This window comes from Passer montanus, unplaced genomic scaffold (genome assembly GCF_014805655.1).
Source record: "Passer montanus isolate IOZ18808 unplaced genomic scaffold, ASM1480565v1 scaffold33, whole genome shotgun sequence".
In the NCBI taxonomy this organism is placed as follows: domain Eukaryota; kingdom Metazoa; phylum Chordata; class Aves; order Passeriformes; family Passeridae; genus Passer; species Passer montanus.
This window is the reverse complement of record NW_024368041.1, coordinates 5,840,492-6,128,849: the sequence shown is the minus strand read 5'-3', so window position 1 is coordinate 6,128,849 and position 288,358 is coordinate 5,840,492. Positions and strand designations below refer to the sequence as shown.

Genomic DNA, 288,358 nt, shown 5'->3' with positions numbered 1-288,358 from the left:
AAACATCACTCTGTGCAATGTTATGTACAAACCCCTCTGGTACCTACTTATCCCACAAAAAGCATCAAAGTGCACAGGTGAGACCATCTGTAACCCACTTAATGCAGAAGAACAGAATATTTGCATATTTAGATATTTATAGTTTAGGGTGAAAAACTAGAGCAAACAAGGTCACATTCTCCCACCCAACCTGCATTGCAATGCCCTGAGCTCCAACTGGCAAGGCCTCGTTCCTCCACTCCCTTGCTGAATTTCTGCAGCAGATTCTACAATGTGACCATGACAGAGCTGTTGGCACCCTGCCTGGGTCTCTGCCTGCAGCAGCACAGGGGCCGTGCAAAGCCAGCAAATCCCTGGGTCCTTTCATCAGGTGCTGAGAATCCTTCAGTGCATCAAGGCAGAAATTTCACTGCATGCAGGAGCAGCCCAGTGTGACCTCAGTGCGAGTGGCATGGGGAGAAGAGCAGCTCACCCCTGGGTGTGCAGCAGTCGCTGAAAAGTGAGCAGCTGAGGGCACTGGGATTAGTAAGAGCTGGAATGTGCAGCTATCTCGGTGAGAGAAGCAGATTGGATTGCAGCACGGGTTACTATTCACACATGTGCAGGGAGAAAGACAGTGTTAATGTTTCCAGGGACAAATGGGCATGACCACAGCCCCAGCTCTATAACCAGGCACCTTCAAGAGCCCCAGAATGCTGCAGCCATGGGCAGGTAATGGAGGAGAGGGGTGCTGTGGGCTGAGGCTTGGAGGGAGCACGACTGACATTGTTGCTGGGCCAAAGGCCTGACAGTGGTAGAGGGACTCTACAGGCAACATCCTTCTTAGCTTTGAGGCTGTAATATGGGGCAGATGCTGCTGCCACCATGGCCACAGACGTGAGGCAATGGATGGTGCCTGGCACTTGGCTCACTTGGCTGCCACTTGGCTCACGGACTTGACAGGGCCCTGTGCTGGTGGCACGTGACACAGCCAAGCACAGCCACTGCAGCCAAACAGCCATCTGCCCTCAGGAGCAGGACTGGGACCAGCATCTGCAGAAAACAAAATCTCCAGCTGCTGGCAGGAGGCCTGCCCTCATTGTGCTTGTGATCTCGTTGGATCACCTCAGAGAAAATGGCTGAGTGCCTTGGCCAGCGCCCAGGCGGGACAACAAAGGGCGAGTGCAGGTGACTCAGGCCGTGCCAGACACCTCTCCCTCAGCAGCACCGCCTGCCCCATGCTGCAGCAGCACCCATCACCCCAGCCATGGGCTCCACTCCTCAGGGAACCCATGACAACCCATGACAAAATTTTTAAGGTTTTAGTGCCAGCAAAGCCTCCCAGCTCCAGCATAAAACCCTCTCAGCTCTTACAGGAGCTTCTCATTGCCACAGACTCCCACCTGCCACACAAGTGCCAGGTTTCATGCAGCCCCTCTCAGCCCCATTTTACTCCCTAGACTATGGTTTCAATGTGCAGTTTTGGTGAATGAAATGGGAGCAGATTGCTTTTAATCATACTGCTAAGTTTTGTTTTCCATGGTTTTGTCCATGAGCAGCTCCTACTGTAAATCCCCAGTTCAGAGTCCAGGCTGCTATTATTAGTATTAGGTAAGATAAGATAAAAGGTAGATCCCTAGCTACTTTATTAGAGATCCAAGAAGGAATGCACCTTGAATGTTGAGACATGTGACAGTTAAGGGCTATAATTTCTCACATCTTCAGCAACTTTAGTATTTTGAGGATTCATTAGAGCAACAATTGCATCAAACTTATTCACAGGGCATTTGAGATGATCATCTGTAAAAGCACTGAAAAAACATTCATGTTTTTCCATCCTATTTTTCAGCAGCCTTTATATACCAATTGCAGAGCTTTCAGAGGCAGCAAGGGATAGAGGAAAGGATGGCAGAGAAAGTTTACAACCTTCATTTTCTAGGAAATTAAAAATCCTAGAAGGGGTTTCTTCAAAATTACATAAATTAAAATGATTCAAGAAAACATGCAGATGATTGGAGGGGAGCTGGAGAAAACACAGCTGGAGAAATTTTATTGAATCAGATCATATCACACACTACATCAATACATATCAATGCTCAGAGAGCCCCAGATTTCCAGCCTTGTTTTCTTCACTGCATGTCCACTGCTTTGAGACTACTACAGTTACATATTATAGTAAACAGACATGTGCACCTCTATTACATTGTTGTTATCATATTTCTATCTCATACATAGATTTTAAATATTTTGTGTTCCCTGTGGGTATGTTTGTTCTTCTTAAAAGCAGAATATTTTATTACATTGCTATACAGTGTTTCTACAAATAGAAGCATTATTAGTAATAGAATATCCTATTCCAATTTACATTCAAGCATCTTTTGCTTCTGGCTGAAAAAGCATACTTGCAGTGACTTCACAACCTCCTAAACTCTAACTACAGCTATACACCCTCTGTGAAAATATAAAAACAATTTGTCATGATTCATGGGTAACCCTCTCTGTTAATCCTAATGACACGGTTAGGAGAAGCAATTTGCAACCTACTTTAACTTTTAGATTTAAGGATCTTCAAAGTGGGTCCTTCTGCTGCTCTTCAGCACAAGGGCAAGTTGATAGTGAAAGAGGAGCAGCACACTTGGCCATTCAAAGCCAGAAGTGCCAGATGAAAACAGGAAACCAATCCAGTCTAAGAGCAGCAGCAAACTGTAAATATTCATCTCATTGGAAACAGGTTCTCAGTCTGCAGTGTTCTGAGCATACACCCTTATGCTTCACAAATGCCTGGAGGAGGACAGCAAAGCTATAAAACCAACTGCAAGCAATCTCATCTTCCAAACTATGGTCTGGCAGTCATATAAATGGCTCAAGAATGACATTCCTTTGTCCCTTGCCACTGAGTCACTGATTCCCACATCTTAGTTGGGGAATGGAGACACAGTCTCTTCTAACCCTGTGTTTTATGGTTCCCTGACCCCATTAATGCCTGCACAACCCTTATGGTAATAGAGAAGGGACCAAGCATAGCCTTCGCATGACAGTGAGACTCTCATCCATCCCTGCACCTGTGTGTCCCAGCTAATGTCATTTCTGCTTCCCAGTCCCCATCATTTACTAGCCTCATGACTGCTTCTTGCTGCATGAGCGAGACTCCCTGGCTGGAGTGCGTCTCCGTAATGCACTGCAGTCATCAAATTGCCCTGATGCATCCTGTCAGTGCAGACAGCACGGAGACTACAGCACAGTAAGTAAGGGTAATGTAATGCGGCCACGGGGCCAAGAGGCACAAGAGGAGCCAGGACTGGAAGCACAGGAAGCCTTCTCCATGAGGCATTAGAGATACTCATGCGGGCACACTGATTAATGCTGCCTCTCCCAAAATGAAATATGCCATCTCAAGGTCAGCGCATGAATGAAGAAGTGCAGCAGGCTGAAACTCCCAGCTTGCTCATATTGAAAGAAGGAAAAAAGGAGTGCAGAGCAGAGGAAAGCAAGTGGTAATATCAATGAAGATTATAGAGGAGCTTAATAGGGATTACTGCCTGTCATATAGTAAAGAGGGTAGCTTTTTGTCTCCCTTTTCCTCTTTTAATTCTTTCTAAAGAAACAACTTAGGCTGATAATTCTGCAGATGGGTAATGGACAGTGAGCCGCTCTCAGTTCAGGAAGAAGTTCCCATTACAGTTGGCAAGGCACGCACATGGAAGAGAGCTCAAAAGCCTCCACAGGAAAACTGGACAAACAGTACATGGTGTACAGAAGTTGCCTCAAATAGGGACCTCTAAGGGTTTTAGCTAACTTTAAAGGCAAGTAGAAGGTGCTTAAATAATGTGCAGATGAGGAAGGAAGGAAGCAATACAGCATGTGTGGATTTGAACAGGTTTTTGCCTCTGGATTCCTGGCAGGGATATTTTTAATGGTCTGTGGGGGTGAGGTTTTTGCAGGAAGTCCAAGGAGGCTACAGGAATTGGTAATTGCTTGCAGGAGATTTGCTTTAGTGAATGCTGTGGTTTCATTACACCTCTGTAGAATCAGGCCCCATCAGGTTTGTGAGTGACACCAGCTCACGGCGCTGTCTAAAGGCAGTGGTTATTATTAGCATCCATGCACCATGGATGTACAAGCTTTAACCACTCAGGCCCAGCCTTTGGGAAGAAACAGCCTGTGTTTAGCTGTGTACATTTGCAATGATTCATGAGATTGTCTGCAATCTCTGTAAAAATAGTACTTACGCAACTCAGGAGCTACTACTGAAATCCTGACATTATTGGGTCTTCCCCTCTTAGTCACACTCATTTCAATTAATTTCCATGCCGCCAAGAGAACTTCATGCAGAAAAGGCATAAACCTGAAAGAGGAACTGGGGGAGTTAGGAAATGCAGCAAAAGGGGATGATCATTTCTTTGCAATTGTGATGAGGAAAGATTGCAGCTGTTATTCCCCTGTAGAAGTGAAATGTGCAAACTCAACGAAAAAAGGGAGACAAATCTGTAGAGAGTGTTTTTCCTTTTTTTTTTTTTTTTTTTTTTTTTTTTTTGCCAGGCTGATGTTTTCCTTTAATTTTAAGATGAGCAGCTAAGGCAAGGCTAGGAGTTATAAAGGAACCTGTGTTTTTCCATCCATTTTTGCCCTTCAGCACCTATTAGTGCTGTCCAATCCTTCTCTATTTCTACCTGAGCCCAGCTCTGCACTTTTTGCTGTATTCACAACCAAGGGTGTGCCCCCTCAGCTCCATACCCTGGTGTGGATCACTTGAAGGATGGCTCAGGGCACACATAAGCACATTATGTTTAGCCCAGTCACACATAAGGAACCTGCCAGACCTCATCCACTGAGCTGTGGTTCACACCTGAGGCCCTTGTCCCCACACCTTGGAGATTTTCCCAGCCCAGAACTTATGTGTCCACCACAAAAGCACAAACAGAGAAGAGAGAAGGGCTTCTTATAGTGTTCACCACTACTCTTAAAAATCTTTCAAAGTAGAACCTGTAGGGCCTGATGATGAGCACCTTTCCTATACTGGCAAAATAACTACAACCGCTGATAGATCATTTAAACGCGTGGATATTTGGTGCAGGAGCAGCTCCCTACTGTGAAGAGCACACAGGGCAGCCCACAGGCCCAGGCCATCAGGACAAAGGCATCTTTGGCACAAGAACTCTGTGAATTCCTGTTCACTCCCATGTTAACTGAGGCCTGTGCTGTTAGATATGCCCAGAATTGCACTGGTGTGAAAGTTCAGCCTCAGCACTGCAGACTGGACTGGATTTGTTCCTGGTTTCTTTTACAATACCTCTGAAATCCAGCTGGAAATTTTAGAGCTCTGTGCATTCGGCCCACTGGAAAACAAGGCTTTTGGACTACACTCTCTCAAAATGCCCATTGGCTGACTCTGGGGTAGAATATCATTTGTGTGTGAAGGAGGCCTAGATCAAGGCCTCCAGAAAGTTCTTGCCTGAAAGTTGGTCATGGACAGTGAAGGAAACCCAAATTACAAACTGCGTTATGGAAATCAAATCTCAGGGGGTACTCTTCAACTCCACAATCACAGCAAGGCAGGTGTGCAAAAAGGAATTTTAAAAGAAGCAGATGTACCTGGGCCAACTCATACAATAAAATGTGGTGCATAAGCCAAATTTGGGTCCCTTATCACAATAATTTAATGTCTGCTTGAGTGTCACTGTAGTACTACTGAGTACTACAGTAGTACTCTAGATAATTTCTTCACTTTCACACTCTGGGATTCCTTCTAATTCTTTACCTTGGCATAGAAATGGGATTTCAGAACTCAAGGTGCCCAGTACAAGCAAAAGCAGTGTCAGCTTCCTAATAGGTTAAATAAAACCTCACTGACCCAAAAGTTTTCTTTTCAGGGCTACATGGTAGAGGATGCAAAGAAACATGTGGGTTTTTAGGAAAATAAGAACATAGACATCTAGCACATATACACAAGACACTGAAAGATCCTTTAGCTGCACCCTGAGGTCTCTAACCTGTTAGATCTGCAGGTGGTACGGAAAGGAGCATGTAAACAGAGAGACACAGTCAGGACAGAGCTCTGACTTGAAATGAAAACACTGAAAGATTCTTAGGGCCATCACATCAGGCTGGGTGCCTTTTTATGAGCAGTGTTTCAAAAAAATTTACAAGATGAGATCACAGAATCTCTCAGAATGCTTGATCAGAGAGCAGTGTAAAAAGCATAGCCCCTGAAACCTGCTCAAACAATGAGCAACAGCAGAGATGGGAAAGAGGTAGATAGGACATGGAGAAAAAAACTCTTCTCTAGTGTTTCCTATCCTTTCTAGAAGTGTGATGCTATTTAAGAACATTGGTCTAATCTAGCTCCAAAATGCTTATTTCCAAAATGCTCTCCAAAAAGACAAGCAATGTAGCAGATCAATGTTCTTGTTACTCATCTCTCTCTTGATATTGAGACAGAGACATGTCCTTCCGAGAGACATCCTCTGTACCCATTTCATCAGGTCTCTAATGCAAACAGAGGTGGTGATTTGCATATAGACAGCTTCCTACTGGAAAATTGCTCTTTTTTGTAGAGCAGAGAGCAGCCTTCCATTGGTAATTAATGATCCGTGTTATGGAGCCAGCCAGCACTCAACACAGTTGTGCTGTACACACCATTCTGATGTGGCACAACCATTCAGAGGTCATGTTTTTCTGTCCCACAACTGGACTTCTGCAAGCAAGGACCCTCATTAGGAAAAAAAAAAAAAGGTTCAGGATTGAAGAAGAAAAAGAGAAGACCATGAAGAAGAACAGGAAGGATGACAGGGAACGATACAGATTAAGAAATATCTGGACAGTTTACTGTGAAAATATTCCCACATGTGAGACATAGTAACAAAAAGGGTAAATCTCATTTGTGCTCCACTGATTCTCTATGTAACAGCCTGCCTGAGCTCTGTCTTGTCCAGAGTACAATCATGGACACCTAGTTCATGGCAATCAAAAGGCCAAAAGTATTCAGAAGTAATCAAAACCTGAAGTCGCAGAAGAAAGTATAGGATACTGGATTTTCTCTGCAGACAGGTAAGCTTAGGTAAGGAGCAGACATTCACTGAAGCATCCATTGCCCCACATGTAGGGACTCTTCTGAATGCCAAACACTTCTTTCCAGTCTGCTCCCAAGAAGGGAGCTCCCACTGATTCAACACTCAGAAGCAAGCATGGAATTTCCATGTGGTTTGGGTCCTCGTTGCATGAGCTTCTTGCTTCAAACCTCATTGTCAGAAAGCTTTCTCCTGAAATCCATCTCCATATACCCTTTCTCTAACTGTCTGTCATCCTCCCATGCATCTTTTCCCTTAGTCAGAGGAACCAAAAAGCTGTGTTTGCCCACCAACCACATTAGCTTTCCTTCAAAGCTGCAGTTATCACTCTCACCAAGCAGCACAGGCATGGGGAGCTCAGGGCAGAGGGAAAGAGAGCTGAGGTGTTCATGGCACAGCAGTGAGCAGTACCACTGGGAGCCACACAGTACTGGAGAGTCCTAATGAAATACATTGGCACCAGTATAAACCATTGTCTCTCTGATTACAAAATGGCTGTGTTGAAATGACTGCCAGGCCCTGCTAAAACACCAAGCTCTTATATACCACTTGTCAGCCATCATTTTCAAAGTGCTTTCAGAGGGTGGGAAATGATTTATGCAAGGTCACTGAATAGAAGCAAAATTAAACCCCTCTGTGTCTGAGTCATCTGCCAGCAGCCTAACCACTGAGCTACTCCAGGAAACCCTGGTTTCTTTGTCACGTTAGCCATCTACAGCACAGGATATAGCAACAGCAACAGCTACAGCTGTACAGCTGAAATATCCCCAGAGTTATCAGGAGATTTAGTGGTGCAGCTCTGAAGCACTACATGTGAGAAACAGATCTTCTTTTCATGTGCAGGAAAGTGATGCAAATCACAGCATATTTCTTCTCTGAAATCTATGGGACAGAAGTTCTCAGTAAGGCCACACTAGTATCACATTTACACTTAAGGTCATCAAAGCAGGAAACTAATAACTTGTGAGATGAAGAAAAACTGCAAACTCTACAGTTGCATGTGGTTAATGATCCTTCTGTGACCTTTCATTTTTGCACCTTATCTTTTGTTTAAACTATTTATTTAGAGCCATAGTGTTTTATACAAAGCATACACTTTTCTTAAAGCATTTCAGGATTAAAGCGAGATGTTTTGGTAAGGAAGTTAGAGAAAGAGACACAATGTTTCTCTCTGAGCAGTTTTACAGAGCTAAGCAGGGATTCTGCACAATGAGGCATAAATGAAGCTGGAGAATAAGGCTGAAGTTTTGGGCTCACCAAGTTACATAAGGTTAGCCATATCATCACCCAGCTTTTGGTACTTTGCTTTGCTGGGGAAACAGTTATCTCAGCTCCCTGTACTGTGTATGGAAAGAAGTAACAATGCCAAGTTACAACCTGAACTCAGAGGCAGACCTATGAAGAACTCAGGGCAATGTGTCTATCAGCTATAGGAACGCTCACTACCAAAGTTGGGTGGCCTGGCTTCACTCCTTTGTCCAAGGTCACCCTTCTCGAGTACCTCCCTTTGTTTGACAGAAGAATTAGGAACCATAAAATAGTTCTCAAGGTACCAAGAGGTATTTTCTTAGAGGAATAGACTGGAAGACCAAATTGGAGAGGATTAAAAAAAAAATAAACTAAATTTTCAGTCAGTACACACAGTATTCAGAAAGCTCTGGAAAGCTCACTTTAATCTGCAGGGTATTTGCACATCATGTCACTTAGCAGGAGCCAGAAACTCAGGCTGAGGACATCACTTTGAATATCTCCTTGGGAAGCAGCTTCAGCCAGCATCCTAACATGTTCACTCCCACTGCACAGCCTCCACTGAAGCACTGTGTGTGACTCCCTCAGTTTGCTGAAGCCATAAACTCATCCCATTCTGTCTTCTGGGAACTGTTTTGCTGTTAAAAAATGTAAATACTAGCAGCTAAAAAACTAACCCATAAAAAGCTTTGAAGTTTGCTTACAAACAAAATGCCTTCATAAAGTCTCCCAATCATGTTTGTGCTAAAATATTGACTTTTCAAGGAGGTAAATATTTCTACATTGCTTATTGCATAGAAGCTCATTCCTGCTGTTTATTCACATGCCAAGGCCAGTTAGTACTGCTGCAGAGCATAAAATCCCAGGCTAGAGGCTTCAGTACAGTTCCCAGCTTGTTCTCCCTGAAGTTAGCCAGTGGCAATACTTTCATTAACTTTGGGGAGAGCCAGGTTTTATTTGCCTGCCTGTAGTGCTTCTCTGTGCCTTACAGTGGGCTTCAAAGGCTGTTGTGGTCTTTAGAAAGACTTTTTTTGCAAGCAGAGTGCTGATCTCTCCTGTGTCCTGTTGTTGGACTGTGGTGTCTTGCACAAGCCATTCTACAAAGTTCCAATCATTTGTTTTTACAAGGTAACAATCAGTTGTGGGGGATATTTGCAGCTGAGTCACTTCTAGCAAGGGCAAAAGGTAACGCCTGTTTGTGCAAGTGTAAGCCATATCTCTTCCTGGGGCTGTGCCATTTGACTATGGAGGGTGATAATTTTGCCCATCCTCCTCTCCCTTATATCTTGTTCAGGTTTTATTTTTCATGTCTTATTTGCAGAGCAAGGGAATTTTGACTTCTTTTTTATTTTTAATACTGTGGCTACATCTCAAAGTAACCATCTCAGGCAATGGACAAGTTTATATAAAGTATAGCTATCAATGCAGAGGAATAACCTCTCATATCTGCCTTGGCAGAAAAGGAAATATTTCCCCAGAAACAGAATAGACCAACATATTGTATTTCCCTGACAAAGTCACTTGCATATCCTCCAACTCACCTCATGCATTCCCAGCCTCCCAAACATCCTCCCTGTCTACTAAGCTGGGAAAAGAAAGGCCACCAAGAGCACTGAACTCAGGCCATTCCCAGGCATGGAAAAGATGGACCAAAACAAGCATTCTCAATCCAGGACTCAGCCAGAAGATTATTGGAGCCTGCAGTCACAACTTTATTGCAAGAATGAGGAAAAGCTCCTGCAGCTGACGAGCTTTTTCATCAGGTTGAGGCAGGGAGGGAGGAGAGCTACACAGGCACACATGCTGACCTCATGATGGAAGGCACATGCTTGCTGTGTGCAGGCTTGGCAGAGTGGAAGCAGAGACAGATCTTCCTCAGCCAAACCCTTCCTCTTCCCTTTCCTGCCCTCAACACTTCTGCAGCTGAAGGGAGGTGGTCAAACAGCCCAAAGAAACAACAGGACTTAACTAAAGGTATATTGTAAGTCAGTAGTGCAGGTATTCAAGTGGAGAACTTGAATCAGCCTTCTGGCTACCCTTGTTCTACACACAAAAAAAGTTTTCTTGTCATGCCTTTTTCTTTTTTCTTCTTTTTACCTTCTTTTTGCCTGTTTTCCCTTATTCATGTCCTTTTCAATCCCCATCTTCACCATTTAAGCAGACATGTTACCTCCCCTCACAACCCCAGCAGGAGCTTCTGATGATTCCCCTTGGCAAGTTGAGATGGAGGATTTTGGGAAAGGTGAGTCAACTTGGCTGAACTCAAAAGTTCAGTGCAACACCTGCTCAATGTTGCTGGCTTTCCTGACAGGTAGAAAAAATTAATTCAGAGCTAACTACTGTGCAAATGCAGTGGCAGATGTGTGGAATGGACAGATGGGCTGAAAATAAGGAGATCCATACCCTAACTCTCTATTTTTTTCCAGACCACCATCAGGAAGTTATTCTGACTGCTGAATTTTCCCACATTGCAATGCCCCCTTCCCCACACACGGACACACCTTTATACAGCTTTGGGCTTCATGCTTGGAAACAAGGAAAGACTGATCTGGGATATGAAGATCAGGGGCAGTCTTGACTATAGTGAACATAAAATGGTGGAGTACAGGATCATAATGTGGACTTCAGGGTTTCTGCAATTAAGAGAGCAGCAAAAGGAAAACCAGGGGAAAGGTACACCTGGTGCTAAATGGGGCAGGAGGCCTGACGAATAGGGCATGGAAAATGCCAAGGTACTTGGTGCCCATTTCACATTTTACTGGTGATACCTGCCATCAGAAATTGCAGGGCACTGAGATTAGAGGGAAAGTCTGGACCATGAAATTCTTACCATTGGTGGGTGAGGACCAAGTCAGGGAATTTAAAGCAAATATGCACAAGTCCATAAAACCTGATCCTCAGGTACTAAGGGTGCCAGCCAGTGTTTTTTTGTGAGGACATTTTCAGTTATTTTTGAAAGGTCAGGGCAATCTGGCTTGTTTATGTGGGCTGGAAAAACATAAATGTCACTACTATCTCCAACAACAGCAAGGAGAAAGAGCTGGGGAACTACAAGTCTCACTTCTGTCACTGGGGTGGTGATAAAAAAAATAACCCTGGAAATCATTGCCAAACATATGAAGAAGAAGATGACTAGACTTATTCAGCATGGATTTATGAAGGGGAAATAGAGCTTAAACCAAATAGACTTCTGATGAGATACCTGGCTTCATGGATGAAGGGACAGTAATGGATGCTGTTTATCTTCACTTCATCAAGAGTCGAAAGACTCTTGATACAGTTTCCTATGAAGTCCTCAAAGATGAACTGATGAAGTACAGATCAAACAACTAGATAGTGATATAGGCTGACAGTTTGCTAAACTGCCAGATTTAATAAATTGTGATTGCTGTCACAAACCCAGCTGGAGGCCAATCACTAGTGGTATTCCCCAGAGGCTGATAAGGCAGCCAAAACTCCAAGATATTCATTGATGACCTGGATGATGAAGCATCATCAGGAGTTGTTCCTATCTCTCTGCTCAGCTCTGGTGGGACACACTTGGAGTGTTATGTCCAGTCCTGGGTACACACTAAAGTCAGTACAGAGAAAGGTCATGAGGTTTGTTAAGGGATTTGAGCATATGCTGTATGAGGAGAGGCTGAGTAAACGGGCTGATCAGCCTGGAGAAGACTCAGAAGCATCTTATTCATGTGAATGAATTCCTGATGGGGTGCTGTTAGGAAGACGGACCCAAACTCTTCTCAGTGGCATCCAAGGACAGCACAAGGGGCAATGCAATAAATTCCAATAACTGAAAATAAAAAAGTGTGGTCAAACATTGGATAAAGATGTGCAGAGGCATTGTGGTATCTAAATATCCGGAGATACAAAAAACCTGACTGAATATTGCTCTGAGCACTGTTTCTAGTTGTCCCCACTTTGAGCAGAGGGTTGAGCTAAACCATCTCTGGAGTTCATTCCAGCCTCAGCCAAGATGTGATGCTGTGATACTGGATTAGCTTAAATATGCTGTCCCATACACCCCAAGTAAAGCAAAGCAGAAGGATCTCTAAAACTGATTCTTCTTGTTTGAAAACAAGGCCCTCCCTAAACAATAAATGGTACCTGTGTCATTCCTGTCCTGCTTTCCTAGCTTGTCCTTCAAGCTCTGATATTGATTCTAGTGTTTCATTATCTTTATTCATTAGGTTGCTTGGGTTTTTTCCTCAATGAGTAACCTGAATCTTTTCTAATGACATTTAAGCCACTCTTACAGTGCACTCATTATTCATTTAAGAAAGATTAAGTCGCTTTCTGTATTTGGGGGATGCTCTTGTGCTCCCTTTCAGTCTTGTCTGAGTACAGTTTTTTCAGTCTCAGCATGACAATACAACTCTGTCCAGATCTCTGATCATTCCTATTTCCCCTTTCTGGCCTCTCCCCATCTGAGCCAAATATTTACTGGAGTGCCCCAGACTCAACATAATCCTGAAGCCAAGGCCTCACCAATGATAAGTGGAGCACAAGGATGACTTCATCTGTCTCGCAAGCTGCATTCTTCTTACCAGAACCCAATACAATGTCTGCCTTTTTTGCAATCCCATGACACAGCTGATTCATGTTCAGCATGTGATCTACTATAACCCTAGAGTCTTCTCTAAAGAGAACTGCCAGCTAAACAATTGTTCCCTGTCCCAAATTGGTCTAGTTGCTCTATTTCTGCTTGGATGTAGCATTTTGCACCTGCACCACTGAGCTGTTCCTTTTTCAACATATTTCTGCAACTTGTCACAAACATTTTGAATTCTAACCATGGCTTCTAACATACACTCAGTTTTGTCATCACCAGCTGGTTATAGAAGAGGGTGAACCAGCACAGGCCCTTGCAGAATTCCACCAGCTACAGTTTTCTAGATAGATGGTGATTAATTTATAGTTAAACTAATAGTGTACTGCACAAGCACAAACCAACAGTTAATATTACATAGTGACTTATTCTAGAGGGCATTTGTCTGTCATGTCAGACTACATCACAATAAAATTCAAGATGGAAGACCCTTCCCTTTCCCATCCCCTAAACCATTTGCCCTACTGTAATAGGAAAGATCTGCTTTAAATTACTTGCTTTTGATAAATCCATGTTGATTGCTGCTCTTGGGCTTGCACACAATTTGATTAATACTTTTTCCAGAGTTTTCCAGGGTCTGGAAAATGGACATTAGTCTGCCTCTTCCTTCTCTTCTCCTCTGTTCCCCATTTTAAAGAAATAACCAGTCAATATTGTTCAAGAATACCTACTTTATGGAAGAGTCCAGAGGAAAAGTATTCAGGAATTTGTGTCAGAGCTTCAAGCTGGAACCTCAGGACTCGCCAAATATGTGAGACTTTTATTTCAGCTCCAGGTCTCTGATCCATGAGTTGGCTCTCCTGTCTGGCATGAGACAGAGGACATTGACCCATTTATGCATGAGTAAACTTGAATAGGACTTTCAAAATTACCACCTCTAAATGTCAGTGCTAAAAGAATGATGTCTAACTAGCAGAAACTGATCGCTCTTGTGCCAAAACCTGGAAAGATCAAGAATTTTAATATGCAGGTATCTTACACTTAGTACTAGAGAGTAATTGGTTTCAAAATAATATATCTATGTCCTGGCATTTTATTATGATTCTTTTCCTTATTACCGCTCTGCTTTATGGCTTTCTTGAGATAAATCGGTACATTTTATCAGAGGTCTCATTTTTCAGATATAGTCTTAAAAGTAAATTATGCATGCCTTTGCTAAACATGTGGACTTCCAGGCCAGGCTGCCTTAAGCAGTCAAACCAAATCAAGCTGCTCCAGGCTTTGCAATGGATCTAATCAGTTACAGAAAAGGGCAAAATCTCCCACTAAACTTTTTCCCTCTCTCACCTTTCCCCTGTCTGGCAGGTTTTCTCTCCAGTTTTACACTTGATGGCTCCCAGTCAGATTTCGTTTTCCAGCAGCCCAGCTGTCACTGTCCCTGTTTTCCCAGAGATAACATTTCTGTACGTCAGTGTTCGCTATCTATCCAAGTCACATCCTTCCTTAGATTTTTGTTCCAAGCCTTTGCAGTCAGTACCTGTTGCAACAGGGGGTCTTGCAAACTTAGTTAGGCAACCTGATTGTGTTTGATGGAAGTATCTTGAGTAAACAGCTCGTTATGTACATGGCCACTTGCTCAAGAGGTTGAACGGTTGCATTACTCATTTACACATGGGATGTTTTGAAAATAAACCCCAAAATACTGCCTTCTTATCAGATATTGTTTAACTCATTCATGTTTGCAAAGGATGATTCTGAAATTCCCTTTCTAGAGTTCCTTTCCTCTTATGACTGTTTATAAAAGGTGACCAAGTTTATGACAGCCCGGGAGAGGTAGCTGTAATTAATCAAAGCACAACTGAGGTACTAACATCCCGCCTATCTGAAATCTCCCTCTAGTTTCAATTGGACAAGGCTTTCCTTTCCACTTCCTAGCCTAAATTGTTGCTCTGGAATGTTAAATATTTGCCAGAGATCACTCCAAAGCTGGCAGTACTTCAGCAGGAGATAAAGTGACCTCTGGGAACTATTTGCAACATTTTCGAGAGATTCTGAAATCCTACAAGGAGGTAAAAAAAAAGGATCTTTACACAGAATAAGATTTTCATCATGATTAATTAATAAGCACTATATTCAGTGCAAACTGAATCAGAAAATCCTCAAACTTACCTGCATACCTAAACTAGAGCCAGCTGGAACTGAAGAACAGTTTCAAAAATATGACACTAATATCATGATGCCCAATTAAAGGGCTCAAAACCCCAACTGGAGTGTCTGCAATTACAAGTGAATCTGACAGAAACTCACTGCAATTCAGGATGTATCCTAGTCCTGGGATTGTGCTGAATGACCAGCACAGCAGGAAAGAGTTTGAAGAATGTTGTTTCCAAGTAATCACACTCATCAAGAGGGAACATGCTATAATGAATCAAGTTGTATTTGAAATCTTCCTTGTTATTAATATGACATGAATTTAAGGGCAGTAGGGGATGTAATAAGCTGGAAAATATGAAAAAGGCATATATTTCTAAAAGAAAAAAAAATCCTATTATGATACTCAGCAGGAAAAGTAAGGTTTTTGTTATAGCAATAATTAGCACTATTCAAAAAATCAGTTTAATTCACCTGATGCTTTGTTTTTAGTGCTATGGACCAGAGGTCAATAGCCCCAGCCCTCCATTTTTAACCATTCCTGTTCTTTTTCCCTGCTGGACTGTCAAGGATGCAACTTTCTAGCTTGGCAATTTTCTCTGAAAAAAGTTTGAGTAGCCAATTTTCTTTACTCTCACATCCGTCTGGCCAGCCACAATAAGCCCCAAATTTCAGAAAGTGCAATAAATATAAAACAAACAAACAAACAAAAAACCCTATCCAAACCACCATGGAAATAGCAAATTCAACTACTCCTATTGAATTATGGTGCTTTAAACAGACCCCTGAAGCCAGGTTTTCAAGTGTTTAACGTGCCCATTTACTGCTGCTTTTTTTTTTTTAAAGGTCCATATTGGGTGCTGAGCACCCACCATCTTGTAAAAAGCTGGCATATGCAATTAGTCTAAGCAACTATTGTGCAATCCTAATTACCTGTTTACACACATTTAAATAAGTGGTCACCACCAAAGGCCATGTCTATACTGGTAAAATAAATGTTCTTGCGACTATTTCTGGCCCTAAGGACAACTGGCATGTCTGTACAATTAAATTCCCTTATCCATCAAGACAGACCAGCCATATCCAACCTTTTAATTGAGGGCTGAATAGCCTGTAAGGACTCCCAATGCTTTGGAATTGTTTGGAAGCCTGCTGGTTAACACCATCCAGCATTGCACAATGGAACATTTTAACTATTCAATACCATGGATGATTGTGTATCAGAGGCCAGGAATGTGTGCTGCTTAATATACTAATATGGACATAGGCTGAGAATCAACTGAGACCTGGAAGTCTCATGTTAGACGACAGTTTTTATTCAGAACCAAAATAAATGTCCCTCTGTAAGGCCAATGAAGACTGTCTATGCCTCTCTATGGACTTCATTCAATTTTGGCTTGGCTGCTAGAAAACATAAATATTTATAGTGCATATTGTTGGTATTTATGTTGTAGATTTTCTAGGGAATACCAGTCAGGGGCAAGGACCCTTGCATCAGCTGCAAATGCGAAACAAGAAGTGTGTACTTCAAAGGTTGCAAATTCAAGATATATTATCAACATGTATGGGACTGACTGCCTTGGCTGATGCAGATGCTGATGCAGATAGATGGCAGCTCTCACTGCCCCTGCTAATCCCAGGGTTGGACACGTGGGACGCACGGTGTTGAAAGATTCATTTGAGCTGGCCAGGAGCCAGCTCAAGTCCAGATGTAGTCTAGACAAATCAGGCTGTAGCTGCCAAGAGCCAGGGCTTGGGAGCTCGTAGGCAGCGCTGTGTAAATACAGCCTGGCTCCTCCAACCTGCAGCTAGACAGACCCTGGCCGTGCCCTGTGGCTGTGCCAGCTGGGTCTCAGCTACCTCGGGCAGCCCCACGCCGAGCCCTGTGACACGGCACAGATGTGCTCCTGCCCCGCATCGATCCCCTGCTCCCGGCCACTGTGGGCTGGACGTGTCCACATTGGAGCAACTGGGTCAGTGTGTAACCACCTGCCTCCAGCCAGAGCTGGGTGCAGCTGCCAGACTCACCTGTGGATTTCCCCCAGCTATTTCTGTTCTATGGGCAGCACCACAGGGCACAAAGACATGCCAGTGGTGGGGAGAGCCCGTGGCTAGCGCATGTGGCTGAGGCAGAGAGTGACAAGTTTGTGGCTGCACAAACCTAAATTAATCTTAGTACTTGGGCATAAATGAGGTTGATTTGTGCCTGACCCATGCATGAATGAGAATGATATTTTCCCATAGTTGTTAGTTTTATTATTGAAAATGATATATTTTATAAAAGAAAAAAAGGGAAGGTATTTGCTCTTTGTCATGCCCTTTCAAAATTACTTATTTTTTTCTCTCTCTCCACAGCAGCAAGCAATCTGTAAAAATGACACAATTTGGTGGTAGCAGTAATAATGCTTCCTGCATTCAGCACCACAGCCTTGGCTGCTGCTGCCTATTCACAGCCTCCCAAGGCACTGATTACATTCTCCATATCAACTCATGGCCTTCACTGAGGTACTGCTCCTGAGAAATTCCTGGTCTTGTAGCTCAGCTCTGGAGCTACTGTACACCCATGTGAGGCCCTTCCTGTGGCTGCAATGTGGGGAGCTGCTGTTAGCTCCAGGGCTGCTCATTCTGCAGCCTCCCCAAGAGCCTCTGCTTCCCACTGCTTCTTCACTAGAAAAAGCCTTTGCATCTTAACTACTCAGCTGAGTTCAGAAATTGGCATTTTAAGGTCCTCCTCTACTGCAGACGAGCTTTCAGGAGGTCTGAGCTCAGGTGAGAGCTGCCAGCTCTGCCCTGCTGGCACGGCTGCATTTTGTGTTCATTTTGTGTTGTGTTGTTTTGTAGCACTGCTGCAGCTGCTGAGTTTCTGTGCTCAGTAACACTGTGAGATAAACCCAGGCTTGCAGTATCTCAGAAGGGCAGCTATAGAGTTGGTTCCCCATTCCCTCTAATTCTAGTGCTTCTGAAGGAGCTGGGAGTAATTAGTATTATTTACAGATGCAGTAGATGTTTTAGCATGCAGCACTCCAGAGTGTCTGTGCACGAGATGGAGACAGAGAAAAGCTGCAGCTCCAGGACTACCCCATCAATCTGTGCTCTTGAAATCTGTGTTAAACTCTGCCTAGAGGAAAAATATTAGTCAGAACCCCTACCCACTCTCACAGTGAATGATCTCCATCAGGAGCAAGTACTGAGATATACATTATTTTGTTTAAATTCAGGTTCGGTACCTTGCCAGGGGCTGCAGTGTACTGTTTTCAGGAAAGGGTGATTCCCACTTAAACAGGTACTTGAGAGGAGGGAGGAAAATTTGCCATCCACTGTGAAGGGCAGTATGTGAGTGTTCATCAGACATGGACAGAAATGAGCCCCAAGCAGGTAAAGGAGGGCTTTATTCAACCAAGAACTGCCAGACCAAGGCCTGAAAAAGAAGCAATCAAGTAATTTCTGGGAAAATGGGTAAATACTGACACACTCTCTTAGAGGATGTCCAGGAGCAGGCAGGCTTTGAAACTCTCTGGATCTACTGGGATGGATATCTCAGGGGTCTAAGAGCCTGAGAAGAATGACAAGTCCTTCCTCCTCCACATCAGAAGAAGCACTACATGGTGATGATGTCCAGGACAAATTCTGCAGCTTCATCTTAATGTAAGCAAGGGTGGTCTCTATCTTAACCTTTTAGAAATGAGTTCTGGCTATTTTTTCCCACTGTACATCTGTGCTTTTTTTTTCTGCATCTCCTGCCACACTGGCTCCAGTTGGGGGTAATTTTGAGATAATTGAAAACAATAAGGCTTTCCTCACCCAAGGGTGTGGTGAGTGAACAAAGAGGGGTTTGAGACACCTCAGCAAGTGCCCTGGTCCCCCATACAATGCCAGCAAAGCCTCCTTGCCCAGTCATCCTGCCTCCACAGGGATGTTTCCGATGACCAGGGGAAGAGACCCACAGAGCTGCAGCAGCACTCCAGCCCAGGGTCCCTGGGGATCTCCCAGCTCTGCCACATCTCCTTTGGCTATTACCATGCTCAGGTGCCAGGGTGTCCAGGGCTGGCCCTGCACAGGGCTGTCGGGAGGCTGCAGCAGGCGGTGCCAGCTGGGTACCTGGGCTTTGCTGCAGTTCTACCGCTGGAGGGGTTCGAGTTTCTGCTGGTTTTCCCGGGTGATTGGCTGTGATTACAGCATGGAGAGTTACTGAATGCCAGCACATAGTCCCAGGCAGGAAGGGCTTCCCGACTGACACCTGAGATTGTCACCCCAGCCTCTGTGTGAGCAAGTGCTGAGTTTCAGCTCCCCAGCTCTTGAGGATCCCCTGCATCCAGGGGGAATTTCTGACCACCTCTTCACTGCCTTTGCTCCTGCCATTGTCCCCAACTGCACCAGTGACAGCCTCTGCCTCAGAGGGACTCGCCTTCCTCAGGGGTGGGAAATGACCTGTTCATCAGTGGGGTAGGCACAGGAGCCCAGCTCTAAACCCCATCTGCCCAGAGCATCCCCAGCATGACACTTTCTGACCTCTGTTTTGGTTATTAATCACAAGGTTTCACGGTTTTGGGTTTTTTTTAAATGAAAGGCCCAAGCAGGTCCAGCTGTCAGCTATTCCTGTTCTCTGGGTTGCTGATCCTAGGGGAGATGTCATAGCTGGCAGCTCTCCAATTCAAGCATAGGCACTGCAGAGGAAATAAAATGAATCTTGCTGCTTTCCAATGGATAATTAAATATTTGCAAACCAATTATTTTACCTCTTTTTCCACTTCATTTTTTTTTTTTATAAAGACTACTTCACCATTACCTTCAGAACAGCTATTGCTTCTCTCCCTGCTGGGCACCAGCCTGGCAGAGAGCAGCACTTGGAAGGAGAGTGCAGAACAGCTTTGCCATAAACATTACATCCCTGAGATATTTTTTCATTTCCTCTCCAGCCTGCCCAGGACAACGTGGGGTTCTACTTGCAGCCTCACAGACAGCCCACAGCATTAAACCAGCTATCAGCTGCTGCTGACAGGGTACTGGGAAACTTTGAGACACAAGGTTTCCTCTGCCGAATGCAGAATCAAAAACCTAATGCATATAATGAATTTTACCTTATCAAGCTTTTCCCTGCGACTGTGTATAGTAGTCACATCATGATATCCTGCAAGGTGACATTTCCTGTGAATAGTCAAGTTGTCAGGAAAGACAACAAAGCAAATGAAGTGATAAATTAGGAGCAAATACTTGATGAGCACATTAGCATACAAGAACTTGTTTCTTTAATCTTCTATCAAACATTTAGTAACAGGGCGTGGGGGTGTTAAATGAAGTGCTGTTCCAGTTATTTGCTGGTGGAAGTTGATGCATGTGCTGGGAGGAGAGCAAACAGTCAGTGCTGGCCAGCGGGAGTAGATCTTCTCGGCCCTGCTGATGTCAATGCCTGCTCCCTGCATGGAAAAGATGCAACATGTGTTAGATAAGTGAGTCATCCCAGGTCAGGCCCTCAGCCAGCAACTGCTGAGCTCTTTTTCAAGCTCTGCTACTGATTTGCTTGATGGCCTTTGTGGGTTTGTCAGGCCAGAAATTTGTTATTGCACTCTCAAAGTGCCCCTTCAGAAAGCAGCTGGTTTCTTGGCATCCACTGCTTCTCACAGCTTCCTAAAATAGCAGCCTGTCTCTCTTACCTCCTTGCTTTCCTACCTGGATAATGGAGACAATTGCTCCAATGTATCCTAGTGGTGTGCAAACAGAAAAGATCTTGCCAAGACAAATGTGTAACATCAGGATCTCTAACCCTTTGCTGGAGGATGGAGATGTTTGAGTCACACAGACTGAAGCTACAGAAACACTGAACTCCATGTGGCTGACTTCACCCCCTCAAGCATCCCTGAGCTGTTGCTTCCCCATTAATCCCCCATTAATAACTACTTTTTTACATCTGTCACTTGGCCAACTCTTAGCTTGTACCCTATTCATCCTGTGTAATGTGAGCTCATTAATCAACTTGTCATGTGGTGGAGAAAGCCAAGAATACTGTGTGAACCAGATCTCTAATCTTGTCCAAAGGAAAAGGCAGCAGGTTTCTTTGACAAGACTTACCTTCCCCAAAACCCTGCTGAGTAGCATTGGTGTTATTTTCAACCTCTAATTGCTTGTTCTTGGAGGCCTGAGTGAACTTTTGGTGATTGTGTTGAGGGATACCGTCCTACTCACCAACCTATTGCTCCCTGGAGTACCCCTTTTACACATATTTAGTTCCAGAGCTACTCTGTCAGTCCCCCATGCCTTTAGAATTCCCCTAGATTTGTAAATATAAAACTTTACCAAACATTTTAATCTTCTCCTTTAAGACACAAAGATAGCCAGGACAGATGATGTAAAAAATGTTTAATTTTAGCAGATGCTGCCTCACATCTCCATTGTTCCAGATGGTAAACGATGTACTCATTCCATCTGCAATATCATAAGGGATGAACATCCATCTTCTTCCCAAATGCAGAATAGAAATAGACTTTTTTTTTTTTTTTAACACAGTTTGTGATTTTACCATCTGCATTTGGCAATTGATCTATACAGCCATGGGGATGAGTTCAGGAGAAGAGGCAGCATTGTTCCTGACATGATTATGTCAATGTTTTCCACTTTTCTTTCCCTTTCTTGGCTGTTGATAGTCTATTAATCCTCTGGTTTCCTTTTATCAATCACTTACATTGTTTAAACTTGTAATTTATCATCATTGTTGTTGTATCTCCTGTGTGTTTTGCCTGATTCATACATAATTTCTTCATGTTATATCGCTCTTTCTACATCCCTTTTTTAAAAACAGGCTATTTCTTACCCCACATATCTATTTTCCATCTCCATGATATCATGGTTTGTTGAACAACTAGTAGAATAGTCTTGGATATTTTCCAGTTTTCATTAACACTTCACGTTTGATGTTTATGTTCCCAGTCAACTATGCCAGCAACAGTTTTAAATACATGCAAACACACATATGCATGAACACATAAACACAGCACAACCTTGACCACTCAGATGTAAGAAGACAAAAAAAAAAAGGTCACATTAGCAATGATTTGTATGAAGTGGGAATGCCAAAGAACAGACTTGGCAATGTGTTGTAATGACATCAAAGTGAGAGACTGCATTTAACCCACCCTCAATATGGTGAACAGACCTTCAGTCATGTCATTACTAAAAAAATGTTGTAATCTTTCCCTCCTGGATGGTGGTCTCTGCTGCTCCACAGGGGTCTCAGTGAAGTAATGTGATGTACCAGCCTGTGTCTCTTAAAAGTTACAGTCTGTCAGCATGTGCTTGGGCTTCTGACAATGACACACATTCTTCAGGTCTGCTAACTTCACCAAGGGCACCAGCATCACTTAGATTTTCTCCTGAAGAGGCTACAGCTAGAGATTTGACCGCAAGGTTGCAAGGGCTTAACTTGCCCCATGGCTACTAATGTTTCATTGGCAGAAACCCAATCTTTGATGCAATCTCTTCCAGTCTCACCAGGCCATACTCTTGTCTATGGCTTAACTGTTGTTCCACCACAAGCTTTGCCAAATCCTCCACCTCCAAGATACCATCTTCATGGACAAGCCCAGATGTCTGGAGCATTAAAAGCCATTGATGAATTGAAGATCATCAAGCATTATAGACGCGGAGATCCTCCTCCCCACACAGGGCAGCAATAACATCCCGTTGGGTTTTGGGTTCAACTTTGTTTGTATTTCTGAATATAGAAACATATGGGTGTTTATGTTCACAGTGCACACACTGCATACATAGGCTGATAATTATTGCTCTAATCTACTTGAATGAGATAAATGTAATTTGATTATGGTCTGTGGTACAAAAACAACTTCTAATTTTTAGATTAAGTGATTAGTCCTTCCATTTCTGTCAGAATGAGGTTCTCTTTTGAGCTAGCCAGTGTTCTTTGAAGTTTAAGCAATGAACCCCTATTTTTTAAACTCTGGGGAACTGCTGTTGGCTGTGTGAAGTGATCCACCTAACAGTGAATTAAAATCCTAGTGTGGTTTCCTTCTCTAAGCTGTGAAGAGGTGACTGGAGGACTGAACACCCTGTTGTGCAGTGTGGTGGTCTTTTCAGCCACCCATCAGTATGTCATTTCCAGTTTTATTAAGTGGAACTTCACTCCATAAATCACGTCTCATTTCTTGCAGTACCAGAAGGAAGACATTTCCTGCTGGTACTGGGCACGAATGCTGTGCAGGCTTTTAGAGCTTGGCAGCTGTACAGAGCTCATCCTGGTGCAGGAGGACAGAGGTCTTGGGTTTCTGAGAGCTTTTGACTCTGCCCCTTTACAACTGACCTGAGTAACTGCATGAGTCCATGTGGATGCTATTCAGTTGATTCAAATCAGGAAGGCAGGACGGGCTCACAGCAGTATGAGAGGAGAACAGCAGACAAGCTGCTCCATCATGTCTCTGCTAGGCACTTGCCTCAGTGCCCAGAACACCTATGTGCAGTCTGGGGATGAGTTTCTGTGTGCTTTTCAGGTTGAATATTTACCTGTACTTAACAACTGTGTATCAGTATCTTCTGCATTCCAGCCTCAGTGTCCCAAACAGTGCCCTCAATAGTACAGTAAACAGTTGCTTTGTCTTTTGTCTTTATTAGTCCCACAGGAGCCAATATTGCCTTCGCTTATGACCCTGTGCTCTTGCTGGCACGGCTGTGTTCCTGCCAGAGCACGTATCAGTTCCTGAGCTCAGGGTGCTTACAATGTGTTTTGTTATGTGCTGACACAGACACACACACGCTGGCTTACCCTAATGACGTGCGTCTCTCAGAAAACTGAGAGCCAAATTCCAGGTGGCCAAGGGGGCTATACAGGATCCAAAATACTGTAGGATGTCTCCCTACATCTCAGAGCTGATTTCAAAGGAACAGAGAGGCTAAAACAGGGGAATAAAGAAAGTAAAAATGGTGGTTTACAGGCCTAAACAGTCTTCTGGCACTGATGGTCCTGATGTGGCTTTCTCTTGCCAGAGAATGGTCTTTGCCTAGCTGAGCTGCCCATCCTGAGAGCATGAGGGCATCTGAGCTCTCTCGGGTCCTGCTCCAATCCCCGGTCATGGAGTCATGGAGTCATGGAGACATGGGCTCTGCACTCCGCTAGCTTCAGTTTCATCATTCCACACATCTCCTGGCGCAGGCAGGCATGGGAAGCAATTCTTGGCAGCTGCCTCTGGAACCACATTAGTACTGTACTATAGGAGTTACTGCCACTGAGATGTCCTCATCTTCATCTGGCTCCGTCAAAGGGAGCCACTGCCCTTCCTCCAGGAGAGACCACAGCAGTCAGCAGCACAGCAGGTACAGAAAGGAAAGCCCAGCATCGAGAAGGGAAAGACATCTGCTTCAGCTGGGAAGCCTGGCTGTCTACAAAGCAGCTTAAAAGGTTATCCTAGGTAAAAGGAGGCAAACAAAGCAAACTTGTGGGCTTGTTTCCGTGGATACTTGCCTGGAAGTGGAGGCATCCTTTAGAAGTCTTCATAGCCGCAGTGCCATGGATTGTTATGAATCACTTGGGACAAATACATCCTCAAAGCAACAATGACTTTTTAGTCCATTGTAAGTAGCTCATGTGTTGATGTTTTAGAGAATAACATTGCTTAATGTGTTTATACTTTCTGAAGGATGACGCAAGAATGTCTCTTTATAAGGTAACTAGCTCTTGTGGAAGGATCCATATGGCAGGTACAGCATTCACAGCACTATTATCCAGAGCATCTTGTTGTCATTTGCACAGGTTTGGGGTTTTTTCAGGTGTTTGGACATATACTTTATCACTGTTAATATTTTTTACTCCAACAGATATGTGCATGGCACCCTTTTTTAGCTCCTTCCAATTTTGCTTGCCGCAGGGGCAAAACATTTTTCAGAACTTCCAAAAAAAATTTAGTGAGCTCCCTTATGTGTGTTTATGTAGCCTTTCATCAAAGACTATAGAAAGAGGCCATGTGGTCTTGTGGCTAGATCAAAGCTAGAAACTCCTGAGATCTAATCTGGGCTGAGCCAGTGACTCACTGGGTGGTTTTGGCAAGTCACATGATCTGTTTGCTCAAGTTCTATCCAGCTGAAAAAAGCAGGCAAGAAATACATAAGGAGTCCGACCTGAGCCTTCCAGCACAGATGTATTTACAGGAAATAATCTAAATTGATATACCACACATGCAGGCTGCAGTTAATACTCCGTAACAAAGATACCAGGCTTCTGGCAATACATATTGACTTTGGGCCTGTGGCTTTTTCTTTGCATCTGCAGTTCTCAAACAATCTCAACACATGCAGGACTACCTGAAGAAGGGTATATATATATATATATATATATATATATATATATATATGGGTGAATGTTTATAGGTGATCTTGCTCTGCAGTCATGCTTTTCACTCCATTTTTTAACCCACCTCCAATGGTGGGTTATCACACCTTGTCCCCTGCACTGGCAAAGGAGTGTGTTCAGTTCTCTTTCCAGGCTGACTAGTGGAGAGAGTTGGGGCTGTTCAGCCTGGAGAAAACAATACTCTCTGAAGACCTTGTAGCACCTACCAGTACCTAAAGGAGCTACAAGAGAGCTGGAGAGGAACTTCTTGCAATGGCATGCAGTGACAGGGTAAGGGAGAATGGTTTTAAACTGAAAGAGGGTATGTTTAGACTGGACAGAAGGAAGAAAGTCTTTACTGTGAGGGTGGTGAGACAGTGGAACACATAGCCCAGAGATGTTATGAATGTCCCATTCCTGGCAGTGTTCAAGGCCAGACTGGATGGGGCTTTGAGCCACCTGGTCCAGTGGGAGGTGTCCTTGCCCATGTTGGAACCAGATGATATTTTAAGGCCCCTTACAACCCAAACCATTCTCTGATTCTATGAATCAATTATTTTATTACCCTTTTACCAGACCCTCTTGGGACTCAGTGTGTGAGGTGCACAGGTCCTTCATGCATGCATACAACAGCATTTTTGCTTTACTTGTGCCTGCAGCCTGTAATGCTGCTCTCAGGCTACATCTGAGTGGGAAAAGCCCAACACAGCAGCTGCCTGATCCCAATCTTCAGTTAGTATTTATCCAACAATTCCTCCTGGAGAGATTCTCCACTGGCAAACAATTTCCCTCATGTCTTTTTCCCTTACACCTGTTTTGAGGCTGAGAACATTCAGAAGGCAATCCTGATCCAAATCTATATTGTAATCCTTTCAGCCCAGCACAGGATGGTGTGAGCAATCTGTTTGCCTGACAGTCATAATACCTGGAGGATGATTGTGTACCTGAGGTTATCCTGTCATGTGTGGTGGTGTTGTGTCACAGGCCAGGGATAGGAAGGAGAGTAAAAGTAAAAAGTTCCTACACAAATCCAAGATTTTCACTATTATTGAAGCCTTCCCATTGTCTGCTCATGCTTGAAAGCCCAATTAATGAGTCCTAGGGTTCTTCTTTGCTTTCATTAGACTGGGTGCACCCTCAGAGTCATGCAAGCACATGCCTCCCTACCCCTTTTCCTCCCTGCCCCAAACGGAATAATCCAGGAGGCTGAGCTGCAATCACTTATTGAAACAAGGGGAAGCAGGAGCAAAGCGGCCAATGGCCTGGCATCACCCACACAACTCTAAAATACAACCAGCATTCCAGGCACTCCTGGTATCACCTGGAAAACTCCCACCCTCAGTTACTCCAGTCCCAGGTCTCCCCTCCACATTTTCACTCTTCCTCCCCCTGCCAAAGCACTGGTGGGTTCTCGAGCGCGTCTTGTGCCAACACACACCCTAACACAATGCAACATTTCCAGTGCCAGAGCATCTCATGAATGAATATGGGTGCTGAATATGGGTGTTCCTATGCCTCCTAAACCTCCATGGGCTGGCTTTACTTTCAAAAATGGCCATGTTTCTCTTATTTTCAGTCATTTGCAAGTGAAGCTGCAGCTGAAGGCTCCAGAGGATGACTCATTGCTGGAAGTAAGCTTTGGAGATGTTTTTGGGAGCAAAAAGAGATTCAGACCCTAAGTCTAAATCTCAGAAGCTGTTTTTAAGTACTAAGGAGCCATCCAGATTCATCTGCAGTGAAAGGAAGGGAGTTTGAACCAAAACGAATCAAAGCTCTTAAAAGGATTAAAACCCACTCCTACTTAACACCCTGCCACTGGCCATCCTGCTGATTTTATTCTAAACCCAAAAGAAATTATTCATGTTCATGCCCCTGGGGGAATAAAACCAGCTTTCCTTGAAAATATGCCTGGATTTTCCTGATGGGCTGTGACCAGATTTTGGTAGTGGGAGGCTTCAAGGATGGCTGCTGTGAGAAGCTACCAGAAGTTTTTCCAGTGTCCAGCAGGGCCAATGCCAGACTGCTCCAGGATGGACTTGCTGCTGGCCAAGGCCAAGCCATTCAGAAATGAAGGTAACACCTCTGTGATAACACATTTAAGAAGGTAAAAAAGTTATTGTCCAGATGTAATTGCAGCCAGAGATGAGCAAGGTGAGAACATGTGAGAGAAACAGCCCTGCAGACAGCCAGGTCAGTGCAGAAGGAGGGGCAGGAGGTGCTCCAGGCACCAGAGCTGAGATTCCCCTGCAGACCCTGGTACAGCCCATGGTGAGGCAGCTGTGCCCCTGCAGCCCATGAAGGACCACAGGGGTGCAGAGATCCACCTGCAGCCCATGGAGGAGACCTAGGCTGAAAAGGAGCTGTGACCCTGTGGGAAGCCTGTGACCTGTGGGCAGGGCCCTATGGACCCATGGAGAGAAGAGTCACGCTGGAACAGGTTTCCTGGTAGGGCTTGTGACAAGGTGTGGGACCCATGCTGAAGCAGCTTGACCCTGTAGAACTGCACCTGGTAGAAGAGTGACCCACACTGCAGGAGTTTGTGAAGAGCTGCAGCCCATGGGAAGACTCACACTGGAGAAGTTTGTGGAGGACTAACTCCTGGGGGGACCCCATACTGGATCAGGGGAATGACTCTCCCTGAGTAGTGACAGAAACAACCTGTGATGAAATGACCATAACACCCATTCCAATCTCCCCGTGCCACTGAGGGCGAGAGGGTAGAACTTGGGATGGAGGTGGGGGGGGGAGGAAAGTCTTTCTAAGATTTATTTTACTTCTCATTATCTTGCTCTGATTTTGTTAGTAGTAAATTCAGGTAATACCTCCAATTTGAGTCCGTTTTGCCTAGGATGGTATTTGGTGAGTACTTCCCAGTACTTCCATGGACACAACAGGGCTGCAGTGACTCCTCAGTGCTGGGCTTGCCCTTCCCATCAAGCAGCCACATCCAGACACCCATCCCCACTGCCCAGGATGGACAGGGAGCCACGGGACTGCATGCTGCAGATTTACAAGTCAGGATCTGAAATTTGAAACAAAACATCATCAAACTGCAGCAGTGTTGGCATCCCCTGTGCTCTACTGAATATATTAACAAGTAGTGGCACAGTAAATTCCAAGATGCAGTGGAGTAATTAAAACAATAAAAACTTTAAGATTTGGGTTATGCCTTTTATCGTCCACCCATAAGGTGAACAGAAAAAGAGATCTTTATATCTGTATCAGCTCTTCAAAAGAGATTCCTGAAAATGGCCTAGGAAACAGCATCCTTTCCCAGCACAGAAACAAGAAGGGACAGAAAGGACAGAAAGTTCAGTCCTCTGCAAGGCTGTAATCCTGTCCTGCTTCTTTCCATCTTCTTATCTCATGCCCTGGTTCCCCCAAAGCCTCTCCAATAAACCCACACTGGGATTCATTGGATCTGAGATGAGCAATTCTTGCATTTTGCATGCGGCTGAACTTCACTGAGTAAAGAAAAAACCCAGCAGTTGAATTTGGTAAAAGGAACTTCCCATCTGTGTGTCAAGTATGGGAAGAGTCACAACTTCTGCCCCCAGCTCATATGGCTCTGCCCTGGACAGAGAGCCTGGAGCAGTGCTTTACTTTGCACAAAATGCTGACGCCAACAAATACCATAGTAGTGGAAGTAGCTTTAACAAAACCCTGCTGGCTAGCACAGCCCTTCTGAACCCCAGCTGCCTTTTCTTTTTTTTTCTTTTTTTTAAATTGTTTTGAAAGTTAATTGTTGAGCCTCACAAAAAAAAAGTAAAAAATTGGAGTTAGGCAACTATGCCAAGGTTAAATTGGGTCAAATCCTGAAATCTTGACTTCAGGCCAGACTCTACAGTTCCCACTGATTTATACAGGAATGTTGCATGCACTGGAGAATTTCTCCCTGGTTTGCTCTGAGGGCTCTGCTGGGTGAAGGCTGAGTTTGAATGTCTAGGTTTGACCCAGTAGAATGGCATCACAGAGTGCAGGCCAAGCCTGATTTGCTTCAGATTACAGTGGCTGTGTTATAATTTATGCCAGAGCAAAACTCCTGAGTATACACAGAATGTAACTGCCTTATGTCAGAGCAAAATTTCTAGATACACCCTTACAACCTGGGTGGGGATTTTCTGCATCTGGGATCTGTGGAACTAGATACCCCAAGCATGGAAACTGGATCATCCCTGCAGAAGGCTTGGTGGAGCTGCCAGGGTTTAGTTGCAGCTCCCTGCTTGCTCAGAGGCATCTGGTTTGAGTGAAGCCTCTTGAACTCCCACCAGTGGAGATCCACATGGGCTCACAGCAGAGAGCTCAGTGCCCTGCTGGTCACTCCTGGCTGTCTTTGGTCCCATAACTCCTTGGCATTTTTTAACATTTTTCTAGCAAAGAAGGAGAAACTGGGATTGGAGATAGCTCCATTTGTACCACTCTGTATGTCCTTGTCACCAGGAGCATCCTCAGCTGGCCCATAAAGGAATGACCCAGCTCCCTCTGGCTGCCCAGCATAGAAGCAGATATGAGATGAAAAGGTATTTTTGTGTGATTTCTGAGCATGCATTTTCTATACACACTCAGAGTGAGTGTGTATTTCTCCTTCTTTTGAATGTCTGCAGCAGTCTGGATCGAGGCTGTATCACTATCCACATACCTTTTTTTGGTTTGGTTGATTGCTTCTCAGTTTAACTCCTTCCTATTAGATCTTTAACTGAAGAATTTCTCCCATTGTTTTTGAGGACAACCCACATCCCTTGGTAGCTGCAAACATATGTAAGGAAAATGCATTTTCCAGTCCTTTGTCCTTTGGTAGCTTATCTTGTTGGGTGTTTTATGTGATGATCACTGGAAGAATCACAGTGCTGAACTGTACATTTTCTATGTTTGGCATGTGGTGAGACTAAATAATCCTGTCTGTTACAAAGTCACTCATGCTAGTTGTTTCCAAATGAATCAATAACCCTTTTAAAGCCACAGCTCTGAGACCATCTACTGCTGTGGTCCATCCACCCCTGGCTTTTGAACTGCCTACAGTCATACCCAGCATCTGTTACTCTATGCAAGTCATCCCATTGACTCCAAGTAGAGCTGGGGGCGTTCAGGGTTTTGTGTGGCAAACCATGGACACACTTCCACTCCTCTGGTGCTGAGAGTCCACTGCAGCTGGCGTGCTTTCCAAAATGATTCATCCTGACCTTTGCTTGAGACATACAATGGCTTCCTAGCAAAGATGAACCAGATTTCTGGAAGAAACACTTTAAAACCATAGTGGAAATTTTCTAGAAATAATTAAATGCAATCATTTGCACGGGTCAAAAGATCTGGACACCTGTTTCCTGGAAAAGCAGTGAGGAGGGAGGGGGTGGCTCGATCATTGCTCAGCTGTCCCAGTCCCCAAGGAAGATTGGCACCTGGGTATAGGGCAGGTGGCAGGTGCTGAAGACAGCAAGGCTGAGGGCAAAACGATGGGAAGAAGAGACATAAAGAGACATAAAGATTGTATTGCTTCTCTCGAGGCCTCTACATAGCATAGAATAATGCAGTGAATTGTGTTGGTAGGGACCTCAAGTGTCATCTTGTTCCAACCCCCCTGACATGGGCAGGGACACTTTCCACTAGACCAGTTTGCTCAAAGCCCCATCCAACCTGGCATTGAACACTGCCAGGGATAGGGCATGCACATTTTTGCTGAAGCCCCATCCAACCTGGCATTGAACACTGCCAGGGATAGGGCATCCACATTTTTGCTGGGCAACCTGTTCCAGTGCTTCTTGAGCTTCACAGTAAAGGTTTTCTCCCTAATATCTAAACTAAATCTACCCTTCTTCAGTTTAGAAGTGTTCCCCCTATCACTACACTCCATGACACACAGTCCCTTCTCAATATTTCCTGCAAGGCCCCCTTTAGGTAGAGGAAGATGCTGCAAGGTTTCTCCAGAACCCTCTCCTCTGCAGGCTGAACAGCCCAGCTCACTCAGCCTGGAGAAGTGCTCCAGCCCTCTGGTCATTTTCAGGACCATGCTCTGGAATCCTCCTCTGCAGGCTGAACAGCCCAGCTCACTCAGCCTGGAGAAGTGCTCCAGCCCTCTGATCATTTTCAGGACCATGCTCTGGAATTGCTCAGCAGGTCCATGCCCTTCTTATGTTGGGGGCCCCAAAGCTGAACATAGTATTTCAGGTGGGGTCTCACAAGGGCAGAGGGGAATGCATGTGGCTCTGATCAATCCCGTTGTGCCTTCTTGCTGTGGAGAGACTCTCAGCAGCTTGGGATGTGTGTGCTGGGAGCCCCCAGCAGCTCCTTCAGCTCTGAGATTGCAGATGCTGAAGGCAAGCACTGAGCCACCTCGACCAACCCAGCCTCTGGAGGTTCCATTGAACCTCTGACTATGAGGTGGGAGACCTGGTTAGCATCAAAGCCCTTTCCACGTGCCACAGGTGCAGGGATTTTGCCGAGGGAGGATGTCAGCTGTAATAAGCAATCTCTTCTATCAGCACACAGCCTGAGCTCCCTGCACCACTCTGCCTGTCACTGGGTGAGGCCTTTTCCTCTCAGGCTCTGACTCATGCCCACATGCGTGAGCAGGATGTGCATCACGGGCCAGCCCCGGGTCAGCAGCTCAGCCCACGGCGCCCTGCAGCAGCCCTGCCAGCGATCCCGAGCCATGCCCAGGGCTGGGGACAAGCTGCATGCCACTGCAGCAGCTTCTCTCCAGCACATCCAGACATCCCAGGATGGACCATCTCCAGCCTGTGGCTAATACTGGCCATGCTGTCTGTCTGCAGGCAGCAAGGCTTGCCTGAGGAGCCTGCAGGCAGGGGGAACCTCCTGTCTGGGGTCCAGGCCCCATCCTGACACAACAAAAGCACTCTCCTTTCAAAGCCACCCCTGTCTCTTGCTGGAGGGAGGTTGCTCAGGGCTTTGGCTGTGGTTGGCACACACACATGTAGAGCTTGGGCCACAGCTCAGCATGTAAAGGTGCTTGCTCCCCGCTCAAAACACAAATTCTGCTTTTCCCATGTGCCCAGAAAGAAAGAAGAAGAGGAGATTGAGAAAAAAGTTACTAAGTCAGGAAATAATTCTGGAGGAGGGGCAGCAGTTCCTCTAACCTTGCACATGGGGAAAGAAAACTATTTGCTGACTTTGCCTTATTTTTTAATTTATTGTTTTGCCAGCTGCTCAGATGAAAGGACAAAACTGCCTGCTGTAATGAGGCAGCCAGTCAAGCATGTCTTTGCAGCATGAAGCATCTGGCCAGAATAGTCCAAAGGGTTCATGGGACACATCCTTTCAAATCTCTCTTTGCAACAAAGAAACTGGACATTTGCTTGTTCTTGCTCACGTGAAAATCCAAAGTGTCCTGGAGATCATTGCCTTCAGGAGACAGGGCCCTTACATATCAAGGATCACAAGACCCATGATAAAAAATCCCATGAGTTCACTGATTAAGCCTTTCTGCCCACTGGGCTCAAGTCCTCACCACTCTGAGGGCTGTGGCTGCCTCAAAAGGCTACTGACCTGCACAGAGCACAGTGTCACCTCCAGTCCCCATGGGGAGTGAGGGCAGCAAAAAGATCCTCCAAAACTGGGCCAGCTGCTCCTCTTTAGTCATTCCTGTTATACTGCTGTTGTTTGAAACATATTCCCCTTCCAAGCAAGGTAATTTATTGAAGCAGTACCAAGATCCACTGTGGAATTTATTGCTGCAGGATTTTGAGACTTCAGGGTACAGATAGAGTCAAAGCAAGGGCCAAGCAAGGCTTCCAATCATAGGAAGGTCCTTGGAGGCTGCTTAAATACCAAGGTGGGTATCAGTGGGCCACAGTGTCATAGAATCATGCAATGCTTTGGGTTGGAAGGGACCTTAAAGACCGTCTAGTTCCAAAACCCCCCACTGTGGGCAGGTACACCTTCCACTAGACCACGTGGCTTTGGGCCTAATCCAGCCTGGCCTTGAACACTTCCAGGTTGGGGCATCCTCAGCTTCTCTGGGCAACCTTTTCGAGTTCTTACTACACTCACAGTAAAAAATTGCTTTCCAACTTTAAATCAACCCTCTTTCAGTTTAAAACTGTTACCACTTGTCCTATCACTACATTCCCTGATAACGAGTCCCTCTCCATCTTTTCTGTATGTCCTCTACACTCACAGTAAAAAATTGCTTTCCAACTTTAAATCAACCCTCTTTCAGTTTAAAATGGTTACTGCTTGTCCTATCACTACAGTCCCTGATAACTACAGTCCCTGATTCCTGTATGTCCCCTTTAGGTACTGTGACCCTGTGCTGCAGGGAAACACCACAGGAGGTGCCTGCTGTGCACCAGCCACACTGCCATGCACATCTGTAGGCATCAGGCAAGGGCACGTGCTTCTCCTGGGGCCAGATGGGCCTGAGAGCATCCTGCCTTCCCCCAGATCCAGGCAGCTTTGGCCCTCTAGGCATCAGGCAAGGGCACGTGCTTCTCCTGGGGCCAATGGGCCTGAGAGCATCCTGCCTTCCCCCAGATCCAGGCAGCTTGGGCCCGGGCATGAGGGTGGGGAGGAGCAGGGCTCCCCACCATACTTGTCAGCCAGCAACTTCATAAATGCAGGTGGGTTTTGCACCTTCACCTGATGTTTGAGGGTTGTTGCCCCCCTGTTTAGCAGTAGAGGCTGTGGCTGAACTTTGTGAGCCTAACTCTGCTTCCATTAGTCACTGGGGGAAACGCTCACACCATGCATCCCACTGCCCATCTGCAATGTCATTCTCATTGCATGTGCAAGTCTTGCACAGCCTTTTGCCCCAAATTATGTGAGTATTTTGTCTCCAGTTGTTAGTGCAGCAAAGGAAACTCGTGGTATTTGACCCTCAGTGAGACTATGAATCTGACAAGTTGAGACTTGACAGGGATGTTATCACAGGGCCCAACAATGGCTTTACACTCAATTACATTTATGGTTTCTGCGATTCATCTAAACGTTTATGGCTTTTTCACTACCGGGAAGTTAAGGAATTTTTTTTTTTAAATCATGAAAAGGAAAACAAATTTCTGTAATGAATAATTTGCTGGTGTAAGACTCTGAGACAGGAAAGAAACTGAGCAACTACCTTGGGTGGTGGGGAAGAGTCATTTTCTGTGGTGACCAGAGCTATATTTGATTTCTTAGGCAATGTCAGCTTTTGCATGCTACATTCTTTGGCTAATTGCCAGCACGATGTGTAATACTTTAGCCACACTGTTGTTACTTAATCCTTTCCTAATCTGCAATTTGCGCAAGAGGAGTAAAATCTAAGCAAAGCCACTGAGAACATCTCCACTAATAATTTATCAAACTCAACTTTTGTTGTTGGCAGGAGACGGTAGTTGATGGAGGTGAATGTTTTCCCACAACAGCACCGTATCATAAACACAGGGCAGCTGATTCACGCCACACTTATTTTCTGTCATCCACCCTTCGTGTCACCCTGATATTTCTTCGAATGATAAGCCTGTGTGTGTGTGCTCACAACACACCGCCAAGGTCCCAGTTTCATCTCTTTGTGCAAATTACACATTAATTAACCATTAATAACAGTGGGAGTTGCATGCAGAAATCCACACCCGCCGTGATGAGACCGTGCCCTTGGTGAGCAAGTGCATTATTAAATCACCTCCACCTCGGCTGCCTGCACAGCCCAGCGAGACAAACCCTGCAGAGGGAAGCGCCCGGGCGCTCGCCAGCCCTAATCCTGCCTTAAAGAAAAGCGTTACCTCTTGCTCTATGAATTTTATTTATTTTGGTCCTCTGGGCAGTGCTTGCTGTTGTTAGAAACATGATTGCTTCATACAGTTATGTTAATGTTTGCATTTGACAGAATGTAATTGATACTTCGGCTGCTCCAGTTTCAAAGCCAAATTAGGAAATGAAGTGCTGCACATTAGCTTGTTTAGCTGGTTAAATACTGTAAATAAATACGTGCAGGGCAATGAAAACTAATGAGTTTTCTTTAAGGCATTCTCTAAATAGCTGGCTTCACAAAAAGAAGAAAAAGATGTTGCTGTGAACTCATATCCTGAAGGATTTCTCATTTTGCTGCAACAAATGTTGATCCTGTCTGAAATAGAACACTGGATTTCACTTGGAGAAGAGGATTTTGCAAATTATGGAGGAATCATGGCAAGAACTGTTGCAAATTTCACAGTAGTTTTATCAACAATACTTCTGTGACATCGCATTTAACAAAGCCATTTTTTGCAAGGGTTTAATTCAGACTGTGGTTATATGTCAAGTTATTCTCAATGCTCACTAGAAAAACATCTTTGTAAGAAGTATTTGTGCTGCTAAATCTGTGCACTGCCATAAGGCTGAAAGTTAGGCTTTTTTCCTTGACAGAATGCAACAGCATGAAAAAAGTAGGGAGAAGAATTTGGTTTTCTATAAAGAGATAATCTGTTGAGAATTGCTTGACAGAGTGCACTCAGCACTGCTGGAATAATAATTTCTCAAGTTATCTGTCAGGCTTGCCCTCAGTGCATTAAAGGAGAGCTAGAGGAGAGTATTGCACTGGTGCTGTGATCCAGCCAAGGGCAATGAATTTTCCTCTTGTACATCCATAAAATAACCCTGTTCTTTCACCCCTTTGCTTTCATAAATACTACATTGATGCAGAAGTGCCTTTGCCTAACTTCAAGGTGTCCTACTAAAATCAGGGCACTGTTTAGCATAGGTAGAGCTGAACCTCTACCAGTCCTTTTGGACTGCAAATAACCTCAGCAATATCACCTCCTTGGCAGAGATGTTGACCTTAAACCTGAGCTTGCTGAGCTGGCTGTTTTACCTGGCACTTTCAGAGGAAGCTGGTTTACAAATTCTGCTGTGCTACTTCAAAAGAAAATTATTGAACTGGTGCCTAAAATGCAGCTCAAGTATTGAGAGTTGATAAAAATACATACTTAGGATGTGAGATCCATCCTGACTGGGAGGTGGTTTAATACTGGCTTAGGACGGAGACCAGGATGTTGTGAAAAACCTCAGCTTTTCCTGTGTTTTTAGCCACAACAGAAGACTGAAGTCTCACAGCACTTTTCAGAGAGGACAATTTCAAGGTGAAAATGGTGACCAGGTCTGCAAAATACCTTAGAGATTCATGTGGTCCTCAGCCAAAAGGACCATTTAAAAATAGACAAACTATGACTCTCTCAAAAAGAAATGTGTGCATTGCATAAATCAAAGTTCTCACACCCACCATCAAAGTTTAATCACTTAATACGCTGGTTCTTTCAACACATTCTGAAACTTTGTATACAATAATACAAACGATGGGGTAACGAAGCAATAGCAATTTATTCTGCTGTACAAACGGATGTTGCATTATAATCCCTAAAGCAATCCAGAGGCTGTTTGCAGATCTTACTACAATTTGGCGTTTATTTTAATTGCTCTGCAGCACAGCTCATGTGAAACAAAGTCACGGGATGACCTACACGTTCACCTACTAAGGGTGACTTAACTGCAAGGGGGAGAAAAATGTGTTTTGAAAGTTTTCGAGGTTTCACTTAAATCGAACCTCCTGCAGCTGTTTTGAAAGGATGCATCAGGGCTTCTGTCCAAGTCTGAAAGCATGGTAGGGCAGGGGGTAATTTAATCAGCCAGGCTATGCAGTGCACATATTTTTACAAGTCTTGCAAGAATGACATCAGTAAAGTAACTTGAGATATTTTGGTGTCTGACATTCACTCAGCAAGTGCTAAGAAAATATGCTTACTGCACAGATCACTGGCTTTGCAGAGTGGGAGTCAAGGTAACTCATGAAAGTCAGTGCACTTTGCTTTATTACTGACCAGGTCCCTATTCCCTCCTTTTCACTTTCCACTCCCTTCTGAAAGTAAAACTGTTTTTGAAGTTGCTCCTGCTCAAGGAGCTGTCTAGAAGCAGTTGCTCCACTAAACAGATTTCAAGCAAAAGGACAAAGTTAAACATGAGGCAAAGTATAAATAAAAATCAAGACTCTCTTCCTCCTCCTTTCCACTTGTGAGCAATGATCTCACCGCTCCGGGTGGATTGCAAGGGTGGCTTGATCTCTTTCAGGAAAGCACATTCTCTAACCTTGATACTGCAGCTATTTATACTTCTCTCTTCTCACCACAAAGAAAAGCAGCTCTAATAATCTTTCCCTTGGTTTTAATGAGAGCACCGTGCTGCCTCCCAGCAGCAGGGTCAAGCCTCTGCCCACGAGCTCTAGCTCCATGTAACACCAATGCTCTTAGTTACTGCCTCTCCTTCTGGCTGCTCACTTTTAGACATCTGAGATCGGATTTTCCACTGGCTGAAGCATCACATTGCCAGGCACACAGGTGCAGGATGACAGCCCTGCTGTGCCACAGCATCTTCTGCTCACAGGGAACAGAGGGAAACAAATGCATGGGCTGAAAGGCAGGAGGGTTTCTAAAATTCAGAGGCAGAGCTCTAACTCCTCTCTCTCCCTTGTTTATCAGAGGAGTAGGATATCCCATTTCACATAACCCCGGGGACATCCCAAGCCCTTTCCACCTCACAAGAGGCAGGATCCATCCCCTGTCCCCACTCTCCCTGGGGATTCAATCTCAGGCTGAATTCAGGGAGTTCAGGCTAAGGCATGATTGAATGCATATACAGACCATAGTCTCTGAGACCAAACCCTATTTTTTCAGATTAAACCAGACACACTGACCTGCATTCCTCTTGAGACACCACAAGAATTGGGGACAAACATTATGAAACCAAGTTTATTAAAACTTTCTACAAGTCAAACTTTATCATCCAGGTTTCCACAGACATATACATATGTACAAATTGAACATAGTGTTTTTAGCTTTTCTGGCAGAATTTTCTACCAATATATACAAATGTATTGTTTTTCATAGAAGGGTTAAACTGTATCACAGATACAAATGTCAAGCAATCATGAGAGTTTTAGTGCAACGGAGAGCTGGAGGGCTCTGCTCTTAATGCTCATGATTCTGTCAAGTTAGTATTGCCAACAATAATTCACATTAAACTGCTCTTCGACACCTCTTATTAAGACAAAGTACAACAAAACGAGAAAACAAAACCCCAAACAGTAAGGTATGTACAAAGTACACAGTCCATGAGGTATACATGGTATTCTTGCAACACGTGGTGGGACTGCAGCTTGCCAGGGTTAACCCTTAAAATGACTTCACTCGAACGGGGTGGTGTTGGGAACGCGCATCACCCACCTCACGGCCATGTCAGAAGCCACACTCTTGCCTAAGGTGAATGGACATCTCTGCATAAACCACTGGACACATGTGAAACTAAGCAGAAATTTTAGGCAGGACTAAGCTTTACTTACCCCCAACCCAGGAAGCTAATGATTCAGATATACTCATTATTCACACATATCGGAAAGACTATGAATAATCATGCAAAATAAAAACAAAACAAAATTTAAAAAAATAAAAAAAAGGAAAAAAAAAGTTGGGGGGAGGCTGGAGGCAAACAAAATACCTGAATAATCAACTAAGGGTGTACGGAGATTTTGCTCTTAAGACTAACTTTTTTGGGGGGGTGGAGGGGGAAAGAGGAGGTGATGTGGTATTTTTAAGAGTTAAGGTGGTTGAAAAACATGGCCATGTTTACAGGTACTGTACAAGACACCCCTTATCCTTTCCCAGGGGAAGGTGCCCCAGCCGATAGTGTTACGTTTGGTAAACGGATACATTTTGGCACTCGGAGCTAATGAGACCTGCTACTTGACAAGCTTGCTGAGGGCATAAAGTTATATAGGCTACACTGTGGTAACACGAGGCTTAAGTCTATTTAAAATGCTTTCCTGGACAGCGAATGGAATCAGAAGGGATCCAGCTGGGAGATCCACTGGTTTCTGCTTCAGAAAGAGCCACAGCAGTGATTTGTCCTACGGGTGGATCTAGGAGCTTCACGCCTCCGAAAGCAGGATCATCTGGAGAAGCAGCAGCGAGCAGAGAGCTGGCCATGGTGGGTGAAGACCTCCTTCCCTCATTAATGTGTGCTTACAGTCAGAGAGCTGCTTTGTGAGCTGGCTGCTGGGGCACGCCGAGTCGATCCCCCTTTCAACCATTTCTGTCAGATTTGTTCAGGCAGAGGTGTGCCATGTGCCCCTCTGCACCTACACATCGTAGCCAGGGCTCCACACCTCTGCTACCGCTGCAGGAAAGCAGAAGGAGCTGCCTTTCCATCCCACACCTTGCCAGACGTCAGACTCTGCAGCCAAGACGCGGCCAGTTACACCGGAGGAGGATGCGGGAGGCAGAAGAGCCAGACAGTTCTCACAGGGCTGCACAAGTCCTCCGGGGCTGCTGGGACCGACCAGCAGAGCAAGAGGATGGAACTCTGAGGACACTTGGGGAGTGGAGACCTCCAGGATGGCATTCATTTAGACAAGGTCACTTTTCTGACCATACTGGCACTTTAAGATGCTGTTGAGTTTGCAGACATGGAGAAATGAAACCCTACAGAGACGCCGGAGGTAAGAATCGACGAGGTTTTTGAGATTTTGGGGTTAGCAGAAGAAGGAACTAATATCATCACTGTCTCCATGATATTCTGGGACAATCTGATCTGAAGTTCCCGTCTCCTGGTCTGTATATCCTGGCTCCAAGACTGCCTCGAACCAAGGGTGAAGCAAGATCTCTGGAGCAGTGAGTCTTTCAGAAGGCTCCCGCCGCAGGAGGCTGCGGATGAGGCAGCGGGCTTTGGGGGAGACATGGTCAGGAATACAGAACTGTCCACGGCGGATTTTGGAAAACAGAGTGCTAGGGTCCGAGTCGTGGAAGGGATAGCGTCCCACCAGCAGGGTATAAAGCATCACTCCCAAACTCCACACATCGGCCGATTTTCCAGAGTAAGTCCCCGTCGTGTTTAGGATCTCAGGGCTGACGTACGCCGGGCAGCCGTGCTTGTCTGAGAGTGCATCGTCTTCACCTTTGATGATGTGTGTGTCTTCCAGGCTCTCTAGACGCAGCTGAGTCCTAGGGAGGGCAGGAGAGGAAGCCACAGGTGAGAAACAGCTACACTCAATAATAAGCAAGCCCCTGCCATGGCCCCTGCCATGGCCCCATTCTCTCTCGCTTTGGCACTGAGAAAGGAAACGCCTCAACTTGCAGCAGAGAAGTTGCCCAGACGCCTGGGAATGTGTAATGGAAGTGCTGCTGTGTGCATCAGGCCAGCATTCACTGACGCTCATGTTTTTTTATGAACTGGAGATTTTAACAACACGGAGGGCTCTTGAGGAACACCAAGCCACCGCTACCCACGCAGGTTGCAGTGCCACTGCAGGGGGTTAATTGGTGACATGGCACTTTACAGCCACTGTGTGCCGTTCAGGCTTTGAGCAAACAGCATCCAGCTGTGCGATTCCACAAACCACAAACCCTCTGCACTGACGAGGATCATTGCCTCTCCTAAGCTTTTTATTTATTTTTTTTTCATTTTAATTCATAATTTATTTTTTTGCCTTTGCTTAACACTGCACCCACCATCTCCAGGTGGAGATGGGTCCACCTCAACCTCCTATTTTGGAGGGTAAGGGGAGTTCCCGTTGGCAGGGAAGGCATCAGCCAGCCCTGGAAGGGCTCTGCACTGCCTGGCAGCCTGCTGGGGTGTAGATATGTTGGCTTCAGCCTGTCCTCAGCCTGACCTCGGCAAATACCCATTGGTTCTGCAAACGGAAAATATGACTCAACGAGAACCGTGGGCCCGGGATTGGCTGCGGGAGCCCTGAAACTGCACCTGTGAGAGAGCCCGCGTCGCCTGCCATTGCTTAACCCTCTTCTTGCCAAATGTGATGCACATGACATCGCCTGTGCAACACGTTATTTCCAAATGAGCGAGACTGTGCGCAACGTAACATTTCAACAAATGTTTCATCTTCTTATGGGAGGGAAAAGCTGCAATAGTTTCCTTCAAAGGAATAGCTTTCTTTACGTGTCAACATACGGCTGTTTCAGAGGGGCAGTGCTGGTTAACTTTCTTATCACATTCATAAAAGATATCCTGAAGAATCATTAGCCCAGTTTAACAAAAAAAAAAATCCCTTTTCTTTTGCATCAGTAGTATCACCTTACATTTTTATGATATTAAGCACAACTCCATTACAGCTTTTACTTAGTTTTTTTTAACATTCCTTGGGATAAGCAGCTAGTCAAGAGTCAGTTTTGTTGTATTTCTGACTCTGCCACGTGTGGTGAAGCACTGCAAGAGCAGCAAACACTCCAGGGGGAATACTGAATTATTTCCCTAATCTAAATTTAACAACTAGATTCTATAATCTCCTCTATGAACCTAGGCTTTAGGCTAAGTTTTACTAAAGTGATTTTCTTTGATGCAGGATTCCCAAACCATTATTTAACCACGTCCCACCTTCACTCCTGTGTGTGCCCACAATCTACGGACATAAGGGGCACGGGAAGCACGGCAGTGGAGGGGGGATAAAAGCCTCGAAGGGTTCAGCAGCATCAAGCATCAGTCTCATCAGCAAAGTGGTTCAGCAATGAGACCCTACCCAAGTTCTGGGGCTCCCCCGTGGGTCACAAGGAAACTCTCCCGAGGAGGGACCAGAGCTCCAGCTCCTCACATCTCCTGCTCCCCCAGCTGCGCTGCTTCCTCCTGCCGGCACAACACCTCAGCCTTCCCCCTCTCCCTCTGCGCCTTTTATTCATTTGACACTGAATGAGCGGCACACATGACATCTTCTGGCGCTAACGAGCATCTGAACTATCATCCCTTTGTCTGCCAGCGGGTTTCACTGAACTTCTGCTGAATGAGAGGAAGCTCCCGGCGAGCTTCCTCCCTTTCATCAATCAAGATCTAAGAGGGAGTGCGCCCCGGTTAGATCCGTGACCTACTACACACACGTGATGAGGACCTACTCGGATTGCTCGCAGGTGATGCCCGGCTGACGGGGCTGTTTCCACTCCCTGGGACGCTTTTTGTGTCTCTGGATGTGGCATTCCTCCCTCCCCACTCACCCCAGGGCTGGCTGCTGACAGCCACTCACCTTTCTTCATTAGAGAAGACAAATTTCCTGAGCTTGAGGTCACCAAGTACGATGGCTGACTGGTGGCAGTGAGCTACAGCGGAGACAATCTGCTTGAACAGCCGGGCAGCCTCCTCTTCCCTCAACCTCTTGCAGCTCCTCACGTAGGAGTGCATGTCCCCAAAGTCCTTTTCAAAGAACACATAGGCTTTCGTGTCCCCGAGAATGACTTCCACAACCCCGGTGATGTTTCTGTGTGACGGCAGCTGAATGTAAGGTCGGATCTTGTCCTGGTAGTGTTTGAGGGGGAACACCTGTACAGAGGAAATTAAACCCAAATTCATTCTCAAGGGCGCTGAAAGCTGCAGCTCGCGTAGCAACTCTCCCCAAACAATGACGAGGGAGCTGGAGGGGAGCCAGGGCTCGGCAAGACCGGCAGAAGCGGCTACCGCGACCCTTCCTGTTCGTTGTATATTGAAATGCTGGGCGGGCGGGGGGGAAACTAAAACAAGCCACCATTCCCGCAGCCTTTGGGGGGAAGGCGCTCCGAGGTAAGCCGGAGCCCCGGCTCGCTCGCAGGGCGTGCAAACGCCGCCGGGGGCTGGCCGGGCGCTCCCAGCAGCGGGAGGATGTTGGCAGGACCCGCTCCCCACCCGCGCAGCTCCCGCTCACCTTGCAGCGCAGCTCCCGGCCCGAGCTGACGCTCAGCGCCCGGGACACCTGCTCCCGCTCGGCCAGCGGCAGCAGCAGGTACGAGGCGATCAGGCTGGGACCCGCCGCGCCGCCGCCGCCCGCGGGAGAAGCGGGGGCACACGGCGACCCGGGAGCGCTCAGGCAGTCCGGGGGGCCGCATTCGGCGAGCCGAGGGCACTTGGCGGCCGGCGCTTCCTCGGCGGGGCCGTCGTGCAGGGGCTGGAGGCGCTTGGCCGGGGCGCTGCGGCAGCGGGCGGCCGGCAGCAGGGACGCGGGGCGGCTCATGGGGGGAGCGGAGCGGGCGCGGAGCTACAGGCGGGCGCTGCGCGCTGGGCGCATCCCTTCGCTCTCCCCGCCGAAACCTCGGGCCGTGTCCACCATCTGCTGCCGAGTCCGCGCTAAAGTAGTTGGAGGCTTTTAAAAAAAAAAAATTTTAAAAAAAAAAGGTGACTCTCCTCCTCCTCCCGGCCCTGACGCACGGGGAAATGGGAGGAGAGAGGCTGGGACACGCCTGCTCTGCTCCGCTCCGCTCCGCCCGCCGCTCTCCGCGCCCCGGCCCCGGCGCGCAGCCGCGCGGGGCGGCGGGGGACTCGCCGCGGGATTCGGGGCGGCGGGGACCCCCCGCTTCGACCTTAAATAATTATGCCGAGAAAGCGAGGCCACCTTCCTTTCCAGGATCTTCTCGTCCTTACAACTGCAGGTTCCCAGCCCCAGTTCTTACTTTTCACTAATCACTAAATAACCATCCCTCACCCCACGGTTTGCATCACAGCGCTGTTGTGTGAGCATAAGCGTTTACTCATAAGCGGAGACGTAACGTGCACCATCAGAAATACTTGGCACTGGGTGTTTCCCATGTTAAAACTATATCTGCTGTCCGAAAAAGGAATAGCTCGGAGAGCCAGGCAGCAGCCAGCAGCTGCAGTGTCCTGTGAGGAGCAGACTGAGAAGAGCTCCACAAAGCTCAATAGCGTGGCTATAAAGGAGTAGTAAATAGACTTACAGCCGGGACTGGTAGTAAATGGGGGGAAAAAATGAGTCAAAGAGACAAAACCAGAGAACAAATCATCCTTGGGGAAAAAAAAAAGCTGACAGCTGTAGTTTTGACAAGAATGCTTCAAAAAGAAACTCTCCAGTTTTCTGTTTATATATATGCAAATTTTTTGTAATTTAGTGCTGAAGCTTCCTTAATCTTAACACAGGGACTCTGCATTTTGTTATTCAGTAGGATCAACTCCTATTCTGTTTTGGTTTCCCCAACCCGGGTCTGTACAAGAGGCAGAGAGGGCCGAGGATGGGCCCCCCCAGCTCTGAAGCCTGTGATGCCACGTGTGCAGGTATTCGCTCAGATTCCTGATAGATAACTGCACAGCAAACCCATGCATGCCTTCAGCTACTTCTAGTGTATTTTAAGAAACACATGAAACTCTTGTGCGGGATGACTCATAGCATAGCAGTCCCATTAATGCATTTAAACATAAAACGCATATGCCATAAAGGGATATCCCAGGGCCTGCATTTCTTTCTTTCTTTTTTTTTATCCCCAGAAATAAAATTCCGTTAATGCCTGCAGATTGTTTCTGAGTGATTCACCACAACTCTCAAAGCACGCTATTTTATTTGGTTCCTCTTACAGGTAAAACACATGCAAGTGTCTATCAGACCTTTTGTTTTACTTTTTCCTTCCTGGAAGTTTAATGATTGGAATGCTGCTGCTGGGTGAATTTAGCTGGTAGGATGCCACATGTGTGGGCTGCTTCATACATCTGAGACAGCACAAGGTGCAAGGTCGGGGGGAAGGGTACCAGTAGCTTTGGGGAAGGGGAAGGGTGCAGACAAAAACAAATGGGTGCAGATAAAACAGCAGTGGACCTGCATGAAGGTTCTCATGGGCATTAGTAGTGTGTACCAGTGTCCCCTGTAGCTCTCTCAGAACTGAGATGCAGTGTGAGCAGGAGTGAAGGTGTCAGTGTCCCCACCCTCCCAAAGATCCCATTCTCTCAGCTCCTGTGCCAGATCACTGTCCCTGCTGAGGACAGGGGCCATACTGAGGATCTGTTGCATACATTGTTGGAAGCTGCATCCTTCATCTGCCCAGCCTCCCATCCATTTAAAACCTCTAGGTGCACACCATGGGGACACAGTGGCACCTGAGCACAAGTGCTTGGCTCAAGCCAAACAGGGGATGGCACCCACTGGTCCTGAGGAAGGGAAAAAAGCACCTGTTGTCATCCTGGCTCCCCCAAAAAACATCTGGCATGTGAGGAGAGCAGAGGTACACACAGCATTGTACCTCACAGTCCTGCCACATTCTCCTGGTGCCTGGGCAGCCTTTTCTCACAGGGATTCCAGCAATTTCATGCTCTGTATGTGTGTCCCTGCTAACTGGAGCCCTAAAACTGGGTGTGCAGTCCCCAAAGGCCAGGAAAATATTATCCCTGGGGTATTCATTTCAGAAGCAGTGGTGGGTGCCCTCTTCTAGTTGGACTGTATAGACTGAACTACAGTTGACTGTGTACATGTGACTGAGACAAACCAAAGCTTAAATCTCCCAGGTCTTTGCAAAATGGGTGAAGTTCTTGACAGAAGGAAACCTTTGTTGCTTCTTTAAAATGCCTGGCCATGCTTTCAGGTACTCAAAGTCTTAATGCCATGGCTAAACATATAGTAGCAACTATTACTCAAGTTAGTCTTATGTTTTGGGTACAGAACATAGGAAGAGGTCCACATCCAGACCTCCCCTCCATCCCACCAAATTCATTTCAAGATATAGAGCAGAGAAGTGATTCCCACTTTGGCTTTTCTGGTTTTTCTAATTTTGGCCAATCCCCAAAATGCAAAATGAAAAAAAAAGGGAAAAAAGGAGGATGCCAAGGATTTTGTCTGATGACCTGCATGGCATGTTCTTTTGCTTTTTCTCAAAGGGCTGAAACTTGTCCTCCTTGCCCATTTCTGCCAGTGCTTGCATGTGCAGCCTTGGTGTGGTTAGGAACCAGTGCTGAGAACAGGAGGAATTCCAGGAAGAGATTTGTGAAAAACTGTTGCAACATTTCAGTGTTATAAGATTTTTGCAGAAAATACTTGACATAGCAACCTTGTGTTTGTTGCCATCACACCACTGGCTTTTAGCATGCAGGCTTATCTCCTGCATTAGTCTCCTCCTGAAATCAAAAGCTATCTTATAGGGTCTTTCTTCTATTCCCTGCATAAGTCTTCATCATTCCATCTCCCCCTTCCTCAAAAAAGACTTTTCAGGCTCTACCTGCTTAGCATATGTGATGAATACTGTCCTGGTAATTCCCTGTTATGCCTGTGGTGAATTTGAGCCTGAATGGCTTTACAGCTCTTCAAAATGAACCAGGGCAATGTTACACATCTCCAGTGGACAGCACTGAAAATCATTGTGAAGCACAGATCAGTGCACAATTACAGACCTAATGCTGGGATAAAACATTGACTCTGTGGATGAGTCCTGCTATCCACGTGCCAGAAAAAATAAACTGCTGTGAGCCAGCAGAATACGAGGAACCATCACTCAGCCCTGGTGTTCCAAAGGGACTTGGTACCTGTGAGGTGGGCAGGGATAACCTTTGGAAGTAATGTCTTCATGCCTGGCAAAGGACAACAGTGTGCAACAGGCACCTTCCTAATATTACTAAAGTCTGAGGAGCTCTCAGTCAAAGGATATTGCAAAATCATTACAAAAAGTAGATCCTGCCTTTGAAAAGGCCAGTCAAAGCAAGCAGGACTGCTGGCTGTCTTCTCACTTCCTGGAATCCCAGCTGCTAGGCAAGGATCTGGGACTGCAGCAGAAAAAAGAGCCCATGGGATGTGTATCACAGAATGGGCACGTCCTAGCAGAGGGAAGGGTCTTACCCAGCACAGATTTGCCAGAACTGTGGCAAGGTGAATATTGCTCTTCATATATTTTTTCTCTTTTTTGAAACAGACAAGCAGCTCAGTGCATCTGTGAGATGAAGACTGAAGAATCCAGAATTCCTAGTGCTCAGGCATTGATCCTTCCATTCCTGTTATTTTATTTAAGGGAATTTTTGTTACGTGGTTTTCAAGCATCTACCTGCCTTGCCCTCAGCCAGTGCTTACACTCACCTGAGCAGCTGCTTTTCCTTAGATGCTCACAAAATTATCACTGTTGCTCCAGTTCTCTGACCCTTTATCTCTATAACTAGAGCAGCCAGAGGCAATGAGAATTGTGTAACCATCTCCCCACTTCCCAAATGCTTGGGACAGGTCTGGTAACTTTGATAGTATGTCTCATGGGACACACAGAATAAATCTCTATTAGATTAGGGCACTTATAAATAAACTGGCTGCTTGCTAAAGAAAAAAATGAAAAGGTCTTTATTTTAGTTACTGGATGAGAGAAGCAAGGAACACAAATATTTTGGCTAATATTAAACTATTGGTAAATGATGAAAAATCAGTATCTTTATTTTAAAAGTTATCTAAAGCCATGTAATGAAAATTAAACTACTGTCAGATTGAATGCCAACAATTTAAAACCAGCATGCCATCTACAATCTAAGGGTGTACAGAATTACCCTGCACAGATGGGACTCAAAGACTAGTCGTATGGCCAGGTGATAAAGAACTAAAAGTAATGTTTTTTATAGCAGAACAGCATCTGTGATAACCCACAGCCATCCTCAGACACTGTGGAACTTGGCGGCAGATTCACCGCTGAGATATAAAACACATGACGAGCACGTAGTGACATCAAAAGGAGTGCAATGTAATGGTGTTCAGATGTCTCCCCTCAAGCCCACACAAAAGCTGCTCTGAGGGCTGCTGGAGCTCAGAACTCTCAATGATTCCCTTTTTATAAGCCTGTTGTTATCAAATCCAAGGAGTCTTATGAGCAGCACCTCCTGACTGTTCCTTTGCTAACTGAAGAGCATGAAGGCTTCTTCTGTTGCCTGAAAGACGTGTGAAGGTTCAGGTTTTCGACCTCAAATCCTGTTTTTACTTCAGAAGTCGATTGCACAAGCGGACAGTGAATGAGTGTCTCCGTTTCCCTTGCGGTCAGAGAAGATCCTATTCATACTGAGTTTACAAGCAAACACTTCCTTTGGTAAGCTTCCCATGCAATTCAATTCATGTGTGTGCTTTCAGGCTCTGTCTTTGGGTCTGGACTAACATCAGAACAAGCAAGAGAGGCAAGCTCTCTTCTCAGCCCACCACAGCCTTTTCTGCAGTGCTTTGAAATGATGAAACACACTGTGTTTTCTGCACACTGCTGCAGTCCTGTCAAGTCACTGCGATTATTCATGCATCAAGAGGCTAAGCACATACATGGGTATCTACTGGATGATGTACACCCATTCCAGAATTTTACTTGCTTAACAATCAATCTAATGTTTTTGCTCTTTATAGTTACTGGCTGGGAGCCTAGAATCTGCTGGCACCTACACACAGGATTCTCCTCTGAGCATTCTGTGACCACGTCAGGTGTTTGAAATATTATGTATTAACAATAAGTACTTTATGACCAGAAAATAAATTGTAATTAATGGAAGACTTGGAATTTGCCGTCAGTACTAGTCTGTACCTGTAGTGAGGAGCCATCAGCTTAAGGCTTTGGCTGTAGTTACAGAAAGGAAGACCTGTCCTTGGGATATTCTAACATTTTCCATCCCAGAAAGCCCTTTTCTAAGTGCATCTTCTTCACTGTATAATAAAGCACTATCCATTAAGCAAATGTTTAGTTAATGGACACAGCAGGATCCATACATGAAGATTTTTAGGGAATGTGAAGATTAAGATTCACTTGAAATGGCAGTGAAACTTAATAAAGTTGCACAGCGAACTCTAAGTTTCTTCTGGCCACAGTACTAGAGCTATTCTTGAGAAAAATGTCATGAGGTACTTGTGACCACAGGTAGGTAAGACCTTTGTCATCAGCCACTCATGAGGAAACATGAGTATCCAAGAGGACATTGTCTAAAATAAGGCAGTGTGTTGGCCTTGGCTATTGAGTCATCAGTATCACTTCCTGCAGCCCCTGCTTTTGCTCCGGGTTATTTCTCAAGGGAGCACTGACTTAGTCTTTTTGATTCTTCTAGAATGAATAAGATCACAGCTCCATGAGCAGTAATGATGAATATGTCCTTGATTCAGAGGAATGTGCACTCCTTTTAGCACAAGTGTGCTAAATCTTCCATGAGATGTCTGCCTGATTAGCTTTTATCTTTATTCCTCATGGCTTCACTGATTTGAAAACTTCAGACTCTCTAGTTGTAAAATGGAGAATTCACAGGAAGAATCTGTTCAAGTGAGAGAGCAAGCTTAAGTGAGCAAGTGTTAATAGCTTGTGCCTCAGGGTACCTCTGAAAGCTGTTATATGTGGATCTCTCTTGCCTTTAATTCATTATTTGCCTAGACATTTCTTTAAACCCTCAAAATAGTTCCTCAAGTGGAACTTCTCTAGCAGAGACAGATTCTCACCAGTTTGCAGCAACAGATCCTTCTTAGCTACCCTGAGGTTTGCTGCATTTGTAAAGCACACTTAAGGAAAAAGAAAAAAAAAAAAACCAACCACCTGACCTCTGAATTTCTTTTTAAAAATATCATTGCAAAATTTCTGACGTCAGACAATGAGACACAAATTACCTTGTGAACTGTTAACATATGCCTGTTTACATATGATATCTTATAGCCAAAGCAGATTAAGATTTGAAGGTTTAACTGCTGTTGAGTTTCCACTTCTGTGAATCATACAGATCATACAGCTTATTCATCACAGGCACTTATTTTTATTCTTTAACTCTTTCAAGCTACTTCTTCCCGGAGCAGAGTTTAGGGGGAACATGGGACACATGGGAACAGAGAGAGATCACAACTGCACAACAAACCCCAAACTTTGCAAACGAAAGAGCAAAGAGCTGCCATTAACTGCAGCCACCCTAGTGAATCAGTAGTGGTTTCTATCTTGCACCAGGTGAGCTGACAGGCACAGAAGCCTTCCCCAGTTGCCACAGTTAGTCTGTCCTTCCACCTAGTTAAGAGCCAGCTGCAATGGATGCTGATGGCCAACCCTGGAATCTTTCAATTTAAGGAGGAAAATTACTTGTAAGAACAAACAGGAGAGAACTGGCCGTGGCAAAATCAACAGGATGGCTCAAGTTCCAGGTTCAAAGGAAAAAAAATACCATTCATCATACTGGGATTCCTTGGATGCTATGTTATAGTTTAAATTCAGAAATGCCAAATGTTTTGGTGAAAACTTCATTGATTTCAGTAAACACAGGCAGTTTATTCTAGCACTTGAATGTGTGTGGTGCATCACTGATTCTAATGGGACTCAAGTACTCTCACCAGCAATGCTGGCACAAGTGAACAAGTATCTGTCTTTTTCTGGATAACATGGACATATTTTAAAAGAGGCATCTCTGCTGATAAAAGAAAGAAACCTACCTCTATTTAAATACACATGCCTATTCACCTCAGATGTGATTGTTATTAAAGCTAGGCAGGCCAGTGCTGCCAAAAATCAGTCCATTTCTTCCAGGTGAAACCAAGAAGGATTTCAGAACTTCACTTGCTTTCAGATTGTCTGATTCACTGACACTGCCTGGCTCAGGCTAGCAAAGGAGAGAAGGAAGATGATGTCATTTGAAGCAGGAATATGAACATCCAAAAATACTTTTCTTCTTGGAGAGACCATAAGTGACTGTTTGACTATTTGTTCTTTTCATTTAAAGTGTTGCTTCAGATTTGTTTGGGTTTTTTTCTCCCAGCTGTACCATCTTAAGCAGGCAGTCCACCTTATGACCTGTGGATTAGCTAACAGAGGCTGAGTGCAGCACTGTGATGGGTCAAGCCTCTTTTTCAGGTAGGACAACAAGGTGTAACCAAGACAGCAATCTCCCTCACAGCATTACTCACTGGAACATGAGGGCAACAAACCATATCAGGAACTGCAGCAATCCAAGGCTATACTGGTACAAATGCCACAGGTAGCAAACCAAACCTGCTGCCACCAGTTTGTTGGTAGGAATCTGGGTATAATTTACCATTTATTATGTTATGTGTTATTGGAAGGCACATTCAGACACCAACACAAACTAAATTTGAGGTGCAGCACTTGTGGCCGTGGAAAATGTACATCTTTGCATCTGAAAACTTGGGAGGCTGGTTATCACTAAGGATTGAATTAGACCCAAGAGGACAATCTTAATGCACCTCTGCCAGCAACTGCAGAGCTTGTTTAACCAATACAAGTTTCTGTTTCTGACTATTCTGCTTAGAAATGGTTCAAGAAAAAATTTAACCACAAACTTAAAGATGAAACAAAAAGGACATTCCCTCCCCCTCCCTGTTTTGTTTTGTTTTTAATGCTATTGTTAACACCCTCCCTTGTAGTATTTAACTGAAAAAGGGTGACCCACCTTAAAAACTATAGGTTTGAGCCCTGAGGTATTTTAAAAGGGACCTGATTTTACACATAAAAATTTAAACAAGTACATACTGCTCAATCACCCCCCAGTCCTTTTCAGCTATTTCAGCTGGGCTTCAATGGCAGAAGCACCCACACTCACTGCAGAGTTGGGAAAGGATGGACCTCGGGGGTTAGACCACATAATGAAAATTAGCCAGCCAATTCCCATGAAGTGTTTTGAACACAAAAGCCCAGTGCAAGTAATAATGGTTCAGTTCTCTTTTTCAGCTATGAAATCAGCTTGCAGATTAATATTCTTCAATTACAAAATAACAATTTTCAGCTTGAAGTGGTTTGTGCTCTTAAGTGCAATTGGGGTTAATAATGGTCTATGAAAGGAGAGCTGTTAGCAAACAGTAACCCAGAGTGAAAACCTTAGCATATGTGTACCTCAGCTACATTTTACATTAAATGTCAGATTGTACATTCAGAAAAATTACATAGGAAAATACCATCTAGCCCACTAAGGATCCCAAAGCTGACAGAAACCTGTATTTTCTGCTTACATATTGCCAACAGATAATTGTCATCTGACTGCCAAGGCAGCTTCTTTTACCTATGGCTATTTCTAACTCATGTATATATATTTCTTATCTGCCTATGTGTTCAGATCAATTTCGGCAATAAATAGTGTCACAAAGTTTAAGTTCTTTTCTGGATCTGTGCCCAAAAGCATAGAGATCTGAAGCTTATATAAAGGCATATGGTTACACTATATCTGTACTATCTAAAATTTAGTTATTGGAATACCTCCGTAAATAATTGTAGTTTTCTAGCCTACAATATTAAGGTAAAGCCTTCTGGGACTTCTAAATGAAAAAAGCCTGAATTAAATGCTCCTGAATTTCAAAAGAAAAGCCTTAGTCAGGGCAGAGAGTTCAAAATTATAAAAAACAAGGCCAAATCCTCAAAGCTGAATGGTTCTCTGTGGCCACAAACAAGGTATAAATAAAGCCTTCTGGGACTTCTAAATGAAAAAAGCCTGAATTAAATGCTCCTGAATTTCAAAAGAAAAGCCTTAGTCAGGGCAGACAGTTCAAAATTATAAAAAACAAGGTCAAATCCTCAAAGCTGAATGGTTGTTCTCTGTGGCCACAAACCAGGTATAAGTGTGCAACACTTTCTGCAAATGCATCTCTGAAGTTTGTGTTAGAGCATGGGCATGGTCCCAAGCACTGCAAATCCTTGCTCACAGTGCCCTACTCCAACCATTCCCAGTAGTTGCAGAGACAGTAACAGAACTAGCTGCAATATAGAGCAAAGCACTCATTATTACATGCTGGCAGGATCTGCATCTCTAATACAGTGAAGAAACCAGCACACTGAAAAGAAAGTTTAAATGCTGCAAAACATACTTTATTTACCAAATGCAAGCTTTTAGAAATTCAGAAAGGTAGAAAAAAACCAAACAAGTTTAACTGGAATTCCTTATATTCCTGAGTTCAAAAAATGCTTTCAGTTAGTTACAGTGGAGACCTTCAACTTTGGCTAGAAATGAAACATTTAACAATTATTTGCCTATAAATGAAACACTTAACAAATAACAATCAGTTATACAACCTATTTAGAATCAGCAACTTATCTCACAAGACCTCTAATAACAAATTTTCTTTGTGGCAGTAGCATATCCAGCTCATGTGTCCAGTGTTGACCAGCTTTGTTTTTTCTGACTGTCAATCAGTCTTTTAAGTATTTCATCTCGTACAAGATCTGATCCTTTTACATCAACATGGCTACAGCCCATTTTAGGGCATCTGTTAAAAAGAAAAGAGAGACTCCATTAAATTGGAAGAATTTAATTTGAAGTATTTGTCAGATACAGGCTTTTGCATAACACCTGCTAGCATTTTTTTTTCACTCTTTCTCTCAGTTCCTTGTTACCTCTTGTCCTCTTCACCAGCTCTATGTGGGAAAAATAAATCTATCTCAACTGGTGAGAATCATCAGCTGAAGGAAGGAAAGAAGGTGCACAGTGAGAGATGGAGCCTTTCACCTGTTTCACTCTCTTGCTGCAAGCACACAAGCTGCCTTCATCAGCAATGATATCAGCACTGCATGGACACCTTTCTGTGTTGCTTTCTCTCTCTGCAGTCCTCTAAAAACTGCAGGTAGATACTGCTTACCGTACTAAACTGCAGTGGAGAAGTATAATCTTCACTGCCAGATAAGCAGGGAAATTATTTTCTAGGGAGACAAAAGGGAGTGAGTCTTGCCATGACTGACTGGTGAATCAGTGGACAATCTAGTTGGTGTAAAAATCAACCTGACTTTTTATGAGCTGTGAAAGCTCAGAAGGGAGAAATGGGGCCAAATTAACAGCCTCTAGATGATAATCAAATACAAAATGTCTTACAACTACTGAAACAGCCAGATAAAGACAGCACGGTAAAAGATATTCAGGGACCAAAGGTCATTTTCCTTTGGTGGTGGCCCAAACATACACAGATGGTATCTATAGTAAGAAGTAGCACTTTTCCTGAATTTTTTCCTCTCTTAGAGTAACTTTTGTCTGAGGTACTGAACTTACTTACACTCAGTACTCATAACTTTTACTCCGGATTCGTCCACAGGTTACTGTGTTTGTCATAGATCAGTCATTTAATTGCTCTGTGCCTCAGTTTTCCCATTTATCACCTTAATACAGCAATAGCTTGCCAGATTAATGAATAACAAGCGCTCAGAAAGCTTCCCACATTTCCTGTAAGCATAAAGTATTAGTATGTCCTTCCAGGCAGTGGAAAATAGTGAGCAAACCAAGAGACGTAAGAGTTGCCTCAAGGAGTGTGTGACAAGTCTGTCAGCACGGGCTGAGTGTACGTCAGCTGAAGGGCTGGCAGGCAGGCCCTGCGCTGCCAAGGGCACTGAAGGCATCCTGTGGATTCCAACTGGGAAGTACTTGTGAGGAAACAGCCACTCTGTGTCTGCAGAGTGAGCAACAGGTCTGATTCCAGAGTCAGGCCAGCGAGGATCCTGCCCTGCTCTGCCAGGACACCTGCTCCCACAGGAATATCCCTGGCAGCAGCCACGCCATGAGACTGTGACACTGAAAAAGGGAACTTGTGGCAATAGCTGGCCTGTCATTCCACCACAGCAGATGATGGGTTTTCAAAGTAACTGCATTTTCATGAGAAAGTTTAAAATTATAGTAGGTTGGTCAGACAGACTGGGCAGAGAAAACCAAGGAGTCCTTCTTAATTTAGTTGCAGTGAAGCTGTGGCATTGCTGTGTGTGTGCTTTTCTTGCACTGGAATAACTGCTGTAAAAATGGTAAGGCTGTCAGCTAAAACTCAATATTAAGAAGTGCCAGTGTTCAGACTGCACAAATAATTTTGGTTTGGGAGTAAAGCAGCTTTTAAAACTGGGTGTTGTACAGCTGATATGATTTTTTTAAACTCTGGAGTTTCTTCCATTTCTTAAAAGGTAAAATAAAATTCAGTCATGTGGCCCTATTTGTTTTTCAGCAGAGCTAAAACTTTTGATCCACTACAACAATTTCTCCTAAATTGGCATTGTTCTGATGGACTTAAAAACACAGAGAAATATTTAGATATGAACATCAAATTCAGTATCAGAGAAAGTATTCTTGTCATTGGGCTGTTGAGCACATGCTTTTTAGCCTCTCCCTATCCTCCAGAACACTCATTTTTCTCCAACTTGAGAGCTACTACCCAATTCCTGTTCATTTTTCCAGCCCAGTTTCTGTCCATCCATGTTGCTGGTTTTGTTGCTATTCCCAGTTATTGCACCCATTCCAGATTTTTCCCTAGATTTTGTAACACAAGCAAGGTACTTCCATCTAGTTCTTCAGGCTGTCTTGACACTGAGATGGGCACCCCAACTGATAACTGATGCTTGGTTTTATAGCAGTGCTTTCCTGTAGCAGGGAAGGAGCATGGAATAAAAACTCCAGCTCCACCTTTGTAATCCCCATGGAGGACTGTGTAGAGCCTAACAGAAATGCCAGAGGAACAGATGGAGGAAATAAGCTGCCTGTGGCATTATCTTCAGGGAAATCAGGTTGCTGGTCCCTAACAGACCTTCCTAAGCAAACTGCACATTTATTAAGAAGGCCACAACTGGTAAGTTTCCATGAAGTCATCAGCCCCAGAGTAGGAGGGTCTAGCATAAATGGTGTAAAAACAAATGTGAAATCAATGATGAGATGATACATCCTCTCAACTTGCTCCAAAAAGCATTAGTGTTCAAGCCTCTTCTTCTTCTACTTTTTTCTTTTTTTTTTTCTTAAAATCATTATGATTTTCAAATTTATTGTGGAGATTTTGAGGTTTAAAAATTCATCTGTTACATCTTTTCATTCAAAAAATACATCCCATGCGAAAAAGTGACAGACTGTTTTGGTGATATAAGAATTATTTGACTGCATCATGGTAGGAACTGCACTGCACTATCTGATCTCATTCTTAAATTCTGTTCCACCTAAAATGTTGTGGTTTAATATTTTTCACTTTAACACTCAGTTGTTTGAATATTTCTGAGCTGTATTGGAATATAACTGGAAAAGAAGGTGCACGGAGGAATTTTTTTTTTTCATTTACTTCAAGGCTTCCTACAAAAGCAGTGGGAACAAATCAGCAACTGAATTTTAGGAAACTGAGGTCTCTCTTTTTGGTCATGGCTATATGAAATCTCTTTACTTCTCTTGTGCAGCTACAAGTAGCTGTAACTTCCCCACACAATTCCTGAATACTTCCTTACACATTGTTTTCATTAAAAAGAAAAGCACCTTCACGTGTCTAGCACTAATGAGGAGGCTGCGACTTGGGCAGATGCTGAAGTTTTACTTCCTGCAGCCTTTCCAATCCAAATACATTTTCTAGAACAAGTGGAGTAAAATTCCACTTACACAGCAAAGCAAATAGCTTTTCCACACATTCTTTTTAGCTTACCGAACTTTTTTCTTTTTCTGCTTTTGAGTCTGGATCATTTCTAGAATGGCATCTTCTTCATAAATATGTCCACAGACCTTGTTCCGCACTGGCCTCTTCATTGTCACCTGTAATCAGTAAGGATTGATTTAAAGCAACTGATGATGCCCATGAAAATGCTTCTTCTGAGATTTTATGTGAAACAGCAGGAAGTGTGTTTGCCACTCATACATGGAATTCCAGTTAAATTATGGGATGAGGTCCTGCTTGGTAAACTACATTCCTGCTTACATTGGTTTTCTTCCCAAGTGGTACTGCTCTTTTCTGAAAATGCTTAAAATTTATAATATTATTGTTATATATAATGTTGTTTAACAGGTATTGCAGATTTGTAATAAACAAACCAATGAAGAATATGGAATAACTATTTCCCTGTCAATTACTGTAGCAGTGATACATACCTGTGTAATGGGACAAATGAAGTTCATCTGACTCCGAGTCACAGCTATATCTTCATCAATTTGTTCAATGGTGTCATTACCATGATCTGATTTATGAGAAAGTAGAATGGGAAAAAGAGAAAAAAATTGTTTCTTATTTAATACATTGCCAATACTTAAAATAAGCTAATAAAATCCAACATTTGCCAAGTATTATCTCACAGTGATATCTAAAATACCACAGCATGTTTCTGCACCACTCCATGAACAAGACACTGCAAAAAAATACTGTACTAGAATGTCTTTTAGAAAATGTGGATTTTTATATTGTAACCACTTATGTTTGTGTGTGTGTGTGTGTGTGGCTATTTACAGCCAATGCCAGAAAGAAAGGCTAGGAAGGAGAGCGGACTGGGCTGAAGATATGCAAAACCTTTGGTATTCACTATTCAAGTTCACCAAACCCAGTCACACACAGATGTGTCCCCAGACCCTACCAAAAGATGAGGTGGACCAGATGTGGCAGTCCTACCCTCAATATCAGTTTTGTGTTTGAGTGTCATAAATGGGCTTGCTGTATAGCCTGTACATACTGTACACACTTTAAAAGGAATTCGTATTGTTTATCATAATGCATCATTTATAAAGTGATGCTGTTGTATTTTGATAAGACTATAATTAGTCAAAAACAAAAGCCAAAAAGTGTCACAAACAACAGAAATGCTATTGAAGTAACCTTAAAGAGGAGGCGCACAACAAAATTTCTGACTATTCCCAGAAAATACCCAGTGGCCCAATGCCAGGGAATGGAGGGCTGACAAATGAGAATAAATCCATCTAGAGTTGGAGGAGCTGCAGGTCCCCACCTTTACCAGAAGAAGAAAGCAAGGTGTAAGCAACTCTGTGCACCCAGGGGCACACCAACTAGTGTTTCATGCAGAAGTTAGCCAAAGTCAAAAGCTGAGACACAGGAGCAGCTAAGGAAGAGACAAATAAGTATATATATATATTTATATATATTTAGAGAGAGAGCTAAGTATAGCCTAAATGAATTGCATACATGTTGTTTTATCTTCTAGCTCTCCTCTGTTATTGTAAATGTAGGCTTTTAGTTGAATGCATTTGTTTATCTTTGAATCTTATCTGGTAATAACAGCAAACTTAGCACCTGCCATAGCTTTCCATTCCTTTGGGGTAGTTCTGCAATGCCTTTGCAGAGGCAGAGAAGGGCCCTGGGGTGCAGTCCTCAAGGTATCCCAAGCAAAGAGAATGTTTTTCTTTCTAGCTGCACAAGGTGCACCCCAAGGGAAGAGTGAGAAACACAAGTGAACACTGAGAGTTTGGAATTACTTCATGATTTACCTTCTGCAGTGCCTCAGCCTGGGTTCCCTGTGCTGCTGTTGCACACTATCAGCCAATCTTTGCCTCCCTGGTATTCAGTCTTCCACATCTATTAAGGACCAGTGTTTCCTAACTTATGGTCAGTCCTGCATGCCTGTGTGATACCATCACCTTCCGGATGATACCAGCAGACATCACCCGTGGAGCAACCAAAACCTCTCACACCCAGCCTAGGCTGAGCGTGCTGCCCTGTGAGCCAGCACAGCTCTGCCTGGAGGACTCCTGGCATTGATGCTGCAGCCATTGCTCCACCACAGCACCTCTTGGTATGCCAGGCCTATTTCCAGACCTTCTTCCTTAACAGAGCTTGCCCTTCTTTCCATTTCAATATTCCAAGCATTTACAAATGTTTCTGACCCAGGTGCTCTAACCCCAGGTACTGGGGTCGGAACTAGGTGACCTTTAAGGTCCCTTCCAACCCAAACCATCTTATGACTCTACTCCTGTGAATACCACTGGAATACTCATTCATCAAGGGTATTTCTGTGTCTACTACTAAGGTCTCATGCAATCAACAGGGTGTGGAATCTGGGGGAAAAGGAGCTCACATGTTTAATGTCAATCATAATTTCAAGGCTTTAATATCCAAGAATGTTAAGATACCTTCATCAGATACTGACCACCTAAAAAGGCAAACACTTGCAAGTCAGAAGGAAAAAGTGGGCACAATTTAATTATAAATACCAAAACTGCAATGGTATGGACACCAGAAATACACTTGTGTTAGTTACCAGTTTTCAGAAAAAAACTCTGTGACATATTATTCTTAAATTGCTCATATATATGGTTTATTCTATCTTAAGCACATAGTATTTGAAGCAAACACAACTTTTGCAGGGAAAAAGGAGTTTTTTAGATAAGGCTTTTGAAATACCAAGCAATGGGTGAAATCCCACTAAGACAGCAATGCTAAACAATATTGGAGTTATTGGCAGGTGGCAGCTTTGGCATTGGCTGTTTTACTTCAATATCATAATTTTTTTTTTTTTTCTACAAGGAATGCCAACAAAGAACAAGAGATTCAGAATGTCCTTAAATTCATGTATCTGCAAATTTTGACATACTGCAGCTCTAATCTTTCCTGTGGAAAACATCACATTTTTCTGTGTTGTACTTTGTTTCAACCCATGAACTTCGCATGCAATTCCAATGTACCAAGGCATCACATCTGTCAGTGGCATTAAAAAGCAACAGTAATAGCAAGATCTAGGACAGGGGATTGTTTAAAAAAAAATCAGTAAGTAGGTGCCAGTGAGGGAAGGTGGGTGAATTTTTAAAATATGGGGCTATGCCCCTGACTCTACTTCTAAAACCCAATACTATAAAATAGGCATGCAAGTGGCTTTTTCTGGAAGAGTATTCACCTGTGGAGCACCTTCTGACTTTGCTGAAGAGTCACCACTTCCCTCATCACTTCCATGTATGCTTACTTAGGTACTGACACAAGAATTTAGGAGACTATAGTGAAGCATCCAAGTTCAAAAACAAGAGCTCAAGCTTGGGTACTGGTGCTTGAGCTGCCCTTGAAGGCCTCAGGTCTCTAAATTATGTGAACTAAATCCCAGGCTGGGGTAACTTTTTCCCATACTGGCTTTGGAGGTGATTGAGATGCCTCATGTTTAATGGTTGAAATTTCATGAGTTGAGACCTAATCCTTGTAGGTGGGTATATTAATCTTCTTGGATTCAAACTGTCCTCTTGCTGCAATCATATCTTATACACTTCAGGTTGCACTTCATTTGCAAAGATCTTGTATACAGCCTATCAGAGTGGGGCCCTGGCCTCAAGATGTGATCACAACCCAAATGAATCATTATTTAAAATATTTCCTTTTCATAAGCAGCTAATATTTTTAAAAACAAATATGCAAGACTGGGATGATGCAAGTAATACCTCAAGCATGTCAATAGCAAATTACCATAAATCAGATAAACCACCCACAGATTTGATGTTATTGCTTGATGTTCTACATTACAGGAGAAGAAAGGAAAATCACTTTTTTCAGTGACAGTAAATTTTGCAGACATTACACAAGACACACACACACATCCTAAGCTGGTCAGAAAGATGCCCTAAACTGTAGATCTATATCTGTGGCCTCATATTGGAAGATATTTTCATTAAGGTCAAAGGGATTTTTTTTTTACCAAATGAAATGTATGACCATTTGGAGGATCTAAATTGCAAGTCTGACTATTCTACAGAAAGAAATAAAAACACTGGATCATACATATTTCAGCTAAGTCAGGTTATATTTTTCTAAAATTGAGTTTTCCTTGCAAATTAAAACCAGACGCAGAAAACACTAAGTTATTGTTCCCAAAATTCAGATGTTGCCTTAAGTAACAGAAGTGCATACATCTATTTTGGTAGTCTGAGAGATCACATATTAAGTGCCTTAACAGTTTCTAGTTTTCCATTCCAGCCAACTGAAACATGTTATGAGTATTAGTAACACATTTTCTATCTCGCTATCTCAGCAATGATGTTTACAGCTGTTGTAATAAAACTGCATTCTTATAAAGGTATCTATTTTTGGTAACACATCATAATGAATTTTGCAACTGCCAAGGGTTTTTTTACTTATTCAATTTTAATTAAAAGCTGGTATTAATTTATATCTCTATCACTTTCATCTCTTGATAATATTGTGACTAACATGCCTTTGCTCAGTTTTTACTTACTTTGCTGAAAGAGACTCAGAACTTTTAAGTCAACTTTTAAAAATAGGAAAACCATAGTGCAGAGACATTAACTGCTGGATTGTGAATTATACTAAGCATGTATAATATACATGTTAAAAAAACATGAGAGGAAAAATCCTCTCCACTGTCACTGTTATTTCTGTGACCAAGAGACTGCTGTCTGCTCACTGCTCCCCGTGTCAGCAATGCCCTCTCCCCAGTTTCTGTTTCTCTAACCTGGTTCTCAGTGAGTACATGTTGCAATGTAAACTCAAATGATTTCTTTCCGTTTGTGCTGGGCTGTTCTGCCTTCTCACCTGCCACAATCAGACACTAATCCTGAGAATCAAAGGGTAACGTTAAGCATGTGGGATTGAGTCTTTGTAAGCCTGAGCCACCAGACAGACAAGGTCTTGGCTCCCAAGAGGGTCTATTGTACTGCTGACTCCATAGAAATAACAGCAACTCATCCAGGCTGGGAAAAATCCTATCTCTGGGAGTTCCAAGAAAAACATGAATGTTATGAGGACAAGTCAGATGCCAAGTGCTCCTGCCAACAGGGCACAGAAAATAATGAAAGGTGGGGGAGGTGAAGGACATGGTCACAACCAAGAGCTGTGCTCTAGGAGTCAGAAGGCATCTGGGGTAAGGAAAGGCCAGGGCCAAGTCTAAAGGAAGGACCTGACACTGCTGAGAACACCAGGTAATGCTGGAAAGTGGGTCAGCATGCCCATCACTGCTCTGAAGCTGGGTTGGCCTTCAGTCCAGAGAAGCAGACCAGAACAACTGTCCAGTGTCCTTCCCTAGGGATGGAGCTGCAGTAAATGCTGTAGGAGTGAAAGAAGGGGGGAAGCAGAGAGTAATACCTTCCTGGTAAACTCTCCAGTCTCTAGCACTTTGTAGCCAAGGACTTCCTGACTCAGAGGTAATATCTTCATACTTAATAAGCCCTGGAGTTTTCCTTCAATGAATTTGTCTAAACTTGGAGAGGGGAATTTTGTCCTGGACCTTTCAGCTTGATTAGAGACAGTTATCTTTGCTAGAAAGGTTAGCAACAGTTTAATTTTCCTTGAAAATTACTGCAGAGGCTGCAGGTTACAGTTTAATTTGATTTTTAAGAGGTAAAATAAGGTGTGCAGGCTACAGCTGCAGTCAAACAGTTCAAAGGCTTTGTGCTTTTTGCCAGAGGCATGCGATAGTTTAATTTGCCAACCAAGCCAAACTAGGCTTTGCATTGAAGTACATTACAATTTGATTACTTGCTGGTGTTGCAATACAAAGTTGATCTAAGGAAGGTGGCCTCTAACGTGCTGCTCCAGATTGCAATTGCAAATTTACTTGCTCCTGCCCAGGCCAAGCAACTTGCTGGTAATTTACTGCCAAGTGCTTTGTATGTGCCCTGTTTGACAGATACTTGTGTAAAAAGCACATAGAGATGAATTTGGTCAATCCAAAATAAAATTACAGTCCTGTATATATAAGCCATTCTTATTTTCCTGGAGTGTGAAATACAAATTAGATTAATGAATTAGCAACTTTTTAGTTCCTTTACATAATAATAGTGAGGAAGGAAAGGATCATGTCTTGCACTAAACATCAATCCTCTAAAAACTCCTTTAATACAATAAAATTCAGAGCACTTGTATATTTTACAGTATTTTGTCCCACTAAGCTACAAGTCTTTTAAAATACACTATACTAAATGGAAATACTGTTCCCATTTTACCCATTCAATACTGGGTAGAGCTGCTTGTTGCCAGTTTTCCAGAATGGCCTTTAAATGAAGAGAGACTGTGATTTGATGGAAATGTTATTGGACAACTCTTACAGAAATAATGTAAGTGAAGGAGATTTAAAGACACTTGCAGCTAGATACAATTTTCTATTTAATATATTAATAATAAAATGTTACTACAAATCTTAGGGAAAAAAAAACCTAACAAGAACTCCAGAAAACCCTGTGAAACCTCCAACTCACATACTAATCAAAGTGAGAAGAGACCATCTTTGCCTTTAGATTTTGGGATATTCAGACTGTTCCCACTGAAATTCAGTGGGAACTGTGTCTGTAGAACAAAAATGATATCTTTGATTATAAACCACACAACTCAAACAATTTGATAGGCAAACAGAGAGGCAGCTTTCTTGCTCCTTCTGTTATTGCAAAAAACCATGAGAAATCCACACTTCAAAGTCCTCGGATGACATTTTAAACTGCAGTTTTCTCATTGCTGCTCCTTGGACTTGATCTGAAGAAGCTGCTGGGGGGAGATGAAGATTACCTAAAAAGATGTCATGAAGGCTCATCAATAAGCTCACAGGAGCTACTGTTTCTGGAAAACCTAAGATGGTCATATTTTTCCATCTTAACTACCATCAGCCACAATGACATGTAAACTTAAGAAGCAGGTTGAGTACCAGAGACTTGCTGAAAATAAACCAAACTGATAAACACTGTTTAAATGACCAGAAAACTCTAGGTCTACATGAATGCATGCCAGGCATGTGACAATGGAGCACAAGTATTAAGGATGCCACAGTATGAGTGAAACATGAAAGCTGGAATATCTTATGAGTAAAAACTAGACACAAACTACTAAATTGTAAATATATGTAAAGAACATTTTTATTACTTGGGATTTCTCCTCCTCTTCAGAAGAAAAAAGGCTGAGCAATCACTGCTTCATGCGGTTTAACTTATAAAGGCAATTGCCATGCTTAGAGAGCATAATTTCATGTATCAGAGATGAGAAGAATATCACACACATTTAAAAAATGAAGAAATTCACTCCAGGCACATGAAAGAAAAAGTTGCAAAAGATGCAACCAGGAAAAAAAAAAGCCTACCATTTCATTAGAAGATGAACCACTTTCCATTACTAACATTGTGGTCAGAATCTGGAATGTCACTGATGCAATGCTAACCATCAAATGACATGAACATGTAGGGCTTGCCTACACAGGGAAGTTGTTGCAAAATAAGCGAGGGTGTGAATACAGAATGCATTAACTACTTGGCACTAACTCAGTGTGTGGACATTCCTACTCTGCACTAGGAGTGCCTTTTGGCTGTTTAGCCTAATCCACTTCCACACTGGACTTGAGGAAGGCACTGTTAATCCTGGGCTGGAGTAGCAAGAGGACAGCTGTTGGTATTGACAGCAGAGGGGAGGCACATCCATTTTTGCAGAAGTCCCTAGCAGTGCCTGGATGGTCTACTCTGTAAATTTAACACATTTTCTCAGAACAGTCCATTGCAAGTATTCTGTACAAGCAGAAATCATGTCTATGATATCTGTCAACAAAAGGTAACAACATGTATCTTGTAACCTATGTGGCTGGGAGTCACTTTGCCTATTTCAGTGTGTCATTTGTGCGTTCTTGTAGACATTCACTTCTAAAAAGATGAACTGGTGAGGGCTTTTCAGGTGCAACAAGCTTCTGAATATGCTCCTGAGCAGAACTGTTCCAGGATAACAGACAGAAAACAAAAAGAGCAGTGATGGGGCAAGCAGACCAGGTAGCACTGGTCCCTAGTAGTCCATCCAACAGGCTGCTATAGAACCAGTGAGCAGAAAACCCCCCAGCTACACCAAATGATCATACCCCTAGAAAATTATCACATTACCATTTCAATCTGTCTCTTCATTCACATTCTCCTCACAAGACTTTTTCTAAAAGACTTCACTGTTTTCCTATTCTAAACCACTCTCTGAAAAACCTTAGAATAATGTGCCCTGGTGCCAGGAGAGTTGTGAATACAGACACATTTGTCATGTGGTGGGGGCACAGGTAGGAATATTTATAAGCTACACCATGAGAGGGATGAAGCTCTAATCCCAGAAGACTAACCTGTTGATTTGGTGATTGGCAAGAATGACACAGGCTCAGCAGCTCTGAAACTGCAGAGAAAGCACAGGAAAGAGCAACCTGTTCCCTTTGAGAATGGGCAGAATTATAACAGGAATATTTATAAGCTACACCATGAGAGGGATGAAGCTCTAATCCCAGAAGACTAACCTGTTGATTTGGTGATTGGCAAGAATGACACAGGCTCAGCAGCTCTGAAACTGCAGAGAAAGCACAGGAAAGAGCAACCTGTGCTAAACCCTGAGAATGGGCAGAATTATAATACAGAAAACCAGCTCCACTACCCCTTTCACCCAAAGAAGGGAGGGGAGAACATATGTGCTTCTGTTACACCAGAAGACTGATGTAAAATATTGTTCTTGAATAAAAACATGAGTACAAATAAGAAAACGTGAAAACAAAACAGTGGGAACAAAATACCCTTTTTTCCACCCCCTAAATGTTGAAGCACTTCAACATTCAAAAATTTCAAAAGAAATTTTTAGGTGCTATATTTTATTTTAAAATTAGTCTTAATGAAGACAGCATTTGCAATTTTCTTCTTAGTGATGCATTTCAATACTTAACAATGTTTTCTAAAATTCTTACTTTCAGAATGAGTTTACTTAATTTTAAAATGTAACACCATGTGAATATAATTCAATGTGCAGTGAAGCACATTGAAGTTATATATCCACATAACCTCCTGAGCTTTATTATTAGGATGTATAAAAAGAGAAGTTGTGTTAATTTCCCAAGTTTTTTAATAGAATTTTTTTCCTGTATTTTACATATAAAATTCACCATTCCAGTTGTTCTGAATTCTGCAGGTTTGCACTGCCTGGAACACCTCTGGGATAGCCTGTCACTGCTTCAGACACTGGCTGGCTACTTGCTTGGGGCTGCATCTCCTGCTCTGCTCCTGCCTTGGTTACTAGCCCACAGTTCTGACAATCTCCTTAGAAGAGGAATTTTTCTTAAGCAACGAATCATTTGCAGAAGTACTAATATCCTTCTGCTTCTCTTGAACACAAAGCACTCCAGAAACAGGTCAATTATACGACTGTGACCATTTCATTGGTGGAAAACTGAGGCACAGGGCAGGAACACATCCAGAACCACCAGCACCCTGTGTGTTAGACCATTGTCTTTCCCATTAGACCGCACTGTCTTACCCCTGAGTAACTAAGGCTATGAACAATTTCCAGATACATTCTTAGTGAATGCATCAGTTCCACACTAAAAGCAAAAAAATACAACACAGAAAAAAACCAGTATGTTCTAGTAATTGCAAAATATCTGGTTGTTTATTCTAAGAACACCAACACTTGCACTGGAGAACACATGGTAATTTTCTAGTAAGTCATATTTATAAAATAATACATCTTCACTAAGCTACATGACAAAAAGGAAGAAATAATAATTCATATCAAAACAAAATAAGAAATAAAACCACTGAGTTGTTGTTAAGGGGGGGTTTTAAGAGGGACTTACAGCAATTAGCCATTGCTCAATCATAAAACTGCATGGTTTCCTTTTAGATTAAAGCGGGGTGACATATTGCCTGTGTGTGTACGAAGACATTCTGCATTAGCAGACCTTCACTGTAATAATCCTCAGTAAAATGTTTCCTAAAAGAAACAAAAAATGTTCCTAATTCCAGTATATAGAGCATTCTCCAAAACAATGTCATGGTGGCCTTGTGCAGCCAAACATAATGTTGTCTTTGGTTTGAGATGATTTTTCTCAACCTGTCCTGTGATGTAAGATTAGGCTTCTTGAGTGGCAGTCAGTAGAAAAAAGTCTAATGCTAGAGCCCTGAGCTAGAAATACTCATGGATTATAACTGCAGAAGACTGGTAGCTTCTGATGGTAATTAGTAGATAATTTTAAGCTTGATTGATATTTATTTTAAATCCCTTTCTGCAGATTCTCATGTGCCAGGAGTGTAACTGGCAGAGTGCACCTTCTTTAATGCTACATGCATCAGAAAATTCTTATCATTCTATCACTGTCATTTATATCACAAAACGTGCACTTCTGACTTCACCTTGACATTCTGCATGGTGCAGATAACAGACAATGTGGAAATTACTGTGCTTTATGGCAAACATGCTGGGATGATTGTGAGGGCCTTAGCTAAGGTCCAGCACTAGGCAGAGTCTTTTAAACCTTCAAGGTCTCTCTATGCCTCCACTTTCTCCTCCAGATCAGCTTTAATAGAGGAGTGAACTGGGACAGAGGAAGGACTTGAACAGCCTCAGCACAGATGCACACAGCAGCAGAAACAAGAATGGCAGAGCAGGACAAGCAGAACAAGGGAATCTAATGTTGAATTGATGGGACAGCAGTTGCATCAGCAGTGTCACTGGTGCTTTGTAACAGGGATAACAAGCACATAGCCAAATCACAGGGCATCCTGCACAGTCTTCATCTTTCCAGCAAAGGAGTTAACGTTACACTCCTTATTTTAGTCTTATACTTATTACCAGAATGGAATAACATTATCATTTTCCTCCTAAGAACTATTAATTTTTCTTGCACTATTTGGTTGGCACTTCAGCCCTTGTAGAAACACATACAATCCTTACATGATCCTGAGGAAGATCGAGGGTTTATACCTCAAAATAAACAGTTTAATAAAAGTGAAACAAGGAAACCAAAATTGAATACAAAAGAGTTACTTCAAGGAATCACCTTTTTGTCAGTGCTTCTTTCACATCAGAAATCAAGCACAGCCTTATAACCCAGAGTTTAGGTCAGCTCAGTGTTACTGGGACTTTCTGGTTTGTAAAGGTAGCTTAAGATTCCTTCTTTTCTATGCATTTGGATAGAGCTAGAAAAAATATAGGGGAGCTGGGTTCAGTACCTGGAAGGAAAACTTTTAATTACTAAATCAATATATTAAGGGGAATCAGAAGAAAGATGGAGAGAGAATTTTACCAGGGCCTGCAGCAACAGGACAAGGAGCAGAGCTTTTAAACTGCAAGAAGACAGATTTGATTGGGTGTGAGGAAGACATCCTTTACTGTGAGTGTGGTGACACACTGGAACAGAAGAAGCTGTGAATGCCCCATGCCTGAAAATGTTGGACAGGTCTTTGAGCAGCCTGATTTTGCAGAATATGACCATGGGAGAGGGAGAGGGGTTGGAACTAGATGATCTCTAAAGGTCTCTTAAACCCAAACCATGTATAGTATTTCCCTGATTCCAAGGTTTTATTTACAGATACCACTCCTGGCAGATAACAGCTCTTTGAAATCAAATACCACCTTGGCATGGCATGCATGCCAACACTAGAACATGTAACACAATTTAGAACATTATTTGTCAGATCAAGAAAATTAAAGGCACTTTTAGTAAGGACCAAAAAGGGAGTCTCTCCTTTTTTAAAAATTGAACAATAGAAAAATTCTAGTCACAGACAAATGGCACAGTTAAGCTTTCCCCATGACAAAACACACTCAGCTTTAACTGAAAAACAGCCAAGATCATACACTTCCTGGAGGCATCCTGCTAGATTTTTCCACTAGAACATGTAACACAATTTAGAACATTATTTGTTAGATCAAGAAAATTAAAGGCACTTTTAGTAAGGACCAAAAAGGGAGTCTCTCCTTTTTTAAAAATTGAACAATAGAAAAATTCTAGTCACAGACAAATGGCACAGTTAAGCTTTCCCCATGACAGCTTTAACTGAAAAACAGCCAAGAACCTACACTTCCTGGAGGCGTCCTGCTAGATTTTTCATTGCAGAGCTAATCAAGGTACAGCATCCCATTTCACGTAAAGGAAAACGTAAAGTATCAAAAGGAGTCTTCAGAGGGCACATACTTGATTAATAACTATTTCTAGCCAGGGAGTACAGGGGAATCTGGAAAACAGCAGCAAGTGCATGCTGGTTTTGTAAACATAGGAAATGATCACTTCCAAACTTTCAGCTGCTTGAGGTGCTGGCCACCCATATATGACAAACCTAGCAGGGAAGAGTCACCGTATTAGTGACACCCACAGGTATGTGGAAAGGGCAGTCATTTAGCAGTAAGCAGAGTTCCTTGGGAAGTGACAGTCTTTGCAATCACACATTCCTGGGTTACTACATTTGGCCTCTGGCTTGTACAGCACAGAGCTTGAAACCAGGAGCTCGATTATCACTGACAATGCTGATCTGGAATTTCAGGAATGGGTTGTAGTGGGTCCCAGGAAGCAAACAGCACTTATGAAGCAAAGAAGCACTCTATGCCTTTGCCAATAGAGAATGTTATGTTGCTCTGAGATGTTGCAAGAGCATGAAAGCAGTGTGGGAAAAGTGCAAACAGAGCTGGTGCAGTAGGAACTACAAACAGAATCATATTATTAACCAGAGAGGCAGGAAGGTGTATGGAAATTCACACCACTCAGTGCCTGAAAATTTTCTTCAGCAAATTATTGAACAATTGGACTGTAAGCAGCTAAAGGATAACAAGGTAGTAGGAGACAGTCAATAAGTTTATTGACAAATCAAATCATGCCAAACTGACCTAACCGGCTGCTCAGATAGATCAACTGTCCCTGCTGGACGAGAGAAGTCAGCTAACCTACATATCCTGATCTTAAATACAGCTTTTGGTGCTTTCCACATGACATCCTCCAAGTAAACTAAAGAAAAAAGTATAGATCTTCACCTAGATGCAAGAAGCAACACAATAGTTAGGCTTTCTTCTGATTACAGTTTCTTTCTTTGCTAAAACAGAACACTGGTGTAACAATCATTACAGCAATGCCTAAAAAACATAACAGAGATTAAACAAGATTGTACAAGACACCATACACATTCATGAAAAAACAATTCTGGCATTGCAGAGTTACAGTCTAAACAATCAGGACAGACAAGGGAAATATTTCACCAGCACTGTCAGAGATGGGAAACTGAGGCAGAAAAAGATTAAGAGCCTGATTTTCAAATGAGCTCAGCCTATTTCTTGCTGAGCTTGCTTGAAATTCTGGCCATAATCAACATCATGGAAATCACTAGATACTGAGCTCCTTTGAAAACCAAACTTCAATATGAAAATTTGGCCCAGAGGTCTTTAGAAAATCAACATCAAGAGGCTTACCCAAGGTCACCCAGGAAGTCAGTGGCAGGGCTGGGAACTGAACTCACATCTTCTGACTCCCACTCTGGTGCATAACTAATGTCGCCCTGTGTTCTTGTTTTAATTAGCTATGGGGAGATCTCAAACCAGAGAATGCTTTTGAAATGAAAGAAAAGAAAACCCTCACAAGTGCATTCAGTTCCCTTTCAGAAGCATCAGCACAATGGGCTTCCAGCAACTCACAAGCAGGAAGGATTTCTAGCTTCTTTAACAAGTTTCTGTTTTCCTCAGAGAACATACATTGTTTGTTGTTTACTTTACATATATAAAGGGATTCATTGGTGAACATTTTTTTTCTAATATTTTTCTTTTAATTGCAGTATGCCTGTGACCCATACAAATATTTTTGCAGTGACAAATGAGGATAGAAAAAGGAAGCCTGCAGAGTGCAAAGGCTCCTAAGGATTAGTAAGACAACCTCTGGGGCAAGGAGTGGAGACTTCTGCTATTGCTTATTATTACTACATTTTTCCCTAGGTAGAGAGAGTTGTTTGAAGTGGTTTCCTTGCTAATGCAGTGGCAGAGCAAACTATTTACTTTGCATGTATATGTGGTTGCTTCAGTACCTCTCCTGCTGTTCCTGTGGAACACCTAAGATGCACTGCAGCAGTCCACAAGTGCTTTCTGGAGCAGCTAGATTGTTCATATTTCCCCTGGCTTTGGCATCATCCATAGTCTCTAAGCACCTTCCCTGAGAAGACTTTGCTGGAGAACTACTGCAGCCACCTCAAGAACAATGAAATATATAAAATTATTGCAAAGGTAGAAAACAAGCCAAGTTTGTAACAGCTCCTTTTAGTCCAACACATTTAACTAAATCCTAGATGTGGAATTATTTTGTCAAAGACAGAATAACAGCTTAGTATTTCTATTCTTATTTTTTCCATTGAAAGCTTCAGCCTACTTTTCTGCAAAAGACTATAGAGGTTGATCTGCTAGAAGAGCTCTTCAAAAGGAGAAGCAGGACATTTCCTTAACTCTCTAACCTTAATATGCTCTCTGTGATCATAGGTGACTCTGCATTCACTGGGCATCTCACTGATAAAAGCCAATAAATTTTGCTCAGTTTCCCTCAGGCAGAAAGCTACTCGGTGGATAGAAATGGAAACTATGCTGATGGCTGGAGATTTCATAAAAGAAGAGCTGCTGGGAACATTATTCCCAGATTTCTGTCAAAAGAAGAAAAATGTCTTTTTTCTTTCTGACCTTCATTCTTCTTGTACCTCTTCAGTGCTATTTTCAAATCTGCTGTATCCTTTGGGATACGTTTCACTTAGGTTTAGAACAGAATCTTACTTCTCTGTCAAAAGCACCTTCTACTTTTCTTCGTAATTTTCACTGCTACAAGTTTATGTGTCCAGCTGCAAAGTTGTGCAAGTTTAAAACCAACTTTATCTAGAGAAGCTGAGAAACATTTCACTAAAGACAAAGCAATAGTTATGGGAAGCAAACAGATGGTGGAGTGAGAGTGATTGTGTACAAGCAGCATGTTTGTTTCTACAGATTAGCTGGGCATACAGCTTTTACTTACAGAGCATTTTTAGTTTATTTTAATCAGCAAAAATATATTATTAGGGTGAGCTTAGCGCTGGTTCAGGGATTATTAGTGTTTCTACAACAGAAGTCACTGAAGAGGGAGTTTGAGGGAATTTTTATTTATTTTACAGGGTTCCCTTTTCTGCTGGAGAGTGTCTCATGAAGGGGTGGCACAAGAGAAAGCAAAGAGACACTTTGGAGTAAACAAGTGAGGCTGAGAACCAAGGCTGGCAGTGGTTCCCCAGCAGAGGGGAAGTGGGTGATGCCATGGAGCACCAGCACAGCCAGGTGTGGCTGCAGTCAGAAGGTTCTTGCAGGCAAAGTGCTCCCAGAGCCTGCTCCTGCCTATCTGTCAGGTTCTCTTTTGCCATCTTATCTGTCTCTTGTTTTACTCCACACCCTGCTCTTCTAGTATGGCTTTCTCATTGTCTCCTCTCACTTATCTTGGATTGCAAGATTCTGGGGGAGGGAACACATCTTTATATAGTAAACAGGCAGTGCTGCTATGCCACTATACACAGAATTAATAATAACTCATGCAGTGTATAAAGTGGAACTTCCCAAATAAGCTCAATTGTCTAGAAGAGGGGATCTCTTCAGTTAATGTAAAATATTACTGAAAATCTTGGCATTTAGGGTTAAATTGCATGCTTAAACAAGCCACGACCACTGCTGAACACAAAGGTTGCACATTCTGGAATGCCGATTGAACAGGCTTATGTGGGATCATCCAAAACCTTTGCAAGCTGATAAATCTGAACAATTAAGCTCTCTCTCATTACAGGTCTCCAAAGCACATTAATCAGGTCTCTACAAGAGTAAAGTTCATTGTGGAAACAGGAATATATCTTTGACTATTTGGTTGTTTTGATTGGCTGGATTTGGTAAACTGGGGCTGCATTTCACATATTGGGGTTGCCATATACACTGTTATATGCTGCCATATAAGTTATGTATTGTGCTCTCTGCATACTGACCCAGCAATAGATCTAAGATTATACATGACTTTTATCTCTTTTTACTTTTGACAAGCATGAATTTCCAAGGGCCTTATGAAATACTTTCTCCTCCTCCAAGAGAATCACAAACAGAGAGGGTTCTTTTTATTTTGGTTTAGTTTGGAACTTGGGAATTTGAGTGTATATTACAATCCTGACTATGAAGTGAGCTCCACAAGGGAAGTACCAGCAGTCTTGCTAATTGTGTTTCACAGATATCTTGTTGTCCCTAAACTCACAGAAGGATGGAAATCCCTCTTTACATATACTCCTGTCATGGCCAAAATCTTGAGAAAAAATTTTCTAGTCTGTTGATCATATGAAATTTAGAATTTAAGTAACACTCAGACAAAGCATATACATGCATGAAAAGTCAAATACAATTAAAAATATAAAATAATACAACACTTTTGAAGATGCAGGGGAAATTTTATTTGAAAGAATGTAATTAGAACCCTGCTCACACTGATCTAAAACCCTGAAAAAAGGATAAAAAAACTGGTACAAACCAGTAGCATCAGCACCACCCTACTGCACTCTCACTTTAATCCTGCAAACATGTCTGGCATAGGTAGCCACAGGCATCTTTTCTCATATGCAACATCATAAAGATTTAGTTACTGGATGTTTGAATGTTTAAAGTGGGTTAAGGATTATAGTATTGTAAAAACAAGTCTCTAACTGAAATCTTAAGTTAGCAGTACATTACAAACTTCTTTACAAAAGTAATTAACTGTCTTGAGATGATACACAGCTTTTTAATGTTATATGTAAATTTTTTTGAAATAGAGTACTTAACAATATTAGAAACTTATATTCAGTATGATTGGAAATGATGGAAACTTTCTTATCAGAGGCCAACAGAAGATTTAATCCACTGAGCACTACTTGTCATTAGTACACAAGTAGATGGGTGAAAATGCATAGAGTTATTAACACTTGAGAAATTAGGAAACCTTATAATCAAAACATTATTTTACAAATTGATTTAAATACAGAAGAGGAATATGTTCAGGCAGGTCTTCTATTTCAGACATGTTATTTCCCTTTGAAACTTTAGAAAAAGAAGAAGCAAAAGAGGACAACAGACATGTCAATGGCTGAATGGGTGGGTCAGTCTTCCTGGGAAATGAATCATACTTTTCATTCAGTTTCATGAAAGCCTTGCTTCGAGCATGCCTGTAATTACTATTTGTTGCAGTGGCACACCAGTCAGCCACGCAGTCCAGTTTACAAGGATTAGGTAGTTTTCTGAGGTTTTCTCTTTTAGGACACAAATTACAATGTGATTCCCTTTCCCAGCATGCAAATGAGGGCTGGGAGAGCTGATAAAGAAATGTTAGTATAGGATGGTCAGGAAGGTTCCTATATTAGAACCTATTATATTATTACAGTAGTCCAACTTGCTAATTGAAAATGTGCAGCAACCATCAGCATGGACTGAGATAACCAAATCCTGTGGCCAAAGTTAGCTCTGCCTCAGAACTGGTATTACAAGGACACACAAACTAACCCAGATTATGGCCTGTCTTTATCAGTTTTGGTATTTTATACAAGTTTTTATTATTGCCTCACTTGAGTACCTGCTATGTAAAACTGAAAGAGATTCCTGTGTGGGTGATTACAGCAAGGGTGTCCAGCCACTGTGTTGGCAGAGAGAGCACCAAGTCAGGTGCTGGAAAGTCTTACACAGTGCCTCAGGAAAGTCAGCCAAGCAAAGGGATCCACAACTGTTTGTAGGGACCTTGTAACTGCTGAGGATTCACAGAGAATGTTGATAACAGCACTTTTGATCTCTCATATTTGGGAGTTTGGTGCTTTTTTCTGCAAAAGCCTCCTACCATCAAAGGTTTAGAGTTCTAAGGCTTTTTTAGAGTCCAAAACTCTTTCTTTCAAAATACCAGGAGACAATAAGGAGAAAATAAAGGAGACAATATTGTTTCTTTCAAAATATGCCAGGAAGAGAAAGCAATAGCAGCAGTCTTTCCCTTTCTTAGTAACTAAGAAGTAGGAAAAAAGTTCAGCTACTCTTGAATAGTTTGCAGCCCTGCTAAGGAGAGAGACACTCTGACGTCTGCTGAAGCAGGACCACTGTGCAGCTGAAGCAACGGATTGAAAACAAGAGCCAAAAACCTTGAGAATGACTTTGCAGCTCCAAGAGCAGGGCATTCAGCTGGGAGGGATAAAGTTTTAAGCTTTTTCCTTTGCTTCCTGGGTTTTTTCTAGTCACATGCTGTCTAATGTAAGATGCAGTTCCTCAGTACCTTGAAAACAGTACCAGTGCCAATACCTGGCTGCAGAACACAACCACTAATCTTTTAGCACAGATTTGTGTATTCTATGCCAATCTCATTTGAAGTGTAGACTTGTGTGCTTATTACAATGAAAAAATTATAACAAGGGGAAAAAATAAGAGAAGAGCTACAAAAACTACACTTGCTTAGAAACTAACTATGGAAAAAATACAGCTGAAATATACCATGTTGACCAATTAATTCAAGCAACCTTTTCTCCTTTCTGCAGCTATAAATGCTGGAACATACTTATTAAAAAAGATTTTTTTTGTTTTCAGGTTATCTGTGTTTTATACATTCAAAATATATGTAATTTAAGTAAAACTTGAATCATCATCTCATTTTAGGCTATTTCATTTGTATGCAAGCAATGATAGTTTCTTTAGAGGCAGCCTGAAAAGGAAAAACCTGGTCTAGTAGAAGGTGTCCCTGCCCATGGCAGTGGAGTTGAAAGTGGATGGTCTTTAAGGTCCCTTCCAAACCAAACCAGTCTATGATTCTATGATTCTCCCCCTTTCACATATCTCAACAGAGAGAAGGACATAGAAAGGGCTGAAATACAATTTTTTAGTCCAGAATGTACAATTCAGATTTGCACAGTAGCCTACAAAATGAGGAATAAGAAAGAAAAATATTAAAGCGCTCTAGAATTCAACACCAAACATGAATTTGAGAAATCACATTGTCTGCCTGAACCTGAAGGGCTATTCTGAAACCTGGTAATGCTTATAAATCAGGCCTTTACAATGATGACCCTTTACTTCTAAGGAAGTCACAGAATCATTTGTTTTGCTTTGTTTAGTGAGGGAATACCTGTTTTACATCGCTCTTTTTAACAAGCAGCTCTTGAAAGTAAACTCATGAGAGTCAGAAGATAAAGTGTATAAATAGAAAACTTCTAGAAAAAAGAGCAACATCTTGAAATTTGTCTAACATATCACTTCCAAACTGACTTTTAGGCACCTGAACAAAAATGTCCTGATTCACAGGGTGATCTTATGCAGAATTTCTTTCTTGTGCCTCTGTGTTAAGAAATCAGAACACCTACTCCCATGTCTAAACATGGGGTCAGTTTGTGCCAGTAAATGCTGTAAGAGTCAATCAGCATCTCTTCTAAGAAATGGTATTGCTGGTTACCTCATGCATTGAATGAAACCTTCTGGTAAAGCTGGCACTCAGATTAGAACATTAGTTATCCACAAGCTCAAAAGTATCTAGCCATACGTTATTTTCCTGTCTTCACACAAAATGTTCCAACAAATGCTACATATTAATGCAATTATTTACACAGCCTCCTTCTGCAGACTTGTGTTAATGACAACAAAATCTTTAAAAGTAAACAGTTACAATTACCTAAGTATTTTTGGCATGCAAGAGCACATTAACACAAATTACTGATCTCAGATGGCTCAAGATCATTCCTGAAATCCAAGGGAAAATTACAAAGAAAGTTAAGTATTCCTACCATATTTCTAAAAGCACAGTTAAAAATGTTTGAACTTCTTCCTAGCTTTTAAATAATTTTGTTCACAACACAAATTAGCATTGTTTGCTCTTAATGATTTTCTCTCAGAGGATTTGCTCTCTGCATCCTGCCAATGGTTCCTGGCAAAGCTCAGTAAGGCCATGGAACAACCTCTCTGCCATTAGTGGAGACCTGCCAGAAGAGGCCAAACAGAAGTTAAGACCAGATTTAAACAAGTCTCGGTTTCCGTACAGCTGTGATCAGATCCTTTGGTTAGTTATCACCATAAATAATATCAGAGAATTATGTTCTGGGGTGGGCAGAGTGAAAAAATGGAAGGGGGGAATAATCACTATGTATTTTACCTGGTAGGACAAGAAGAGTGACTTCATTTGTCCTGCTCAATGGTGAAAGGCCATTTTTCTACAATTCCAGCAAATACAAAGACCCTCTAATACTCTCTGCCCCTCTAAACTGTCTACCCTTCTAAACCTACAGAAGTAACACATGACTTTGTAAGGATGCCTGGACTTCCCTTAGACCAGAGTAATTTTCAAGAATGATGCTTCATCTGAATTAATTAAACTTCACACTAACAATGTGAATTAGCTCCCTTTCTTACCAAATTATGATTCCAAAATTTTATACCATTAATCCTTTACTCCCAGCAGATTTGCAGTATGAACTTCACAGAAGAAATCATGGGCAGTATGAGAGTAATTTTCAGAAGATACAATACTGTGAAGTTGTAGAGATCCAGACAGGAATTTTCTGAGCCAGCTGCCTGACTGGTATGTATGTTTTGATACCAAATCCAGCAAACATGATACAAGCCTGTTCTGAGATTAAAGTACGCCAAGACACACAGTAAGAATTACAAAGTTAGCAAAATTGTGTTTTAAATAATGATTTTTAAAAATATCCAATATCAGATATTTGGTCATGAAAGGGACACCATCATGTCATAGGTTTGACACTCAGCATTTCTACCCAAAACTGGACATGTTAAATACTTAGAAAGAATAATAAAAAAATTTACTAATATCTTGCTATATTATTATTACTTAGGAAGTTAATATTTCCAAGAATTTCCACACAAGCAGGAACTGAGGTGTAGGAGGTTCCACTTCAAAGATTATTAAAAAAAAATTTTTGCGGGATTAGGGCAAGATGCTTTAATGTACTGAAAACTGGAAAATAATCAGCAGTAGGGTCCATGGTCCCTTCTGGAGATCTTTGTTGGAACCAATTTTAGTCAATATTTTCAGTAATGACACAGAGAAATGAGAAGGTGGTGACATCTCCTAGTGTGAAGATTCCATTAAACTCAGGTTGTCAAGTGCTGTCCTGATAATGAGGAACTACATTAAGACTTCACAAAAGTAAGTGGTCAAAAAGGTGGCAGAAGAGCTTCAATGCAGACAAATGTATAGTGGTTAATCTAGGGAAAAATAATCTAAACCATCTGCACAGTGCTGAACTTAGACCTTGTAGTTACAATTTAGGAAAGAGATCCTGGAGCTGCAACTACGAGTTCTGAGGTAGCACAATGCACAGGACTAGGAAGCCAAGAAGCTGATGTGCATCTCTGGCAGTGGCATTAAGAACATGGCACTGGGCACCTTCCTGCCTGGACATCAATCACTGGTGTCCCCCAGTTAGTGTACTATGTGCAGTTCTGGTTTTTGCAACGCAAAGACGAAGTGGAGTTACAAAAGGTACAGAAAAAGCCCACTAAAACAGTGAATGAGAGGGGGAAAGTGCTTTACATGGAGAGACTAAAAATGCTGAAACTTGTAGCCTAGAACTGAGTCTGCAGAGACTGTGAGTGAATGAAAACAGGGAACCAAGCATAGGTGAAGAAAGGGGAATGGAGGCAGATTTGGGTAACAAGTCAAGCGGCACATGACAGATGAATTGGGCAAGAATTAGGATGCTAAGATGAAAAATACTGTAGCAGTTGGGTTGCAGAATAGGTGGGAGTGACAGGCACAAGCATAGACTGGGCAGGAGAACATCAGGAAAATCTGGAAAGGATAGCAGGAAGAAATACCCAAGGCTGCAAGAGAAGATTTTCTACAAATACAGTATGTTTTCCCTAAGTCTGAAATGAAACTCAAAATTCCAGAACCTCAGCACTGGGAAAATCTCTCACTAATGGCTGATCAGAAAACAACCATAAACTGTTCTTTTGCTGTTATTTCTTAGTCTTAGTTGCAGGGAACATCTTATACCCAAATGTTCCACATCAGCTGGTAACATGCAGGCTCTATACCAATTTATCATTTCGATCTTTTCTGGATGGTTCCACGTGAATTAAATTGCTTGTAGTAACATACTGAAAAGAAATTTCTTTGATAGTTCTTGACCCCACTCCGCCAGTGGGTTTGCAGGTATTTTCTCAAGAGGTGAAGAAGACCCACCTGCACCATTCTATTTTGTTGCTTGGAATGGAATACAACTATTCAAACATTTCTGGCATTTCTTTTCACACACACATACCACCCTCACGCCCCCCTCCTGCATGAAAATAAGTCAAGTTTGCGAGTTTTCATTCTGAGTCAGAGTGAAAAGATGGATTATTTTTTTCTCGACCAATTCTAATCTTAATACATCTGAGATCAAAATCAATAAAAACCCCACCAAACCAAACAAAAGAATACAACAACAACTACCAAATTAAAAGCAATACCAGTTCTTCTGTTTCTTAAGTTTAAGTTCTGAAATTTTCCTCTTTCAAGTCTTGTACACAAGTTTTGTCTTGTTCTGGCTCGACAATACATATGAAGTGGGGTAGTGGGCTAGCAGAAGGTTGGTAGGTGGAAAAGAAGGGAGGAGTAAGGCATAACAATGAGACATATTTCTTAAGTTTTATAAGGCTATTTCTGTGACATTTCAATGAATCATTTTCTAGCACCAGTAAAACTTACAAAATACTCAAGCCTGTTTATTAGCCATTGCAATAATGGATAATAAACCAACAAGGGATTCCTTACATCCCTAAGAGAGAATTGTCTAAGTCCACATATGCTATTTAGTGTACAGTCTTCAAGAAAATACAATAGCTTTTGTTCCATTTTAAAAAATTAAAACATTAAGACTAAAAAACACCCCTCATTTTGAAAATATTTCAGTTTTCAGTTGAAATACTCATACCATTTGTGGTGAGCAGTCCTTAACCCCTGTACAAAAATGGGAAGCTCTGCATAATCCTGATAAGATCAGTTTTACAAAAGAATGTGTCTAAACACTGCTTACAAAAATTTCAGTTTACAGGAAAGAAAGGAAATCCCCACTGAAGGAATTGCACAAGATGTACCAATTACAAGGTATAACATTATGACATAAGGATATGTTTTTATTTTGATTTCTGATGACCATATGAACTGCAAAGACAAGACTTCATTACATTGCATCCTGAGCATGCAGCTGGTGTCAGAAGGCAATAAACTAATTTCAGCCACTTTATACAGACAGGTAAGTTTATCATTCATATCATTTGTAAGAGAAGAAATGGGTATTGAAAAAGAGAATTAACCCTTGTAAGTATAAAATACAAAACTCCAGGCAGAACATTACAGAATCAATCACTTTTTTCTCTCATGAGAAAACCAGAAATTAGATTAAAATTGTGACAAATATAGTTCTAGGATGTGCTTACATACTCTTTAATAAAAAATATTCCCAAGTAGAAAATAACACTTTCCTATAATATATATGGCTGTTAATTTTACTGAAAGCAAAATAAAAAACATGAACATTAAAAATCTTGAACTATGTAAATACATTTGGTTTCTCTAGAGCTTATAGAAAGTGCCCTTTTGACCTCAGTCAAAGTAAATAAATGTCCTTCTTCAAGCTATTATTAAACTAAAAATCTTCTAAGTTGATTATCTGTACATAAATATAATTCCATTCATTCTTATTCATATCTATAGTTTTGCCTTGAATAACAAAATATTTCATAACAGCAAGTGTGATTAAATACTTCCACCTTGAAGTGCTTGAATTATGCAATACTCTTCTGAAACATATTGCTAGAATACTCCTTGACACCACTTGTAAGATTTCCTTTGTATTAAAAACAGGCAATTAAAAAAGTATTCATCAAAATTTGTTACCAGTCTTAAGTGCCCCTGTATGTTCACTTAGAAAGACATTATCTACCCAAAAAACCAACATATACTATTTTCTGTATTTTCCTGTATATTTCATTATACTGGGTTTTTTTGTGTTACATTTTTGTAAGTCTTGAAACCTAAAGAAGAGAGGAGGACATGTCATATAAAAATATTTTTTAACAAGATAACTTTATAAAGTACATACTTTCTTCTTTCTTAACAGTATTTCTATATATCATAAAATTCTCAGGCAGCAAGAGAAATCTATCCAGTGTCTACAAAGAGAACTGTATACAAACTCAATTAACTACTTCTTCTTAAGATTTTAATGATTAGTCATCTAAAATTCAGTGATATAAAACATCAAATAAATTTTACTAATAGCTACACTGTATTCACTACACAAGAGTCCTCCAATCCTCTGTTCCCATTACCATCCAAATATTTCACAATCATTTTGAACAGATGAATGGGAAGAGCTATCTAACTCTGACAAGGCTATCATCTCCTAGGAGGATGGCTTAAGAGCCATTTAATAGTTTTGGTGTTCTAGATGCCTTAGACATAACTTCATGCATCAGTTGTTTCTCAACGATCATCTCTCAGGTTTTGTTTTGTTTTGGCTTTTTTCATATTAAAAGCTTCTATGGAAGCTTAGTTTTTTCATTTTTTATTAAGGCAATAATTTAACTTCTAGGCTTATTTTCTGCCTTATTTTAGCTTATTCCTCTTATTTTACATATCTTATTTCTATTTTCAGAAAAATATATTTGTGTTGTTCTTGTGTTTTTGTCTATTTCCTGCACGGACAGTTTTAAAAAATAAAACACAATTACATTAGACTACACTAATAACACTATGAGAAAGAAACTCACTGATTTTCACACTTTTTTTGCAGAATCTAAATTTGGGAGATTAGTGCTTGTACATAAATTCTCCAGGAAGTTATGAAAAAAAAGGAAAGCTAGTGAGTTTCTAATACATATAATTTATGGTTTAGCTTTTAAAAGCCAAGTGCATTCAACTTTTAATTGACGTTTAATGTACTTGAAACTAAATTAAGTTTTTATACTGGTTTTACAAATTTTGAATTGATTTACTTGCATCTTCTGAATGACTACAGTGGAGCACCTGAATATTTTAATAACATCACCCTCTCCTGAAGATAACCTGTCACATGCATTATGAAACAGTCCTTTAATGATACAGTTTCATACTTTAAAAAAATACAACATAGCCTGTGTTATTGTCAGCACAAGAAGGCTGCAGAGCAATAAATAGATCAGTCTAACATTTCATTCTATCATTGTGACTCACTCAGTGTGTGGTTCAGTGTCTCATTCACTAGAGACACCAAAACCAGAATTACACAAAGACCCATTTCCTCCTGGGCTCTTCCAGATGCTGCACTGACTGGTGGGGTGACCTTCAGAAAATAATTTTCCCTTCCAGTGTGTGAATTCCGTCATTTGAGATGCCTTTGTTGGTAAAACACATGAAGACCCAGCGATAAAACCCAAGGTATATATGCAGTAGTAATTAATTAAAAGCCAGTTATCTTGTACATATGGTGCTCATCGAGCCACCAGCACACTCACCAGTCTGGGCACAAGGACCCATGACAGTGACTACTGGCTTTGGCATTACATGACTACCAAAGAAGTTATCTTCTGTACACAAGCTGACAAATACCACCAGATTAGAGTGAGGAAATTCAACATGAGGTAAAGAGGAACACTAAAAGCAATGGACTCCTGAATGCTCATTCATCCTTCACTTTGTGTTCTCAGGGAACCTGCTGATAAGGAACTAATTTTACTAGGGTTTTTTTCCTGTTTCCAGCTTCTGAAGAAACTCGAAAATATATTCAACATATTTAATGGAGTTGTATGTACAACCTAAAGACAAAAATACAAACAGTAGCAGTGAAAGAAAATAACCAAGTAATGGGCTTATTGCTGGTTCTCATCCAAAAAAGCCCAGCTGTGTGTGGACTCACAGTGGCAGCAGTGATGGGCTACGGTGCAAGAGGGAACAGAGGAGCAGGAACCTGCACTGTTGCACCCACTACACCCTTACAGAAGATGATCTTTTTGCATGAAGATATATTGTGTAGTGCTAATATTTTCTGAATTATAAAATTACAGAATTGCTGCTAGGAAAAGGGGCTGCTGGATATTTAAGCATATCAAAGAGAGCTGGTATTACAAAAGACTCGGAAAGGATGTGAAACCTCACTTCCAAGTACTTATGAAATAAAGCATGCTTAAAGAAACTTCTGCTAAAAATGCGTAAATGGCACATGATTATGCTTTGCTTCTCTATTTCAGTATAAACTCTCCAATCAAAAAAGCTGACTTCAGTTGAGAAATTATTTCTGTGACGCTTAGAGTTTTACCTTACAATTTCTTACAGTATACCTTTGCTTATTTAATTTAGATTTGGACCTTCCATTCACTGTTTTCCACCTTCTTTTAAGAATATATGACTTCAAAATAAGACTCCAAGTGTGTAATATAAATTACTTAAAAAACCAAAAAAAGCCCCTTTATACCACACTCTCCTCCTTCAACTATGGCAAAGTAATAACAATGAAAAAAAACCAAAAGAAAACAAAACCAACCCAAACATAAATTAGTAGAGGCTGTCAATATTACTCCCAAGAAGTGTCTTGAAACAAACATCAATCTTCTTGCAAAGGAATAGGTTGGGACTTACTTAGAAGATCTGGGCATTATTAAGTGTAACATTCTGTTTTGTGCTTTACAGAAATTAGGAAGATAACTGAATTTCCCACTGTTCTGAATCTAGACTTCATTTATTCTGACTGGGGATTATTTCTTACAAAACATTTGTGCAGCACCCAGTCTGATGGGATAAGCATCTTAATTAAGATGGATAGAATTTATTCCTGTGAAAACTGTGAATGCATTCATAAATATGAATAGCACAGCAATGGGAACAGATTGGTGGGTGGGGAGGAACTTGAAAATGTATGCAATAAGAACAACAAAGCAATCACCCAAAAAATCCCTCCAAACAATACTAATTTACTAACTATGCTGACAGCAAAATACAGGTAGGGGGCCTTAGTTTCTACAATTGGAAATACAAATAGGAACATGAACAGTGCAGAATTCAGTGCTACTGACATTGGTCACAGCACTTCTATGGCACAAACACATGCAGCATTCACAGATTTCTCAGAAGAAATAAATTTAATTATTTCCCCTTACTTTTAATGCACGTTGCATCCAACTTTTTTAAAAAGTACAGCATTGTTTTTCTCTCCATAACCCTCCTGTTCTCTTACTGCAGCAAACATCTACAAATGTCAGTTAAAGGTTCATTTATTTCCTTGCTAATTTCCTGTAAAACTTGTGACTCAGCATGTCATCTGAACCTGTTACTCTGTGTACTGAGAGGACATTGAACACTTTTGCAACCGTGCTCCAGCTGCACACTTTCCACCTCCTTTTTCTGTGAGCAATGCAAAAGTCATCGCTGAGCCTGGGCTGATCATTACCCTGTGACTAAACTCAGCCCTGCATGTGAGAGTGCACGCACACTCTGCTGGAGCCATTGGCCTTCTTTATTCACTAGAAATGCAGCTGCTTTTTCTCTGATCACTACAGTAGAATGCTTTCTTTTCTCAAAATAGTTCTGATGTTCACTACACTCCTGAGGGATTCCCTTGCATCACTGTCCTGCAATAATTCTTTCTGAATGAGATCAACTTTTAAAAACATAGACATCTTTTCAAATGCAGCCTGGAATGATTCAGATGTTAATTTTTGAGTATTTATTATAAATATTTAAAAGATTCTCCTTTTCACATGTTTATGATGAATCCCTTCAGTATGAATGCCTGGCTATTTAGCATCACAGACCTAGGACTAAAACCATTTCCCTCTTAAATCAACCTTTCTCACATGAATTCCTCCTATTTGGTCTTTGAATTTCTAAAAAGGTTTGGCTTCTGGGTTTTCAGAATATCTTTTGTTTCCTAACAACTATTTTGGGAAGCTACTTATAAAGTTTTTTGGGGTTTATTTGAGGAGGCATTCAAAAGACGTACTTCAGTTTTTGGGTTTGATATTGTATTATCCTAATTTTCTGCACTTAGGATAAAGAGAGTGCTTCACTCTGCAGGTTTAAACAGAGTCTACTTGAATACTGTAGAGCATATCTCTATCCAAAACAAGAAAATTGTGCTGTCTAATTTGTTTTCTTGGCATGATTTATCACTTTACAAGTCTTCTGTCTTTTCATTTCCAGTCTAGATTTCTTCATACAGGAAAGTATTTTTGTGCTTTTAGTAGTTTTTCCTGCCTCTCTCTGAATTCTAACTGCCTTTTCTTTGAAGATAAAATCTCTCCAGAGGAATACAGCATTCATGGTGAGGATTCATAATTTGTATATAATCTTTCAGCTTTCTCTATTCATTTTTAATATGATCCTTTTCCTCTTGCTGTACCATGATGAGCCTGATTTGGGAGATCCAGAAAACAAAGCACTCATTATTTTGGGCCCTTCTTGTCCCTTTGTTAGTAGCAAAACATCTTGCTGGAGAGGTTTAGGCTGAAATTATTTCTGCTTCTAAAGAGCTTGGGAGAACAAGCCTGCAATGGAGACAGCTTTATCCAAGGACCCTAGTGTATTGCTGGGATCAGTTCTTGGGAAGGTCAGAGCTCTCCTCCACAGAGTTATTCTAAAGAACACAAGTGCAGAACAACAAAACCATCAGACTGTAACATCTACTTGACCTCATGAGCTGACTGTTTTGAAGTGTATTTTATACTGACTTAAGTAGGAAAATTTCTGGCAGAAAATAACTTAATTTCTCCTTCTGCAATGCCTTGATTTTCTCTACCACCTCCTTTGGAAGAAGAGACTGCTGGCTGCCAAGGAGAAGCCCCTTATGCACTCTTTGTGCTTGTGCCAGGCTGTGGGACCCAGCTGACACTTCCCAGATGTCCTGTGGGCAGAAAGGAGGCTTTGGGCTTAATCACACCTCTGCAGACTTGAAGTTCTCTTTTCTGTAGGCATTACCCCTAAACTTATCTGTGCCAGCTTGAACTGATCTATGGTATGCTTACTATAGCTCACAGGTTTGCTACTCTAGACCAAGTTTTGTTGTTTTTTTTCTTTTTATTTACTCAATAAGTTATTGTGCTACACCTGTTTTTCAGAATGGACCCTCAAGTCACCTCAAACTGACTCTCTTGGATTACAAAATGTGTTACTTATTTCTGTTTAATTTATCCTCTCCTGGTACATGTTTAATTGCTTTTTGAAATAAAACACTTCTAGTGTGGCATAGAAAGGAGCTTAATTTTTCCAAATCTGATAAAGACTTTATTAACCACAACAATTTCAGATTTTGTGCCATGGGTCAGGAGACCAGACTAATTCCATAGTTCAGTAGTACTCTGTTGAAATTATTCTCATACTTAAAAGTTCAACAATGTTAACCTGTTTACCACCTGAACAGAAATACTTTTAAGGCTTTCTGAAAGCTTTGGGCTCAGGCACCCTAATTCTGAAAGTTGTCTCTGTTCATTAGGGCTAAGTTTCACTTGCACAGTTTTACTTCTGCTCAGCAGGCATCTTACTGGGGCTCCTTCAGGCCAAAGTTACTGTGCAGCAAGTACTCTCCAGATTTATATTCTGCTTTAAGGTGTGTAAAAAGAATATCTAAAAGGGGAAATAAAGAAACACTATGGTTAAAAGCAGGATGATTTGAAACAAAAGGTACTAGGCTGTGACAGAGGAGAAGTGGATTCTGGCTCTGTTCAGACACACTTTCTGGAAGCTACTGTACAAATCACTACAATTTACATTCACAAAGAGAATGATATGCCTAACTTCCCATGAAACTCCTGATAGTTAAGGCCCCCCCAATTTTGTTTTTATTTTTTGAAAGTAAGTCTTCTTTTTCTGGGTCTCCAGTATCCATCAACTAAATCAGCATTACGATAAAACAGCATTCCTTTTGAAGCAGCTCACATATTCCAATTAATATCCACAGTATAGAAAAACCTAGACCCTTCTGGCTGTGTGTGGTAAATCAAATAGAGAGGAGGGAAAGAGACCTAGAGAAATACATTTCAATCCCAAATCTGTACTTGTATTTAAAATAAACAGTCCCAGTGTCTCAGTAGTCACAGTTTCTCTGACACACACTGCTGCACTAGGAAGATTCCAGAAGAACAAAACTCTTAGTGACTCTCTTAGGATGGAAAAAAGACTATCAGCAAGGGTATAGGAACCTACCCTTCTTTTAAAAAAATAATAGAAAGAAGGAACATTTCTACATTTGAAACAGAGTCAAAGATTTTCTGCCAAAATATTGCTGTCATTAAGTTTTATGCATTTGATTTACTGCTGCTTCCTGCTGCTCCTATTTAAACTCTCCTTTCCAGCAGGCATGTAATCAAAAACATACTGTGTTCCAACAGCTTGCTTGTCATGGCTATTTATAGGAAATAATTACTGATAGAAACTTTCAGAGAAAAATAAAGTCGTACACATGCAATTATTTGGAAAATACTAATCAAATTCAGTTGGATCAACACTTCACTACAAGATCTGAAGTTCAAGGCAGAATTGAGTCACATTTTATTTATTTTTAGCAGTTATTTCACATTGCCTCACTAAGAATCTACAGTGCAGTTTAATCCTAGTATGTAACAGAGATGAGAAGCTAAGAGACATTTTACAGCATCAAATTATCTCATTAGGTATGAAAAAGGTTTTCTTTTTATGAGCTCTCACATTGGTGAGAGCAGTTGTCATTTGCTCAATTTATTTACAATCTATTCTAATAAACAGTGTAAAACAGGTCTTAGGTTTGATGACAACAAAAGTTTTTGAGAAGACATTCCTTGAAGTTCCCAGAGTTTGGAAATTTCATGTTCTGCTCAAAAATAAAATGTGCTTGTTAAAAAGTTCAGTAACATAAAATGGAACAAACCAAGTATGGTGTTCAACAATCTGCTGAACAGATGGAGATTTAAGGCTGCAAGACTGCAAATTAAAGAGCACCCAAACATTTTCAAGAAACATTAATACAGCAAGCTTGTTGACAGCACTAAAACCCCTTATTTTAAGGCTTTTCAAGACTTAAGCCTCTTGTTTCATGATGAAATTGTCAACTGCATCTTTTCAAGCTAACAGTCTCAGTTACTAAAATTGTAATGAGAGACAATGATTTAAGGAGACATAGTACCTGGGTCAGGTACCATGAGTGCATGTGCCTACAGATGGAGCTAATGAAAGTTTCATGTATTAGATATCCTGATGTGAGGCAAATGGATACCAGAACAAAGAACTCCAAGGAGAGAGGCTGACAGAATCCACCCCATTATCCAGAGATAGTTCAACCCTACAGTTAACCTGTTCCTCTGGTAGCAGTTTGTATAAGGAATCCAAACCCGAGTCAATCCATAAAGCTTCACAGAAACTGGAGAGCAGCTGTGTTGGTCAATCAACAAATTACAGGCAACAGGAACGTCCACCTGTCCATCAGAGCTCTGATACATAAGGTATATGTGGCTTTTCTATTACCAGCAAAATAAACCACAGAGTACAAACTGGGTAATGAGAAAATATACATCCTAGTGATCCAACAGAAGATTTTCTGTCAACAGGGCAAGGTCCTAAGAGCTACTGGGATTTTTAGCTTGGCTTTGTTACCTGTGAACACATAATTATTAAATAAACAGGGAGACAAAGAGTAAGCTTCCCTCTATCAATGACCTTCACTCAGCAGCAGCACTTTAGTTTTTCCAGGCTTGAAAATAAGGCAGATTTAACATAGACAGCTGGCAATATCACCCAAGTATTGCTCCATGGGAGATGCTGAACTTACAGGTTCTTCTGTGTAAAGAGAGACATGTCTGTATTTCACCAGCATACTGATGAACCTGCTTTCTAAATTCTGAAGAGATGGCTCGACAAAGCATCATAATAAACTACCTGTGAGACAGAATATGGCCTTAAGGACTGCCACGTTTCAAAACAGTTGATGATGACATACAGCTGTCTGCCAGCACCTGTTAAGCCTTTCTCAGAAGTGCATGAAGAGCAAGAATAGCCTCCAACATATCAGCAACGTCCCTCAGTCACCAAAGCAATAAACCACAATCAAACGTTCTTTTAGCCATTCAGCAGAAATGCGATGATGAGGCAACCTAGATCTGAGAGTGAAGAAATTAAAGCAGACAAAGCACCTAGTACAAAATACACAGCAAAGCCAAACTTGGCCCACAGCCTTTCCAAATGTCCTTGACAGGCAAATTCAAACTATTCTTTATTCTTTTTTTCCAAATGGAAGAAATCTTAGTATTGCTGAAGTCAAAAGCAATACTCTCCATTTAACAGTGCTTGTAATTCATCTGCAGGAAATTAACTGCCAGGCTTTAGAGCATTTTTCCTCTTGGGTAATACTTGGAACATTCATTGACTCTGTAGCAGGATCCCAGCATTTCTGTTTAGTTTTCCTCTTGGTAGTTAAACATTGCAGCAGCTTCTATGTTGCTACATTTATTTACATTTTTAATAACCAAATAATAAACTTTTTACTTCCCCTGTCTTGATGGCCTCTTTTCAGTCTGAGCTCTTCATGTTTCCTTCATGCTTCTGCAGCTGCTAGTAAGTGAGAAGCTGCTTTGGATCATTTTGAGTGTTCTACCACTTTCTGCTCAAGAAACATGATTCTAGGAACAGACAAGGCAGCTGTCAGGACATTATTTCACAGATGCTCTTGGCATAATGTGAAGCCATTTTCAGCTGGCAATAGCTGGAATAAATATGTAATATCACTACAGAAAAACAGCAGGCTTAGGAAAAAAATGATGATGAAATCAAGAGTAAGCAACAGCCCTGAACTGTGTTTTGGTGTTCCTAATGCCTTTCCAGAACTTTGCACATACAAGTCCACACTCCCTTTCATGAGGTACCAAACACAGAGGCATCTTAACAGAACAGGACAGGGACTGACGTAAGGCTATCGACAACCTAGGTCAGTGGCACATCAAGCTGTGCACATTTAGTGCCTTGTGTTACCTATCAAACTCCACATTTTATAGGGCAATAAAAATATTTCCTTGATTACACAATAGGTGGACATTCAGTTTTGCTGTTTACATCAGGAATTTGCTTATGCTCCAGTTTCTGTCATGTTAACAATTATGAGACTCACAAGCCAAAGTGTAGAGAACAGAGATTTTGATGTTGAATGCTCTCTTATCTTGCCATCCAGAGTCTACACTGCAGAGCGAGTTTGATTACAGGCAGGTAACATTTCTCACAAGCATGTTTAATGAGAAGAAATATTTCTGGATCACTTTGTGTAGCTAGAAGAGAATAAGTGAGTTTATTATTTGTTACTTTCCAGGTTTATCTGTATTCAGGTAACACCCAGCTGTGTATAGTGTTTTATCTGAAAGTTTTGCTCATGTTCTCCCAGAGCAATTCGTAATCAAAGGAAACACAATAGAAGAAAGATTCAGCTTATATACAACTCAATTAAGCACTTTTGCTTCAAATAAGAGGCTTATTCACAGTGGTGTAAGAAGAGACTGAAAATGCACACTGTATTGTGTGCACACAGAATCCATAGCTAATCCTACATAAATGCACTAAAGTGAAAATTCCAGAATTAATAAACAATGTGCATTTTCTCTTGCACATCACATTCCATAAAGCTTTTGTACTGTAAGCTGCTTGGAGCAGAGACCTGACACGGTTAATTAATCTATAAGAACCATGTACATTAGGGACCACATTTAAGACTTTTTCTTCTTTTCAAACTTCAGAAGAACAGATTTGATTTTACAGCTCTGGTATGAATTAGAGGCTAAGGAACAGAAAGCAAAATCTCATTTTAAATAATGTAACTGATTACTTGGGGTTTGTTTTCATGATTTTTAAAAAAATTTGTGATTTACCTTAAATTACAGGAAAGCAGTTTTGGGAGTTTGGGTTTAATTTTCAAAAATGTGTTCACATCTAAAAACCTCCAGTCTCTTCCAGCTACACCACCTGCCTAGCACCTGGAAGAACATTCAGGATCACATGTTCAGGACACATCCTAAGCTATAGCCAACATCCACAATTTCCATAGTCATTAAGGGATAAAAACATCACCTAGAGAAAAAGCTTTTGTTAAATCAAACACTTGGTTGGGGTCTACAGAAACAATAATTACTGGAAAAACACATTTTGGTGAACTTTGAACTATATGTATTTCTTCTTAGAAAGAGAAGGCAACAAAATTACAAACTTCCTTAAAACTCAAGAAGATGAAATTAAAATCTTCCAGGTGCCCAAATTCATAACTAACTTTAAAAGTGATTTTTGAGAACAAATAATCAAAATCATGAACACATTATGCCCTTATTGTTCCTCCTATTCTGCTGATCACACTTTTAATACTCACTGACACTCTTTTAATAAAACTCAAAAGAAGCCAGTCCAAAAGGCAAAATATTGAAATGCAATTGGGAAAGAAAACAAAAAAAACAAGAACCAGACTGGGCATGCATATTTTTAAAAATCTGACACTGTGAGAGTTTATAAATCAAAATTAGCTGTTGTTGTTGTTGTTTAATAGTTTTCATGAGTTACTTCCATACCCAGAGCAGAATACCAATTGAAATGTTCCAACTACAATATGATTTTGCCCAGAAATTTTCTTCTGAGATTGTTAAGAGGATAAAATAGCATGGACCAAATGCAAAATTCTTTGATGTAAAGGTACATAAATGATTATCTTTTGAAATCAGCCTATCTTAGAAATTTAGAGCTTCCATACAGATGTACCTGCAGCAAATCAGACTGTTCTAATTTATAATTAGAAAGGGCTCCCACACCTGCAGCTTTGACCACATTCCCTTTACCCTTTCCAATCCACTCCTTCTCAAGCCATTCCAGCATTATCTCTCCCCTGATATCCCTTGTTTGCCAGAACTGTAGCATTTAAGATTCAAACCCAAACACTCCCTGAAGGAGTTGAATACCCTTTATTCCTATGAATATGTATCATTATGAATACAAAATTATCATGAACAAAAGCATTTTTCAAGAGCAAGCTTTGAGTGTATTTTGCTACAGCAAATAGAGAGCTATTGCAAAGGCAAGTATTTTGAACAATAGGTGTCTGCACACCTGGGAAGTTCACAGTCAAAATGTAGGCAATTAGCAAGTACAGAATGCAATGTTCCTTTAAAAATCTCAAAATACTAATCTGTACAATTAAATATAATGGCTTTTTATGTAGATATATCTGATCAGATGATCAGACTGTGTAAAACACTTGTGAATTTTTCAATTCTGAAAGTTACATTTGGAGTTTAGTACCATTTATAACACCAGTCCTGAAATGCTACTCACTACTGTGGTGCTTTGTGCATGCATGATGCTTAAAAAAAATATTTAAAACTAACATTTCTTTCTTCAAGGATTACCAAGATAAGACTCCATTCATCAAGAGGCTGTATGTCAGTGGTTTTCAGTCAGTGATCTGTGACACTGTAAACTTATCCTTGTGATGCTTAGGCTTGTTCTTGAAGGGCCAACACCTATAGTGTGTGAAGCCTGCATTTGAAATTGTTAACTACTGCCTTAGCAAAAGATAAATCATACCTATATTAGCAGGCTGAAGATCTATAGACCAGCCCTCCCAAAAAAAGAGACGCTCTTTAAAAGATGCCAAGTATCCTGGATTTCCCTTAATACTCTCTTCATTATTAGTCCATACCATCTACTGAATTTATTAGTTTGTCAGGCTGTCTTATAGGGTGGGTGTAGATTTCTGCTTGTCCAAAAAAATGTCACTACCGTGCCTTTTTCTGCTTCAAAAACTGAAAAGAGATCACTGTTCTCTGGAAAAGGACAAACTGTAACATTTCTACTGTTAAAATATGGATAAATTCTGAGCTCTAATCTTTCCAAAGTGCTACAAGAGGATAATCTCCGATCATCACAACTGGATGCTGTACCAGCCCCAAACTTTGCCTGCAGATACTCAAGTTTTATTGCCTCTTTTTTGTTACACCGGTAAAGAAAAACCTAAAACACTCTACTGCATAGAATGAAACAAAATAGTAACACTTCAATAAAAATATTAATTACTAAAGAAAAATATATTAATTTCTTTCATGTCCCCACGTAAAGCCATCTGACAAGGCTAGTATCAAATAAATTAAATTGATGGTACTTTGTTCTCAAACATATGCACAAACAGATCACATTCAGCAGTTTCATCAGAAATAGCATTTTCAGTAATACAGTAAAATAGGGGTTACAGTTTTCCTATATGGTATCAACTTGGACTGAAACAGATTGAACTTCAGTCAAAAATTTCATCCAAAATCACAGAGCCAGGGAAAATTACACAATTTTACTTCATAATTCTGACAATTTGTTCTTTGGACAGCTCCATTACCCATTTGTGCTGAACCAGGGACCTGAAGTTGAGCCCAAGTGCAGGGAATAAATTTTTGTCTTTCCTATAAGGTCTGTCCATTTTACTCAACATTACCTTTCTGAAAAGCCAACACATTTGCTTCTGGCTTAGTAAGATTGAGATATAATCTAGACTCGGCATGAGTCCAGAGAGAAGAAAGGAATATGATCATTCCCCTACCTACGCTAAGTTGACTACGTGAAGAAAGAAACTTTCTGATTGAAGTGGGATAAGATGGAAGCCTTGAGGAGGAAAAGGTGAGATTCGGAAAAGAAGCCTGAGGGGGATGGAATGAATAGAAGACTTGTAGGGAAAGGAAAAAGGAAGTTAAGAAGGGAGTTTCCTTATTCCAAATTTAGAAAAGGAGTGATTTGAGATGACCTATGAAACCTGACGCAAGACTGCAGTCTGCTTTGCATAAACCCTGAAGTCAGTGGGAACTGTGTGCCACGTAACAGCTCTGATACCATGTCCTAGGTTTCTCAAAAGCTACCCAAAACATTTATGTTAATCTCTCTGAATTTCAGTTTCCCATCTGTCAAGTAGGAATAATAATAATCCTCTCATATGGATAATGTAAAAACAAATTATTAATGCTTGCAGATACTGTAATAATGAGGATCACAAAAAAGCACAACAGAAATACTAACTCTGCATTAGGAACAGAGTTTAATTAGTCTGTAGTAAACAACAAGTGGGACTTTTGTTCTCTATGTTTATATCTTAGCAAAATGGAATCTTGGTATTTAAGAACTCACAGACCAAGCAATACCTGTAAGAGCAGTAAGTAAAAGGGACTGACCATACAGCCAAGAACGAAGACAATACAAAATACTGAATCTGAACTAAGAGGAAAAAGTAAACTGTGATTGTAACTTAAAGGCTATCTAATTGCTTATGTGAGGGAGAAATAGGAATGGATAAAACAATAATTGAATTCAGACACTTTTTAAGATTGCAGCTTTCTTAATCACCTTTTAACTCCAATAACTGCCTTTTAACTCCACATTATGTATGTGCTTGTACTGACGTTCATTCAGGTGCTCATGAATCTTCCACACTGACACTGTGTGCACACCTGTGTATATATATATAAAGTAATTTTCAGTTAAACCAATAAAACACATCCAGAACTAACATATTCAGTGCTACTACATAATGACGCTAACAAATTCACTTGTAGCATAAATTATTCCTGTACAATAGCAGCTTGAAAATGTATTTTTCAATTCTTTTGAACTTAGACTAATCTTAAAACAACAAATGATGAAAGTTCAAACAAAAGCTAATTTTATTTAATGAACTAACCAAGGAGGTATTGTGAAACTATTGTGCAACCAAATGCTAAGCTAATTATTGTGAGAACAAATAACTGTTGCCATAGTTACTGGACAGTGTTTTCCATAATCACTTTTATCTCTTCAATAAATCTTTGTGACGCAACAAATATAAAAAGTTGACTGTAAAATGACTATTATGTTTTGAACAGCATTTAGTTATGAGTGATCTGTCATTGTACTTGTGTTCCCATGTTTGTCAGAGGATAACAAAAGACAGGTATTTGCTCAAGTTAACAGGGAAACAATTACAGCTACAGCTTGGCTTCTGGACTGCAGTTCATGTTGCTGATTTTTAGCATAGACATTTTCTTTTTTGTATCAAACACATTTGTGTTGATTTGTTTGTCTTTAGACTGTAAAGTATCAAGAAGGCTGGGTTGTTCTCTCTTTTCCCCCCATTAGTGTGTTGTACTTTTATGTTAGCTCACATTAGGTGATGCAGTGAACTCCACAGTAACTGAAAGCTAAAACCAAAATTTGGGTCATAAACAAGTGAACATGAAAGCCAAATCAAAAACATATATTACTGCTGATTGAAACAAACTCCTCTGCTCTGATTGAATGCCCCTGTAAGGGAGCCCAGTCTGTATAATGCTACAGATTCCACAACCAGCTTCTCCAAAAAGTGTCCTGAGCTAATAAGTATTCCACGTTTTCCACATATTTATGTCCACAGTTACACTAGTGGATTCATGACTAAATCTAATGCTTGGAATTAATCCCAGTTTAAAAGGTTTTGAGAAAATACTAGTTTTGACTGGTAAACCCCAGATAATAAAGACAAATAGGGATACCACATAATGGCTATCTATTTGGAATTTTCCAAATTCAACATTTGAGCATAGACATTGATATGAAATTCCCAATATTAGAAAATTAATGTCTTTTGGATTAAATGGTATTAAATGGCATTTCTCTGCTTCTCTGATACCCTGAAATTTCATGTAACTCCTGCCGTCTTACACTGGATGCTGCAGAAAGTCCCACAAACCAGATGTGGCTTTAAATAGGTTTCTGTCTTAAATTCATGAGTAATTGATTATCAGCTAAAGCTAGCCACAAATTCTAAAATGAAAAACATAATCTTGACCGATTTCATATGTTTAATAAAAACACCTTATGTACTCATACACCTTTTTTTCATGTCACCAGTATGTTTCTGATTTTTTTTATGAGTTCCTGGAGGGGAAAGAAACTTCTCAAACACAAAACAATCTCATTGTACAAGGCATTCCAAATTTTCAGCTCCAGAGGCAGGAAATCTGGCCACTGCAAGGTCCACAAGATTCAAAGCCATGTTACATGAGAGAGGCTCTGTTGCCTTTACAGTTTCTCTGACTGTCCCAACAACAGATTGAAATGTTCCAACACTGGGAATATGGCAGCCCAGAGAGGCAGGAAGGAGGTCTCAAAAGAAGAGGTTTTGTTAGAGCAGTCTTAAGGTTCCTGAGGCTGAAAGTGCCACTCCTGATAGTTTCATAATGTTTACATAAACAAGAACATCACAGTTCAAGTCAACACTGGAAGACTGTGTCGCATTTCAGAGCAACAACTTGCTCATTTTTTCCCAGCAAGTATTTTCACAATTTTCAATATATAATAAATCTTCTATTTTAGTCAGTTTAGCAAACAAAAATCATATTTTTGGCCGTTTTCACCGTATCTGTCAAGCACAAGAACAAGAGAGAGGTGGAATTTACAACCCACAGAAACTGCATTTCTATAATAAGCCCTACAAAAAGTTGCACTGGTTTCTGTCAAGGTTAGATCTCTGCAGATTCCACAATGTTCTTTAAACTTTGCAGGTCAAAACACCACCATTGCTCCCTGAGGAAGCAGCAGAGCTCACAGAGGGGACAACTGGCACAGGCCATCTTCACATTTCACTGATATTTGCTGCTCCTGTTGCCCTTGAGAAGTCTCATGGCACCTGTGCAGCTCAGAGGTGAGCCTAGAACTGGGACTCAAAACTCTGTGCCATTTATCTTCCTGCTTCTCAACTGCATCAGAATCTAATGTATTAAGACAAGAAATACGATGCATAAAAAAGCATGCAATCATATGGTTAACAGAGGAATCAGGTAAGTGAGAAGGCCCAGAATAGAAAATAATCACTTATAAAATAAGATTTGAAAACAGCAAAGAACAAAGAGGAAATCAATTCTACAGTACTACAGTAAAGAATACTTTTAATAGTCTAAAAGGGACTCTAAATGCTGAATTTTGGATCACATGTCAATGACTCATGCATTCCTGGATAATTTTTTCCTCCTTTCTAATTTTTCCAGCCTGGTAAGAAGCTTCATTATTAATTTACCTAAGTTTGAATGCTCAACTTAAACTAACCTTTAGCACTCTTTTCAGTGTTTCTGTAACAAAGCCACCATCTTGACATCACTGCCTGCACTGTCACTCACTAAAACTATTCCTCAGATAGAAAATAAAACACTGTATCTGTTGCAAGGATAACTGTTCAAAAGAGATAAATGGAAAAATTAGTTTCATGTCACCTGGTAACAATGAAGTTTTAGAATGCTAAAAAGTTTTGAACAAACAACCAATAATATATGCTGCTAGTAGCCTAAATAAATCCTCACAGTCCTTACTCATGGCAAATGTGTTTTGTTTGAGAAAGGAAGAATTGTATTGCAAGAACTGTATTAATAGGAATTACAGTACCAACTTATTTTACATCAATTCTATATAGTGATTGAAACATTCATTGTTTTAGTCCAGGGTATGCTGGAGATGGAGACACTGCCTGTAGCCAATGAAACTTTTTGGGTTTTCTTTTAAAATTGTTCAACTTGTTCATTTGACTACAAGACTGTTCAGATCTCATGCTGTGATGGATTTTAGCTTTGCTGGTATTAAAGTACTAAGTATTCAGTGTATTACACAGAAACGTCAGAAGGTAAAAAAATCCAGTCCACACTCCCCCAGGCATGCGAGCACATTTTATGCTGTGAGCTGTGATGCAGTTCTCAAAATATTTTGATGTTTTTTGCTTCTTAGAACACTTAAATGCACGAAGTTACACAGACTTACACAGGGCATCTCAGAGACAGCATTTCTTTCTCCATGCACCACACAGGCCTTGATTAAACTTTGAGCACAGCTGGTAGGTGATACTGGAGCTTGTTTCTCCAGTAACATGACAGAACAAAATCTTTATGAAGCCAGGTGATAGGACTGGATGACCTCTGCCAATACAAGCCATGCCACGCTGACAGACAGCCCTAGGAAGCAGAAAGCCCATTCAGTGGGCACAGGAGGTGAAGCCAGGAAGGAAAGTTGAATAGTAACTGAAAGAAGGAATTCAGACTTCAGTGCATGAGGAGATTATTAGATTTAGGTCAACAACCTCACTGGAGTGATTCCTAAACTTTTCTTTCATAACCTCACTTCTAGGATTACAACCCTATTTTTACTGCAAATTTAATAGTGTTCATACTTACAAATCATATTTCTTTATAGTAATTTTGAAGTTTTCATAAAATTTTGTGAGGTTATTCCAAAGCATTGGACACAGAGAAACAAAATACACAACTCCTACCTCTGCACACACTTGCATCACTTCTTTAATGGAGTTTCCCTTGAATTCTGAGTGTAAATGAAAACGGGGACAAGGCTCTGCATCTCTTAGATAAATAGAAAACATCCTTTGCACCATTACATAAAATTTACTTTGCAAAAGATTTCTTCTAAACCTTTTTCACTATTTTACTTATTTCCTTGCCTGATTAGCTTTTAACCAAATGTAGATGTTTTTCCTGACCTATTTTCAAAGCTAACTAATCACTAAATCCCCCAGTTATGCAATCCTGAAAGATTAAACGTTTGTCATGAAAGACTCTAGATTTGTTTAGACGGAATAAATTTCAGTGGTTTACATACAGTTCATTGATTAAACTACATTCATAGAATGCTGGCTCTTGTCACAGGAAGTCTGCCAAAGTAGCTCTATTTAGATGTATATAAGCTTCTGCTCATAGTCAAACACACAAAATATTAGCATGTGGTACACCTTGGAAGAGAATTAGGGTCTTTTTATATATAACACTTGTTCCACCTCTTCAGAAGTACTACTATAACATACTATCTGTATTGCAGTACCACCTGAATGCCAGGCTGGTCAGAAAAACCCTGTGTTATGTAAAATGACAATCTCTGCTCCAAAGCAATCAACCTAAAGGGCAGGACAAACCAGGCAGAGGAGATAAACAAGTGGCTTGGTCTGGGGACGGTGGCAAGGACAGTGTAACAAATAATAGGATGCACAGGATTTGCAGCCAGTGAGGAAGAACAATCCCAATGTGCCATCTGCCCACCCATAATTAGATTAGAGCTCTTTCTATGCAGTGCAGCAGAGCAGTTTTGAAGAGACACTTGGAGGAGAACAGGACCTTCTCCTATCTCCTATGTCTTGGAACTTCTCCTGTACCTAGTAAGGTGTCATGAGACAAAGAATAAAGATGCCCAAGGAGATGCTCAAGTGTCAAGGATCTAGTGAGGTAACAGGTCACAGACAGAAAGGACTAAATCATCACAAAGGAATGTTCTGCTTGGTTTTTTTTAAGGTTTTGTTCACACAGTAAGAACATTCTTTACAAGTCACCTTCATGGTGCTTTAAGCTAACTGGTTTTACTTCTCATTTACAATGAGCTTGGAACTGCTATTTCCAGTTACACTATCTTAGTTTAAAAAGTAAAACCTCAATTTCTTGGCATTGAACAGTTGCTATTTACTTCTTAGAACACACTCAGATCATCTGCAGAGAAACTAAGATATCTTTATTGTGTGAACACCAAGAGAGTGATTTAGAAGAACTAAAACCGTATTTTTTTAAGGGTATATATGAACCTCTCTAAATGAGGAAGTCAATAGTATTTTTCTTCCTTAGATATAACAATCCCTGCTTGAGTTTCTCTCCTTTCTTCTAAAACAGTATGTCTGTCTCTCCTGGGACAGGAAATCAGAATACATGACCTGCTTTCATCAATTGCTGCTTTCACATACTGTAGCAATTGCTGTTTTAAACATCTGAAATAAAATGGTCATATACAATTCACCTTCAAACCCTCTAAATATGTAGAGTCAAAAATTATTTCATGCATCTAGATTAGTGCCCTTCAATTCTGAAGTGAAGAACTTGGGATTTTGCTGTCAATTCATTCTGATAATAAATTACTGTACGATGTGAGCAGGGACTATGCAGTAAATAGCCACAGAATTCAAGTTTAGCAGAAACAGTTATAGCATTGCAACATATCTACTGAATATAAAATGCAAAAATAGTACTTTCCATGTTCTGTAAATTTTCTGTAAATACAGTGTTTTGCCCAATTACATGCTCCATTATTTCTGGAAATGTAAGTAATTTTCAGTTTCTGCTAGGACAGGAAAAACAGCTCACTGAACTTGCGGACTCAGTATTGCAAAATTCTGTACGGATAAGCCAGCTCTTAAAAAGAAAGTCACACTACTTGTTCACATTATGGGTGGATACCCTGAGTGGCTGCAAAATATGACTGAAACCATTACCCTGCAGATAACCACAGCTTTACAATAAGCACTGACAGCTGCAGATTTGCTGCACTTAAAACAAAATCTGGGGGAAATTCATAGCTGTCACAGCTGTGCGCCTGCATTTGTAGCATCCCAAAACAAAAATACTGATCAAGAATGAAAAATAGCTGACTAAAACTGAAAGCCGAAAAATAAAGGCAACAATTGAAAATAATGGAAATTAAGGAAATTAAAATTAGGGGAAACTAAGCATGTCTAAGGCCTTGAGAAACAAAAGGAACTGTGCTAGTACATGTGCCTTGCGCTGGGCAACCTTGTCAAGCTAATACTCATCAGAATACAGATTAATCAAAAACACGTTAAAAAATCACAAGTGGTGGTGAGCAAGAAGATTAATACAAAATCTATTTCCTTGAAAATTAGTTCACCAAAGTAAACCAAGAATAAAATATTAATAAAAAAGCAGCAAAGGCTTTTTTTGTGTATTTTACTTTCCTAACTTTTAAAGCAGGTATTTTGATCCTAAAAAATTATGGGTTTTCTTCCCTAAATACATACATTCACAATACACTATCAAACCAGTTAGATTTATTTACTATTGCACAAACTAGACTGCACATCAAACAGCTCTTAGTGTAGGTTTCATACAGAAGAGCCTTGCTTCAGCTAGATTATCAGCAGAATTAGCAGAAATCACCTGGAGCACAACTCCCGTTGTTCCTACTTCAACAGCAGGCAGGATTTAGGAGCACAGTTAGAGGACTTGTAACTCCAGGCTGAGGCATGACCCTCCCAGGACCTGGGGACACACCACAGGGGCACTGGATCTCCAGGTCCTCAGCAAGGTCAAACAAGACTGAATATACAGAAAGGGCTCTGGTGCCAGGCTGTTTCTCAAGGAAAGGACCTCCTACGAAGATGTCAAACTGGGATCTAGGTAGAAGGCACTACCACTGTGAGAGCAAAACTTCAGAACACATTTATCAGCCATTGACCAGAAGAGGAAAGACCACAGGGCTGTAAAGCAGGGAAGTGAGATATGGGCACTGGAAGGAAGTGAATCCCCAGGTTTGGAAGACTGGCACAACGCTCAGCAGGAGTAGGTGGCAGACACAGTTACAGTAGTGGATGTATACACAGCACATAAGATACACATAGTATTTGAAAAACTTCAGGAAAGACGGAAAATTCCTGCTTAGACTGGTCCTACTGGTAACTATAAAAGACCATAAATGCAAATTTAAAGAATAATGGTGCTGGGTCAACTCCTACAGTAGATGTGGGTACATGCTTAGCTCATGTATTTTGCATTCTTCAGTGTTTCTGGACAGACTTTGAATTACTTGATAGTACACTCAAACTTAATGCATGTAACTCCTAACACTTCTAACAGCTTTTCAAATACACTGGTATTTCCTTTGATGTGTGCTTAAAATATTTATTTCTGAATGTAAAATTCATGTATCTCATCCAAGAAAAGAAAGCCATTTCTACATTTACTTTAAAACCAGAACTTTGCTAGATTTTGGAGGAAGAGCAATCAAATAGCTCCCAGTTCTACTTTTGAAGAAAAGGTAACTGAGAAGTAAAAAAAAACCTGTCAATGTCAAGAGTTACAACAGGATCTGGGGAAATGACATTGTCAGTGGTTACAAAAGAACGCTCACGCACAATGTCTAACCAGATGGAAGATGCAATTTCTCCAAAAAAAAAAGTGTTGACATTTCTTTGCCATGTTTAAGTTACCAGGTTTAACTTAAATATTAATTTTCACCTGAAATAATGTTGAAACCAAATATTAAACCACATATATGTGGAACTTTTGGAGGATCATTGCAGAGTAATGATCAATGTCACTGTAGACATTGACTTCAGTGTTGACCAGCATAAAATCTTAGCATATGTTATGATGGTGTAAAATGCTTGCTGTGGCACATACTTCTTGTACTGTCTCCTAAGCTTTAGTCCACGCAATATGCAAGGTTTTCCAGATTAAATTCCAGTGTTCCATATATGAAACCTCCCTTATTATTTAATTATTGTTTATTAATTAATTTCTAGAGGGATGTTATGTTTTCGGATTACAACAGTATCATCAATTTAAAGAGAGATTTCTAGAAAAAGACAGGACAGAAAACATTATTTCAAGTTAGCTCTTTTGTTCAAGACTTTGGTTGTTTATTTCAAAGACAGTATCTTAAAACATTTTTTTGTCTAATGACTGCTTTTCTACTTTAAACCTTAAACAATCTGTTCCATGAACCACCTGGAATTAAATGTATTGCAAAATAGTTGAAAACATCCTTTCATTATAATTCCTGGAAAAACGTGACAGTCATTCTGTATAATGAGACTTTTGTATTTACAAAGAGTTAATTTAAAAATCATGCTGATCTCCCCTTTCCAAGGAGCACTGAATGATCAGAATTCATTAAGTTGCCTGTTATAATGCTGTTATTTCTTGTTATAATGAAGACAGCACAAACACTACACCAGAACAGAAGATACATCTGGCAAAACTGAAATATCATTTTACACAAAAATCTTTTTTCTACTCTTCATACTTGGGTCAGACCCTCACTGCAAGGCACTGGCTGAACACTGACCACAGCTTTCATGATCCACTCTCAAGGGCTGACTGACCCACAGAGATAATATCAGAGGTTCTATTACTCAGCCACACATCCTAATGAGAAACTTTCCCATTTCTGCACCACAGCCACTGGCAGGCTGGCTCACAGACACACCTGTCTATGCCTCATCCAAGCAGGTCAATGGTTTGTGCAGATGGTCTGAGACTACCAAGGCAGAGGAGCCAGGGAATGCTGCAGTGCCTGACGTTTCAACATGGAGCTGTTCTGGGCTTTTATGCAACTGCATCTAAGGAGGTTAAGGAGCTGTAATTAGCACACATCACCTCGCTGTCACTGCAGCTAATCAGGCTGAAAAATCCCAAGTGTCTCCACTCCTGAGCAGTCCTGCTTCTTGCAATGGAATCTGCAAACTCTTCTTGCTAATTGCTTACACTGCTTTCAGACTCTCTGGCACCATGGAAAGCTTCCTTTTGGTGTGGAAACAGCGGGGCGGGGGGGTGAGAGTCTCACTATGGAAGTGACCTTTTCTCTCTGCTGGGAATCTCAGCAGGGGCATGGACTCTTCTGAAGACATCTATTGATATTAACAATACTGACCAATTTGAAGGTATATTCATTTTATTCTCACTGAATTTAGGGGTAATCCTGGGCTCTGTCCACACTGTAAAGTGAACAGCTACTCAAAACAAAACATTCTAGGTGTCGCATCTGGCACCACACTGCCAGCTGCCAGCACAGCTGTGGCTCAGGCTCAAAGCATCCAAATCATGATTACAAATAGCCAAGGTTATGTGATCTGCTGGTGAGTTGTGGTTGTTAGATGCCCAAGTCTTCCTTGCAACTATTCAGATCAGACTACGTGATTGACAGCTTGGGCTCAGGATGGCAGCCTCAAGCTTTCCTCATTGAGAGCATCCTCTCAGAGTGCACCTGAGCATACACAAGGTGGATAATAGGCAAGCCTGTAGCTGAAAATGGGCTTAATAGCTCCTTTGTTATCTTGAACAGCCTTTACTCAAACTTGAGAATGTATAGCCTATTAAATTGATGCCAGCTCAGTCTAAATGTGACGCTTCCACATCACAGACACAGATTATCAAAGACCCAGCTGTTGCAAGTAACCATCCAACCAGCTGCTCTTTCCTGGTTATGGCCAGGGTCTGTTGGGCTTCTCTCTTCCTTGCCTTCCCAGGACCAATGGTAAAATATTTTTCATTGCTGGTCTGGCCATGTCAGCCTGCTCTTTTCAGGCTGTAGAATACTGTCTTCATTCATCAGCTTCAGAATAATTTTTTACTGAAGTAATTTTGAAGATTACATGACTGTTTCACAATTTGAGGTACAAGTGTGCTTGTAGCAGAGTCACTATTTAGGGAATGTCATAAGCATAAAAAAAATTCTAACAGCCAAGAACTAAATACTGTTTAGATGTTTATATCATTCTCATATCATGTTAACATGATTTTATTTTTGTTTTGTGGCTATTCTTGCAACTATACAATTTTTAGAAACAAGGTTTCATTAGTTCACCTTGAAAAAAATTACCCCTTATACAATAAACAACAAATAATTTTCTTGTGTTGTGTCAGATGGATGATATATAAGTTGCTACAATAAAACATACTTTTAATGTCAGTCACTCAATATCAGAATTATTTTTTTTACAATTAGCTGTACTGCCAACATTAATCCAAACCTTAAAAAAATCTGCACATTAGAGATTAATAAAAAGGTAGAAAACACAAAAGCTCCTGAATGTTTTTCTAGAGGACATAGCTTAAAAATGTCAAGAATAAATTTGATATGTAAAAATAGGGTAGTGACAATATAGTCACTGAATTTTTAAGTTAAAAAGAAAAAAAAAAAACACCAACAAAAAAACAAGCTAGCAATCTCCTTTTTATTGAAAGGTCACTGTAATGCAATAGGACACAGTAAGCAGTTGTGAAATTAAGCCCTCCAGAACCTGGTTGCAGCTTTGGAATGTGACCATTGTTGAGCAATGGAGTTTGTCACCATCATATGAAAACCCCGTTGGGAAATACATCTTTTGTTTACCTGCTCATCACAGATAACCATCAACTGATTCACATTCTGTAGTATTTTACTAAGGTCTAAAACAATACCCAAACTGCAAACATGATCTTTTTCACTAAACACCTCTATCCAAGAAATTTTAGAGTAAGTTTCATCCATCCTACAGACAGAATGTTTTCTCTTTTTTTGTGTTTCTCTTTAAAGAGAAGGCACGTCAACAGACTCACAGCCTATTAAAAGCTTCTCTGTTCTTGCTACCTATTTTTACCCACCTAAAAAATACAATAATGATGCTGAGCTGGATATTCAGTGGAATATTAATCATCCTGATGTCTCAAGCAGAGACTTCACCTCTGCTCAGGAGGAACAAGCAGCAAAAGCAAATTAACCCACACGTTGAGACATCTATATAAGCAGAAGTATGAGCACATTGTTCTAATTACAATCTCAGTTCTCTGGAATTCTGGTGAATCTCAGGGCACATCTACACAGGTGGGTGTAAGCAGAGCTCCTCTGCCCATTCCCTTGGTTGAACTGATGGAGACTAGTGCTGATTCAGAATTTGTACAGCCACATTTGCATGGCACTGGCCTGGCTAGATGTAGAGACAAGGCAGGCAGAGGAACTCAATATGTCTGCACATGTCTGTAGACACTCATCCTGAGGTGCAAACCTTCTCCATCCTACAGAGGACAACATAATAAAGATGTTAATCAAACTTCTCAATGAAGGAGCTAGAGATACTCTGAGTTTATACATAAACTAAAAATATGGCTCCAGACTTAGATTCCTAAATGCGGATTTAGGAAATTCACTTTGCAATATGCAGTGTTGATGCAGCAAGTTAACCTTCAGTATCTTAACTTCCTCAAATAGCACAATTGATCTGAAATACACAAGCTAGTTATGCCTTAAAGGAGGAATTTTAAACTTGTTTAGTGAAAAACCTTTGTCTTCACTCCCATCGTCTTTGGTGACTTGACTCCCGCCATACTAAGGACTCTCATGAATTGGAAGATCTCTTCATTTGCAAACATCTGTTTGTCCTTTCTGATCTGAAGCTAATCTCAGGGCGAATTTGCCCACTAACACATCACAGATACACCTACTACAAGAAGTATAAAATGCTTGCCATAGATTTTAAGTGTGTAAGAAACAAAAAACAGAGGCAATGAAATCTGCTAGACTAATGGCTTTTAAAAAAGGAAAGCACTTGGCAGATGTTTAGAAATGAGCATTTTAACATTCAGACTCTTTACAAAAGGTGACAATGATTAACAGTTCAGTGATGCCACTGAAGCTTGTATGACTATGCCTGTGAATCAACCTCAGACAAACTGTAGCAAAAAAGGGCTATTTTTAAGATTAAAGGCTCACAGGACCACCTTAGTCAGAAAGGTTCGTTCTAATAGGGCACAGTCACATAAAAATTGTGCAACAGATAAAGAACAGTTTTTTCTGACCATCTGTATCTCATGCTGTGCAAGTAATTTAATGGCAAATTTGTTTAGTAATAACTATATTATTCACAACTCCACGGGAATAAGGAATTACACCCTAAGCATCCTATCCATTCATTACATATGAAAGAGCTCCTCAGGTTAGATGTACCTGATAAAATAAATTTGAAGGGTGGGGGGAAAAAGCCTCTACTCTGCTGTTGAAAGCAGTGCAGGACCTGGATATATCCATATTTGTTCGTCCAAAATTCCTGTCACTTTTCTGTTGACAACTCACAGACACCATGGTGCCAATACTGCACCTCAAGCACACGTCAAGACTCAGGGAAAGAAAGCAGCAAGATCTTCATCCTCACAGCCTGCAGTGGTTAAGTGGGTATGAATTCTCTTAGCACTCTGCATGATTTACAGCTTTCCATAATGTGTTCTATTTGCTCTATCATGTGAAAATATTTTAAAAAGTCATACTGGATTCATAACTGGAACAGCAAGTGATTTGAGAACTGAGAGTTTTCACCTGTCATTTTAAGATGCACACGTAACAGGATGTTGGTTTCACTTCAACAGAGTATTTCGTATGCATTTGTGGGAAAAAAAGAAGTTAATTAATACTTTGTAATAAAGTTCTCTTTAAGTTCTAGACTATGCTTCCATGTGTCAATCTAGAACTCAGCACATTCTGATCTGTCCTCGAGACTGCACTGCCATGCTCTGTCAGTGTGTGAACATGTGCATGGAAACACTGCATACGGGAGGGGAATAATTTGCTATAGCTTAATAGAGACATTACTTACACGACGTGTACAGAGATGCCCAAGAGATATCATGCCTTAGGCAGCTCCAATCTTTCTGATGATCCTCTGAGCAGAAAAACCTCCTACACAGAGCTGTCTTTTAAAAGGCACAGTCTTACTCCTATCATAAATTCTCATGTCTATATTCTGCCTAACATGCCTGGAGGTGGGGCTGAGGCATGGCCTATTCAGTAGCTATGAAGAGATTGCTAAAGAGCATATACCATGAGTAATTAATGAAGCCATTTTAATAACAGGGATTTGGGGGTCACTGTAAAAGAGTTAACACAAAAAAAACCCTCAAAATCCTTTCCCACTTTATACTGTTTGATATAATATATTAATTTTTTTATTCTAGGTTTAGGAAAATAATATGGTATCATTTTTAGTATGATTGTTAGGAAAACAAAGAATAATACTTTAAACTTATTTAGTTATATTTACTGAACAATTTTAAATTTTAGACAGAAGTCTTCAATGCAGTGATCACAAATTCATGTTGAAATGAGACAGAAGAGTGCATATCAGGACAATGCTCAGGATGTCACTGTTAAGCTTAATTAATCATTCTTATTCCTCTCTTGAGTCATCATAATGAGATTTTTTAATAGGGAAACCACTTCAAGAGAAATTTTTGAAGTTGATGTTCTAAGAGATTAGACAGAGAAAATGCTTTAGCTTACAAAGATCCTGCACAGCACATATTATTAAATGTACAGATGAATGTAATTTACAGTCTCTATTTCCATAATCTGTAGTTAAAGGAAGAGATACATAGGAAGCGTTTCTCCATATGAAGGGGTGTGGGATTTTACAATTGTAGGTGTTTTGAACTTACATTGTTAATATTTTAGTTTTATTTTTGGTACCTCCTCTGATCACATGCAGAAGGTTGCATGCTAGTAGCATAAAATTTTTCTTCAATTATCATAGCAATATTTTTAAGTAGAAAAAAAAAGGAAAATATTAAAGAATTTCCTTATCTATTGTTCTAAGAAGTGGCTTTTAGTTAAAAATAACATTTAGGTGGAACAAAAATTTTAGCATAAGAGAGTGATATTTGGCTCTGCCATTTCAGAATCTCATCACATGGTTACCTCAGCAAGTTGCTTTTGGTTTCAGCCCTCTCTCATTACCCCTTCCCATCTGACTGAAATCAGCTGATCTTTTTAGGCATTCCCACAGTCAGCCAACAGGCTACTCACTGTCAGATACCCAGCACCATATTTAGGGTGTGCCTTTTACACACAGAGGCCAATAGGAGCGCAGTTGCCTCATTTTGTCTGCCCCTTCAGAGCTGTCTGCCCTCCCATCACAAAATCCTTGCCAATTCAAGAGAAAACATTCTCAGCCTACAGGCTTGGCTTTCTGATTCTGCATATATCTTTGCCGACAATGCAAATCAATAACAATAAAGGTATTTTAATATATATAAAATATATCTTATATAATCTGAATAAAATGTAATTAACTTTTAACATCCATGCAATGATTTCATTATTGCAGCTAAAAAAAATAATTCTCAGAATTCAGAATCTCCAAGAAAAATACTCTTTATTTCACCATTTTCTGATTAATTCAACTTTGGAAGAAAAATAAACACATTGCTGTGTTCAATATTGTTGCACAAGAGAATTCACAAGAATGAAATGTGTTCAAAGTTCCTAGAAAAAAATGCAGCAATGCAGGCAGCCAACTTGTTCAATGTCAAGCTCTAGGCAGTATAGCAGGACTAGCAGTAAATGACTCATAGTGAGTCACGCTTTAGCTATTTTTGCTTTTAAAGTAATGCCAGGCGCTGTGTTAATATTCAACCCTGAGTAAATTTAGCAATGCAAGAAAACAAGTGTTTCCATGGTTGCTCCTTCACAATGTTTATGGTATATACACAGCCATTAGGCACAGGAATTAAGCCAAATTAAGAATATGGAAATGTTCCTCTTTCATTTACAACTGAATTTTGCTACACTGGATTTTATGACTCACTCAGCTACTAGTTTTTCCAACTCTAACAAAAATGTAAAGCCATAGCTAGCACACCACTGTTATGTTAGTGGTCAATAGCCACTACTTTCCTCTAAATTACAGCTTGTGCTGCGAACACTGCTGAGCTGGAAGCATGATAATGAAGTATTTTTTTCACGACACAAGACAGGCAGGAAGGCCTCACTGGTAAATCTAAGTACATCCGTCAAGGGTAAAATGTTCTGTGACACATCTAAGGAGGAGTTGGCAAAGCTAAAGCCAAAGAGGAGGACTGAAGGGAGGAAGGAGGTTGTGGCATCACCTGAAAAGGGAAAGGAGCTCCACAAAAAGGAGGAAGGATGTTGACTGAGGCTGGGGAGCAGTTGGGTAAAATGAGAGAAGTGGTGATGAGAGTATGACAGAGCTGGAAAATATCTTTTCATGACACAGCTGTGATATGACAAAACCCATATGCAGGCATGATTTCAGTGCAGCAATCTACACAGCCATGTATTCTTAGGTGAGCAGGTATTTGTGGAATTCTGGAATATGAGCCCAACTAAAGAAGACATATGACAAAACAGATGTAGACATCAAAACAAAACTCTTCTGGGGATCAAAAGGATTCAATCCACACTGTAGGGGAAAAAAAAGACACACAAAAACCCAAAGCAATAGATGCTGCAGCAAAGGTTAGGTGAATAGCTTACTTTGCCCACACTAATAACAGAGCTGCCAAATTACTACATATGATTGCTAGTTAAACTTTTTTGTTCCTATTTTAATACAGTGATTTATTCATTAGTCTTAAATAGCAGTAATTACTATTTTTATTGTAGAAGCTGATAAAGCAATCAGAAAGCTTTTACATTTTTTCCGTTGAAGGAAACTCTTTAACTTTTCTGCATGAAATATTCCATCCTACGATAAGCAAGGATTGTTTTTCTCCATGTTTTCCTATCTGACTATAAACTAGCCACTTAGTTTATACTGGGAGCTTAGACAGATCCTTATGAACAGCCTTCCTGCAAAAACTTCTTTTGATTTTACTAAATCTTGGACTGATCCTTCAACTTTCAAATAGGAAGAGAGAGAGAGTACGCCAGATCCAAAGACCAGAAGCAAACTCCTAAATTCCAAAATCATTAAAAAATATGTTCCATGGTCTCTTAACCCTGAAGATATCTCCAGTAAGTCTCTCCCAGGTTCTCCAGGGATCTGAAGATCTGAGTTCTGTACTTGTCCAGAGCTGCCCCAGCCTGAATATCTAAGAATACATTGTCCCACAACCCCTGGCTCTTGAAAGGAGGCACAGCTCCATTCAGGTGACAGAAGAGAAGGTGATGATGAAGATGTACAGAACCCAGATTTCTTTCCTTTTTTTGCTGCAAGTTAACTACTGGAGTACACAGTCATGCACTCTCTTCCAGTGCTCCCCAGCCCCTTTCCACTTCCAACTGCACATGCTGGCATTTTGCTACAACTGAAGGACTGCAGAGTGCCCTCTGCACACCTGCCTGCAGCCAAGGGGTTGCTGAAAAGCCTATGAGCAATTATGTGATGTCAGATGTCAACTCTATCCCATCCAGCAGCCTCTGAAGATGAGTAATGAAAATTGCTACAGAGGGCACGAGGCAGGGAAAGCCAACAGCAATGTTTTCCTGGTATCGTCCAGTCTCCAGTAATCCAGTCAGGGGAGGACTCAGACAGGAGTCAAACATGTCATCTTCCTCATAAGGGCTTTTTTTAGGTGCTTATTTGTGAATTTATTGGCATTGCCTCCTGGGATACTGCTGTAGTCACAAGGCTATGGTATAAACAATATGCACTCTCACCCTCACCCCATTAACTGCTTCTCTCCCTCAACAAGTATTTTTAGTGCCTGTTGGAATACCTGTTAAGCAACTTGTCTTTAATCCTAAAATCATTCACTGCAAGTCTGGTAACACAAATCTACATCCACATTTCAGATGATAAGACACGATAAACCTATCCTCACTTGTAAAGTCAGATGCTGTGTCTGAAATCAGAGCTAATAACTGCTGAAAGGTGACAAACCACTCCTCAGTTGTGACAAAACATCTGAATGCTCCAAGCCTGTTTAAGTGTTAATGCCAACAAAGGTGTTTGATTTCTTTGACTTTGTGCTAATGGAGATTGAAAGCAACATCTCATAGGTTACCCCTGAGAAACAGTACATAGAATTAGCACTTCAGCTCCCCGATAACATCAGTAATCATTTGAGAGCCTGAAATTCTAAATCTACAGATTAGAGCCACAGTCCATTTCCTCTCCAGCTACATAATACAAGCACAGGTGCTCAAAGTCACAGTAAAAGAGATTCATTACCTTTGTGTTACTTTAAAGTTGGCACATTTTTAGTCAACTTATGCAATACTGTGATTGACATACAGATGTAAAGCACTCTGTGCTGACGGAACAGATTTGTCACTGAACAAAGCTGTTCAAGCAGGTGTGCCTAGCTCTGCTCCTGGGAGCCAAGACACGTAACTCAAGGCTCCAGCATCCAGTCTGAGGTCACAGACCTAAAAGATGGATGTTGCAGTCCTTCAGTGCTTCTCTAGCTTTATTCCTCCATTTCAGCTCAACATCTAACAGATTTGGGAGAGTGTGAAGACAATCTCCAGTATATTAATGGCATAAAATTCAAGTTGGAAAGAAACCATGCTCTACTGTGAGTTTAAGAGGGAAATTAAATAATATGGATATCAAAAATTACATAAGCAGCCAATGCACATGTAAATCTGATATGTTTATTAATCTTGCTGTATACTACTATTTTGTATGTTATGGTATGTTGCAAGTATAGAACAGGGAAAAGCAAAATTCCACTGATTTCAGACCTACATTGGCACTTACCAAAGCAAGGTCTACCTCAACCTGCCACACTTCTGAAGGACACACCAAAGAGCCACATGGCAAATAGTTTCAAGACCCATAAAAACACCAAGAATTTTGCTTTCTCTGAACTGGAGTATTCTGAAGTTACCATGCAGTGTGCTATGCACTGATGGATTATTATTTAGTCTGCATTATCTCAGAACTACTTGCCTGTTTGTCCTCAAATGTGTTTTGTCCCAGCAGTCAATACAAATGCATTATTTGGAGTAATAGAGCTCTACTTGAATTAGTATTTCCACTGATCCTCGTGTATACTGATGGCACAAAGTCCCACCATATAAATGACTGAAATTAACATATGGAAAGAGTGAAAAAAACCTACTGTCCCTCCAGATAAATATTTAAGTAACAGGAAAAAAAAAAGTAAATAAAACAAAATTATCTAATTTTAAAGCTCCACTAAGCTTTATTTTTCTCCTTCCTCCTCAATATACTAACTTCAAAATGAGAGCATCTCATTAAAAAATTTTAACACTGAGATGTTTTCCCTTTCCTCTTTCTTTGATTTTTTTTCTCCTTGGACTGTTCTTCACCTGTTTTGTTGTGATAACACACTTAAAATTTAAACTATAAGCTCATGGCAAAGGATTGGAATACCTGTATCATCTGACTTTTAAATCTTTCTGAATAGTGGGCAACAGACATAATGGCAAGTAAAATTGTACTTAGTTGACAGAGGCAGTTCTTGTATTTTCACTGCTCAGATTTGCAAAATAGTATGCATTACTACACCAGGAAAGAAGTGAATGAAAACTCTAAGTGAAACCAGTGGTGATTTATTACCAGAAGGCAAATTTTGCATGGGGTATTTACATCTATTTAACAGTTCTGAATTTTAGATACAGTCAAGGCTTAGTACCTATCCCTATGCTTCTCACTCACCTGAAATTTACAAAACATTTCTGATGAGTTCAAGTGTGGTTACAAGACATTAATTTTATAAGTTTCCATCTTGCATAACTGGATTTCCATAGAGTCAAGAAATACAGGAATTGACTGAATCAAACTAAACTCCACTGAGGGAGAGCATCTCTATAAGCCAGGGTACAGTGCTGGAACAGGAACAATGAGCAAAAACTTGGTCACAAACTTATTTTGCTTGAAAATTTCTCACCATCTGAGCAAAGTCTTAAGGTTTTTCATCATCCTTCCAAGAGAAAAAACAAAGAAAAAATTAATCTATTTCAAGATGGCATTTTATTAGATATTGTGATTAAATGCAACATCAAGGGAATAGAAGCAGCATCTAGAAGCTCCGTTCCTGACCTACATATTCATATGAACAGTAAAAATGCCATGCTGGTAGACATCAATGTGCTCAGTTAAGAGAGAATTACCCCATAGCAGTAACAATAAATTAACCCAAGTATTATCCCTAAGTGTATAATAACAATAATAAATTATTTCCATGTAATGCTCTATTTCCTTTCTAAATTTTATAGACTCAGTGCTGACCTGAAAGCCAGGCTGATATAAAACCAAGAATTACATCCTGAAAAGACTTTTGCAATGGAATAAAATGCAGCTCTTAAAAAATATATGTATAGATCAGATGACAGACATAGAAAGAGATAAGAAGATCTTATCCTCAAGCATCTGCTGATTAGAAGGGCAGATATTTATAACAAAAGAAACCTACATCAGATGCTCTTTCTGATTTAGATAAGTCCTCCCTGAGCTGAGTGCTTTACTATAGGACTAAAAAGTCAGTGTTTCTCAGTATTTCCTTCTGCAGTTGTTGCCATTTTGATATATAGTTAAATACACTGTGGACAGAAAGAGAGGGAGACTGATTCCAGAGTCACAGGTCAATCACTTAGTAAGCCCAGAGTCAGGCAAGTTCTGATTTTAAATCACCAAGACTGAAACTCAGGACTTTTATACTCCAAGTTACTCATAATGGAGAAGAGTTGTTGGAGAGGGTGGGTTGATTCCTCTTTCATTTTAACTCTGAATTACATGTCAGAGCTCTAAATGCCAAAGCAAGAAACTTCTTATTTCGATCAATTGCATTAGAAAGGCAATAATTTCATCAAAGAAACCCTCACCAGGTCTATTGGCAATTTATGTTCTTCATTAATCCACTAACACAGTTATTGTTAATGCAAGCGTCTGCATTTTCAGAAAAAAAACAAAACAAAACAAACAAACAAATAAAAAACAAACAAACAAAAAAAAAACCAAAAAAAAACAGCAGTAATTTTTACCCTGGAAAAGCCATCCAGATTGCAGAAGGAAATTTCTGAATGGTTTCATTCATTCTGGTCTTCACAAACTAGCAAGGATAGCAGCTGTGATGGTAATTTTGCACTCTGGATATTGTACTTGGGTACCATTACAGTTCCCATTGCTATATTATGTGAGCATCCCATTTATCTAGTGTATTTCTCTAGGTGATCTTTCCAAAAACTGTGAAATAGAGTAGCTTTGACTTATTCCATAATCAGGCGCTCATCTCTTAATCCTTCAAAACTACAAGTGGACTAGCTCATTCCTGAGCAAATAAACTAGTTCTTTCCAGGAAACACCCAGACAGGACAGTCCCAAAAGGAAAAGCCATGCCAAGTTTCTCTTCTCAGGATAGTCCTTATGCCCTACCCACAAGTCAGCTCTCAATCGCACAAATGCCTCTTGACATACTTATTTTACTTCTCTGGAGCTGCAGTTTTCCCCCTCAGCATCATGCCATGAAAACATTAATCTGGCACATTAAAACACACTTAGGTTATTATTTACAGTTCTTTGAACTCAAAAAAATCACAGAAACATAATAATGTTCATGTACCACTAGAGAAGTCAGGCAATTGAATGTTTTGCACTCAATTGGACATGGCTGCTTTGCTCCACAGGCTACCAGCACAGAGCAGCATGGATATGAGCCAGCCCAGGTCTCTTCTTGCACAGTCCCCAAACACAAAACACCCAGAACTGAATTCCAGACTTGGGTATAAGGTCCAGATCCACAAAGTTTTTAGGGACCTAACTCCCAGTGATCTGTTCTGAAACTTAAAGTACTCAATCTAAGACAGGAAGAAGGTAACAAAGCAAAGACCTAAACCAAAGACTCCTAAACTTCAAATGACCTTCTCAAGTGCTGGATCCTCTCATTTCTTTACTAGTCAAGGGGCTGTCTGTAAGGGATTTTACGTAAATGAAAAGTGCATATCCCACACACATCACTGAACTGTCATAACACCAATCCCACTTTCAGCTGGAATTTTCAACTCTTGTGCTGAAGTTGTTTTCTCATAATTAGTCAGTAAGGGGATTTTAAAGTATTTTTTATATTGAAAATATAAGGAAAAATACACTACCATTACTTTTCAGCTGATTCTCTGCCATCAGAGCTAAGTATAGGAACAAAAATAGGCCAACTAAGTAGTAAACTACAACTGAAGAGAAACCCAGATCTGCAAATCAGTTATGTGAGTCCATACAAGTAACTTCAACTATTTCCTCAAATTTCACCACTGCTGTGTGGTAAGAAGTAAAATTAACTTGCCTACCTCAATGTGATGTTGTGAGGATTAATTGGACGAAACTCATCAAGCAACATAATACACAGTATCTTGCTGCAGCTTGTTTTCTTATCCTACTAAAAGCAAACCAAAGACCTCAGTCTTTGCTGGAATCTGTGAAAGACTGCTTTAAAAATTTAAAGATAATTTCTTTCATAGTGACTTTTTTCTATCCCAAGCTGTATCTAAAAAAACATTTTTTCACACCATTATTTCTTAGCATATGCATAACTTAAAATACACATATCAACAGGGCATATGGTATCTACTTGAACATTAAATTTAAAATCTTCTCCTTTCAAAATATTTGCTTATTGATAATGACTACAAATCCATACTACCAAAATGATACATGCTTTTTCCTTTTAAAGTCTCAGAGACTTTTTTTCTTCAGTGGAGAATGCAAGAAAGATCCTTACAACTGCAGTGTAGCTACTTTCCAAACTACATTACAGTGACTGGTTTCCTGTGACAAAAACTTGCCTAAAACTACTATGGGGTCTCAAAATTATTTGTCCTCCATTAAAAAAAATAAAATAAAAATTTCTATATTTGCCAAATCCAGTCCTTAAACTGTTTGGCATAACCAGCAATATTGTCATTCACTCAAATCTTATTTTCCACAAAATCACTACTGAAGCATGCATCTGTTGTGTGTTTGCAGAACCTGCAGTTATCAAGGATTCCAAAGTGCACGTTATCAGCTGCTACAAAAGGGCTATGAAATCTGTCATCCTTTGTGCACCAAACGTGACACTAAATAACCTTCAGCAAATACACTAGTGCCAGCTAGGGTCACAGGAGAAGAGATTATACCTTTTGATGAGCTCTCCATACAGAGTATCATACATTTAAACTGACACATGGAGAATAAAGAAAGATCTTAGTTTCATTCTGTGAAGACAAAATTTCTCATAATTTCTGCCAGAAGATAGATGCCTTTGATATGTGTATATGTATGTGTATAAATATATGCATATATATATTCTGGCATGAAATAAAAAGATTCAGTAATACAACTTCAAACAGAAGGTGGGATTTTAAACTTCCAGAAGACACAAAATGCAAAGTTACAACTCCTGAATGGTTTAGTTCCTATGTGCTCACTCCTGCAAGGCTCTCTACTGTGCTTCATGCTCCAACAAGGAAGTGAAACATGCCAGCAATCTCACTCATTTCAAAGGATCTACTCATAAAATTTAATTTATGCAACTTGTTTAAGCATTTCACTAAATCAAAAGGAGATCACTAAACATTTTGCAAATGTAGGACCCTGGTGTCTAAGGACAGCAACAGTCATGTAGTGTTAAGGACACAAAAAAATTTCCTTACCACACATGCAATCGTTTTGAACTTTCTGGTATTACCAAATTTAGTGAATATTCCTCCAAGTACTCAGTTATTTGGAAAAAATAATGTAGCCATTTGGGGGTACAAGAAATGGTTAAAAAAAGGAAAAATCAACCAACACTCTTTTCTACTGCTTACAGTCTAAGAAGGTTTTGGTAGGAAAATGAAATTATTTCCCATTAAAAATAAGAAGTGGGAATTTAGGAAACTAAGTTCTGAAAACAGACTTCAGAAAAATCACTTGCTGTTCACATAAAACCTGTCTGACAGTGTTTTGACACATATCAGAGGTGAAGATTTTTCATCACTTCACAAACTCCAGCTAAAGTAGCTCCATAATAAAGGCTCACAGATTGAGAGAAAATGTCTGAAAACTGTCTGAACGACGAGCAGAACAGAAACTGCTCTGAGGCATGATCTCATCCTTACTGCCACAGAGATGTACTTGCCCAATTTAATTTCTGCACCTTGGCTGCTGCTGGAGTTCAAAGCTAAGAAGGTCTCCTTCCTACAGAACTGTAAAGGGAAGACAAGCTGAAGGTGACACAGCACCATTCTCCTCCCTGAGTATTTGAGCTACCTATGGCACTGCCTGTCACCTGTCAGGGGACAGGGAACAACCATGCAGCTTCCTTTCATCATGGTGGCAGCAAATATCAAAAGGGAAAATATATTAGCTTAATTTTCTGTTAAAATAAGGTTGTATTTAACTGCTTCACAGTTTGCACCATACCTAAATCTGTGTTGAGAAAGTTTTTCTCTTTCAAATCTCAATTAATTTCTAATGCAAGAATATAATATTTCCTTGTTCAGCTGTTCTAGAATACAAATGTATAACTTTGCATAAAAGATACATAATCATTAATGGTAACTCATTCTAGAAGACAAATCATTTTAGATCTACCCTATCTGCTCCTTTGAGAGAGCAAATATTGGAACAAAAACAAACAAACAAACAAAAATAAGAAACAAAACAAAACAGGAAAGCCCCTCTGAGAAATCTGGCAGGAGTTTTTATGTTTTATCTAATTGAGCAATAAACCTAAATTCCAGAAAAAAGCTAAAAACTGAACCTCAGAGGTGTATCTGTTCTTGAAAAAAGCCAGGAGTTGTGAACTAAGTTGCACCTGGCAAGGCTAATAGTTGAAAACAAAATATTAACCAGTAGTTGTTGATGAAGTTATTGATACATGTAACTCACATCCAGCAGTTTTCAAGTGTGTCCTGAAATCTGCAGACACATTATAATGTGCTGTTAAGATGAGGCCAGAATTGTAGGACTCATGCTTTTGAAATCACAACTCGTATAGGAGAAGGTAAAGAATACACAGATAACTTGGCTTAAGCATGAATGGTGAAGATTTAACAGGATGACCTTAATTTCTTCTTACAAAATGACTCCACCAGAACAACATGTACATATAGTATGTTTTAAGGTAAATCACCAGCTTATGGAAACTAGTAATATCTTTTGCAGATTTTATTAATCTTCACCTCAGCTGGTATTGCAAGTGAAGTGTTTAATAAGATAAATCTGGATTTGAAGCAGCAGTAGCAGAATTATGTCCTCATAATTCTCATATTTTTAAAAGAATATTTTCTATTGTGTTTATTTAATTCGGGTTTTTTTTTCAACAGGTCGGCCAGTTAGAACTTAATCCCATAGCTTCAACTGAATATATCACTAGAGCATACACCCCTTCCTCAGGCAATTACAAGGTAGAAAGTAAATCCAAAGTCAGTTATCAAGATTTTTATCTTCTTAGTTACAAACACCTGGAAATTAGAAATTACAACATAATGGTGGAGCAGTAATAATTTTATGGTTATGGGAGTGAAAATTACACTGTTTTGTGGTCTGTAACTTGGTATGTTCATTCTTAGAGCAGTGCCAAGAGCTTTATTAAACTCAGAGATCAGTGCTAAAATGCATAAAGATGGGAAACAAATATATTAAGCCTTCAAGCTCTAATCCTAAGGAGTCTTGAAATACCAGATCTGAATTCACATTGTCAAACATGTCCTACAAATCTCTACAGGGAAGCAATCCAAAGTCCAGTGGGAAAATTCTTTCCATTGGTTTCTTTGGGTTTTGGATAGGGCTCTAAAAAAACGCAGAATTAAAGGAGAGATACAGGAGAGCACCCAGAATATCATTTTCCAATTGTATAAATCATTAATCTATGACTCCTGAAGTTCCTGAGATACCAGTTTGTGTTGAAATCAAAATGTAGGATGGGAGGGAATAGGTACAGGGGTCAAGGGACAGTAAGCAGAATAATATGATTTCAGAACATAATCATGATTGGGGAAGAGCAACACAAATAGTGTCAGAGCCCATGAACTTTCCCAGCACAGTAATCAGAGTGATATTTTAATGACTGCTGTATGTGTGGGGCAATAAAAGTAGACAATTTTGTTGTGTTGCATAAATAACCAAACTGTTTACTCTTCAACTTTTCTGGTAATTTAAGCACAAATAACTTAAAATTTTAATACTTGAAAAATTACATGATTTTGGAAAAAATGGATTTTAGTAATCTGCAGTGCTGTACACTGCGTGCACAGAAGCTGTAAACCTGAGAGCACGTACAGTAAGCATTTTCCAACAATACAGTTCTACCATTAAAGCAAAGGTCTTCTTAGTGTTGCAACACATCCTATGTTGTGAAACAGGAGCAATTTGTTTAAGTGACAAATGAAAACAGCTTACCTAATCCTTTTAGGAGATCCTATCAATTAAGAAAATAAATGCGAAAGGTCTTCAAATGAAAAGCCCACCTTACAAAAAAAATGTGGTTTTCATGATATTTTTGTTCAAACACAGCAGGAGTTGTAGGAGTCTAAATAAAACTACCAAGGTAATTAAACTGGTTTTTTTCTACACAGATATCAATTTAAGTAGGTTTTGAAGTTTTTAAGAATACTCACATCAGTTTGAGCCATAAGTGGCAGTTCGATATTTCAGGGCAGTTAGTCAGATTTTACTGCTTAGCATTCAAAGAATAACTTTAAAAAAAAACAGACTTACATTGTTTTTTCATCTCCTTAAGTTGATCCTTAAAATACATATATTTTTCATTCCTTTGTAAATCTGAGTCACTGTTCATGCTCTCCATTTCAAGGAATTTTTCTCGCGCCATGTTTTCTAAATCTGGTAAATTTTCTGGTTTTTCTCGTTTTACCTGTAGGGAAGAAGAAATAGAATGTATTCATTATGACACATTTTAATACAAAGCAGAAGACATCAAGCAAAACTTCATTAGCATAATCTCAGTTTCTTTTGACTACAGTTAGGCTTCCTGCTCTGAAGCTATAACATCCATGTAATTCATTTCAGTAAAAGTAAGTATGAAATGTAGGTATTAGCTTCTCAGCATCATGAAACTCTTTTTCTGGGTATTTCTCAAAGTAGCAAAAGGGAAAACTGAACCTTGCAGTCAAATTTACCTTTGTGAGTGGTGAAGGTAAACATGTTAACAGGAACCAGCATAACACTTGACAAGAATGAAACCAAAGTCTACAACTCCGTCCAGAAAGCAAGAAGATAACAGTAAATCTGAAATAACTTCTAAGAGTTTTTTGCAAAAACCTCTACTCTCTCATCGCTTCAGAATCAGGTTCACAGAAGCCTATAATCTAAATGCAAGATTAGTGTGATAACACCAGCAAGAACAGTACAGGTAATGTGAAAAGAAACCACCTCAGTTTATTTGTGCTGTGTGAACAAGAAGCATTAAGCCACATAAGCAGGCAAAAACACTGTTTCTTGAAAAGCACTTACTTACAGCAAATGCATCAGGAATGATCTGAAGAATAAATACCCAGAATAGGAAAGTTATCATATAGACAATATTAAGATATTCTAAGAAACCAATGGGAACTCCCTAGAATCAATTATTGGAGTTTTCTGTTTCTCAAGGCAACATTAAATTCTAGGGAAGTGTTAACTTTGACAGTTCTTCATAAGAACTAGCTCAGGGACTGTAGCAGGGACTGTGCTGTGCAATGAGGAGCAGCAACAGCACCAAGTCAGAAAGAAGGTGGACATCTGTCAAATCCTTAATGCTAAGCTTTTTCTGAAACAGAAAAAAGCTACTTCTATCCCAAAATCATGTCAAAATATGACAATCTGAAATAAAAAGGAGGTAAGCACCATTTCTGCTGAGCCACTCTTCCCCAACCACACATACTAAATTCTGCCTTCACCAGACCATGACACATTGTGAAAGACAGGAAAAAAAGGAGCCTACTGATAAAAAAAAAAAAACAACAGTCCACTTCATCAAATCATTTACAGGTTTAAAAGTTTAGAGACCTTGGAAATCCTACAGAATATATTTTGTTTCAGGAGCCAAATAAACAAATGTTCACATAAAAATGGACTTAGCAGATACATAAAATAAAAAAACCCAACTTTACTATCGCTTAAGCAAAGCAAAGTAACCCACAGAACTATTACTTCTTATAAGAGCAAAGCGAGTTTGGCACATTTACTTTCAGCAGATGCAAGTTGTGGCAAGAAATAAAATAAGAAAAAAACATGCACTGCCAGGTGATAGCATGAAGTTTTCAAAGGCACCTGGAGATAAAAGATCACCTACTACAACATCCAGCTGTAAATGGGAAAGACTCAGTAATACTTTGGTACTAAAGGAGCACAGTGACTATGAAAGACCAACAGCATGTCATCAGAGATGCTTAGACTACTGCAGGAGTCAGGCAGGAATATCGAGTCCTTATCCCATGAAACCTAACCAAAGGAGCAAAGGAAAACAGAGCATCTTGTGCCCAGTGCAGTGAGGACAATCATTCACACTCGAATGGTTTGCCTGTGCCAGCACCACAGCACACTGCTGCAACAGAAGGCCTACCACAACCCCAACCAGCATTGTTCAGTACTCAGCTGGAGAAGAAACTTGGCTATCAAGTGTATGCAAGAACAAAAAGGCACTTACTAAATCAAAATTCATTCAAAATGCAAGGCATTATAAAAGAATGCTTTGATCTGGACTTGTGTAGTGCAAACCTATTCCTTTCTGCAATATCACGCTGATTTTACCGACATTCTCTCTTTGACATAAAAGTAACATGTAGACACACACAAGAATAGTCCAAATAACAACCCACCACTAAGATCTGCCCTCGTGACAAATGAGAGCACTATGGCCAGATCCCATATAGAAGATACAGCTGTGTATACTAAAAATAACCCTGTAGTGCTTCTAAGTTGCTGAGACTGACACCAAGAGTAAAATAATTTATGTGGACATTCATCACAGGCATCCATCAGCAGTAAAGACAATGTCAATAATCTTTTCCTCTCCACAGGGACCACATTACACATTGGTAGAGTTACATCAGGATCTCTTTATCTTTTTCTTGACTCATGGAAGATTTGAGTGCAGATATGCATCAACATAACATCTTCAATCATACCCTCAGACTGAGAGGTGAAAAGAAGGGCACAGTCAATGTTAGTTCAAACAGTGGTTCTCAACTCCAACTTCCAGAATTAAAAGACTGTACACATATGAGCAGAAAAAAAAGGCAGGAACTGTAACTTACAGCATTATGCTACCAAAAAGAACATATGTTTGAGAAGGTGCATTACATCACTCTGTGCTGGTGCTACCTCACCTCAAGTGCTGTGTGCAGTTTCGGGCACCACAATGCAAGAAATATATAAATCTATTAGTGAGCACCCAAAGGGGGGCCACCAAGACGGTAAATAGTTTAGAGGAGGAGCTGTATGAGAAATGGCTGAGGTAAGCCCAGAGAAGAGGAGACAAAGGGGAGAACCTCATTGCAGTCTGCAGCCTCCTCACGACGAGGGGAAGTGGAGGGGCAAGTACCGACCTCTGCTTTTTGGTGGCCAGCAACAGGACACAAAGGAACAGCATAAAGCTGTGTCAGGGGGGATTTAGGTTGGGTGTTAGGAAAAGATTCTTCACTCAGAGGCTGGCCAGGCACTGGAACAGGCTCCCAGGGAAGTGGTCACAGCGCCAAGCCTGAGAGAGTTCAAGAAGCATTTGAACAATGATCTCAGACACATGGTGGGATTCTTGGGGGTGTCCTGGGCAGGGCCAGGAGCTTGACTCAATGACTTTTGTGTCTCTCTTCTAGCTCAGAATACTCTTATGATTGTATGATGTGCACACAAATAAACTTTATCTGTGCCACTGTGGAGCTACAAAAACTTGCATGAAGGCATCTCACTAACCTCAAGAGAATGCTTACATATAACTCTCCCTCAGCACCTAACTAATCACACGGCTTGCTGCCATAGGTCTATTAAAGTAAGAGTAGCCTGTTATTTGCTAAGGGCAACATGAACAATTCCACCAGCTATCGAGAGAAAACAAAAGTCACACAAGCTAAATTCCCAAAAGCAACCAATTACTAGATTGTGAGGACAGCCCAGCAATGCAGCACATATGACAAAGGCTGAGACAGCCATCTCATACAGAAACCTAGAGTCAGATGTGAGAGATGCTCAAAGAATGCACTTTCTTGTAGTTTAACTTCTTTCATGTTTACAATTTAAATTCAGTTTCTGTTCATTTCCACAGGATTGCTTTCATTAAAATGATTAGTAGAGACACCATTCCTGACCACACTCAGTACTGTACCACACACATGCTATTACTGAAATGCCAGGTAGACCTTCTGGAAGGTCAACACATCACAGGTGAATAATAAGGCATGTCCACCCACTATAATAACAAGCAAATACATTTTGCTGTGCACAAGCAATTTCTCTTTGGTGCTGCATATTCTATGCCTCAGAGAGGGTTAGAAGAGGGTTGAGAATGTCTACACAACAACATAAATGAAAACAAATGAAAGAAAATGTCCCACCAGTCCTAGATCCTCACAGTGGGAAAGAATTACAACATCTTATACACTGCACCAGCACAACACCTTTACAGGTTCATTACAGTTTTCTTTAGCTCTTGCCACCCACCCACTCCTACTCTACAGATTCTTGATGGATGTAGGAATGATGAGATCAGCATAACGAAATGTCTGAGGGCAATACAAACATAGGGTATGGCTAAAGGGACAAGGCAACATTATCAGTGTTTAGGGCACCAAGTTGGGGTCATGCTCCTTCTTGGTCTCAGCAGCATGCCAGATAAATGCTTACCAGCAGACCTGAAGTCACTGACATGTTCAATTCCTCAGAATAAGTTACTTCACATGAGAACCATGAAAGACACATTAAGCAAACAACTGTTCATCTAGCAGCACTGTCAGCCAAAACCAGCATGCTAAGTAACACCTTGCAGTCATTAGTCAATCCATTGAGAGCTACATTGATTTTGAAATGGGGTGGAGGCATACACACCCTACAAAGCATCCTGGAAATTACATGTAACGATGAACTGGGAGTGTTCAGGACATATGGTGAAAAGAAGTATCAGTCACAACATCTTGTTTACAACAACAGAAAAAGCAAAAGCATCTGCTGTGCTGTACCAGCAAAGAACCACACGGGTTTTACGTGGGGGTCAGCAATAAGGAAAACAGACATGTTATATACAACATACATATACATACATGATCTACCAGCAGTCCTAATAAGAAAACACAATGTTTAGCAAGTGCTAAACACGTAATTGTTTAGGAAAACATTTAGTAGTAGTAGTTAATGTAGTTAAATTATCAAATGATACATTTACTCATGGCCTCACACCACACGGTCAGAGCATACGTGCAAAAGGGTTTGTGTGTTTGACAGGCAGTGCTTATGGAATGAGCCACTTCATGACATGTCTTCTACCAATATCTGTGTGTAAGGATACACCTGCCTCTCATGGATTCTTCCACTGGGAGTGTGTCTATTCTATGCCCAAACTGTTAAAACTATGCCTCCAAAAATCAGGCTTTTTGAAAAGCCAGCTTGCAGAGCCTAAGGGAAGAGTAAATGCAGGGTATTCCAAGGGACAGTGTGGGGAATTTTTAATTCATCAATTACCATAACCACCAAGTCAAAAATAAATTATTCTGTTCCAGACCAATCTCAGAACGAGTAAGGTCAAAGGTACCATAGTCTAAAATTGGACCAGTTTGCGGTATTAGTCTCCATACAGGAAGGGATCCGTGTCTAAAAAGGCACTAATTAGCATAACCCTGCATGCTGCACTGCAGCATTTAGTAATTGTCCTGCCCAGTCCCAAAACACTTCACAAACATTAAAGAATTTAGCCTCAAACGCCCATTGTGACATGTACCATGTATTTTACAAATGGAGAAGTTGTGGCATTAGGAGATTAATAACTTGGCCTAAGGTTGCACAAGGAGACTGCGGCAGAACCCAGAATAAATAAATCCCAGTTCAGTGCTTTGAGCACAAAGCCATCCTTTTGCCTTCTTCTTTAGCTGAGGGAAAGTTCAAATTAACATGTGCATTTGGTTCACTCTCTGTAAAGAGGCCTGAAACAGCTTGTGGCTGCTTGGCAAACCTTGTGATAAAAGAACAGCATTCTGCCTGTCACAGAAATGCTCCACTGGTCTTTGCATTGCAGTGGTTCAAGCATGTGACACACCATGGTTATTTTTTAGCCTTTTTGTTCTTCTCTCTCTAGCACAGAAGTCCTGCATATTTTTATCCTGTCACTGTTCCAAGGTACTCTTTCTCAGGGCTATCTTTTATGTCCCTGGTATTTGGAAGCTTGCCAGTACCATCCATTTTATTTCTCAGAAATTTCTTGCCATACCTGAATCATGTCGCAGTTTCCTCAAATCTGTGATACAATCTACAAAAGAACTGTCTTTTTATAGAATTCAGAATTCCCACCAGAGTGTTTCAAACCATGCATTATTTGTTCCCTGTAATGTAATTCCTGCAAAATATGGACTTCTGAAGTTTAATTTATGGATATTACTGGCATTTGAGTTTTGTGGGGTATAGAAACATTCCAGTTTGCTAATGAACTTTTAAAAGACCAAGTCAGCTGACAGGGCAGAATTTCTTCATTTTCCAGATTCTTTGTTGTTTCATTTATGAAAGGGAGGGTGATTAGTCACTCAGTGCTATAAAGCTCAGAGGTATGTAGTTATTTAGATATTTATATTCTTTTGGGGCAGCACTAAAAAGGATATGGTGATGTTTCCACCTATCTCCAAACTCAGATTAATTTAAACTGTATTTACACTACAGCCATGTGCCTCTGCATTTGGTTATCAATCACTGACAGCAGCTGCATCTTTTAAAGAAAAACTTCTTATAGTTCCTGCTGGGACCTACTTTCTTACCTTTGCGAATTTGATTTTGTGAAGGAACTCAATCAATTTTTCAGACAGCCAACTTCAGGTCCTTCAGGAGCAGGTGTGCCAGCCTACCACATCCCACAAAGAGCCAGTTCAGAACCTGGGAACCTCACACTTTCTGAACTGGCATAACTTCAAAATGTCTGAACCAGACATGGACATATCTAAATCTGCTTATTTCAGAGAACAAATGCCAAGAATTGGCTGAAAACTACAGTAAGAATGTCAAAACAGCCTCTCTGAGCAGCTTATAGCATAGAGAAAGTAACTATTCTTCCTTTATTTATCTCTGCTACGCAACAAAAGCAAACAGAAATGCATGTCACCTTTCTTTCTTGTTTAACAATTCCTACATCCCATTATTTCATCCTTACCTCACTAAATGATTTATTATTACAAATATGCAGCCTTTCAACACACATATTTATTTTACCTCAGGGTAAGTCAAAGTTTGCTGTGATTATTTATTATAACCAATTTTTTTTTTTTCACTGAGAGGGAAAATAACATGGGAGCTAAGTAAATTTGTGGGTTGAGTCACCCATACACTTTGTGAATCATGTGAGAACCAACTCTGAGTCACCACTGTAACTGAATCAGGCTGCAAAATTTCAGCTCAACCTAAACAGTCATTTATTATTCTTCAATGGCTAGATACAAACCCTTAGCAAATATCAGATCATTTGTTGATGCACAAATAAAACACTGCACTTGGAAACATCTGCAAGGACAGTCAAAAAGTATATCATCATTCAGCAGCATGAGCTGCAGTATGAACACAGCTCAGCTGAAGCCAGGATTGCCTAAGGGCCCACATCTGATTCAGGAGATTCAACACCTCTGTACATCATGGCTGCAGGGCTGGGACTCCAGTTGAGCAACACCTTTGCAGACTATTGTGAAATACCAAGAGAGGCAGATTTGTAAGGGCTGACCCACACTTATGACACATACTGCCTTAATAAACCAGGCCAGCACAACAGAAAATCACTGTCAGCACGATTCAAATATCCCAAAACTCTGCTAAAGTAACAGTATGAAGATGAGGCAGGGTTGCCGTGGTTCCAAAACAGCACATCAACGAAGTGGTCGTAGCTAGGGTGTCCCCTAATAAAATTGCCTGTACCTTCCAGTTTCCTTCCCCTACTTTAAACAAAGCTGCACACGTTCAACCCTTAAAAAGAAAGTAAGCAGTGAGAGGTACACATTGCTTCCAGGTGTACTGGGGTGTATCCAAGCAAACTCTCTCAACTCCTGGCACTCGACAGTCATTTCAGGAAGGCTATTAATGGACTTTGACCACCCTGGTTGCTTTCTCTCTCCTGTTTAGAAAGGAACCATATATATGCAGGGTGGGATTAATGCAAATGAGCACCAGGTGAAGAAACAGAACTGCCTGTGTGCGTGCAAATTTTACAGTCTGAACAGCATCACTCATAGTTCCCATATGTTAGAAGTTTCACCCCAAGCAAAATGCTCTATTCCACATACATTTTAACAGAAAAAATCCACCCATTTGTATTTACCCCAGTTACTGACTATGGTAGAGAGAACACCCTTTTGTTTTTCCCCAAGACCCTTTGTGCAATGCTTTTCAAAGTGCAAAGGGGTAAAAATAAGCAATGAAAGGGGATATTATTGAAATAACAGTATTAAAAATACTTGTTACCAATAACGTAAAAATGGCTCACAAAAACAGCAGTAAATGTGAGTATTAAAGGTGTGGTTTTCCCAAGGTACCAAACTGAAGAAAGCTCATGGATATTTAGCACCTTAATCTTTTCAGTATTTCTGAAAGCCTGTCGTTTGCTGTAAGGGTTGGACTAAATATATTCTTAATGACTTTAACGAAACAGAAGTCTGTCTTCATCTTGTTTTCTGTATGTTTTATTCTACATATGAAGTATGAATGTGACAAAGCAAAAACTTTGCTTTGGAAATAAGCTACACAGTTGGCATTAGTATCTGCATCTTAGTTCAAAGCCACCATATTTCATACTCTCCACAATAAAGGAAACCTGAAAAACCATGAGCAAGAGTTTTTAAAAATTCAGGGATATTTGTTTTGCAACCCTCTTGCAATTCATACACAATATTATGGTTCAAGACATGGTGAAGGAGCAAGGCTATCTTCTTCTCCTTGTACCTAAAAGTTCTGCCATAAATAGAGTTTATAGGAAAATTAATTTTGGTGCACTAGAGATACATAGCATTTTGCACTAAGTAGTTTTGTCTGAGCACAGATGAAGACATGTAACAGCAAAACCAACTTACCATTTTATTCTTATAAAAATGTTGCTTTGTTTTAACAGTGTTTTAGAAACTGTGAGGCAGATGGTGCATCTGTTTTGGCAAGGTTGATTCAGCAAATGCATGAGGCTGCTGAACCAGTTTACCAAGCTGCTGATTAATTCTCATATTTAGCAAATACATTAACATGGATATTAGAGCTATTTTTCTTTCTTTAATATCCCACTCAAACTGATGGGAATTTAGACATTGATTTCAGTGGGAGCAGAAGAAGGCCCTAAGGTGATTTCAGATTAATAACCTGTTTACTCTTGTATGGCTGTGCTTGTTTGACTAAGATCACTAAAACCTATGTTTTCTACAGTATGGAAATAAAGGGCGAAATCCTAAAACAAGAACAGTTCAGTGTTATCTTCAAAAGCTCCTACAAAACACTGATTTATGCCAGATGTGTAGCTTATTCCTGTATAAATACAAAGTGTGACTTTATCCTTCAAAGACCTTCATACAGCAACCATTGTTAAAATCTGTTATTTTTCCAGGGGGATGTTTTCCATATTCTTTGGGTATAAGTGAAAGTGAAAGTCAGGCAAGCTTTTTCAGTTTTTACCCCTCTTGGGTTTTTTTTTCATTCATCTGATGAAATTCTTGTCCTCAAAAAGTTCTTCAGCCCTGACAGCATTTCTTCTTCATACTCTCCAAAACAGCAATGTGAGTCATGTTGTCATTTTTCATCAGGGGTAAATGTAACCTTTATACTTTCAAGAAACAGCAATAAGATATCTTAAGTACAGCCTCATGCTTCATTTGAATTGACATTAGTTGAAAAACACAAATCCTGGTTGAAACTTGAAGCCTAGACCCATCAAATAGATCTTTATTAATATACAGATCAGGATGGCAATAATTCCATCAGAATGAGCTCCACCTTTAACACAGAGCAGTGAATTCAGTGATAGCACAGGGCTGCACTAAGCAAAACAAGCAAAAAACCCAACGAGTGCAAATGTACCGAGCCTCCCAATTTCCTTATAAACTGGGAACACCAACCTTACTTATACTCAGTGGGTACAAATACCTCACTTGTCCCAGTCTGTGCATGGTGGCAGAACTGCCTTTTATTTTGCACTTTACTGCAAATGCTGGGGAGACAAGTCTCTCCTTTGAGCCTTTCTACATACCACATTCTTCCATCCATATTAGTGATGTTTACTTATCCAACTTCCTATTGGGACAGCCTTCAATGGAGTTATTAACCACTAAATCCCAGGCCTTACTTCCAGTCTTATCCTTCTTGATTTACCAGTTCTGGGTGACAGCTTGTGCCTCTTCCCTTGTCTTGCCAAACACTACATGCTCTCCTAGTACATGCTTGAGTGATTATTTCCCCTTGCACTGCACACTCTGAAATGGTAACATCCCCTTTCTGCTACATCAGTGTAACAGGATAGGTGTACATATGTGTAACAGGATATCCCTGTTCCCTAATTTTTACAGGTTCCCTGCAGGCAGACAGAGAAGGATGTTTTCAACTGCAATTCTTTTCCTCCTCTTTGCTTACAGGTCCATCTTTGTAATTTAGCTTCAGAAAAAGAACTGGATCAGAAAATGAGCATTTCAACTTAGCCTTTGCTGCTAGTATGCTGGATAATGTTGCTGTTCCTCTGTAGTTACCAGTTTTTGCAAAGACAAGGAGTGCTGTGTGACTGCCTGGACTAATCTTGTTTACTTAACCACCCTACGCATCCTTACCATTGACCTTCCAAAATCCTTGGAGTCTATCCACACCTTTCCTGTTATCTATCACAGTATCAAGAGGCTGATTGTGCCATCAGATAACTGATGATGCCAGTCTCTGTCACTCTGCCTGTCTGATTTTCAAAACAAACGCATCTACACTCTCTCTCTCTCTCTCTCTCTCTCCTGGTCCACCTGCTGTGGGAAAGCTCCTAACATACATTTGGGAATGTCTCTTTAAATCCTTCTTCAAAATCCTTGGTTTACATCATTTTCCTTTATTATGACGCCAACAAATGCTTTCACAACTGATTGTTTCTGTGCCAGCTGTGTCTCCTGCATGACCCAGCCCAACTTCCTCATTCCAGCGCATCCCTTTTGTACTGAGCCTCCCAAAACTGGGTCCTCTAAACTTGGACAAAACCTGAACACTTTTTTTGTTATAGGTCATTACATTAGTATCTGCATCTTAATTCAAAGCCATCATATTTCATACTCTCCACAATAAAGGAAACCTGAAAAACCATGAGCAGTGTAAAAAACTGCAATTAAGCACAATAGTAGCAATAGCAATACCTAACTGTAAAGTGGACTGGATGAAATCTGGTAGCTGACCCTGGAATAGGAAGCACACAAGAAGAGTTTTTAAAAATTCAGGGATATTTGTTCTGCAACCCTCTTGCAATTCATATGCAATGCCGTTTTAAAAAGCTAAATGCAAATTATCAATCCAGGTTTAAAGTTGTGACTAGAAATTAAACCATATTCCAGCTCTCCAGCATGTATAGGCTCCCTCATTACACACAAGCCCTTGATTTTGTTGTTGGAAGTAATTAAAATCCAACTTTAATTTTTAAATAGTTCATATTTAAAATAAGAATTTCTGTAAATGAGACTGTGTGACTGCAGTAGCAATTTACTCATGTCTTCAAAATGTGACAGCAGGGTGAGAAGAAACAGGAGAAAAAGAGAGTCCTCATCTTCAGTTCTAAGGCTGAAGAAAATAGTTCTGCCTGAGAGTCTGCAGGGCAATAGGAAAAACAGGAGCATGAACCAGAACAATTCCTAAGTGGAGTACTCTTCAGATACACTGTTAAAGTGCTGTTTGTAAAAGCAAAATCAATTAAAAAGCTTAGCCTCTAATTTAAATACACTTTTCTTAATACTGCTATGGCTGACAAGAAAAGATGTTAAGAGCAGAAATCTTGTCTGTCTCTCCAAGAACTTACTGACACAGGAAGCCACACCACTACAAGTTTGAACATAACACTGAAAAAAAAAATCTGTAATTTTTTGACTATCAAAAACATTCTCCTTATGCTGTCTGATAATCACATAAATTTTATGCTGTCCATGATTAGAAACTGTCATTTACCATCAGATCTAAAAGCATAAAAATTAACTTCCGTCTAAACTTATCACTCTGTGCCTGCAGGTATTTTCTTTCTGTTATTTTTTAATTCATTAGATAGATTTTTTTTTCTTATTCCTCAGTTTCTGCAAGGCTATCACATTTGTTCCCCAAGTTCTTTCAGGCTGCTAGCACAAGCCCTATGCCAGCCAGTTCTCTTAGTAACACCTCTCCTGCCATTTGAACTTCTCCCTACATCTTCCTGAATTTAAAGCCCTCTTATATTTAGGTTTTGAACTGGTTCTTCCTCTTTCTCACACAACTTTGCTTTCCCTTTTTAGATTCTTTTGACGCTCATCTCATCACCATTCATCACAGTTTTTAGTACTGCACTTTCCTTCTTATAACCCTATCAAACTTGCTTTTCCTTCGTTTCTCTGACTCACTGTATATCACATGCTTAACTGATTCCTGTCTTATTACTAGCCCTAATTATGGGATGCCTCCATTCTTCCTTTTACATATTACATTCTCGCTGAACACCTGCTGAGTCACTGGCAAAGGATTTAGGGAGCAGACACAGATGCAGGTTGCCTCCCCTGCACACAGGGGTCAGCAGTCTCACAAGAACAGCAGTTTACACTGACCTCCTCACAGGGTCTTGAGAGTGCATTCCCTCCCAAGTGCACCCACTGGTACCTAGGATTATTTTGCTCTGAGTGCTTCTGCTGCACAGTTTCCTCACTGTCAGTGACCTCCTTAAGTTCATCTCATTATAAAGTGAAAATACACCATCCAAAATAGAACAGTATAACTCAGTGTAAGTAATTAACCTTGTAATTGCATCTCACACTTCAACAAGAATCTTCCTTATGAGTACATGTCACAGTAAAATACTTCATCTGATTCTACTCAGTAGTTATTGGCAATCAGAATAAATTTCAGCTACATCTCAGCCAATCACTTTATATTTTGGTCAGTTCCTGTAGTTTAACTATTACCAATTCCCATCATAGAATCACTAAGGTTGGAAGAGACCTCCAAGATCAAGTCCAACTCCTGACAATCACCATATCAAGTAGATCACGGCACTAAGTGCCACATCCAGTTGTTTCCTGACCACTTCCAGGGACAGTGACTCCACCACCTCCCTGGGCAGCCTGTTCCAAAGCTTAACCACCCTTCCGGTGAAGAAATTCTTCCTAATCCTGAACCTCCCCTGGTGCAGTTTGAGGCCATGTCTTCTTGTCCTGTCTTTGGCTGCCTATGAGAAGAGGCCAACCTCCACCTGGCTACAGCCTCCTTTCAGAGTTGAAGAGAGCAGCAAGGTCCCCCCCTTGAGCCTCCTTTTCTCCAGGCTAAACACTCCCAGCTCCCTCAGCCACTCCTCATATGATTTACCCTCTAGACCCTTCACCAGCTCTTCTTCTCTGGACTCACTCCAGCACCTCGATGTTCTTCCTGAATTGCAGGACCTAGAACTGGACACAGTACTTGAGGTGTGGCCTCACCAGTGCAGGGGCACAATCCCATTCCCCTTAGCTTTTGTCACGATGTTCTTCCTGAATTGCAGGACCTAGAACTGGACACAGTACTTGAGTGTGGCCTCACCAGTGCAGGGGGACAATCCCATTCCCCTTAGCTTTTGTCTTCTGCCATGGAATATAGTGATTATAACATTTATTGCTTCATTAATTTCTCTTCTTCCCCAACCTCAGCAGCCCATCCCCTTGTTCAAAGGATTTTAGTTTTGACAGGACACACAGCTCACGTCTGAAAAATACAGGGCAGCTGATACATGACCTTGTTCGTCAAGTTCATGACATAATTCCTGTGATGAGCAATGAGGAATCTCATCTTGCTATATAAAATACTTCATGCAAAAGAACCCAAGAAGAACAGGACAAACAACTCCCCGAGGAAGTTATGGATTGCAATCAGTAAACAAATGCATCATTAACTGGTCAACCATTTCATTGTTTGCATGACAGAATAAGGCATGCCTATTGCAAACCTGGGTAACAAATCTGGGGGAAAAAAAAACAAACACCCAACTCACTGGAAGAAGGAAAAAAAAACCTCTTTTGCAGAGTCACTAACTCAAAATGGAATAATTAAAACTCCCACTTCAGAAGCTGCCACTTTGAAGTGGAACTGCAGATCTCTATTTGCATATTAGGAACGCTTGTGTGGATTTCCATGCTCCATCTGGGCGAGAGATTGCAGATGAGGATGACAAGGCTCTGAATTAGGACAAATCAAGTAGATGCGGACTCACGAAATCCTGCAGAGATAATTATCAGTCTCAAGATGATGTAATTAGCATATTAGCATGGTTTCCTCCTTTAGCAGTAAATACATTTTAACAATATGTAATGTCTTTATGTCTGCTATTTAATATGTCAGCCTTGCTCAAACTCCTTTGCATCCTTCTGTTTGGTCTGTCTCACTGTTGCAACTCCCAACTTTGTCACAGACAGCTAAGTGCACAGAAAGACTATGTTGTAGCAAAGATGCAAACTGTAGTACTGAAGCTTTAGAGATCTGGCTATCCAAAGAAATCTCCTCCCTAAATTAGACATTCAGACATAAAATAGATGGAGAAAGTCAGTGTCAAAAAACAGGAATCAGAAAAGCCAGCTATCAAAGCAGACTGTCTAAGAGACAGGGAGTTCTACTCCTCTAATGGCAATGGGTACCTCCTCCACAAACCCTTTCCTTCAGTCAGTTGCTTAAGCCAGACAAATCCTTCCTCATAAACAATGATGAGAGAAATCCACATACTATCAGATTTAATATCTCAGTGGTTAAAACAGTCATCAGTAAGGTGAGTGACCCGTTTTCAAATCTCTGCTCATCCCATATTAGTTGTCCTAACCCATAGGCTATTGGGTATTCAGGGGTAAGACATCTCGATCTCTCCTGTTTGAAGTTGTTCCACTTTGTATAACTAATTAAAAGATAATTGCAGCAAGTATTTGAACCTGACTCTCCCACATCCCAGGTTATTGCCTAACCATTCAGCTGTGGATTCAGTTTCTCATTTTGTTTCTTACATGATGTAAGCACTTTTGAAAATCCTGCTCTCTGTATTTTACATACAAATATTTACAGATCAGAAAGTTATTTTCATTTCAGAATTACCACTACAAATATCTCCCATTCTTCTCCTCTACAGTCCCAGCTCTTTCTCTCAGTGGTGAAAACTAGGTGGTTTTTTTTGTTTGGTGGTGGCGGGCGTTCTTTTTCAAACCCTTTCTCACCATACAGCTCCGTTGTGCAAGTACAAAACCAACTTCTTCTGTGGTTCTTAGCTTTGATTCCTTGCTTGAAGAAGGCGATGAGAAGCCTCAAGCAGTATTCATAGATAGCTGAATAAAAGGATATTGATATTTCACAATGATTGATGATCACTCCTTGGAGTCTAAAAATACGGTATGCGCTGCAGCAAGCACATGAGGTGATGAGCAGCTCTCTGCCCTAAAGAGCTCAGACAGCAAATGATGGAGCTGGCACAGAAGCAAAGACATGGTATCAACCACACATCGGGAGAAACACAGATTACAAATCCAGCATAATGATGCACAAGTGAAAGCTTGCAGGGTGTTTCAAAATAAGGAGAGCCTGGCAAAACAGGCATTTGTTCAAGGAATATAAGGGCATTGTAAGCTGATCAGAGAAAGACATCAGACTAGGGAAAAAGTACTAAAAAGTGCTTCAAGAAGTAGTGCACATGACAAAGTAATTATAGGAAGGCTGTTCTACTGGACTATACAAGCAATGCATGTGTACATTTATTTTACAGTTATCCCAGTACAACACTTGCAGATCCTTTTTATTTCAGCTTACATGTCCTCTGTGAGAATTTAAAAAAAAAAATAAAAAAAAAATAAAGGAAAATCCTAAAAAAAAAAAAGGAACACAAACACTTATGAGAAAAGCAAGACTGCAGAGAATGCTGATATAACTATTTTAATTCTGTTACCGGCAAAACCTCCCCCACAAACAAAGCCTGAGTTTCAAAATGTGAAGTAAATATAGTCTGAGATGAGGGAAAATTTTAGAAATGTTGGGTGAACACTGAGTTAGGAAAAACTAAGACTGCAACACCTATTGTGAAATGTTAAATGCAACATTACACAGCAAGCAGATGAAGAACTGATTTGAAAAAAAAAATCCAACAAAATTTTGGCTGTGCAAAGACATACTGGCTCATGTATGCTTTCCCAAAATGTTTCTGGGATACAGCATCCTGTTTGTTTTGAGGTCACAGGAGTTCTTCCCCTTAGCAGAGGCTTGTTGTGATAGAGGCACAAACACCTAGAAAAAAAGTTTGTCCTTTACAATATTTAATTTTTGCAGAGACTTAAACATTTAAATATGCCATTACAAAATTAAATGACTCAGTATAGATGTAATTCAGATGTACCAAAATGTATTAGTCATTCAATAAAAGAGGCACTGAGGATTTACTAAAAATACTTTACAGAACAAAATAACAACATATATTTGCTTTACTGAATGGTTGTTGTGAGAAGCACATAAAACTAAATCCTGGATAAACTGCCCTAATTTGCCTACCTGAAACTAAGAGTTCTAGTTCTTGACCTGAACCAGCACAGCTAACTCACATCCATCTTCCAACCCGTGTTTTGAACAGCAGAGTAAGAGAAGCAGTGTGTGATGTGATCCCAAGGCAAACAAACTGGGCAGGAACTCACTAACCAGCAGCGGGGAGCTCCCTGCCAGGAGTAAATCTCACCAGGGACAGAGTTAACCTCCATCAGCTTCCTATTCATCTAGAGAAGATGGTGCTCCTTAGGAAACACTACCAACAAGGAGCCCTACCATCATGGCACAAAACTGGAAGCAATGCACTTAATATGCCAGATGGATTGCAGGGAGTGTAAAAGAAATCCCAGAGATGCAAAAGAAAGAAGCTGCTCCCAAACAGTGGTGAACACAGCACACGTCACCAGTGGTCACCACTGCAGTCTTCCTGGTACTTTGACAATTCCCTGGAAGTGGTGAGGGTACATTCTGCCATCCACAGCTTGCACTGCCCAGCTGTCCAGTGCTCCTCCCAGAGTAGGGAACCATGGAGCCATGCTCAGGTCAAATCACTGCTCTGCTCAGTGAGGAGCAGCCAAGAGAAGCCAGCAGGCTTCACTTCAGGAGTGCTGCTCAGGAGAGCAGCAGGATCTTTAAAAAAATTTCTCCAAGATATAAACTTAAGCTCCATTGGAGAATTACAGATGTCTACTAGAAATACTACCCATAACAGAAGGAACAGTCCGGGAGGTTCTCAAAGTGTGTGGAAGAGAACTTCCTGACAAAACTGCGAGGGAGCCAACAAGGAAAGGCACCTGCTGGACCTGCTGTTGTGAATAGAGAGGGACTTGTGGGTGGCATCACAGTTGGAGGCTGTCCTGGGCATGGGGATCACATGACATGGGGACAAAGAATAAAGAAAAGGCAGAGATATTTAATAACATCTTTGCTTCTGTCTTCAATAGTCAGACTGTTTTTTCTCAGGGGACTCAGCCCCCTGAGCTGGAAGAGAGGGACAACAAGCACAAATGAAGCCCCCATAATCCAAGGGCAGTTGGTCAGTAACCTGCTACAGCACTTGCACACACAAGTCCATGGGGCCACATGGGATCCACCCAGAAGTAGTGGGGGAGCTGGTGGAAGAGCTGACCAAGCCACTCTCCATCATTTATCAGCAGTCCTGGCTCAAGGAGAGGTCTCAGCTGACTGGAAGGGAATCAATGCAACACCCATCTACAAGGGCAGGAAGGAGGATCAGCTGAGCTACAGTGTTGTCAGCCTAACTTCAGTGCCAGAGAAGGTTACAGAGCAGATCACCTTGAGTGCCAACACATGGCACATACAGGACAACCAAGGGATCAGGCCCAGACAACATGGGTTTGTGGTGAATGGAGTTAAAACCAGCTGGCAGCTGCTCACAAGTGGTGTTCTCCAGGGCTTGGAATTGAGACCAGTCCCATTTAATATCTTCATCTATGATCCAGGTGAGGGGATCAAGGGCACCCTCAGTCAGTTTGCAAATCAATGTCGACACTGAAATGCTGGTGTATGTCCAAAGAAGGGCAACAAAGCTGCTGTTGGGCTGGGGGTGTTCAGCCTGGAGAAAAGGAGACTCAAAGGGGACCTTATTGCTCTCTACAACTCCCTGAAAGAAGGTTGTAGCCAGATGGGGGTTGGTCTCCTTCCAAGTAACAAGTGACAGGAGAAGACAAAACAGCCTGAAGTTGCTCCAGGGAAGATTTAGATTGGATATTAGGAAATATTTTTTCACCAAAAATGTTATCAAGCATTGGAACAGGCTGCCCAGGGAAGTGGTTGAGCCACTGTTCCTGGAGGTATTTAGAACACATGTAGATGTGGTACCTATGAGTTAGAGATGCAGTAAGCAGTGTGAGGTTTATGATTGGACTCCAAGCTCTTAAAGGTATTTTCCAACCTTAATGATTCTATTATTCTGTTCTATGGTTCCAGGCAGAAAGGTATGACTGAAGGACCAAGAAGCAAATAAAAACTTGCAGTGTTTGGAAGCTGGAATCCCACAGCTTCAGGTAACAGGAATACAGCTCTGCTTCCTCTTCCAGCTGTGCCTAGCTAATAGTTTCAGAAACAGCCAGAGTGTTTGGGGATAAAATTCTTAGGGGTATCTCAAGTCTTTGTACTAGTATCAGTACTAAAGAAAGCACTGGTGTTAGTGGCTTATGATGCTTCCCATATGAAGCAAAAGAATCCATCCCTACGATCCATGTGAGTCTGCTGCTTGCCTACAACCTGGATCACTGATGATGCAAATTGCCAACACTCACCCAGCCTCCAAATTCTACCTCTTGCTGCCATCCCCTGTGGGAGAGAAGTAACACAGCCAAGGGAAACCTTGAGCAGCTCAAAGGGAAGAAAGACTTCAGAGCAAATACGAGACAGCAGAAATCCCAGCAGGGCTCTCCTCAACCACCGTAGTCCATGGAGAGGCCTGGCCAGCAGATATAAGCAGCAGACTGATGCCTGTCTGCACAGCTGCTGTCAGCAGCAAGACTGGCTTCTTTGGTTTCTTTGACTACAATGCCCCATTCAATGCAAATGGACTGTTAAGAAGACATTAAAGCCACCTGACAAAAATAGTTCTGTGATGAGATTACAGTTCTAGTGAGCATGACTTTAAACAAAATTCATTTAACAACAGGGCATTTGCCCAGAGGTAAAGAAAGGGAGGCTAAAGTCTGTGTAAGAAAAGGGGATTTGGGAAAGTTACACATTTCTGCTTGGAGGGAAGGCATGCACAGGGTAACCTTGGGTGTCTGGGTACGAACACACAGAGCCTGGCCTACGAGCAAGAAGAATTGGAAGTCTATGCTCAGTCAGAGTGCTCTGATGTCATCGGGATCATGAAGATTAAATGGGATAGAATCCATGCCTGGAAGAGTGGCATGAAGGCTATTCATGGAGAAAATGGAGAAGAATGGCAGTCGCACTTTCTTACAGAGCATCCCCTTGTCTGTGCTGAGGTCCAGTGTCAAACCAGAGACTTATCTGACAGGAAACTCCTGGTCAAAAACAAAGGCAAAAGAAACATGAGCCACTTTCAAGGGGACAATGAACTGGATAATGCTGTATAGAAACAATGACCAAAACCAACCCAATTACCAGACTTGGTCCTCATTAGAGCCACATGGCATTGTGCAAGCAATCCAGGGTATTTCTAGACCAGATGGGTGATAACTTTTTAATGCAAATGCTAGAGAGGACAAACAAAGGTAATATCCTATATGACCTCTGTACACAAACATGGAAGAAAAGTGGCAAATGTGGTCACAGATAGTAGCTTGGTAGCAGTGACCACAAGCTGATTGTATTCAGGATCCAGAAGACTGGGAAGATAAGAAGAAGAAATAGGACTAAGGATTTTATGCAAATGAACTTTGGACTATACAGGACATGGCTCCTGCGATGTTGAAGCAAGAAGTCCCACCTTAGCTGATACATTTTTGTAGAAAACTTACTGCCAACTGAGGAACTGATAATAATCCTATTTTACAAGACTGGCATTTCAGTAGAAGACTCACTGACTAAGCAAGGAGTTTCTTAATGAACTGTAATGCAAAAGGGCAGCAAACAAAAAAAGAGTACAAAATCACTACTTTGGCGTTAAGAACTACATTAAGAAAATGAAAGCACATTCAGAATGAAAACAAGCGATGGATGTAAACAGCAGCAAAACAGAGTTGTGCAAATTCAGAGGATATGTGAGGATGTTGCTGAATGGAGGAGATAACCCAGTGGTTGTGCAGATGAAAAAGGCTGAGGTACTGAATACATTTTTGCCTCCATCTTCAGAGGCAAAGATTACTCCTAGATTTCCAAATGTACCAGGATGGTTTGAGAAGAAACATTTTAGGGACAAGTTAGGAATGAGTTAGAACAGCTGATGTATTCAAATCTATGTGGACTGACACAATTAATCTGAAAGTGCTGAAAGAGTCAGCTGATGTGTCACTAGACCTGCCTCTCATCACTAAAAAACCATGATCATTGAGACAGACCCCTGAAAACTGGAGAAAGGCTAGCACTGTGCCTGGCTTTAGCAAAGACATAAGAGAGGCAACTAAAGGCCATTTAGCCTAGCCCCTGGAAGGATTACATACCACATCCTTCTGGAATCTACCTCCAAACATGCAGAGGACAAAAAGGTGATCAGCCACAATCAGCACGGACTCACAAAGGGCAGTTAATGCTTGATAAAACTGATTATTGCTTCCTGTGATGAACTGACCTAAAATGCAGATGTGGGGAGAGTGGTAGATGTAATCAAATGGTCTGTTGGGTACACTGAAAATTACTGAGCCAGCCAGCTCAGAGGGTAATGCTCACAGCAAACACCAGTTTACCATCCATCTTGCTTGTACCAAGAGGTGCATTGTAGTGCTGAACAGAAGAGCTGAGTATGTTCAATATTCTCACCAAAGGCCTGGATGATGAAACCAAATGCACTCTCAGCAATTTTCTAGGCATAACTAACCTGGCAGCATTTTGACATATCAAGCAGTAGAGCTTTAATCAAGAAGGACCTTGAGGAAAATCAGAACTGGTAATGCCATCTAAAGCTTTTCTAGGGGCAGGATAACCCTAGGCATCAGTAGGTGCTAGGGACTGACTGGCCCTGTAGCAGCTCTGCTATGGTAGACGCCAAGTGAAACTTCAGGAAACGTTTTCACTGCTAATTAGCAAATTGCATTCGGCTACATTTGGAGCAGCACAGCCAGCAGGACAACAGAAGTTGTTCTTCCCCTCTATGAAGCATTGATTAGGCAACAACTGAAATACTGTATCCCATATCAGACTTCTCAGTTCAAGAGGCGTTTGGAGAAACCCAAATCTGGGAAGGGGCCATGGGCTCATGACTGACAGAAGCTGAAGAAGCTGGGATTTTTTCATACCCATAAACATGAGGCTAAGAGAGGCAAAAAAACTATTTGAAGAAGAGTTGTAAAAATGGTGGAGCCAAGCTTTCCTCAAGTAATGAAAACACACATAAAATTGTGGGGTTTTTTCTGACAGTGCTATGAACTTAATTCTTTCTTTTTTAAGAAGAAAGACATGCTTTGTTGTCTCTTATGCAGTATCTCCAGTACTAAGGAACCCACAATCACAACTGAGTTGACTAAATTTATATATCCCAGTTTGATCACATATCTATTTTATGACACTGTTGATGGGGATATAAAAGGCATTTTTATATTCACCAATCCAGAAATCTCAAGGACTGATCATAAAATTTTCAGATTATGATCTATCAAAATAGTTTAAAAACCTACATTGCATTTTACTTAATCATCCAGGAAAACATTTTATCCCATGTGGTGTAGTTGAGATCAGAGCAGGTACTTCAGCTGAAATTTCATCAAGTTTACAAGAAGGGGTCCTAGCAGGTACTCACCCAGAGCTGTAGTTCACCTCCTCACATCAGTACTACAAAAAGATTTGTTATTTAGAACAAGTTATTAAGGGTTTTTTTGGGCATTAAGGGGGAAAACTGGCTGCAAGACAAGGATCTATCCGAAGATTCCTCCCTTTTTTTGGTCCAAGTGGGTGTAGCACTGCAAACTTCAAGGTGGATTTTATCTGCTAGTACCTAATTATTAAATGGTTTATGTGGTTTTACATTATATGGATTTGAAATGAGCTTTCAGATTAAGAATTTTTCAATTATGTAACAATGCCCAGAGCAGGAGCTGTTCATTTACTTATTTTTTTAAATCATCAAATATATAAGTAAGAACAGAGAGATAAATTATTAGATATCCTGAAAACTTTCCAAATATTAAAATTATGGAGGTGGAAGGTCGTTTTTAGATATAATAATATTCCAAAATAGGTTTGAAATAGAGAATAAATGTAATTTATCTAAAGCTCCATAGCCATTTAACATAAATTTCAGGGTGCATTAGTGCTTGTGGAAACTGGGTTTTCTATGCAGTTTATTTTCTGCTTCTTTCAGATATGGTACCTCACATCAAAGACCCATCCAGCATATTCTCTTCCCTTTGACAACTGCAGAAGAAAAAAGCTGGAATAGGAATCTAACCACCAAATAGAAAGATCTTTCCCTGTTTCTCACCATATACCTCCCTACAACTAGCAACTTGCAGTTTAGGGATTTACCAAGACAGTGACTGTATTTGAATCTTTGCATCTAACAGATGTCAAGGATTTTTTCTTCTATTAATTCGTCCAGTAGGTTTTGGAACTCATTAATGATTTTAGTCTCCATAACATCCTGTGGCAACTAATTCCGCAATGTAATTATTCACTGTGTAAAAAGTTACTTCCTTTTGTTGATTTAAAACCTGCTGCTGGATAATTTCATTAAATGGCTCTTTATGTGACACATGGTGAACAAACACTTCTGTTCCATCCATGACTACACACTGCTATTATAGTCACCTCTTACCTGAATTAACTGACAGTTTCTCCTTGAGCAGAAGCCACACCTGTAATATTGTATAGGTGCTTTTTGCCTTAGCTGGATATTCCCCTTACCATAAAACCATCTCTTACTATTAAAAATTTACCAGGTAAATAAGTGCTGAAAAGAACTAGTATAAGAAGGGACTAGCAGAAAGAGTTTGGGTCTGAGTTTTGTGGGGCTTGGAAATGGCCACGTGTAAACTCACGCTGAACTGTAGCAACCATTACACCTACACTGACCTATGCTGTGCACATAAACCTGGTTGATAGCATTTGTCTGATATTTGTTTACAAGCCTGACTGACGAAGGTGGCCAGGCATCTGCCAACCTAACTGACTGATTAGGGAGGATGACTTGCTGCACTCAGGTCAAATTAGTCTGTAGAGGGTTAGTAGAGACATACATAACTGATGGGCCAGACTCTCCTAAAATAAAGATTCTCCTAAAATACAGATTCTCCTCTCCTGTTCAATTATATTTCCATGTGCTCTGTCAGGTTATATCTGCCAAGAGATACAAAGCATTGCTGTCAGTGGGAGAAAAGGCAACAGTGCTGAGTCTTCTCCAAGGGTAGATGACCAACCAACAGCAGCCAACTCTGGGCTACACCAAAAGAGGGTAAGAAAAAGATCCAAAGCCTCAACAGGACGTAAGAGGGGAAGCAAGAGAAAAGGCAGAGAAGCTGCTCAGCAATCTGAACACCAGCATTCCATTGAGAGGAGATGGTGGTGAGGGCTATGGCTCATTGTTAGTGGAATTTAGCAGAGAGCAGTGGGGAAAGGAGGGGTTGTTTTGTGAGGACTAAGGGCATACAGGGGGTTATCAATAGCTTCTTCAGAAACTCCCTCTTTCAAGAGACAGTTTTACTGAACTGGATCAAACTGCCTCTAGTGCAGCCCAGCCTTTACCTGCATCCCTTGATCACCTCCAACTAAGCATAAAAATATCCATGGAGAAACATTTCATTTACAGCCCACACTTTGTATTACAACAATTATCACACCCCACAAAACCACACCCTGTATGTTTTCCCTTACCAGAGCTGCCATCTTCCCAGCAACTCTTGTAAACTCACCGCTGCATCCAAGCCCTTGCTATCCAATCTTCTCCCCACACAACAGAAGAAAAAAAAAGTATCATAACAGCTTTGAACAGTGGGTGAGTACCCAGCTGAACAAACACTGTGAATTGTTCACACAGAAGCAGTGGCAATGCAGTGAGGCACTAACATTTGAAGAGCGCCAGAGGAATTAAGAGTAGCAACATCATGGAGCTTTTAATTTCTCTAGTTTTGTAGAATTTATCAGGTGTGATACGTGTGAGTACATGTAAACATGGGAACTTTACACTTTATGAGGAACTCTGGAGTGCATCTGATGTACACACTTATTTTCTTAAGTCTTTTACAATATTTTTCATTTACTGTTAGTGTTAACACGTAAGTCTAAGGACAAAAGAAATACTTCACCTGGTGAAATCAGCTTGCTCAAGCTATGCATGTAGTTCAGATGAAAAAATGAGAGCCCAGAAATTAGCTCAACTTGCCAACCCTTATTATCAAGCACACTGTTTGTAACTCACAGTAGGTTATCAACAATGGGGCCACATTTGGGAGATACTGTGACATCTGGTATTGATTTCTGGCAGGATTCAGGTATTTTTTGAAACCACTTCTTCAAATTGGAAAGATAATAAAATGCATACATACTACTAGGCAGATTTTTTTTTTTATTTCAGTAGGCACTGGAATGGGCATATTTACATACTGCAGCACATCACAAAGAAGCCATGCTGCTGCTTTGAAATCATAGCACTAGCTTCCCTCAACAGGAGCAATGTGGAATATGAGAAAGAAAAACAATTTGACATTTGCAGCACAGGTTGAGCACATGTGTTAAAAACTATGAAAAACCCATTATTCAATTTAATGAAATAAATGTCAAAGAGCTACTCTTAAGTTCCAGCATCAACAAATAAAGCAAAGAAATGCTCTCCATTTTAACAAAGGTCCCAAATTCACAGTTCTGTAAAAGTGAAAACATTCACAGGAAACCATACTACAAAGCTGTATGACTTTGGTCTATTCTAAATGACACTCAGTAAGTTCCATGCACACTCCCATTTATACCCAGTAATAAACAGCTCAACTAGAAAAAGTCCCAAATAATATAATTCATGCGGAAGCTAGGAATGAGAGTTGCAGCTCCTACAACTAACTCCTTCTTAGCTAAAATTCTTTAATGAAAAAAAATTCATGGCAGTAGCAGCCACCAAAAAAAACTGTGATCTAGTTAATGCTGTAAGCAACATATCTGTGATTCATTATAAATCTGCTAAGAATTTTGCTGAGGGAAAATCTGGGTAACTGAGTATTTTTTATTGATAAGATCAGTTTAAAAAATACTAGGAGAAAAAGTAAATGTTTTTAAACAAGTGACTTAACATTTAAAATTCTGGAGAAGAAATATTAAAGTATCCAACATATACACATAATTTCTGGAAACAATTACAGTAATTAAAACAACACTCAACCTTTGGAGGGAGACATTTTATGGAAGGCATTCCAGAAACTGCCTCCCCACTGACACTGATCAACTTGGGTGTGTTCAATTAACAGGAGAAACTAATTTAAAGCTAAAACTCCTGCTGCTGAGACTCATCCAGGATTTAACACTCAACCTTCACCCCCTGGCTCCAAGGATTTAAATCCTTGACTGTCAGCAGGAGCTTTCTAGATGAGACTATTAATTTGAAATACTATTTTCACTACTGAGCAACTGAAACTACAATGCCAGTGTTTCCAGTAATAAATTTCATCTACCAAAAAAATCCATTATTTGAGATTAAGATAGCTTTTTAATCTAGCTATTTTACCTCAACACCTAGTAGTTTCATTAAGTTTCAAAATTTTGTCTTCTTTCTCTAGGCTAGGCTAAACCAGACAGAGTTAACTCACATTGACTCTGAAATGCAGACACTGCCTAGAAAAGTAAGGATACAAATCACAGAGACTTTTAGTTGCTCTATGTATGACTTTCTGGAATTTCAGAAAAAGTACAGACTGCCAATTGCAATATTCATTGTTAAAATAATTAAAAACTGAATTCAAGTAGCTTTGAGTTCTTCAGGTAGAAAAAAATATAACTCTCTTTACAGACAGTGATATGGAATGCTGTCCTCATGACTGAGATTGTGGTTGAGCGAGACGGCAAATTCAGTTTCAGGATGCCTCGTATGAGATCAAAACCACCACAGCTGCATGACACACCAACTGTGTGTAACCCACACTGCCCATTCTAATTTTGCACAGTTAAGCTCCATCAGGTAGTGTCTGTCCTGCAGCCAGAATACAGCCAGCATAAACAGTATCATGTGATCTGGCTTAATTGATGAGCATGTGCTACCAGGTGATTTGGAACTGCACAAATGCAGTGTTAATAAACTCAGGACCACAGCCCAAAGTACACAGCGAAACAATTTGTGAAGGTCAACCACACAAGCTGCTAGCAGACCTGAAAATAGCATCCAGTCCTCCTTAATAGCCTAGTTTGCTACCTGCTGGGCAGCACTGCTGCCCAACATAGCAAACACACTTTTCAAATTACCATGCGGTTCTCAGGACTCCTCTGGCACATTTGTTCTTAATGCTGTCCCTGCTGCCACCACATCTACAGAGGTCCCAGTTTCATGTGATGGCCCTAGGTCCAGAACATTTCTTTTCACCCAAATCTTCACTGCTAACCAGCTGTGGCCCCTGCTGCCGCACTCCTACCCACACAAGGCAAGGGCCATTTCAGCAACTATAATGTTGACACTGTAAATATTTAGGAAAATGTTTAGCTTGGCCAGTGTAAGCAACCACAGTGAATCAAACAAACCTATGTCCATATGCAAGAGTTTCCAGGGTTTATTCTCCAAAAAGCAGGACACATTTTTACGCTTGCTGGGACGCATTAAGACACACTACTGAGGATGTGCTATATAACCCACATAAAATGAAACACTATTCCTACTTCTTCATATGCTACTCACTAAAAAAATATTTTAATTGCAGCTCACCAAATGTTGACTCTCACATATTACTGTAGAGAACTACACACATAGATCACTAATTCTTGGAAAATAAAAAGCCGCTTCAATCAAATGCTTAGCCCAACACATACAGAGACACAGAAAAAAGTAAAGCAAATATTAAAAAGTAAATATTAGAAAAGTGTTGAAATGCATCTTTGTCCCAGTTTCTGCAGGAAGCAGAGAACATGCCTACAACAGTGCTGTATTATTTGAATTACTGTTTGGAGATGGCAGTAGGACAGAGCAAGAAATACATTATTGATTAGAAATTGTATCAAAGAAATCGTACTGAAGAAATTTTAAAATATTAAAAAACTCTATAGCTAGCTAATGGTAGAAATAAGCCTGCTTGTAAAAGTTTCAGTAAGTCCTGTGGCATTATATATATAAATATATATAGATGCAGAGGCACAATTATAGTCACATATTATTTTCCTCTACAAGCCTGCCCAAATCATTATAAGGATTTAATCCAGTGCCCACATTTTGCTTATTCTGTAAAATGAATGATCAGTCTCAAGTGGCTTCATTAGTAGATAGGAAGTAAACAAAAAGAGGAATTCCAATTAGAATTCAAGGAACCAAAATAATGGCCAAGAGGACATCCATTGTTAAAAAAATTAAAGATGAAGCAAGTTCTCAAAAAATCTTCAGACATGAGCACTGGTACAACATCTTTTACCAGGGTTTGGCTTGTTGGTGCTGATGGTGCACCTCAGTATGCTCTGAGTGCATTTCAAGATAGAATTGCCTGCTGTTACAATTAGAGAGTCAAGGTAAATGCAGCAAAATACTACAAGAGTTCTTTTATTCTCCCTGCCAGCCCAAGAAAAGATATATCCATTCTACTCAACCCATTTTTCTGGTACTTCACAAACACCTTCCTGAGCAATTTATGTACAGCAGAGGACCTTTTTGATAAAAAAAGGTCCCAAAATTGTCATGGCTAACAGACAATATTTCAGAATCAAGAAACACTGATGTCAGAGGAAATGCTCTGAGCTCAGCTGTACAGTGAAGGTCACAGTTGCAGATATGGATATCATCAGTGGATTTTGCCCTAAAACATGTCATGACAGTTTAGCAAGAGGGAAAAAGAAGAGCAAAGTGCTTATTAAGAAAGTGTCAGCACCAAACAAGGTTGTTTGTTCCATGAAACCAGCAAGTTCCATGTCAAAAATTGCTTCACTGACAGCACTGTAATGAGTATCACAGTGCCAGTCACTGTCAGAGAGTCCTGAATCAGGTAGAACATGTGAATCCCTTGGGATTTGCAGTCTTCCTGGTACTTATCCCTACAGAAAACTAAGTGACAATCTGATTTTTAAGCATAGCCCTGTCTCTAACAGGCAGCAGCAGCCACTGATGACCCTGTGGCACTTGTCACATACACTGAACTCGGTCATCACATTAGTTCTGCTGCCACAGCTGTGCCAGTGAAGATGGGAGCTGGCTGGAACCACATCCTCTGCTGGACCTTACTGTTCTTTCAAAGACCACACTGCAAATGGAGCTACCACTACAGAAGTGTTTTGTTGCTTTACTTTGCTTTGTCAAAAGAGACAACTTGGACATATTGGCAGAACCTTCTCCAACACGACTCTTGGCCTACACAGTTATGCTGGCAGAGGCTGGTTAACAGAGGTTTACATCCTTTTCATTTTTATGAGACCAAGGAAAACCATCCTAGCCATGACAGCACCATACTATGAGTTTTAAGTCAGGAAACTAGAATTCTGCTACACAGGTTGCAAATCAGAGACCATTAATTTAACTGTACAGAAGTTTTAAAACAGGATTCTTTACTTTCCTGCAGAGGCTTTTAGATCACTCACAAGCTGCCCACTTGGAATACAACCTACATCACTGAAGGGAATTATCCCTCTGCAGGATTACAGCCTACACAGTTTGCCACTAAGATTACAGACCCCAGTGCTAAGTAATCTGCTCTAAATTACTGACCCATTGAACAAACATCCCCTCTTATTCACACTCCAAGGACCTTCCTAGTCTAAAGGGAAGAATCATTATCAAAAATATGAAACAATTTTAAGAATAGTTCCTATATATCCTGTAGAGACAAAATCACTCTTGTAAAAGGAACATGGTGCACCTCTCACCTTTGCAAAGGAAGAATGAACACTTGACAAGGTGTGAAGTCACACAGGCATAAATGACCAACACATCCAGAAGACATACACTTACATCAGTTGTATGCAGTAGTTTTGAAGTTTTTAACATTTTAAAATGTTAAAGAACATTTTAATTTCACTTCCTGGATTCAAACTATAATTAACTTTGAAGTAAATTACAATTATAATTGCTGAAATCAGTCTCCATGTAGGATAATCAGAAAACAAAGATGTCAGCAGCCACTGACAGTGATAGATATGATTCACCAAGAACAATGTGGGAAAGCTCTAGCAGAAGTAGGGATAAAACCCAAGCACCAATGCAACACCTAGTATTTCCATCTTTTCTTCAGCTCAACACCACCTCCGTCCTAGCACTCTTTCAACCAGTCGCTTCCCCATATGTCTACATGATCTCAAGACTTTCCAAGCCCATGTTCTTTACCTTTTCATTTGCTTCTCCTCATTTTGAATGCTTCCTTTCTCTTGTTTTTTTTTTTTTTCTTAAATATCTCTCCTCTGTGTTTCTTCTACCTTGCTAAGGTTTGGATTTGATTCTATCACAGTGCTCAGGTTTAGAAAAAGGCAGACAAAGTGATGTTTAGCAAAGAAGTAACTTGTAAAAGGAAGCACTAAGCAATTCTTGTCAGAGATGCCATTACCACATTGAACAATTTCCTGTCACCTGCAAACAAAACAAAACAGCCCATGTTCTCTTTCCCTAAAGGAGAAGAAAAGAGAGGTGGGAATAATGTGACTTTAGAAGTTAGTTTTGCCTTCCTTGTTCTCTAGTTTGACCTATAACACACTGTAATTTATTTTATCTAGAGAAGTCTGGGGACTTCAGAAAATTTATCCCAGCTTTTACAGTCCCAAAGAAACCAAATGCTTGGAAAGCTGAGAGATTGGTCAGTTCACCACCACCCCTGCTAAGCCAGAGAGCAGAGCAGAAGTGAGGGAGCAGAACAACTGTTGAAATTAAGTACCATGAGACAGTACAGGAAAACTAAACCTGCAGAAACCAGGAGCCATGACCCAAGAAATAAGAACAGGAGGACACAATAAATCAAACTACAATGCCAAGTACAACTTGGCTTGAACCTTGTGCTCAGTAAGTAAATTCAGTGTAACAACTGTCTGTAGGGTACAACCATGCTCACATAAGCCAGTTCCTCCAAGAGCATGCACAGTAAAACAAATGTGCACTGGGTCTTCACATGCAGACAAGAGAATTCAAAGCCAGTGACTACACAGTTAGATTGTTACATATATGGGAAATGTCAATTTTTTATTGTTATCAGTGTATAAAAATGAGCACCTGGCATTTTGAAGATGTGCTAGCTTTATGGATTCACCACTTAGAACCCGTTCTGTGCACAGATATGAAATAAAATCAGGTATCTTGACTCTGTGTGTGGATTGTCTTCCTGGACACAGGGTGAAAGAATCTGTATTTAGGACAACACAACATGCTGACATTCTGGCCACTTGAGAACTCTGACAGAGTAGGGAACACTTGAGTCTGGGTTCCAGTCATCTGGGTCCATTTCAAGAGTATAAAAAAATTCTGCAAGAGATACTCCAGCTCCATCAGTCTTTTGTTGTTACACTAAAAAAAGGAGTGCTGACTGCACTTTGCATGGTAAGGACCTGAATATTGGCTAATTTCTTTAAAAATATCCATTAAAAATGAAAGAAGAAGCAGCAACAGAAGTCCAGTCATTACACAGGTACAAGAAAATCGAGTGGCACAGGGAGTTTCCACAGACAAAGGATTTCCCACAGCCTATTGTTGGAAACACTGTGATTCAACTGCTCACTTCTTGCTCAACAGGCTGCTGATTCAACCAGAAGAGGATGCTGGTATGTCTCACCTTCTGCATTCCACCTACTGCAGCCTAAATCAACAAAAAAACTGGTTTTGAGAAAACATGTGACTATAGCTCATGCTAGTTTCAAGTTATTTACATCACAGTCCTTTGGTTGTACAATAACACCTTTTTGTCAATGCCATTTAAAGATACACATAATAAAATATCAGGAATTTTAACTGCTGCTGTCTCTTATCTTGCTAAATTCTAGTTGGACATTTCACTAGAAGCAGCTGGTTAGAAGGTGAAACACAGACTATAATATACTTTCAGATTCACTGCTGTATGAGGAAACTACAGACCAGAAAAATCATCAGCATACAAACTTATAAAATAATCAGATAAAATGTGTTTTACAGCTGGAGACAAATCCTGTCTATGAAGAACAATCTGCTTGTGAAAATTAATGACCTGCTGCAACTGCCCAGAGAAAGCCCTCAGGTAAGGAATTCAGATGGAGCCATGGAGCAAGTCAGTGGAGGCTATTTTAAACCCAAGCTATTCTACAGCTACTTCCAGGTGCAGCCCTAAATTCAGCAACAGTATCTGTTTCCCAGAAGCAGATTTTAAGCTGTCTCTGACAGGTAACTGGAGATGGGCAGTACAGCTCCAGAGGCATGGCATGCAGCTAGCCTCCAAAATAAAGTATGAGCTGTTATTTTTCAGAGAACAGATTGTTCTACAGCAGAAGTTATATACATTTCTTTTTCATACTCAGAGAGGTTTCTTCTAGATGCTGGCAGGGAAAAGGACAAACAATTCCCTAGAGTGAAGTAGGAAACAGAGACAGGAGAAGTATGGCTAGAGGCTAACAGATTAGCCATTACCAAATTTATAATCCATGTAGACTCTAAAACACGTTAAATATCTTGGAGCTGCATTTTTAACACCTTAGGAGTGAAATAACAGGAAATGAGCTTGTTTTAATGACACAAAGAAGCTGCATTAGAGAAAAAAAAAGGGGGAAAGGAAAACTAACCCTTCCAGGTGTATTTTTTTGCACAACAGTACAGATATGCACACAACAGATACTGCTGAATTCAATCCTAAAAATCACAAATGCATCATTGCTCTGCCGAAACCAACAAAAATACCTTCACTTCAGTGAAGCAGTTGCACCTGTGCCCCACTTAAAATATCATGAGTGACGCATCTGAAGTAAACAGGACTTGAGTGTTTTGTTGGTGAAGGCACAGACTTGCTCTTTATAGTCCTAAACTTGAAAAAAATGCTGATAAATGGAAATAATGAAAGAAGTTAAAAAGTCATTGTTTCAAATTACTTGAAATTGCTATTAGAACAATAACACATCAATTATTAATTGGCTTATAATCAAAATATAAACCAACTGTGTTTTGCTCAAGTCTGGATACATATCATTAGTCTCTAACAATGAGGACTGTGTTACAATTTGCCAGGAAAGCTTTAAAAATCATGAACAGTCCAAACAAAAGGAAAAAGTTCTGAACCATCCAGTATAAACTAGGAGATTTGCAATTATGATGACATCTGAAGTGAAATGTATATTTAAAGACTGCATGGGGAACAGTGCCTGTATTTACTGCTGTCCAACACTTGCTGATGTAGACATAGTTTTGAACTCGTTTTAAACACATATATTTAATTATCTGAATGAAGGTTTTTTCAGTTAAGCATCTGATCAGATAATTTAAAAAAAAAACTAAAGGAAAACCTTTCTAAAAGAGAAAAACCATATAGGCCTCTCAGCAGAACTAGGTTAAGCATCTGATCAGATAATTTAAAAAAAATTGAAGAAAAACCTTTCTAAAAGAGAAAAACCATGTAGGCCTCTCAACAGAACTATGGGAAATGCATTGCTTTGCTCTCCTTTTACTTCGTTTAAAATAAAAGCAATAGCAAGATAATAGCAAGGTGGGTTTCATTGAAAAGCTCCACTACCTCAACATTTTGAAACACTGACTTCCCACCTTGAAGGGAAATCAGGGATGTGCATTTTCTAGAGAAACCCATAGAAAACCGACACCGAGACGTCTCTGTGCAGACACACACTACTCAGGGACTCGAGTTCGCGGGCACCGACGTGCCCTGAAACCGGGGCTCGGCCGCCCTGGGGCTGCCCCTTCCCGGCCCGGCCCTGCCGCGGAGCCGCCGGGGCCGGGAACGCGCCGAGCCTGGGACTGGATCGCGCCGAGCCCCGGGCCGGGAACGCGCCGAGCTCGGGCCGGGAACGCGCCGAGCCCCGGGACAGGCAGCGCGCGGGTGCGGCGCCCCCTGGCGGCCATGGGCAGCGCCGCCGCCGCGCCCGGAGTTTGTCCGTCCTTTGTCCGTCCTGTGTCCGTCCTTTGTCCGTCCTGTGTCCGTCCTGTGTCCGTCCTGTGTCCAGGGGCAGAGCCAGGCCCTGGTTCATAGAGTGAGCAATCCGCCAGCTCACCCTTTACACGCAGCAGCCAAGTCAGGTGGCAGGAAAGCAGCGGGAAGCAGGCTTTAAAGCCTCGGTTCTCTGCAGCCACAGCCATCAGTTTGTTCCTCAAATTCCACTGCCGCGCTTCCATCTCACACAATACAAAGGTGGTATCACCTGAGAGTAGGGTGTCTTAACCACAGTGTCCTCAATCCTTACGGAAGCACTACCCATATTCCTAACGCTGCGGGTTTGGTGGGGAGAAGTTAAAATCTCTGCCACCCTGTTGGAAGCTGGGTAAAAAAGTTAAGAGTTGTACTGGCAACTTCAGTATTTTATATCTGCCACAGAGCTATCTTTCCAATTGAGTATTGTTTAAATGTAACATTTGTTTCTTTTAAAAGATAGTATTTAAATAAGGGCATGTTTTTATAACTTAATGAAAATAGATAACTTACCTGATTTATGGTTTCTTCAAATGCTTTTATATAATGATTAAGTTCTCTGTCCATTCTAGCAAAGTCTAACATGACTTCTTCCATATTGTTAATATCTTCTTCATCATCTGTAAAATAAAATACGTGGAACATTGGTGACCAATTGTATTATTTTTAGGCAGCATTTTTCTTCACAAATGTTTTATTTACAAGAATTCATGCCGTGAATAACTAATGCATTTGTAAGTTTCAGCAGGTGTTTTCAAGCTACTCAAACATATACTTTTTTCTCATTTTGCAACCGTAATCTTTGACATTTCTTGGGTAACTTGAACAAACAGCTTACTCAGAAAGACACTTCCCTGGTTTCATGTGAACAAGAGAGAGTATGTGTAATTTCATCTACCAACACCTAGTCATTAGGCAATCAGGATATTTTCTGCAAAAGTTGTGTTTCATGACTCATCACATTGCCTCAGAAATAGTCAGAAGAAACTTAAATGCCCTCTCAGTACAGTATAGTTCACAGCTGTAATTAGAACTCTTATCCCCAATAAACACAGCTACAGGAAAATCAAAACAAAGCTAGCATTTTATAACACAGGAAATAATGGAAGAATGGATAGCATTTGTGATTCAAGCAGTAAAATTCTAATTGCTAGGGAAAATCAATTAACACAGGTCATGTGATTAGTAATTCATATCTACTTTTATTCTCTTCTACACTCCTCCTAATTCCACTCCTTTCATCTCTACAACTCTGCTTTCCCATTCTAACCTTGTTGTGCATCTGCTTAGATAAGGACCCTGTGCAGATGCTTCAATGCTGAACAGCCACAGCTGTATATTCCTGATACAGCTGCATGTACCTCACCAAATGCTGCCAACTGCAGGAGGACAGCCAGCCACAAGCCCTGAATCCATGCAGGAAACCAGTAAATTAGAAAACCTGTTTCCACTTCTGCTACTCCCATTTATTCCTATTCTGCAGTTTCCAGGTATAGAGAAAGCAGCTGGAAGCAGCTAGACTCTGTGAAAGAGACCCAAAGTCTGCCACGCAGCATTAGGGGTTGTCATTTGATGGAGCATTCTTTAAAAGCACTTAAGTAGCCAATCTGTGCTGCTACTTTTAGGAAGAAAATTGTAGTACCACTTTTTAAATTATTAGGAAGGAAAGACAAGGAAAATGTCTTCTGATCTGGCAAGCTGGTACATTGCTTAAGTTGCTAACTATATTATTATGTTAGAACATAAAAACCTATCTCTAGAGAAAACTGACACAATTGTATATGGCCATCAGGTTGGGAGCAAAATCTGAAACACATCACTCAGAGACAGAAACATCACACCATATTGGAACAGTGATGGATCAAGGAGACAAAGGAAAAGTGCTAAGATACACAAAAGAAGTTACATAATAAGCTATGCTATTTTGTGAACGTGACAATTGCAGACGTGACATTTCCTTTAATTGCATATAGGCTTGGTATGTATCCATTTTTCATTAGGCAGATGAATGGATACTGCAGACAGAATCTCGGCAATCCTGCAACTGTCTTCTGAATAATCAGCATTTCCCTCTCCCCTTTCCCTTCCCTCCCACCCAGTTTCCATGTTCTATCTGGTAACTACGATCACACTACTTTTCCTTCCTGCTAGGAAGCATATGAAATGCCTCCTTCAAGGCTGACACAAAGGACACTCCATGAATCACAGGAAAGGTTTGTGTAGCAAATAACTGTCATTCTCCTCCCATGGCCAAAATGAATCATATTCAAAGAAACTACAATGGCCTAAATATTTTAAATTTCTTTTTAGGGGAAAAGAAGTGTATTGTTAAATGCCAAAAGAGCTGTCGAAATGCTGGTTTTGCTAATACTATAAAAATAACTTTAGGTGAAGAGTAATTATGTTGCATGCAACTTGAGAGATGTATTAAAACAAAGCTCAAAGATGTGGAACACATCTCGGCAAGAGGGACATTATCTCCAAATACATCTTGCTCTATATTCTTTCTGTACTGACCATTCCACCCATCCACCAGCCTGCTTTAAGTCTCCATGCTGTTCCTTGCTGCTTCCCTGATGCTGTTCCTTCACACATTACACACATCCTGGGAAATTGCTGAACATGTCACTAACACACAATCATATCCTGCCCTTGGAAGCACTACGGACATACAGATAGATCTGATTGACTGTGTACGTGTCAGTTGTTGTCCATACCCTATTTCTGCTCATTGACAGATACTACAGTCCATTTTCTGTCTGAAGTTCAATCCATAGGGTGCTGAGAGGTAACAGTAAATCAACTGTGCTGTACTCAGCCACCTACCTCCCCATCTCTTAAACAAGATTTTTAAAAAAACTACATTACAAGCTATTCTATTTGCCTATTAAAAACTCTCATTGTTCTACATTACACACAGAATAACCTGCTGTGCAAGGCTCCTCTGCTTCCCCTTCCCCTGAAGGGCCAAGAGCATTTCTGCCCCACCCTAGTAGGGAGCAGATGAAGGGCAGAGCTTGGGTGCACATGGTAAGAAACTGTGGGTGACTGTATGGGGGTGTAAAGTTTTACAGCTCACCAAGGCAGAGATCCCACTTTTAAGGTTTCTTTACAACAGAGTCCACCATAGGCTCATCAGAACACACCAGTTCACCTGATCTTACTGAGGAACCAGAAATTAGGAAAGAATTTTCACTCCTCAACACCATCCCACAACTCATTCTCACAAATCCCACCAACCACTGGTTTAGCAGCACTACAGTATCAAAAATAATTAAAATATAATAATTACACAAAGCTTTTGAAATATTCAAAAGGCATTGTCTGTTATTCGCTCTGCAAGCCCTGCTGCTGCTTTTGTTTCAGATGTGAGGGTGACAGTGGAGATCCATGGTAAAGAGATTCAAGGCACTGACTCTCTTCCAGCAGACCATGAGCACACTGACTGCTGAATACCCTCCAGCCAGACTCCAGCTACAAAGCCAGACAGCTCTCCAAAGTACTCAAATGTTGCACTCTGCAGACCAACAACCTAGCTTAACACAAAAATCAAACACTTTGCAAGTGCTGGATGAGTGCCTTTCTATTATCTAATCAAAACTTATCCTAATCTTATTTCTGATTCATATCTAAGGAATGCATTCCAAACTGTCTGCATATGCTTTCAGCTACTGCCACAAAATACCATTGAAGTGCATATTGTAGTCTCCTTGTTATCTAGGCTAAATATGTTGAGTTTAGTAAGCATTTCTTCACAAGTCATTTCCCTCACCACTCAGAGATTATACATTTTGCAATATTACATTTTTTACTCACAGAAAGCCCAGTTCAAGGCCATAATTTCATTTTCAAAGGCCCATGTGCATCATGTTAAAATTAGCTGGCTGAATATGCAGTTTTCAGTTATGAATTCCAGTTTATACTACTTTATGATCTCTTATTGTAATTGAAACAGGGATATTATCTGAAAAGTCTCCCTAAATATTAAAGAACAAAATTGCATAAAGTGACTAGCAAGTGTTCAATTTCTCACTTCTGAAGAGCCCAATCACACTTAGGTGCCTTTATGCTGATTTAAACCATAATCAGTCAGGTCTAAGTTATGTATCATGAACTCACAGTGTTAAAATAGAAGTTGCAACAACAGAGTCCAGTCAGCACTGATTTAATACATCCTTTAGTAACACTCATCTAAAATTTATTCAAAACTTGCATTTCCTAACATCTGAGTTCATATTTACTTTAGTTTCCTGTATACATCCACAAGTTAGCAGAATTTCTGAAGATTTTTCACAACTACCTCTTTCTGTGCAGAAGTTACCACATCAGTATTTGTTATTTAGGGTATTACAGCTGTGCTGCAGCCAGTACACACCAATCTAAATAAGCATTTGCTTCCACTGCAGACTATCTTAAACACAAAATAGCCTGGAATACCATGAAAATGCAGGAAGGCTCCCAACTTACAAATACAAATGTATTTAAAATGAATGCTTAAGCACAGACCATGTAGATTAAGATTAATACATACCTACTTTCATATCTTTATATTAGTTGCTAACAAAATTCAAAATTTCAATTTAAAGAAAGCAGGATATGTCAGTTCTACCTCTGGCACAATGTATTAGTCTGTTTTGAAATTCAAGGCTACACGCTGCTTTTCCCATGATTCAAGGCTGAAGAGTAATGGTATACCATTGACTGGAAATGTTGACAGTAGATTTCAGACTTTTAAAGCACTTGTAACACAAACACCCATCACTTGAGCCATTAGCAACAGTGGTAGTAGGCAGTTGTTTTCATATGCACCAGCAGCAGATAAAATACACATTTTGCCAGCAGAGTTCAAGTTACTGCTGACAGCAGAGCACAAGCTCTCTGACTCCCTGATTTAGTTCCATCTTTTGGAGGAAAAAATACAAGATAAAACAAGATAAAACTAAGTATTTTTGCTGTCATTTTTAGTAAGCCCATCATTTACAGATCCAAAAGTGCTAAGACTACCCTCCGTGCCCTAGTTCTGCTGGGTCTACTCAAAACTGTTGATAATTCAAGTTGGACAGTAGATCTTGAAAAAACTCTTAACCAACCCACGCTCTTTAAGAACAGATTAACAACACATTTGGAGAAGACACCAGTAATGCTCAGCAGTGAGAGGACACAAATATATGTAGGAGAGCACTGTCTCATCTCCCCCTCTGTTTACACAGGAGTGAAGCTTGCCACAGCACTCCAGACTATATAGACCAAGAGGAACTTAAGCAGGAGACTGATTGCTTCTGCAGCACTGAGGGTACATGGTCACTTTTTCTCCTGCAGATACACGGACAGCTCCTCAGAAAGCTTTCATCAAAGATTTATTTCAAAATCTCATTTCCCTGACCTGCAACATACTTTACTTATTAGGCTGCAGAAAGAGCAGCCTACAGAAAATTCTAAACAGAAATGAGAAGTCATACAAAGGAACAGCAAAAAACTGGAGAAAATCAAATTCATCTCCTAAATGCATGTTTCTTCACAGAGAGAAATGGTTGAAAGTACAATGCCCAAAAAATCTCCATGGAGCTGGATAAGGCATTAACCACTGCAATTCATAAGAGAAGAAAAATTACTGCTGATAAGAGGAGCAACAACCATACAGGGAATGTCAATTGGTGGAGTAAATGGGAATGTGGGGCAGTATTTGCAAAATTTCCCTCCATGTAACAGTCAGAATCTACTTACTGCTGAAGCTAGTCATAATGAAATCTCCAACTTGTCAGGAAATGCCTTAACTAAGCTTTGGAATATTTGAAGCTGTATTTCCCTCACTGTCCCCTAACAAAGCCACCCTTTCTGCAGAGAAAGTTTTCACACACACAGAGTTAGAGACTGAGTGTGCATGATTTTAGAGACCAATACTTCCATCTACATACCAGACTCACAAAATGAAATTACATGAGTAACAGAACGGAAACCTAGGCTAGATGGGTGGGCTGGCTTGAGCAGGGGATTGGGCAAGACGACCTCCAGAGTTCCCTCCCAACCTCAGCCATTCTGGATTTCCATTACGTTCGTCAGTATTCAAGAACCTCATCTCTAAGCCATTTTTCTGGAAGATGGTTTAAGTGAGTTCAAGTCCTCTCAAGGAAAGAAGGAATTGGAATGTGAGTTTCCAGTATTCTACTAAAGGAAGAAATCTAAGTAGGAGGAGCAAAATTGAGAGGAGAGTGTGAGACAGGACTAGCAGTACTTGCAAAGGAAAGACTAGCACAAAGAACAAGAACACAGGTAGCAACAGAACTATCATTTGTGAGTGATTTTTGGAGTTTCATCTTACTTTCTATTTGGCTTGTGTTAAGAAACTGCAAATTAAACTGCAATATTTGAATTTAGGTCAAGCATTTTCCTGTTCCTGTGTAATGTGTTCTGAGACTGTATTTTAGAAAAGAAAGGGCTGTGCTTTTTAGTCTGGATTTAAACATTTACTTTATCCACCAAGTAATGGGAAAAAAATCTTCAATTATCAGTTTCTCTTTGCTTAGGTTTTTATTTTTTAAAGTCAGCTGAGCCAAGAGTGTCTGTTAGATAACAAACTACACCTGATGAAAAAACCCTTGTCTTGTATTACAAACCATTTCCCTGTAGGCTGTGACTGTTTGAAATAGGAACCGAGTCAGTGACCCAGACTACTCCTACCAATCCCATGGAAAAGAAACCCAAGTACATGACATTGTAGAGAACCAGAGTTTCAATAGAAACAGACCATGCATGGTCTGAACACCCACCTAGAAACATCTCAATTGCTGAGTGCTCAGTTTGAAACATCTCAGGGAGCCAGTATTTCCAGTGAGCGGGTGTTGCACACATTCTGAAAGCAGTCATTTCAGAGTGGCCACAGGGAAACTGAGGTACTTGGCATTACTAGCCACTTTTGAAATTAACTGTATTATTCTATAATAATCACACTTTTCCTCAACCTGAAACTCCCTTAAACTCCATCATCAGCAGAACAAGGCCAACTGTGCTTTTGAAAGCAACTTCCTTACAGTACTTTTTTTTCTCCAGACTACTAGGGGAAGGCTAAAAGCTATAAAGATCCCAGTTTAGACATGAGAGCAGTAGCAATGATCTATCTGACCAGGTATATCAACCATGGCACCCATACAGACTGCAATGTAAAGAATTGGCATTATCTCTGAACACCAAATGACACTATGCTGAGCTAATGAAATAAACAGGGTTCTCACACAGAATTTCACATACCAAACACTCCAACATGTGCTGCATAAAATCCAAAGTAAAATATTATTCAACACATAGAGATGGTTTAATTTAGGCTGAGACACACAAGTAATGCAAAGACACAAAATAAACTCTCATAGAAGAAAACATTTGCTATGAAACAGAAAGATAGTTTTATACATGTCTGCATATTTTTTGCTATTGTAACCTCTCTACTTGATGCCACATGCAGGACCAAGACATGAAGACAGGTAGTATGCACACAATTTTCCCAAACAAAAACATCATTTTGCTTGACTAAACACTAAGGCCTGTACAATTCCCAGACTATTTCCTGCCCTTCTGACAAGAGACCAGCCCTTGACCAGCATCTCTTTTCTCCTTACTAAATTCCAAGGTCGTGGTGAGGTTAATCTTTATTTTAACCAATAAATGCCTACTTCATTTTGCAGAAAGACCAATTTAAAGTTAACAAAGACAATATAACTAGTAAGCAGAAGCACTGAAAGGAGGCTAAAGCATTTACAAGATGCAATAGTTCTGAGAAGCAACTCAAGCTCTGCACTATCATAATTCTACACCAGTCCCCTGGCATTACTGTGATATCTATCCAGAATTATAGTTCTCTCTTCAGCAAATGACTAAATCAGCATTCCTCAATGCTAGCACAACACAAGCCCAAGAAGAACAGAAATACAAGTTATGTTGACAGACAAGCAGCAAGAAAGCACCAAGGCTGAGGTTGACATACATTTTCTTTGGCAACAAAGTGAGTTTCACAGGGCATTTCCCCCGGCACTCATCCCTGATGTTGCTCTTATGTTCCTCCTCTGCTGCCCATCAGCCAGGATAATAGTCTTTCATAGGGTCACACCATAAATTGGATTAATGAAACACTTCAAGCTAAAAATAGCAATCTGTCCTCCAAACCCATGCCATTCCAGTAATGGAATCTGAAGTGCAGATATTCAGTTAACAGTCATACTAATGCAATTAAGGGAGTAGCAAATTGTAGCAGGGTGGAGATGGGGGGGTTGGGGGGGAAACTTCCTAAACAACTTGTTTGCCAAGGAGAAGGTAAAGGAACCACACCTCTGTATTTTCAAAGTAAGCACAAGGCACATGTTATCTTCTCAAAGAAATCTGACCAATCTCTCATAAAGTAAATAAAAAGCCTCCCCTGTGTTTCCCTATATATATATCTTTATAATATATATAAAATACATCTTTACAAATACACATACACACTCACATATCACTCTCTTCCCAGTGGATTTTAACATATGATGAAACTAAGGCTGAAAACAACATTTACAACTAATTTTAATGGGAAAGAATTTTCCTATGACTAACTAAATGCTTCTTGTCTCTGGAAGCATGGACATTGCACCACAAAACAGAGCCTGGTTCAGTGCCCCGAGCTGCTGCTGACCTTGCCTTCTTCAGAACAAGAGATGTGAGGGCTGGGAATATTTAAAAATATGAGGTTTAGTACTGTCCTTCTTCTACCCAACTTGTCCTCCCAGAACTTGATACGGTAAGATTGGAATTTGGGAAAAATTTTCTTGAAATATTTTCCCTTAAAAGGAACAGTAAAATATTTGTTGAGGCCTTGTAATTGCTATTATTTGATCTCTCAGAATACTTTGTAAAACCAGTATTTAAAATCAAGAATTTCATTTCAAGACTTTTAATGGGTCTTTACCATTCTACAAAAGACTCACAGGCTGCTTTATATATGATTTCCCCTGGAAATAAATATCATCAAGATATTTTTTTATTATTCCAACATGTTCAAGTCCCAATTTCTAACTTGCTAGATCTTTTTTAAGCACCATTTCTTCTGTATCACTCAAGATCTCTACTGGCACATTATGAATTCTACAGAGATAATCCATGCAGTTTTTATTTACAAGTCAACTGTATTAATGTTTTCTCTTGCCAAAACCCAATTCTTCTCATATTTTAAATTGCACTGACAGGTGAAAAACAAATATTTTAGTGTGAAGTGTAAGTCTGTCTCTAATAAAAGGCATGATTGTTATGAGCCAGCAGTAAATAATGCCATTAGGTTTTTCTCAAGACAAACCTTGCTTCTGTTAATGAGCCAATTATATTTCTCATCTTAGAGAAGCTCATTCAAGGAGTACCTTCATTAAAGTAAATGCAGTAATTACTTAGAATTTCCTCCATTTAGGGGAAATGGGAAATGGGTTGGAAAGACTTTTCAGAAAAAAAAACCAAACAATCAGTAAGATAGGAAAACAAGCCCTTTTCACCCAAGACCTTCAAAATTCTTAGAAACATTACTTCTCTGTCCCAAAGTGGAGGCAGCCTAGCTCAGAGCTAACAAGCCCTCATCAGAGCTTATTTAATCACTGTAATGTTCCAGTAAATGTAGCTGTATTGGCTCTGGGCTTAAGCTACCACAGTTTCTGAGTCTGGTGCAGCTACATCTGAGCTGAAATCCAATTGCAGGACGAGACTTATGGCACTACAGGAAACAGGAGGCACACGGTGATCAGCAGTGTGCTGGCCGGACACGGCGCCATGACTGGGGACAGAGCATGGCACAGTCACCTCCCAAAGTGGTGAGGGCTCTGTTGTGCACAGGTCTCACCTCAGACCCTCACTGCACACGGGTCAGTCCTGCTGCTCTGCACAAAGCACTCAGCAAAGCCAAGTGACCACTGAAGCACCCACCAAAGCTCAGGGACCTGCTCTCTGCAAAGCCCCACGAGCAATGTGCTTCCCCTGCTACAAGGGAGAGCAACAGAACACACATCAAACAGGAAGGTAAGACCAAGATAATCCCCTCATTCCAAGATAATCCATCACTGTCTTATTTCAGCATAGTTCAGTGGTCATAGCTACATTCACACACACAAAATTCCCATGGAATCCAAGCTAAGCTCCCACAACCAACTGCAACAGCTTCACACAGACACAAACCAGCACTCATCAAGCACTTAAATGTTAACATTACCAACCCAAAATGAAACAGATGGGGGAGGAAAAATGCCAAAATATGTCTGGTTTTTCAATGCCCAGTATTTTGATTAGATGCTTAAAAACATTTTTTTTTCTCTGAACCCACACAGCCTCCCAATCTCAATTTTGATATTTCTGCTTCTACAACCCTTGGCATTCCTGACTTCAGAATTTAGAGAAGGTTATCAGTAGCTCCAGACAGAGCATGGCTGCTCTTTTGCTAACCAGCTGGGGCATTGGCTGTACTGCAGCTGAGCAGCAAGCTCAGGGTGGGAAAACAATCCAGTTTTATAGGCAGCTTTTGAGACAAATCTGGCTGGCAGCAACTCCACATTTTGCACCACTGTGAACAAAGCAGTGAAGTCTCTTAAAACAGAGCTGACACTGGTCCATACATATAAATGAATAAACAAAAGACAATTAAGATTCATTATATACAGCTGACAAAAGAAAGGTTGGTGTTTTAAAATCAGAAGCACTGATCTGTAAGACTCTCAGAAATGTGAAGGTTAGGTGAAATTGATATGAGTATCATCTCCAAAGTTAATTTTTGCAAATACAGATACCTCCATATGCTTTGGATATTTTCCAGTTTCTGCTGAAGAGAACTGACAGACAGAAAACAATCAAGGTTAAACTAAAGGAATCTAGAAAACCAGTGTCTCATGTAAGCAAAGGGCAGGTGATGTTCCCCAAGCAAACATCCAATTCAGCATGAATCACATATTGGTAGGGCACTTGAAGTGCTAACCATGCCAGAGTACTAAAGCTAGTGCTTTCAGAGCCCATAATTCCTTAAAGTGACTGAAAAAAAAACCCCAAAACCCCGACACAAAAAAAAACAACAACCCACATAATCCTCTTACACAGACAAGGCAAAGGCAAAGACTGCACACAAACTTTAAGTGTAATGAAAACCAGCATTTCTTTCTGCCTCTAGCAGGCTTCCTTTGCATAAAACGTCTTCTGTGAATTGGCAGATCTCCTCTTTTTGGCATGAATTGCTGGTATGTGGCATTCATTCTGCTGCTTGAATGCTGGTAAGTGACAGAGCTAAATCTTTCCATTGCTGAAACTTCACTTCCCACAAAATTCATATAAAAAATTGTCACATTACAAGGAGCTGCTACTTTCTTATCATGTGGAAAATGAATATCTCTGTGCAAAAAAAAAAAAAAATACCCATGCAAGTCTGTATTGCCCAGGTCTCTCATACACACACAAATATTTATGATTTTGAGAGGAAACAGGGACTGTTTGATGGCTTACAGTACACCACAGATGATGGTCTCTCAGCATGTTTTTCATATAATGCTGTCATCTTTGTCCATAGTAGGAAAGAAGGAGCTTTGAGGGGCCTCATGGCTTCTCAAAGGGTAGTTTCCAAAAAAACAGGAATATAAATTGAAAGTGAATGTGGAGATGTTCTGTAACCAGATAAGAAGTAAAAGGTTGCCTGTTTCAATTTAACAGAACTGGTAAACTATGACATAGCTATTAGTCATTGTGTTATTAAAATTAATTAAATTCAGAACCATAGGACTATGGTTGAGATTTGTGTGGCTAACATGCACTATTTGAGAGAATTTTCTCTCCTTTATACTGATATGTTTTGGAATTTTGTTTCATTTAAAATCTGTTTTTCTATAGAAGTGATTTGGCCAAGTCTGTACATAAAAGTATATTCAGTGGAGAAGCCTTGATTACCTTGAGACATCAGACCAGACTACACACCTCTAACAAAGCACGGAAAAAATCTAAAAATACCAAGAAAATATAAAATTTGAATGAGTTATGGCATACCTAATTCTCTCAAAAACAGCTGTGAATTAGATCCACACCCACAAGTAATAAACTTCAAAAAATGAAGTCTTGTGAAAATGTCACATTAATCTATCCATGCAGTAAATGTCTACTCACCCACTACTTACTAAGATGATTAGTAAGGAAATCACAAGTTAAACTTTATTCATCTGAAGAAAAATAGGAAAGAGGTTGCAAGGTTGATTTAACTCAGAAGATATTATTGTCACTTGACATTTACATGCAATGTATAATTCCATTCCCACTTACAGTCTGGGGAAAGCCTGTTAAAATTACTTCCTTAATGTGTGAACACTTCTTTGAATTGTGTTCTCTTCATCTGCCACCTTCTCCTTAAGCCAGCTGCCTCCTTTTGTTAAGTCTTTTTTTATAGGAAAGTTCATTATATGTAATTTAGGGAGCAGTTTGAGATTGTCACCTTCTGTTGAGTGCTACTGCAGATGAATTTTTCAGAAGCACTCTATAGTATCTGTTGATAATGTTAAAAAGGCAAAAGGTTCACACAAACATATGCTGAACAGCTTTAGCATGGGACTAATCAGAATGACCACATCTATCTTCTCATTTTCATCCATATGGACCATTTTCATCCTCCTTCCATTTATATGCCAAACTACTCTTCCCTTTTGTAAAAGCTAACACCTTTGTGGCAACTATACAAGTTGCTTACATGGAAACACTATTAGGAAGACATTCAATTAAGTTTTGTCATCTAGAGACTGATCAGCATACTGTCTTGCTTAATCCTGTTGATGTGGCTTTCTTCTTACTTTTTCTTGTCCTTCATTACACATTTCTTTACCACTTACTCCTCTTCTATTCTTTCTCATCCAGTTCCCCCATTCCCACTTTTTTTTTTTTTTCCTGAGCACTTGCTAGCCAGTTTTTTGATTCTTTCTCTATGTCCCAGTGCTATCTTCCCAGGGATCACTATCTTTGGGAGTCGCCTCTCACTTTCTCCCACCCTTTTATGTAAGGGCAGCTCTAACAGACTCACAGCTGTTGGTTTTCTTCTATTGGTATAAAGGTCCAATAGCAAGGAAAAAAACCCCAAACTGAAACAACAATAAGAAAAAGGGCATAAATTCCCCAGTCTTTAGAGGTAACTGCTGTGTACTGCAGTTTGGGAACTCACCTAACATAAACACTGCTGAGGAAGGCTGGGCAGCCTGAGTGACAGCAGTGACTTGGTTACAATGTGCCCTACACACAAGGCTGTGCTTTATGATGCTCATCAGCAATGTCAGACCCTTGTTCAATGCCTAAGAGGGGTACAGGGATTGTTCTGATTTTTAGTTTTAAGAAGGGGCTGACAGTATGCTGACAATTTGGCAGATGCATCCCTATCTTTAACAGCACACATTCAGGCAAAGACTCTAAGCAAACAAGCATAAGACTAAATCCTGCTAATTGCATTGTCCTTCAGTAAGCTCTCTCAGTATTTCAAAGACAGAACAACACAAATTACTCATGCCTGGAAAATGGGTCTTACACCAAGACAGACTAAAGCAGCTCAACTTTGTGAAGTTGAAGATGCTAAAGGTGACTTGTTCATGATCTACCACTAACATCTTGAAGATTTCTGAACATATTGGGCTCTTTGACTTTGAGATAGAAATGTGAGATCCAGTGCCTGAAAACTGCAACACAAAAGAAAACACAAGGTTGAACTGTTTGTTCAGAGATAGGATGGATTCTTCAGTCAACCTCTTGCTGAACTGTGGGTTTCACTGTAATTTTTTTTTTTCTGTAAGCAGTTCTAGTAGCACATTGTTTGAATCAGTGTAAAATTTTCTCTTTTCACATAGTATTACCCCACTAATAAACACCAAACTACCCTCCTGTAGACATGGCTGTGTTTCGCTCATAAACTTCATCTAAATGCAAATCTTCACTTAGTGCCCTGTGTGTATTTTAGTGGTTCAAACCATTTAATATCACCTGTAATTGTGGGATCGCGCCTGCATTGTGACACCTCCTATTTGTCAATTCACTAAAAGGCAAGGATGATATCTTTGCTGGTCTGTTGTCTTCTGCTGCATTTCCCCTGTACACATATTTTTCCTGGCTACCTATCTCCTAGTTTTTCCAATCACCTACCACCATTACAGACAATTCACATTATTTTTAGACTCTTGTAACATAATTTCCCCAGGCACAGATGACATAAGCAAAACCAGAAGTGAATATCGACACAGGAGTTTGAGATAGTCGTACATCCTCACAAAACATTCCTGACACCTTTTTTTATAGAAGGCAAATTCATGTTTTGTGAACTCCAGTGACTTCCTCAAGACCACAGTGTAATGCCAGTTTGAAAGCACAGTTAGTCCCAGCCTTGAGGACCCAGAAAAATTAGACTCAAGAGTACCTCCATTATTTTATCTCATTTATATAATGCTATGTTCCTTGTTCTGCTTCAGAGAAAATGGTAAACAAAATGAGAAGGGAAACAAAACAATCTATGAAAATTATAATTAAAAATATTTTAAATTTCCAATTCAGACCACCAACCCCTGCCTATCCTCCAAATGATGTCATTTTTCATATGTTTCAGCATCAGTAAAGAACACAAAAGTCTTACACACAATTCTAACTGAAAAAGCAAACACTCCCCTTTAAATTCCTGGAATTTAATCAGTACATATTACAATATTCATTCTTCACTGGGGCATCAGTGTGCTATATAACATTGGTATAAATTTCATAAAACATGTAATAAAACCTGGATTTGAGTCAGAGGGTTGTTTTGTTTTTTTTTAACTGAAAGTATTAAAAACCTCTAGTGATTAAGTCTGTGTTATTTGAGTATCAAAAAACAAGGTAAAAACTAGTAACAAGATCCTGAATTCTTGAAGAGACAAACAAAGAGACAGGAAAAGAAAGGAAAAATAAAATTTTGAAAAGTGTCCTGTGTCTGTTCGTAGGGATCTGGATGAAGTTTCAGAATGATCACATCTACTTAAGGGTTTCTTTCATGTTTTGACTGAATACTAAGAACATGTCAGCACAATGCTCACTTTTTACCCAGATAAATCTTTTCCTAGTGGAAAGAATCAAGAAAAGAAATACAACTGCTTTATATTCCTAATCTTTTTGAATGCAGCCAACCCAGAGGTTGTTTTTTTTTACTTTTGTGGGTTCCTCCTCCTTCCCTAATTTTTTATGCATGCAATTAGATCACTGAAAGCTAAATTCCGATCTACTCAAATTGATAAAAATTAAAGCCTTCAGAGTGGGTTCTTCAAAGCCCACACTACATTCTATATATATTGTATGCCTCTACTTTTAAGCAGGAGATGGTAGTATTTTCTTATTGCCACATTTCTGTAGCAGAAATATGATGATAAGAAAATGACAGATTTATATACTACAGAGAATATTTTCATACAGTAAATTACTCAGATAAAATATTCCTCTTTGGCTTTTGTTCAAAAAGGTTGATTTATCTTTGTGCTAAAGAGCCCACACAGGACCTCTACAGTACTTCATAGTATTTCTAAGCTGCAACAGACCATCAGCATCATTCTGCTCTGATCTCATGCATAGCAGAGGCCAAAGAACTTCACCCAGCAATTTCAAGCCTATAACTCACAGCCGTAAGCTCACTCGTTCTCTCAAGGTTAACATCACTAGTGCACAGAGGGTCTCCAAAAAGGTCTGTACAGCATTTAAATCCCACTTATGATCTATTTTGAAGACTGCTGAGATTTTATGAGGTCTAGGACAGAGAAATTTATAGTAACTATGGGTACATGAGGTAACCCACCAGGTGACTACAAATCTCTCTTGACTGACAATGACCTTTGGGGGAGAAAACTACCCACTGCCTTAGAAAAATACATAAGAAAATGGAATAAATATTCACACATACATATGCATGTATTTGACATCAGACACTATGTAAATACCACCTACCAAAATCTGTGAAATGAAACTGTGTAGTTTTCATCTGATCACTCCTAAGTGTTCTGACAAAACCCAGGACTGTCCAGCTCTGACCTTCTGCTCAGGTGCATGCTGTCAGTACATTTCCATGAGAACACACTGAGGACAGTTATTCTATCCAGTTATTTATCTAAGCTTTAAATCAAGCCTGGATTTCACTCTGAATGATACTCTCTAGATCAACCATAACATAGCAGCTTCATGCAAGAATAAATGTATAAAATTTATCTGTACTGATCTGATAATACAAATTCTCCTTCTACTCATCTGAATCCTCAATCACTAAATGCAAGAGAATGCACCAACACCACTAGATCCATTCTAGGAGTGAGTTCCAGAGTGACACAGCAGGTGAAGCAAAAAGCAAAGCCTCTGCTGCCACCTAAAGGGCTTCTCGAACTGCTGAAGTTGAGGAACAAAAATACTTGGATGCACCCAGCTTAATGAGCACCCAAACTGAAAAAAGAGCTATCAGAACAAAAGCATGCTGCTTAAGACAATAATATAGCTGCTTAATATAGCTTATTACAGCTTAATATAGCTGCTTTCCCCTCACTGCACTGTGCTCTTCTTGCAGTCAAAATTACAGCTAGGAAATAGTAACAACACTACATATTTGTTTCTTCCCACTTTGGAAGATTACAGACTACAGTCAGAGTGAGTTTGGATAAATATAAAAGAACAAAAATCTTTCATTACAAGTCATATTTTTCCAGATTTTGAAACAAGGCGCATTTCCAAATTCTCCTTTTTTGGACTGCTTTGAAGAACAGCTTCCAGAGCCAACCAGTGTGTTCCAGCAACGGGCTCATCAGTGCTGGATATAAACATTGCAAGTAAAGAGAGGTAGAAAAAAAATAAATCCAACCCTCTCTTCTCAAAATTTTATATTGACCGCAGAGCATAGTGCAAAAAATGTAACTTTTTTGTTTTCAGAAAAGCTTTTCACAAGCACTCAACCAGTCTTTCTTGTTTCAAAGAATAAATTACTTGAAGAAGAAATACTCAAAGTGTAACTCCATGTACTTACCGACTTTAAAAAAAATCTTTCTCACTGTTAGTTGAAAGGTTAAACACCTGTAAAACAATACAAGAAGCACAGCACAACAGACACATAATTTAAGATTAAAAGCACATCTTCCCTAAAATTATTAAACTTAAGCAAGGGATTTGAAGGAAAGCAAAATTAGTATTTTTGAGAAAGGAATATGGAACATTTTATTTCCCGTTTTTATTTCCCACAAAATACAAGCTTACTTTGGACAACAAGAAAAGAACTTCCCCAAGTAAGATGTAATTTTGGTGCCCACACTGAGTTTGTGCACGTCACCAATCAACACCACAGACACTGGTCTAGCAACAAAGCAGATCAGTGAACAAACAGCTTCTGGCAGAGTAAAAACTGGGGTTAGGATAAAACTTCCTCTGTGAACACCATGGTATCATAAGGTAATTCTTGCAGCTTCACAGGATGTATGTAGCAGAGTCTAACACAGAAGGATGAACTTCATGCATCATTGGCCTCTCTTCATTTTCTGTCTCCTCATAATTAGAGAACATTTCTGTATAGCAAGCATCAGTGAAAAGCCATTTATCTCCAGGATAGACTTGGACATTCTACACTTACATTCTCCAACAAGAAAACAGAAAAATAAAATTTACACTTAGGTTCTCCAATAAGAAAAAAACCTGTATTCCTACAGTGTATATAAAACCGTTTGCTACTTTCTTCTCACAAGCACCTTTGCAGATATATGGACCTAAGAGTGAAAACCAAGGTCTGGTTTCTCATGAACTGTCCCTGCAACACAGACCACAGCTTTGACCATGATGAGGCCACTGTGAGGTGGAGACTTGACCAAACCACCATTTGTACGTGACAGAAGGCAGGATGTGCAAGGAATCATCTTGCCTGAACGAGAACACGGCAGCAAGGCAAAGTTTATCCTGCTTATTTTCTCATCAGAGGACCTTCATGCTCACACCTCTTACTCAAGCAAGTTGCAAAGGGTCATTCCAGCCTATTTACTACGGCCTGTTCTCAGGAAAACTACCTTAGGTTTCCATTATTTTTATGAGGCACAATGATCTCTAACACCATGGAAACTAAGAGACCATAAACATTTCAGAAGCACAGGTGTCAGCAGGTTGATTTCTGGATCCCAAAACAATTACATCATAGTCATTTCATGCACAAGAACTTTATCAATGTCAAGATTCATGCTATGGTACGATACTGCAGGAATCCTGCATTTGAATTTACAAGGAAAAATAAGCTAGGGAAAAAAAAAAGAACAAAGAAAATAAATTAACCAAATCATTTGATATTCAAGCACAGCTATAGAGTCCATTTTCATACTAGAGTTTATACCATTCCAAGTAGACGTTTTAGGTCAATGACAGAGAAACTTGCATAGAAAGGGCCCCTCTCTCAGGGATGAACAAACTTAGAATGTTCAAGCCTGACTGTTTTAGGCTGCTGCAATGGGTTTAGAAAGTCATTCCAAATAATAGTGGATATTGCATATAAACTCATCCACCTGTCTATCAAAAGGCTGGCAATAATTTCATAAAGCAAGGCTAACTCCCACATCTGTATGCTCCACATTTTTTCCTATGTCAACGACCCTCAGCAATGTTTAGAGCTGTTCTTGTTAAAACCATTCTAAGTGAGCAGTGATGTAAGTCAAAGTAATGTGGATAATCTCACAGGGTTAGAAGATCCTACATTATCAACTACTGTTTAATTAGTACTGAACAGGCATGATGACACTGGATCTCAATCAACTGGAGATGAGAAAGCAGCCAGAAAAAGAGGACATGGCACATATGAGATGCAGGGCTGCACACATGAAGAAAAGTGCAGAGGCAGCCTTGGGACAGGGAAGCAGACAAATGGAGTAAGTAGACATAACTGAGGTAAATTCTGCTGGCAGAAGGAGCAGGTTGTGCAGTGACCAGACAAGAAAGAAAAGCCAGAGCTGTAACTCTAACTTAATCTGGGGAACATGCCAAAGAATGCTATCGCTGACATTTTTAAGACCCCTGGACCTGTTCTGTACACAGTGGTGAGCAGAAAACCCTTCAAAGGATGGTAAGAAAGCAGGAGGAATTCCCAAGCAGATCCTGATAGTGCTACAAGATGATCACTGATATGTAATGCATATGGCAGACAGCCATGGGCAGCACCTGACCATGACATTTTCAGCAAGTTTTTGAAGAAAAGGTAGCTCTTTTTTTTCCCCTCAAGATTAGAATTCAACTGCAGTAACTGTTTACCAAAAACAGCTATTCCATATTTCATGGTCTCTACACTTCACACTAGGAAAGTGATGCGGAGTTAAAGAATGTCCCAGACATCAAGGAAGCATCTTGCTCTCCACAGAAAGCCCATTCAGCTGATCAGACACCCTAACTGTTCATTCTTTAGAATGCTTTTCAAAAGTTTAATGCTAAGAAATTCTTATCTTGCCTGTAGTTAGTATATTCTCCAGATCTCCCAGTTATTTCCCATTTTCTGGACAATCCTTCCAGCTTGGACTCCAACCCAGACAAAAGTAACACCCCACCTAAAGAGCAGCTGTTGGACTGGAAGCCTGGAGATGACCACGAGTTCGATTTTTTCATTCAAATATCCCCAGCTCTCCATACTTAATAATCCCATATTCTTGAGAAAGTTCTGCTGAAGAGTCACCTGAAACTGTCATCCTCAGCAAACTGATCAAATTTACATCCAAAAATTTTGAGCAAAGCTGGGAATAGATGTCTGTCATGGATATGACAGATTTGTCCTGGGCCAGCATATTCTTACCATAATCAGCACATCAGTCAACAAGGAATTGCAGGTTTCACTAATTCCAAAAACAGAGAATAAAACTTGTCGTTCAAGTATTTGACATGGATGTCCATCAGTTATTTGTAAGTCTACAGAACTACTCCAAGTAGGTAAGTAAAGCAAGTTCAACCAAGAGAAGTTAAATTAGCAGTGCAAACTGGTGTTCGTCTCTGTGCAGAGGTGCTAACACACGGCTCAAAGTTCAATACTCAGAGCATTACAATTCAGAGATGCTGCCAGACAAGTACTTGTGACAAATGACTTAATGAATTCTCTTTCTGCAATCACACTACTAAAGCTCAAAACCAGAATGAGGCAAGATTTAGGAAGATGCAACTGATAGGATTTTACTTGCATTATAACTGATTTTGTACTGTGTCATCTTCAAATTCTCAAATTTGTTAGGTCTCCAATCTAGCAAAGGACATAAGCATGTGCTTTAGCTTTAAAATATTCAGACCCTTGGAAGGCTGGTGGACCACCCACAAATATCAGTGTGTCCCTTCCTTCAGTATTTTACTAGCCTGGGACACAGAATGTCCAAGAGTATTTTGAGCATAGGCAGGACATACTGAAACCAAGTGTGCACAGTCTGTTTTTTTTGCTTACATAATTTATTTATATAGTAACTTTTCAAAATGCTTCTACACAACAACAGTGTTCTTTAAAGAAAAGAAAAATACAACCGTTAGACAATGTCATTATCTAAAAGATAATCAGCAGAAAGACTGAGAAGGACAAAAGGTTTATCTTTCTTTTTCACTCATTAAATAAAATGAGCTTTCAAATTGGCTGTTTCCCTTTCACATTCAGTTTGCTGAAACTAATTTTCACCTCTAGATCGTTAAACCCCTCCAGGATCTTTTAAAATTCTGTCTCTGACAGCACATATTCATAACACCTATTCAGTGCTAAAAGTCATCAGCTTCTCAATTGACAGGGAGATCTTAATCAACAACACTTTAAGTTCATGGACATCAACAAAACCCCTTAAAAAATAAGATATTTTCATTATTACATAAATTTAAGTTATTCTGCACTCATTTAGCTATTATTAATTATAGCCTTATTAATAAGAAATAGCCTTATTTTTCTAGAGATTGTACAGGTTCATAAATGAGCAATGCCTGACCCAAATATTGAACACAAGTATTTTCTTTTCATAAATCTATACAGGAGTAGAACAAAATAAACATTTAATAAATACATTTAACAGTAAATGTTTTCAGGATTTTGTATGTGGAGAATAGGAATTAAGAGAGGAAAAATCACTGACTGAACTAACTTTTCTGTCTTTTCAGTTACCTTAAGAAGCAAATGTAATTTTTTCTCATGTACTATGCTACGTACTTGCTATGTACTTCATAACTATTCACAGCATTGTCCATTATGAAAGACTAAAGGAACAAAATAAACACACAGAAAAAGTGCTTGTAAACTAAAACAAACAGTCGAAACTGAATTCCTTGCTTCCACAAAGCCTGGCAATGAAACCTGTCAGAAGCTGGACAGTCAAATTTTGCAAAGGAAATTAAAGCATATTACAAACGAGACAGAAAGAAAAACACAAAAATGTATTATCTAACTCTGTCTCAAAATTAAATTAGTATTTTGCCTCAGAACAGAAGGCAAAGGAGGATAGATGAGCAACAGCTTTAGAAACAGAAATTACCACATATGAGCTGGAGTTATGAACAGTCAAGTCCAGCAGATCAGATGATGCTAATTCTAAAACACCAAGAGTTTACCAAGCATGTCATGCCACAGAAACCCAGTATCTTTCCTCATGGCATTCTGTAAGGAGCACAAGAACTTGAAGTCCCAGCAGAGTAGTCAGGGGAATGAAAACCAAACCTTGCAGAAGTGAGGACCTTCACTATCTGTTCATTCCATGTAAATACATCTGCAAGGAAAGGTGTAGGAGTGAAGAAGACAACTGTTGTAGGTAAAAATGTAATTTGGGAACACCAGACCAAATAAGCATGACCTACAAATCCTACAAATCTGGAATACCTTCTCTGTAGTGCAATGGTATGTACTATGATAATAGATCATACTTGGTAATTCTATAACCATGATTCAAAAGGAAAGTTGCCTCTGCTAGAATAAAATGTGTTATGGTCTAGGTAGAAGCTGTTTTCCAGTCACATGATGTAACTTAACTATAACCAGGTATTTCATCAGGAGTAATCTTCTCAGGATAGAATGCTAAAAATGGTCCTTTTGGTTACTGAGTTAAGTGAACAAAATAATTTCAAGCTTTTAATTAAAGATTAATGTGTCAGAAGCAGGTAAATGAGGAAGAGACATTTCCTAGGAGTACAAGGCACAGACTCAGAGCTGCAGGCGAACACAGTTGTGCTTAAGTTGCCTTACACCCTTCCCAATAGGAATGCAACAGGGGCTTCTACTGAAAAGTGAAATTAACAAAAAACTTTTAATTTTTGTATAAATAATTAATTTCTGCAGTCTTGGGGATGAAAGAATTCAATATATTCAATGTATTTCTATGCATTGCTTATGACAAAGTAGGAGAGATGGTGACTGCTAAAGCAGAGGGGAAATGGAACTGGTTACACAAGTTTTACGTCCAAGGGAATCCCCAGGTGACTGTTCAGACAAGCTTTCCATTTCCTCTTCCTGCTACAAATGGCATGTCAATTGTCTCTGACAGCAGTATGGATAAAAAGGTGAAAGGAGAGAGAACTATCACACTAGACAATGAGAAAACATTAATCTTGATTGTACATAATCCTTGGCTTAGCTAAGTGCAAGATTTCTAATGAACAGCAGAGCTTTTCTTTCAGAAGATTCTTGATCCCTACTCTCCACTCTTTATTAATAATAAACTATCAGGGGTTTGGAGCTTTAAGTTGCTATTTTTCCCTAGTGAAAACATTAACACCGATTCAAGTTAGGGAAATGGGTCAGCTAATGTTTGTCCTTGAAAAGTAGCTTTGCAGTGCTCCTTCTATTGTGAAATAGCAATGACAAGACTATTGGCAGTAATTACAGATTTAAAGTACCCCACTTTGGAAATGTCCAAATTGAAGCACCCTAAAAAAGACCTGATTCTCAGGAGAGACAGCATTTAAAAACCTGCATCCCCTAAGGGGTGTCTCAAGCTTTGTATTCAAGATGTCTAGCATATATATTTTAATATATTTTGCCCTGAATGTCAAATGAAACACACACAAAGAAGTAGTATGATAATGAAAACTCATTTTATTCAGCCACTTGAGGGGCCTTCTCCATCTCATTGAGCAATGTTAAAGTTTCTACAAAGCTGTAGGGTGATAATCACTGGAACACAATTAGTCTTGGCTGTCACAAAAGCAAGAACAATGTTTTCTGGGTATTTACGTTTTCATTGAATTTATCATTTAAGTAAAATTTTCATTTAAGTGAAATAATTGTAATGAAAACACTCTGGCCAGGCCAGAAGAGCTATAATAAAGATTGATATTAACAGTAACTAAGTCAAAATATGTAGGTCTGACACGCATCTGTCAGATTCAGGATGCAATACAAGAGATAATATACTTACTGAAACTTTCCACAAGGTCAAGGGCAACCTGAGTAGCCACATCCATTCCAGAGTTGATGTAGGACTGGCAGTTTTTCAGAGAAGAAAGAGCAGAATCAATTGCATTGAACGAGACTCTTGGACCACCTGACATCTTGAAATTGTTACTCTAGAAATAACAGGGAGAACAAATTAAAAGCAGTTTCCACACAAAGAATTTGGGAGAGAAAACATAAGTTCTAATAAAGCTAAACATAAAGAAGTGTTAACAGAATCGCTGAAGCATCAAGCAGTTTTCACACAAAGAATTTGGGAGAGAAAACATAAGTTCTAATAGATAGCTAAACATAAAGAAGTGTCAACAGAATCGCTGAAGCATTAGGGAGCAGAGATGTAAACTTAGCTCCCAAGATGTCAGTAATTTCAGTGAAAGTGAAATTCATGACAGGTTTTCAATTCACCTCCTATTCAGTATTAAGCAAAACTACACCACTAAAAATGCTACCAGGCATTTTCCTCTGCTCATTTCTACCACTAACCTCAGTGAAGTTCAAACTCCACCATTATGTCTGCTTGAAAACTACTGCTCTATTTCAGATCCAAAAGAAGATCCAAAAAAGCCCACATGCCCAGACACTTGTCTGGGTTATCTAGGCATATAATCAATTAGCCTAGGAAGAAATATGGTTTCTCACATTCAATTGGAAAAAATAATCTAACAAAGGGTCGCTCTACTATGAATACTTAGTAGAGTATTCTCTACTAAGAATAAAACATCTAGCATCATTTTTAAATAAAATTTTAAAATTTTTTTTAATCATTTTAAAATGCTGCCTACTTCTGCCAAAGATGCCACAAACTTTTGGTACCCATCTTCCATTAGCACAAAATAAAGTCACCCAGGTACCATTGTTTATCTTCTTTACTACCCTCTGGCTCTGCAATACACACCCACAGCGTACACCCTTGTGGGGATTAGCTGCTCTGTCATTAGAACCTTTAAGTATTTTTGCTTATGCTGTGCCTATCCACACTGCTTACATGCATTGGTTTCTTCTCAAAAATCCCCAATTTCTGCTCTTCCTTCTTCATGATTTGCCATAACCCACTAAGAGATGTAGCCACTGTGAGAAGCATGAATCTGGTGTACAGAATTTGATACTTCAAGTTGGAGGTTAGAAAAATTCTGCTTCAGGTTTAGCTACACCAAAAAATAAAAAAAATAAAAAAAAAAAAGGAAAAAAAAAAGAAAAATAGACACAGCAAAGCAGAACTCTTAGACAGACAGAAATATTGCATTCGTCTATGTAAAGAATAACTAGTATGTTTAAGGACTATATTGAAATGCCATTGGGGAATTAGCAGAATCCACAAGCAAATCTGGGGTATACCAGAAGGGGAAGAGTTGTTCTGTCAATAACAGCCTTTAATAGGCTATAATCCAACAGTAATCTGGAAAACATGTATAGAAAGTGCAGTGCTTTTCCCAAGCTTTGTATACCTAAGGCTGTATCTCTCTCTACTGCTTTCCCTGAAACTCCAGAACTACACCTTGTGCTCCCCCTAACCTGAACATTGCCACATTCCTCACAAGTACCATGCAGACTATGAGACCTGAATGCCTGCTGTCTCCTGTTTATTTCCTATCATTTTCCTTTTTTTCCATTCATAAAATGTGCTTGGCCAGTCAATACTATCTTTTAGTACATCATCTTTAGGTCATGTGCTTCCAGCAACATTTTAACAACAGTTCAACCTCACCACAAATTGAACTTCTTAATTACATGCAAATTTGTCTTCCTCTCTATCCCCTTCTAAAGGTTCACCTTTCCACAGATACAGGAGGCTTCAGCTACAGCTCTTGTTATGTCAGCTCATGCTCCCCTGACAGAAGACTGTGACTGCTATCATTAAAGATCTTCAGAGGCTGTCAAACTGACAAGGGAAAAGTTCCTTATAGAACTTCTTGAAAGTAAAGACAAAGGATGCTCTTGAATATTTAATAACAAATTCCTCAATTACTATATGATTTAACTTTTTTTAAAGGTACTTGTTTGCCATCTTAGCAAGACTGTTTGTAGAGAACCTCTGTGATCCAAACATACACTACTGAATAGTCACATAAAATCACATTAAGCAGCTTTATCTTTCTGAGCCCATTTTGTGTATGAAAGTTAACAAAGAGAGCCTAATTCCCCTCTTGAACTTGGTAAATCTCACTGAGAAAGCTTGCTGTTCTTTTGGAAATTTCAAAGATACACACTGAAAGAAGGAATCTGAAAAAAAAACAAACCAACAATAGTGAAAAGTTTAAAAAGTTCCTTCATTTTCATGAGCAAACTACACAGGAGCAGAAGTTACTGGCATTAAATCATATTGTTGCAGTGGTAGGTTCATCTCAATCTGTCTTTTGGAAAGTAACTTCTTTTGGATGAATCTTCCTTTCTTTTTTTTTTAATAAAAGATTATTTTTTTAACAAACTGGTTACAATCCTGTAATGCCCCTGCTGACCCCTTAAGGGTTCAGAGGAAGGCAGTGGGATATACCCTGGGCAGTGCATGGGAAAACAACCAAATTACCAGGAGACTCAATAACAAATTTTATTTGAAAACTTTAGAACATTCAAGTAGAATAAGGTACTTGGCAAATTTTAAAACATCCAGACAAAATAAAGCACTTCTCAAACTTAAGCTCAGCAAAATTTAACTTCTCCAGACACAAGGAGACACTGGAAGTTTTCAGTCTGACGTACAAAATATTTTGAGAAGAAGAGAAAGAAAGAGTAAGAAAACCAGAGAAAGAAAGAAAAAGAAAATGGGGAAAGTTAGATGGCCAGCATCCCAGAATCCATCATTGTCTCAGCAGCTTCTAAACCCCTAGCAGTGGAGCATGTTTGGCCCACGTGTTGCTTTCCTTTTATCTTTTACTCTCTACCCCCTCAGGGCTTACAGGTCCTGTTCCCCCATCACTTCCCAGCTGGCTCTTTCGAGCCACTCAGCTGTTCCTCAGGTCTGCTATGGATAACAAGGCCAAGATTTCACTCTTGAACTGTCTAAGTGAATTCTTCAACTTCAGCTTGGAGCTGTCCATTCTGCCTTCCAAGGGAGGGGCACATTCCTCTCTGGAACTGGTTTCACTGCAGTGTTTCTACCACTCTTTTCTGCCAGGAGGGTCTTCCGTGGGGTCATCCAAACACTTCCCATGTGGAACCCCCAGGCCCCTCACTCCTGGAAAACACAACCAGCAAACTCCGTGCTGATGGGAGACTACTGAGGACATATTTTTTTCCTTACAGCAAGTGATGAAATGGGACCATTTCATATCCAGAGAAGATAAAAAATAAAAAAGCCTACAGTTTCTATTCTGTTCGCTATTTTAAACATTTGAGGAAATTACCTAAACTTTCTATGCCTCAATATCTCAAACTATGAAGCAGGGGTAAGAAAGACGTATTATTTGCTTCTGTAACAGCAGCTCTACAGGTGTCAAGCGCTCTCTGAGCACCAGGATCGGTGTCCAGCCCCAGGCACGCTCGGTGATGAGGGGCCACAGGAGGAGGATCCTCCCTGTTCGGGCTGGGGGAGCAGCGCCGGCCGGGCAGGGCGCTCGGCGCTCCCGGGGCCTCTCGCCGCCTCACCCGGCGCAGGGCAGGCCGGGCAGTCCGCACGGAGACACGGCCCCGCCGCCGCTCCCGACCCCTGGGAGCGCTGCCCTCGCCCGCGGAGGGGACGGGGCCGGCGGGGACAGCCACCCTGGCCAGCGGCCGCTGCTCACCTCGTCCCCGCAGCTCGAGAGCGCAGCTGTCCCGCGGGCGGCCCCACGCCGCCCTCCCGGCGGTACTGGCAGGAGGGCGGTAGCGCCGGGCAGCGGGGCGGGCGGAACCGCCTCATCAACCGGCGCCGTCATGTGATGGGAGGCCTCGGCTACGTCGTAGGGAGCGCCGCCTCCTCCCTGCCATCCTTCTTACCCTCCAGTGCATCCTTGTGCGCCCGCAGCCGCCGCCGTCCCTGCCCGCAGGCGCTGCCGGGGCAGGGTGAGCACACCGGGCGGGGCGGGAGCCGCTGAGGGAGCGGGGCCGCCCGGCTGCAGACTGTGAGTGCGGCGGTGGCGGAGCGGGACGGGGCCGGGTTCGGAGCCCGTCCGGCCGCTGTGGGTCTGGGGCCCGCTGTGCCCCTGTGCAGCAGAGCTTGAGGCGGCGCTGGGGACCTGGGAGGGCTCCGGGCGCTCGTTCTGGGTCAGAACTGTCTTGGGACAGCTCTCTGTCATCCGAAATGTATCGCAGTGGTTCGGAAAGCGTTTGGTGAAAAGTCAAGCCTGGTCATAACTTGCTGTAAATGTTTCTGAAGCACAGACGCTTATTTTTGGTGCTGCACGTCGTGTCCTGCAGGAAACGTGTGAATAAAACTGAGCATGAAACGCAACCATGGGATGGAAGCTCGTCCTTCAGCAATAAATAAAGGAACGGAGCTGTGTCTTTTCCATTTGCCATGAAAGTTTTCCTTATTGCTAAACCCATTATGATCACTTTGGTTGTATTTCTAAAGGAGCTCTTTAAAACACATTTTGTGAAGTAGTTTTGCTTTCCTTGGGCCTTATCTCCTCTCCTGGTCATAATCGCTTCGTTCCATTCTTCAATAGTGTCCTTCAGCTGTTCCCCAAAAGATCACACTTCCCCTGCCTGCTCACACAGGTCGCTTCTCGAACTAAATGTACATGCTGAAAATTAGTTCTGTGCATTTCTTTGATTTTACAAAGTTGTGGATAATTTAGATTTCATAATTTGAAAGATTGGAGAGTATGCTTAAATATCTACAAATTAAACTATCAAAACCATTAATATAAACCACTGTGGATGTGTGTGGGTTTGTTTTTACAGGTTATTAATGGCACAGCTAGTTTCTTCCTCTGGCTTTCTGCTTCCAGTAACCTAAAGAGTAAGGATCAGAATCAGACTGCAGGACTTCTGCTGCTCTGTCACATCCAGCTCCACAATGGTGGATTTTCTGGCTGAAAATAATCTCTGTGGTCAGGCAATTCTTCGGATTGTTTCCTGTGGAAATGCCATCATTGCAGAACTTCTGAGGCTTTCCGAATTTATTCCTGGTGTTTTCAGGCTAAAGGACAAGGCTGATCAACAGAAGTATGGAGATATCATATTTGATTTCAGTTATTTCAAGGTAAATCCTTTTATTATTAAACTTCTCCTTAAAATTGCTGTCCCACATGAGGATGTTTTGGGCTGTGAAACAGCCATTCCTGACTATTGTGTTTATTACTACTGCATCTTCCAAAATGTTTGATGAGTCATCTGGCCTGTGAATTTTGATAGATACCAGTTATGTAAAATGTGAGTATTGGATTCAGGGGAGGTAGTAGTAGTAGTAGTAGTAGTAGAATTCCTGCAGGACCACTAAATTAAACTTCCTCCAGCAGATTCTGAGCCTGCATGGTCAGTTGTTTTCCTTCAGAGCAGTGGCATGGGCAGTATGCCCATCTTTCTTCTGTTAATCTGTAGCTTATTCTTTGCAGCCATGAAAACTGCTTCCTGCTTTCCTGTCTGACAGTGCTATGATTGTTCTGCCTCTGGACTTGTCACATGTGCTGAATAAATAAATAAATAAGTCAAGGAGAATTGTCCATGGAAAGCCCTTATTTCTCTTTCAGAATTAAGCTTGCAGGACTAAGTTCCCTCTGTCATTTTCCAGCATGACTAAGAAGGAACAACAGAGACTATCTAATCTGACTTTATTTGGACTGTACAATACAAGAAATGATAATAATGAAGCAAGGGAGGCACTTCTAAAATTTAATTCAATTTCATTGTAGTAGAAGTTGTAAAATTCAGGCACTGTGAGGCTTAGATACTGAAAATCCAGAGCACAAATGATTTCACAGTTACCTTTAGATCTAAGTGCTTGGTAGAAGTCTTTTTTATAAACAAATTACTTGAAAATTTAAAAGCAGACAGCTGTAATTGGTGAGAAATACAGTAATCCTTAAAGCCTCAGTATTTTTGAATGTTGAGAAAGCATAACAATGTGCTGGTTTTCATCATTAAAACCAAATAAATCCATAAGAGTCAAACTTATAAAGCAGGGATTAAAGAATTCACAAATATTTTTACTGCAAGTGCACCCCTTCTGTATACATGATTCTTAGAATTACTTAATGAGGAAAGATTTGAGATTTGAAAAGTTGAGACTATTTACTTTGTCCATTTGAACTTCAGTGGCAATTTGGTGCACGCTTTTATCCTTTGTTTTATGTAGATATTTTGCACAGAAAGAGAAGCAGAAGAGTATTTTTTAAAACTCAGATTGTCAGCTGGGTATTTTGAATTAAATTTCAATAATACTTTCAATTAAACTTTAGCATTATTCTCATGTAGTTCGTGATGGTAAGACTGCATAGTGCCTTTGAGAAATATGACAGTTGTAAAGGGTTAGAAAAGTTGTACTATTGCTTTAAGGAAGTCAGGTTCTTCATCCCAGTTCTTTTTTCTCCATGATTGTTAATGACAAAGTTTCTGCATTAATTCAGGAGACGAGTGCTGAGCTAGATGTAGAGTCTGTGGAAAAAACATGTCTAATATTTTCAAGCAGTTTGAATGTATGAGAAGGTACTAAGCTTTGTGAGCCCTCAATGTTATGGTTTCAATCTGAGAAATCAACAAGAAGAAATGTGTAAAGGAAAAAATTCCATCAGAGAGATAGCTGGCACTACAGAAAGCATCCAGTGCTTTCAAATGGTTTGGGGCTTTACTGAAAGCATTGGCTATTCTTTTCCATTCATTACATTGGATAAATCATATTTAAAGTCATTGCAGATTGTAACAATGTGTAAAGCTCGTCTTTATAGAATCAATATTTAACCATAAACTAGGTTAGAAAACTACACATCCTTGTTTTGGTAAGAAATGGTAACTCTGGTTTGCACACAGGGGTAGTTGTACATGGTTTGTGTCCTACTGTAGAGAAGTGGAGATCAAAGTCAAGTATTGTCTCTAAAGGTGAGTTTCTGTTTTTCAGGGGCCTGAGATATGTGAAGGCAAACTGGAAGCCAAGCCTGAGTTACTGGATTTAGATGAAGAATTTCGTGAGAACAACATTGAAATTTTGACAAGATTTTATTTAGCTTTTCAGAGTGTACACAAATACATTGTAGATTTAAACAGGTATGGTATCTTAAATACGTACAGGTTTTCAAAGACCAGATTACTGTTTTGTCTTATTGATGAGAAGCTTTTTCCTTAGAGACACAATATACTCCTTATTGAAGCATATTCATGTGTACCAGCAAACCTGGGTTGCTGGAGTGAACACTATCTTTTACTCCAGCAGTTCCCTGCCAGGTTAATATATGACTTGAAAACATTTAACCTCTCTACCTCATTTCCTCAGCTGTAAATTTGAGTTAGTTTTTCTTTATCATAGAGATTGTCTTGAAGATTTTTTTTTTTAATAGAAGGAGAATCCATATTATTAAGCTAATTTTTTTTTCTTGCAAAACAGAATATCAGATAGTTTGGAGTTTTTTTAACTTTCATTGGCATTATTTTCTTGAAGTTAATTTTTCAGTGAAGTTGCCATATTCTCAAGTTTGCTACTCTGATGTGTAAAAAACAAAATTAAAACTTCATTAAATGGTCTAAGTAAAAGTTACTGAGAATCTTAAACATGAGAGTTGGTTTTACTATTGATGTTATATGAAAATATCAAATGTTTGATATTACTTATTAAGTAGTGTGGCTGGAAAATCCTTTAATAGGAGTAAATCTTCTCTTAATTCAGGTGAACATATGCTACTTCTAGCTCTACCTTCCAAATTTCAATTGAGATCAAGTTATGGTATTTCCAGGAGGTACACTTAGGTAACTTGAAAATATGACAGTTTTACTGCATAATTGCATGGCAGCCTTCCCAGCTGTTATCACCCATGACAAGATTATAAGGATGAGCTATAAGCTGCCAGGTATCCTCCAGTGTCTTTCACATACACCATCAGAATATGGAAGGAAACTTCTGCCAGCTGGTTGGCGCTAGCTAGGGGTTCCAGTCTCTCATTTTTTAGGAGAGCTCTCTTTTTCTTTGCTGTTTCTTTTAGGGAAGTGTTCTGATGCATCTGTTGGCTTTCAGAGAAAATGTCACTGATTGAGTTCTAGTTTGAGAGCAAAATAGTCAATGACCAAAGTTTTTGTCATGATTCCTAGATACTTAGATGACCTCAATGAAGGAATTTACATTCAGCAGACATTAGAAACCGTCCTCCTTAATGAAGATGGAAAACAGCTTCTAGTAAGTATTGACTAGTTTTGTAATAGTAGAAAATTAACCCACTCAGTAAGTGCCAGCCTAGACAAAGATTTTTAGGTTTACCAAATGCATGGAAGTGCTGTGACTCACTTCAAGGAGGACAAAGAGCAAAAATCCTCAGCCTGCCATTTTTCATGTTACATTAACTACGTAGTTGACATTGACTTAGTTTGCCAATACATGTTTTTCTTTAAGTGTTGCTGCAAAGTCATGTTCATGTTATATTCTTTCTTCATTCTTTCTCTTTCCAAACAGTGTGAAGCTTTGTATTTATATGGAGTCATGCTCCTGGTCATTGACCAGAAGATTGAAGGAGAAGTCAGAGAAAGAATGTTGGTTTCCTACTACAGATACAGGTCGTGTATATAGGTGTACAGAAGCACTCAAGGCTGAGATGTGTAACCTGCAGTATATTCAGTAACCTAGGTCACTGAATTAAGATAAATAGAAATATTGACACCTTTCAACTGACTTTGGACAGATAATTCAGCAGAGCTGTCTGAATATCGGTAGAACTCCTTGCTTTTAGCTTTTAGCTGCAAGGTCAGCTGCAAAATGAGCAACAGTTTTTTCATTCTGTTACAACAGACATTTGAAGTCCACAAATAAACTTTCAGCTAAAGCTTTTAGGCTGCAATTGCCAGTAATGAAAATGTCATGGATTCCCAAATGTGCAAGGAAACTTTGTGAAAAGTCCTGACTATCTAGGTTACAAATGTATTGCAAGTCAGACTTCTTGTAGTGCTTTATTAGGTAATTGAGTAACAAGTTTTACAGGGTAGGTTCTCAGCATCAGGGTGTAACAGCTGGGGTCTTAAAAGGGTATCAGTGCAAATCCTTCCACACATATAAATGATGCTTTGACTATGTTTATGGCTCCCAGTATATAATGAGAGATTCTTTAACTCTGGAATGCAGAAGTGAATTGACAGGGGGAATTCAGAAATTGGGAGAAAGAAAAAGAAAATTTTAAAAAGAAGGGAAAAAAAGGAACAAATTCTTCTCTGAATATAAAGCTCCTTCTTTCTGTTCCTGAGTTTAATTTTCTGTTTGTGCTTTTTCTGCTTATCTGGAATTTCAGTATGGACATTCATCAGTGTCCTGTAACATGATATTAATGGAATAAACAATCAAAATTGTTTGACTTGTTTGAAAAAATTGAAGTCAAAAGACTTCAGTATTTCTTAATTTTCTTGTGAGAAGGGTGTGGTTACAAGGGGTGGGAGTAAAGGGAATTACTGGGTTATATAGCTCATATTTTTTTCCTCTTTTTTTGTAAAACAGTGCAGCCAGATCCTCTGCTGACTCCAATTTAGATGATATTTGTAAATTGCTTCGAAGCACTGGATACTCAAGCCAGCCTGGAGCTAAAAGACCTCCAAACTACCCCGAGAGTTACTTCAGCAGGGTTCCTATAAGTGAAACTTTTGTTAGCATGGTTATCGGCCGCTTACGGTCAGATGACATTTACAACCAGGTAAGCCACCCTGAGATAAAAAAGGGTTTTAAAAGGGAGCATCAATTGGATTCTTAGGTCAATTACTCAGCCATGAAGTGCAGAAAAAAAATAAATGACAGAGGTTGTAGGGACTCTTGAGGTCAGGTAGTCTGACCAGGCTCGAGCACAGTTGGAGCAGGTTGCACTGTGCTGCACCCAGTTGGATTTTGAGTATCTCCAGAGGTACAAACCACAGAACCTCTCTGGGCAAGCTGCTGCAGTACTTGGCCAGCCTTGCAGTAAAAAGCACCATTTTTGTTTAATGTCTTATGATTGGACATATCTTACTTGACTCATTTACAACATAGTAAAATCTTACTGTAGCCTGTTACAAGTAGCACACATCTACACAGTCAACTTTTACACTATGGAAATACATCTGGTAAATATGCTGTATGAGTAAGCATGTCCAGCTTACCTAAATAAACTTCTTGCCCTGTAGTATCTATACACTGCACTCTTCAATGTGTCCCGTAATACTTTCAGGTAGTTTGTGATGCACTGTATTATGTTCAGCTTTGTTTTGTTACTTTTTCTAGGTTTCAGCATATCCATTACCAGAACACCGCAGCACTGCCCTGGCTACTCAGGCTGCCATGCTCTATGTGATACTGTATTTTGACCCTTCTATTCTTCACACTCAGCAAGCAAAAATGAGAGAGATTGTGGATAAATACTTTCCAGATAATTGGGTAAATGTTAATTCTGTTTTAAAACTGTTCCCTGGATTTAATGTTATAAGAACAATTGAAATTATTGTTACAGTATGTGTTATAGAAATGTAATAACCTAAAATTAGAACAGATTTTTCTCTGTGGAAATTTTACTTTATTCAGAGTGAAGCAGTCCAAGTCAAACACTCTGGATAAGCATGGAAGACTGTCCTTTGAAAGTGTAATTCATTGTCTTAAATACTTCAATCAACTATACTCTAATACCATCAAGATAAAGTCAGTCCCAAGAAAATGTGTGATGGAAGGCATTTTAGGCATCTTCTAGTCCAGCCTTCTCCTCAAAGCAGGGCTGACTTCGAAGCTAAATCAAGCTGCTCAGGCCTTGCCCAGTTAGCTTTGGAAATGTATAAGGTGAAGACTGCAGGCTCTGTGGACACCTGTGGCTGTGACTCATCACTTTAGTGGTGAAGAATTTCTTCCTTCTATACCACTGGAATTTCTTTTGCTGTAGCTTGTGGCCGTTGCTTCCTGTCTTTTCACTGTACACCTCTGAGGTGGGTCTGGCTCGTTCTTAGTTGTTACTTCCCTTTAGGTAGGTGAAGACCACAGTCAGATTCCTTTGACATCTTTCTTCCAGCTTAAGCAAACCCTGTTCTTACAGTGGTCCCCACAGGTGTGTTGACCCAGTTCAGATTCCTTTGACATCTTTCTTCCAGCTTAAGCAAACCCTGTTCTTACATACTGGGTCCCCACAGGTGTGTTGGTGGCCTCCTGTTCACTTCATTCCAATTTGTGTATGTCTGTCTCATGATGAGGAGCCCAAATCCGGACCCATTTCTGTCAAAGAAATCCAATGAGAGCTGACTAGAAGGAAAGACTCACTTCCCCCACTCTGCTGGCTGCAGTTTGGCATAGCCCAGTGTCTGATTATTTTTTGTTGTCATAAGACTGCGTGCTTGATTCGTGTTTGGTTTGCCCAGCAAGACATTTAGGTCCTTTTCTGCAGAATTGTGACACTGGCAGCCAGTTGTATTGTTGCAATGGTTTAGGTTTGTCCCAAGTACAGGACTTTATTTATCATTTCTGACTTTCATGTGGTTTCTGCTGGTGAATTCTACCAGCATGTCAAGGATGCTGTAGAGGACAATCTTGATCCCCAACAGATCATCCCACACTGATGTTCTTTGAAAACTTGTTTAAGGATTAGCTCTGTGCTGTTGTCAAAATACCATAGAAGCTAAAGCTGTCACTACATGTGCTTCTATAGACGTTTTCAGGTGCAGTAATTAAAATGGAATTACTGTGTTTCAGTACTGATATTTAGTATTTCTATCCAGAATCCCTAGTCTACAAAAACTGCCTACATGTGCTTCTATAGACGTTTTCAGGTGCAGTAATTAAAATGGAATTATTGTGTTTCAGTACTGATATTTAAGATTTCCAGATCCAGAATCCTTAGTCTACAAAAACTGGTGTTGAAATAGGCTGGCATAAAAGAATAGAGTCCCTAGGTGGCCTATGTCAAAGGGAATCAGACTTAACAAAGAAACTGTACCTTAATCTGTGTATCTCTTTGGTTTCAAGTTATATTCTCCTGTACCATAAATGTAGCAGTGAAGCAGGTAGGGAAGAAACTGCAATAGCTGTCTATTTCAGTAGACATTAGAAACCCACCTTCTGTTTCAGGACAACTACAAGCATATTTTTAGAAATAAGAGCTTGACACTGCAAATTTTTGATTATGCCATCATTTTTATTAACTTGATTCATAGTACAAATTGATATTTTTAGACAGCACCTATCTTCTTGCGATCCAGTGTGGATAAGTTAGCTGCGTTATAAAAAATGCTCAACTCCTGGTCTGATTTCAAATTATTCTTAGCAGTTGAAGTGTAGCCTTTTGAGGAGCTGTCATCTACAGGAAATAAAGAGCTTCACTTCAACAATATGAGGAAGATCTTCATATCAGCAGACCCAGGTCCCATTTGCCTTTACTTGACACTGCCAGAAGAGCTCAAAGGCTGACAGTGCCCCCTCAATATGATCATGCCTGTATGGAGGAACATTGGAGCATCAGTGTGACAAAGCTCATAATCCCACAGCTCTGTACATCCTTCATCTGTCAATAAACAAAGTCTTCCACTTTTGATCATGTATCTTACAAATACTTGTTATTTACTCACAGTTCTGCATTTTTAATCATGCTTAAACTTGTGCAAGGAGTCTGAAATCAGTTTCTCTTTGCTCCTCAAAAATCATACTATTTAATCATGATTTCTTTCTGTTGTGTCACTGTGAAAGATGCATTACAGTTTAATTTGGTCTTTTGGGCATCCTCACAGTAAGATTAATTCATCTCATTTTGCCCTCCCTATCATAGCTTTTTTCCCCAGTTGCTTTTATCAGTCTTCTTTAGAGCATCATGGAAATAAAAAATAACTCATCAGTTCATGGAGAAAAAAATTGAGTATCATATATAGTGACTGAAAGAACTGTCATCTTGTTTTCAGAACTAAGCTTCTAATTAATTGTGTGCCTTTTGTTTCAAAGTGTTCTTCTTGATTTCCAAAGGTGGTACACCAAAAAGTACTGCTACCAAAAAAGTTCAGTTATCTCTTATTTATAGCCACAGCATATCCCTTTCTGACATATTGCTAAATGCTAATTTCTTAGTAATAATATAAATACAACTTCTTGTTTTCTGCTTCCAATTTTAGGTCATTAGCATTTACATGGGAATCACTGTCAATCTGGCAGAAGCGTGGGAGCCCTACAAAGCTGCTAAAACTGCCCTCAACTACACACTGGATCTTTCAAATGTCAAAGAGCAGGTACATAAGCCAACATTAAGTATTTTTAGCAAGATGCAAGATAAGTGGGCATCTGAAGTGTATGACATCAATAATGCATGGGTCTTTTCTTCCTGCTTACAATGTATGTACCATAGTGTCTGGCAACCTTAGGGAATATAAGTAGACATTTTGCCTTCATCTTTAGGGAAGAAGTTAACCAAGTAGAACTCAATTAATAATAAGTGTGGAAGGGGCTCAGAGCTGGTCTGTGAGTCAGAAGGAGTTAGTGAAAGAGAGGAGCTGATAAGATTTGCCTTTGCTCCTGAAAGGAGCTTTACCAAGCTGTCAGCCTGGAAACGGAGAGAGAGAGATAAATGAGGGGCAGGCTGCCTTGCTCCAATGAATATTATGTTGCTGTATTCTGACCAATGAATAAGTATAAACTTTCTGAAAGAGTATAAAAAGACAGCATGCTGTAAAATAAATATAGAGAAGCCTTCTGAAATACAGTGTGTTCTTCAGTTTCTTATGACCGTCTCAAAAGTGACAAATAAGCATCTTTGCTCTGTGACAGATTTTTGTTGTTGTTCTTTCCCATTAGGCAATAAAATATTAGTACCATTTTTTAGGAATAATTCCTAAAGAGTATATAAGTGGATATATAAAAAGTCTGCATTTTTGAAACATTATGCTTCCTGTGTAGCCTGGACTCTGGAACTACTTTCTGTGGGGGCATGTGTGCTGTTTGTGCAGGCTGTTTTCTGACAGGAAAACTGCTTGTCAAAGAATCTTCTCTTGGCTCTACGTGTCTGCTTTTAGCTTCTGGGTCTCTTTGGGTCATTCCAGAGTTTTATTCCTAAGGGTTTTCACCCTGACTACCTGTGAGAAATGCTTGTGCAACATCTACTTCTTGTCTTTCTCACTTTACTTTGAGGGCTATAGAAATCTTAGACAAGTATGGCCTTGCTTTAACGTTTATCTTGCATCCTTTGTCGTGCACTTGCAGTGTATAATATTGCCTACTAGTAATGATAATAATTTTTATAGCACTTTTTTTTTAGCTGTGTGCCAGCTAAGCTCTTGGGAACATGGTGTATTCCATTTGAGGCAAGGATTTTATTGATGCAGGCTTTGTGTGTTTCTAGGCCAGCAGATACGCCGCAGTCACCGAGCGAGTGCACACGCAGGTGCAGCAGTTCCTCAAGGAGGGCTGTCTGAGGGAAGAGCTGGTGCTGGACAACATTCCCAAGCTGCTGAATTGTCTGCGAGACTGCAACGTGGCGATCCGCTGGCTGATGCTGCACACTGCAGACACCAGTAAGACCCTGCTGAGCTGTCAGTCCTGCTCCACTGGGGCTTCACTTTGGGCCCCGGGGGAAGTTCAGTTCTGCTGCTGTCGAAGTCAGCAGTTTCCTCCGCTGTTTGCAGGAGATTGTTGAGCTGTTGTTTTACAAATAGACTCCTAAAGCCTTGTCTGAAACAGCACATGCCTTTCCTCAGTTCTTGTGAGCTGAACACAGGTCCAAAAATTAGTAGAAGTCATGATCTTGTTGAATAGTATTCTGCAGAAAAACACTCTGAAAGTTTTATGTAGCTCCAAAAAGAAAGCAGTGACCAGTTTCTTTAAATCTTAGTAATTAACAGGTTGAAACTAAAGTTTTTGTTCTGTTGAACTGAAATTCAGCTGAAGCTGTTGAGTAATGTCTGTCATGTGAGTTTGGGTGTGTAAACTGACATATTTAGGCATTCCCTTATTTGAATGCTTGTGCTGTCTTTGAGGCTTCTTGATATGCAAAAGGGTTTCTGTTAACACCTCCATAGAATTTTTGTAATGATTTTAGAAATACTGATCTCAGGGCTTCCTGGACAGAGGGACTAAATTCACATTTAGTTTCAGAAGCCTGCAGAAGTTTTAAGAAGGCTGAAGCACCACGAAGCCTTAATTATATTCTATTCAAAGGAAGAGTTAGTCCATGTAAATGAAAAACAAGTGGGGATTTACATACCAGAGTGAAATGATTTTGCCTTCAAGCTATTAAAAAAAATGTATTTACAAAGATTAAGAAGTTTGGCCAAATTCTGTGTAACAGTGGAGAAATGTTGTCTTTCCATTTTCAGCTTGTGATCCAAATAACAAACGTCTCCGCCAGATAAAGGATCAAATTTTAACAGACTCAAGATACAATTCCAGGATCCTTTTCCAGCTTCTTCTGGATACAGCTCAATTTGAATTCATTCTAAAAGAGGTAATGTGCTGCTAACCAGAGTCTTCTACGATCTCTAACCTGAAAAATTCACTGGGTATTTTTAAAAGTGACTAAAAATCAAAAAATCTGCATTGTACTGTTCTATAAAATTCAGTAAGCTTCTGTCACTGTATGTCCATCACACTGTCTGTATTTCTTAATATTTTTAATTTTGTTTTTAATATTCTGGCAAGATCTTGAAGTTATGTAGTAATCACTTAGTCAGTTCCATCTGTTTTCAGTATTTTATTTGTGATATGCCTCCTTTCCAGTTTTGTAAAACAAATGCTTTGGGTTTCAGTAGATGTTCAAGCAGATGCTGTCAGAAAAACAAGTGAAATGGGAGAACTATAAAAAAGAGGGATCTGAAAGGATGACTGAGCTTGCTGATGTCTTCTCAGGAGTTAAACCTCTTACTAGAGTGGAGAAAAATGGTAATTATTAAAAATTATACTTTGGGGGGGAAAAAGTTATTTTGATTTATATTTCTAAAGTGATACCAAAATAAAATACTTTATTCTAATAGTGATAATATAGGAACAATTCTCATGTCTCTCAGCTGCCAAAGAGGTCTCTTTATCTCTTGTCTTGTTTAGGTTTTCAGCACATATTCCATATGTAAGTGATATTTAGGTACCTAATGTTTAGATGGCCCTATTTTTAGAAGTATTTTTCATTCCTTTATTTAGATATACCAGTTAACTATAAAATATCAGTTCACTTCTGTATGTATAATGTGTGTATAATTACCATGTTCTATGTACAAAGGAGTAAGAAGATCATGCCCATTAAATTTAGGGATGGTTTAACCTCTTCCCTAATTGTTTCCCTGGCTGTAACGTAGATTTCAATTGTATCAACATTTTTTAAAAGAAGAAAACCTTCTTTTACTTCTCCTCTACACTGAGTGGTATTCTCCAAGTTCTCCAAGGACTTAAAAGTCAATAGTAAGATTTTTTTAATGCCCATTTATTTTGGTAGGTGTTTTTAATGTTGCATGTGAAATTTACTTGAGCATTTGTCACTTTACAAGTGTACATATTGAAAGACTTTAAATGTACCAGTGGAAAAAAACCTTGTAAAAATAATCTCCTATGTTCATAGCTAGTTTGTTTCTTTTGACTAGCAAGTTCCCTGTATTTTTGGTGCCTATCATATATGCAGAGATTTCATTAATTTCTTTTTAATTCTTTCATAGAAAATCTCCAGGCTTGGTTCAGAGAAATCTCCAAGCAAATAATGTCTCTCAACTATGATGATTCCACTGCAGCAGGCAGAAAAACCGTACAGCTGATACAGGCTTTGGAAGAGGTATGGCAAAGACACTGACATAAATGACCTTGTCCTTCTGGAACAGCAGCGTTGTTTACACATGTACTGACTTCTGATAGCAGAGATACAAAACAGATCTGCATTTTATCAGCTGTTTAAATCTATTAGATCTTTGCTGTTACATATCTATGGTAAGCAGGAGTTTTGTGTAAACCTTGGTATTGAAAAATACAGTATGAAAGGTCATGCTACCTGTAGCCTAGGGTTTGTATGTTTTTTCAAAGAAATTAATTCCATATTTAACATTATTTGGCAATATTACTAATTTTTTAGAAATGCTGAAAATAAATTAATTTGAAACTAGAAAGGGTGATTTGAAAAGCAAAATAAAAAAAAAACCTGTATTTTTAATGTGTGTGCTTTTTCTATTTCCGGGATATAAAAGAGTACTCAGAATGATGTTTCACAGTACACCTCCTTGAATAACTTCATGAAATATATTGTTAATACACTCTATAACAGGCCAGGATTTAAGTGTCTTACTGCTGCTAATATCCAGAGGTGTCAGTTTACTGATTCTGTTTGTATTGCTGTCCTTAAAGACGAATAGAAAACAACAAAAAAGGAGTCCTTTTATGAGTTTTGTTTGTTTATTTTTTAAATATAGGTCCAAGAGTTTCACCAGCTGGAAAGTAACCTGCAAGTTTGCCAGTTTCTGGCCGACACCCGCAAATTTCTCCATCAGATGATCCGAACTATCAACATCAAAGAAGAGGTCTTGATCACCATGCAGATAGTTGGTGATCTTTCTTATGCGTGGCAATTAATTGACAGGTATGTTAGCAGGACCTTTTCCTTCCAGTCAGTAACCATTTGTAAAACTTCTGGGAAATCACATGCAAAAATATTATTAAGACTGTCAGCATTCCAATTTATAAACAGTATTGAGGCATTGTTCTGTGAATTGTTGAGTATACTGAATTATAATCAGCTTGAATAGGAATTAACATCCATCCTTCTCAGGTTGTTAACTGCACGTTAAATGATAGGGTAACTTTTTTCTGTCTATCCTGTTCTAACTCTAACAGCTTTGTTAACCTCTTGTCTCCATCCTTTAGTCTTATTAAGTGTTCTCCAAAATCCTGGAGTTCATTTTTCAACCAAAAACAAATGAGGAAAGACTAATGCTCAAAAACTCTGTTTCCACAGTTGGATTTTGCTGATCTGCTGCTTCAGCTGCTTCATTGCTGTGGCTGACAACACTCCCTGTTGCTTCATCTTTTGTCCCACTTCCCCTTTTTCATACAGGGTTTTTCTAACCAGTAGCTCTTCAGACCTAAATCCTCCTTTAGTGAAGTTTGTTAGTGATCTTCTTTGCCATTTACACATTAGACTGGTGCTGTTGACATACAATTAAACAGTTTAAAATAACCTTTCCAGAGGAAGAAGGTGATTTGTTGTGTTTGTTTCCTACCCCAGCTTTACATCTATTATGCAAGACAGCATAAGAGTCAGTCCATCTATGGTAACTAAACTCAGAGCCACTTTCCTAAAGGTAAGTATAAACAACAGTGTGGAACACTGCAGGCCAATTCAAGCAGTTTGTTTATAAGGCCTTAAGCTCTGAAATCAGTTAAGACTTCTTTTACCAGCATCTTCTATGTCTAGTTTTTTTAGACAGTATTGAATTAACTCAAGGTTAGTTTTAAGGAAAATAAAACCAAGTCATACATGTTTCTATAGTGCAGTGATTACGTTCTTGCTATAAAGCAAGTAATTTCATTGTCCATCTCTACTCATTACAGCTTTTTTCTGGAGGCATTGCTGTACAGATGGGATCTTCTGCATATGGATCAGAACAGGCTGAAGGAATTGAAATAGTTATGTTCTCTGTTCCCTTTATGTGTCAATGAAGCTCTGGCTTCAGATTAAAATATCCTCTCTAGAAATAAGAATGGGAATTAGTGTGAGTGAGAATATAAAATTACAATTGAAGTGTCCCATGCAGCTGTTGGATTTTAACAATCTTGGGGAAGGTAGTGTTATGGACTGTTGGACTTCTTTGACTTTCAACAATTTTTTTTTATCTTGGAAAGCCTGTTATAACACTGCTCCTTAGGAAGTATCTTGTGCTTCAGGTTGTAGGATAAGAGCCTGAGCAAGAGAATTCAAGCATATAATTTTCATCAGAAAAAACACGTGAGGTTAAAATGTTAACTTTATTTCTAGCTTGCCTCTGCTCTTGATTTGCCTCTTCTCCGTATCAATCAAGCGAACAGTCCCGACCTTCTCAGTGTGTCCCAGTATTACTCTGGCGAGCTGGTCTCCTATGTGAGAAAGGTGGGTGCTTACAAGGCATAACTGCTTTGTTCTCTAATTATTTTTTCTTAATTGAGGATTATTTTCTTAATGAGAATATACTGACTGTGGGTGTTTCTTCTCTCATTTACAAGGTTCTACAGATCATTCCAGAAAGCATGTTTACATCTCTTCTCAAAATCATAAAGCTTCAAACTCATGATATTATTGAAGTGCCTACTCGCCTTGATAAGGACAAGCTACGAGATTATGCTCAGCTGGGACCACGATATGAGGTGCAGTTAAAACAGGGAATTCTGAAAAAGCAAACCTTATAGGTGGCCAACTTTAATCTAAGTTTGAATCTATACAACTCCATAGAGTTACAGTTTAACAGTGAAGTTAGATTTGTTGACCTAAAGTTAAAATTCACAGGTGTTATTGTGAGCATACTTAGGTTTCACGAGGACAGATGAGTAACTTTAATCTAAGTTTGAATCTATACAACTCCATAGAGTTACAGTTTAACAGTGAAGTTAGATTTGTTGACCTAAAGTTAAAACTGACAGGTGTTATTGTGAGCATACCTTAGGTTTCACGAGGACAGATGAGTAATTTTTGCACTTCTGTTTGTAGAAGTTTAAAACTTTCAATCTTGTAGAGAAGGAGAGGGAGGAAAAGCTAAATGAATTTATAAATGAACATAAGTATATATTTATTTATGGGAGAGGATGGAACCCTGAAAACCTGAGTCTGACATGAAGCCCTCCACGTCTGACATTCTCGTTCCAAGAGGAGAAAGTCAAAGACTGATTAAGCCAGCAGGGTTAAGCTTTTTGCTGCTCTCAAATGAGGAGAGGATGGAGGCACGTTAATTTGATCAGATAAAGCTGCTGTTGCTCATTTTGTCTCTGGTTTTTATTCTGCATTGTAACCAGTCTGAAAGAGTGAGTAAATATTAAAATTACCTGGTTTTATTTTTGGTAGAGGAAGATGTGACACAGAAACCTGAGCAGATCAGTAAGTCCCCCAGAGAATCTAATAATCAGTTAAGATGTCAGCTTTTCCCTGGAGATTTTGCCAGTGCTCACTTGTTAGGTGTTTTCTGCAAACAAGCTGTGATCTCTGATTAAGCTCATGTTCAGTCCTGAACATTAGGTTTAAACTCCCCCATGAGACTTTTTAGAGTGAGTCTGGCTTATGTGGGGGTAGGAGTGAAGGAGCAGGCAATGTTCAGTAATGTTTTATTTTGAGACGGTAAAAGGAAAGCAGCTAAACTAAAGCTGTTTTCACTTCCAGTTTCTGTTGTACTGTAGATCTGAAGTGTCTTCTCTATTCTGTCTTGTAAACACCTGAAAGGCAAAAGACTGGCTTGTCTGAACTCTGAGCATAAGGATAATAATAACTGTAAATAATTGTAAAAGTTCAAGTGAATATTAGATCCATGGAAATACTGAGGTGGCAGCAGGCTTTACTATAGAATAACTACTGTAAACTATGTTCCCAGCTTGCTCAAAGGTACCAGCTCAGAGTTTTGTCCATAGTATTTGTGCACACAAGATATGGCTCCTCTTCCCTTCTGTAATCCCTCTGAAGCCTCTGAGAGGTACCTGTTCTTTCCTACTGCTAATACACTTTTATTATCTGACTAAAAGAAAGGTAATTGTATAAGTAAGTCTAGAACAAGATGTAAAGTTGATAGTATATAAGTGCAAATTATTTAAATCTAAAATAAGAAGCTACCACTGGAAAACATGGATTTTTAGAGTAATTATTTATATCTATTGAATCAATTCAGTGATTTTTTTTCTGTTACAGGTTGCCAAGCTAACCCATGCAATTTCAATATTCACTGAAGGTATCCTCATGATGAAAACTACTTTAGTTGGTATCATCAAGGTAATGATCCATTATTTCAATAGGAAATGGATGTTTGGTGGCAGTTAGTACTTTAGCACAGATTTCAGCACAATATATGAGACCTCAAGGAAAAACAAAAAGACAAGAAAATATAAGTTTGCATACAGATTTTCAAATAGTGATGCCTAAATTGGCAGCCAGATAAGAAGTATATTTTTTCAGGTTCCTAGGAACCCACAGTCCCCATAGTTAATTGATTCATCCACTGTATTTGGTGATAACTGGAGGTTTTTCCTGCTGGAAACCTTTTCTGAAGAGCTGTTTCTTCCATTGGTATAAACTGTCCTGCAGTTTTACATTAAGGCTACATTGATACCTCTTTGGGAACTAGAAGCAAGTATTCTTGAAGAAGCATACACTTCTTAATGCATACTGGCTTCTTAGAATTGCACAACATTCTCAGTGCATCATGAACAAAATTTGAATATGGGAACTACAAACCTTTGTCATTCAACTTAAAGAAATCATTTATTCTCTAGTAGAAGTATATAATTTTTTTTCTTTGGACAAGCTCTGGTGGTTAAGTGCATCTGTTAACAATGCTTTCCTGATTATCAAAAGTATTTAATATCTTTCTTGGTACAAAATAAATCCTTTATATTTTTTATACCTTTCTGACTTTAAAGGAAAAGTGTTTATTCTACTTAGGTGGACCCAAAACAGTTACTAGAGGATGGAATAAGGAAGGAGCTGGTAAAACGGGTGGCCCTGGCTCTTCACAGGGGCCTCATCTTTAATCCTAGAGCCAAGGTTGGTTTTAATTTTTTATGTATCTTGGGTGTGCAGAGACCTCTTTTATTATACTGCCTTCTAAAAAATAATGTATACTTTTATGTGCAGATTTCCTTTTTATAAAAAAAAAGTTTTGGACTACTGAAGGTTATTTGGAACTCTTTATTTGATGTTCAAATGAGTATATAAACTGCCAAGTGTACATAAAATTTAAAAACTTGTTTTTGTTCTATTCCAAAGTGTCCTGTCAATTCTGAATTCACAGTACTGCCTTTGTCTGTGATGATTGACAGGTCACATAAGCCAAGTAAACAGATAGGCAATGATAAAATAAGGAGTGACTCCTTGTTTTGATCCTGCCCTTGTTTTGATCCTGCCTAGATCAAGCAACAGTACCACTGAAGGCAAAAAAAATCTGAAAAGTGGGAGGAAAAATATTTAGTAATAATTAATTCAGATATCAAACTTTGATAACTTCTCAGTGCTTTTCAGGTCTGGCTGGGCCATAGTGAAATGTTCTAGAGGTTGTTCTGTAAGGGTATTTAGAAGCCTTTTACATTTTCTTTGAATTCTACCTGTTCACAGTTCTGGTTTTATCTTTTTCTTGTTGTTTGTCTCCAGCCAAGTGAACTCATGCCCAAACTGAAAGAAATGGCAGCTACAATGGATGGGTTCCATCGATCATTTGAATATATCCAGGATTATGTCAACATATATGGTTTAAAAATTTGGCAAGAGGAAGTGTCTCGTATTATTAACTACAACGTGGAACAGGAGTGCAATAACTTCTTAAGAACAAAGGTGCTACTGAAACCTGAAAACAACAAAAAAGTTGATAAATGTCTTTATAGTTGGCTGTTAGAGCCTGTGAGTGATGGAGCGTGTGTACCCATTGTTCATACCATTCTGACTTCAATTGAATGTGCTAACTACTGTGTAAAACATCTGCCCCCAGCTTATTATGAAATGTTGCAGCATCTCCCCTGCATTATTTGTACATAAGAGGAAAGTACCCAAAATAGAATATTTTAATATATTTTTGTAATAAGATTCATTCTTCTCTTTGCTTTGTTCTGTTTTTATAGTGTTCTGCTATGTGTAATTTACAACATTATGTTACAGTGTGCTCCTTTTAAATCAAACAAAAGGAAAATTTCTAAACACATTTAAAAGGTGTTATGAGAACACTGCAAATTACTGTAAAATTTATTTTTCAGATTCAAGACTGGCAAAGTATATACCAGTCTACTCACATTCCTATACCAAAATTCACACCTGTGGATGAATCCATAACATTTATTGGCCGTCTTTGCAGAGAAATCCTGAGGATCACAGACCCAAAGTAAGTACTTTGTGTCACCATGCATTGGATAACTTCAATTCCACCATACACAAACCAAAATACACGAGAGAGTTTTTCTTTAGCTGCCATATCTTTATCTAAAACCAGATTTACCCAGTCCATCCTCTACATTTTAAAGGTTAGTCTGGAGAAGTGGTGATTTTAGTCTAAGAAGGAAAACAGTGTGTTAAACAAATGGAGGAGAGAGAAATCAGGGACGGGTGACAGAACCCTGGTGGAGAAAGGAATAGCTAAACATCACCAGAGATACTTGGAGAGTCTTTCTCATCTGTCTAAGAAAGGCAACTCATTACTGAGAGTATTACAGGAGCTGTCTGCAGCTTTTTCTGAAGTTGTTTGCTGATTTTTTCCTCAGAATCACATGTTACATTGACCAGATGAATACCTGGTATGATATCAAAACTCATCAAGAAGTAACCAACAGTCGTCTCTTCTCAGAGATCCAAGATACTTTGGGTACCTTTGGTCTCAATGGCTTAGACAGGCTGCTGTGTTTCATGATTGTAAAGGAGCTGCAGGTAATTTTTGAATTTGAGTTTCTCAAGGCCATAATGCTTTATTGTTTAATAATGAAATTTAAAAAAAAAAATGTTAATTACTGAAATGGTAAAATTAAATCAATTGCTTTTAAAAAGTGGTTGTTGAACTCCAGAAGTGAGAATTTCAGTTACAGGTAAAATTATGGAAGTTGGTGCTCCTAAGTAAATGGTGCTGTGTAATTCCAGGTTGTGTGGGGATTCTTTCTGAAGGTGTACTCCGTGTGTGTACTTAAAAGTTGATTTCAGGTCTTCTATTTTTCTGTCTAGATATGAACAAAGATTGTTTGGGTCTACCGTGATACATAAGGTGTCAGTTCTGTGAAATTACTGTTTTGTTAGTACCTGCTATGTGAAACCAAGTTTTTTTGTTTCCTGAGAAGAATCTAGTTCTAGCCTGGCTAGAGATTTTAAGGGAAATAAGTATCAACAAACACAGTTCTTCCTGAAAAATTGAATTACTACTTGTCTGTAGTGGATATTAGATACTAACAAGGGGCAATCTTCTTTATATTCTAACATTGATTAAGATAACTCCAAAAAACAAAAATTGTAACTGCAGAATTCCTCAACTCTTAATCTATGGAAATAGTCTTCCCTGCTGTTAAAAAATGTGGCTTCAGTACCATCAAGATTAATCATGGAGTGCGTGCGTGATAATTTTTCTTACTTATTTCTTTCTTTTATTTAGAATTTCCTTAGTATGTTTCAGAAAAATATATTGCGTGACAGGTCAGTGCAAGATACCTTAAAAGCACTTATGAGTGCTGTCAGTCCCCTCAAAGGAATCATAGGTAAGTGCTTACTGGTTAAGATGGAAGAAAGCAATCGTCTTTGTACATTTGTATTTATTTTTCTTCTTACTTGATCTTTTTTTAATGCCTCACCCTCCTTCTTTTCTCAGCAAATTCAAACAAGGTTTATTCTGCAGCAATTGCAAAAACACAGAAGATCTGGACAGCTTATTTAGACTCCATCATGAAGGTAGGTTCATGTGACTTACTGTTAGTCAGAATTCATCAAGGCTCTTTGGTTGTATTGGCCCCTCAGTTCAGGGGGGACACGGAGGTGCTGGAGCATGTCCAGAAAAGGGCAGCAGAGCTGGTGATGGGTCTAGAGTGTAAGTCCTGTGAGGAGCAGCTGAGGGAGCTGGGGGTGTTCAGCCTGGAGAAAAGGAGGCTCAGGGGGCACCTTACCACTCTCTACAACTCCCTGAAAGGAGGCTGTAGCCAGATGAGGGTTGGCCTCTTCTCCCAGGTAACAGTGACAGGACAAAAGGACATGGCCTCGAACTGCATGAGGGGAGGTTCAGGTTGGACATCAGGAGGAATTTCTTCATGGAAAAAGTTGTTAAACTTTGAAACAGGCTGCCCAGGGAAGTGTGGAGTCACTGTCAGGTGTTTAAGGACAGACTGGATGTGGTACTCTGTGCCAGGGTTTAGTTCACAAGGTGGTGTTTGGTTATAGGTTGGACTCAATGATTTCAGAGTTCTCTTCCAATCTTAATGGTTCTGTGATTCTGTGACATTTTAATCTGCTTATTTTACTGTGTTGCATTATATTGACTTGTAATTATGTAGCATCAGAAGTGAAGCAGGCGTGGGTTTGCAAGAGCTCCTGAGCTTTGTTTGTGTGGGCACCTCACACTCTACAAAGTGCTTAGCACTGAGATTCATAAGAAATCATTCACCAAAACCAGAGTCTGGCACTAGAGGTCTGATCTGGGCAGACTAAGTTAGTGTTCAGTGTCAGGAACTCTTGAGCCTCCTCGCAGTGCCTTGAGACCAAGATGTGCCCAAGGATAAAGTTTGGAGCAGTAGCATTTCCCAGACTTGCCTTGCCACATAAGGCATTGTACTCTGCTGAGGATTTAAACAAGCTGTCCCACTATCTTGGCTCTTTATCTTGTCTCTGTAATGATATATGGGCACCAGCGTTTCTCAGGGTGCTGTGGGTGTTTGTGTTACTGGAGTGAAGAGGAAAGGCCAGGGAAGGAGAAGGTTGACTGCAATGAGCCTCTCTGATATTTTGTTCTCCTGCTGTGCTGACCCTAAGATTTACAGAGAGGTAGGAAACAGAGTACAGGCATTTTCACTGGCCAATGAAAAGCAAGTAACAGGTTTTATACCTGTTACATTTTTGTGCCCTTTTCCCTTGGCTTGTACCTGTGACCAGGAACTGTGTGTAAACTTCAAGCACTGTGACTACCTCTCTGCTCTGAGTGCACTGTGCAGCTGGGGTCAGTGTTTGGCTCCACTCTTCCTTCATTGCATTCAGTATAACACACCACCCTTTTTGTGTTTGTGTCAACAGGTTGGTCAGATGCAGATTTTAAGACGACAGATTACCAATGAATTGAATTATTCCTGCAGGTTTGACTCCAAGCATTTGGCTGCTGCTTTGGAAAATCTCAATAAGTAAGAAGCAAAATGTGCTGAAGAGCTGCTTGTATCACTGCAGTGTAATTGTTATCAGCTCAGTAATCCTTAAAATCTAAATTACAGCAAAATGTGGCATCTGATTTGTGTGCAGGTTTTTGCTGATCAGTATTTGAATTTTAAACCAGCAAAAACAATAAAAATAAATACTTGGCAATTAATTATTTTTAAACATGCAGTTTCTAATAGCATTTGGTTACACTTGTTTCTGAACTCATATTTAGATGAGAAAAAGGAATGGAATATGTGTGGTGCTGATATTGAATCAAATATGATGTTTGTAAAAATATACTCCAGAAAAGGTGTTTTACTCTTGATTGTGGCCATGCAGGGGTTTTTGTATCTTTGAAATTTTTATATTAATATGACGTGGCATAGGTTTATTCAGGGATAATTTTTTAAATTATTTAATATAATCTATTTTTCTTTTAGAGCAATACTAGCTGACATTGAAGCACATTATCAGAACCCATTACTACCTTATCCTAAAGAAGACAACACTCTTTTGTATGAAATCACAGCTTATCTGGAAGCTGCTGGCATTCACAATCCATTAAATAAGGTCAGGCATACATTTTGGTGTCTAGTGCAGTTTGCTTTTTTCTATTTATTTCTTAACTGAGAAAAAAAATAATATGTAGAAGACCTGTACTACTCATTTTTTTCTTTTTTTTCCCCTCAGATCTACATTACAACAAAACGTCTGCCATATTTTCCGACCGTCAACTTCCTATTCCTCATTTCCCAGTTTCCCAAACTTCAGTACAACAAAAATTTAGGTAATGTGTAAGTTGCTGTTTGTCTAAATCTAATTAAAACCTATGTGAAATTATCTGTAGAGAAGATAGTAAAATTACCTGCATAGAAAATGTATAGTTCCTGACTTTATCAGTTCAGTTCAGACAGTTTTGTTATACAATTTAAGCCAAATACAGTAGGGTAGGAAACAGAATCCAGACTCCTGGGAAAATCATTCTCTCCTGTGCCTCAGTTAATATCATTAAGCCATTCACCATGAAAGACATGCAGTTGTTACATTAGTTTTGGACTTTTTTGTGTGGGCAAGCAGAAGGGGAGACAGCAAAAAGCCATGAAGAGTACATTACATAAGTTAGCCTGTGCTATAAGAATATGTTCTGGTTTATAAACACGTGTTGTTTTGGGTTTCTTCTGTGCAGGAGTGGTGTGCAAGCGGCCAGCTGATCAAATTGACTGGCTTCCTTTGGTTCTGGGGCTCCTTACCCTCTTGAAACAGTTTCACTCAAGATACACAGAACAATTTTTGGCTCTGATTGGTCAGTTTATTCGTTCAACGATGGAGCAGTGCACAAGGTATCCATGTTTTACTTGTTGCCCAAGTATCACCTCTGTGAAGAGGACTTCAGCAGTGAAAAAGCACTGCTTTTTCAGTATTTTTGTTCTAGCAGAGGATACTTGACATTTGCAGTCTTTTGGTACTTGAAGGGATCTTATTTAAAAAGTGGAATGGGTCTTTTTACATGGGCAGAGAGGGACAGGAAAAGGGAGAGTGACTTAAACTAAAAGAAGGGGGACATTGAGATTAATGTTAGGAGGAAATTCTTTCCCATGAGGGTAGTGAGGCTCTGGAACAGGTTTCACAGAGAAATGGTGGATGCTCCATGCCTGGAGGTGTTCAAGGCCCGGTTGAATGGGGCCCTGAGAAAACTGGTCCAGTGAAAATTGTCCCTGCCCATGGCAGGGCTGTTGTAACTCCATAATCTTTAAGGTTCCTTCTAGCCCAAACCATTCCATGATTGCATTAGGCAATTACACCAATATGTTTTACTAAATAGAAGATTAAAACACTATTTCTATTTGTAATGGAATCACATGACACCTAGTGGAAATGGTGTTATTTGAAGGCTGGCATTTTCAAGTAATTTAATCCAAGTAACTGGTTGATTAGTAAGAGTGTGATCTCCATGTGGTTTAATTTTAGCCAGAAGATTCCAGAAATGCCTGCTGATGTAGTGGGTGCCCTCATGTTCCTGGAAGATTACATTCGATACACCAAGTTACCAAGAAAGGTAAGAAAGAATTCCATGTCTCTAAATATGCTCCTAAACACCCCAACCATTTTCCCTGGAAAAATGAGCAGGGAATGTGTGCTCCCACTCCACTTTAGCCAATGAAGGGATCTGGCCAGGGAGACACTGCCCACACCTTCCATTTGTACTACAAATGAGCCACCATAACAAATAACAGCTCAGGGTCCTGCTGACACAGAAGCAGCCCTGGTTTGTAGAGTTCAGTCCCATTACTACAGGAATAAATAGATGAATACTAATAAAGAAAGGATTTCAGCTTTGTGCTAATTTCAAACAAGTCTGTTAAATTTAATCTTCAGTGTATCATGCTGGGGGCTGTTGGGAAGGAAAGAAATAAAATAGAAGTTCCAAGATATTTCCAAGTAATACTAAGCAGTATTCTAAACACAGGGCAAAATGCTAATTAGAAAGTCCAAATTTTGGTGAAACATTGTATCCTGTATTTCCTTCACTTTCTGCCAAAGCCTGATTTCCCAGGCACCTTCCTTGTCTCACATGCAAGTGAAATGCTAAAAGTCTGCTTGTAGAGGGGCTTGTTTAAATGCAACTTAACAACATTTGATTTTACATTCTTTATACATAGTATTAAAAATAAGTCATAATCCTGATTTCTGTATAGGATATACAGCAATCAGCCACAGAGGCTGTACCTCTGTGGTTCTTGAATAAACATTCAGTAGCCATTTCCCAGCTGATATTCACAATGAAGAGAGTGATCTTCCAGTCTCCTCTTGCCAGCCCACAGTTCTGTGTGGTAGAAGGTCCCTGTGTCCATCCTGCAGCTGTAGGTGATGCTGTGTGGAGCACAGCAGAGAGGACAGCAGCATTCCTGCAGTCCTGCTCTGTACCTGTGCTCCTGGCATCTCCTCAGAGCCCTGGCTGGGCTGTTCCTTCCTTGCTCTGTGCACATCCTGATGCCAGGGTGGCTTAGGGCAGTAGTGTGTGTGCTCAGATATGCTCATTAGTGGATGAATGGACAACAAATGGATAATGCAAATGCCTGACTGTGCCTTCCTGTGTCCCTCAGGTTGTTGAAGCACACGTGCCAAGCTTCATTTTTGATGAATTCAGAACTGTTCTATGAATATGGAGAAGCTTTGCTCCAAACCTGAAATGAGGCTTTTCTCCAAACCAAGGCTCTTCTCCAAACCTGAAATGAGGAGCTGGGGCCTGAGGATGAGGCAAGAAGAGCTGTTCAGAACTGTGTCTTTTCTTTGCTTCAAGGCAGTGCCTACAGCTGTCTCTGTGAAATGTAACTATCAGCACTAGTCTATAGAACCCTTGTTTAAATCTTGGCATGATACACAGCGTGTATCTCCTCTAAACAGTGTACATTTTGTACTGCACATTATAAATGCTGCATGTAATTGTTTATGTATAAATCATTTAGGTTTTTTTGTTCTGAAGAGCTATCTGTGTAAGTTTGACTTTTGTATCAGAAATGAACAATGAAATTGGAAATAAAGGTGTTGGATAGTTTGCTAGGACTGATGATTCCAAATACAATTTTCTTTTAAAAAGAACAAGGAGTGAGAATAAATATACAGTGTAAAGAGGTTTGATGTCTGCCTGTGTGCTACGAACATTTAGTGTGTTTCTATAGAAGACATAAAATAATTAAATATTTACAGCTGAAAAGTCCTGTTAGGCTAATTAAAGGCACAAATATTAATGTATTTCTGGTGTTGGGAACAAGATGTTTAGTCATATAATTTTCACTCATGGTACATGCAGTGTCCCAGCCTTAAGGGGAAGGGAGCACCCAAGATTCATAGATGCTCATAGTCAAAAGGAATGACAGAAGTAAGAGGGTCCACGAAAACTCACAAAGTTTTATTAGTAAATTACACACTTGGCATGGAAATTGATATGTTAGTCCCTAACCTCCTACCTAAGCACACAGCAGTGGGGTTTGGAAAAGGAGTGGGATGAAAGGTGAGGTGACGAAGGGGATAGAGAAAGAGAGATGGATTAAAGAGGGAGAAAGAAAGGAAGAAAGAGAGAAAAAGAAATCACCAGTCCTGGCTCCAGCACCAGTCCCCCTGATGGGGCATCCTGGGGTGCACACCCAGGCTTTGTGGGGGTACTTTTTTAGAGATAAGTTTTTCCCGCCCTAGAGATAACTTTCTTGACTGTCTTATGCTTATCTTCATGAGCCAGAAAAAGGACATTTGTCTCAGACATCACTTCCCTTCCTCCTTTGGCCCCTTTTCCAGCCACAACAATCCTGGGCTGTTATTACCAATAATCCTTGATTGGCTCAGCTTTTGGAGTTTGCTACATAAACAAGCCCCTTTATCTTCCAAGCTTCCACAGTTTGGAACATTTTACACCTGTCTTAATTATCTTGCATGGAGCTGCTGTGGAATTGCCAGCAGCAGATGTTACCCTATCACAGGGACAGCCTGGTGATTATCAGACTGAAAAAAGAGGAGGCAGAGGCCACAGCTAAAGGGAAAGTGCCCTGCTGGGGGCTGTCCAGCCCACGCTCCTGCTTAGAGCAGGGCAGCTGGCACAGGATGCTCATGGCCACAGCCAGTTGAGTTTTGAGTATTCCTGGGATGGAGGCTCCACAATCTCTCTGGGTGATCTGCCCAGGTGTTTGACCACCTAAACAGAGAAATAAGTTTTTTCTTATGTTAAAATGGAACTTCACGTGTCTCAGTTCTTCCCCATTGGCTCCTGTCACTGCATCACTGACTGTAACTGACTGTCCCTTTTCTTTTCTCCCTCTATCCATTGAATATTTGTCCACATGAATAAGATCCCTTTTAGCCTCCTGTTCTCCAGGCTGAGCAGTCCCAGCTCTCTCAGCCTCTGCTCATATGACAAGGGCTCCAAGCTGTTAATCATCTCCATGGTCCTTCAGTCTGTTCTCTGTCATACTGGGGAGTCCAGCACTGAACTCAGCACCCAGATGTCTCTTTCCAGGGCTAAAACAACAGAGGGGTCATCTCCCCCACCTGCTAGCACATGTGCCAGCAGCTCTACCCAATGCAGCCCAGAAGGCTGGTGGTCACTACTGCAGGAGTGAGCTGATTTTTCCCAGGATTCCAGGGAAATCCAGGCGGAAGAAACTTTTCCCCAGGAACAACTTGTCTGCCAAGTTGTTTTCCAGCAGTTGCTGGACTTCATGAACTTTGTGTTAGACCACTTCTCCCGCCTGTACAGCTCCCCCTGAATGGCAGCACAACTCTCTGCTCTGTAGCTGCTCCTTGTGGGTTTGTATCACCTGCAAACTGCTGGGGGTCCATTGCCCCAGTCATTGGCAAAGACCTGGAACAGTTCTGGCCCCAGCATCAACCCCTGAGTGCTCCACTAGGGGCTGGCCTCCAGCTGGACATCATGGTGCACGTCACGATGCCCTGGGCCCCACTGTTGAGCCCGTGCATTAAGTTTGGGTTTCCCTTAGTAAATCCATGCTGAGTTCTCCCAAGCACCTTCTTGTTCTTTGTATGCTTGGGAATGGTTTCCAGCTCTATTTGTCTCATCACCTTCCTGAGGTGTGTGGTGAGGCTGGCTGTGCTACAGCTTTCCTCATCCTCCTCCTTGCTGTTCCTGAAGGCAGGAGTGATGCTCAGGCCTCAGGATCACCACCTCCATTCACAGGACATTGAGAGGAGCCTCTCTCTGACACCAGCCTGCTCTCCTCACATCCAGGAATGCATCCCAGCAGCTCCCACGGAGTCCTGAACGCCCACATTTATAATGTTTAAATATGTTCCCCAACCAGTCTGCTGAAGGACTGAGTTCTGATCTGTGGAGTTCAGTGTCACTGAGTGGTGTTGTTGTTTCACCTATTACCAAATCAGCCTTTGCAAAAGCTGAACCCATGCCACAGTAATCTGGTTTTCAGGATGGGGAAGGATTTTAACTCCAGCAGCTGTTCTGGCAGTACAGCCCTCTCCTCTCCAGCAGGCAGGGGCTTGCCCAGCACCCAGCTCCTTGCTTATCCACACAAGAATTTTGATGCTGTCTGAGACTCTGCAGCTTCTCTTGGCAGCCTGTGCCCTCCTGGCCTCCACATCTCCCTCCAGGTGTGCTCTAGGTGGATGAACAGCGCAGTGGTTCAGGCAACTCTGACAAGAGGTCAGCCCTGCTGTACAGATCTGGAGAGTTGTGCTGGGGTACACATTTCCAGGAATGGAGGAGCCTGGGCTGCATCTCACCAGGAGTGAAGGGTATCAGCTGAGCTGAGAGTGGACATGATTAACACAGAATGGCTGCACTCCTGCACGTACACCAGAGGTGGGGCAGGCTGTGAGTCAATCACTGTAAAAATCTGTGCAGCCCATTGCAGTCCCCTGAAGAACAGCATGGCAGTGATCTCCCCTAAAGCACTGAATCACAGGATCCGGTGGATTGGAGAACACCTTCAAGATTACAGAGTCCCACCTTTGACTGAACCACACCAACTAGACCACGTCACTGAGTTCCACATGCAGCCTTTTCTCAAACACCTCCAGGAAGTGACAGCTTTCCTTAGGCCCAGAGTTGTACCATATTCTAGTGACATTATCCAGCTGCAAGTAGCAATGTATCACTGTGTGAATCATCATTTAAGTCATCCTCAAGTCACAAATTCAGCTCTTCCCCAATGGTGGAGTTGACTTTGGCTGGAGGCCGGGTGCCCATCCAGCTTCTCTATCACTTTCTTCCTCAGTTGGAAAGGGAGAAAAAAATAAGATGGAAAATGACTTATAGCTTGAGATAAGTCAGTTTACCAAAGCAAAACCAGATGTTTACACATGCACAAGCAAAGAAAAGAAAAAATAAAATTACTCTCTACTTCCATCGGCTGCTTCCGAGGAAGCAGGGCCTCAGCAAAGCAGTTGCTACAGAAGGCAGATATTGTGAAAATCAAATGCACCTCTTCATCCTCATTTTGGTAGCTGTTCTGTCTGAGCTGATGCCATGCAGTATGGAATACCCCTCTGGTCAGTCTGAGTCAGCTGTCCTAGCTTTGTCCATCCCAGGATCTGGCCCACCTCCAGCCCCTTGGTGGGCAGGGAATATTGGAGAGGCAGTGCTGGTGCCGTGTCAGCCTTGCTCAGCAGGAGCCAAAACTGGGGTGTTACCAACATTGTTCAGCTACCAGTGCAGAGCACAGCCCTGTGAGGGCTGCTGTGGGCAAAATGAACTCCCTCTCAGCCAGACCCAATATATACCAAATCACCCTTTGATTACCATTTGGTTTTCATTCAGGTATCAATTAATCACCACTTGTTCATCGTTTGATCACTAATAAAAGCCTTTTAGTTAATTCCATGCTGATTGCTCTTAATGACTCACCTTTGAAGCCAGATAATCAAATGAAGCTGTGGAGCAAAAGAAAGGGAGCAGCATGGTAAGACAGCACAAAAAAAAAAAGAGAAAGAAGAAGGTGAAATGGGTGAGGTGGGAAGTCAGGTGTCACCCAGCATTAGCAACCTGAAGTCTTAAATGTTTAGCCCACACAAGAACTATGTATTTCTACTTTAACAGGTAGGAAAGCAAAGAGTATCAGTGGAAAAATATGAATTGATGTCACACTATTTTTTCTCTATTTCAATTCATTTTTAAGCTTTTCATTTAGAAAGCTCTAAACATTCCCCAAATGATTGCAAACATCCTGTCCCCACAGTAGTACATTTTCCTAAAGATGTCTAAATTAAAACACACAGAAAACTCTTAATGCATTAAGACTTACATCACTAATGCAATTATTTATGATAAAGCTTCAGATTTTAGGCAAGAAGAGCTACAAGGGGCATTCACTGGCAGTGCACATTCACTGGCAGTGTGCATTACATTGATGGGACTCAGCAAGCAGAAAAATCAATAATGATATTATTAAGGAAAACTAAGGTTCACAGACAGACCAGAAAAATAAAAAAACCTCTGGAAAAAGAATTATAATTAGTTCCTGTATCTGAAGTAGCCCATAAACATCAGCAGGAATCTTTCCTGTGCTCCAGATCATCACAGTATTCCTCAGCGGGGATTATATCCCTACATTTCTTCTTCTGTATTACACCCACAGTCTTAGTAATGATTTATGAAGCCGTGACTGAACTAATCTGCTTTGAGGTGTATCCACGAGGCCTGGGTTAACTGGATTTCCATCCCAGAAATTACCATCTCTCCTGCCTCATCTGGGTAAAAACCACCAGTGCAAGGAATCCCTTTCACTCCAAGCAGGTCCAAATGGACCAATGAATAGTGTGCCACAGAAGTTAAAATGCAATTAATGCCAGTTTTAATTATGGTGCTTAATTTTAACTCCTGTGGCTCTTCAGATGAAACTAGAAAAAATAATATTTAGAATAATTATATAGGTGTGACTCTAGCAGACATCATTATTAATGTCTCATCTGTCCATAATAAAATAAGTAGAAATCCATGAAAACAGATAATTTCTGCAAGCATGTGTCTTTTAAACCTTGTACTTCTTTGAATGCCATGTCCATCTGTATTTTGCATTTAGAAAATAAGCACCTCCACCGAATACTGAGAAAATAAATAATCAAGATTATTTCCTTCTAGAGGTATGCCATTTCTTAAAGCAGATTATTGGGATATTTTGAAGCTGTGCTTCATTCAATATTGGAATCAAAAGTGTCTTCTTAGCAGCATTGAGCAGTGATGACTGGTAATGCAGAAACTTGAGAGGAGAAATACCTCCCTGTTCCAGGCTTTAATTTATCTGGTTATAAAGATGGTATGTGACAAATACAGAAGTGGACAGGTGAAAGGAAACAGCAAAGTCTGACACTGCAGAAAATTGTTGGGAAGAACAGAACTTGGATTACACACTACCTGAGAACAGAAAAAATATCCTGTTTCTTCAAAAGCCTGCAAACCCTGAGGAAATTAACAAACTGTCAGGGTGACAGATTTATTACAGGCCTGCAGCTGGGTTGTGTGCAAAGGACTGAACAGAGATTCTCACACTAAGGGTACAAGTACTGTCTTAACTCTGCAATGAACAGGTTCATTTTGCTCTCAGCTTGTGAGTCTCATTTCACACGCTGCAGACCGGTGCTGTGTGTAGGCACTGTGTGGTGGAGAATGATGCTGGGTGATGCTGATGTGATCTGACACATGAAAACAAGAGAGCTCTGATTTAATTATTCCAAGCTGGGCTTGCACACAACATCTATATGCACTGTCTGTTTGCAGATGTCATTTGCAGGAGAAACTAGCCTGTATGGGATAGAAAATGTAATCACCAAATGCATTACAGCAAGATAGAGCAGCTCCACGTATGCCCTGCAGGAACCAGCAAGTGCCCTTGGTGTACAAAGGTGTGCTGGCTTTGGCTGAGGTAGAGGAAATTTTTCCCAGTGTTTTGGATTTGTGCTGAACACAAGGTTGATAATATAGAGATGTTTTTGTTATTGCTGAGCAGGGCTTTGCACAGAGCCAAGGCCTTTTCTGCTTTTCCTACAGCCACGCTGGTGAGGAAGCTGGGTGTACAGGGGAGGCTGGCAGGGGACACAGCCAGGACAAAGCTGACCAAAGGGGTATTCCAGAGCACATGACATCATGCCCAGGATATAAAATGGGGGAAAGAAAGAGAAGGAGGGGATGTTTGGACTGATGGTGTTTGTCTTCCCAAGTCACTGTCACAGGTGATGAGGCACTGCTCTCTTGGAGATGGCTGAACACCTGCCTGCCCATGGTAAACAGTAAATTAATTCTTTGTTCTGCTTTGCTTGTGTGCATGGCTTTTGCTTTCCCTATCTCAACCCTATTAAGCTGTCTCTTATGTACAGTAAATTAATTCTTTGTTCTGCTTTGCTTGTGTGCATGGCTTTTGCTGTCCCTATTAAGCTGTCTCTATCTCAACCCATGAGTCTTCTGCCTTTTACCCTTCCAGTCCTCTCCCTGATCTCACTGGTGTGGGAGTGAGTGAGCAGCTGCCCGGGGCTTGGCTGGGGTTAAACCACAACAATAGGAAACTGTAGTAAGGGAACACCCAGTTTCCACCCCCCTGTAAATACCTGTGGTTGCCCAGTTACTGTGTGGCCAAACCCAAGCCACAGTGGTGCCACTTTAGAGTTCACCTTTGGCACAGAAAAATTCAAATACTAGATCTGATTCCTGGCTGGTGATGTCAGTAGAGATGGAGACCTTGGAGCAGAAAGCTATAGGCAGCATAAGTCAGGAAAGTTTTCTAGCATCAGAAAAGACACCAGGGAGCACAAGTGACTGCCAGCAACCCAAGAGAGCTGTGGCAAAAGTTTCTCTCGCTTCCTGTAGATTCCAAGTTGAAAAAGAAAACTTAGGCCTAGAAAAAGAAGGGTAAGGCTCGAGGTTAACAGAATCACAGCCACTGAAGCTGTTAAGGGCTCAAGAGCAGATGGAGGTAGGGGCTCAGGAGAAGGTTTCCTGTAGGTGACCCTATGTCATCTCAAATCTTGATGGATTTATGTTTCTGCAACAGGTTGTGCATCAAGACGGGATCCTTATCAACAAAATACATTTCAATCCACATTTTAAAAAGCAAAGCCAAAATTAGCCAAAATCTGTGCACACATTCCCAAAATAGCAACCAATTTCTTGTTACCAATGCCCTCTTCTGCAAGAGTTTCCTCCAGCACACACAAGAGCAAAGAACTGTTCTGGCATAGGAAATGCAGAGGCAGCAAATAGATCCAGTCATAAAGAATGTGGTAAAGCTTTGTCACTTAAAACCTTAATAGCAGGGTTTTATTTATGTTAAAATATAGGTGAAGGATACATTTATGCTATACATAAAAAGTATATGAACCAGTGCTCAGCACTGTGCCCAGGAGCCCCACATCAACCTTGTGTCCAGGATCTTGATTCACAACTGCATAAAACATGTCAGGACCCATCCTGTGGTGCAGCATGGCCCACACCCAAAGTACAGCAGTCTGGTTCACCCAGTGCTGGCAATGATCCTTCCTCCAGGCTATTTCCCTTTCCCTGAAGTCATACCCAGGAGGAGCCTGTGCCAAGGCCCTCACAAGTAGAGGACCACCAGGGAGGGGCAGGGGCAGCCATTGACCTTGGGTGTCTCCCAGTGTAGGTGAAGCCTTCATGCTAACAAGCCACAGCAGAGACCATGGACCCTTATCCTTCTGCAAGCTGCCCCTGCCTGTCCTGCCCTTAAAGAATCCAGCCTCACAGCCTAGAAGCACCCATGAGGTCAAACAGACACCACCAGTACTGCCATGAGTGCACTGACACCAGTTAGAAGTCAATGCTTGTATGTACAATTCTGTATACTTTTACTAGGCAAGATTTTCAGGACCATATAAATATCAGCCCCTACATCAGGGCTATCAGAAACCACACCAGGGAAGACAGTGTAAGATGCCCTTGCCTGAATGATGTGAATCTGCACCTGAAGGAAACCAGCTGCATTACACAAACCTGAAAAAGCTGTAGTTATGTAAGAATGGCTCACAGGTAAATAAGGTGTTGAGTCAAAAAAACCTTGTATGTTGCCATGAAAAAACAAATTAGCTACTCTAATAGCATAGGTGGAACCATCTAAAATTGGATGAGTGTTCAACACACCCCACTGGCTGCTTCTCAAGAGCTGCTGACTACCCGTGTTCCTATTGCCTTAACGTTAACGAGTATTTCAGCATGTGACCCAATGGTTCTGCCATTTGTCATTGCTGGATTTATAACCTGTGCTTGAAGAGGGTTTTAAGCTCTAAAACCTGGATGCAATACCAGAAGTCCATTCTTCTGTGGCCCTTCACTATCTCTACTGGCAAAGGCCAAACACTTCACTCTGCAGCTTCTCTTGACTCTGCCTGAAGCTCCTGCTCTGCCATACACCAGTCAGTGCAAAGGCCTATTTGAAACAAAAGTGTCATGTGCTTGCTTTTAGCAACCCTCCTTAACAATTTCCAACGTCCTATTTACCTTTTTATCTGGTGCTGCCAGCTGGATGGACACATGGAGAGAACCAGTCATGGTGATTCCAGGACACTCTCAGTTGGGTTCCACAATCATCACTGGTATTGGACAGCAGCACAAACAACACGTGTGTGACCAGGTGGATGATTTGCTCAGCCTGGTAGCACAGCTGAAGAGAGGAAGCAGGATGGTTAAGCAGCATCAGAGAGTCTGAGGAGACTCCTGAGACAGGAACAACCACCAGAAAAAAATATGATCAAGGCTCTCCTGTATCTTACCCCCAGCAGACAGAAAGCAGTAGCCCCAAAGCAAGGAGTAAATGGATAAAAAGTAAAGTCCTTACTTGGGCAGCAGATGAAATCCCTCCCTGTCCACCTCACTCTCCCAGGTGCCTCTATACAGTATGTTTGAGGCTCTGGAGATGGAATGCCATTCAACATGTGATGAGGATGGGTCCAGCTACACCAGAGGTGTCAGCAGGGTCAGAAAGGCCTAAACAAGACATCACAACCACCCCCATGAGGAAGAAAAGTTGGGTTGTAGGTGTAGATGATTCCTTTCTAAGGGGAACAAGAGTAATATGCTGGATAAATGCTCCTCTTAGGAAAGTCTGATGCCTCCCGAGGGTCCAGGTTCAGGACAACTCCAGGAAACTTCCTAGCCTGACACAGCTCTATTACCCATTACTGATCTCCCATGTGGGTGGCAGAGGAGCCACAACGTCCCAATCCAAGCGTCATCCAAAGAGACTTCAGCACCTTGGCTTGGTTGGTGAGGGAACGTGGAGCACATAATTTCTTCCTCTATCCTTCCAACTGCTGGCAAAAAGAAGAAGTAAGAAACAGATGGACCCAGTCTAATTCATGGCTCTGTGGCTGGTGTCACTGCCAGAATTTTGGTTCCTTTGACAATGGGAGGCCTACACAGCACCAGGCTTGCTGCCATCAGATGAGATTCACCTTTCTCAAAAGGAGAAGGGGCTCTTTGCTCAGGAGCCAGTGGGATAGAGCTTTAAACTAGAGATGCCAGGGAAGAGGGATAATATCAGACTTGCCCATGACAAGCTGTGGGAGGATGCACCAAGGTTAAAGGGACAGAGTGCTAGTGAGGGCCTTCAGGCAAGTGGTTCTAGAGGTGTTGACCACATTGGAGAGCATTGTAAATCTTACAGAGATGGGCCAGAGACACCTGGGAAAATAGAAGCAGTCAGGGAAACACCAGTGAAATACCTCAAAGCAATTAAGGGGTTCCTCTCTAAGAAGGTGACACAGCTGACAGCCCAGCTGAAGGGCCTCTACACCAATGAATACAATGAACATGAACTGGAAGCCACCGTGCTGCTAGAAAGCTGTGACCATTGCTCAGACTTGGTGGGACAGATCCCATGACCAGATTGTGGCTATCGAGATGGGAACCTTGTGGCTGGTGTCACTACAGGCCACTGCAGAAGGGGAAGCAACTGATGAGGCCTTCCTGCTCCAGCTGCAGGAGGCATCACACTCACAGGCTCCTGTCCTGCTGGGGGACTTCAGCCACCCTGACATCTACTGGGGAAGCAGCTCAGTGAGCTGCAAGCAGTGCAGGGGGTGTTTAGCCTGGAGAAAAGGAGGCTCAAGAGGGACATTATCACTCTCTACAACTGCCTTGATGGAGGTTGTAGCCAGGTCAGGGTCTGTCTCCTCTCCCAGGCAAGCAGTGACAAGACAGGAGGAAATGGCTTCAGGCTGTGCCAGGCGCAGTTCATGTCGTACATCAGGAACAGTTTCTTCCCTGGAAGGGTGGTTATGTATTGGAACGGGCTGCTCAGGCAAGTGTGGACTCAGCACCCCGGTGTTCAAGAAGCAACTGGATATGGCATTTAGTGCTGTGCTTTAGCTGACATAGTGGTGTTCAGTCAAAGCCTGGACTTGATCGTGGTGGTCTTTTCCAAAGTTAATGATTCTATGATTCCATGGTACTGTCTCCTCTTTCCACTACAAGCAAGTTTTCATACTCCTCCACATCTACAAACCCACCACTATGTAGCTACTTCTCTTCCTCCCTCTACCCTCTCCTGCAGCTGCAGCAGTCCTGGAACAGAGGGACAACCACACCCCACAATTCCTATCTCCTTGTGCCCACAACACCTGCCTAAAGGCATATCATTGTCATTAAATGTTGCAGTGTAGAAATCCTTTGAATTAACCTCTTCAGAGTTAGAAAATAATAGACAACTCACAAGTTGCATCAAATATGCCTGCATTCTGCTCCTCTCAGATTCTGAATCATGCCTGTGGCAAAACCTTCCTCACATGCTGCTTTATTTATGGCATATAGGTGTAGAGAATGAAAATCAGAACTCTTACAGATCATCTGCTGCATGCTGTGGCTTAGCACTAGGTGCTGTTGGATTCAATTTTTGGCTGCTTTACCTATGGACATAACTCACTCTCTGCCAGCTTTACTCTTCTTAGTCCCAGCTGACTCAAGAACTGCTTTTCTCATGACTTCTCCTCCACCACCCAACATCCCTCCGCATCTATGAGAAAATAACTGCAGTCAGGGACCACAGAACACAGAAGAGTTGCAGGGTAGAATTTCAAGGGGGCAGAGCTGCTGGGCCACCACCAGCTGGAGTAAGCACCCAACCAACATAAAGACCAGCTAATCTCAGCCAGAAGTTGAGATTGTGTTGTTCCATGTCCCAACAATCCCACTCTGTCTGATAATTCCAAGCAAGCCTTTCCTCTTGTCCTGAGGACAAGGCACGCAGCCATTTCACGGTCATATTTTCAGGTTGATCCTTCTTACACACACACACATATCATTTGTCTCTCCCCCAGTAATTTACAATAAGTGATTGCTATCCTGATCAAGATACTTAACTAGGCACTGAATTCAGGACAAGAAAGGAAAAAGTCCGTATATATATATGTAAATTTAAGCAGATAAATTAGAATTTAACAAAACTCTTTAACCAGAGACACACAAGAAAAATAATCTACAGATATAATAACTTTTTATTTACGTAAGCTGAGGGTGTGTATTTGGCTCAGGACTTTTTATCCATGATTTTAAAGAGACTGACTGCAAATAATATAAAAAAATAAAAAATGTAAAATTAATCAATATTTTCAAAATTGTCACAAATTTTGAAAACACTTGTATAAATCCTGCAAACTTTGTGTACCCTTAAAGGGGCATAATTTAGTTACCATATATAATGATATTTCAAAATATTAGTATTTTACCCTAAAGTTTCAACATAGACATATTCATGATGAGTGTAATTTCAAGAGGGTATCAAAAGTGATCATGGTTAGAAAAATATACATACTTTTGCTTCTGGAAAAGAAAAGGTCATTTGAAATATTCATCAAATAAAATACTAAATAAAGTCTCTCCACAGATTTTTTTCACAGTCCAAGATAAAATGGATGTTTATACACAGCTTATGCAATCTGTCATTTTCAAGGTAGAGTCACAGTTTCACCAGTACAAAAGAATAAAAGCCTGTTACTACTCTCCAGACTGCTGGCTGCACCCACATGTGATTGTTTAGGCAAGCCAAAAGAGCAGAGCCATGCAGTGATACCCAAACAAATCATAAGAAAGGTAGAGAAAATGCAGATGCACAAGAGCAAAGGAAATCACACTGATAACATTGAGAGGAATAGTGACCAATAGGAATAGACATGAACTCTTTAGTAGCATGCAGTAATTCCTACAGGAAAAATAATCCCACCACACTCCAAGTATTAAAAGGACACTTTCATGGTGCTTTTCATTAATTTTCAGAAGTAATATTAAAGATTACTGTCTACTGGAAATAGCCTGGACTTAATTTGTTTCACTGGATACAGTTTGTTGCTGTGCTTCAGTTCATGGCAGTGTTAAACTTCAGTTGCACACACACCAAGCAGAACAACTTCCCAAACTTTCAAGGTTTTGAAAGGAAATGAGATAAGAAGAAATTTTCAAAACATGTGCTTTCACTACCTGAGTGCATTGCAGTAGCCAACAAAGCAAAGATTTGGTTATTACTTGTTAAAATGAATTCTGGTGTAAAGAAGGAATTCAGAAGAGCAACATGGCACTTGCAACAGTAACTGAAATTAAAGGTATAGTGACACATCAAGATCTGACATCCTTTACAGTGTCCTTTTAAGTGTCAACACACCAGTATCTTAGCTGCAACTGAAACAGAACAGATGCAAATCCTAATGAAATAACCAAATCAAGAATGTTACACTATTTCACAGTAATAAAGTCTATGGAACTACTGAACAGAAAAAAGCATGAAGAAAAAAGCATGAAGGATAATAGCAGCATATGGTTTACAGTTTTCACTTCTCAGTTTATTAATATTAGTGGTGCACTCAGCAATGCATAAAGCAAGGAAAGAAATTCTGTCAAAACTGGCAATTATCTACCACGTCAACACTTAATGATGGTCTTTGTAAACAGCTAACTCCTTTTTGAACTTAAATTGCAAAGAAAAGAATATTTACATATAATATATATGTATATAACCACAAAACCAAAATTAAGTTAAAACCTTATCAAGGAAATTGCATTTTGAGGAGAACATGATACAATATTAAATAATACATGTCCAAAGATTTTGAAGGCATTGTGAATTTCATGCTTTCTTCCTCCAGTCACTTTCCCCTGGATTTTAATAGACTAAATACTTCATTTCAGAGTAAATGAGTGGAAATATTATAGAGCAGCTCCGGTAAAGAATAGCTCCACTACTGAAAATTGCTCGAGGTGTGGTGATCCAGGACTCTGACTTAAAGCAAAAATAAACAGCATACAAGGCCACAGCAAAGAAGTGGCCGATCAGTACCATTGGTTTAGGAGATAACCTGCAATAAAAATGAACAGATAAAATTAGTTAAATAAACAGAATCTGAAAGAACTGAAAAATTTCCATTTTACAAATACAGATCCCCACTCAAGATCACACACCCCCTTCTGATTTAGGCAGATCTGGTCTTGCCAACTCAACTGAAAAATACAAACTTGGTTCTCTTGGGCTCCTCCACAATCTGCATTCCTTTCTACAGCACAGCCAATGTACACTGCTGCTTTCTCTTAATTTCTAATACTCTTTTTCTACTTCTTAGTCTTTGTCTTCCCCCATAGAAATATTTTAAACAAGCTTTTCAGTTTTAGCTCTCAGTTCAAAAGGAGAGAAATATAAAAGCACACATTCTCCAGAGCAGTAGGATTTACTGTGCAGTCACAAGTTTCTGAGGGGTCATTCAAACACCTTCATAGCTAGAGATTTCCCTATTCCTTACAACTTTTTATGAAGGCCTCACCCAACACTACTCTCTGCTTGTCAAGTAGGAAACATCCCACCAGCTCCTCTGGACCTCTCTACCTTATTCAAATTCCTGCACTAGGGGCCAGCAGCTTTTTAGTGGCCTTTTTTATGCAGGAAAAAAGAAAGAAAATTTAAAAAAAAAAAAAAGAATCAGCACTTAAAGACACAATTTCTAATAAAGCTCCAACCTTCAGTATAATCTTAAAACCTAGGCTCACGAGGGCCATCCTCCCTGTGTTGAGCTGCCTGATGGGGAGCAAAGCAGATCTCCCAGCGGCTCACAATAACCACTGCCAGCACAGTGAACTTACACTGAGAGCAATCCAACAGGACCTGCAACACATTCTCCTCCAAGTCTGAAGTAATGGAAACAGGCTTTCTTTAGCTGATGCAAGGAATCTACAAAATTAATTAAAATTAATAAAACAAATATAATCAACACATGCTGAAACATTTTTCTGCATGCACAATACTGATTTTAAATCCAGGACTTTGGTAACTACTGTTCTGTTCAATTCAGCTGGACTTTAAGCTGCTTTTATTTATGCAAAGTGTAGGCTTACAGAATATCTATATATTTTTGTATTAACTGACTATTGTTTTATTTGGAGTTTTGCTTTGGTTTGTTATTTAGTCCTAATTCCAGACTTGCCTTCACATTGCTAAAACTGTGTCTAAAAACTAGGCAGAGAACACAAGAAAACTTATTCAAATTCTTGGATTGATATATTTTGAATATATAACTATATATATATATATATATAACACACATACACACAAAGACATGGATATCCCCTTCCCAGTCATATTTATTTACCTAGGTGCAATTAATCAGAGGTTAACTTTAAGATATATTTACCATCTGTGGCAGCAAAGAGCTCATAAAGTGCCTGGGCAAGAACATTCACTACAAAAGAATGAGATTTTTTTCTTGACCAGTAAAATGTTCTTTTTGCCTGAAAAAAAAATAAAATCTCTGTCAGTAAATACAAAGGAACATTCAAAATATTCCCAAAGAGGCGAGGTGGCAAGAGTCATGCTCATGGACATGTAGAAGGGATTTAGTGATATGCTAGATTGATTCCAAGCTAGGTCATTAAGGGACTTCAAAAACTTGCTGAACCAGTCATCCCCAGTTAAGGGGAGTTACTAGGCTCCCCTTACCTTAAATATAGGAGGAAAAAGGTAGTTCCAGAGCATGTTTCTCATCCTACAGGGGGTGTCTGGGATACAGCTGAAACTTGAAGGATAATGCTCAGCCACTTCCCTCAATTGACTAGTAACAAATAGGAAATGACCAAGTCTGAGGTGACTAGCTGCCATAAAAGTGTCTGCATGTGGTCAGGTAAGTCCTGAACTGTCCTGGCATTCAGGGTTCCTCTAAGTGCTTCTCAATTTTCAAACACACTTTTGGAATCATCTGCTTGTGGTCTACAATTACGCTGTAATTTAGCCAAGACAATATGCCTAGCACTGTCAAAACCAGAAAACAAATAAATAAATCTTACTGTCTACTCATCAGAATTGTGGGACTAAGTATCACAGAAAAAATAAGGCTTGTATGAATACTGATGGAGCAGATCCTGGCAAAGAAGGATCCCTTCTCATCTACTACTCAGATTAATGCAGCAGGCAGGAGGGCAGTGGAGGTTGAGATGTCTCTTGAAAGACTGGCTACACAAGCTCATTATTGTCCAAGTTCCATTCACACAACTGTAATGGTTCAAACCCACCACATTTAGGATCAATCTGGTTAAAAATACCCTAGTAAAAGGCAAATGGGAATATCAGGTTATCCTAGCAAAGCATCCTGACTAGACACAGCACACCAGTCTCCTGAAGTAAAACACAGCAGGTCAGTGTGCAAAGTCTTGAAACTGCCTCTGGCCACACAGCACAGCAGTTAAAGACCACAGCTCCACTGGTGAATGCCTGATATCTGATTGTTCTAGACAAAGCTTTGAAAACTGCTATGCCTCACCAATAACTTACTTGTCTCTGAGCTGCATAAAACTTTAGAAGTGTGTCACTGAATTGCAGCAGAAGCTGTCTAAAATAAGTCCAAAATAAAGAATCACCTTAAGAACATCAGAATCTTCATAAAGGTCTGGGATATCCTGGAGCAAACTTCTCCATATTTTAACATCATTTAAAATAACACTCATTCCTCCACCAGTTAGAGGGTGTCTTATATTATATGCATCTCCTAAAAGAAGAACACCTAGGTAGAAGAGAAAAAACAAAAGGATACTGCACAACCGTTATGGAATCTTAAGATTCAAATCCTCTATAAAAAACATCAAACTTACTAAGAATTCATTCCCAACAGAAAATAAGATGTATAACATCTAGAAAATAAAAACCAAAAATCACAAAGTATGTCTTTAAATTAAAAGGCTTAAAACAGCTTTAAGATAATCAAGGTCAAACTGGTTTTTTCCCTATAGGTATGTGTGTTCATGTGTCAAAGAACACACTTTTAAAGTAAATTTCTTTGCTTTCTTATAATTTTTTCTTAGAAAGGCCACACTTGTATAAGCTTGAGCAACTGAGTAAATTAAACTTACAGATAAAGCAGGCGTTAATTTAACATCTGGTGTCAAGGTAAACATTCCAGTTAAATTTTGCCCAAGGTACACAATACAAAATATTATTTTTTCAGAAGATTTATGAGACAGTTGTATTGAACAACAAATATACATCTAAGACAACAAGTCCTATGCCCCAGAAGGTGCTTATAATACCTTTTTTCTTCCTTTTATTTCATAATACCCACCTTTCTTGTTTACAGCTGAGGGAGGCAAGAAGCTGGCTGGCATAGTCCTTAAACGATCATTCTGAACTGCTATTAAGAATGGCTCCTTTAAATGATCTGCAACAACCAAATATTTTAGTTACAGTAGTTACACAAAGACACAAATCATTTGTATACAATCCATTTTAATCTCTTTGAGCTATCACAGAGTCACAGAATGGTGTGGGCTGGAATGGGACCTTGATGATCATATAGCACCAACCCCCCAGCCATGAGCAGAGACACTTCCCCTGGACTGCTCAGAGCCCCATCCAACCTGGCCTTGAACATCTCCAGGGATGTGGCAACCACAACCTCCCTGAGCAACCTGTTTTAGTGCCTCACCACCCTCACAGTAAATAATTTGTTCCTAATATCTAATCTAAACCTACTGTCTATTTGAACTCATCCCCCCCTGTTCTGTCACTGATGCCCTTGTCAATAGTTCTGCCCCACCTTTCCTGTAGATTCCCTTCAGGTTCTAGAAGGCCACAATTAGGTCCCCCCAAAGCCTTCTCTTTTCCAGACTGAACAAAGCCAGCTCTCTCCACCTCTCCTCACAGGAGGGGCCCTCCATCCCTCTGGTCAACTTGGTGGCCTCCTCTGGACTCTTTCCAACAAGTCAATGTCCTTCCTGTGCTGGGGACATCAGAGCTTTATATAATCCTTCTGAATTGCTGACCTCACAGATGTGAGCTGAACAAACTTCTGTGTGGAAACAGTGACTGTGCACATGGAAAAAGCCACACAGTTCTATTAATTCAATGAAATGTGTCTCCTTTTTCTTGACATATTTAAATGTGACAATTCTCTAGAAATCTTTCCATACTTACCAGGTAATTGTGGATGAATGGTCTCAATCATGTACTCTTTTAAATTTTTTGGCATTTCCCCTCGAATATCAACAAGCACCCGAGTTTCAGTTGAAGATATCTTATAGATTAGCACTGGACTCGTTTTAGCTAAAACAAGTTCAGCATAATTAGCTTTAAACTGTGATGCATCCTTAAAAAGAAAAGAAAGGGAAGAAAGATTGAGACTAATTAATGAAAGGATATTAAACATCAGACATACAAAACACTTTTAAATAAAATCCTCTATCATATTAAGCTTGTGTTATTTTCTTAAATGAAGAGGTGTTTTCAAAAAGGTAGTTCTGAATTTCAGTGTAGCAACAATTCTTTTGCCAATACATTTTAATATTCACTAGAATCACTAACTTATCCATTTCATTTGAATGCTTCAGCAAGATTTAATATATGCCATTAAAAACCTGTAACATAATCAATGTAGCAGTTTTCAGTAAGATAATTTTGTTTTCTTTCCATAAAGAAAGTGGTGGGAGGGAAAGAAATCCACTAGTCTAAATATAACTACTTGGAAACACCAACTGAAGAAGAATCACAGGGCCCTATCTGATGAGGTCTTAAAGGAGATTCCAAAAGTAGACAAACTTGGGCAGTGCTAACTGGATTAGACACCCAAAAAGTACTGGAGTTCCTACCAGTCAGTGTTCCCAGTCTAGTGAAAATTCTGTTAGCTTCAGTTCATTCTCCCTTAATTTTTTTTGCTGTTAATGCATCATTTAATGCAGCAGACACAGAGTGAAAGAACCAGACAGGATTTCTACCTGGATTCTCCAACCACCCAGCTACCAACCCAGATTCCCAGTCCAAAACCAGGACACCATCTTCTCTCTCTTTAAGTTTTTAGGTCCTGAAGGCAAACATGTTTATATGGGTTACAAGATACCCCACCTTCAGCAACAGCATAGTGCATTATGCAGTACTATACATAAAAGTTACCTTCAAAATGCAACCAACAAAATGGGATGAAACAGTAACCTTGCTGGATATCAAGTTTTTCCTGAATTTGGAGAAAAGTCCATCAGCTACAACTGTAAGTGGAGCATGAAGTTCCTGCAGCATAAATTAAAAATAAAGATAAGACACAGTCAATTTTGCTACCGAACAATGAGAAGCAATTCCCAACATATGTATTAAGAAATACTGGGGGTTTGCCTTTCTTGTATTTATACTTATCTATTTGCTGCACAAGCTGATCTAACAACATACTCCAGCTTTTTTAGAAAACACAGCTATGGGAACTGTGTAGAAACTTGGATTAAAAAATACAATAAGGAGAAGTATTTGCTCCCTTCAGGCTGTAATGCTCTTCAAAAGAAAAAAGAAAACAAAAATAATTTCAAATTAAAGAATTGTGCACAAGCAGCTAAAGAAAACCAAACCAAAGTAAAACAAACTGACAGGCTGTAAGCACACAGGCTCTTCTCTAAAAGACCACACAGGGATCTCTGAGGAGTTCCAAATTTACTTAGGAGCTATAACAAACAGTACACATATGGACAAAATACATATCTGAGTAAACTGATCAGGTTCAGCCTGAAGGTCTCTGCAAATTCTTAATGTTTAACACATACATTCTTCTCAAACATAAGCAAATAATTCCAGTTACTAAAATGCATTTTTATGGCTTTTACTTTCATGGTCATACAACAACATTATTATACTAGGAAGCATTTAAAGGTAGGTGTTTCCTTCTATCTACAGCTTTCTCAGTGTCAATATGTTCAGTGGCTGAACTCCAAATGACAATAGATTTACAACAAGCATTAGTCCTTAACTTTCAGTGATTTCATATGCTTGGCATTAGCAGTAAAAAGTATTTCTCCTTTTAAGCTTTCAGTTTGTAAGTAAGGCAAAAAAAGCACACTGTGTTTCATTAGTACTTCTAGGAAATATTTTACTATTGTATAGGTGAGTCATTGTGAGTGAGTTCCTCTATGAGCAGTTGCCACCAATATTGGAGTGAATTCATAAAATCATAGAATATTCTGAGTTAGGGGGGGACTCACAAGGATCTTCAAGTCTGACTCCACTTGGTCATACAAACCTTAACATCTTTTGCTGTGTGAAGGGAAGTCGGACAAAATCAGACGACAGCAGATGTAAGTAAGGTAAAACATATTTTATGGTGTCTCTGCTTATAGAAGTGAGCTCCTGAGTAGAGTTACCTCTACTACAAATTCACCTCTTTCCTGTGGATTCCTAGCCTGGATGACTACAAGCTCTAATTTTTCCTGCAATTAGACCAAAGTCACCTGTCCATATCAGTTTCCCGCTGTCTAATGAGTAGAACACTCATGCTACAATTCTTCCACAGTCAACACAATTAACCTTGAGTCTATTCAGTTGCCTAGTTTTGAAAAAAAATTATAAGTTGACCTTTAGCATACTGGCTAATTTGAACCTCATTTAAGAGAATAAAAATATCAGAGGTAATGTGGTGGTGAATGTAGGATGGGAAGAACAGAAAAACACATATACACAACACAGCCTCTTCCCTGTATAAAAGCAGGCTAAGGAATGTAAATAGGCTTGAGTTTGGGGTTTTTATTCAGCTAAGAGCTTCCCAGCTGTAAAAACTCACAGGTAGGGAAACATAGCAAATAGAAATGTTTAATGGAAATTTCTTATATACTAGATTTCTAAAAGCAAAGGAGATCTAAGCCAGCAAATGAAATGGTTCTTTCCAGCCACAGAACTTCAGTATTCAGAACAAAACATGATTTTGTTTATCCTCAGTATACATACAGGAAACTTAAGGCCTTCAGGACAATATCCAGACTTTCAGGAAAGATGCAGGCTAGAACACTGGTCACCCAGTGTTCAAATAAGACACACTTAAAATTACGACAATAACATCCATAAGTGTGTGAAGCTTAAAGACAGAACGCAAAACAAAATATGCCCATTCCCCTTCTACCCTCAAACAAAATAAAACAAAAACACCCTTCCGTGTTCCTGGATGATAAAGCCAATTGAATTTGGGAAATAAATCCCAACAAACACCATTCTTCCTGCAAAAAATCCTCCTCCTCTCCAAACTCCCTGTCTTTCCCATACCTGTGATTCAGTGGCTTATTCTCCTAAAGAGGATTTCCTAATAGAGTTTCCTTTATATTACATGGCAGGTAAGACAGACCAAGGTACACGACCTGGAACTCACTCCTCCTCCAGCTACCTCAAGAGGGGTCAAGGATGTTGTTACTTCTCTGCTCTGTTGCAGCACTTAGCTGTTAAGTGGGCTGAAATGGCACTTACCTGAGGGCTGTCTAAAACCAGTTTGCTCCCCTACAGCTTTGGCAAGTACTTTTAAAAGGCTCTCTCCTATATGGTTCTATGCCACCAGTCCCATCTCTAAATGACTTGGAGATGGAAAGATGTCAGAGATCTCTGATCTTAGAGATCAGAGCAGGATAGTCCAGCTACTCAGGAATTTTTTCCGTCTAGTATGGAGGGGAACACGGCATAGGCAGGAGATTCCCATCTTTCCCATCAGAGTACATCTACATAACTTTAGGCAACAAAGGAACTTCATAGTCCACAAAGAAGATCACACATTTCCTTTTCCTGAAGAATAGGCAGCATATCCAGAACTTCAGTACAGGGGTTCTACCCAACTGGTTTCTCTCACAGTTTCAGAGCATTTATATCCAGCAGTTTAGCATTAAAATACGCCCAAGTTCTCTTTCTGTCATCCAAGAAATGACAAGACAGAGCTTTCACTATCAACAGGTAAATTTTTCATTTTCAGTCCCTCACTAGATGGTGGAAATACATGTGGAAATGCAGACCACTACACACGGCTGAAGAAAAAAATCTTAATGTATTGTTCTTTTCACCAGGAACTCCTGAAAGATTTTAAACTCCAGACATATGAATACTGAAACAAATAATGAACTGAATTCTCCAGAGAAACTGAAAGCAGAAGCTTCATAAGAACCCATACTGCCAGACTGTATGCACTAGAAAATAATTTCCCTTTATTGAATCTTTCACTTTCTATATAACTACACTATTTCTGTACCAGTGCTCTGAAAGACAAGCTTTTCAAAAAGTATATATATAAAACAACCCTCAATTTTCTCAACAGTTTAACAAAGATTTTAACAGAAAGCTCTTACCTTAGTGTCACCAGTTTCTTTGTCCTTGTACTGAACGCCCACAACACAGTCATCTTCCTCAAGTAACTGTAACACAGTCCCTTCAATGAATTTTGCACTGAAATGGAGGGATTAAAACAGAAGAGGATTAATGATGCCAGCATTTCAAGACACCAGACAGATAGAAAACCAAATTTTCAATAATATTGTCTCTGCCAATATGGTTTATATTTCACCAAAAAAAAGGGTTCTTGAACACTTTCTGAAGCCACATTAAATATCAAAAAGTGTTGGTCATATATTTCACTTTTTATCAAAACCTTTGGTTTGATACCTGAACATTCTAAAACCTGTACTGTTCATCATAAACATCCTGTCACTTAGTAGAGTCTCCAGCTGTGCCCCATAGTGCTGTGAGAGATGCTGAGAAGAGTTTCACACCTAATAATGGTCAGAAATCAGGCAGCTGATTGAGTTATCCCTCCTAAAATTGAGGAATGGCTGACAGTGCAGGTGAGAACTAACTCAGAGAATTAAAGAGCAGGATCAGCAGCACTTAAACCCTTAACATGAGCACTAGATAAAAGTCAGGCACATAATTCTCAGAGCAGTCCAAACTAACCTAGCCTGCTTAGGATACCTATCTAGCTTGTCACCTCAGGAATCTGGGATAGAGTTCTGTTTTTTTTTTTTTCTATTTATGCTTTTAAAGTTCAGCTAACACTTACATTCGAGTGGAGCATCCCCTGCTTCTATCTCCCAACCAGAGCGATTTTGAGTTCAGAAATTAAATCTCTCTAAACTTAGATTCCTTGTTGGGTCTGAGCTGTTAGACCTGATCACAGCACTTCAGACTTAGCAGCTCAAAACAAGACACTCTGAATCTCTTGCAAATATTCCATATCCAGATGGAATTCCACAACTTCAAGAACTGAGCTAAAGGTGCAAGGAGAATAAAACAGCTTTCTATTATTTTAGGCTCTTAAAAGGAACACAAGCATCTCAATTAATGGTTTTTTTTTTCCCTAGCATCCAGCACAGACATTTCAGAGCAGCTCATGACTGGCTTAATTTGACAGGAAACAGCCACGTTGGCTGTATCATGTCTGAATGGTTATGAGTGAGCACTCAACGGAAACCTCAACAGCAGGGACTGCAGCAGCATGCCAGGGAATCAGAGTCCTGCAGATCCTATCAGCTCTAAGTTTCTTTTCTAGCTGTCATTTCAGTTACCTAAGTGCTCACTTATTCTTATCGTTCTCATCCACTATAAGTGAGTTTATAATTATATATAATTAGCTTATTATTATAAACCAATGACATCCTACCTCTTTCTGCTGCAAACATAACTTTACTGATCTGAAATACATTCATATTGCCTAGTGCTTACAAAGAAGATACACTAATCAGTAATAATTATCTCCTATATCTTCAAAAGCTTTGTAATAAAACCCAGAATCTCCTGGCACTATTAAGAGTTCTTGATCTTTCACTGCACAAAAACATGCAATTTTCTATGACACAAGTTAAATGGCAAGCAAGCATACACAAAACAAACATTCAAGAATGCGTGGAAAATGGGAAAGAATTTCATTCCAGTCACAAACATGATTTTTGCAAGCTTTTGTTTCAAAGACTGTGTACAGCTACTGGAGTTTTTCCCACAAGTTGAGCACTCCAATGCCCAAATTTCATTGAACTTAGAGCCTCAAGAAGGCTTTAGCTTTCAGAGCTAGTGAACACAGTCACCATTAATTTTAACTGTTCTACAGAGCTGCTATCTTTAGTGCCACTTTTAGTAATTCATATGATATAACAAATATGAAAGGAGAAAGCGATTTTCCAGCTCAGAATAAAGATGTTAGGTAAAAATATGATAATGCCATATGTCCCTTTACAAGGGACATATGGCATTATCATATTCTTAGGGGAAAAAATTATTTAGGGGAGAAAAAAAAAAACAAAACCAAATAGAAAGCATCACATATAATCTATTCTGTTTCAATAAAAGTTTACTTCTCATCTCTTTTATAGATGAAAGAAAAGAGTTAAGAGAAAACACCAATTTTTTCTTTAAAGTATGAAAAGAAATTGTCTTCAAGTTTCTGAAACATACAAATTATTAACTGGAAAGAGCTACTTCCATTTAATGCTCCTTTTTAGTTACTGTGGCTTACTTCTTGCTGTCAAAAAAAGAAACAAAACAACATACAAATGTAAACACTTGATTTCTGTCATCACTGATAACATCAGCAGAAAAGCTACTTACTACTGTCCAGTGCAGCAGGGTTGGACTACCTGACCTTCAAAAGTCATCCCTTCTAACCCAAACCATTCTGTGAGTGAACAAATCGTGCCACATTTGCCACTCATGCCTTGTCTAAAGTTCTGTGCACTGCTCACCAAGAAGAGGTCACTATTTCTGGTAAAATGCCAAACCCAAGAATCAGCAGAAGAGAATCAACCCTGCACCTGTGAACTGCTCTCTCACAAAGATGGGCAAAGATTTTGCCTAATATTTAAAGCTCATAATCCCTTAAAGATTAAGTTATCCCAAAGTGTGATATATATATATGATGTGTATGCAACTTATGAACTTGTATACAGAGAGCAGAATGAGTAACTACAAGTGCTGCTACGTTCTCTCACTCTTGTTCCTCACAGCCCTCTGTGTTGGGAAATGGTAAAGGAATCTCATGGGAATGATGGGAACAATGCTTCTGAATCTCTGGATCCCAACTGTGACTCACTTGGGCTCTGCCATCGCTGCTCTTCGGAGACCCATGATAAACTGGCCATGATGAAAAGATCTTCCACTGGCCACGCGTCCGTCTTCAGATGTTGGATAAGGAATCTCAACCTCCAATTTGCTCTCTAGATCATGAATTATGTAACCATTTACTATTTGTGAATCAATACCTTCTACTGTATCTGCAAGATAAAAGCAACAGATGGGTTAAAACAAGCCTTTAAGAAAGCCAAATTATTTATTAAAGGCATTTCGTTACACAGGGTCCAATTTTCTTAAACAAAATACACATGTTGAAAGAAGAGTATTTTCAAAATAGCAAACTGGAAATACACAAACAATTTTAATTCAAATGTTAAGTGCAGATAATTTTTTTCTCAATTTCTCCTGTAGGCATACTTTTAATAAATACACTGTTGAGTGTAGTAATTCTTGTGTTACAGCTCTATTTACACTTTGAAATGTACTCACCTTCAAGACCCAAGTCTCGAAGAGCATTAAATCCTCCAGGCTGCAGCAATTCTCCAACTATCCTGTCAGGTTCTTTCAGATCCCTCTCTATCACAGTCACCTTCCTTCCATCTCTTGAAAGCACCGTGGCCAAGGAAGAACCAAGGACACCTGATCCCACAATGATAATTTCTGGATCATATTGGGGTGACAGTGTTGTATTTGGAGCGGTCTCTGTCAGATATACATCTGAGAAGTTCACTTCTCTTTTACCCTTTAGAAAACAAAGCAAACAAAGTTACACATGCCAATGGATATGTACCACAACCTTGCCAAGAGGGCTGACTTTGCAGCAGCTCTACTCTGAGCCAGGGTACTGAGGGTGCATTGGTAGTTGGAAGGCATCTTGCAGTTTAGTTTTGTCCAAAATCGAATCTGTCGTACTCTACAAGGCAACAAAAGCACAACAAGCAGAGAAAAGAAAAACCAACACTTCTGCAAATCAAGACCACTGCCTTACTGATCCAAGACAAAGCACAAACAAAACTGTCAGAGATTGAAAGCTGCTATAAAAGGCAGGGAGAAAAGGCTGTCCCATATTCTTGTCCTATAAAGTAAGACTGATACCTTCAGACCAGTGAACGACCCCAGCATGTAGGCCTTAGCACTTTTTAATTAAAAAGGTATTAGATTTACTGGAAAATGTATTTCTCTGGAAAAGATACTCCTTTTAAATTATTATAACTACTCTAAGTGAACCTACCTAACTAATTAAACAGCAACTTATGGTAATATTCAGAATGAAAAAGTGTTAGCAGAAGCAGTTGCCTGGGAAATGCTTTTAAGAAGTAGTCCTGAAATGAAAACTCATGTAACATCTAAAAGTATAAGCAAAATCACCATTAATCTATATTTAAAGCTGTTAAGAAATGACATATGTTGGACTGGACATCAATTAATACAGAAACTGGTATCTTAAATCAGCTGTATTATAGAACCTTCCCAACAGCACTTAATCACATACACTTCAAAGTGAAAAATAATTTTAAGGGCAACTCCATTGCAAAGCTGCAAATCTTTTCTCCAGCTGGCAGACGAGAGTTCAATTCAGTCTTTCACAAATGCCTCAGCACTGCAGTGCTGACATCGGTAAAAGTACGATTGCATCAGTGAAACACACTGACACCAGATTTTTAATGGCCTAGTGTCATGTTTATATCTGCAATACAGCCACAGAGTGCAAAACTAACTACCTGAATTCAGGTAACACAAGAAATTGGTAAAGACAGGCTTGAAGAGAAAAACAAAATAAAAAGCAAAAACCTTTGACTTGCAGCCAAAACCAGTTTTATGTACTTCTGTGTGAGGGGTCAGTGCCCATGTGAAATTGCCCAGAAGTACACAGGAAAGTAGCCAAAAAGTGCTGACCACAGATGTACTGGGTATCTATGTCCAGTTCACAGTGTCAGATGGCAGGACACCAGCTAGGCTCCAGACACCACCTACAGCTCTCCACTTGTTCCACAGCAAGGCTCACGCAGGGCTCAAGGGAACAGACTGACTATCTGAGCAGGTCCTGCACCTATTGTACAAGCAATAGGTCAGCAACCATTTCCCAGCAACTCTATCTGCAGTTGTATAAACAAATGTGTTTTACCCGTAAATATTAGGAAGCTCACCAGAGAATTACAGAATGGCAGAGATTGGAAAGGGCTTCTGGACATCATGGGTTCCAAAGCCCCCGTTCAAGCAGGGCAGTCAGTCAGAGCAGACTGGCCTGGACGCTGTTTTGGAGACCTCCACGGATGGAGACTCTTCCACCTCTCCGGGAATGTTGCAGTGCTTAGTCACCCTGACAGCAAATAGTGCTTCCTGATGCTCAGAGCCAACAACCTCTGTTTCAATCTGTGCTCTGAGCATCTCTCATCCTGTCACCAGGCACTGATGGAAAAAGCCTTGCCGCAGCCTTCTTTGCATCTTCCCTTCAGGTATTTACACAGGGCCTTCTGCTCTCCTGGCTGGACAGCCACTCAGCCTCTCCTCACAGGAGAGATTCTCCAGTCCTTCATCCCTACAACAGACTAGCAACTGAAGATATTTTTCTGCTTCTACGATAATCTTTTACTCCAAATCTTTCTTCAAATATATTTGTTCTGATGCTAGAAAACCCCATGTCTACTACTCAAGTAAGTTTCACTCATTCTTTTGCCATCTAAAACTGACACAAAATATGACAAATCAAACATCCAGCATCTAAAGACAAACCCTGTCCACCACTTTCTTAGCTCTTTTCCCTCTTAAGTGGCCAGAGGGAAGAGCAGCAGGACCTTTCACCTCACGTGCCGCGTCTGAATCCAACTTACCTTTCTGGATTTGGGTTGTTCAACTTGCTGAGACGCCGGGGTGGGTTTGGCCCAGAAGAAGCCGACCAGCGGCAATGCCGAGAGCACATCAGAGAGCACCCCCAGGTGCGACTTCTGCTTCTGCTGCTGCCGCTGCCGGGGCCCCCTGAAGTGGTACCTGTAGGACAGCACCAAGCCGAGCGAGAAGAACACCAGCACGGAGAGCAGCACCTCCTTGTTAGCGTAAGTCATGAGGTCTCCACACTTTTTATACACGTAAATGAAGGAGGCGATACCCAAAAAGGTCCACATCATGAGGGTCGCTGAACTCGGTTGTTGTTCCAAAGCTCCGCCGCGGATGGATGCTGCCGAAAATAGGGTTTCGTGGAAAGGATGAAAAAATGTATCTATAGAAAAGCGACGATTTCCTCTTCAGTTGAGGGTGGGGAGATTTTAATGGAAAAGCAAGGAGCCCCAGAACAGGAACAAGCCCCACCTCGCCAGGCTGCCACAGGAGCCCGGAGAGAGGTTCCGAAACCGGAAAAAACCACTATACAAAACGTCTTCTCAAGAATCCCCTCTGGGACACGCGATGCCGGAGCTGGCACTCGCCTCACCGCCCCCCGGTCACCGCTCCGCCGTGCCCAGCCCCGCTCGGTGCCGGACCCTCCTCCGCCGGCGGCGGTGATGCTGCCGGAGCCCTCACGCCCAGTGACGGCGGCGGCGCGCGGGGCGGGGGGAGCCCGGAGCACGCCCAGGAGGGCGCGGCTGATGCTCTGCTCTACCTGCCCGCACCAGGGCACCCCGCAGCCGCCTCACGGAGAGGAGATGCGGTGCCGCTGCCTCCCTCCTTGAGCCGGTCCCGGCGCCCGGCGGCGCCTCGCGGCAGGATCGGGGGGGTGGGAGGGAACCAGGGGCAACAGGCGCGAATGGCGAGGGCGGCCCGCGGGAGGGGCGGCGCCGCGGCCATGCTAATGAGTAACGGCCGCCGCCGCCCCGCGGGCACCGCGCGCCCGTGCCTCAGCGGCGCCGGCCAATCGGCGGCGCTATGCCGAGATGGCGCCATGGCCACCGACCAATCGGAGCGCCGGGAGGGCGGGGCTTGCGCGCGCCGGGCGATGTGACGCGAAGGGCGGGGCGGGGTTGCCGAGGTGACGGGCGAGGGGCGGGGCCGCTGAGGGGCCCCTGTAGGCCGAGGGCCCCCTGTAGGCCCAGGGCTGGGGGCGGCCGCACGGTCGTGTCCCCTGCTCGAGGAACACGAAATAAAGCAACTCCCATTGGAGAAATCAGAGAATCGTGGAAGGGTTTGAGCTGGAAGCGACATTGGAAAGTTGGACAGCGACACCTTCCACTAGACCAGGTTGCTCAATGCCCCCCGTCCTGCCCAACCTTGACCACTCTCAGGAATTGGGTATCCAGAGCTTCTCTGGGCTGCCTGCTCCGGTGCCTCACCACTCTCACAGTAAAGAATTTCTTACTGATGTCTAATCTAAAGCTACTGCTGTCCAGTGTGAAGCCATTCCTCCTTGTCCTGTCACTCCATGCCCATGTGAAAGGTCACTCTCTGGCTCTGTTGTAGCCCCTTTACGCACTGGGACGTGCTCAGGGTCTCCAGAGAGTCTCCGAGCTGAACCTCACTCTTAGCCTGTCTGCATAAGAGAGGTGCTGCATCTCTGCTCATCTGGGGGACTCACTGGAAGGGATCCATGTGTGTATTGTGTGGGGCTCCCCGCAGCACTCCAGGTGAGGTCTCAGCAGAGCAAAGGAGCAGAATCCCTTCCCTCATCCTCCAGGCCACTCTGCTTTTGATGCAGCCCAGGATTGACCTGAGCTTCCTCTTTTCGCCACTACCCTGTGGTCCTTCCGTTTCTCAAGAGTGATTTTTCTTGGGCTGTGCACTTGTTGCAATGCAACAATGTCAAACATGTCTGTCTATCACAGCATAACAATATTTAAGTGAGGAATCTGTGAAACACGATGGGACTTCAGGAGCTGGTGAAATAATAATCAAAACCAATCACACTCATATGGAGCTAAAGGAGATGAGATCTTTCCAGTGGTAAAATGGAGTTGATTTTGAAGAGGGGAGAAAAATCTGGTAGCTTCTCAGTAAAATGAGATTAAACCACTTTGACACTTTTGAATAAATCCAGGTGAATTGGAAGCAATTAAGAGACGAGGCTTTGATTCATTAATCTGATCTGTCAGTTCTGGCTAAAAGTAAAGATCCTGTGAACTAAAGAGATCAAACTGAGATTTTTCTACTTGGTAATAACTGAAGTCTCATCCAGCAATGATGGTTATTCCCTCAACAGTGAAATGAATTCTGGTGCAGCAGTAGCATTCAAAATCATAGACATCTGTCTGTAAAAACATGTTCACAGCAGGAGCTGGTTTTCCCCAGTTTGAGCAAGCGTTATTATAGCTGTCAACAAGTTCTAAACCACTGGAGAGTGAACTTCTGCACTTTATTTCCTTTGTTCAGTTTATAAATAATCCTTGTGCCTGCTAAAAATGCCCTTTCCTTCTGGTCCAGTCTGCACAGATTGAGTTAAACTGTGTTTAACCCTTCTGGGTATTTCATGCTAGAGACCAAACACAAGAAGAGCCATAGCCTTCAAGTTACTGCAACCAACACAAACCTTCTGGAGACTAAGAAATGTAAATTAATATACGTGAACCAACAGTTGCTGAAAATTAATACCAGACTAACACAAGTACATAGTCAGAACTGTACCAAGGAGCAGAACAAGCTGAAGTGGCTAATAGAAAGAAGGATGGTAGACAAGGAAGCAGATGGAAGCAGAATTCTGTGACTGAAGATACTGGAATGATGATTTTAAGACTAGAGTAGAATTTCTTCTTTCCATTTAGTGCCAACTACACGAAACCCTTCACCCCAGGAGGATCCTGCTTGATGCAGCTGTAAGGTTATTTTGGTCACAACAGGTATGTGTAACCCACTGCAGAACATGAATTTTTTGTCTTGTCCAAGTCACCCTGTAGCCACTGTGCCTGAGCCAGAGCAGAGGGCAGCAATCCATGGAAGGTATGGGAATGAGTAAGTGTGGGTGTTTCTCTGGCTGCAGTCTATAATTAAATCTTATTAGGTGATCAACAAAACTTCATGCTTATTCTCCTTCCACCCCAAGAAATTGCTTTCTCTATATGAAATACTCATGCAAATTTTTTTTCAAGATTATGTAATTTGTGAGTAATTTTTCTTGATACTTCTGTTTGGAGTGGTTAGTGCTGGGAATTGAAGCAATTACAGAACTCTGACAGATGCATCTGTTCGAGGCTCAGATGCTATCAGAACATTTCTGTATTTCCAGCCAAGACTTTGGAATGACTGCCTCCCTGCTCTTTCTTCATTGGCTCTCAATCTCCTTGCTGTGGTGAAAAGCTTGGCATATTTGCATTTCTTGAATTGCAAGTTCACTGTAAGAGCTACTTTTTTTTGCTTATGTTATTGTAACTAAGGTGGATAGCTAGATAGAGCTCCTGATTTTATTGTTAAATGCCATGACCTTATTTTCCAACTTTACAATTTATGTGCACTCTTGAACATTTTTTTTTTCTAGAATGAGGAACTTCTTGTTTCATTTGCATTACCCTGTTAAAATTACTACTGTTAAACATCTTTTAATGATTTAAATCTCACAGTGGCAAATATGAAAAGGCTGAAGCAGGAATTTCTAAAATTTTGACAACTTTACAACCAGGAAATAAAGGCTCCCACGAAAATGTTGGACTTGAGCAGTCTTTTCTTTTAACCCTTCTCAAGATGCACCTTCCCTCAGCGAAATGCTGTTTTCAGACTTAGACAATCAGCAATTGGCAGGGCAGTGGTGTGATGTTGGAATAACCAGAAACGATTGGCTGAACTCCAGGGTATAAAAAACAAACCACTTGGTGAAGCCTGCCTCTCGTGCAGAAGGAAGCATCATTCTGAGCCATCTTAAGGTGCAGAGCCATTAAAAACACGTCCCTGGTTTCTGTCACAACTGCCCCAGGAGCACAGGCATCAGGACCAGTGTCTGCAGTGTCAGTGCAGCATGAGACTGACCCTTGCTGTCCATGGATGTGCTGCAGGTGACAAAGAGCCTGGTCTCACTATGCATCCTGTCATTAATTAATTAGTAATGGGCTTCTACCTGCACAGGTAGATAGATGGAGCAAGTCTGCTTATAGACTGAAAGACTAAAGAAGAAAATGTATTCTTGTGTTTCACTCATGAGGAGCAGCAGAGCCTGGAAAATGTTTGGATGAGGCGTGGTAGGGATCCTGCAAAACTAGAAGAATAATTATAGAAAACTGCAGTTACTCGGAATCAGAGATACTTCAAGCTCTGAAGCAAGAGGCCTCTTACATAAAAAGCTGTAATCATTGTGTTTATATCAGTGGGTGTGCGAAGGAATAAAAATTCCACTGTCCTTTTTGTGGGTAATTTATTGAGAAGCTGAGTGGTTAAACTATTTTTTTTTAAAGAAGTAGGGCAATGCAGCTGGAAATTTTCAAGACTGATCACAATGAACTCTGCAAATGTTTTCAGAATTATTTTAATGAATGTCATGAGAACAGCTTAGTGTCTGAACAACAACAAAAGCATTATTTAATATATATGTAAAGCATGAACTGGAATTATATTAAGGAGTTAAAAATATTGCGTAACACATCATGAAAGTTCATCCTGATGATATATTGTATTTTTAAAATGTACCAAGGGATTTTTAGCAATATTTCCTCTCTATTCCAGCAGAAACATTGTGAAATAATTTGTCTCTCATTAATGCATAATTAGGGAATTAAAGCCACTAGCTATTATGTTCTTTGCAGTTAGATAGTACAAAATATTTAAAAGGGTACCTACCTTGGGGCAAAGCTGTAATTCCTGGGGAATCCAGGCAGTAATTCAAAGTTGTTTGGGTTTGAGGGACACAGGCAACACACAGGCTGTTGTGTAGCCAGTGGCTACATATCCTGTGGCAGCCCCAACAGCTACACCTATAAACATTTGTCCCCTTCTTGGTTCTGTTTTCTGTGTAAGGCTGGGATTATGCTGTCCATTTTTATATAATTTTATCTCAGATTTCACATGGTGTTTTTTAATAAACTATCAATATATTTACTTGTTTTTTCTTACTCTGTAGAGTCAGTGGGCCAATGATATCCATAATCACAAGTCAGATGACTAGGATGGAAGGATGGAAAGGAGAGGCTAACTCATTATTTTAAAAATTACAATCCTCACACCAGTTTGTGACAGTGTTTTGTGTTTTTCTCTGATTTTGATGATATGTTTCACAGACTTTTCCTAGTTGTTCCTTGCTGAAGATAGCAAAATGTTTTCACAAGGCACTGCAGTCTTCAGACTTGGGGTGAGAAGAAAGTGATGTGGGATTAGGGTTAATAGATAGCAGATAGGCTACAGATCACAAGAAAAGAAAAAAGGGTTGAAGAACCAGAAGGCTGAGTTAGGGTGGAGAATCATTTCAGCATTGCAGTGGCATTTAAAAAAAATGTTTTCCTTTTGAGCAGTTGCACAGCACTGAATAGAAATGCAGCCTCTGTTCTGCTTTATCCACATGCAATCCAAACACATTCTCTTTATGGACCCCAGAGGCTGCTTCACTCCATTGTTTGCTGGGTAAGTAGTTTGTTTCTACATAGCTGGAGCTCAGCTTCACCCAGGAGACAATCACATCTTCAAGTTCAATATGAAGCAATGCTGAAGCAAGAGGTGCACTAGCTCTATGAACTGAAGAGCTGGGTGTATTTGTGAATTCCTGTGAGGTGGAATGGCAAATTACACATCTACAATAATCCATTCATGCTCTAGAAATTCAGAACAGGTGAGCTCTGGAGGGCAGATAGGAAGAGCAAGCTAGAAAAGAAGGGAATAGGAATTTTAGAAAGTACTAAAAAAAACCACCAAAAAAAACCTAACAAACTTACAGGAATTAATCCACATCAACTCTGCTTTGAGTAACTTTATCCTGCTGCTGAGCAAATTTACTGGAGTACAAGTCTGATGAGGGAGCTGGGGGAGTTTAGCCTGAAAAAAAGGAGGCTCAGGGGAGACCTTATGGCTCTATGCAACTCCCTGAAAGGAGGTTTTAACTAGATGGGGGTTGGTCTCTTCTCCCAAGTAACAAGTTACAGGATGAAAGGAACTGATCTCAAGTTGTACTAGGGGAAGTTTGGGTTGATTACTAGGAAAAAATTTCTTCATGGAAAGTGTTGTCAGACTGGAACAGGCTTCCCAGGCAAGTGGTGGAGTTACCAAATGTGGAAGTGTGTAAAAGAAGAGTAGTTGTGGTGCCTAGAGACATGGCTTAGTGGTGGACTTGGCAGTGTTGTGTTAATGGTTGGATTTTATGAACTTACAGGTATTTTCCAATATCAATGATTTTATTCTATGAATCTCAAGAAGATTAATTGCCACATACTAAATTCCACATGACTACATAACAAAAAATATTGCTTGCCAGTAAAAGCCCAAATCATTTGGCATCTAAGATAGGTGGAATTTATGACTGAATATTATAGGTTAGAAATGTCAGTAAGAATGAGGACAGCCTGTAATTACACACTATAGAGGAACACATCACAGCAAGATGGCTGATCTACGAAACAAGGAGCGGGTACACACAGCTAGCAAATTCTGTTTAGCAGGGTTTTGTTTTTTTTGGTTGGTTGCCTTTGTAAAGTAAAGATTGTCTCTTTAGACTGTAGGAACATGTGATAAAGCCTTCTGAAAAGACATAATTTCAAGATGCAGATAAGTTCTTCCACTCAGTTCTATATATTTTCTCTGTCATCCATCTTCCCTGTTTCTCTTTGGTCTCTTCTGCATCTTCTTATTAGGGGGTGCAATTGCTTCTTAATCTTCAAAAACTGGAAAAAGTACTCCTAAACAAAATGCACTTTTGGATTTACCTCTAAACTCCAAGCCTAATTTAGTGGAACTTATCATCCCTTCTTTCATCTCCTTGAAGATACTGATCTCTACAGTGTTTCACCCTGCCTAGATGAGGTGGTGAAACAGAAGCCACTTCATTAAGGTAACTTTTATTTTCTAAGCAAAAACTCTTGAGGCAGGATAAATACTATTGAAAAGCCAACTGCTGAACCCAAAGGATTTTTTATGAAAATACATAACAAATACAGAGCTAGAACTAATAAACTACTGGGCTCTCTGGCCATGGTAAGATGTCCTAAGGTTCTTTGCTTGTCAGAAAAGAACATGAGTGAGATGGGGAGAGGCTGACTTCCATTGCTCTGTGGAGCAGGGATGCCCTCAGTACTGCTGAGCTGTTCTTTTCTGATATCCTGATTTTTTTTCTCTTTCATATCAGAATTCTCCTCTAACCTTCATGCTCTTAAGTGTTAGAATTTCAACTGCTTCACTTATGCTACTTATCTGTCTTATCTGGTGAGGCTTTAATGTATTTTTTCCCACCTTAATAATTTTCTCAATAAAAGTGACTGAAATTCACTCACCTATATCAAACTTGGCTTTGAGTGAGAGGCAGTGGAACCCCTGGATGAAAGGCTGCTCTGCCTTCTCACACGCTGTTCCTCCACCAGAGGAACATAACCTGTACCTCAGTTGAAGCTCGGTCTCTTTATTCAGGTTGCCAGAGCCATTGCTCAGGCCCACGTCACTCCTGCAGTTATAGTCAGCTGCCCATTTGCACCCTTCATCTCTAGATGGTGACTGCCGAATGTCCTTCTCTAGTTCTGCCGCAGCTCAAGCATCTTCCACATGTTTTTGTCAATGCCAAGTCCATGTCCCATGGATTCTGCTTTCCGTAGTTTAGGGCAGGTCCCTGGCTCCCAGTTTTGTCCTTTTGTGTATAAGATTGGACTGGTTTTCAAGAATGCTGATGAGCAGAATCAGGCTTACTGATGGTCATTCCTGGCTTCCTTTCTTCCTCTGGGGAGCAGCTGGCTCCCTCACAAGTGATGTGCAGGACAGGCGATGGACATCCTCTGTACAGCCATTAAAGAAGTCTGGCTTTGTAGAGCTGCTGCCTACTACAACCAGCCACAAGCACTCATCCTGGTGGAAGGCCAAGAGGGCTCACACTTAAGTTGGGTAATCTCTCTTCCCTGACTTAGTCACTAAAAGTGAGGGAAAAACGCACACAGCAAGGACTGATGGGATAAGCATAGTCTCCAAAAGAGTTGTACCCATGGTAGATGCTCCAGGGCCCTCTGTCAAAATGTAGATGAATATTCCTACATGAAACTCTTGTAGGAATTGCTTTAACAGTAGTTATGGCCTCCTACGGGACTCTGTACTTGTGTGTAATGAGTTAATAGCCACCTCTAGTGGGAAAAGAGCCCATGTCCCTTTCCTCCAGCCCCGGAGTTTCAGCTACAATTACTGCATTTCCATTGTACCGTCTTGTAATAGATCTAAGTTACAATAGCTGCCAGGTGCTCAGATCTCTAGGATGACAGCAGAAGTAACGATCTGTCATCTACCTTTCAAAAGGAGAAAGGAGTGCATAATGAGTACAAATGCATTTCAGGGGAAATGTAAATGTCAAGAAACATATACACTGGGTTTACCTGAAATTACACACATTTACCTAAAGTTACCTAAGTTTTCTTAGCTAAGACTGATTTTCAAGAATGCTTGTTGCCTCCAGCTTTCATCAAGGCTGGAGAAGTTCATGCTGTACTTCTCAGAAATGTCAGGGGTTCTCAGGTTGAGAGAAGATTCTTCAGGCAAACAGCTATCGCAGTGTCCTGGTTACAGAAGTACCTCTCTGCATAGCATTCAGCATTGAGAAAAAGAGAACAGAGCTGCATTGAAAATCAACATCTGAAACATCTCAAATTTTTTTAAGACTTTCTTTAGACTTTCGTGCTTCAAACTCTCAAGACTGGAAAAAAACACAAAGTATCTAGGGCCAAAATGTAAGAAAAAACGTTAAATGGGGATTTAAGAACTGCTCTGTATGGTGCAGTCATACATGAGCACTGCTGGCCTAAGTGAGATCTGCAGTTTTGACTCAGTAACCTCCCCTGTAAAAAAGGGATCTCTGAGGTTTTTACCTTTTCTATAAAGGCGTGGAAACAAATTCTATTGTTGGGTGCTGCTGTATTTCTTTCTAGAGCCAGGCTTTGTTTCTTATTATCTCAAATGTTGAAGTAACTGATAGGATATTTTCAGCTGTTTACTTCAATACGTGTTATTATCAACTATTTTGTATAGAAACTATTTCAGTTATTTTAAAATCCGAAAAACAACCGAGTCGGGCTGTCTAAGTAAAAAACACACTGGAGCTGGGTGCCCATCTCCAAAGGGTCCCCAGAAGCGCTGCCATGTAAGTGAAACCTTACTGCAAAACCCTCTGCAGACCTACTGAAGCAGAGCCCATTTCTTGTGGCTGGTACCCCCCTCTTGTGGACTTTTGCTAAATTACACACCAGAACTCCTGTATTTTGTCTCTGAATCAGTCTCTCAGCCCTGCTTCTGCCCTGTCCGCTAATTTGCAATATAAATGGACCTAAGTTAGATGGGAGGATTTCAGTAGCGAAATTTAACCTATTTTAAACTTAATCACTAATTTTGGTTTATTTGGACTTCTCAATCCATGCCTTCAGCTTTTTCTGCTTTTTCAGTTTTACTTTAACTGGTTGATGCAGCGTTAAAAAAACCAAAAACTTACAGGTACTTGAGGCCCAACTCATGCTTTATATATTTTTAGCATCACAGATCTTCAAAGCTCTCTTGAAACTTTAGTAAATACAAAATGAGGTATGGAAACTGGCACCTGTGAAATTCACTAAACATGCATATCCATGAAAGTGCTGTAGCTAGAGATATTAAAGCAGTAATTTTTGGATGTATAAATGAGCACAGCAAGTAGGAAGGGTGAAATTATTTCACTGTGGTATGTGGTATTGCTGTTGATGATGCCAGAATGGCCTGTGGTAATTTCTATTCTCAAGGACAAAAATCAACCTTAATTAAAAAAAAAAAAAAAAGAGAGAAAGAGGTCCATACCTGATTTCTTAGACTTGAGAAAATACATTTCACTACAATATGTAAAATATTGATTGTGTTGAATTTGTCAAATAAATGACTGAGATGTGACTGGTTTGTAGCAAAGAAACACCTCTGGAAAAAGAAGTTTTGTGTGCCAATGGGTTTCTTACTCAAACAGCAGCGGCTCAAAAGCAGTGGCTGCCAACAGATCCGGAATCATTCAAATGAAGAATAAGGCCCAAATATTTAGTGCTGTGTATGATTAATGCCTGGAACCGATCTCTGGTGAGATGATAGACACATGATTTTTTGTCTGTAAATCAGTTGTCATGTACATATTTTAGTCAACCACAACCTATGCTTTTGTTCAACACAAGTAATTGGGTTAAATACAGAGGTAACTGGTTGACATAAGATGGTTTGTGTTATATGTGACATTTTAAATTACTGTGTCCCCTCCTGGAACTCAGTTCTATGAATTTGTATTCTCTCATGGTTTCAAAACCATCTGTTTATCAGCTGGAAAATTGTGCTAGGAAAGTAGAGCTAATGAATGAAGTATTTATCCTTGCACTCCAGAGATACAGCGTGAGCATCTATAAAATGCCAAGGGAAGCTAATTAAATGAAATATTAGGAAAAATCCCAAATACAAAACTCTACAGTAGCAGAGTCAACTGTAGATGTCAGATTTGATTGTAAAAACAGGCTAGAGTGTTACAAGAGCCTATTTGAAAATGCTAGCTGAAAACCTTAAAGCAGTATGCAGCTTTGTCTTGCAGAGGGAAAAATTAGTTTGCTACTTCATGATAGCTGACATAACGAAATGAAGATGAATATGACTCTACTAGTTAATGATGAGGAAAGGGGAGGGACTGCTTCCTCCATGAGCAAATACCTGAGCTGAGCTTGTAAAGAGAATTCCCAAAATTACAGTGATTGCAAGATGAAAGGAAAAAAAAAAGGCAAGTCTGAAGTGTCTGAAGCAAATACATCAGTGTGGTGGTACATCCCACTTCCGCACCCACAGCCTCACTGCGATCTGAGAAACTTTCCTTAGGCCTTGACCTTGGTGAGCAGCACCTGGGCACAGCTCTGGTTCAGCTTGTCAGAAACGCTGAGTGTTCCCAGGAACCAGTGCTGTCTAATGAGCTCCTGCTTTTTTTAACAAGTGGCATTGAAATTTATTTTTCTTGCCTGAATAACAGCCCAAGGGAAATAATATTTTCATTATCAAACTTTCAAAAATTCAATGCGAGTTGCAGTCAGGATGGAAAATTACTTTGACTAAAGCCAGCTCTCTCACAACCCTATATAAAGCAGTCCAAAGTGAGACCCTTGGAGCTCTCCTGGACTGCAGTAGCTGCAAACAGCAAAACCCCTCTGAGAGCCAGCAAACTCTGAAGTTTGCTAAACTCAGAGGACAGCTGAATGATGTGGCTGATATCCCCACACCTTAAGCCTCAACCCTTCACCCGTTGAGAAGATGCAAAGGCAGATATGAGTAATCAATTGAATTCAAGAGGAATTCTTCACAGATATACCTTGTACAGACTCCTTTATGTCTGTGTGCATGCAAGTGTGATTATGCTATAACAAATGTACTAGGAAGATTGCTCTCCTAGATTCTTAAGTACTTCAGATTTGTAAGCAAGCAAGCCTGTAAGTAAGTTACTGTTATGGTATTGTAAATTTTATAATGAATCCTTCATAAATTTTATATTAATCCTTTGTCAAGTTGTATAACTTACCGAATAAGTAATGTTAAGTGCTGTTAAGTGCTGTTAAGGTTAAGTGCTAAATACTGTTAGGGTTAAGTGCTCTTAAGATTAAGTGCTGTTGGGCCCTTAGGCATTACCTGTTGGTCAAGTCCAGGCTCTGTTGAGTGAGGGGACAGGAAGGTCTTCGGTGTTCCTTTTATCCTTATCCTTATCCTTTTCTCACCGCCTCCACCCCTCCTCAGCCTGCACAGAGTTAGTTTGGGGTTTATTTTGGTTTGCATTGAATGATTGATTTTGGATTTTTGTTTGCTGTTTCTCCGTGTGATTTAACCGCCCGGTAGGTAATAGAGTGAAAACTTGCCAACAAACTTTGTCATGCTTTTGCTTTTATATTAAACCTGGTTTTGCCAATATTTCTCCTTTGAAGGTGATTCTTTCAGTGACCTTAAAACAGTTATTTGCAACACAGAGGGACAAAGAGGAGCCTAGAAAAGGAGGCCTCTTCTGTTTTATCATCTACAGCAACCTTTGCATCTGTTCTCCATTTCGACAGTCTGACAGGTGTGAAGAATCATAAAATCATAAAATTGTTTGGGTTGTAAGGGACTTTGAAAGATCATCTAGTCCAACATCTCATCTTGCGCTGGGTCAGGTTGATCAAAGCCCCATCCAAACTGACTTTAAACACTTCCAGTGATGGAGCATCCACAGCTTCTCTGGATAACTTGTTGTTCCAGCATCTCACCATCACTGTAAAATAACTTCTTCCTTATGTCTAATCTAAATTTACCCTTTTTTTAGTTTAAAACCCTTGCCTTTTGTCGTGTCACTACATTCCTAATAAAAAGCTTATCTCCCTTTTTCATATGAGCCCCCTTTAAATATGGAAATGCTGCAGTGAGGTCTTCTCATACTCAATTTTCTCAGCCTTTCTTCACAGCAGAGGTGCTCCAGCCCCCTGACCACCCTTGCCACCCTCCTCCTGACCTGTTCAACAGTTTCATGTCTTTCTTGTACTTTCTTATACATCCAGAGCTGGATGCAGGTGGAGGTGGGCCCTCACCAGAATGGAGGTAGAAAAAACCCTCCTCTATCACAACCTGCAGGACACACTTCCTTTAATACAGAGCAGGATACTGCTGGCTTTCTGGGCTGCAAGTGCATAGTGCTGATTCATTCAGAATTTTTAATCTACCAGTGTCCCCAAATGCTTCTCCGTAGGGCTGCTCTCAATCCCTTCACTGCCAGCCTATGTTGATGTTGGGGATTGCCCCAACCCAAGTGAGGAACCTTGCTCTTGGCCTTGTTGAACTTCTCAAGGAGCCAAAGTCAAGATGATCTTCAGACTTAGTTGGACCAGATGATATATTCTTGTTTTTGTTTTTAATGTTTTGTTATGCACTTCACCTCTATTCCTGTTGGCTAGTGGGTGGGATGGTTCAAAAGTGAAAGCAAGCAATGTGTTGCTGGATAACAGTTTCTTCAGCCAAAGCTGAAGTGCTTCTGCTAAAAGTGATTATCAGTGACATGAGCCACATTCTTCACTATTTACCAGTCAGACAGACACAGGCATCAGGAGGGACTGAGAGATGAGCTCAGGGTGCTCTGACAGAAGAACCAGTGGTAGCAGGACTGGACAAAGACCCTGCTTCTCAGGGAACTGGACACAGAATGCTCCCTGCTTCCCAAGAAACTCTCCCTTTTCAGCCTACTGTACTGCTGACTGAGCTTTCCCTATCGTCTTGGTTGTTCCTTGGTCTTGCCAGACCTAGATAAGCCTGAACACAGACCATGTTCTGGCATTTCAGGAATCCTGGTCTGTAATATCCTAATGGGCTGTAGCAATTCAAATATTCCTGGAAGATCTGGTCTGAGAAAACAGTGCTGGGACTTTACTGAGAGTAACAAAGACAAAGCATGTTCATTAGAATTGTGTCAAGTGAGGTCTGTCCATTAACTTTCTCCGTGTAGGATGCCAGAAGGCATTCTTGTTATTTGGAGCCAGATCCAAAGAGAAGATCCTGGAGAAGTCCTGATTTCACATTGAAAACCATGCAAGGATTGTTATGACAAGTAGACTGTGCAAGGAGCAGTTGAATTTGTGGGCAGTTTTGCTGTGAAAGAAGTCATTAGCTGAGGTCAAAGTGGTTTGGGGCATATGCATGCTACTGTGCTATAAAGAAAAAGAATTGGTTACATGATTAAGGGTCTCCTCTACATCCTGTTCCCAAATACAGTTGATGAGCTAAATATTTAAAGATCAGCTAATACCTTTAATAGAACTGATCTCACCCACACATCTTCAGTTTCTCTGGCTTTCAGTATGTTTTTTTTCTCACAGATCAGACTGAACATTTTGCTCAAGTTTGTCTTGTCCAATGACATTTCTTGGCTAAAGTTTCCTCTTCTCTGGCAACAGCAGAACTGTACTTAACGCTTAAACACAATGTGATGGTAGATTGAAATTGATGGCAGATTCAACCCACCCCATACATGTGCCTCACCCTTCCATGGAATGAGTACTGTGATAAGGCAGGTTGTATTATTTTTGGATTTTTAACTTAAAACACTCTGGCATTAGCTTTGCCTCAAGGGTTTGGTGGATAGCCAGAGTCAGAACAATTTCAGCCAACCAGATTTAATCTGTCACTGCATATGTGTCAAGGACCTAAAGGTGAATCTGCAGCTTCAGGAAAATTCTGTTTTAATCTGATTTATTGTCATCTATGAAAACATAGTATCACTTATTTTTTTTCTGAAGTAAATTGATATTTTATTTATTATCTTCTCACTGTTTGAAATTTTCCATCTAAAATAAACCATACAAATATATATTTTCCTAAAAAAAACGCAAACTCTCATTATCTCACAAATGTTGAGTATTCCTATTTGTCAAGAATTCTGAATTTTTTTTTCTAACATTTTCTTTTGAATTTCCAACTAGCTCTGTAGAAGTTTCTATTATGTGAAGTCCTGCCTTTGCTGTAGCAGTACCAAACAAGTTTGAGATTTCTGGTCCATTTCAGACTTTCTGCTGATATGCATTTGTTTCTTTTCCAAACTCTTTCAGTTTCCTTACTTGTCTGCTGTGTCCAGATTTGCCTGCTCTAAAGATCAGTTTGAGCAATTCTCCTTTTAGTCTTCTTTCATACAGCATAATCACACACATTGTTCTGTAGTACTTGAGAAAAACCAGAAATGTAATGTGATGGTTTAGTTTACTTTGTGACCTACCCCAGAGCAAAATGCTAAGGAAAAGTAAACTCTTCAAAGCCTTTCAAGGTTCATTGAAGAGTTTTGTATTTGAAATACTATTGACTAGTGTTACACTTCCAACCCAAGTGGATAATCAAACTACAAGGCCTTGCAAGGAGGTTTTTTTTTCTACTGGAATAAAAATTGTTGATACAAGTTTGATATGCTCTTAGTATAATCTTGTTTATTTGCAAACATGTACATAGATCCCATTTCTATGCAGGCAGAAGCAGCAATCTCTGGTGGGATGTTTCATGGCCTGTAAAAGAGGGTATGCCTGACTCCAGGGCTTGGTCCCAGGAGGACCAACTTTCATCTTTTCCTTAAGGTCACATCCATAAGTGTGTCCTCTGCCTTTCTGCTGTTCATATTCACAGCTTTCAGGCTATACCACAGCCTGTTTTTTTCAACCACTTAAGCCTTTCTGAATTTATCTTCCTTAGCTCTGGGTATGCACATTCCTGTGCATTTGAAAACAGGTATGAACTGAGAGTCAATTGTGCTGATCTTCTCAGGGAAATAGGAATTTCTGATGCTTTAAATTCAAAACAGCATGGCAAAAACACTATTTGAGCTTATCTTGGGAATTTTATAATCACAAATTAATATTATTCAGAATTTTTCCTTTGTACCCACTGTCTTTTGATAAAACTTAAGTTGAAGAGGTCAAATTGCCAAAATAATCATTGTACACTTTGGTAAACATATCAGAAAGGTTGAAAGAGTCAGTCTCTGGCTCTTACATAAATCCAAAAGCTACCACTGGAAAGACATTTTAATGGGACTTTTACTTGTTTTCTGACTAGCAGAAAAAAAAAATTAAACCAAGTGTTGCAACACTTCGTGAGACAGTAGAATAGCTGGCAGATCCTAAAAATTTCATCACCAATGCATCAGACCCAAATAATGAAACATGCACAGTCAGTAAGACTGTGGTTCAAAACAGAAGGCAAACATTAGGGAGAAAAATAAGAAGAAAGTGTAAGAAGAAATCAGGCATCCACAAAGTTTCACATGATTAAGTAAGATTCCTGATTTTTTACATTTTGAGGCTTTCTGTAGAGGTTATAGGGAAAATACAAGTTGTTCCATAAGAATTTTCTTTTTCTTTTCCCCCAGCTGTCAAACTATCCCAATCTTAGCTGCAAAAATAGCAACATTCTCAGTGTGGAAATAGTAGAAGCCAAAATCCAATTTTAAAAGTTCCTGGAAATATTCATTACCTTTTTGTCCACCATAGCAGCTGAGGTAGCCTTTTCTTGCTGTGAAGAGGCAACCTGAAAATTGTCTCAAGATGGCAGAGCCCTGATGAACAAGGTCAGCTTGCCCAAGAACTTCACTTGCCTTTGATTCTCACCCTCAACATGAGCCACATAAACAGCAGTGGGCAGAGCTGTAACAAGGTTGAATGTTTCCTGGATAAAATCCCTAGGAGTGGGAATAAAGTAATACTGGCTTTAATAAATGTGATGGAGAGCGGTGTAAGCATGGGCCAGGAGGCGAGCAGAAAGTGCTGCACTTCCCTCCACGGGGGTGTTGGTGCCTGTGGAGCTGCTGCTCAGCCCAGCCAGCTCTCAGGACCACATCCCTGCAGCCTGGCTGCTCTTCCTGCTCTGTGCCTTCCCCCAGCAGCCTGAGGCAGGTGTCTCCTGGGAGCCACTTCTGCACCGGTCCATCAGTAAGCCAGAGGAGAGAAGATACATCATAAACAAATTGTCTGATAAGGCCTAGCTGCTACTTAGTGTAAGTTTGGTGACTAGCAGTAACTGTTTTTTCCTTTTTTTTTTCTTTTTTTTTTTTTTTTTTTTTTTTTTTTAACTCTGAGGTTTATTTCAGCAACACTTGGGAGACCTTCCCTTATGGTCAGAATAAAACCACTCATTTTAAAGAGGGTATCAGCATTTTATCTTGGTTACTTTTAACACTGCCTGGCCAAACAGCTTGATGACTTCAAAAAACATTTTTCCCTGCATGAAACTGCAAAGAACCATCTTTAACTTTCTCTTTTATACCTAATTACATCTACCTCCTTTGCTCAAGCATTTCCTGATTGGTTTTCTGTAAACACTGCAGTATCCCCTCCAGGCACTGGGGAAGGTAACTTTGATTTTGGCCCAGGTTTGTTGAGGGAATTGGACCAACCTACCTTCAGAGGTCCATCCAAACTGAATTATCTATGACTTTAGATTTCTTAAATGCTGAAAAATAACCATTGCCTCAGTTTTCCTTCAGCAGTTATTATCTCACCAGGATGATTATCCTCTTGTTCTTAACCTTGCACTTGCTCATTGACACAAATTTTAGTCAACAAGGTGAACTTAGGAAAAATATGTCAGTGTTTTCTCTGCTAATCAGCAAATAAGATCACTGTGACTTTCCCAGCTAATTAGGTTCCTTATGAATATTAATATGTATTAATAATTAATGTCAAACAGTTTTCTCACACCGAAACTTTCCTGCTTGTATTTTTGCAGAGCTTTTAAAGCACCATGAGAAAAACTCTCCAGCTGAGTGACAGAGGCAACTACACAGTTCCCACTCAATTTAATAGGCTTTTTATTATATTTGGAACAAAAACTGTATAAGAAAAAGTTGCGATACAGAACAAGCCATAGGTAACTTCACAGATAAATACTACACTCAGGCTGATGCTGGGAGAACCAATGAATTTTTAAATCTGCCAAATTTACTGCTAAAATCAGTATAACTTGCATGATTAAGAATCTCCCCCTAAAGTCCTAGCTGGATAGTTCTAAGGAGCTAAAAGGAGCAGGTCTTCTCTGCACCTTTCAGGGTTTCATGGACAAAAGAGAGCTAAGGGGCAAGACAGAAGGGGAGATTTCTGCAGTTATCCATGAAAGATGATTATCTATTTACAAGATTTTATCCATGGGAACTTTGCTGTACTTCCTGCTTTCTAACCATTTGCATTTGGGATTCTGATTCTGCAGTTACTGAGTTATAAGTGTCCTCTTAGGAAGAAAAGTAGGAAGAAGGTCAACAGCCCTTTCAAAGGATAGCCAGGACGTGACTATTTATCTAAATGCTCAAGGCAATTATCTGGCTGCCCAGGCAAGGCACCCAGGATGTAGGAAACCAAAATTCAAGTGCCATTACTCTGGAGAAGGTGCTAGTCCAGAGCTCCCTCCTCTTTGCTATCACTTTATCCATCTGCTGCAGGATATTCTGTGAAGTTCTGGTTTGTATGACACACCTGAATATTCACTAGGACAAAGAAAGCAAATAAGTATAGTACTATATATATTTATATACATATATGTATATACAGAAAGCAAATAAGTGTAGTACAATATGGTCATTAAAGCATTCAAGAGGTGGGTGCTTTACCCAGTTCTTCCTGGTATTTAATAATTTTATGGAATATGCATTTTAGAGCTTCTCCCCTGAACAGCTGGGTGACTATTACACTCACCTAGCCAATTCCAATGTCCTGAGATAAAAACTGGAGGTGTTTTAGGTCTAGATGAATGCTTCACGTCTGAGGTATTACAAACAAAAAGCAGACACCTCCAGCCATGACTGTATAGAATTACATATCAGTATATACATTGTATCAAATCCTGCAAATGAAATAGGAGGGGCAAAATATTGTCCCTGAATCTGGGGTTCCTGTCTAAATTCAAAATGTCTGGGTCCTGTAAAGACATAGATGTTACTATTGTCAGGTTATGGCAACATCTAAGTAACTCTCACTAATTTTCTCTTGAAAAAATGTATTTACTGATTTATTACAATGAATAGCAACTATATTTTGCTCAAAACCACCCAAAATTACATAGAATCACTTGAGTCCTAGTTTTGTGACTTCATTCTGTAAAGCTTTAAAAATTTACAGATTTGAATACTAATAAACACAGAGTACTCAGCAGTCCCTCTCAAAAGAGAAACTAGGAACCTCAGTGAAGAAGAATTCATAAGTTCAGAAATACATGAAGGTAATTCTTGCACAATTCTGAAATGTTGGAGTTTTCTAAGAAAAGCCGTGAACTAATATAGTTGAAGGATCCTTCAGAGTCTAGCTGCCAGGCAACTTATTTCCATTCTCTTGTTAAACCAAGACATTCAATGTGTGAAAAGCTCTAGTCTGATCTCCACTACCTTGCAGAACTATGTCAAATCTGGGACCTAGAAGTACAACATTCTCAGTCAGATAGTACATTTGCCTCTGATACCACATATCAGCGTTGCAGCTCTATAGTCATACTGTACCATTACTAAACTACTTTTTTACTGCCTTGCAATTCCGTAATAAAAAAAAAAAGAACAAAAAACAAAACAAACCAAACTTGTAAAAACACATATTAATTTTCCAAGAAACCTTAAGGTATGTCATGAACAATTAAAGACATTCCTTGGCTAGAAGATTTGTTACAGCATATAGACATAGAGGGCAGGAGGAAGAGAGTGAAAACAAGAAAATCATCCCATTAGCCAGTTAGGATAACATTGATAATTTACTCATTCCTACATATTTGTTATTCATAGAGGGCAGGAGGAAGAGAGTGAAAACAAGAAAATCATCCCATTAGCCAATTAGGATAACATTGATATTAAAAAATGTGAATTCTTGGGAAGTTTTGAGTGTAGCACAGTGATGTCTGGGGAATGGCTTTGGGAATAATATTGTAGGCATAACTTCTGCCAAATGGTATCAGCAGCAAGAGAGAGCTAAATTTAAATATCAAAGACATTTAAATTGACACACACACCACACACACACTGGCTGCTGGCCAGAGACCTAAGGAAAGCTGTGTTGTTGGGTTTGTTTTTTAATGAATTCCTTTTTTGGATCTCAGGGAGCTTGGTAGCAAGCTGTGTGTCAGGATGTAGCACTACAGAGGCAGTGAGATATGAAACCGATGTGTGGAAGATCAACAGTAGATAAGTATTTTAAAGGTAGTTGGATAGAGGTAGTAATTACACACACATCAGCAGGAGAGGTCACCCAAGGACAGAGGACTGAGGATGGGGGGAAAGCAATACCTTTTGAGAAGGCTACACCATGGGGTGGGAGGAAAAGCTTTGGGGAAAGACTTAAGGGACAGTCTAGACTGAAACAAAGAGCATAGAAAAGTCCTTATGCCCAATGCTACAAGGGATCAGAGGACAGACATTTAATACTGGTGTCAAGGGCAACAAATACATCAGAGAGGATGAAGATCATCCAAAATGTGCAGGCTTGAACCTTAGTTAAGAAGTAGACTTTTAGTGATTGTACACAGAGGATGTCTACAAAGAGGAGCCATAAGGAACAGACTGAAACTGGTCTAAGATTCAGATCACAGCTATTTATTTCCTTATTGCCACCACAATCACTTTGTTAATCTGTTTTGTTTTTTGTAGCAGTTGTAAACATCAAGAGCTGTAGAACCAAGTGTTCTGTCTCTAGTCATGTGGACAGCCCCAAAGGTCAGAAGAGATGCATAATGGGCCAGGAAGGTTTTGTTTCCCAGGAAAAAATAAATAGCAGGGTAACTGAAGGATTAATGCACTGAACAGGGGAATAGGGAAGAAATGGCACAGTCAGCAAAACAAGAATGGAAATAACAAAAGCTGTTGATTATCATATTACATTGCGGTTGGTGGGTCCAATTAACATTTGCTACCTTTGCTGTGTTTGTTTATGAAACCTGCAACTAGTACAGAAAGTTGCACATTAATTGAAAAGAAATCAAGTAAGACAGATAATATTGTTTATTGCTAAAATCAAAGTAGTCACTTAGTAGCTTATCTTGATAAGGCCTTGCTGAAATGGGGTGGCATCTTCTCCACAGACACTGAGGTAAAGAAACCTCTCCGGAACCACTTCCTTAAGCATACCTTCAGCTGCCTTATTTTATTTAGTTTGCATATCATTTTCTAAGCACTTCTTAATTGATTAACATATTTTTAAGTACATTAGGATATAACTAATACTGGCTATGCAAATTTGGTAAATTAAAGTACAACGCGCAGCTCATCTGCAATACATTGAATTTGCATTGTGTTTTTCAGGCCTGCCTTTCCCTGCTTGCACTCTGCAAAGCTAAACTCAGCAGTAGGGAAGGACAGAGGGTGAAAAGTTTTCCAAGGACTCCTCACATGTCTTCTAACAAGGTGCAGCAGATCTTATTTCCCAGTCTCTCCTCTCTTGGGGCCAGCATCTCAAGAAACACCAGCAAGTATCAAACTGTGCAGGCAGGAATGGTCAGACAAGGGCCCCTACCAGTGATGCTTCTGAGACCTTGGAGCTTCACCTGGCTTAATTCTCAGTACTCTCTGCTGCAAAATGGGTATAATTATACTCATCTGCCATGCAAAACTGCAATGTTTTCATTAGCTAAGATGTGCTAAGCATCTGGAAGAAACTTGGCTCACTTGAAATTATTAAAAGAGAACACAAAGTTCTCAACAGGTCTCTTCAGAATGAGAAACTGTGCTCAGATTAAATAGGTGATATTTGTTTAAAAGTCATTGGTGGTGTGAAATACTGACACCCCATCTTCTCCTTATGCCTTGCAGGAGCCTGTGCGGAGCATTCAGGATGCAGGGAAGGGCCAGCAGATGGCTGTAGATGGCAGCGGCTGCCTGAAATGGAGCAGGTCCCAGGATGCCAGAGGAAACCCGGAGCAGGCTCACCCGAGTGATTGATACCAGGTACCTTTACAGGCAGTCTTTGGGCAGAGTCGGTCCCCAAATAGGCTCAGCCAAAATCAATTTCTCCTGTTCCCAGTGTTTTGAAATCAAACCACTCACACCAGGGAATTTGTACTTCAGAAGTGCCTACTACTGAATAAATTGTTGCTTTCCACTATGTAAAAGGTAGTGTGATTGATACCAGGTACCTTTACAGGCAGTCTTTGGGCAGAGTCGGTCCTTAGTTATCCATGCCCCAAACAGGCTCAGCCAAAATCAATTTCCCCTGTTCCCAGTGTTTTGAAGTCAAACCACTCACACCAGGGAATTTGTAATTCAGAAGTGCCTACTACTGAATAAATGGTTGCTTTCCACTATGTAAAAGGTAGTAGCAAATCATAAATATGTTTATCAAAGCGTTTCCCAACTCGACAAGCCAGTATACCTCAATTCTGAACTCACTTGAACACGTTCACTGACACCACTCCTTGATACTCTAATTTTGTCAGGCTCTTTATCAGAAATTTGGATCCTGCAGTGTATCAAAGCGTTTCCCAACTCGACAAGCCAGTATACCTCAATTCTGAACTCACTTGAACATGTTCACTGACACCACTCCTTGATACTCTTAATTTTGTCAGGTTCTCTATCAGAAATTTGGATCCTGCAGTCTATCAACCACACTCATCTCATTATGGCAAGTGGGGCTTTAAGGAGAAGGAAAGTGGCTTGGAAAATAGTCTCTCTAATCTCACCAAAAGGGTATCAAAAGGCAAGAATCTTTCAGATTCTTGGGAAAGATTTTGTATTGGTCTTCCTGCTGGACTCCCATGTTCTAGGATTTCAAAACACAGTAGTGTTTTTGGGGGGTCTGTCTGTCAGAACATTCCCATGTCAAAGGATGAAGATATCACCAGGGCCAGTGGAGGCATCAGAGAAGGGAACAGTCTGGAGGTAGCTGCACAAAACCAAGCACTAAACCAAGAGAATTACACAAGCATTGCACAAGGGAGGCTTCACTGCAAGTGTTGCCTCTGGCTCGCATTCCTTTTAAGCTGTTATAAAACTTTAAATATAATTAATAAATAACCAGGCCTCTCAAGCAGAGATGAGTTCAAAGCTGTGCCCCCTGCTTGAACCGCGTTTGTTGGTTCGGCTCTGGATGTGAAAGTCCGGCGGATCGGGGCAGCCTGCGGGGCTCAGCCGGACTGGCCCGGCTGCATTGCTGCTGCTGCCAGGACAAAAAACCCCGCCGGCCCCGAAGGTGGGGCAGGGCTGCGGGCTCAGCCGGACTGGCCCGGCTGCATTGCTGCTGCTGCCAGGGAAACAAACCCCGCCGGCTCCGAAGGTGGGGCAGGCGAAATCACAGCCCTCATCGCAGGGCACCATGGAGATAGCTCCTTCAAACTGCCCTTCGGATGAAGGGCGAGCAAGGCTATCTCTTCCCTGACATCGGGGGAATTCCTGCTCCTCCCGTTCCCTTCCCTTGCAGGACCAGCAGCGGCCCGAGCCGCCCTGGCAGGGCTGGGAGCTCAGCACTGCCTTCATTTCGGTGCCCCTTCACAGGAAGGAGGGGCAGGGTGGCAGGAAAGGCGAGGGAGTCACTGGATTGAAGGAAAAAACCTCTGCCTTTTAGCTGCCTGACGGGAAGGAATCTTCACCTCTCCCACCGTGCCCTCAAGGCAATGCTCTAAGGGAAAATTCTTTGACAATTGTCCTCCCCTTCTTTCTTTTGTTGGTCAGCCTTTGCAAAGCTAATGATTAGCTCTGGAATTAAAACATCCTCAAATTCTTTAAGTATGTAAAAACAAGTTTTTAGACCCATGTTACACTTTGTAATTTTTATCCACTCAGTAATTTCAAAACTATTAGAAATCTGTTCTCTGAGACACTGGTTGCAATTAATGTATTGGTTTCACCTGTACTTGTGTTCCTTTGTGCCACAGCCACTGCTGTGGAATGTTAATATCAAATTTAAGAACTACTTTTCTAATATAACAGGCTGTTTATTGGGAGTGTCTGGGCTAAAGAGGTAAAAGAGTATGACTAGACACAAACACGAGTCAATATATACTATTGCTGATTAGAAATACTAATAATTACACTTCATTGATTTCAGCTGAGATTTTATTGGAGTTTTTCCTAAAAATCTGATCACTTTCATCTAAGGATGTAAAAAAGAGTGCAGCCTCTAACAGCTTTGAAAACATTGGCTGTGGTTGCTGGTCAGAGACAGCAGGGACTCAATTTCTAGAACTGAGAAAATCTCTGTGTGTTTCAAATACTACACAGAACGTTTAAAAATGAATACTATAATCTCATGCTTTTTATTGTAGTATTTTTCCTAGTAGGTGCAAATTCAATGCATGAAACAAAATAAGCACTGAGTACCAAATACTCAGCAGCCAGATGCTTATAAGTAGAGATTAAGAACAGGAATATTACTGCAGCTTTATAAAATGTTCATCTACTATGAAGCGATAATTAATATCAGGTCTTGTTTAGACTTTTAAATTAATGATGCATGACAAATTGCAGCTCAAAATTGACCTAAGGAGGGCATAAAAATTCAGCATAAAATATTTTCCAGGGTCGTCATAGAAGATAAAGCCTAGAGTACATTAGATGGCTAATTTGTCCCCTGGTTGATGATCCATGATTTCAAGACTAACTCTTGTAGCAATATATTCTTACAATAAATCAGTTTAATATTTTACCATGTGTAAAATGGCGAAAGGCACCTTATAATCTGCTAAGGACCTACTCACAAACTCTGGCTTTGAATTTGGACACATGAGTATACCAAAAGAGTCCAGGAATTTTCAGATTTTATCTAAGAATAAAATACAGTAAAAGTAAAGAATATTAAAGTAAAGAAGAGCCAGGATCAACAAGGAGGTTTTAATGCCAAGGATGACTGTGTATTCAGGTAATGCATTTACATACCATGGAACAATAGGCTTGTTGGTTGCTGCAGATTTCCCTTGTCTTCAAGTGTCATTCTTGACTCATATCCTGGGACATCCAGGAAGAACTGAGACAGAGATTGGAAAAGGGACAAAGAGAGGATGCTGGTTTAAGAGCTTCATGTACTTACAAACCGATTTTTAAAATATTGTTTTATTGAAAGTAGAACATTTTTTTAAAAATCTGCTGTCTAGCTATGTGCTATGGATGATGTGCAATTGCCTTCTCTGCTATTTTCTCTATTTAATAAGCAGCTCTGTGAAGTTTGGATGACCCCAGGTTTTGTAGCATTGTTGAAAATCCCTGTTGTGTTATTGTGCCCAGGAAACATGAAAAAATTAATGGAGGGAGGGAGGGAAGGAAGGACACATTGTACTTTAGGAGAGACAGGAAATGGTTGACCCTTCTTCATGTGTGTTAGCAAGTCCTTGCTGTCCTACCATGAGTGCACCTAAGCTACAAGACAAGCTGTATGATTTCTGGAGATTTCTCCTAGCCATGTTTCCAAAAGTGGCAGCTGTCAGGAGGAAAAGGATGTTATAGGTGTTTACTGAGCACAATGGGATCAGGACCTTCAGGCAGTGTGGGTGGGGGATGACCTGACTGTGGAGCTTGACTGGTGCTGCTGGGTAGTCCTAAAAGCAGAATTGTAGGTTGCTGGAAAAATTTATGAGGGAAAGTTTATATCTCTACCAAAATTATGTAGCGCTAAGTGAAATTTTTGAGATTTGCATATTTTAAAGTGAATACCTAAATACCACCAAAGCCTAACCTCAATCATTCATGGCCCTTCACAGATCCAACCCAGTGGGCTCAGAGAGATATAGAGGAAAGATCATAAACCAAGTAAACTTCAACATCTGTAATAAACAGATATTTGTGTATGTAAAAGTATTCAAGAAACTCAATCTTTCCAGTTCCAGATCAGTTCCCTCACATCATCACAACTGATTATATTGTGGCTCACAAAAGGCAGGTGACTGACTATGGACTTTTATACATTTTCATACACTAAACTATCAGGTTTGGTTTAAAGGATCCATTGTAAACAAAGGAGGGAGAGAGTTTCATAGACAGAAAATAAATTAAAACAGTTATTCCAACATTTCTTAAAAATTACTTGTATAGAAGAAGACAAGACACATATTTTATACTTCTCAAAAACAGAACATAATCCTGATATTATCTTAAGGGATTATGTGCTGAAAAGTAGCTGTAAAAACATTTAAAGTATACTTTTTTCCCTCACATATTATTTGAACATCATAGAGCACTGTTGTCTCAAGTGTTCTGGGAGTCTGAACTGGTGATATGGAGGGTGTTTGGTTTCAGTGGACAAACTCCCATTACAGTATTGTAATAATTTGAATGAGCAGTTAAGATGGTTTTGCTGGGATAGAGTTAATCTTCCTCATAGCAGCTGCATGGGGCTGTGTTTTGGATTTGTGCTGGAAACAGTGTGGTAACACTGGGATGTTTCATTACTCCTGAGCAGGGCTGACACAGTCAAAGCCTTTCCTGCTCCTCACCCCAGCAGCAGGAGGCTGGGGGTGCACAAGGAGCTGGGAGGGGACACAGCCAGGACAGCTGACCCCAGCTGACACAAGGGACATCCCACACCATATGGTGTCATGCTCAGCACATAAAGCTGGGAAGAAGGAGGAAGGGAGGACATTCCAAGTGATGGCATTTGTTTTCCAAAGTCACTGTTATGTGTGATGGAGCCCTGCTTTCCTGGGGGTGGTGAACACCTGCTTGCCCATGGGAAGTGGTGAATGAATTCCTTGTTTCACTTGCTTGTGTACACAGCTTTTGCTTTGCCTATTAAACTGTCTCTATCTCAGCCCACAAGTTTTCTCACTTTTACCATTTCAGTTCCCACTCACACCACAGGGAGTGAGTGAGTGTCTGTGTAGGGCTGAGTTGCCAGCTGGGGTTAAATTACAACAATTGTTCGCAAGACTGTTTTTTTCTTGGTCTTTTTGCACACACCTTTATGATGCATATCTTAAAATAACACAACAGTCTGCAAGGAAATGAGCCTGATCATGGAATAGAGAGACAAGACTTTCTTCCCACTGTCCTCTCGGCTGGCAGAATTTGTTCTTCGTTCACTCTGCCAGCTTGCCAATATGTTTTCCTGTAGTATTGATTTCCCTTTAAGTATGCTTTACAACCTGAACCTACCAGCTAAAAACACTTCATAAGAGCAAGATCTTATCACTTGATGACTTGTGATATCATTAATGTGTTTTAACTTTGGTGTCTATCCAAGCAGGTGTTTTATCTTTCTTGTGAGCAGCTTTCATGATTAGAATTCATGCCCTATTTGCATGTCAGTAATAATAAAAAAAGCCCCTTCTTCTACTTAATAGCTGGATTCTGTTCACTGGAGAATGAATATTATAGATATCATTACCAAATCAAAGAAGTTTTATTTTTCTTTTAAATCATCACAGACATCAACAGTGAGTTGTACTATAAGTATTCTATCTGCTCAGACATAAAAATGTATTGAATGACAAAATCTTCACCATGACCATAAAAAAATCAAAATAATTAAATGGGACATGAAGCAATTTGTCCACCTTATGTTATACCTGGTGTCAGAAAAGCAGATGATGTAACCTCAGGCATTTTCACTCACACCTCAGCTGTTGATCACTATTAAACACAGAAGACTGGCTTTGACACAGCAAGAAGCTGATCTAACACTGCATCACCTAATCTCACTGGCTAATTAGAAACACTTGAAATTGATTCTTTCTGAGGGCCAGCAACAGCTGGTACGGTGCATTCAAATTGGCAGAAGCTGCTCTGATGTACTAACTGCTGCAACTGAGCGCTGTCAACCCCCCACGTTAAAATCAGTCTTTAGGTGTTAGTTCTTTCTGAACTGGTGCAGTATTGTGCTGTTTTAGGGGAGCCTCTGAGTGTTGCTGGGAGGAGTGAAAAAAGAGTAATAGCAATTTATGCAGAAAATAACCATAACTGCTACTCTGATGAGGCTTCACTGCTTAGAAGGGCATGTTTTCCTCAGCAGATACTCAGTCAATCTGTTTCTCTTCTGCCTTGTACTTAGGTTGGGGCAAATTGTCAGACTGCCCTTCGTACAACAGTGCCTTGAAGAAAAACAAAGAAAAAAAAATACTTTTTCATTCCCTCCACCCTCCTTCAGTGTTTGTTCTGCCTGTGCTGTGTTACTGCATAATCTTGCCTACTGCTGGCAATTTGGGTAATGTAGACATTTACAGTTTGTCATTACAGAGTATAGGATTAGATATTGTAAAGACTTAACTTTTCTTATATTACCAAATACTGATTTGTAGCAGCCTTATTGCTTTCCATTGCTACTTAGCCTTTGATAGGTCTGGTAGCAGTGCTCGCTTACAGAACCTACCTCAACCCTCTTGCTTTTGCTTTGAGATTTTCCTGTTTGTTGACAGAAGAGTAGCCTGTGGGCCTTATTGCTTTCCATTGCTACTTAGCCTTTGATGAGGTCTGGTAGCAGTGCTCGCTTACATAACCTACCTCAACCCTCTTGCTTCTGCTTTGAGATTTGCCTGTTTGTTGACAGAAGAGTAGCCTGTGTAGCTTCTCTTCTCTTAGAAATGAGAGAAAGAGCACAAGAAGATGTGAGATTTCTAAATCATTAGAATTCACTCAAAGGCCAAATTTAATTTAATTTTGGCTTGTGTTTGCCTTGGGTTTTTACCTCTGTTGTTTATATCAGCCCAAAATACTGACAACTCCTATGATACCCTGTCTCTGTAAATGAAAAGGCAAAAAATTTTACTAGCATAACTGTGCTTGTAGTGAAGGTAACATATTCAGTAATTTACCTCAAAACATTTTTTTTTTTAATTTATATCTATCTTAAAATGCAGCTGTTTTAACTCTTAAGATATATTTGAGTTTACAGTGAAAAACTGTGTGAAGAGTATAATTATGTGTTCATCCTTAACCCAGATCTTAACTTGAAGGGAAAAAAGAGTCTTACATAAGAAATAGAGGAACAAAAAAGACTGTTGGGTCTATTCTATTAAAGCTCACTCCATTCAGAAAACATTTCCCTGCGGTCAGAATCTAATTGCTTTCTGAATAACCATTATGTATTCGCCTTTGCCCACTGGGCCATTCCAAACGTGACATTCCTTAGAGGGGAAAAATGACATCCAGCTGTCGTGTTTGGATTTCTTTTTTACCAATATTTCATCCAAGAAGTTGTATTAGGAAAAAAAAATTGAGTTACAAATGCGGTAAGTCTGATGATAAGTGCTAAAATTAACATTTGTCACATTCCTTAGTTTATTACCTGTGTGCTATGATACAGGTTTTCATTGCATCATTCTGTGCCATGTGTTCCATACGATGCTTGCTTTGCTTAGTGCTAAGGAGGGGTGATTTCTGTTGAACGATCAGCTTCAACAGTTTCACTGTGCAGCTTCAGACCACGTTCAAATGTGTTCTGTTTAATACTACACCCAAGCCACAAATGTTAATTTCCTCACAGCCTTCTCTGTGGTTCTTGGAACTATAATCAATATTGAATTCATTGTCATACCTTTCTGGAGATGAATATAATTCCTTGTTTTACTAAGGCAGAGCTGAAGCCCGGTTAAGCAAATATCAAAGATATCCAGTTGTTTTGGATTTCCATTTTGGGGTCATGAGAATACTAAGTTTATTTGGAATACTTTACATGTGTTTTAGATAACAACATATTATTACCGCAGAGAGAAAACACGGATGAGCTGAAATGCAGTAAATTGTCCATCCCTTAGAGGCCCATCGCAACTGCTTTTCTATACGTAGTCCCATTCTGTTGGAACCCTTCCATCCACTGTCCTAGTCACCTGAATACTATTTTCCTTGGCTGCCATAGTCAAATCATACCAAGATCTGGTGTTCAGATCTTCCTTCTGCTCAGTCTCCTCTAATTCAACATCCCAGGATATGTCTGAAGTAATTGCCAGGAAAAACTATGCTGCTAAGTGTGGGAAAGGGAACTATCTATCAAGCCTGTAGTTGTGCCAGTCTTTGAAGATACTGATATTTTCATGGTTGCTAGTGTCACTTGTATGGGAGGCATGAGAGGGACATGCAGTTCCAGCAGACATAGCAAATATAAAGTGAAGAGGTGACTGATGGATGAGTCAGAGCAGGAGTGGTGCTGGAAGAAAGAAAGAATGGCAATGTTTGGTTTTATACTAATGAAAGGTTTTATACTAATGAAATAGCAGCAATGGAGGAGCGCAGGCAGGCAGGTGATAGCAGCCCTCCCAAAAGTAAGCTGGTATGGCTAAACCATCAGTAACTGCTGACACCCAGGAGCCACACATGCATTTTCAGCAGTTCCTGTGTAATTCCTGTTCCACAGCACATCAGGCCAGCACAGCCTTGCTGTGGTCAGACTTCATCCATGGGATCAAGCAAGTCTTCAGCTCCCAAAGCTGGTGTCATCAGATCTTCTGGAGGCCAGCTGGATACCTAAGACAGCTTTTACTGGCATGGAAGGAATTACATCCTTGGAATCACTGATTTCTTTTCCTGGCAAAATCTGTTGGAGTTTGCCATCAGTCATCTCCCTGCAGCATCTTCATACTCTTGCTGGAGACAATTTTCCAAGAGATACATTAAATGGAAAAGAGGCTGTGCTGGAGTTTTCTTAAAGGAGAGCTGATCTGTGTGTTCAGCTTGATTGATGTGTTCCAATGAATCCTGTGGTCTGGGACCTTGTGAGATGAGGGGCCATCTTAGCATTTCTAGTCCTGGATACCTGAGCACTGTGTGCTCTCTGACAGCTGCTGAGATCAGTTGGTTTTCATCTCCATGTACCTCCTGAGGCTGTGGTTCCCCACTTGTTCAGCTTGCAGAGACTCCTGAGAAGAGGTTTATGCTGGTTTTGGCCAGCTACAGGAGAACAGACAGCATGCAACACAGCAAAACAATACCTGCCTCATCTACAAAAATGGTTTTGGTAAAGAAGAACTAGCAAATGTAGAAGGTATTAATTTAACCAGTCCTTGTGTGCATGATATGTGAGATGCAGTACAAGGACCTTGAATACACATTTTAGCATCTCCTCAAATTATTGTTTGGGTTGTACTAGAGCAGTCCCACTGATCTAACCTGAGAAGTAAAGGTAAATAAATAAAATCCTACCTTTTATGATAGAATTTTGTGACCTCTTTTTCTTTCTCTTGAAACATGTTTCTTTATAACATACAGCTTTTTCATCTTAAATATAGGCAGCTACAAAAATAAGGTATGTAAAAATGTCAGCAGGAGCTTGACCTTTTTGAAACTTCTAAATAGCCATTCTAACTTTTAATCTATTTTTTCTGAAAATACAGGTCTAAGTTTAAATGCTGGCTCCAGGCAAACTGTTTGAATTGTTCAACTGTCTAAAAATATACTTAAAAGCTGCATGTGAGGAGACAAGATGCTGAAGTAGAAGCAAAGGAAAAGACAGAAAGTCAGAGCCTTCAGGAAGCTGTAGCACAAAGACTCCACAGAAGTTACCTTCAAATTATCCCTCATCTGCCTGCTCTTAGTGCAGATATTCATGTGGAAGGAGCATGCTGAATTCTTCCATCAAAGTTACATAAAAAGAAATAATCTAAAAATAACATTTTTTGACCAGGAGACCTAGAGGCAATGAAGAACAGCAAGATACAAAATATCAGAATTAAAGAAGGTAATTTGCTTCAGACAATCTTTCTAGCAAGTAGCTAGGGACAAAAAAAGTAATGCTGTTTGACGTAGCCTCTAAACACAGAAGACCTTGCAAGCTCCTTAGATTTTTCCTTGCTAGCATGACATAGCAAGGCCTTTTTCTTGGGTACTGTGTCTGCCAACTCAGGAACTGAGGAATATAAAGGCAGAAGGTTTCAACAGTGACCAAAGGGGCAAGGCTGATGAAATGGGCTCTTGGATTTTGTTCTCTGAGGCAAAGAAAATTTTGCAAGGCAGATCACCTGATTCCTTGCTCCATGCAATCTCTTTTCATTCAGTCACTAGAGGCTGCAGATAGTATGTTTCTTTATAAACAGCTTTGAAAGATTTCTGATCTGCCTTTAATTGGCTTACCATCCTGTCTTTGCCTGCAGTTCTGCATGAAATGTTGCTTTGTGACATACATTTCCTCTTCCTTTCTGTACAAAAGCAAAAGATGAAGATCAAGTTATTTCTGAATAACAATGTCTAGACACTATTGCTGGACGCCATCCAAAAATGTTTAAACAGGTCATAGCTTAAGCTGGTGTAAACTGGCACAGCTGCAGTGGCTTTGTTCTAGTTATCCTGGCTGAGGCAGGTGGGGATGTAGCACAAGTTAACCATGCCCTCCTTGTTCCCACTGCTCTGACAAAGACTTTTCTGAGCTTTACTCAGACTTATTCATTTTTGGGTACTCTGAGTGATGGTTTAATGTTAGAAATTATGAATGAGATTTAAGTGCATGACCCAGCGTCTAGACTATTGCTGGCACTTAATCTTCTGTCTTCCATGTAGGCATTGCTTTTGTACATTGTTTAATGTTTTACTGCTGTTCCAACCTGTGTGTTGGACTGTGTGCTCATTTGTGTGTGCAACTTGAGGATTGCAAAGAGATTGCTCTAAATGTACTTTATTACTTCTTTGTCTCTTTCTTCCTCCTCTCACCATGCTCAACCTTTGGTTGACAACAGCTTCAACAATTAATTATGAATCATCCAATCTGAGAAGAAATACTTCAATTGCTTTTCATAATCACCTTTCTGTCATCACTAACTACAGAAAAACCAAAATACTGTCAAGATTGACTTCCACACTCTTGTAAACAATCTGGTCTTGTTGTTTGCCTGCTGTTGAAACAATGAGGTAGACAATGGGCTGTAGAGAAATGGGCACAACCCCTTTGCCCAGAGTTTTACAGTGGCTCCTCTCATCTCAATACGCGTTCATTGCCGGCATCGTACAGGTCTCAGCACGCTGTGCTTCATGACAATCTTACCAACTCAGCTTCAACCAGAGGAAGAAATCCTTTCCTTGTTAGCTTTGGAAAGATTTGGGTTCTGTTTCAATGCATTTCATATTAAAACAAAAAAAAAATAGAGAAGTGAGACAAAATTGTTGCTGACACAGAGCGGGAAATGAGTGTTATCTCACCTAGAGGCACTTTGTTCAGAGAGACTCAAAATGCAAATTTCGTAATCTTGATCGTGTTCCAGGTGATGGCCCTGGTTAAGCAAATGAGTATGTTTTAACTTTGCAAACTGCTGAAAATGCAGGAAATAGAGAAAACAGCATGAGCCAGCAGTTGCCTTGTTGCATGGGGTGTGAAGCAGGAAAGGCGCCGTGGGGAGCTGGGAGCAGAGCCGCGTTGGCAGGTGCAGGGCTCACAGGAGTGGCTGTGCTGTCCTGGTGGCAGGGGCTGCTGGTCAGCACAGGTGTGAGGCAGGGAAGGGGACAGCCGTGTTACATTGTCTGGGCAGGTTAGTTTTGCACATTTCTCTCTCATATTAGTGTCTAATTTAGCAAAACAGCTGAGGGTCAAGGCACCCCCTGAAAAGCTTGCTTCTCTGTTAATGGATTTCAGGGGTTTGCTGTTTGACTACTTAACTCTTTTAACTCTTTTAGTGGAGGGAAAATATTCTTTGGAGACTCAAGGATCATTCAGACAGATTGAGTTAATATTTCTGCTCACAAGCAAGCCTTGTGTAGGCAGGGAAATGATTGATCCCTCTCTGTGCTTCCTTATAGTCTAATAGATAATGTGATGGAACTTGAGGGTATTATTTTTAAATGTCTATAAAGGATAATGCCTGGGAAGAGGCATCTGAGACATGGTCTGTAGTTTAACTGCTGATACTTTTATAGCAAGATATAAAAAAAGACCTCTAGTCTACTTTGTTCCCCATCAACCACCAGAGCTGCCAGATATCTTTCTTCTTGGAAAAGCACAAACTTTTACAATGTATTTGCTCATTTGATTTGGCTTTTCTCCTTGTGCTGTATCTCAGGAGGCCTCGCTCTTCCCTGGTGCCACCACACAGTGTGTATAGGGGACCAGAACCTGCATCTCTCTGTTCATCAGCCTATTTGAACTTCACATCCCTACTGCAGCGAGGCCTGTCCTGTCTTGCTGCTGCAGCCTCCTCACCTGGCCTTTGTTCCAGTCCTCCCTTCTCCTGTCACACATACACCCACTCAGGTGTGCTGGATGCCTTGGTCCTTATTTTATAGTCAGGAGGCTGAGGCTTGGGTTTCTTCAGGCCTTTCCTGCCTTACAAAGGGGACAGGAAGAAAAGATTGCACAGGACTTCCTGGTGACATGGAAGGAGGAGGAAGAAGTGCCTGGACCTACTCCAGCAGGCAGAACCTTCTGCATCCTGGCTTTCAGGGGAGGGAAACTCATGGGTCTGCAGTTCAGTGGCTGCTGCATGTCCTTTTGAGCCCAGCAGCTTGCAGATGGACAGGGAGGAAATGAACCAAAACTTTGAATTCTCTGCTTCTCTTGCAGTCTCTAATTTATCTTGATGGCACAAGTTACTTCTACATACCCAGCACCCCAAAGTCTTTTTGCATTAAAGGACCAGGGAGGGCTTTGCTGCAACTGGGATAAAAATCAAGCATTTGAGGGCATGTTTGGCATAATTCGAGCTATGACTCCTGATAAAGATCTTACAGAGCAACTTCCCTTCTTGTAACTTGCTCATGAGTAGACTACATTTTTACATACTTGGTTTATTGATTGTTTTTTGGGAGGGTTGGGGTTGTTTTGTTGGGGTTTTTTTTTACATTTTGGTTTGTGTATTTTCTGCCAATTCTCTCCTTGATGTTTGTGAAAGATTGATTTTGAACGTTTAGCAGTTAACATTTAGCAGTTAACATTTGAGCTGCTCCTATTGAATATATAGAGACACATGAGATTTAAATTTCACCTAGTCATGACTTGAGACACTTAATTTGACTCTTTATTAAGACTGATCACGCGGCCTAAGAAGTTTGAGCAAACCTTAAAATCAATTGATGGTTGAAAATAGAGGCATTAAGTTGCCTGGGAGCCTAGGTCAGTGCTCCTGTTCAATTCCCAGAGGTATTGACAGGAAGCCAAATACATTCAAATCTGTGTCTCATGAACCTGGGCAGCAGTGAAATCTAGAAAGAGAAGGAAGATTCTCCCCTTTGGCAACCTCAGAGGGTATGAGACCATTGTTTCCACTTCCTTAGAGAGTATCTTAGCTATCCCCATGTATATGCAGAGAACAATGTTTTCTGGTGTCTGCTTGGGTGGATGCCGGCTTTTGGTTTTGTAGCATTCTGCAATATATGCAAAAAACTTTCTGTGCACCTTCCTCACAAACCAAAATTGCTAAGGATATTCTTGTTCATGCCATGAGCAAGAATATCCTTAGCAAGTAAGTTGCAGTTCTTTCTACTCTTCATGCAGGTCTTGGCATGATGGGATGTGGGGCTGTAATCAATACTCCAAGTCAATATAACACTAGGTATGTACCAGTGATGCATCTTCTCATCATCCTGCAGCAGGAACTTCTGTTACTGTGCTGACATGCTGTGTCTGCTGAAGAAAGAGAGCTGCATCTGGGAAATATTTCTGTTGGATATTAAATGAAATTGTACAAGGATTTTATAGCAAGGTCTTTAAAGTATTGCAAAAAAAAAGGTGCTAATAATTTGAATTATATTCACAGTATTTTCATATGTTTTATATAGAATTGTATATGGTAGGTTCAAAGTGTAATTGGTTTTGCTTCAGTTTCTTAAGCTTTATTTCTCCCTGTAGTGTCTCAGCAAATTAATTGCCTCAACACTCTTCCCCCACTGACAGGAAACAAGGTTTTATAGGCACTGTCCTTCAGTAACTAAGAGCCAGGGTATGAGGCAGTGGTGCTTAGTAGAATTTTTGAAAGGTGACTATCACAGCATTGCCATGGAAATCAGTGGGATTTAACCAACTGGAAAATCTCCCCCCAAAATCTCTCTACCTCTCCATGGAGCTCAATGCTTTGTAAAACTTGGCCAGTCACCTCTGCACCTCTGCTCTGGGTTGTTGTATTCCTCTGTAAGAGTATTTCAGTTTGGGCACAGGGCAGGTTTCTGGCCACATCAGAAAAGCACTGCAGTAAGAGGGAGCTGCACTGGATTGTGTTATTTCCAAACTTCCAGCTAGGAGGCACCGGCGGGATGAAAGGCACAGAAGCCTCTCCCTGGCTCTCACTCCCTGATTGTAATGATAAGGTTTCACAGGGGAAAACTGCCGTGCTGAATGTGCCTCCAACCCCTCTGCTCTCTGCAAGTTTGGGACTTCCTACAGTAGGAAGATGATGATCACATTCCCCCCAAGGTCAGCCATCACACTGGGCAGCACCTGGGAGTAGGAGCTGTAGTTTTGGCTGGTGTCCTGTAGCTAGTCCCGCTAGGAAACCTCCCACTGCAGCAGGCAGAGGCTGAAAACAACCCATTAGCCTCTTGCTAATGCTGGAGTGCAAATTCCTTTTGCCCTGACCCAGGATAAACACACCTGCATTCTCTTCTTGCCTTAGCATTTTATTTTGCCCCAGTGAATAACAGCAAAAAAGAAGAGAGAGCTTTGTGGTTCAGGAAGCTGACAGTTATTAAAAGTAAGTTTTACAAGAAGGCAAGACAGAGGAAGGGGAATTCTGACAAATCCCTGATATGTGTGGAATGTTTTGTTTTTTTACATGGGAATAAAGCAGAGTTCAGAGTTTCTTCAATTACATTTTGGGAATTTAGTTATTTGAAAATAATTGTTTGCAGTTGCTTTATTTTTCCTGAGCCAGGACAACTTTGATTGATGTAACTGGAACAAACAGGATTGCATAAGTCTGCAGAGGTTTCCTGGTATGCTGGCCAGGCTTTATAGTGATTTTTATCATAGCTGTGAAATTCTCACCTGACATTTGTACTAGCACATCATGTCATTTGCAGCAATGCTAACATAAGGCATTCTCGCAGAACAGTCTCCAGCATGTCACTGTGGAGGGATGGAATGCAGACACCGTAAGTTTCTGCTGGACATGGACACAGCAGCAATAAAAATAACACCCATGATTTAGCAAAAGAAACCACAAAGGCCAGGTCAGCTTTGCATCTACTAAAAATGGTCCAATGTGATGACATTTTTTTATATCACTTCTGTATTTAATTCTAGAGTCTTGTCATCTGGAAGCAACATGGGCAGGTGGAAGTGAATGAAATAACAGCTCCAGGAGGTTTTCCTAATTTATCTTTTTTAATATTGCCTGCCATTTGTATTTATAACTAATTCAAGAACTTCTGGTTTTATAGTCAATGCCTTTTGGATGTTTCTGGGATTTCATATCAAAAGAACTCTTTGAAGGACAAAATGCAATATTCTACTGAAGACAAGGTTATTACCTGAAATGTTTGATTACATGTGAGAGAAAAACAGGTTTATAGAAACACAAAATAAACTGACATCCTGAATGTAAGCAGTAAGAAGAGAAAGGACATCTGTGCTTCAGACATCCTGTGACTGTGGTGACAATAATTCATTACAAACAATTGAGAACTGCAGAAAATCACCCAAGGAGGACAGTCTGTGACGACAAAATCTCCTGACATTGACACTGGAGTGATTCCCCTGCAGGCGGTGTAAAAGTCCTTTGAGACACCAACTTGCATCTACAAGAGAGACTTACAAAACCTAGAAGGCTGGTTTTGATCATGCATCTGACATACTCTTTATTTCTGCCTGCAGTGACATTGAGTGCTGGTGACTCAGTAACAGAGAGGGGTGAGCCCACACCTCAGGTTGTGCAGGACTGCCCCTGTGCTGGATGTCCCCTGGCCTGAGGGGGACATCCAGCACCACAGTGATGTCCACATCATCTGCAGGCTGGGACTGACAGCAGATCTTTCTCAAGTGTGGTTGGGCTTTTAGACAGGTGGGCAAGTAGCTTTGGGGTCAGGGTAAACTTTTCAAAAGCAGCAAGAGCCAGACTAAAAGAAGTTTTTAATTGTTCTTTGGTCCTGCTGATGTGTTTCACAAGGCCATATTAGGATAGCTAAGGACTCCAAAACCCCAGCACTTTGGAGTCTTTGTTCCATTTCTTGTTTGTGAAACTTAAGCTCTTGGCACAGAGTCCCAAAAGTATTTGGGCATGTTGAATCCTACGGATTCCTATGCTCAGGTAACTCAGCTGCAGCTGCCTCGGAGACTCCAGCTCAAGGGCTTCCTATCACTTCTGAGAAAAGATTTGCACTTTTAAGAATTTTACTCATTATTTATGGAAACAAAGAACCCTTTCAAAAGAGAAGCTTCAATTCCATAGCATGAGGCCAGCTGTGCCATCATTCCCTGTGGTGAGGGCTGCTCTTGCTTTGCTGGGAGCAGCACCAAGCTCCATTCAGCAGGATGCTGAATTAAGGTTGGACTTTGGCACTAGAGTAGCCCTGTTGAAGGATATACCTGCCTGAGGTAACAACTGATGTTTTTGTTCCTCATTCCTGCTTATTTAGAAAGCAGGCAAATAGTGATAAAGCTTTAAAACAATTCCAAGAAGTTTGTAATCGCAAACAAGCTGTGGGAAGTCTGATTTAAATCCAATTTTTTGTTTTTCCACAGAACATACGTTTTTTACACCAGGAAACGAATAAACATAGTGTCAACACGAGCCATCAGATTAATTCTTTAGGATTTGAAGGGCAGTTTGTTCACTGAGTGACTGGCTTCATTCCCTCTCCCTTCTGTGTAAATCTGAGAAACAAAGGACTCTGAAACAGCAAGTGGGACCTGTGTCTGCATTTGGAGTCTTAGGGATTTTCATTTCATTCTCCTCCATGAGCTTTGTATAAGCCTGTCACTGGCCTTCAGTAAAGAACAAATAAGCAGCAATAGCTTGTGTGGTGCCCAAACTATAAAACAATTGACATTAGTGGGAGCTTCCAGTGCTTGTGAGATACTTAGAAATGTGAGCCCCAATGTGAATGACTCGAGGAATGATATGTCACATTTTCCCTGGTAGTACAAAATCCTTAAGTTCATACATTATTTTTAAGAGGCTGTAGCTAAGTTAAAATTCTTGAGGAAACTACAGGCAATGATAGGACTGGATAATGACTTTGTGATCTGGACACCTGCCGTGTAAGGGGATCTCACATAGGATGTCCTGTGATGTAGCTGTTCCATTTTTCTGAGAATAACATTAAAGGGTTTTTTCTATTTTAGGAGGTCCAAAGCCTTGCAATGCCTCTATAAAAAATACAGAATTGCTCATATACAGTAGAAATAATGTAGTCTGATTTCCCTTTTATTTGAGTCCTATAACTGGATTTCTGTTGTTTAAGAAGGGTTGAGTAGTTCCTGCATCCTATTGTCCCGTCATGTGTCTGTCCATTCACTCTGCTCCCCTCATGGAGACATTTTTCCATGAAAAATGTAGCAGGAACTTTGCATGCTTGAAATAGATATTTCTCTGAAATCAACTAGAAGTTTCAGAAGAGAGCTTCATGTGAAAGAGCAGTGGCAGTGCCTGTAGCTTTGCTTAGGGAAAGGTGATGAGCAAGCTGGGAGCTTATGGGTGGGGATTAAAGGGCAGACGAGTGTGAGCAGCTGTGGTGGGTGCCTGCTACAGATCACTGATTGGGAAGAAGCAGCAGGCAACTGGGAGAAGTGTCATGTTTGCAGGTCTGGTTCTTGAACCACCCTGGTAGCTGCTGGGAGAAGAACACAGCAGGGCACAAGCAACCACGGCTGTTGATAACTCTTTTCCAGACACAGGTGACAGAGAAATCAGCAAAAAGAATCTGCTCTGCCTGGTACTTAACAATGTGGAAAAACTGGTCAGCAGTAGAAAAGTCATGGGTAGCCGTGGTTGCAGTGATGATGAGATGAGAATGAGGCAGGGAAATTGGTGACAAAGGACATGGAAAAGGTCAAACTCAGTGCCTTCTTTCCCTTGTTTTTTTTCATGTAATATTTGCCTACAGGAATCCCAGGTGCCTGAAACCAGTGGTAAAGTTTGAAGCAAGGAAGACTTGCTCTTAATGGATAAGGATTAATTTAAGGAGCATTTGTCCAGTCTAGACGTATAAAAGTCCCTGGAATCTGATGGGATGCACCCATTAGTACTGAGGGACCTGGTCAATGTCATGGCATGGCCACTCTCAGTTGTCTTTGAAAGATTGTGGTAACTTGAGGAAGTTTCTGAGGCCTGGTAGAAAGTAAATGTTACTTCTGTCTTCAGCACAGACAAGGAGAATTTGAGGAAATACAGGCTGATTAGCCTCACCGCGATTGCTCAGAAATGGAGGAAATAATCCCAGTTCCATAAATTTACAAAAGTCAAATCGTACTTCACTAACCCAACAGCTTTTCACAATGAGATGACTGGTTCAGTGGATGAAAGAAGAGCAGTGGATGCTGTTTGTTTTGCAAAGCTCTTGACATTGTCTCCTGTAACACCCTCAAGACAAAATGCTGAAGTAGAGACTAGATAAGTGGACAGTGAGATGGACTGAAAACTGGCTGAACTGCTGGGCTCAGAGGATGTAGATCAGCAGCTCAAAGTCCAGCTGGAGGCCAGTTACCACTGCAGTACCCCAGGGGTTGATACTGGGCCAGTGCTGTTAATTCTCTTCATTAGTCACCTGGAAAATGGGGCCAAATGCACCCTCAGCATGTTTGCAGATGATAAAGAACTGGGAGGAGTGATGCAAGAGCCACAGTGTCCTTGTGGCAAAGGGACCAGCAGCCTCCTGGGCTGCCAGGTCAGGGCAGGTGACTCTGTCCCTCTGTTCAGCCCTGGTGAGGCTCCTCTGGAGTGCTGTGCTCAGCTCTGGGCTCCCCAGTGCAAGACAGACATGGACCTGCTGGAAGGAGTCCAAGAAAAAGGTCACAAAGATGGTTCAGGGCCATATAAGCAGAGGTTGAGTTGTGATTATGCAGCCTGGGGAAGAAAAGGACACTTTATCAATGTTTTTAAATACCTGACTGGAGAGGAGAGGGGAGTAAGGAGATGGGCCAGACACTTCCCAGTGACACCACCAGAGAGGCAATGTGCATAGAGAAATATAGGAAATCCTGTGTGAACCAAAGAAATAAATGTTTATGGTTCAGTGGTCAAACACTGGACTCGGTTGCCCAAAGAGGTTGTGGAGACTCCATCCTTGGAGGTATTAAAAGCCTGACTGGATGCAGCCTTGAGCCAGCTGTTTTAATTGTCCCTGCTTTGGTCAGGGATCAGACCAGATGGTCCCCAAAAATGCTGAACTGTTTTGTGATTCTATGGGAGGGGCACATCTGTACATTTACACATGTGTGAACACACAGTATGACTTCAGAAAATCAGGCTTACAAAGATAACAGAAATTCTGTGAGATTTGTTTCAAGGGGAGTTATGAAGTTGGGTGCTCATATGGAGAGCACTGTTTTAATCAGTCTGTGTTTAGGTTTGGGTCTTTTGTGCAATATAGGCCACAGACTTTTTAGCATATAATGTCCAGAATATTATTTAATGTATTTTGATGCAAATACTTCAAAACTAGTGGAAAATGCATACTAAATGCAACAACCTGTGTGTCAGTTAAGCACATTGGACCAGGTTTTAGTTGCCTTACACTGTCCCTCACCAAGCCATGGTGTTCCAGCTCTGTGGAGTCCTGGGCTGTCCAGTCTGCCACCCTATGTTTATTCAGTTTAGGGAACCACACATCAGTTTGGGACCACCCACAACTGCCACAGAAATATTGGGAAGGACCTTCCTGCTTAACATCTATCTAGTGCTATAAATAAAAACACGCAAACGACTTCCACATTTTGTTCCTTCCTCAGGTGACCAGGCACCAGCATCTTGCTTCCATCACTTCTCTCCTCTGACAGTGTTTAGGCCCTTTTGAACAGCAACCCATGGAAGGCAATGGGTGGGCAGATTGACTATGAAAACAAGTTATTTATTGTGCAGTAAATAATTCAGCACAAATCATAAAGTCTAGTTAGTCTGTTCCTTTGAATGTCTTTAAATCAACACATTCTATATTTTATTTTCCAATCAGCTGCAAAGATGGTGCAGAACACAAAGCAAGATCAAAGGCTGCATATTATTACACTGTGTAAGTTTATAATGGAGACAGAAAGGAAAACAATTTCTCCTCTTCAGTCTATCATGTCACTGTATGTCAAGGATAGTAAATGAAGGCTTGTCCCTGATGCTGAGAAAATGATTTAACGGGAAATCCTTAAGCTGAGGACAAGGCAGAACAGTTCTGGGGAAGTGCTCTTACTCTCCATCACCTGCCAGAGGCTGCTGTCAATCTCCAGGAGGAGCTTGGATCTTGAATCCAGTCTTGTTTTGAACCAGTTAGTGCAGCTGAGCCAGATAAGCTTGGTCAGTCAGGGGAAATATGGATGTTATAATTGTTCTCTTGAGGAGTTCCTATTATGTGTATTATGCTAGTTAGGGTCTGAGTCAAGGAAGCATATGACCCTGAGCTTTGTTCACTCAAATTGAGGAGGGCATTTTGGAGCTTTGTGAACTTAAACATTTTTCTGAAGTGTGGTGGTTTTCTGAGGTAATGTCTGTAGCCATCCCAGTGGAACTAATGGAGAAAGATACTATTGACTCTTGGAATCAGCTTTCTCTGTAGCAGTGTTGACAATGCTGAAAAAACCCAGGGATCATCCATAGTATGTATCCCTACAAGGGGAAAGGTTGAGTTAAGCCACTGCCATTGTTTTAACTTGGACTGTCCTGGAGCTGCAGGGATGAGACCATCTGAACATTTCAGAGAACCAACAGTGAAGAGTCAATGACTGTTCAGACACTTGTGGAGGCTTTCTTTCTCTCTGCCCTCTAGCTGAAAGAGAACAAATATTACAGTGGTCTGGGTGACTTTATGTGACTGTGGAGACTAAACCAATGAGACTGGAAGAGATGAGATCCCCCCCCAGAAAAGTAATTTATTCACCCCTGTTTCCCTGTAGCTGCCAGAGCACAACAAGATCTTTGCTGAGGAAAAGGGAATACCCTGGGCTAGAGGCCTAGAACCTACTCGAGGGGTGGCAGTGCCAGCCACCAGGCTCTTTGCAGAAACACATCCCTGCTACCAGGATGCCTTGCTTCTCACAAAGCAGCTGTGTAGATGATCCACAGGAGTCCTGCCCTACCTAGGAACAGGGCTTTCAATCCCCCCTGGCACCACTCTGGCCTTTCAGCACTGTATGAAGTGGTGTGAGCTCACATCTCTCCTGTGTGTGTATTGCTGCCCAAACCAAGAAACCCTGTTAGCAACACGCAGCCAGGCCCAGCCGTGGTAACAGCGGATGTACAGTGACCTACTTTCAACACAGCTTATGTAACCTTTCTTGCTGCTTTATGCTTGAATGGCAGAATTTGCAACAAAAGGTCAATTTATGGCAGCCTTTTATTGCAAGGTTCTTTTTCTGTAGTCCAAAGTTATAATGACAAAATGCTCTGTTGAGTACAATGAGGACTGCAAAAATCAGCCCCACTTTTTATATAAGGCTTTAAACTTTATCTGTTCTAAACAGATTTTGGTGCTAAGCTTTTTGTTTGTTTGCTTGCTTTCTTATGAAGAGAGCTTTATTACTTGCATGGAGAGCAATAGAGGAACATGTGTGAATATGAATAGAGAAGGTCAGAAATGGTGGGTTTAAGTAAAATCATAAAAAATACTTCTGACGCTCAGCAACCCACCTCTGCATTGAGGGAAAAGAGCCTAAACCACAGCAGCCTAGAAAAGGGAAAACTGCATGGCAAAAATGGAATGGGAACTTGTCCCCTGCCAAGGGAAGGCATGAAGTAAATCTGTTGTGACCCAGCCATGCAGGGTCATAAACAAGCTGAGATAAATACAGGAGGAAGGACACTGTGACAATAGTTAGCCCAGAAGGCTGAGACACATGGCTGAGTTCCTACATGTCAGCTCTGCTGCAAGAGCTGACTGATTCACACTTGGCCTACGGCAGCCAGGAGGTGAAACACATTATGTTAAGCCTCCGTGGAAGAGGGTTGGATGAACGTGCTCTCCTTGATTCTTGTAAAGGAGTGAGAGCATGACCATGAGCTGTTCCTGCAGTTGAGCTAACATGGGCACCCAACACTGCACTGAGCATCCATGGCTCCCATCCATGACTCCAACCCCTTTCTAACTAGGCTTAGCCTGCTGCAAATAGGGGCTGTGGAGCACGTTAGTATAAACTCTTTCTATTGCCTGCTCAGGGTAAGCATATGATGGAGAAATAGTCCCTGACACCATGTGGAGCTCCTTAAAAATTCCCTTCCACGTTTGAGCCTTTAGCAGGGCCATGCTGTTGGCAAATGTTCCTCTTGGGGAGATGTCCTAAGGCTGTACAGAGCCTTGCTGGGCTGACAGGGTGATGGCAGCCTGTGTCAGGCTCTCCTAGCAGGATACCCCAATATGGGCAGAGCCTTGTTTTCCTCTCCACTCAGCTTTCTTCCAGATAGCAAAAGCAGCTTTGCCAAGGTTGCTCTACAGCTTCTACTGCTGCCAGTAATCTGGGTAATCTCTTATCTCTTCTTACTTTGCTGTTTATAGCCATGACAGCTGAACCCTAGACAATGTGTAATGGGTGAGTTATGTTAGACGTTGTCGAGCCAACAATGATCTGGAGCCAGGGCATTGCAAGCTGTGTACTGGAGCTCAAAGCACCAGGGGTGGAAATCACCAGTGGCAAGTGATTTGAGAAATCACTGTGTCCTGGCTTCAGTTTACTCATGCAGTGCACAGTCTGCTCCTTGGGACTGATGGAGAGTTTTGCCTAGAGGCAGTTGAGTGTTCCTAGTTTTGAGAGACTCAGCCACAACTTGAAGCTAAAGGCTTGTTAGTCATCTTTCCTTCTATCTCATGTATCATCACGGTAATAACCCTCTCACTGCTGCCGTTCAGGATGCTGGGAGGTTAGGCTCTCTCAGTTTGAGCCTTCCCTATCTCTGTGTGTTCACTCTGCTTTGTCTGTATTTGTGCTGGTTAGGACTGACTGAAGTGAATCTCCAACAACATTTGGAAAAGACACAAAGAAATCATATCTTTCTTAGCTGGAGTGACTCCTTAGTTTTGACAGGACTAAGGAATGTTTCAGTCAGTATTGAAGCTGCTAATATAATCAGTTACTCCACACAGAGCACCATCTTTTGCATGTAAATATATTTGTATAGTGCCTTTCTGAGTCTTAATGACTAGGTGGATTTAAAGATAAAGGCAATTTGAAAAATTCATCAGTCATGAACTGACTTACTTCTTTCTGTCAAAGAAGTAGGTCCACATTTCTGTAACATTATGAAACCTTAACAAAAGCCATCACTGTAGAATTGGTGATGCTGATGGTCTTTCTTATAATAAATAGGGAACAAGAATTCTATTAAAGACTTGGTCTTAAGTTGGCTTGCACATCTCATGAGTCCTTTCCTGGAAAGAGCTCAGTACATTTCTGAATCAGCTGGTTGAAAGAACGATGTACTATGAAGACAAGGGTTTGGATGTATGAATTTTCTCAGATACAGCCATAACCACATCCTGAGTTAGGGCACCATGTTTGCAGTCATCTTATCAAGCAGCCCTTGCTGTTATCACCCTATCAGTGACAGTAAGGCACGAGTGTTGAAGCAGAGAGAGAGATAAGGAGAAAGGAAAATTCTCTGAGCAGCCAGCTGGGAAGACAAATAATGCCTCCCCATAGTTGGGTGTTCTCTCTGTGTAGGAGGGTCCCCCCATCATAAAGTCCCATAATAACCAAACAGTTTTCATCAGGGACAGCTTTAGGGAAATTTGTACTTCATTCCTGCTCGTCATGCTGTTGGGAGAACAGTTTGACCAGGATGGATATTTCAGGCCTGCTGGTTGTTAATCTGATTATTTTTGGGTATCTCATTGCAAGATACCCCCAAGAGGAAGAGAAAGGGTGGGCATGAGTCTCACCCCAGTGAGACTCATGCCCACCTTGCTCACCTAAAGAAAAGTATAAGGTTGGCAGGTTCAAGGCCATAAGAGTAGCAGCAAGGGAGCATCTTAGGAGAAAGGGTAGAAAGCTGCAGGTGAAAGGCAGGCTGTGGAATGGCAGCCAGAAGGCCCTGAGGATGGCATGTGCTAAGGCACCTACAGCACTGCCACCATGATGGGGCTGGCAGCCCAGAATGGGGCCCACACATCGAGGGGTCTGAGCAGGACATTGCTAAGAGAGACTGAAATGTGAAGAGGTCAATCCTGAAAATGCCCTCCTTGGCTTAGGTATTAATCTGGAAGCTCAGATCAGGTGTCAGCTTGGGCCATGCAGCTGTGTGGCTGCAGAGCTCTGGTGATGCACAGTTCACCCCTTAGACCTCCATAGAGACAAGCCAGGAACCAGCTGGGGCAGGCCATGACTTCCAACCCACACACCCACGTCTTCTTCCTATGAAATCCAAAGACTGGAAGAGAATGGAAGATTACTACACACCTTGGTATCCCCGTGGCACAGTCAGGACGTGGCAAGGGCAATCATCCAGGCTGGGGATTTGCAGAGCACGCCCATCCATCACCATAATCCTCCCTTGGCTGGAGAATACCAGGTAGCTCTTTTAAAAATTTTTACTTCCTGAATACACCTGAAGCAGGTAATTCCTTCTTTTTGTATAAAAACCAGTTAATTCAAGCACTTGCCCAGAAATTGCAAAACCTGGGCTTCACCCTCAGCCTGAGAGATTTCAGTGCCTCTGCTCCCCTTTCCACTCGAGCATCTTCACAGGTTTCCTGAAGGTCAATGAGAGAAGGAAATGTTCTGTACATCCACATCCCTAATTGTAGCTGGTCTATTGTCTATCTTGGTCTTTCTTTGTGCAGGATTCAGCTCCAGCAGGAAAGGGTAAGGAAGAGTCCACCTTGTTGTTGGGGTGCTCCCAAAGTTGGCAGCTTTGGATTTTCCATTATAGTCTTTACTCTTCAGTTGTAAATTTTTTTAGACAAAGCTCAGATTTTTTGTGATGTGTTTATAAATCAGCTAGAATACCACTGCCAAGCACCTTGTTATTACCTTGTTACTCTCATTAATTACCTAATTAAAGCCAGTCATGATATGTTAATGATAAATCTCAGCCTGATTTCTGAGGAAAACAGAAAATTGGCTTAGTTTTCCTAGCTCTGGTCTCATTTAAGCCTCATGTCATTCTCATTATAATGGGATTTTCATTACTTAATCCATTATTTACTGCAGGGAGAATCTGAAATGCACAGAACATATTTACAATGCGAAAAGGCTACTTGAGTACTGGTCTTTGAACCAGTGGTTTTGTACAAGGAATTGCTTTACGAGTCTGTCTTGTGGCTACTTTTAAAAATAATACTATTTAAAATAGCTATTTAAAGGATGAGTAACAAGTCTTGGCTTTGCAAATGCAGACGTTAGATCACAGTGGCCGTCTGCCTCCTGGGAACATCTTCCCTCTCACTTCCAAGCCATCAGATAATGTGTGTTGAGTAAAGTGAACTTAGGTCAGAGAGCTGCTCACATACACTGCTAATTGGTGAACTCCTCATTTAGTCTTTTAAGGGATCTGGCACCATATAATGTTTCAGCCTTACTCCCCAGATGATCCTGTTGAGCTTGCTCTATTGTTTTTCATTTCAAATAGCAATGTTTTCTCCACAGAAGTCTTAGCATCCACAATCCAAGGTGTTTTTTTCTGTTCCATTCAGAACACGGTACCTTGAGAAGCATTGTGTTTTCCCATCTCTGTGATGGGTTCAGTGGTGACTCAGAGTGACACGCAAGGAACAGTCAGCGCCGCTCCCCGCAGTGTCTGGCCTTTCAGAGAATCTCTCACCACCCATACATCTTTGTGGTTTGAGAGGTCTGACTAGTCTGCCACCAAAAGTGGAAAGTTCGGGGAAGCCCAGCTCGTTCTGACATCAGCTGTTGGTCTAAGATGCCAAAGCACAGAGAAAGCAAACCCACAAAGATAGGGGAACTGCAACAGTTGTCAAGGTAAATCAAATAATGGGATTTGCAAGCTCCATTTTTCCCTACAGTCTATCACAACATCTATTCATGAGGATGCCAGAGGGAAGATGGCACAAGAATTCCCTTCCTGTGTGTACCCAGTGAATGGGCCACCAAGAGCCATGTCTCTTGCTCTCAGGGGGAGATGAGTCTGTCATGCCCAAGAGAGATGGAAGGTGCAGGAACAATGTCAAGCTCTCTGTCAGGCAGGTCCTCAGGGGACAGCAGGCTTGAAGTCTTCTAACAGTCTTAATGAAGATGCTTCCTCACAGCCACTGTGCCCTCCTGCCCCCTGGATCTATGGTTAAATCTGTGGATGTCTGATATACTCAGAACCGATCAGCAAGAGTTATACAGTCTCATTTCTCCAAAGAAAACAAGAAGTCCCTTATCTTCAAGGCATCACATAGTTTCCAGTGCCTCCCTACTTGAATATCAGCTCAGAAGTTTTTCTTTGGTCAGGTGCTTAGTGCCCCTGAACTTCACAGCAATAAAAAGTGTTATAAAGCACCATGGTGGTCCAGTGTTTGGGAAGAAGCAGATGCCTGGAGTTGAAACACACACCATTTGAGGCAGTCCTTTGAAACACAGTGGAAAGGCAGTCATCTGTTGTCCTTATATAAAAAGAATAGGAGAGAACAGACTAAATAATATCTGGTCTTTGCCTTCAAATCCAGCCATTCATGATGCCTTCTTTTTACTTAAAATGTAGCATGCCTTGAGATCTTCCTATCTGCTCTGTTTCCTCAAAGAAAAGCTGCTTAATTTTATCTCCCTTAAAAATTAACATCATAAAGAGGAATGCACTTTGCTGTACTGGGTTGCAGTACACCAGGAGACAAAATGACCCCAAGTCTATATCCTTGACCAAATTTGCAATATCTTGTCATAGATATATTTATAACCTCTAAAAGGTATCCACACAAAGTGATAAATGGGCTGAAGCAGCAGTGCCAGAAAGCTCTGTGCTGAAGGGTCATCTCTCTTCAGGGAGCTGGTACTGTGCAGCTCGTAGTGCAGGAACATTCATAACCACACAGTGTTATATCTCAAGCCATTGCCTGTACTTGCATTTGGTATCCTAAAGCTGCTGTCCCTTCCTGAAGAGGAAGAAGGGACGACTTCTCTCCAGCCATGGAAATCCCACCAGGAACAGTCCCAGGTTATGTGCTGAATGCCTGGATGTTTTAAAGAGGCTGGAGCTTAGTGGTACTGGGGACAGGACCCACAGGATGGTGCAGACTGGCAAGTTATAACCACACCTGTTTGGCTGAGGATGGCATGAAATGAAGCAAGGAAGCACGAGAAAGAGGAAAGCAAATGCCAATGTGGAAATAACCCTTCACCACCCCCCTCCTCATTCAAATTACAACACCAAGGGGATTTCTGGTAGAAAATAAACCACCTGCAGTGAGGGGGCTGAAAATATGAATTGAAACAGTGGAGGAATGGGGAAAACCAGGATGGCACAGTCACAGTCAGATATAGGCCAGCATATAGAGGTGTCTCTCAAGCTGCTGCCCAGGCAGGACACAGTGGTCAGCAAATTCTCAGGAACAAGAGGACAGGGCTAAGATTTTAAGATTCATTTTATTCTCAGCTAAGTTTTTGTGGCAGAGATAATGAAGACATCATTTCATGCTGCAAGTGAACTAGAGAGAACTGAGTTATTTCTATGTGATCATGCCAAATGTCCTGGACAGGACAAGAACATCCCCACTGCCAACAGGATGAGAAAACCCAGCAGTAAAGAGGTGATAAATTGCTCCACATCAGCCTCTGTGGAAGTGAACTGGTATTTGGTGCAGTAAAATGCAATCAAATGTTAATCCAAATGGAACTTGGGTTTCTTTTTGTAGGGCCTGATCTCATGTAGCTTAATACAAAAAAGGGAGGTAAAGGGAAAAAAAAGGAGCAGTGTTTGATTTCCTGATTAAAACTGAGCTCTATTTGTTTTGAATGAAAATTTTGTCTCTACAACAATGACTCACAAGCTGCAAGTCAAGAAGAAAAGAAAAATTAATCACAAGGGAAGGGAAACACAAAAACAAAACCAAAAAAAACCCAGAAGTTCTTCAGCTCTATGGGGCTGAGGGAATGAGTGTACATCTTGTGATGCACTTGGTTTTACACAAGTGGTTTTCCTCCTACATTTTCATCTCAGTAAAATTAGAGGTTGAAGTGTGGGGGATGTGGGCTCAGCTTTTGATTCTCCACAGCTTCCTGTGAGGCATAGGATGAATTTTCAAATCTCTTTGGGTCTCACCTGTAAAACAGTAATAACATTCTTTGTCTATTTAAATTACTTGTTCTTCCTATGAGTTTCTACTAGGCTTAGTGTAACAGGGCCCTAATGTATCATTAGAATCTCTAGCTGCCACTGTGCTATGAATAATAATGTTTATTAATCATAATAAACATGTCAGTGCTGTCAGAGCATGTGCACGGAGCAAGTAGAGCAGTGTCTGACAATCACATCCTGCCATGTAAGGCTTGGAGTGGAAAATAAGACTCATGTTGCAGGCAATACAAAACCAATGGATGGCCAAAGTCTTCCTGCAGGCAATGCTGGAGGAAAAGAGAAAAGGTCATGTTCATTCTAAAAAATAATGCAAGAATATCACAGTATCCCTCTCTAAAGTGCCAAGATAGCTCCCCACATTTCCAGACTGCAGTAGTGAGGGATACCAGTAGGATGTTTCCAATCCAAAATATATATAACAGAAAACACTAACTTACATATTGAGATTACTTCAATCTATTCCTTAAGTCTTCCCCCACTTCCTCTCCTCCTCTTCCTCCTTTATCCAAATCTCTATTTTGGTGAAGAGGCAATGAAAGGCAGAATTCAAGTCAGTCTATCTGATGACCTCAGTTACTAGTCCCTCCACCTGTGTGCCAGCAAGGGACAGGCCAGGTCTTATTTCAGACTCACCATACTGAGAGAAAGGTGGGATGGCAGCCCACCAAGGAGAACCTCAAACTTTGCACGCTCAAGAAGCAGATCTTCTGGTAAGGCACAACTCAAAGTGGGTCAGGTCACCTTGCTTGCCAGAGTGGTGTAAAAAACAGAGATCATTCCAAAACCAGCTGGGGTAGGATCCACCCTTGCCCATACGAAATCATTGCTGCTGCTGACAGCAGGAGGTCAGCTCAGATTCTGGATTATTTATATTAAAACAAGATACATAAAACCTTTGATGCTCCTGGAGTTACCTGAGAATCCAGCTGGTGTAAAGGAGGTTAGAACCTGCTTCTAGGTCCTTTGGTTGCATCTCATTGCTTGATCTATGCTGGAGATACTTGCTGCAGGGTTAGTCATCCTTGTGTCCTGAAGAGACCTCACAGCACTTTCTATTACTCAGAAATACCTGCTGGGAGGAATTGTCTGGTGAACTACAGGACTGGAACAAAAAAGAAGAGAATTCCGTAAATTGAGAAAGAATCTAACCAACAAAAGCTCTGTAAAAATGGTGTGCTGTCCAATGGGGAAACAGTCTCTGTCCTTGCTTGATTGCCTGTGGATAATTACAGTGGCTGATTTATTCTCCCCTGGAGCACTCCTGGTCCCTTGCTCTGGTGTAATCCATCCCTGGCCACTCCTGCCAGCCCCACCACCTGGGACCCAGACAGGTCACTGCCACCCTGCATCTACCAACATCAACCTTTGACTTTCAGTGACAGAATCTTCTCGATGCTGCAGCCCAAGCCAGGAATCACTGGTCTGAATTGAGGAAAGAGCATAACTGCCCATTTTCATATTAAATTCAAATATGAATTTTTTGGTTTTTTAAATGCTGAAAGCTACTGGTCACTCAAAACCCACTGAAAAACTGTGGGATCTGAAGACCCAGCTCTCTCCTGTTCTTTCACAAATTCGAGCTCCAGAGGTGTCCTGGTATGTGAACTCAGTCAACACGTCACGTGTGACTGCCTTCATAATTTTCTCATTGTGGCACTGCCAATACCTTTGTGCTTTTCAATCACTCCCTGTTTGTTATGAAACAAAACAAACATTGTTTGCAAAGTGTGTCTGCTTAAAGCAATTCTCTGAACTGTTCACACTGTGGGCATCACCCATGTCAGGAAAATGTGTGTCCCCATGTAAAAACCAACTGTGCACCCTACCTTTGTAAACTTCCCATGCTCAGCCTGTGGCCCAGCTCCTCCATTACGCTGGAGGACAGTGATGATGTGTTCACTGCTGTGTTCCTAGTGCTGACAGACAGCAACAAGTACAAGGAAACAAAAATAGCACTTTTACTTAACCTTTGTCCTTGTAGAGAACAGTCCCTGGAATTTTCAGCAGTGGCCACATCATGCCAGGCTCTTGGGTACACCTTGCTAATTTTCCAGCACCAGCATTTCTGCAAGCATTTCAGGAAATACTGTGGTACAGGCAGGAGAACAGCAAGAAAAATAAAGCCTTGCCCTAAGCCACCATTTCAAACCAGTGGTGGAAACAAACAAATTCCAGGAGATTCCCAGCCCCTTGTTTCAGCCACGAGGCAAATCCTGGTTTTGCAGTGACATCAGTAGCTCACTAACACCTATTGACTGGAACATCCAATTCATTTTTACAATTTTTGTGGCACTATGGTTTGCCAAGGAATCCAGAGTGAACAAAAATTTTCATTTGAACCATTTTTCAGCTGTGGATATTAAAGTCATAGGTGAATGAAAATAATCCCACATGGAGCATCTGTTATTTTTCTACCTTTTTCATTGTCTTTGATGTGGGAGCTGCACCACTGTGCCCTCCATGTCACTACATTATCTAATACATTGTTTAAAGGGTTGCTAAAATGTCTATACTAAAGACTGAAAACATGTCAGCTTGTTTTATTTAGACTGAGAGCATGAATGTTTACCCTGCACTGCCTTTGGGAGAAGTGGCCATGCCCAGGATCAAAGCCATGGTGCCACCCAAACCTCTGCTGATCCTGTGACATCACCCCTGACATACAGGTTGGAGATGCTATTTCCCAAATGCAAATGTCAAAAGGGTGGCACTCGTTCAAAAATCAGCCCCCTGCTTTTGTTGACTGTGTGAAATAGCTGTGAATGTGTTTAGAAGAAGGCCAGGTCCCTTACAGCAGGCTGGAAAACAAAAATCTGGGGTAGGGAGGAAGCAATTTAGAAAGAGGTGAAGAGGACTGAGGTAGGGAGAAGGGCCCTGCCAGCTGTGCCAGTGACTGTGCCAACATGGTATCACCATGAGATGAGCTCTTCCTAAAGCAGCCTTATTTGAGGATGAGCTCTGGAGCAGCATCCTCTGTTCTCAACCCTTTCCAGCCTGGCTTAGCTGCCATTTGGCTCTGCTCTCTCCATCCTAAGGACATTTGGGAGCCAAGCAGATGGAGTGGGAGCACTCACTGGCACCTCCTCATAGACCCTGCTACAGGGGCAGTCAAGGCCTGGCAGCACATGGCAGCAGCCTTGCAGCAGCATGGGGCTCTTCCTCTCAGCTCCTCAGCACCATGCACCAAGAAAACACCAGACATCCCTGACACCCTTCTAAATAGCATGGAGGGAGGGTCTGCTCCTAAAGCATTTCCAGATTCCAGCTTTCCAACCAAATGAAAAACAAGCAGGAAGCACTGGGTTAGCCCCCCTCCTCTTGGAAGCATAATCCCACATGTACAGCAGAATGGGAGGACACAATAAGATCTATTCTGGATTATCTGTGTGACAATATTGACAATTTTTTTTCTTTTTTTTTATTTTGTTGCTGGATGAGATTGCTTCTGGGATGCTTCTGTAGCTTTTGGCTCTGGCTAAATAGCAGGAGAGCTCCCAATAGCAGGAATCATGTGACCATGCTCTTGTGCACTTGTGAATGGAAAATCATGTGTCTTCATAAATCACAGGAATACAGAGACCAGATGTGATGTTCAGAGCTCCCACATATTCACATGAGAATGGGCCAATGCTAGCAAAGAAATATGAAAGGAGAATGATCTGTGCTATGTTTTACTTTGCTTAAATACTGAATGTAAGTGGAGAAAGGAAAAAATACAAATAAAAGAGAATGTCAAGAATAATGAAAAAATGTGTGTTTCAGGCTCAGAAAAATTATTTTGACACCAGCTCTCACATTTTTTTATTATCACCCCTCTGGGCAAAGTCATTCAAAAGAACAAACAGAAAATCATATCTCAGACTAAGATACAGGACTTACCTCTCTCAGCAAACTGGATGTGACAGCAGAAATAAGACCCCAGGATCCAAGCATGGTGAAAAATGAAAAGGTTATGTTAAAAATTAAAAAGATCCCAGGATCCAAGCATGGTAGAAAATAAATTATTTTAGTAAGTGGGGGAGTGAGGGGTGGAACCTCTGTGATTGCCTTATCATTGCCTTACCCTAATTTTTCCCCAGTTTTAATACAGGCAGATTGAACCACCACAATCTGAATGTGATGAGCATCTGCCAGAATTTGCTCCAGGACTTACTAGGGCTGTTCCTAAAGAGACCTGATTTGTCCTTGAGTGTGTCTGTCCTCTGTGGATGCTGGAGAGCCACCCACAGCTGGTGCAGAGGGTGCTCCTGTGTCTGGAGCTAGGTGTGCTACTTCTCATCTTCACATGGAGTACCTACATACCTACCACACTAGCAAACATTAGTTGGACTTCCCTTTGTAGCAGCTCTTTGCAGACAACAGGGTGCACAGCTGGTCTTCGTTGCTCTTTTCCGTTCATTCTTTCTGTTTTATAGGGTTTTAATTTTTTTAACCTTCTCCAGTATATCACTGTCATGGGAGTTGTTTTACTCACCTTTGAGTTGTAATATATGAACACACATACAACCGAGACCTTTGGATCATTGAATTAGCATTCTTCTGCCCTTGGGATTTGCTTTCTGACTGCTTTTGGAGCTATGACTCCGGCCTGTATGAATTAAGGTTGCTCCTTAATTATGAATTAATTCATAATCCTCCTCCTCCATACAATTGCATGCATTTTTACAGAAGGAAAAAAATTTAAGGAACATAAACATGGAATAGTTTGGGTTGGAAGGGACCTCAAAGATCATCTAGTTCCAACTCCCCTAAATATGGGCAGAGACACTTTCCACTAGACCAGGTTGCTCTGAGCCCCATCCAATCTGGCCTGGGTGGAGTACCAACAGCTTCTCTGAGCAACACTCCCCTAAATATGGGCAGAGACACTTTCCACTAGACCAGGCTGCTCTGAGCCCCATCCAATCTGGCCTGAACACTGCCATGGGTGGAGTATCAACAGCTTCTCTGAGCAACCTGGACCAGTGCCTCACCATGCTTACAGTAAAGAATTTCTTACTAATACCTCATCTGGATCTACCCTCTTGCAGTTTAAAGCCATTCCCTCTTGTCCTATGCCTTTGCACAAACGTCCCTATCCAGCCCTCTTGCAGCCCCTTACATACTGGAGGATGCTGTAAGATCTCCCTGGAGCCTTGACTTGTCCAGGCTGTACAACCCCAACTCTCTCAGTCTGTCTTCATACGAGAGGAGCTCAAGCCCACTGATCATCTTCATGGCTGTCATCTGACGTCATTGTAACAGGTTCATATCTTCTTGTGCTGAGACACCCAGAGCTGGATGCAGTATACCAGGTGGGTTCTCATGAGGCCATCACCTTATGAGGTCCCATCACCTATTAAATTAGAGAAGAATGTGCTCCAGGCACATGGAGCTGTGGTGGCTTGTCTCTTGGAAGAGTTGTTTCCACATCCTGTTCAGACTTTCTTCATAACCTTTAGTGAGCTATTTAGGATCTGAACCTCCAGGGTCTTAAAACTTTGGAAGGCCTGGGGCACAGGATGTGTCTATCTTGCAGAAATACCAGCTGGATGTGCAGCCTGGGATTCAGCAGGGATTCAGCAGGGATTGGTTTATCTTGATGTAAATAAATAAATAGATAAGGGAAATTAGTGAACTATGGTTGATGATTACTTTAAACCAGAGATTTCTGTTGTATCTCTACAATACTGCTGCCACTTTTTAATCGTAGTGAAGATACACAGATAATGTTGCTGCAGATATGCCAAGGGACACATGCACTGAAAACTGGGATACAATGAGGGGATTCACAGAAATTAGCACTGATCAAACAGGGAAAAAATTCTTCATGTCTGGAAATAAGATATTGCTACATCACAAAGCAAATCAGCATTCATTTGGCATAGAGAGTACTGGGGAGCAGGGTCAAATACTGGAACATCAACACTGTGAAACTCTGGAGATGTCTTGGCCATGATCATGGCCCAGGGCAACCAGCAGTCTCCTCAGCAGAGGTTCAGCAGTTAGCCTGGACCAGGCACTAATAATAATAGTAGGAAGTCTGCAAACTTGTTTGGGAAGAAAAGCTAAAAGCAGGGAGATGGGCAGATGATGCCAGCTGGCCCCAGGACCCAAGGGTGAGCACGGGTGTCAGCTCCTCAGCACAGGTGTAGCCAGGAGAGGCCAACAGGCCCCACAGCCATCAGTGACCTGGCACCCACCAGTGCCATTCATCAGCTACTTGGCCCCGTTCTGGG

General features: G+C 40.7%; 4 protein-coding genes and 1 long non-coding RNA gene across 6 annotated transcripts; 2 read left to right on the top strand and 3 right to left on the bottom strand.

Annotated features, from left to right (window-relative positions):
* Positions 1-38,010: 38,010 nt before the first annotated feature.
* TRIB1 (tribbles pseudokinase 1) lies at positions 38,011-43,411 on the bottom strand. The gene is made up of 3 exons (XM_039715433.1): positions 42,954-43,411; positions 42,303-42,595; positions 38,011-40,275 (listed from the first exon to the last, which is right to left on the bottom strand). The coding sequence occupies exons 1-3, from the start codon at positions 43,257-43,259 to the stop codon at positions 39,807-39,809; spliced, it is 1,068 nt and encodes a 355-aa protein (XP_039571367.1). The 5' UTR covers positions 43,260-43,411; the 3' UTR covers positions 38,011-39,806.
* Positions 43,412-43,650: 239 nt separating this feature from the next.
* LOC120505168 lies at positions 43,651-48,569 on the top strand. Its single transcript, XR_005628174.1, has 3 exons — positions 43,651-44,311; positions 44,522-44,610; positions 46,924-48,569. It is a non-coding gene; the product is annotated as an uncharacterized LOC120505168 (long non-coding RNA).
* Positions 48,570-52,747: 4,178 nt separating this feature from the next.
* Positions 52,748-179,579, bottom strand: NSMCE2 (NSE2 (MMS21) homolog, SMC5-SMC6 complex SUMO ligase). The gene is made up of 7 exons (XM_039715454.1): positions 179,377-179,579; positions 175,623-175,770; positions 152,767-152,873; positions 119,255-119,408; positions 56,780-56,865; positions 56,340-56,446; positions 52,748-53,186 (listed from the first exon to the last, which is right to left on the bottom strand). The coding sequence occupies exons 1-7, from the start codon at positions 179,506-179,508 to the stop codon at positions 53,066-53,068; spliced, it is 855 nt and encodes a 284-aa protein (XP_039571388.1). The 5' UTR covers positions 179,509-179,579; the 3' UTR covers positions 52,748-53,065.
* WASHC5 (WASH complex subunit 5) lies at positions 179,543-205,239 on the top strand. Of its 2 annotated transcripts, none has more exons than XM_039715453.1 (29): positions 179,543-179,635; positions 180,479-180,779; positions 182,631-182,776; positions 183,812-183,896; positions 184,170-184,270; positions 185,199-185,391; positions 185,952-186,104; positions 188,804-188,917; positions 190,024-190,195; positions 190,997-191,124; positions 191,429-191,558; positions 192,323-192,435; positions 193,064-193,230; positions 193,876-193,951; positions 194,626-194,736; positions 194,850-194,990; positions 196,513-196,593; positions 197,263-197,364; positions 197,968-198,147; positions 198,564-198,688; positions 199,065-199,227; positions 199,937-200,039; positions 200,150-200,229; positions 201,559-201,662; positions 202,116-202,245; positions 202,366-202,462; positions 202,862-203,015; positions 203,644-203,731; positions 204,780-205,239. In XM_039715453.1, the coding sequence occupies exons 2-29, from the start codon at positions 180,594-180,596 to the stop codon at positions 204,834-204,836; spliced, it is 3,480 nt and encodes a 1,159-aa protein (XP_039571387.1). In that variant the 5' UTR covers positions 179,543-179,635; positions 180,479-180,593; the 3' UTR covers positions 204,837-205,239. The 2 variants fall into 2 exon arrangements, with proteins under 2 accessions (XP_039571387.1, XP_039571386.1); XM_039715452.1 differs by having other exon boundaries at positions 179,556-179,694.
* Positions 205,240-216,606: 11,367 nt separating this feature from the next.
* On the bottom strand, positions 216,607-232,564 carry SQLE (squalene epoxidase). Its single transcript, XM_039715488.1, has 11 exons — positions 232,271-232,564; positions 229,929-230,181; positions 229,459-229,639; positions 226,730-226,826; positions 223,548-223,661; positions 222,576-222,747; positions 221,725-221,820; positions 221,027-221,169; positions 219,808-219,904; positions 219,260-219,347; positions 216,607-218,484 (listed from the first exon to the last, which is right to left on the bottom strand). Exons 1-11 carry the CDS (start codon positions 232,562-232,564, stop codon positions 218,292-218,294), a joined length of 1,728 nt encoding a protein of 575 aa, XP_039571422.1. The 3' UTR covers positions 216,607-218,291.
* Between the last annotated feature and the right edge of the window lie 55,794 nt (positions 232,565-288,358).

Bases quoted from the DNA above. Each gene is read 5' to 3' on its own strand.
- NSMCE2 (XM_039715454.1), bottom strand. From the start codon at position 179,508: ATGACGGCGCCGGTTGATGAGGCGGTTCCGCCCGCCCCGCTGCCCGGC. The intron at 119,409-152,766 runs GTAAGTTATCTA...TCTTCCCTACAG, and splicing joins TTGAAGAAACCATAAATCAG to GTAAAACGAGAAAAACCAGA. The intron at 53,187-56,339 runs GTAAGCTAAAAA...TCTTTTTAACAG, and splicing joins CAGAAAAAGAAAAAAGTTCG to ATGCCCTAAAATGGGCTGTA.
- TRIB1 (XM_039715433.1), bottom strand. From the start codon at position 43,259: ATGAGCCGCCCCGCGTCCCTGCTGCCGGCCGCCCGCTGCCGCAGCGCC. The intron at 42,596-42,953 runs GTGAGCGGGAGC...TCCTCTGTACAG, and splicing joins GCCGGGAGCTGCGCTGCAAG to GTGTTCCCCCTCAAACACTA. The intron at 40,276-42,302 runs GTGAGTGGCTGT...TGCCCTCCCTAG, and splicing joins GTCTTCTCTAATGAAGAAAG to GACTCAGCTGCGTCTAGAGA.
- WASHC5 (XM_039715453.1), top strand. From the start codon at position 180,594: ATGGTGGATTTTCTGGCTGAAAATAATCTCTGTGGTCAGGCAATTCTT. The intron at 192,436-193,063 runs GTATGGCAAAGA...TTTTAAATATAG, and splicing joins TGATACAGGCTTTGGAAGAG to GTCCAAGAGTTTCACCAGCT. The intron at 197,365-197,967 runs GTTGGTTTTAAT...GTTTGTCTCCAG, and splicing joins TCTTTAATCCTAGAGCCAAG to CCAAGTGAACTCATGCCCAA.
- SQLE (XM_039715488.1), bottom strand. From the start codon at position 232,564: ATGATGTGGACCTTTTTGGGTATCGCCTCCTTCATTTACGTGTATAAA. The intron at 219,905-221,026 runs GTGATTCTTTAT...TTTTTTTTTCAG, and splicing joins AAGATTCTGATGTTCTTAAG to GCAAAAAGAACATTTTACTG. The intron at 219,348-219,807 runs GTAAATATATCT...TTAATTTTGTAG, and splicing joins GCTCTTTGCTGCCACAGATG to ATTCCTTGCATCAGCTAAAG.